The sequence below is a fragment of the Epinephelus fuscoguttatus genome, linkage group LG15 (assembly GCF_011397635.1).
Source record: "Epinephelus fuscoguttatus linkage group LG15, E.fuscoguttatus.final_Chr_v1".
Taxonomy (NCBI): domain Eukaryota; kingdom Metazoa; phylum Chordata; class Actinopteri; order Perciformes; family Serranidae; genus Epinephelus; species Epinephelus fuscoguttatus.
The window spans coordinates 36,347,188-36,628,393 of record NC_064766.1 but is presented as its reverse complement, the minus strand read 5'-3'; the positions used below and the strand labels follow the sequence as shown (position 1 = coordinate 36,628,393).

General features: G+C 40.9%; 9 protein-coding genes across 17 annotated transcripts; 6 read left to right on the top strand and 3 right to left on the bottom strand.

Annotated features, from left to right (window-relative positions):
* Nucleotides 1-55,866: 55,866 nt before the first annotated feature.
* LOC125901867 (adhesion G protein-coupled receptor L2-like) lies at nt 55,867-171,228 on the top strand. 7 transcript variants are annotated; one of them, XM_049597843.1, is made up of 23 exons: nt 55,867-56,473; nt 84,533-84,746; nt 102,230-102,443; nt 110,553-110,662; nt 116,895-117,695; nt 129,563-129,862; nt 132,485-132,585; nt 135,839-136,024; nt 139,447-139,485; nt 143,539-143,722; nt 145,278-145,400; nt 146,878-147,083; nt 147,567-147,740; nt 150,386-150,595; nt 152,439-152,659; nt 153,402-153,468; nt 157,138-157,229; nt 158,577-158,745; nt 161,031-161,159; nt 162,422-162,518; nt 163,572-163,697; nt 168,529-168,567; nt 169,188-169,263. In XM_049597843.1, exons 2-22 carry the CDS (start codon nt 84,671-84,673, stop codon nt 168,564-168,566), a joined length of 3,663 nt encoding a protein of 1,220 aa, XP_049453800.1. In that variant the 5' UTR covers nt 55,867-56,473; nt 84,533-84,670; the 3' UTR covers nt 168,567; nt 169,188-169,263. The 7 variants fall into 7 exon arrangements, with proteins under 7 accessions (XP_049453800.1, XP_049453795.1, XP_049453799.1 ...); XM_049597838.1 differs by lacking the exon at nt 168,529-168,567 and having other exon boundaries at nt 169,188-171,228; XM_049597842.1 differs by lacking the exon at nt 168,529-168,567 and having other exon boundaries at nt 169,193-169,427.
* A 39,098-nt stretch (nt 171,229-210,326) lies between these two features.
* prkacbb (protein kinase, cAMP-dependent, catalytic, beta b) lies at nt 210,327-223,522 on the top strand. Its single transcript, XM_049598375.1, has 10 exons — nt 210,327-210,785; nt 215,199-215,260; nt 215,335-215,463; nt 215,681-215,779; nt 215,890-215,972; nt 216,438-216,564; nt 216,651-216,746; nt 217,757-217,879; nt 218,911-219,075; nt 221,951-223,522. The coding sequence occupies exons 1-10, from the start codon at nt 210,740-210,742 to the stop codon at nt 222,074-222,076; spliced, it is 1,056 nt and encodes a 351-aa protein (XP_049454332.1). The 5' UTR covers nt 210,327-210,739; the 3' UTR covers nt 222,077-223,522.
* Nucleotides 223,523-224,721: 1,199 nt separating this feature from the next.
* exosc4 (exosome component 4) lies at nt 224,722-227,040 on the top strand. The gene is made up of 3 exons (XM_049597512.1): nt 224,722-224,950; nt 226,228-226,434; nt 226,529-227,040. The coding sequence occupies exons 1-3, from the start codon at nt 224,780-224,782 to the stop codon at nt 226,886-226,888; spliced, it is 738 nt and encodes a 245-aa protein (XP_049453469.1). The 5' UTR covers nt 224,722-224,779; the 3' UTR covers nt 226,889-227,040.
* Nucleotides 227,041-227,695: 655 nt separating this feature from the next.
* gpaa1 (glycosylphosphatidylinositol anchor attachment 1) lies at nt 227,696-233,778 on the top strand. Its single transcript, XM_049597506.1, has 13 exons — nt 227,696-227,935; nt 228,277-228,383; nt 228,533-228,712; nt 229,020-229,131; nt 229,530-229,677; nt 229,761-229,862; nt 229,983-230,179; nt 230,276-230,472; nt 230,582-230,735; nt 230,919-230,990; nt 231,084-231,280; nt 232,621-232,791; nt 232,893-233,778. The coding sequence occupies exons 2-13, from the start codon at nt 228,310-228,312 to the stop codon at nt 233,134-233,136; spliced, it is 1,848 nt and encodes a 615-aa protein (XP_049453463.1). The 5' UTR covers nt 227,696-227,935; nt 228,277-228,309; the 3' UTR covers nt 233,137-233,778.
* Nucleotides 228,975-246,181, bottom strand: LOC125901685 (ranBP-type and C3HC4-type zinc finger-containing protein 1-like). Of its 3 annotated transcripts, XM_049597510.1 has the most exons (10): nt 245,702-246,173; nt 240,978-241,152; nt 239,594-239,686; nt 239,350-239,491; nt 239,164-239,254; nt 238,802-239,087; nt 236,891-236,985; nt 236,681-236,782; nt 236,510-236,580; nt 228,975-229,108 (listed from the first exon to the last, which is right to left on the bottom strand). In XM_049597510.1, the coding sequence occupies exons 1-9, from the start codon at nt 245,963-245,965 to the stop codon at nt 236,530-236,532; spliced, it is 1,299 nt and encodes a 432-aa protein (XP_049453467.1). In that variant the 5' UTR covers nt 245,966-246,173; the 3' UTR covers nt 228,975-229,108; nt 236,510-236,529. The 3 variants fall into 3 exon arrangements, with proteins under 3 accessions (XP_049453467.1, XP_049453465.1, XP_049453468.1); XM_049597508.1 differs by lacking the exon at nt 228,975-229,108 and having other exon boundaries at nt 235,637-236,580; nt 245,702-246,181; XM_049597511.1 differs by lacking the exon at nt 228,975-229,108 and having other exon boundaries at nt 235,637-236,580; nt 236,681-236,779; nt 245,702-246,181.
* Nucleotides 246,182-248,405: 2,224 nt separating this feature from the next.
* On the top strand, nt 248,406-256,655 carry LOC125901684 (alanine aminotransferase 2-like). Its single transcript, XM_049597507.1, has 11 exons — nt 248,406-248,709; nt 248,799-248,888; nt 248,999-249,107; nt 251,514-251,647; nt 251,755-251,998; nt 252,078-252,157; nt 252,243-252,379; nt 253,110-253,284; nt 255,586-255,741; nt 255,839-255,951; nt 256,099-256,655. The coding sequence occupies exons 1-11, from the start codon at nt 248,602-248,604 to the stop codon at nt 256,187-256,189; spliced, it is 1,437 nt and encodes a 478-aa protein (XP_049453464.1). The 5' UTR covers nt 248,406-248,601; the 3' UTR covers nt 256,190-256,655.
* dhx30 (DEAH (Asp-Glu-Ala-His) box helicase 30) lies at nt 256,595-265,816 on the bottom strand. Its single transcript, XM_049597505.1, has 19 exons — nt 265,622-265,816; nt 265,278-265,414; nt 265,057-265,167; nt 264,679-264,948; nt 264,440-264,589; nt 264,188-264,340; nt 262,291-262,761; nt 261,722-262,105; nt 261,556-261,634; nt 261,349-261,453; nt 261,088-261,263; nt 260,791-260,997; nt 260,527-260,608; nt 260,221-260,414; nt 259,965-260,124; nt 259,386-259,543; nt 258,966-259,069; nt 258,744-258,880; nt 256,595-256,933 (listed from the first exon to the last, which is right to left on the bottom strand). Exons 1-19 carry the CDS (start codon nt 265,791-265,793, stop codon nt 256,674-256,676), a joined length of 3,510 nt encoding a protein of 1,169 aa, XP_049453462.1. The 5' UTR covers nt 265,794-265,816; the 3' UTR covers nt 256,595-256,673.
* A 2,286-nt stretch (nt 265,817-268,102) lies between these two features.
* On the top strand, nt 268,103-269,696 carry LOC125902496 (chymotrypsin-like elastase family member 3B). The gene is made up of 7 exons (XM_049598879.1): nt 268,103-268,264; nt 268,369-268,540; nt 268,621-268,746; nt 268,914-269,050; nt 269,154-269,296; nt 269,382-269,534; nt 269,629-269,696. Exons 1-7 carry the CDS (start codon nt 268,225-268,227, stop codon nt 269,644-269,646), a joined length of 789 nt encoding a protein of 262 aa, XP_049454836.1. The 5' UTR covers nt 268,103-268,224; the 3' UTR covers nt 269,647-269,696.
* Nucleotides 269,697-270,081: 385 nt separating this feature from the next.
* On the bottom strand, nt 270,082-280,938 carry wrnip1 (WRN helicase interacting protein 1). The gene is made up of 7 exons (XM_049598877.1): nt 280,301-280,938; nt 277,616-277,810; nt 276,336-276,574; nt 274,091-274,305; nt 272,583-272,738; nt 270,466-270,545; nt 270,082-270,374 (listed from the first exon to the last, which is right to left on the bottom strand). Exons 1-7 carry the CDS (start codon nt 280,928-280,930, stop codon nt 270,093-270,095), a joined length of 1,797 nt encoding a protein of 598 aa, XP_049454834.1. The 5' UTR covers nt 280,931-280,938; the 3' UTR covers nt 270,082-270,092.
* Between the last annotated feature and the right edge of the window lie 268 nt (nt 280,939-281,206).

The window sequence follows — 281,206 nt, the reverse complement described above, 5'->3', positions numbered from 1 at the left end:
TGTTAAAGATGTAAGTATATTATCAAAGTAATGTAACTTCGACTTTTTGATTACTTTTCTAATGATTGTTTAAAACTGGTTAGTAAAGCTGAAAATGGCTGGAAAACGGCTATGTCAAAAGAAGGTATTCCTTCATGGCAGAAAGATGCAAAGCATCAGAAAGAATGTTAAACTCTACATGGGGGGGGAGGTCGGTGGCTTGGTGGGTGGAGCGGGCGCCCCATGTGCAAGGCTGTTGCTGCAGCGACCCAGGTTCGACTCCAGCCCGTGGCCCTTTGCTGCATGTCATCCCCCCTCTTTGTCTCCCCCTTTCAAACTTACCTGTCCTGTCCATTAAAGGCAAAATGCCCTAAAAAATATCTTAAAAAAAAAAAAAAATTACCAAAAGAGTATAGCCAAAAGTAATCCCTTTGTAATCACAAATATTTTGATGAGTAACTGAAATTTAATTACATATTTTTTCGCAGTAACCATAATAAATTATTACAGTTACATTTATTTTGTAGTTTAATTACTGTAACTAGTTGCTCCCCGACACTGTTTTGAAGGTTCTCCAGTACTTATCAAATTCAAGTTACTTCTAGCACCTCAAGCACCTTGTATGAACCCTGATAAAAATAAAAAAATATTCATTTATTTTTGTAGCCCAATTTTGTTTGTCATTTTATTCGTTAACTACACAAAAATTGCAAAAAAAAAAAAAAAAGACTATTTGAATCGCTATGCAGATATGAATGTAGGTGAACTAAAAGCAAGCTACTGCAAAATAGCATAATAGCATAGTTAGAGTACTGCTGTAATCACATGTAGTTTACTCCTCCCCATCGTTGACTAGAGCAGCGCAGTGCAGATAAGTGTTGCTGTACAGGTCTGAAGTACATGGTCATGGATGAATTAATAAAACAAAGAAAGCTGCATTTATTGTGCAATATAACATTGAACTGTGTTCACCCCAATCTCAAATGTGTACGCCAAAGGATGCTCAATATCTCCTATTATTTAGCAGATATTCTATAAAAATATATATTTATTATTTATGACATGGAGATATGAATGGAGTTAGTAAAATGTTTACAAGACTCAGCCTTCTATAATACTGGGATAATGAGATCTTTATGATGTCTCTGCAGGAGCAGGAGCAGTGTGTGTTTCTATAATAAGGCCGTATGTGTGAAAACACCTCCACTCTTTTGTTGCATGAACTGAAGGCTCTGACATGTATGTATGCATTTCCTACATTTTTCCCCTCCTCCTGTACCTCTGCTGTTGGCACAATGCCCGAGAATCAAATACAAGAAACCTTGGACTCCATGGAAAGTCCATTCATTGGCAACAATACAGAGAAACACAGTATAAAGAGAAAGTGCTTTTTCTTCTCAGGAGGGGGAAATTACCCAAAAAAAAAAGAAAAGAAAATGATTCATTCCTCAGCATGGTCAGAAATGTACAGTCATGCTGATTCAATTTAACACTGCTACAGGAGTGTAAAAAACATTACTCAGTAAGTAGCGGGTGCAGTGTTATTTAATTTGTGTTTAAATAATCACTGCTGCTGCTGATGCTGTCACAGTTTCTGTCACACCGCTGCAAAGTGACAAAAAAGTTGGCAAAGAAAGTGAAATATTTCTCTTAAATTGCAGTCGAGGCAAAACGCGCAAAGAAGTGTCGTTCATCGTTCAGGTGTTGGTCAGAGGGTCGACTATTTCAAATTGATTACAGGGTGACCGCTACACCTAAATTTAGGGAAGCTTTCACAAGTGAGATCTGAGATTTGATACTTTTTTTTTTTCTCATATAGGCTACAGTCAGACTGCTCCCTGTCGCTCAGGGTTACACGCTGCTTCTATACTTGTGTTCAAAGTTAGGCACAGAGCACAGATCACACCTAACGCAAACTGACAGGGAAGCCAAATTCATGTCAGACTTTTTTTTTCTCCTCTCAATGTCATTTTTTTTTTAAAGTTTAGTAATTCTCTGGCGATGTTATAAATCTAATTGTCTCTTCTTTAATAATGAGTGATGGTGCATATTTCTGTTGTAACCTCCTTTTAGCCACACATGAAGGTTAACCTCTGCTTGATGAGACAGGAAAATTAGAAGGCGGTTAATTTTTTTTTTTTTTTGTCTTCTACTGTGCCTGCTTCTTTCGTGTCCTAGTTAAGGTTTATATTATAAATAAAACCTTCCAAAAATAGACAAAAATAACCTTTTGTTCTCTCACAGGTAAAACAGTTGAAGCCCTTATGACAGCGTGGAGTTCGACATCTACTGTAGCTGCGTTACACAGTCCATGAAAATATAGTCGAGGTATTATATTAATAGCAGTTGTGCTTAAATTTGATTGAAAAAAAAATGAAGATGGCCATCTGCTGATCTGTTAATTAGAGGGGTGACATATTTTAGATTTGCGCTCAAAGAAATAAATAAAAAGACAACATTATGGCACATAAGAATAATGCTTTTTAATATTAAAAAGTCTAATACAACAGCCCTTTAATTAATTCTATCATCGTGAAGATTACTACGTAGAGAGATTTAACTTAAGTTTATTTTATTATTTATTTATTACTTATTTATAGAAGCTGTAGTTTGTGAGGCTGTTGAATTTTGTTGCAATAATATTATTAATATTGTGACATGAGATTTTAGATGCAGCTGTCATGTAAAGGCTGTATTGTACATTTTCTAAAATTATTTATTTTTCTGTAATTGGGTAAAATCAATTAGCGGGCCTCATCAACCACATCTGAACATCTACCTTAAAATTAAATATTATATTTATTACAAAATATGTCATATTATTGATGTCACACAATAGCAAAAATCCTTAAAAATATTAATTTGTCCACAAAAGTGAAGAATTATGCCAATCATTTTGTTTCATGATCGACAAAAACACAATAATTGTGACTGAAATATCTTCTGACACGCATGTTTCCTGAGCGCTATCATCCCTGCCCTGCTTACGTTCCTAAACGTCTCGCTGCTGTATAATTCACACTGTGCAGTGCCACTGCTGTGTTACATGTCATGTTGATAATGACACTGCGCATTTGTCAGTTCACACCCTCTAGTTTGTCTGTCCCATCACACTGTGTTTGGATAAACACTTGCGCCGTTTAGAAATACGACTGTCAGCGCTGTAAACTGTGCTGGGATGCTCAGCAGCAATATGCACGCCGCCACTTAGCATCATTTAGCGGGACAAGGAGTGTACGTCAGCCACCAGGAGCTGAAACATGATCACTATAGCACAACAACGTCGTCCAATTGACTTATATTAGTGTCAGGTCTCCTGTTAACATAACGGTGGTGGTCTGTTTAGCTGCTGTGGGTGTAGAACCTATGTAAAAATCCATATCGCTGCATGTTGTCACCACATGTCTTTGTCCCAGTAACATAATTCCTGTAATAGGTGTCTGGTAACTCTGGGTGTCGACTGTATAATCAGTGCAGAAACAGCCCTAGGTGCTCAGTTTATTGTATACAATGAAATCCATCTTGATAGGTCAATCTGAAAACACAAAAGTGGGTAGTGCTGTTGTAAAGCTGTGAGGCCGTGTGGCTGCTGCTGCTGCTGTTCTTACTTTCTGCAGATCACTTACTGTGGATTTTCAGAGCTGGAGAGTGAATTTTGTCACACTCTATGGTGCTTAAAAAACAGGAGGTTAGGAAAACATAACCTGCCTGTCTGGAGCAATATGGTGTGGAAGGACCTGCCGCTTCTGTTAATTCCCACTGCAAGAAAATCCAAACAAGTCAAAAATATCAGCAGAGAATCTGTGCCAGCGAGGGAAAATAGCACATTCTATAGAGTCAGACAAGAAAACATAATGCCTAATCAGATAATTGGGTCCAGAAGCTGACAAAATGAATTACCCGACTGTTTGTGTCACAGCCGGTGATAACCGTGCAATTTTGATTTTAAAAACATTAATATTTTGATGAGGGTCTGTGAGGTTGTAACAGATGGGGGCAAGCTAGCCCTCTTAACATAATAATAGTTACTTAACATAATAGATAACCCAGGGAGAAGTCATTGTGTGCAAGTGGCCACTCTGTGCTGCCATTATGTAATATGTTTTTATGGATTTAATGTGACAAAATTCAAGAGTTTGCAGTGGAACCCTGAAAGCTGACAAAATATATTAAAATGTTTTCAGGCAAGTCAAAAATATAGCTGACTACAGCAATAATGTTGTTAGTTAAATGATTAAATGAGTGAAAAGAAATCAAAAGTTCCTTCAACCCATACATGCAGTCGGTAAAAAAAAAACCAAAAAAAAAAAACCAGCTTCTTTATTTAATTTTACCACCAAGGCAAATTAGAACTTTCCTTTTCATCTATTATTTATCTTTCACCAGCTTATTTGACCTTTGAACTCCTTTTTTTTTCCTTTCAATTTTTTGGTATTGGCACATATTTAATCATTTATCTGTTCCTTATTTTGCCTGTGCAAAATTCTCCATTTTCCTCACCACATTCTCAATTTTTCTAAAATATGTTAATGAGACAGGCATATCCAAAGCAGTGATTGGTCCAAGGTTGTGTGTGTGTGTGTGTGTGTGTGTGTGTGTGTGTGTGTGCGTGTGTGCGTGTGTGTGTGTTTACTTACCAAAAAATGTATTTTAGCAACAGCGTGAGGACATTTTGACCGGTCCTCACTTTTTGAAAGGCCTGTTTGAGGGTTAAGACTTGGTTTAAGGGTTCAGGTTAGAATCAGGTTCAGGTTAGAATCAGGTTCAGGTTAGGGGACTAAAAAGTCGGGCTGCAACGATTAGTCGACTAATCGATGACTAATCGACTATTAAAATAATCGGTGACTATTTTAGTAGGTGACTAATCGGTTTGGGTAATTTTTCATAGAAAAGTACTATAAAACCAGAGGGTCGCCTGTTCGAGTCCCCGTCTGGACCAAATAAGGAGCGTGGACTGGTGGCTGGAGAGGTGCCAGTTCACCTCCTGGGCACTGCTGAGGTGCCCCTGAGCAAGGCACCGAACCCCCCAACCGTTTGGGGCGCCAGACCAAGGGCAGCCCCCTCACTCTGACATCTCTCCACTTTGTGTATGTATAGGTCCTGTTTGTGCATGTGTGTGTCTTTTGGACCTGTGTGTAATTGACAAGCAAGAGTGAAAACATTGAATTTCCCCTCAGGGGGATTAATAAAGTATATAAAATTAAAATTAAACTTAAACTTAAAAGTACCCCAAAATACTCTTATTAGTGCAGCTTTACGCACTCTCCTATGATGGTGAACTAAAACCCTTTGGCGTGAGTACGAATCAAGACATTAAATGACATAATTTTGGGGTTTGGGAGAGACAGACCGACATTTTTCAACATTTTAACACATTTTTCGATAAAATAATTAGTCGACTAATTGAAGAAATAATCGACAGATAAGTCGACAATTAAAATAATTGTTAGTTGCAGCCCTACTAAAAAGTAATACACCAAAAGATGATTATACTGATGAACTCACATGGGGCCATTTTTGAATAGTCTAAAGTGTATGGCACAGGTGGATTTAGGGCGTGTCCAACCAGTTGTGCTGATTAAACTGTACATAATATGGCTGCACAGTAAAGTGTAAGGGGCAAAGGGGTTGTATTTAGTCACTTAATTACTCATAGGCGTCTTTTTTCTTTAAAAGCAGGCGTAGAGAGTAATGCTACTGTAATGTTACTGCAGCAAATTTTGTGGCACGTTTAAGTAGCGAGAGCAGAAACTGTAGATACAAAGTTGACAGAAGAAACCGAACTGAACTTTTAGCTTCAGAAATAATCAGTGAAGTTACCCTGCTCCTCGTGCGTAAAAGTGCACAGCGTCTCTTTTAATGGGGAGTCTGCTGTGAAGCAGCAGCAGACAGCAGCTCTGTTCAGCTCTCCTATCTTCACATTTCAGACACTGTAATTAATATTTTCCACATTAATGATCTATTAATTCACCCACCTGCAACCCCCTGTACTCCCCTGTGTGTGTGTAACAAGCAGCGTACGTGAGTTGTGAACCTGGCTATGTAGGTGCATCTTACTATCTGAATAATGCACTATTCACATAGCAGGAAAATACTGTGCTGTTCTGACTGTAGACCAGGTTTATGCTACTTACACAACATGGGAGAAGGTGTGAAAACGACATTTGTGTCTGTCTGGAACTAGCAATGATAGCTGCACGGTGCTTTGCGCTGGGTGACAGTTAGGACCCCTGAGCAACCATCCTTCAGCTATCCAGCTAGCTGAAGCTAACTTGCCTGTAGTGTTAATTCTGTACTACATACTGCTGTGGCATCACTGCGATGTGGCTGAATTGTTTAAGGCCACAAGCAACAACGTGAGCTAGTTTGTGCTAATTGGAAACCTTTGCTTTTATCAACATCATGACAAAAGGGATATTAAATCACAGATCTCTACAAAATGTCAAGGACACATCTCTATACGCTTGAAGATGAGGATAGAAGCATGGTGTCGGTGAACTTATGTAATGTTCTTCTGTGCATTATTGATGTGTCTGATGAGCTTTTACTGCGTCTTATTGTCGGTGCTCCATAGCTTCCAGGACTGAAAAGCTGTGTATAAAATTATATTTAACACAACATACTCTTTCATTAAGCTTTCACTCGTCCTCTTTCTCACTTGTTTTGCACACACATATATGCTTTTATCTTAATGTGAAATTACATTTTGCTTAAATTCGGGAAAAAAAACGCACTCATAATTTCAGAGTTGTTTACTTCGACTTCAAAGCTCCATTGAAAATAAAACAAAAGGTTGCTTTCTCTTGCTGTTTTGTTACCGCTAGTGATGTTTTATGCTCTTTGGATATCTAATTTTGGAACGAAACTCTTCACTTGATACAGATTTCATCCAATTATCTTTTGCTGTATTAAAATGAATCAAGCTCTGTTCAATATTGAGCAGCGAGGTTGTGAAAGAGGGCTTCATCTGCTCGTGTCATTAGATCTGGCAGCGGGGATTGCTCGCAGACTGAAAAGTTGCATCTCTGTAGAAACCTCTGGGCATTACTATGGGGAAAGATTAACCCTGTCCTCTGTTGTTTGATGTGGTTGGCTGATGTGAAGCGTCACAGTCAACTGTGCAAAGATACACGAGCGGGTCTCCATGCTAATGCTTGCGAGTTGTGTGTGAGGCATGCGAAGATGGTATATGAAGCATGCTCTCTGCTAGCCCTCTTTCTAACAGCTTCCAGCCAAGGATGATGTCACTTCTTGCCCTGCAGAGGAGTAATCAGTCTCCTGCATGCCTGAAGCGCCCCTTAGGAGTTATCAGTCTTTGATAGTTGTCTCTATTGCAGCTGATTCAATCCGTAACACTTCAGGCCCTGTGTGAGCACATAACAAACATACTTAATCATTTCTGTCGTTAGAAGTGGTGAAAGTCGTCCGCGAGCCTTCCTGGTTATGTTCTAGTTGCGGAGTATTAATATCAGAGCAGACAAAGTGCTACGCCTTGCAAGAGGTATGATTACATACACACACATGACAGAGGGAGACGGAGAGCGACAGATTCACACGCACACACCCGCAGGCTGATACAAGCACACAGAGGCACACACGCACAGCTCAGTGTGCCACTTCCTCATCTCCTGCTGCTCTGTCCTTAAACCTCTTCACCCTCCATGCAGGGAGTAGACACTGTGCTCTTTTCTCTTTGTCATGGTAATAACACTAAGCCTAACTGTCCCCCATTTTGCCTGTCAACTTGCATTTATTTTGTTTTCCTTTTTTCTTTTCTTTCTCCGGCATGTACTGTCAGGTTTCTTGGGGTACGTTTAAGTCCCTCCCTGCATCATTCACCGCTCCTGGAACCAATTATATTATCCGGCCAGCCCTTTCAGTTCCTACAGAGGAGAGGACAGAAAGAAATCTAGATCTATTCTCCGTGCCGGCAGCATCACACCTTTACTAACCTATTCTTAAGATCCCACTCAAGAGATTTTCATTCCTCGCTCTGCTTTCTCAGTCCCTCTGACACTCTTCCCTCCGTATTTTCTCATTCTTCCATGAAGCTTCCCCTGACAGTGTGAATAAGGTTCTTGTTGTTTGCGACACCAACATACTGCTGTGTGACACATTATCTGGTATAGTCTGCCATTGCAGCAGGATGCTTGCCTCAGAGCCTAACCGTATTGTCTGAGCTTTCACCTCACCCCTGGCTATCTGCTGTGCTCTGGCTTAAGGCTTATCCTCAGGCCTCTGCAGAGCTGCCGGGCCAATGAACACTAACAACTTTCCCTTTGTATGCTGTGAGAACCTCTCTACACCAGCACTGCCACATTTACTACTACTATGTACTACTGATATTATTCTGTCTGTCTATTAGCGACACAACAATAAGTTGTATTATGTTGGATTGTTCAGCACAAGCTTCTCTGTTCAATACATGTGGTGTTCTGAACAATACAGAGCGAGTTGTTTAGATGAGATCACATCTCGTTTCTGACACCACATCTGGTGTTTTTGTTACACTGTGAAGCACTGCTTTGTCTTTTGTTACATGTGATGCTGAGAAACCAGTCGTAGTGGGTCAAAAATGATGTGTTGGTTTTTTTTCTATCAATTTGAATGTTATCTTTCCATCTATCTATCCACCAACCGTGGGCATTGATCTGCTGCCATATCAGCCTCCGCTCTTTCTGGGAAGGCTTTCCACAAGATTTTTGGATGTGCTGCAGAGATTTGCTTTCATTCAGACACAAGAGCATTAGTGAGGTCGGAGCACTGATGTTGGACAATAAGGCCTGGCTTGCTGTCTGTGTTTCAGTTCATCCCAAAAGGTGTTTAATGGGGTTGAGGTCAGGGCTCTGTGCAAGCCGAGTCAAATTCTTCCACACAAAACTTAGAAAGTCGTTTTTTATGGACCTGGCCTTGTGCACAGAGGAACTGGCATGTTGAAGCAGTAACAAAATCACACTAATGCCCAAACCATGAAAAACAGCCTCAGACCCAAAGTATGTCCTGATTATCTCCCAATATGTTTTGCTTTCTCTCGTGAAAAAATTTACATTACCTTGCAATACTTTTGCATTCTTTTCCCCTCCACAAATGCTTGTAACTGTGCTTCACTATGTGCACCTGAGTGAGTCATTGATTTATTACTGTTTTGTATCCTACAGTTACCCACGAGCACGCAGTGCCAATGAATGAGCTTTGGTATTAGCCACTGTGATCCAAGAATTCGTCTAAGTTTACTTTCACTAATTAGATAACCGTGCCTATTGAGCAGTAGTACTATATCAGCATACTTAATGCCCAGTTCAAAGATAAATTCAATGAGCTGATCCACACTGGGGTGTTGTGCTGGCAGCAGCTAAGATGAAAAAGACATATGGCTCAGAAGGAATGGAAGAAGAGAAGTATTGTGAGAGAATGCAAAATTTATTGTGAAGCAAAACATATTGCTAGGGAGCACAAAAACAACAAAACCTCAGCATGACCCTTGGGGCACTCCGTGCAGGGTTGTATTAGCAAGCTAATGTTGGTTTTAGCTCACACTAGGGGTGTAACTGTCACTACTCGCAGTTCAACCCGATCGCCAGAATAAATGTTGGCACTGGACGTTTCTTCAAACCTTAGGCAAAAAAACCCACTTACGGTTATGGTTTGGAAAAGATCATATTATGGCTTAGAATTCCCAGTTTGGAGGGCACAATCCCCACTGGAAAAGCAGCCGTGTCTAGTTAAAAAACAACTGCTTTTCATGACACTATCCCCACTATCAACTGTCCCCACTGGTCGCTACAAAACACCCATGTTTGGAGCCTAAAAAGCCAAAGGAAACACTGCAATGGGTCACTACGGAACACCTATGTTTGGTGCAAAAAAAAAGCCAATGGAAAAGCAGCGAGTAACACCCACATTTGGAGCCTAAAAAGCAGATGAAAGCACAGCTTTAACTTGCTAAAACACAACTGTTTTTGTGGTTCATTCTTCTCAAACAGAGGTCTGCAGCTTAGGAGCCATCTCACCAACATAACCCCCCCTCAGCTCATAACATCACTTTAGAAATGTTGACATATGTTTGAAACATGCCATAGTAATATATTCGTAGTTTGCAGAAATGTATAATGCCAACATTTTCTTATGGTAAATGGGGTGCAATAACAACAGTCAGACATATAACGCAATACAGTTCAGACACAATTTACACCACGCCTTCCACTGAAAGTAAAAATAAAAAAGATAAAAGAAAAATCCCAGCTCCTATACCATCTAAAGCCTGAGTAAAGTCAACAGACCCCAGGTGTGTGGTTAAGGAAAAATACGACAGGAGCTTAACAGGCCTAAGGCAACAGAAACAAAAGGATGATTAAGTCCTTTTAGTCCGTCCAGCTATCTATCTACGTACCGACCTCACTCTCTCCCAGTAAAAATGGCAGTCATGTTTCTGCAGCCCAGTGGGAGTTAATGCAAGATGTGTTGCTACCTGAAAGATGCCACAATGTCCATTTGACTCCTGGATACCTCTCACATTTTTTGACACCACTTAAAGGTTAAAGCAGTGCACCCCACATGTGGTGCTGTTTCAAAGGCCCTGAGGTAGACATCACATGGTAAACTATTCTTTCATCTTCTCACTAGCTGTTATTGCAATCAGACAAGGCCTGGCCCGTATAATCATTGGCTTTGATATGGATGCAGTTCCATTGAGATTTGTGTATCATCAATTCTTTTTATGTTGCATTTCTCAGCTGTTTGACATTGGTTTACACTGACTGCAAAGTGACGTGTAACTTCAGATAAATTTCATATGAAAGTGAATTTTCCATCCCCAAAGTTTCTGGCTCTCCTATACAGCGAGGTAAGATCCTGTATATGAGCCTGATTGAAATTCCAGTGCTACAGTCAAAGTTGTCCTCAGTTTCAGCTGAAAAGCGGCCCTATGTAATTATCCTAATCACAGTTTTAAAAGCGGTGGAGCTGTCAAGTACTCCTATGCAGGACAATACACATATTGGCTAAAAATGAGCCGGTCGGACAGCACAATAATGTGTCAGAAATGTCACTCGCTGAAGAAAATGCCCTCCATTGTTGTTCTGTGACACCTGTGGCTACCTTTTTACAGACAAGCTATAATTAAGTGCTCAAGGAAAGATGTAGATGGGGAATATTAATGTAAATTTATCTACTTTAGTATTTTTAATTTATTTATTGGGGCTTATTATCTATTATTATTGTTGTTGTTGAATTGGTGTTCGTCTGCATTGTATGCTCGTTACCCCAAAGTGGCTTATTGTCATTGTTAGACACCTTTAAATAAATACAACTGCAAAAATTAATACATAAATACATGTTGTGGAGAAAATCAACCAGCTAAAATGTGGAATAAAACCAGTCTAACATTCATTTCTCTTACCTGTAGTGCTATTATCAGTCTAGTTTTTGTGTGAGTTGCTGAGTGTTGGCGATATCGGCCATAGAGATGTCTTTTCTCAAATATAATGAAACTAGGTGGCACTTGGCTTGTGGTGCTCGAAACAGCCCAACAGCAATGTCTTTGTTCAGACATCATGGCCTGGTTATTCAAGATAATACACAGACCTTGGAAGCAGTTTCATGTAGGAACTATTATCTTTCTACTGAGCTACACCTGCTAACCGTATCACTGCACAGAAGGAAGTGTGCAATAGTTCGGTACTGCTGGCATCACGGAGCTAGCTAACGTTACAGCTCAGCTGAGGAGGACACCATTAATGTTAACGTATCTCTGGTATCGCAATATCTTATCTTACTATATAATGACGAAAACTCTGTCTGTGGGTGTGTCTGTGTGTCTGTTCCACGTTTTTCTCCTCACTGACTTGGTCAATCCATATGAAATGTGGCACAGTGGTAGAGGGTCATGGGAGGATGCGAATGAAGCAATATTACATCAGTTGGCCAAAGGGGGGCGCTATAGCAACTGATTGAAATTCTGCCTCTCCTCATGAGGAACACATTTGCCTCAAGAACCCATAACTTCCGCCTATATAGATTTTCCGCCATTTTGAATTTTTTGAAAAACACTTCAAATGGATCTCTTCCTAGGAAGTTTGAGCGATCTGCATGAAACTGGGTGAACATAATCTAGGGACCAATATCTAAAGTTCCCTCTTGGCAAAAGTTGGAAAACTTACTAAAACTGAGCTTCTATAAGGCAATGAATATTGCAGAGGGCGTGGCTCATCACATAAAGGTGTATAACATCTCAAGGGTTTCACCCATCACCACGCAACTTTGTAGGCATACGACCACACATAATGTGAGGGGACCCCTCCATTATTGACCCCATCAAACAAAATGGGGGCGCTAGAGAGCTCATTTCTTATCTAGGCCTAACCGCCATATGGATTTTTACTAAACTTGGTAGATATGTAGAACAGGACGCCTCAAGGTGACTGGAGAAATTTAACTCTCTCTTTAACTCTTTTGGGGTTTTTTTTCTTCTAATTTTTGGTATGGTATACTGTACATAATCACGGAAACTGTCAGTGTGTCATTCTGTCAGTCAGTCATTCTGTCTGTCCCACGTTTTTCTACTCACTGACGTAGTCAATCTATGTGAAACTGCACACAGGCATTGAGGATTGGCATAGATATGGACTAGTTTCTCTTTAAGAGAGATACAGATTCTGATGCCTGAAGTTGCATGCCTACCGATCCGAACTGTTGTTCACTGCTAACCCATAACCACGTCCAGAAGCCAAACATAATGTTATGAAATGGAACAAGTATTGTATATTATAGATATCATGTATGTCTCCCTGGATTTCTGAGTATGTCATCGGCCCGCACAAAATATAATCTACACATTGATACACTCACGATATTCTACTTACTATTTCGGTTGCTGCCCGAACAGCACAGATCTACTGAAACAAGGATGGGGCGAATGTCATGTCATTCCATTGCACATAGCCTATGGGATCAGAGCTTTTACGCTCACAGCTCTGATTTATTGACAGACTCAACCCAGTGCATCATGGGATATATCCTGCACTCACTAGGCTCAGCTAATGGCTAATGGCAGTAACAGCACGGATAAATGGATAAATAATAAATCACTTTTGTTTGATGCTGGATTACAAAGCTATTGAAAGGGGTACAGTTGCCCCGAAGCACTTGTTGGAAAGCTACAACAGTGACGAAGCAGAGGCCGTTTAAAGTAAGTTTAGAGATTCTAGAGATATTCTAAAAATAGTAAATAGAGTACCTTGATGTTTTATACAACATCAAACACCACAGGGGGTTAAAGTTTATCAGAACAGTTTATCAGAAGTATTGGAACAACTCTACTCTCGTCTCAGCAGGTGTAGAAAGAAAGTAGCTCCTATATGAATCTGCTCACAACAAGGTCTGTGGATTATCATGAGTATCCAGGTCACGCTTTCTGGAAAGATACATTGCTGTTGATTTTTAAATGTATTTTTTAGTGCTTTGAGCACCGCAAGCTGAGTGTCATCTAGTTCCAGGAGGCAGACATCTCTATGGCTGATATCTCCAATACTCTGCACCTCACACCAAAATAATCCAGACTGATAAATAGCACCACAGGTCAGAGGAAAAATATGTAATTTGGATTCTTAGGTGAACTGTCCCTTTAAAGAAACATTAAGATATATCTCTGAATTCCAGAAGCAGACTTCTAAACATGCAGCAACTGTGTTAGAGGTTCTGTGGCGACCTGGAGGTCAACAAATCTCTACAGCGGTTACATCAATCTGGCTCCTTTTTGGGACAATGTAAATGTAAAAGACATGATGAGATATGCCGCTTCAAAGAACTTTGCTGTGATGTATAAGAAACACTGAAGAGGCAATAGAAAGGAGGGATGGATACCTGGCATCAAATTGTGCTTGTAATCAACAAAATAGCTTCAAAGCTGGAATCAAAGTTCTCTCGGCTGCACGCACACTGCTCGGATACGCTCTTGTATGGAAGTGTGTTTACGTCCTGTTTCGATCCCGCCTACCGACAGCAGTTGAATTAATAAATCAGCTTACTTGACACGCAGGTCCGCACAAGGCTTAGTTTAAGAATGTGAGCCTCTTGGACCTACAGCTGGTCGTAACGCCCTTCCCCTGTATATGTTTACGTGTATCTTTGAAGGAGCATAATTCCATCTTAACAGGAAGATCGTGTAAAGCTGATCTTCCAGGAGAAGAGCAATTATTTTAGATTGTCTGGGAAATTTATACAATGGAAAATTTGACCTGCCTTCGGAGTTGAAGGAAGTATTTTTGGCAGGAATTGGAAAAAGTGGATAATTTACACGGATGGTGCTGAGCAAGTAACTTAAGTGTTTAAACATGGAGTGACTGGAAAAGAGAATATGCATACATCTCTGAGTAGCCCTCGACAATTATTTGCTCAACGTTATATCGCATGTGTGTTTATATTGCACGTATTTATGAAATATACATATTTCTGAATCTCTTGCATCGATGATTGAGATGTTTTATTTGGGATTACAACAAGTGCTGAGACGGTTGAGGGTGGTGTAGCAGGTATTGACTGGACCTGGGCTGCTCAGTCATGCAGGGTAGTGCTCATATCTGCACAGCATCCAATAGTGTACCGATCAGAAGGTGAAAAGCTTGTGACGGTAGGTGTTCTCATGACAAGTTCAGAGCCAACTGTCCTGACAGCATGGGGCAAAACAGGCTCCTGGTGAGGTTTACAAGCCCCCTGTACACACTCTCACACTCCGAGCAGATTCGGCAGGAGCTGCTCGCTGCTCAGGTCACTGACAGTTCACTCTCCCAGATTTCTGGTCCTGCAGTGTGGAGCTGCTGCTGAGGGAGGAGGTGCAGATAGAGACTACAGAGCTCTGCAGGCACAATCTTATTTATATTCAGCGTATAGATTTACCCTGACTCATCATGGTGCAGGAAGAAGTATTAAGAGTGCTGCTGCATATCACTGAAAGAAAAGAAATCTTCTTATACCTTTTGTCGGTGACATCAAACAAAAAGCAAATCAATCATTTACATATGACGGTTGGTTGTGAAAGAGGAACCCCTGTATTTGCATACTGACTTCACACATTACTTAAATTTTTATCAATCCCATTGTTTTCAGAAGCGCAATATGCCAATCAGATGTCACCATGGCCTCAGATTATACGATATACTTCTTTAGTAACTGTACAAAACAAATGCGAGATCACCAGCTCTCATCAAAGCCACCTCACAACAATGTGATTGTTCCATTGAGTTTGCATATCATGCTGTCTGTCCGCCGCCTTGTTCTCAAGTGAGATGAAATCATACTGTAGAGGGATGTTTCATCATATCAGAATAACAACTGTTATTCCTGATGCCACAAGCCACAGTATAGAAAATTCACAGCTGCCTGTGTTTAAGGGTCTATTAATTCCAGCCATGACTGCTGAAAGATGAAACAGCTGGCTATAAACTATCCTGACAAACTTGTGCGTTCTGTGGAGAGAAAAAAAAGGACAGCCATACTTAGACAGTCTCTGTGTCAGTGATTTTTTATTTCCTCTATCATCGCTTGTGCTACATTTCCCCCAACTCTGCCAGAACCATCACTTCTTAAGAGGAAGGACAGAGAGCATATTTAATTTCCCAACAGTTCACTTAGGACTGTTTCTTAGGATTCCTCAAGGACTTTACAGGTAGGCTTTTTTTCAGTGGTTTAGTGCTTGCTCTGTACTTCCACTGACATGAAAAATTAAATGGATCTTGCATGAAACAGTTGGGACTTACAGTACCTTGAACCTCTTGTCGAAATCCCTTGTTTCTCCAAGAGCAGTAAATCATGATGTTGAACTGTTAAAGTCTGGGTTAAATGACTCAGAATCAAAACTCATCAGCCAAAGTGCAGTTTATGTAACACATAAGCTATTAGTGGTGTATTTGAAGATTAGCCTTGAAGATGATTCCCTTTCCTGCCTGTGAAGCCAGCACCTCTGGGGGGCAGTAGAGGCATCAACACCTCCTTTCATCTCTTCCTGGCTGCAGGAAAAGGGGCAAGGTCAGAGGGGATTTGAGCTTGGCTCACCACCACATGTTTCTTTGCTTGCCCAGTCTTGCTTCAGGCACAGATTATCACCATACACTGGCTACTGTTACAGGCTACCTTTGTGGCTTGTGCGCCACGCCAGATCCTGATTGCCGTATCAGGAGACTCTTCCTACCATTCCTTCCATATTTATGCAGCCAAAGCCCTTTCTTCACTTCACTGGTAAAAATATACACAAACATCAAAAAAATCTAAAGAGCCTCTTAAAGGATTTCCTACCAAAATATACATCAACAAAGGAGAGCTAGAAGCCATTTAGAGAGCTTTAGCTGGGAATGCTTCACCTTTGTTTACTGAAGGTTTAGCCCTATCTTTACTTCTTATATGTGTGCTACTTCAGCATTTGAAAAAATAACACTGTACTTTTCTTTCTTGATTTCATATACCAAAGGTGCATCTCCACTAAGCTTGGGCGTTATCAACTAGTCTACTTAAACAATTCTTGCTGGGTTTTAATACTTATGGCCCATAAAATAATGAATTGATGTGACGCTCATTGCCGCAGCATATACCAACACATCACTGGGCTGAATTGAGATGATGTGTTGAAAGAAAAATTATGTGACTCATAAACTGCTTTTACAATTGTGACAGAAGTCATCTCTAGGTACAGTTGTATGTTGCAAACAGGGGCCGAGGCATTTTCCTTTTTACTAGTCCTGTAACAGTATCCCCACCACTCGCAGTCGCCATCTTTCTCAGCTCAGCTTCCTATTCTACCAGTAGAGACTGACCTCTCTCTCTGCACTACTATACATCACCTCAACACAGCATTACCATATCAGTTTAATATAAAGAGGAGCATCTGTATTTTTGACTGTATTGAAAGTCATACCAGGGTGCCCAGTAGCTTACCTGGTAGAGCAGGTGCCCCATGTACAAAGGCTTCGTCCTTGCCGCAGCGGCCACCAATTAGATTCCGACCATGGCCCTTTGCTGCATGTCATTCCCTCTGTCTCTGTCTGCCTTTCATGTTAATACTGTCCTAGCAATTAAAGGCAAAAAGCCCTGAAAAATATCTTTAGAAAAAAAAGAAAATCCTACTTCTGGGATTTTTAATACAGCAATACCTTGATACCACCAAGGCTCTTCTCTGTCCACCTCTGCATTTTTGATTTGTCCATTTAAGAAAAACGGAGTGGAAATGCCAATAATTTAAAAACATTCCAATGTAATGCAGAAAAGTTCTTAAGCTTGGGGGAAGTGGAAAAGTTGGTGTATCGACCAAAGGTATTTACAACCAAGCACAATGGAAACAGTGAATAAAAAGTGGGGTATCGTTACTCAATACCTTTAGGGTATCAAGCAGAATTACCCAGTGCCAAGTCGTACCAAAACTTCTCCAGTCAGACGGTACCTGCATTCGATCCTTTTTGTATCCAGATCTAGGAAAAAAAAGATTATTGTATGATTTTGCTCAAAGCCGATCACCGCAAGCGTTCTTCTTCTTCATGAGACTTGTGATTGGCCTGCTGCTGCAGCAGCAACAACCCATACAGTCTGTGGTGTGGTGAAGTCAAGCACAGTGTATTTGACAGAGTTGGCACTTCAGTGTGCCAGTATGCCACCAAAACGTTTGAAAGCCTGTGGCGTCTGGTGGCATTTTACACAACTGAAGCCTTCGGTTGACATGGAGGGTATCAAATGAAGTAGAGGAAAAGGTAACTCTATTGATATCGGTATCACTTTAAGGGTACTGCTATCTCAATTTTTTGAGTACTTAACCTTAGTCATGACGTACCATCATTGCATGGGCCACTTTAAGCTCCCTTTGTCATCTCCGGATGACATTTAACACACACACAAGACTGCTACCAGAACTCTTCCAAGAGCACAACGCCTTAAAATTAGTTGTTGGAACTCCCTATCTCCATTGTCAAGTGTGGTCTCCGTTAATATAATCCATAGCTTTCCTTTGTGTAAGGTTAGACTGGCACTATTTTGATAACACCGTCTGATTGTGCCCTCTTCTGGAGTGGCACCTGACTGGAAAATTAGCGCCACCCACGGCTTGTCTTGATGAACCAACTCCGTATTTTCAGGTAATTGTAGTGGATGGGAAAGTTTTCCTTTTGCAGACTTTCTGAAAATCAGGTTAAGATTATCACAACATTCTGGTGGAAGCCAAACTAATGACACCACTTTCTCGTCATTTATTATTATAATTTTCAACAAGGTATTCAACCGTACACTTTAAGGGCACTGCCTGTGTTAAAAGTTTAATAAAGCTTTGGGTATGCTTGCAGTCCTCCTTTGACGACACATCTTCTACATGGCCTACATTTGTTTCAGTTAAATAGTTGTATCATAGAAACAATGAGGGCTCTCTGGGTTTGCAGTGCTCTGTAAACTGGTAGCGTGTGGCTTGATTGTGCTGATGATTTGGCAGAGAAAAGGAGTGTCAGGCAGAGCGTGACTGAAAGAGAAATCTTCCAATGAGTGAAAGGAATTAGAAATTCATTATGTTTCTAGGGAGTGAGGACTGTGAATAGAAGATATGTGGGATGGAAATTAATAACTGTAGGACTCTCGCTACTTAAAATGTCACCAATCCTGCCATTTGAGAAATGGGAAAACTAACAAATATAAAGGTCTTTGAATAAAAAGAAAGTTAAGAGAACTCAAGTTGTCAAAGAGCTAAAAAAATAGTTTTTCACAGCTGTATTTGTTGCTTTTAAAACCATCTGAACTTGACTGGTACACAGATACACAAATATTCCTCACACTTTTCTCCCATAATAGACACAAAACAAAAATGCATGACACTGTTGTTGTTTTACGTACTTCTCTAAGTCTCTAGAGGCCTGAGGAGGACTTTGCTCAGAGTCCCAGTATGGTGAGGTCGAAGTCATCCAGCAGTGGCCTCCGTCTGGCATTTTACCCAGAGCACATCCTGTGGGAGCGGGAGCTTTGGAGCCGGCTGCGCGACCACATCAAACAATGGCTTTTTGTTGTAAACAAAGCCAGGGCAGCTTGCCGGGGGCCCTCTCTCTCTCTCTTTCTCTCTTTCTCTCTCCTCCCGCTCACGGCCGGATCCAGTCTGCCTACCATAATTCTGGACTGTCAGACAAATGTGCGTCAATGCACCACAAGTCTCTCTATTCTATTTGCATTTGTACACAAAGACCATGAACCTGGCAGCACAACAGACAAATTCAAATTTGTTAGAAAATAGTAAAGCAAGATGAAAAGCAAAACTAAAAGGTTTGCCTCAAGAGGATAGTAAAAACACAATCACCTGAACAGTTGTTTGAGTGCACGGCATCAAATGTAATGTCCTTATGTTTGTTTATTGTTGAGTGTAACCGCTGCTGCAGCTGCCTTGTCCAGAGGATAGAGTAAAACTTGTGCATAAAACATTTTATCTGTGTTTGTTTTACTTTCACATATGCTTATTTGCAACTTGCATCTCAGTGATTGAAAATTAAAAATCCATGCGTTTATATATATTCTTAAAAGCACCTTATTTCTTACAGATGACATGCCAAGCACTTTGGCAGACACTTTAAAGGCTAAATTAAACAGCAGTCATGAGGCGTTTTCAGGCCAAACAGTCCAGGGGACCCCCTGAGGGGAACTGCCTACTGGGGAGCTCCCCCAAGGACTACACCCCTTCAAGGGCCTTTTTTTCTGTTTGCATTCGCACCTCTTATAGGAACACCGAAGTGAAGTAAGTAGCCTTTGAGCATTTTGCTTTGATGAGTCAAAATTGTGTTTATTTCCCTCTGTCGGTCCATTTGTCTATGTTTTCTTCCAAATTGTTTGTTACGAGCTGTTACATGCAGCGTCGACTTGTGTTTGACCAATCACAGTGCGCTTATGTCGCTCAAGGTATCTCTTTTGCCAGGAGAGTACCCACCCTCAAATAGGTGCTTCCAAGAACTGCAGTCATTCCTAGTTCTTGTGGTGCAGACACAACAAAAAGAGGATTTCGTCGAGCCATGTTCGTAGCAGAGAAAAGTACCTACAGAATTAGCGGGAAGAAAAAAGGGCTTTACGTTTCAGACTGGCTGCCAAACTGTGTGACAATAGAAAGACTGTAATGCCTCTCATTATTTTAATCATTTAAATTATTGCCATAAACCATATAAACCCTACATAATACCTGAAAATTGTGGACACTGCTTTCTGCCTTGGTATAATTATCACGGAGTGCAGGAGAAAAAGGCAGTATCTACAGACAAAATGTGTTTTTGGAAAAGAAACATTATTTTGATCAGGTACAGTTCCGTGTTCTTGTTACAGTGATCTTGTGAATCAGTGTGTGTCCCAGCCATTTTTTTCCTCAGCAGTAATGTGTGGAATTTTGAGTCGCGTGGGGATAATTGATCAGTCGAACTAATCAGAGCTACAGTGAAAGCAAATTTTAAGACCCAGTGAGATGATGGTTAACTTTTACTGCGCCTGGTGTTTTGTGCCGTCTGTGCCCAGACTACGCTCTGCGTTGCGATAAACGATCAATATATATATTCCAACAGTGCAACTAATGAACGGTCCAGCCCCCAAAATCGAAACTCAAAACGTGGCAGCAGATGTTTTAATCGTGGTGGGCCTTCACAAATAAATTCATGTGTGGGAAACCCTGCCATCTACCCTGACTTCATGACAAAGTACACATAATGTGTTCTCATCCTAAGTGATCGAATACCAACATTCCCAGGTCGTTAAATATTGATGCACCCTTTGGCGTCTCTGTGAGGTCCTGGGTAAAACTCGTAACACATGGTTAAATGGATGTGGTCAGATTTGGGAAACAAAACCCCTTGGTTAGGTTTAGCAACACAGCCATAAAATAAGTATATAACGTGATGTAAAAATGGACAGACAGGAGTTACGTAACCAACATTTTGTTTTACACAGAACAGGAACAGCAGGGGGTGAAAGTCTGTGTTTGTTTTTTCTCTGTAATATCTGGATTTAGTTACTGTCTCATTTGAATATGTGGAATCACCAAGATGTCAGTTCATTAGAGTTTATTTTTTAATGACAGATAATACCCAAGGAAAATAAAAGAATAAATGAAGCTTTAGTTTAAGCTAAGGCTAGCTGTGTGTAAGGCTAGCTTTAGCTTGACATAGCACTCTTGCTTTTGGTAGTAACTGCAAATATAAACAGCTGTTTTCAGAGATGACACATATCTGAGGTATAATGTGTTTTTTATGTTGTGAAACAGATGTTAAAATGTCACATTCAGGTCTGAAGTCAATTTGACCAGATATGTTGAGACTGTGTTTTGCCTTTGTAGGGCAGAATAGATTTCCAGGCCTGCAGCTCAGCTGGCACACTGACCAGTATAACTAACAAGCCGCACTCACCATGAAATTACACTTAATAGGTACCCAAAGGTGCTGCACCACAATGTCACATTATATCGAAAAAACCCATTTCAAGATCAGGGCTGATTCAAAACACTAGCAAATGCTGCAACGTGCTGCAATCCCTGCTGTTTCATGTTAGTGCCATTACCTCTCATGCATCTGGCATGCACTTGATCAAAGGTGACAATGCAGAATGTTTTCACAGTCGGGCTCGTGCTGATCCCGGTGACTAGCACCATGTTATTGTCAAGACTGTTGACTGCACTTGGTCGGTTTAGACCAGTGATCTCACTTAAGCTATGATAATGAAAGATTCTAAACACCCTGCTAATTGAAATGCTGGTGCAAGGCAGCAGCTGGGATGCGTGCTTAGCTATTATCACTACTAATAGTTTTGATCAGAAAGGGAAACAGGAAGGGGAAAGGGGAGGCCCATCTCTGTGTCCCAGGAGCCCTGGAGACCCTCCAAGGCTGTTTGAGTTTATGTTTTCTTATTATAGCACCTGTATTTTATCCAAACTGATATTCCGTCAGCAACTCATGCAGAGTAGAATTTGGAGAGCTGGTTAATTGCAAGGTTTGCCGATAATTGTTTCATTAATTCTAGCTGGCTCCCATTGTTTCTGGCTGGGCACATGGGTCCAAGTCTACTCAGAGCTTGGCAGTAGTTTTTAAACGAAGGGGAAATGGAACAACCTGCTTCACTGCCCCCGCTGATCCCTCGGGTTTCAGCTAGTTTTTCTTTTTTCCTCTCATACCTAGTGTGTCAAGGGCATTCCCTGTTTCCAGGCTTCTGGAAACCTGCAGAGGACAATCATTGTAAAAGCTGGTGGAGGCGCGCGGCAGGGGACCAGATTTACGTACTCTCCCCATATTCCCCTCGACAGTATGCTTGTTCTTAATAAATACCGCTGCTTTTACAATGCTGCAAAATATTCTCCTCAAAGAAAATGTACATTGTGAGGTTCAGACATCATTTGTTTTGTTTTTTGACAAAGGGAGGATTAGCATGCCGTTAACATTTATGTTCTGATTCTGCTTCATATGAAGTGGGAATTATAATGGATTGAATTCTAACCAAGTATGTGCATGCTAATCACACTGCTTTGCTATTTGAGATCCACATGCTGACTGCTGAAGGGGAAAGAGGCGCCTATTGACTCTATTTGAATCCATTGGTGAGCACATGTTCCAATCTCAACACTGAGAGCTGGGGTTATAAAGTGTGGCGATGAGAAGTACACCAGAGGGCAGAGGCCAGTGGCTTTATTGCTATTTGGAGCACTGCTGTGTGTCTTTGAGGTTTGAAAAGTTTGAATTAGATTTGCTTCAGCACATCACCAGCTGGGAACTATGTAAATCGACAGTAAGGAACCTTATCTGTGCAAAGAAAGTTAAAGCATCAGCTCTACAGCCACAGGCACTAGCATTTTATATCCTCCACACTGAGTGAGTAGTCTATAAATTGTCATGTACCAATGATTGAATAGAGCTCCTCTTGTTATCTGGTGGGACATCAACAGCGAGAATGTAACCATATGAGCGTATCCTGCTGATAAAATCTATTTCTGGTTTGTTCTTTGGGACTGCACGTTTTCATTTGAGGGAATTAACCCGGTATGGAAATATTTTTCAGTATCTTTTTGTTCTTAAAGAAAAACAGGATGCCTGGGCTTTTCAATTCATGCGCAGCTACTCAAAATAAAGGAAGAATCCAATCCCTTCAGTGTGAGGCTTAAAAGAATACATTTCAGCTTTGATTCACAGTAAATTCTGAGTGCTGCAGGCTGGTGTGGCCTGTAGACCCAGGGCAGGGCTCTACAGTGAGAGACAACAATCCGCCGTCATGGCTGGTGGCCGTTTTTTTTGTTGTTTTTTTCTCCCTTGAACTGCAAAAACATATGAGGAGCCGAAGTGCCTCTGTGTAGCAGAGAAAAAAAAAGGCTATCATTTATTATTCAAATGAAATGAGGTCCGGCAGATGGTGGAAGAGGGGCCGTGGGCATGCGGCAGAAAACCTCCTGCTCTCTACCTCTGTGATTTCAGTCAGCCCGTGACGAAATAAAAAGTTCAAAGGGAATCAGCGATCGTGACGGATCTCATTAGCATATTTCCAATGAGCAACATTAGAAGCAGAGATGAGGGTGTTGGGGGTGTATCCCATGCAGGAACTAATCAGTGTATGCTGTGTATATACGATAATGCAAGCTTTACTTATATGTACTTCATTTAGTATTTACAGAGTACACTCAGGGGTCTGGCATTAAATCCCTTAATGTGAAAATAAGGCCTTGTTTGGCATTAAAATGTCTTAAATCAAACATTCAAAAGTCTCAAAAGTAAAACTCAAAATAATTGGTAACATCAATTAAAAAAAAATGCACTAAATGCCTGTTGTACTAATGTGACACAGATCAGGATAGTGGAACCAACAACACTCATCTTGTGCTCCCAGTTGGGATGCTCAGAGCAAAGGATAGTAAGCAGTCACTGTAGGAAGTGCACATTCAAAGAAACGTGACTATTTTCTGCAGCTAAACTCAGACAAGGCAGAAGTGATTATTTTTGGCCCTGAACACTTATCAAAGAAATTACAACCCTTGATTGGTCCCCTTGGATCTTATTCTAATATCTACAGCGAGAAATTTAGGCATCACTTTTCATTCTAAATTGAACTTTGAACCACATGTCAACAATTAAATCCCGCTCCTTCCACCTAAGAAGTATTATCAAAATCACATCAGTTTTGTCTTTTCCTGACCTAGAACAGCTTATTCATGCTTTTGTATTCTTGTACCTCAACTACTGTTACACTGTTTACATGCCTCAGTAAATCTTCAGTAGCTGGGCTTTAACCGAGACAAATCGTAGGTCACATATCACCCCAATTCTCATCTCCGTCCGCTGGTTGCCTTTTAACTTAACTTTGATAACTTTTAAAGCTCAACACGATTTAGCGCCAAGTTATATAGCTGAGCTTCTGACAAGCGAAATCTCTAAGTCGTGATCCTAGATCTTCAAGCCTACCCTCACTAGTCGTCCCTAGATCAAGGCTGGTAATAAGAGGGGAACGGGCTTTTGCCATCAAGGCCCCGAGGCTCTGGAAATCTCTGCCTGAGGAGATTAGGCTGGCTAGCACATAACCTGTTTTAAAATCATAGCTTAAAACATATGTTTATGGGAAATCTTTCCATTTTAATGTCTGATTTGTACTTCTGTGATTTGTAACTTTTGTGTTTTATTTGCTTTGTATTGTTTTGTTGTCTTATTTCTACACACTTTGTGAAGCACTTTGTAGTCTTGTTTAGATAAGTGCTATACATATTAGTATTATTATTTAACCAAGATTTTGCAGCGTGGCTGTAACCGCTACAAGGCAATGCATCCGAGGCTCTTTGTCTTTTAAGCAAAACGTTTTCAAACTCTGCTGGGATGGGAATCGAATCTTACATGCAGAGTAAGAAACACAAAATTTGCAAGATAACTAAAAAACGCCAGCCATTTCCCAGCTCTGTTCCACCCTCATCTCCACCACGTGGGCAAGAGGTCATGTTTTATGTTACAATAAACATTTGGGCAATGTCGTCCCTAACCCTAAGTAATTGATGTCGGTTTATGTTTATGTTTATTTCCTTTCCCATTTAGCTATTGGGAAATTGGCCTTAAATTTCATTCTGAATGGCATTAAAAAAGTCTTTAAAAGTCTTAAATCTAATTTGCCTCGAGCTGTGGGAACCCTGACACTCAGGGATAATAACTTCATCCTGTGTCAGCTTGGTTTCAAACAAGTAAAAGCAGTGTTGCATGAATGTTAATGTTCTGACCGACAGTTCAGACTCTTAAAGTCAGCAAAATATTTTCATTTTTTGTTTAATCTAGCAGGGGAATTCAAAAGGAATGGATTGCAGTTGCTGATAGTACCATGAATTGTGCATCACTTGCAACCACTGTCTGCCTGTCCCAAAGTCCATTTTACAAAAGATATGGCACTATTGATATTACAGCGCAACCACGCCCTTAATGTTTTGCAGCTGAGTGCAATTTGCCCCCTTTTTTGCCTGATTGCAATTATGCATGTCACAAAGTGTAAATGTTGCCTTCGCACCAAGAACACAATAGATGGAACAACAGCAGAGAGGAAAAGAAAACTGAAATTTGTATTCTGCGAGGCACAGGTCCTGAGAAACCGTTTTTGGGATATCTGTTGGTGCACACCTTCAGACTGTATAAGAAGATGACATGATTTGAAGCGTGACACCCCCTATAAATGTGCTTCACTTACCACTATCTGAAGACGCTAATAATTTTACTGTAACTGCGTGCAGCTATTAGCACTGATCTTTGTGAATTGGACTGTTTTTGCAATGAGTCTCATTTGCATTGACAGGGGCCAATTTTGCGCCAAATGTATGCATAGCACTTAATTTGAATATGTTCAAATTGCTCAGGAGCACCGAGACGCCATTTGCTTGGCAGCACTGTTAGGGGAGCATTTCACCCTTTGTAGGTAGTTTGAGAATTGCAATTATCTATTTCTTATTCGTGCAGGTTTAGTGGCTGCAACAGCTGCACAATCCTGCTGATGCTCTGTTTTTTAGTAGTTTGGGAGTGAATAAAGGAGCCTATCCCAGCTGACATTTGGCGAGAGGTAGGGTACACCCTGGACCTTTAGAAGTGCTGGTAGGTGTATTTTATACCTTTAGACAGAGGCTGGCTCCCTGCTTCTCCCTGCTTCCAGTCTTTATGCTAAGCTATGCTAACCTGCTGCAGGCTCCAGCTACATATTTATGTTAAAGACATGAGAGTGGGATTGATCTTCTCATCTAACTCTTGGCAAGAATAAGATTATTTCCCAAAATGTTGAACTATTCCTTCAACAAGACATTTTTTGTGCATCAAAACTGAGCTCTGTTTACAGTCTCCTTCAGGCTCTTTTCAGTTTTTCCAGTTTTTTCACAACATACACAGACCCTGGCATAACATAAAACTTCCAAGTAGTACTCCACAATGTAGTATACTGTATGATAGATACTGTAAATAGTTTTGTATTACCGGAAATCCACAATGGTTCTATTCACTGTGTGGACACTGTAGCATTATGGAGTGCAGTCGCGTCATGCCATTTGCCTGAGCACTGTAAAACACCGCCATGTGTGGGGTGAACAAACCAAGGCTGGGCTTGTAAAAAAGCAAAAAACTCTTAAGCTGCCCTTCAGACACATAAGACTTCAGCACCTGTCAAGGGGTTACTTAAGTGTCAGCCTCTAACCACGTGCACCCAGAAACATGCAGCCAGCCTATCATACATGCAGCTTCATGTTATTTAGTACTTGATTCTGTGGGAGGCCATTCACCCTTCTTTACAGAACAGAGTACCACTCCATCTCTGATTTGAAATATTGGGCCTGGGAGATGCTCTGTCTCGCCCCTTAGGCATGACTGTATTTCAAAAACTGAAATTTGAGTGAGTTTTTCTGAAGTTCCCTGTGGTGCTGTTCTTTTGGACCACAACAGGCCACAAATCTGGCAGCAGCAGCTTTTTCTCAGTGAAAATACAGAGGAACATCTACCCATTAAAGCACAAGAGGAATTTGGTTAGAGAAGGAATGCAATAAAGTGTATAAAAAAAGCCAAATTTGACTTTACACAAAGGATCTAAGAATGTCGCAGCACCGAACGAGGGTTATAAAGGAACAAATAGATCACAATCTTTTTATTTATGGGGTATAAAGAACGGGGCGGTCACATCCTGCAATAGGGTTTTGGTTATCACATAACATAGGAATGCGCTGTCTGCAGAGAAGAAAGAAATCTGCTGCACATAAAATCATTCAATTTGTTAATCCTAATTTGGAACTGATCATGGAAGCAGTAATGTGTTGGCAGTTTACTACTTGTTATTTGCATATTAATTAAAAGGGTATAATTCTAACACAATGCCCTCCCTTTTGAAAATGTGTTACATTACAAACTGAGAGAATCGTAATGGAAGTCTTTAAACGGAAACATTTGGACATTTGGTTTGGCATCACTTCGCTCCTTTGTTCAGCACAGATGAAAAAATGTCTGAAATACATTGCAGATTAATAACATAAATCCCATTGCTGGGAAAAAACCCAAATCTTGCTTTATTGGCAATAATTATGGTTGTGGATGTCTGCGTTGAAGATTAATGACTCAGGCGTTTTAAAACAGAGACAAAGACGGAACAATTGTGCTGTAAATTGTGAGTCTTGATTTAGGAGGGAGATCAGTGTTCAGAGCTTTGACTTTCTTGTATCCACTTCCTGCTGCCAGATAAACAGAGTGCTCACAGAGGCTTTTTGCAGCTCGCACATGACATTCTTGCAATATCAGTTTGAGAATCTCACTCCTCTTTGCAGTGTCACCTTGTAAATTCCTCCCCCCTGCTTTAAATGCATTTTAGTGCTTTGAAAATGAAGAGACCACCATGTGCTTGGAACATACCTTTGCTCGCAACAGGTTCTTCTTTTTTTTCTGACTCCCACTCAAACACTCACACACTTGCTCCTCTCCACTTTGTGACCAGAATAGAAGCAGCAGAGCGACATTGACGAGCCCACTGGGTCTGCAGGCTGACGTTAGCCCACCCTGGGATAAGGCTGGTGGAGGACCACCCCAGCAAGCTGCTAAGCCCAGGGTGCCTGGGCCAATTTATGACACCTACAAGTGGAGATTGCTCTGTAGACACTTTAGAAAGCAAGTGGCTGAGTCATAGACCTGCTCCTGTGCTTACTGCTTCCATTCCAAAGGTTTACTTTGGATTAATGTGCCAACAGAATTCTGTTACCATAATTAGCATGATTACTATCCTGCAACAACCACACTCATATCATCCTGCATGCTTATAAAACTGTTTCTACTACAAATACCATTCATATATCTATATATATGAATGTGCAGTTATGAATGTGTTTTCTGCAGTACCATAAAATGCGCATTAAAAAGCCCACCTTGAATTATATTCTTAAGCTCCTAAGATAATTTTCTTATTGATAACTGTGACATTTTTTGAAGTAGTCATATTTAAAAACAAATCCTTTATACATACATTGTATTTATGTCTTAACCACTTTATAAAGTAGATGACGTTAATATTTCAGAATGCCCAATATTGCACACAGAATAAGTGTTTATAAGATCAGTATGGCAATATGTGCACTCCATGAGTTATGATGAGTTATAAATTGCATTTAAGTCTCTAGAGAACCATTTACTCCCATTGAATTTATAACCTTAAAACTTGTATACCTTACAATCTCAATTAAAATCTTAAAATGCTCAGTATTCCACACTTAATAGAAGTAAATAAGCTCACTATGGTGACACGTACGCTTTACAAGTTAGCATAAGTTACATATTGCATTAAAATCTATAGAGGTCCATTTACTTCCATTGACTTTGTAACTCAAAACTTGTATACCTTACAACTTCCATTAGAATCTTGAAATACTCAGTATTGCACACCTAATAGCTGTATATAAGTTCAACATGATGGGATGTACACTTTACAAGTTATCATGAGTTATACTGTATATTGTATTAAAGTCTATAGAGTACTATTTACTTCCATTGAATACATAACACAGCACTTGTATACCTTACAACCTTGATTAAAATCTTAAAATACCCAGTACTGCACACTTAATAGCTGTAAATAAGCTCACTATAATGGCATGTACAGTTTATGAATTATCAAGAGTTACATATTGCATCAAAGTCTATAGAGGACCATTTACTCCCATTGAATTTATAACTCAAAACCTGTATACAATACAACCGCCACTAAAATCTTAAAATACCCAGTGTTGAACACTTAATAGCCATAAATAAGTTCACCATGATGACATGTACACTTTACAAGTTATCATGAGTTACATATTGCATTAAAGTCTATAGAGTACCATTTGCTTCCATTGAATTCATAACTCAGCACTTGTATAGAGTACAACCTCTACTGAAATCTTGATATGTTTAGTATTGCACACTTAATAGCTGTAAATAAGCTCACTGTGATGACATGTACATTTTATGAGTTATCGTGAGTTTCATATTGCATTAAAGTCTATAGAGTACCATTCACTCCCATTGAATTTAAAATTCAGCACTTGCATACAGCACAACCTTCACTGAAATCTTAAAATGCTATGTGCTGCACACTTAATAGCTGTAAATAGGCTCACCATGATGACATGTACATTTTATGAGTTATCTTAAATTGCATATTGCATTCAAATCTATAGAGGACCATTTACTTCCATTGACTTTGTAACTCAGAACTTGTATACCTTACAACTTCCATTAAAATCTAAAAATACCCAGTATTGCACACTAAATATCTGTAAATAAGCTCACTGTGATGACATGTACAGTTTTTGAGTTATCTTAAATTGCATATTGCATTAAAATCTATAGAGGACCATTTACTTCCACTGACTTTGTAACTCAAAACTTGTATACCTTACAGCTTCCATTAAAATCTAAAAATACCCAGTACTGCACACTTAATAGCTGTAAATAAGCTCATTATGATGACATGTACAGTTTATGAGTTATCAAGATATTGCATTAAAATCTATAGAGGACCATTTACTTCCACTGACTTTGTAACTCAAAACTTGTATACCTTACAGCTTCCATTAAAATCTAAAAATACCCAGTACTGCACACTAAATAGCTGTAGATAAGCTTATTGTGATGACATGTACAGTTTTTGTGTTACTTAAGACATTACTCTCAATTGTGCCAATTTGAAATAAATAAATAAATAAATAAATAAATAAACAATAATAGTAATAATAGTTTATTTATTTACCCGGGACAGTGCACGTTAATCAGCATTCCAGTTTCCACCTTAATGTTCCTTCTGTAATCCCTGGGCAGGTTAGTACAAATTAGTGCCCTTGTATTATCAATACAAAGCTTCAACAAGCACTACAGTGCAACACAACATAATACAATACATAAATACATTACAAGAGTAGCAGATATACCTGAAAACAATGACAGCATGTAAAGGAGGTGCCAGAGATTAGGTAGTAAGATTACTCATGATTGCAAGTTTGGTTTGCTCTAGGCGATCTCTTAAGTTTATGTTTAAAGGTTATGTAATTAGTGCTCTTGCTTAATTCAGTGGGAAGATTATTCCAGTAGTGGGTGGCTCTGACTGAGAAGATTGTTTGCCCAAACTTGCTACTGTAAGTCTGTATTGTATAACACAGTCCCCTCTGGTAGTTGCTCTTGTTGCCCTGCTGCTATTCTCCCTCTGACTCAGCGTGGGAGGTGGAAGCCCATGTAAGACCTTAAAGATGAAGAAAGCATCTGCAAAATGTTTAAAAACTATCAAAATAAGATAAATTGTACTTGGTAATGGTGGTAGGTGGTAGCCTTTACTTCCAGTCAAGTGTTTTTACTATCTTGTTGCAAAGGGAAGGTTTCATGTTGTTGTGCTTGTTTGTGACCAGCTTGTAAAACAGTATGTTATGTGGGAGACGATGGTAGCATGCATAAAGAGGTTGGCTGCCTCTGTTGTTAGGTATGCTCTTACATGTCTAAAGTTAGCCAGGTTTTAAAATGCTGGCCACCTGTGTGATTTACATTTGGTTTTAAAAGAACTTAATGAGTCATTAAGGAGTATTCTTTGGTGTGTGAAGGACATAGGGTTTCTATGCAGTTTGGAAGAGCATGGAAAAAAGAAAAGGGAAGATGGAAAAATATTTGTGTTCTGTTCTCTAAAATATAAAATTCAGAATTTCTATAAATAAGTTATAAATAAATAACTAAATAGTTTTTCATGGTGTTTGGAGCAGGCAGCCAACGCAAGCCAAAATGTTGAAGAGTTTGGGCCAGTGCGAGTTTAGTGCCGTCGAAACCAAGGCAAGAAGCATAGCGTGTGACTGAACTCAAACTTCTGTGCGGTACACAGCCTGCAGAATAGCTCTGCCTAAAGTGCCGTGTAACTGTAACAAATCTGGACATCCATGACCAAATTAGTTTGAAAGAAAATGCAGCAGTATCTTTAAATTACATATATTCAATACATAGCATCAGAAAAAATATCAAGCTGTACTGGACATTTCATACAGTATGCAGTGATGTAGTTATCAGAAAAATGTTGTTTCCATTAGGGGTATGTGGGGGGGAGTCGATACAGTATAGTGTCGTGATGTTTTTGTGTGTCAGTACCAGGGCCCGACCGATTTAATGGGCCGATTATAGCCATTAAAGAGAGCCAAAAGTTGGCCGATTGACGCTGATGTTAACGCTTATATTTTCATCACCAATAAAATGCAGGGAATATGGTGTTTTACTCAGAAATGATGTCCTTGTGTTAGTTTTTGCACTATAACCTACCTCTGTTAAATTGGCAATAATAAGAAGAACTCTGGTACTGTGAACATACATGTCAGTGTCTTAATTCATATAGACTTTGCATGATTATTTTATTTCCCAGAGGTTTACTGCCTTTTTGCACATCATATTTTTGATTTATTTTGTGTTCAAATTGTTCATATGCTGCTTGTTCCACACAATTTCTGATAATAAAAGTATTTGAAAATAGTAAAATGTTCTTCCTTCAATTTATATCTTTGTAACGAGCGTTTGAACTATATTTAAGCCATCAAAAGCAGGTATTTCGGGGTTTTATAAATTGAAAAATGTAAAAATTTAATCGTCCGATATATCGGTTATCGGATTTTTATATTCCATAATATCGGAATCGGCATCGGCCCCAAAAAATCCATATCGGTCGGGCCCTAGTCAGTATCGTATCCTCACACAGCACCAAGAATCTATTTTTTTTTTAGAATAAATAAATTATTAATATTATAAATAGAAATGTAACTTTAAGTAGCCTACTAGAATAATATAATCAATTGCTTTTTCAGTTCACTAGATACATTTTGCTGCTGCTAAAAAATAGCTGAGGTCAGATGAACAGACTGAAAACTTTATATTATTAGATAAAACCGATGTTGACAAAGTTTTCCTTTGGGCACGTAATTTACAGTTTAAAAAAGGTAGCAATATATCGCAATAGATTTTTTTCGCGAAATTCAGCATATCACAACATATTCAAATCGCAATAATATCATATCGTGATAATATCGTATCGTGGATCTTCTTGTGATTCCCACCCCTAGTTTCCATGCATATAGTGGATAAACAACGCTGCACAGACACTGTGAAAATTAAAATGTGTAGGAACTCTGTTTTATGATAAATCTCTACCCTTTGTGTTTTTGTTATGTATAGTGTGTCAGCAGCTATTGTTGTATTTATAGTTGGCCTTCATTACGATATTTTATGTTAGCATATTGTGATGAGTAGTGTGTATTTCTGTATTGTCGCCATGTCAACTATTTGAAACCCCAGGAGGAATAGCTGCTGCGATGCAAAAGCTAATGGGGAGCTTAAACAAACAAAACCTTTGTAAACTGACCTCTGTTGTATAAATATCTCTGTCGGCAATTAGCACAATCTCTGTTCAAATAGAAAATGCTCAGTTTTCCATGATAATCAAGTGATAATAGGCTCATTATAATGACATTTACAGCTAATGAGTAATTATGAGTCCCACTGTAACATATACAGTTTTGCTCAGTTTTCCCATCATCATTAAGTCCTCCAAAAATCATGCCAGTCACCGTCAATGCACTCAACGATCAAATGCATTTTGTTATTATGCTTATTATATATTTGTAAATTATTTTTATTATTGACCCCTGAAATTGATCAAATTGCAGTGAGCCTTCAAAGGTATAGAGAGTAATCAGAAGCACTCCTTCAGTCTGACTGCACAAAAGGGGTGAAATTAAGACCAGACTGTGGACGAGGCGTAATCCACAGCAGATTCTCCCCTCAGCTTGAATAAAGCTTTGCAGCGTGGCTCTCCACTGAGTCTGCTTGCTCTGGTAACAAGCCTCTTCTGTGAGTGGGGGAGAAAAAAAAATTCATAAGCAAGGCAAAGGTAGGGATAACCTCCCTCCCTTCCTCTTCAAATAGAGGCATGCTGAGCTTCACTGGAGAGGGTGGCGGTAGGGGGGCACAGGGGGGCATTCAAGCCCCTCTCCCCCTCACTGCTCAGTTTTTAACCAGCCTTTTCCACGACCCAGTGTGCACGCAAGGCAAGCCAAAATAGATAATGAGGAATGTCAGCCCAGAAACAGAAAATCACCTCTACCAAGACCAAGCTGTTCCAGAGGACTGGATTGCATTCCACAGCAACTCTGAGTGATTTATTACTACCAAAAAAAAAAAAAAAACCAAGTCCCCCAAAAAGACATCTAGCAACACAGCTGGTTAATGCCAACTGGTTGTGACTTGTGATGAGTAATGACATCCCTTTGAGTCCGTCGCTTTGTTCTGCTGTGTCTGGATGATGGATCATTCTTTTAAATCCGTTTTCAAGATGTGCAGATTATCCGTTTCATAATTATTATTGTTTGAACACGGAGCAGAGAACTCCAAGAAGTCATTTTCCCCTTCGCCGGGTCAGCTGTGTTATCACGTTTCTGCGGAGAGTTGAAGCCGTAGATGTCCACTTTTCACTGGGCTCATCAACAGTAGATCCAGGGTCCATACAAACCCAATTAAGAATCAATTTGAGCCAGTGTCAGACAGTCTGGCGCCTGGAGAGGGGTAAATGCTTTTAATATGAACATTTTATCGTTGTCTCACAGCCTTCCATCGTCTAACAGTCTGGCATGTGTAAAGTATCTGTCATGAAGCCTTATGCCGGAATACTACCACAGTAGTAAGTCCACGGACCTCCACACATGGTGTGCATATGAAAGGAAAGGTAGAAAAACTGATAAGTGAAACAATCCCACTTGAAAGGCATAAATCATAAAATACTCCAGAACAATGAGATTTTGACAGTAGCTGTGATTGGCATATTTATTTTCTCTGCTGTTCAGATTCAATTTAGTCCCAAGACAAATGTCATGGCATGAAATGCGCTCTTGAATCATGTCAAACTTACTTGACATGGACCCAGATTGATGTGGTTGCCACGAACGCTTTGAAAAACTGACACCTTTGCGACTCTAATCGTGCAAATAGCCTAAGTAACTCCCTCCCATGCTTCCTCCCACTTCACATCTATCACAGTACGACTAATGGAGTTGAGTATGTATATATCTGCATATCCTAGCATTTGTTTATTGTTGTCATAGCTCCATGGAGGATGTTTATTGCAAGTGTAAAGTCACCGCAGCACGTTTTACACCAGAAAAATGCTTAAATACACTATAGGCCAAATAACCGCGCTCACTTCTCAGAGTGTTTTTACACCACACATGTCATTTATAATATCATACTATACTTCTGCCTCTGCTTCCACCAGGTAGCACACTGTACCTGTATTTTCCATCAATTTGTAGCATTTCAGATAACAACAGTCTGCACTTAGAGCACATGCTGCCAGAAGCCTGTGCTACAACAGCCTCTTCCTGGCAGCTCTCTCCATGCTGACATACCTGTGGCTGTGAAATGGCGTGATTATCATTTGATGCAGAAAGGAGCTGTGCAGAGATGTTGGCTGAGTGGCAGTCAACAAATGAGTCATGTTTTCTGAACATACTCACCTGAGCATGAAGGTAATTTTCAAGTCATAGATGGCTGTGATGTTTTTTAGTGCTGTTATTGATTTAACAATTAGGTTAATTTTTTTTGTCCCATTGTTGTTGTGTCTGCTGTAGTGTTTATTGACGCTTTGGATCAAAATGTTGGTCGTGTGTAAGGGCCTTGATGACCTACTGACAACCCACTGGAGAACCAACTTTTAGGCTATCTCATGTTCTCATAGCATTTTGTCAATAGAGCTTATTTCATTGTTCTTTGTGGAAAGATAAAACACAATACTAAGGGTGTTTTCACACCTGCCCTGTTTGGTTCGGTTAAATAGAACTTGTTTGCCCCCTAAGTGCGGTTCGTTTGGGCAGGTTTGAACACAGTAATCGCACTCGGATGTGCACCAAAACAACTGAGAACTTCTTGATAAAACTCTGGTGTGGTTCATTTGTGGTGAGAAGGTGTTCCGACCTGGATCTGAAGCAACTGCAGTCACATGACACATTGTTTGGGTTAAACATGAGCATGTTACAGTCCTGGAGGATTATTAATGTGCACCTCCTCCTGTACTGCCTTAATATGCACATTCAGCACATCCAATGCATCAAAACATTGTTTTCTAGTTGGAGCCGCGCCTCGTTTTCAAACTGTATGGTTTGACTAAAATGAACAATGACAGCAATATAGTCCACGATGAGCAGCGCTAAAATCAACCTGCGTAGTTGTCCCTCCATTGTGACATTAGAAAGTGTCACATTTATCTTGCAAGTGTACTCTTCTTCAACGTTTGCTTTACTTCCTGGATCTTTCCCGCATGGAAATTCTGACCAATCAAGAGCAGCTTTCTCGCGCAAGGCATTTGATCTGGTCCGCTTGTAAATGCTGCCGTGAGAACATGAACCAACAGAATTAGTCCTTGATTCGGACCAAAGTAAGACAACTCTAGGTCTGAATGCACCCTAAGGTTCTCTCAAGCAGCAACTGAATGCTGTGCAAGTACCAAAAACTACTGCTCCTCAAATGGCCACTTGAAGCTGGCTCCAAGAGTGAGTCAGTCTACATAGACATCATTGTTAAAATGGTCAGCTTTCCGCCAGAAATAAACGTTTTCAGCTCGGTACAAAAAACGGTTTTGGTCTCTGTAGCTAATTGTACCATTCATGACAACTGTATGGGGTTGAATTTTCATATAACTCACCTGTTCAAATGTTATGAAGGCTTAAGTGTATGCAAAATAAAGGACTTGGCCACTCTAAGTAAAAGGTGGGTGCCATCCATTGATAAGCTGCTACCACAGTCACTTTTGACTCCAAAAATCAAAGATGGCGACAGCCAAAATGCCAACTCGAGGCTTTAGAACAGGATTGTACAAACAAACAGGTGACGGCACAGTGGATACTTCCATTATTTTATATATTATTTATGTACATTATTTCAAAGCACACCTGTATTTCCATCTCTGCACAATAGCTTCTATAATTATAGAAGTGCTATGACTCTTATCACGACATAAGACAATAAAAATAAGGCAAGTGGCTTTCGTGACACTGTCTACTGACAGTGTTTTTTCTCTTTTCTTCTGGTGATAGGTCGTCTTCGCTGGTGCTTTGTTATCATTTCCTTTGTAGAATAAAGTGATTCATTGTCCCACTCGCGCCTTTCTCCTTTCAAATGTTATCATCCCTCACACTGGCTGCCAATCAGGGCTTTTGATGTGTCACACACTTAAAATTCCCACGCACGAATGGCAACAAATAGGTTCCCCATGAAGGTTTTTTAAATTAACTTTTTTTAGCCACAGTTTGCCTCTTCATTAGGAAATGAGTGGTAAAGTCGATTAAAAATTCATTCTTAACTTTTTGTACAGGCCCAGTTGAATATTGCAGTAATAAAGTGTGGTTATCACAAAATCCCACGGCACACCTGGATTGGCTTCACGGCACACCATTTGAGAACCACTGGTCTATGGGTTTTCTGTCCATAATCACACATACACACATATAAACACCTTTATAACAAAGATAAAAGACAGTATGTCATGTTAGCATTCAACAACTACAGCTCCCATGAGGGTTTGAGGTTGGAAGAAAAGGAAAACCTCCTGTTACTCTGACTGCGTACAGGCGTTAATCCAAAATGGTGACAGCCCCGCCCCTACTTGGCTACTTTATCATTTTTACACACAAGTAGTGGTTTGTTGTCGAGTGAAATCAGATACAAACAGTGTAAAGCTTTATTAGCTACACAGACTGAATTACACTTGAAGGCATACTATAGGAAGATTTCTCCTAAAAACATGTATAGGCTCAAATAAAAGTAATCCCTCTCAATCATCACTTACGACCCACTCTCTGTGTGTGGTGGTGTTTTTTTTCTGCAGAGACGTATTTTCTTCTTATTTTCTTCGCTCGGGTTGTTTATGGGCATGTACCCCCAGTGAGGTTTGGGCTTTATAAAAAGGCAGCGGCCAGGTGCCAGACCATAGAAAGCCTAGTTTTATAGCCTGGTGATATACTCCTATAAAGGTCCTGCCAAACACGACCACGCCCATATAGATGTGGGTGTGGGTGTGGAACAATGCTGGTAATTACCTGAGTTTACATAACTGCCAAATAAAGATGGTAAAGATTTTACCCGCCCCAGCAGGTGCAAGACAACTAACAAGAAGATTGAGGGGGTTGTCAATCAAACACTGTCTGCACACACTAACAAAGCTTTGAGAATATGTCGTAACAGGCGTAAGTCAAAATACAAAATGTGATTATCCAGTACAGTAGCAGATACCAATTTACAAGGTATGTTAGAGAATTGACAGCAACCCCCCAGTGCTTCATGCTTCAGCTTTTCAGAAAGACCAATTAAAGACACCCTTTATGAGCAATATATTAGGTAAGTGGAGCAGACGCTAGCTGGAAAAGGGGTAAGGACTACATTCGAAGTCCCAAACCACCATAACGAACGCTTGCGTTCCACTAGCATCCATTCCTCCATGTGTTTTTGCATAAAGGATTTATTTCACCCCATTTTCCCCGTGAGCTGCTTTGCAAATTAATGACTTCCAACCAACTCTTGAGAGGATAATATCTTCCTGTTTGGTGGATTTATTATTTATTGCGTCTGTGTTTGTGTCAGGGTTAAACTGTATGGTATGCGTCAGAGCTCCAGGTACTATAAATAGAGGCAGTCCCAGAACTCCTACTTGAGTGACAGGATTCCTTTCACTGGCACGCAAAGATGACCCATTTCCTTTTTTCCTAAAAAGTTAACCACCACCTACTGCAAGATGTTATTTTATGTTATAAATATACTTTATTTAGCTGGTGTTTCCTGCCAGTCCAGTTGTTCTTAGTGTTGTGTAGTTTATTCTCCTGTCTGTGTTTCTTTGAGAAAGATCGGACTTGACAAGTGAACAGTAACAGTGTGAAGGAAACTTAACTATCAGCTACCGTTGAATGGAATTATTAGATGCTGTAAATCTCTTTTTTTTCTTCCTGTCGTTTTTTCTCTGCCTCTTTCACGCTGGAACAATGAGCATCTGTTTCCAATGTTTCAGTGTTTCTGCCTCATATGTTGGAAGAGGGTAGACTCGCTGCACAACAACAGAGCAGCAACACTTATAACTACACTCTAAGATAAACATTCACCATTGGAAAGTAAATTAAAACAAATGTTCCCAAGTGCTTTACCAAGTGCTTTAAAATGCTCAAGTATAGATTGAGATGCTTTCTTCAGATAAGATTGTTTTTGGGCTGAGGCATGCTGATATTTTTGGAGCAAATCACACAGCTGGAAAGCAGTCACTCTGGTACATTACTTTTATTTGTTCGGTGCTTTTCCCCCCATATAAGAGCATTTTTACAGACGTCCCAAGGACAGAGGAAAGGCAAAGTTCTGTGAGCCAAAAAGATCTAGAGTGGAGACAAGTCTGGATCCATGTTGCTTGTCAGATTTTATCTATTGTAGAGAGCTGAATTCGCTTTCTATGCTTGATCTAACTTCTGTCAGCGGAGTCTGCAGTCGGCACAAGTCTCATGGGGGGGAAAAATGGAGGACTTCATAACTTCTAGAAGAGAGAATATACTGTATGGTTCTGAAATTCAAAGCCATCTCCGAAGCAAATTTAAAGGCCTGGATTAATAATTGAGTATGCTGTCAATACTGTGACTAACACTAGCATCTAAATTAGCTGGCTTTTTAGCTATTTGTATTGTTTGAATACATTTTTGCAAAGAAAGATTTGAGGAAGTCGTATTGCAGTTATTTCTCTGTTGCCCACACGACATGTATTTTAAGAAATAAGACTTTTCTATGTGTGACGTTCAGGTAGTGTTAGAGTCAGTACAAATTTAGCCTCGTTGTCATGTAAGTCTTTGCAAATCACTAAATTAATCTGGTTGCACCACACAACATGTTACACAGAGATTAATTTGTACTGAATATTAATAGAGTGCTGCAGGAATGAGTCCTAAAACCCTCATCTACAAGTCAGTGGGTTTCTTGGATGGATTTTTGGTTCTGATGCCTGAAATAAGGTCTGTGGTTAACACACGCTTAAAGGATAACTTTGGTATTTTTCAACCTGGGCTCTATTTCCCCATGTGTATGTGTGCGTATGATTCATAGGTACAACTCGTTTTAAAATTGGTTCAGCATTGAGGGAGGCGGATGCAGCCGGAAGCTGGGAGATAGATAAGGGGGCAAATGCGTATAAGTTTGCGCATTAAAAGTGCTTTTTTCCGCCACTGACCAGTTCAGATCGCCAGTGCTATCTCTGTAAATAGCATACTAAGCGTTTCCCTGACCCTTCGCCTCCTCCCGGCTGTGTGTGACGTCATCTCGCGAGAGCTTTGCTTGTTGCTGGAAGAAAACAGGGTACGATATATATGAGGGCAAAGTATGCAACAGTAAATGTGCGTCTCGGAGACAATTCTAGGTATCAGTATTGCATGCATAAAGACATATTAGTTATACTTACTTGATGGATAGTTGTCCATTTGGTCCCTGTGGTTTTGGCCGCCTCCTCCAATTTATTTTGGGCACATGAAAAAAGGTATCCAGCACTGCCCTGTTGACCAGAGGGGGAAATCCTCTGACGTAGTTACACAGCGTTTGGTAGTTTCTGTATCATCCCAGGACACATCGAGACCATGAATACTGGGCAAGAGGTCCCACTCGTTGCAACACAGACATTCTTCCTCTGTGGGGATGGAATCACAGCAACCACAGGAGCACCACCAGTCCTCAGAGATTCGCGTTTGTGCAGCTGCTGCTTCACCCTTGTCTGCTCGTTGGCCCTCTCTCTCTATCCTCGTCTGCTCTTCAATTTGTAGGAGCACCTCGTCCGTATACTTGGGCTCAAATAAGTACGAAATCGAAATCGGGTAAATATGCATCCTTTAAGAAGTGTTCTACTACAACATGAAATACATCAGTAAATACCCCACTGGTGAATTTTGGATCTTTTACATGTCTCAAAAAAGGCAGCTGCTAACAAGTGGCTAGATGAGACTACAGAGGTTGTCGGGGACATTAAACGTCATGAAACTGAATACTGCCTTTGCAGCTTTGTTGTGGTGGTGACGCTGAGGTCATGCAACTGTGGTAAAGTTCATTTAGCGTTTTACTTCTTGTGATTTACATTTCAAAAATCACAAAAGTGGTGATTGTTCGTAAAGAATGAGTCGGACAAAGAACTCAAGCAAAGCATAACTCGGTTCAAGAAGCAGTATAAAAAAATTATTTTACAGCGGTATAAGAATGAGGAAAGACTGCGACGACAGTCACGTCTTAATCTACTAACACAGTATGACATTCACGTTGTACATGCAATTTGAATAACTGTTTGTAAATGTAGGTTTGTGTACACAATTGGATTAATATGCATGCATATACATGTGTGCATGTGTGTGTAAATTCACAGGGATGCATATATTTACGTACACGCTTGTATGTGTATATGTATGTTTATATAAATATGTGTGTGTGCTTGTAAGTATGAATGTGTATGTATGTAATTAAATGCATGAGGCGAAGTTCATGAATTAAATGATGAGTGGTGGAGAAGGGTTAGAGAATCATAAGTGTATACTTCCTCTGACTCCTTTTCGAAAATGTAATTTTGTATCATTAATCATTTTTGTATAGATTATCATCCATTTCAATTATTGTTATATATTTTTGTTTTTATCCTTCTTTTCTTTGTTTTACATGTTCAAAATTAATATCAGTCAGTCATTAAATTATCAAGCTGAACAATACGTGCAAGTATGTTGAACTAGTGTTTGCCACAGAGCTTTTTTTCTGTAGTAATTTAAAATCCACTGGAAAAATCACATTGGCTTTTTGTTGAGGGAACCATGGTGACACTAACTTTTGGGTCACACTCTATATCTGGTAACTGTCAGGTGTAATTGTTGTGTAGCTAATGTTAGCTCAAGCCTTCCTTGTTAGTGAGATGTAAAGGAGCAAAATGAATTGAGGTCAACATTTCTGACCTGACACGTTGATTACAAATTTGTTCAGTAACAATGTCAGCTGGGATTATGAAGCTAATAAGCACTGTTAGACACGTTACCATACTTAGATACTTTCCTTTTATTCTATAATGCATGAATACTGTTAACTCAGAAACACATATTTATTCTCTATGGGTGCATTAAACAAAGTAACACATTAACACTTAAAATGAGTCACACCACACAAACCAGTTCCTGCATAGATATTCGTTTTTACAAAGTATCTACACCCAGGAACTGTGTGGCCCATTCACTAGAAGACAATGCTGACATTGTACCTTTAGGCAAACCACAAATACAAAACATTTGAACACTTTATGCAAATCATATCAATGTGTCTGAAGTCAAGAGGTTCACACCACATGGATATGAGCTGGCACTGTCATGAGGAGGTGGAGGGGATGGTGGATGGGAAGATGGCTGCCATGCTGCAGAACACTGTTTGGGACCAAAAATCAACATTACTGGTTGTTTTTTATTGAAATACTGGTGCCAGCAACGATTGTGCCACCAGAAGTGGTTATATTTAGCAAGACATCGGCCCCATTTCCAGCTCAGATTGTGCCACCAAGAACTGGTGATTCATAGTGGCTCAACAACACAATTCCCAGCAGTGATTGCGCCACCAAAAGCAGGGGACTTTTAGTAAGACGTTGGCTCCATTTCCAGCTGAAATTGGGCCACCAAAAAGTGGTGATTCACAGTGAGTCATCGGCACGATTTCCAGCCATGATTGTGGCACCAAAAGCAGGTATTTTTAGCCAAGACACGATCTTTTGTGCCTAAAGTAACCACACGTTAACCACAGCATTGTTACGTCAAGAAACGTAATATACACAATAATGTACAAATGCTAAAACGACCCTCATACAGTGATAAGTAAAAGAAGAGATCAACATACCTGACTTTACATTTCGTTTAAGTTTATTTTAGTAACAAAAGAAACAAGGGAATTTTAAATTACTTCTTGCAAATAGCTCAAATGAAAAAACATTAAGATAAGTTCAAGTTATGTCAGCGTTCTTCTCTGCTCATTCTAAAGTGCATGAGCAATATAACTTTCTGCTGATGCATGTACGAATAGAACAAGAGATTAGCAGTTTAGTTTAATATACTGCTGTTTCCCAAAAACTGATCTTTGGAAGTTTTGTGTGTTGATTGGAAGTTGCTCCAGATGTTTGGTGGGAACTGACTTGCACATTATTCAAGTCACTAACAGCTAACATATGCTTTAATTTTTATTGGTGAAACATGATGCAGTAGGCTAAATAACTTTGAAACTATCTAATAATTCCTAAGACCTTAGGAAAGACGGTACACACTGTCTAAGTAATGGATTTATGAATAGCTGGTGCATTCCAGTCCCGGTCCTAACTGAATTAAGTTATTGTCTTATCGTGAATGTGGTAGAGTTCACTCGCGGTTGAGCCTTATAATCGAGCCTGTTCCATCATGGGAACCGTCATTACAAGACCATCAAGATCATGATAATTCCCACCCTTTTTCAAGCTGCCTTGTGATTACTAAACTATAGAAAGCTACTCCACACAATAAGCTGGGAAGTGAATGCCGCAAAGAATTAGCTTACTCTCAATGCAGAAAGAACAAACACAGTTTCTGTCTGCAGGGAGCAAGAGCATTTATCAAATCCCATAGAAAATCCTCAAAAAACTCACTTTAGATCCTTTGATTTTGATTTTTTCAATACACGTCTTTTCCCTTTAAGCTCTGAGATCGCCTTTGAATTTGCGGCTTTTGATCTTAATGAGTAAAACCACCTAATAATGACTCGAGACATATTTACCGCAGCATTCCCAACTCCCCTCTTATTCACCGCATGGATGTTTGTTGAAACACCCCACATTATTACATGAGGTTTTTGCCCATAATGTGAACTGCACATTGGGGAACACACAACACACGAGAGGACAAAATCAAAAACAACATGCAGAGGTGAAGGGGCTTGAATTCTGACACTGTGTCTCTCTGTGGGGTCTCTGCGGCTGCAAAACACCACAAAAACTCTGCCACCAAAGAAATTTAATTATCACTCCTATAATCCAATGTAACATCTGAAGTTTGGATTCACAAGGAGTGCAGTTGACTTTGTTTTTAGAGGCATGCGGGCTGTTTCTGGAGCTCATTTCACAGAACCAGCAACAGGAGTACAATTTCAAAGCAATGGCTGCAGCGTATTAGAATTAACAACTAAATAACCAAAATACTAATAAAAATATGCATTCACATAACAACACAACATAACCACATTGTAGACGTAGCTCCATTGGTTTGTGGACTCCTGTTTTGAAGCCTCGAATTCAGCATTTCAGTCACCATCTCGGTTTTTTGGAGCCACAAGTGACTGTATTTGGGCGAGAAGCTGGTGCTGTGGAGGAGCAAGGGGTGGATCTGAGTGAGAAGCTGAGTACACAATCTCTAGACGGCCTGTCAATCAAATCCCTTAATTATGTGTAACTTTAAGCCGTAATAAAATATAGACAGGTGAGTTATATAAAAATTTACACCCTGTGCAGTTGTCATGAATGTTGAAATTAGCTATAGAGACCAGAACAGTTTTTTGTACAAGCTGTAAACATGTTTATTTCTGCTGTAAAGTTGGGTTTTTGGCGTGGTTGCTACTTGGTTGGTACTGACATGTTCAGAATTGGGGTCTGAGGTCATAAACAGGGTCATTTTAGGAGTAAGACTTTTAGTGTTTTTATGTCAAAATTCTCTTCCAGGCTTTTGCACAGTGGGTTTATATAGCATAGTTCAGGCCAAAGATTCGCGACAAGATGAAACCGTTTGAGAACGTTGTGAGTAAAAGTTGCAGCGGTATGAACTGGCTGGTCTGAGCTGGCTGCTGATGGTGTCACCTGCAGCTCAGCTGGTCACATTGCTGGCAGCTGTTTCTAGAGTGTAAGGCTGGTCACCTGTTTCTACAGCATGTCGGCTTGTAGTGAAGTCTGCTGGTCAAATCAGAACAACCGCAGACAGCGTGTTCGCTTGCTGCAGCAGGTGCTCTGTCCTCGCCAAGCCCCCGCCATCTTCGCGGTGTGCTGGTGTCAGACTGTGAGTTGCTGCTGCTGCTCCCTGTGTGTGCTTATACTCCACCCCAAACACACACATTCTCACTGACTGATTAATTTTTATATTATTGTGGCAGATGTAGAATGAATACAGTCCATCCGATGCTTATTTTGCATCTTTTTCTCGCCGTTTCATCACTACTACAAATGCAACTGTGGCCAGTATCTCACTATCACTATCTTCATTTATATTTTAACCAGCTACAAATTATATTCAGCCACAAAGTAAGTCTGAAAAGCTGGAAATCAGAATGAGAGTTGTTGCATAGAGATGATACACCATCTCATCTAGTTGCATTGGTGTGAACCGGCAGGTTTTTAGAGCGTTGCAGAATGATGCATTGCAGGTAGCTGCCTGTTCCAGCTTGTCTTGTTGCGAGTCTTTGGTCTGAACTAGGCTTAATAAAACAGTTATTACCATAAGTCATTTTTTTTTAGATTGCTTCCATTTTCATACGTTTTCCCCGTTAAAAAACATAGGGACAACCAACCAGACGATGAGGATGGTTGCCACAAGTGTACAAAACATTTTTGACAGTCCATATCTTTTGAACTGAATAAACTTAAGGATAGTAAGTTCACTTTATGCCCTTTTTTACATAAATATAATAGGCAAAATTCTACAATGTTCACGTGCTTCATTGATGCTTCTAAAGCATTTGATCGTGTAAATCATGAGAAATTATTTTTAAAATTGTCTAGAAGTGGGGTCCCTGGTTTTTTAATTAGAATCTTGGTTTATTGGTACTCGCAACGGACAATGAGAGGGTGATGGGGGAATGTAACATCTGTTCCCTTCCATGTGACCAGTGGTGTTCGCCAGAGCGGAATTTCGTCTCCTTTTCTTTTTAATATGTATATGAATGATTTGTCTTTTATTTTAAATGCATGTGGTACAGGTTGTAGGGTTGGTGACTCACTAATTAATCACCTTATGTACGCAGATGGTGACAACCAACCCTGTTCTCCCCTATTCGTTGCTGACCAAGATGAGCCAGTAGGATGTTTGTTTCTGTCCTACATTCAGCCATACTGCAGAGAAAAGCAGTAGTGATCATGAGCAATCATAGGTTAAATAATGTGCAGGTATGGATGGCATTTATTCTCCCCAGTGTTAATTAACACAAATTGAGTCAGCAAAAGCTATGGTCAAATGTGGCGAAACTGAGGGAAGTATACAGGAGAAAGGGAGCATGTTGTTTGGGTGCTGCTATAATTTCAATGTGGATTAAACTGGAGGCTCATAAAGACCTATAATTTACAGCATGGAGTCTGTTCTTATGATAAAGTGTGATCTTTCTCACAGTGAAATTTATTTACACTCTTTAGATGAGTCAGCAGCAAAACTGAGTCTTGCTTTTTAGTTCCTTTGTGCCATTACTAGGGGTTTTGATTGTGTGCTGAACACAGACAAGAATGACAGGCTGCAGCAAAAAAGCATAGGCAAGCACTTTCTGACAACTTCATCAGTCCTCAGAAAAAAAAAAGAAGAGGAAGAAAAAACAGAGACAAGGGCCGGCTGTGTGTATTTACATATATACTGCATTGACCACAATGAATAAAACACCAGCAAGCCGGGCTCTCCTGGGTCAGTTCAAATGAAATAGAAAGTTTACACTTTCAGTAGTAGGCCATACATAAACATTGTTTCTCTAAATAAGAATATGTGCCAGTGGATCAGCATCATTACATCTGTTTTCTTTTTGCTCTTCCATTCTTTATTATGTAAAACTACGCCTCAGAAAACATGCAAGCTCTGCACTAATCCTCTCACTTTCCACCTGGTGAATTTGACCCAAATTCACATTTCCCCTGTGCGGCCAGGGGACTGTTTTTTATTGAAGCCACGTGTAACGGAGACCACTGACCCGACTATGTACTTTGGCTCATGAGAGGAAGAGAGGAGAAATGATATTTAGGACATTAATAGTTCCAAACTTGGCGATGGAGTGTTTGTTCTTAGACAGACTTTTCCCAGGCAAATATGTCCTCTGTCTGAATTTGCACCACAGAGGTAGCTCTTTTATTACAATGCTGAAAAGTAAGGGTCTAAAAATAGGCGTAGTGTTGGGGAAGAATGAAAGCTCCTACTCGCAGTATAATATCATGTTCAAAAGAAAAGCTGCATGGGGCTGAACTTTAGAAACCTGAGGAAAATGTTACCATAAACCTGCTTCCAGCTGGGCAGATCATTTTCCTTCCAGTACATCGATTGTGGAGAAATGACAACAGAAACTTCACATGATATTTAGAGGTAAAATGACAGAGCTCAGACGGCATATTAAACATTGCATGCCACATAAGCAGAAAGCCGTCTGTGCAAACACCTCTGCTCACAATGAGGACACAGCTGGTAGTAAAGCACAGGTAGACATTACACATTTCATGAACCATTAGTGCGCTGCATTGCCTTGGCTTATCACGGTTGTAATGGTTTCTGATGATAGCCTTAATGTGGCAACTGAATAAATCAGAACATTATGAAATACTTTTATTTCTTCATGGTTTTTTGTTCCCATTTTTGCAAGACAGAAAAATATGTAGCCTGCAGCTGGCATATCCGAAGCAGTCAACAAATCATGACTAAATAATTGGGGATCTGCCGTGCTCAAACATGCTGTTGTCCAGTTTGTCATCGAGATTATATCATATTTGTTTGCAAATGGCAATTTAATGCTAATGTTTTGCAGCTTACAGTAAAACCCTGATGGGTTTTCAGCTTTTGAAGTGTAATTTCATCGACAAAGCCGAATCATTTCCAGTCAACTCAGCTATAGTTTCATGGTTTTTGGGGTGCCAAGTCAGTTACAGTTCTGGTCTCCATTCACGACAGTAATATCAGGATTCAATTTGCCCCTTTTTCATTGTTACCAACAGTGGAGACATGGTGTGCTTTAAATATGAAGGCAGAGTCAATGCAACAAAAGCCCTATTTGCATCATGGGTGATTTCTTCAGTTAAAGACAAGCATCTGTGGAAACTGTGGCAATATACTGCACATAAATATATCCAGAGTGGTAGTCGTACATTCAGTGAGAAACATAATGACCAAAGATATAAAACTGTAGTCTGGAAAATCAATAGTCCCTAAATATTCCTATGAGGACTTGTAATATGCCTGCAGGACAAGATATTGGCCTTTTTGCACTCTGTGGTGTCTTTTTCTCCTGTTACAATAATATCTGTACAGTATTTCATTAGGACATTATGCAGTTTATAGAAATGTTTGTTTTCTGGTCCTCCAAGCCTTTGTTTAAAGAATAAATATCAGCCACTCAACTTCATCCAGCTCGAATTCAATCGATATGGTGCAGGTCGGTTATGTGCATATTTATTATTTTGCATAAAAGCCTTGCATGTGAAAGACAACCTGAATTCAGAGCATATGTGAGAAACACATTTTGATGCTAATATGACGAAATTGCTTTCACCGTGCAGTACGTTGCTTATTTACGTGTAAAATAAAAGGATGATACCATGCTTTTCATGGCTTTTCATGGTTCAGCACATTTACTGGAAATGTACCCTTTACATCAAAGCCAACCAATTGGCAAAATGCTTCACTGTATTTTAGAAATTTGAATGTATTCATTCAGCCACTCCTGGCAGCCACTGGTTTCTATTCATATATATTCACTGAGAATTCTGCTAACAAACCCCTGAAGCTTTTTTGAGTTATGTAACGCATCACAGTCAACACTCAGACAGCACAAACTTTTTTTTAACAAAACAGTTTCTCTATCTGCCCTGCTTCACCTCACAAAAATAACATAACACTGGCAAATATTAATTCAGATCTGTTGTTGACTGTGATGGATTATTGCTTATCAGATTACAGAGAAACATATAGAAATCAATGGCTGCCAAGAACATTAGAAAAAGCAAATGTGTAAGGTACATGATTTGTACTTCATGAAATAAAACTTGCAAAAACACCTGGGTACGATCCTGTACATGTCCAGCCTGGTCTCACCCCCAGGGCATCCAAACTTGGGCCCTAAAGGCTGTCCTTTAGCGTCTGTATTAGACGTACAGAACTTTCCACAAACTCCAGTGTAAACCCATCTTCATCATTATTTGACACTCAGAGCAATGGGCGTAGTTTAACAAGCATGATAGAGGAGGTGTATGGGTCCAAAAAGCATAGGACTTTTACCCAGGGAAACGGTATTTGACACCAGCAAGCAACATTGGTGGGGATGTTTCTGCCACTAAAAAATGAGTGTTCTTTTGCGAAATCTGTTCCTAACTATCAGTATTGGGCAGTGGCATAACAACAAGTAGTGACATTACTTGCTTAACTACATTTCTCAGCAGTGTGGTGTTAACATCACTACTTTCTTGGTCAAATAGCTTTTCAGTGGTGAAGTTAACTAATTGACCGAGTAGCGTGGTAGCATTCACAAATGTTACAAGGTCTTTATCCCTGGAAAAGCTCTGAAGTACAGCAGACTTTTTCTGTGGAGGTCTGGATGATAAAACAGAGGATAAGTAATGTGGCTGACGCCGGTGCCACACCGTGGCATGTAGTCAAGGGAGTCCTAAGAGTTCTTCAGTTCATTCTGCTTGCTGTTTCACTGGTGGCTTTTCTTGGCAAGACGCCGTCTCTGCCTCTGGTTGGTTACACTGGTTACATTGCACTTCTTGACACGTGTCTTGCTCGTAGACTGTATATATTTAGTGGATTTGCAGTGGATACTGGAGAAATATATATGTCAAGGAGAACAGTATTAAGAAGTAAGAGAGGAGAGAGATTGACGAACTGATGTCATATGTTATTTGCAGGACTTGTTCATGTACTTGTGTCCCAAAAGCGCAAAGTTTTAATGTGGGTCTGTTGATTTTATTGTTCATATCACTGACTTTTATTTATTATGGTTTGATTGACTGAAAAATATATTCTGGAATTCTGTTTCTAAATTGACCTTTCGCTAAGCTCCGCCCCTTTGTGATAGTCCGTCAAGCTGTCAGAGTAAGCATGGAGCCCACACTGTAACTAACTGCACTCCCTGAAGAAATATTACGATGTTTTTTGGAAAAATGAAAGAGTGATTCAGACAGAGGGATCTACAGTCTGCGTTTAAAGGATATATCCAGGATGTCAAACTGACTCAGCAGCAACAACAGGTTAAAAAGACAAAGATAGTTAGAAACTAAAGCCGAACTATAGGCTACAGATCACAGTGTAAAAGTGAACCACCACATCACTGCTGGTCGCCACACAAGACAATGAATATAAAGGGAAACTTTGCTGATATTGAACCAGCTGTGTGGCATCACAGTGTGTGCAGATGAACGGTGTTTAGCTGCCGCCAGACAGACAGGAATCTCCATGTGGAAGTCAAACAACATTCATCTTCACACACTGTGATGACACACAACTGGTTGAATATCAGCAAAGTTTCCCTGCTTCCCTTCACTGGTTCCTGTACAGCGGGGTCGGTCTTTGTTTCACTGTTATAATCATTAAAACGCAAAAGCGGCATGTGTATACATTCAGCAGGCTATATCTTCAGTAGCTAGCTAGCTAACCCTACACTTTTCAGGGTTTGATTTTGGTTTTGGTACAGGGAAGAAACGTATATCTTTTTTTTAACGTCTCCAGGTAACAAGTATCATTAATACACGACGTGCCCCAGGCACAACATTTAGCTCCAAAAACCAGCCTGAAAATGAAGGAAATCTGAAATGACTGCATGAGAGTCAATGGAGCACAGCTGTGTTGCTGTCGGACCTACGCTACGTTATGATTGGCCAGTCTGCATCTGAGGTTGGACCTTAGCGAAGGATCAATTACTGACATAGCCAGATAGCCTAAAGAGACCAAGACAGTAGCCCTTTTTAAACAGGAGTTGTGCAAATTTGCAGGAAAGCCCAATCAGTCTTTTTTCAGCATTGGCAGTATAAAAACAAAATCGGGGAGTGCAGCAAAATGCCGCCTGCCTACTTTTGTTTATACAGAATGTGCCTTTTTCGGGGCAATGGGGGGCGTGAGCAAGTAACAAAACCTGTGACGTGGGAGGGAAGCCGCGGCTGGTCAGTCCTTCGGTGATTCTCTCGTAAGTCGGCCTGTCCTTCACCGTCCCCGTCACCTGACAGTTAATGGCCTCTTCGTTTGCGAGGGCAAGGAGGGCGCACAATTCCTTGTCTCCCCAGTTGCTCATCTTTACAGTGTCTGTCAGGTTTGTGTTTCCCTCTTGCTACTAGCTGCTCGCTAATTCCTGCTATCAGCTGTTTCCTGTTTATCCACCACCAGTGGGTCGCACATGTGGCGTCATCAACAGCTCCTCCCATTGTGGACGGCTGCCTCTGTTTTTTTTAACTAATAGGGTTCCGCCAATATGTCTACCCTACGAGGCGGAAAATTGGGCACCTCAGATCAACTCGTCAATCCAGCTCTGCTTGCCGGCTAAACGGCCCAACATTCGCGGAAAATCTGGCAGTGTAAAAGGGGCTAGAGAAATGGATTGTGTATGAAGAGAAGTGAGAAAGAGAGACAGCAATAGGCCTGCAGATGATTTCATGTCATTGGCGGACATGTTTAAATGTCACAAAGTCCTCAAAAAAAAAAGAAAAGTAGAAAGTAGAAAGTCTGTTGTTTTATAGTAAACAATTCAACTCAGCTTTTTTTGCCTGCCTGTTTGTTTGCTGACAGATTTTCTTACCACTGAGAAAACGCTGATTTGACATAAGAAAACAAGACACCAGACTCAAAAAGACGAAGAATTAAATGACTCAAACTCCCATTTTGTTGTGTCCCCACAGTGTTGCATGACAGAGGAGAATACTGTTGTAACCATTTCCCCCCAAAAAGACCTTCAATTGTTCTTGAGAAACACGTAAGTGACCGTCGATCACACAAGAAAGGCAATTGTGCTCTAAATTTTGGAAAGCCATTTTTCCTTCTGCAGACTGCTTAGTGGTTAGATTGAATAGGTTAAAGCTGTGATTTGTCAGTCAATAGTAGGCCTATATTTAGCTGCTCTTGCCTGATGCAATTACAATAGTGCTAACCCTCAACTAACCTTCGATTTCTGTTGTTTCATGTATACTATGCAGGATTGTGGGCTGAGGGGGAGCATGTCTATAAACATCCTGAGCATGGAAAATAATAAGATACAAAGAAAATACAAACAGAGGGCAATGTCTCTGCAGATAAATACACCACCACACACTTCTAAGTGATAACTGAGAGGGAGTACTTCTGTATGAGTCTATACATTTAAAAATTCTGCATAGTTTATCTTTACGTTTGAAGGAAAGCTTTGCTAAATCAACATGTTGCCTCTTAATTCCAGCTTGTTATAGGCTTTATTGTGCACTTGAAACAAACAGGAACCTGTTCCTATTAAAATCTGCCTGCATTTTGATGCTAAGCTTCCAGATTCTTCTACCAATGACTGGTGATTTTTTTTTTCCAGTCTCATTGAACTGTTGCTCAGAGGTATCTTTGTCTTTTTCTGCTCTTTCAATTGTCAATCTGGTTGAACCATTTTACTGCGTTTTGTTCTCCATGTACAAAAAAAATACTGCTTTTACAAACCCTTCATACAGAATAAAATCTATTTCTAAGGAGGATTTTCTAAAGCATAAAAGACTATTCTAAAATATAAAGTCGTCCTCTCAGCCATGTGACAGTTCAGAATCAAGCTTTTGAGCGTCAGTGTACACAGCATAATGGGGGTGTAGTTGTTAGAATTGTATTCATAACTGTCTTTTACCTCTGAAGTTAAAAATGCACTTTGAATTTGATAGACAAATACAAACTGGTGAGATTTTCTTTGTGTACACAAAGCTCTGTGAGTCATATTTTAATTTAGTAGTGTTTTTTTTCTTCTACATGTGACATTTTTGTAAGTTAACTGAAGTGAATTTAAACATATCCATGAGATTCCAGCAGAGCATTGTAACACTGTGTGGTCCAAATCCTGTTTCACATGCATTTCCATGTTGACAAGAATAAAATTTAAAAGCGAGGCGCTGAACATTGAAATTTCTCACCGTGAACATATGGATGGCCACTGAATGTTTGCATACAACGTGCTTAAGCATCTGATCTGAGGAACTGATTGAAAATCTCTGTGTTTGAGGGTGGCTCAGGTGCAAGTTTGTGTAAATATGACGACTGAATTTATTTTGAGCAAGGTCAAGGTTGAGGATTAGGGATTGTGTATTGCCCTTGCCCCCCAGCATGTATTTTAATGTATTTTTATACACTGTGCATCTTGCATATGTGCGTGCTGATGTTGTACATAACATAGCTGGAGTCTTTCTACTCTACACTCGATTTATTGGTTCTTTTCATTCTGTACACATACATTTCACATTTACATTACCTACATACTGCAGCTGCATTAATTTCTGTCGCACACCATGTTGATTATTATTCATATCGTGACTCATACTGTATATAACATTTGTCACATCCCTTGCTACTATCTCTCGTTAGAATGCATTTTACACACTATAGGGCTGCAGTTAACAGGTGTTTTCATTTTTAATTAATCTGCCATTTTTTTGCTGAATCAAGATATCGCTTGATCTGAAAAATATCAGAAAGTAAAGAAAAGCCTTTTCCTAAAGTCCAAAGTGATGCCTTCAAACCCACCGATATTACGTTTATTGTCACATTAAGACAATGAAATCCTCATAAGTGATAAACTGGAGCAACTGTATATTCACTCATCCTATACAGAGGCGTAGATCTTTTTTGGGGGGATGCATATGTCCTGCTTAGTGTTTTGAGCATGCGGGTTTTTCCCCTACAAAAAATACATGAAAGTAGCAGAGGATTTTTATTGAGTTATTTATTTTTTATATATATGTTTATTGCTTTTTTAGAGCATCGAAAAGACATAGGAAGAACAAAGCCAACAGGCACAGCACATCAAATGTAACAGTGGCCACAGTCAAAGTGATTAGTACAGAGTAGTAGCAGTAAAAATTATGCATACAGAAAAAGAAAACTATACACAGCAAGGTGCTTCATCTAAAAAATATTATTACATTAGTTTTTGCTCTGAAAGAATTTCAGTACAGAGTCTGAAATCTTATCAAACACAACACCTGTGTTTGCCATTTTATTTAACCATACATCATATGCAGGAACAGAGTCCATCTTCCACACTTGCAAAATTAACTTCTTTGCAGTCATCATTCCAAATAAAACAAACATTTTTTGGTATTTGCTAGCAGAGGATAAGGAGCCAGCTATGAGGGGATCAGGTGCCCAAGATTTCCCAAAAGCCCCAGAGAAATAGTGGAATTGTTCTTCCAATATTTATACAGTTTACTGCATGGTCAGAAAGCCTGGAGGACTTTGTTTAAATGAGACATTTTCATCTGAAATTGATGCAGGAAAGGTGCAAATTGGTGCTTAAAAATTCATCAGATTGCAGGGAAGTTTTTGCTGCGTTCATGTGCTCCTGCGGTGGTCCCATTTCTTGAATTGGAGAGTCGTTCTTCTTACTTTGGTGTGTTCATGAGCATCAAGTCATAATGTGGAAACAACATGGTCGCTACAAAGAAGATTTTATTGCTCAGAGCATGTAAAGGAAATGACCACTTTAGAATGAAAATACAGACAGTACTTACTCACCCTCATGCCGACAAGAAGTCCAGTGTAGTTTTTTAATCCACAAAACTCGTTCGGGGTATCGGAGGATAACAGCTAGCCAGATTTTTCCATACACTTGAAGTGCATGGAACATAATGCATTTCAAAAAAGTCAGAACGGCTCATCCGTTGTAATCCAAGTGCCCTGAAGCCGTGGCATGCAAAATTGACTTGAAAAGATATCATTTTACTTTTATAGCATAATTTCTCACCGTGGTCAGTTAGCCTGCAAGCGTTCTGTGTTTACGTGGCAACTCACACGAGACCCAAGAACGTTCAGAGACGTTCTTGTTCTCAAGTCTTGCAAGTTGCAGGCTAACTGACCACGGTGAGAAATTATGCTATAAAAGTGGAGTAAATTATGTCTTTTCAAGTCAGTGTTGCATGCCACGGCTTCAGGGCACTTGGATTACGACGGACGAGCTGTTCTGACGTTTTTGAAATGCGGAGGTACATTTTCAAAATGATTTTGGACGTGGGTTCCATGCACTTCAAGTGTTTGGAAAAATCCGGCTAGCTGTTATCCTCCGATACCCCGAACGAGTTTTGTGGATTAAAAAACTACACTGGACTTCTTGTCGGCATGAGGGTCAGTAAGTACTGTCTGTATTTTCATTCTAAAGTGGCCATTTCCTTTAAACACACTGATATCAGTTGAAGCTGTATCTTACAAAGTGATTTAGTCTCGAACTTGTTGCAGCACCAGTACATCCCCTAAATACTAAAAAATAACTCTTCTAACTAATCTCGGTCACTCTACGTGGACAGCAACTAACGGTTACAACCTAATACCATATTGCAAATTACATGTGTGCAAAAAATTGACACACAATATGTGAATTGATTAAAAGTTTTCTTTCGTCCACCACGTTTCTGCAAACATAAAGTCAACTTGGCATCTCTTGCACCAAAGTTTGCACTGATTTTCTGAGTTGCTTCAACTTGAGGGGGAGTTTACTTGAGTTTTCCCAGTCAGGAACTCATTTTTCAGATTATTTTGACACCACTTGAATGCAGGGTAAATGTTTGACAATCAATATTACCTCCCTGTTTCATATGCCTCCCCCAGATGTTTAAATATGATGTACACCCCTGTATGTATATCCTATACCTTGCAGCTGTTTGCATCATCTGATTAGATGCTGAATTCAATACAACAGCCAGCAGAAGAGTTGCAAGAGCAGAAAGGAGGATTAATCTCTCTGGTATCATGACCCTGTTTAATAGAGTACTTCTCCTTAAACAAATGCTCCTGATAAAAAGTGATTTTCTTATCACCTTGATGCATTCTGCTTTATCTTCATGCGCAGACTCGCCCAATTAAAAACAAGTCTTATTTCAGCCTCATTATTTTTTGTTTTTATCCTAAAATACTAATTATCAGTAACGTGTTTTTTTTGGTAATGAATGGCCTTGCACCTTTTCTTGCACTCCTGATTAAACAGTAGGGAATCCTGATTAAAACACGGTGCACCGTGGGTTTGTTTGAGCTCGGAGAGGAAAACGGCACAACGTGTTTGTGCTTGGACGCATGCACGAAATGTGCGCACACATGAGATAAGGGTTTAATATTAGCCTTTATGCGGGCTGTCATAATTAGCATTAGGATCCGCTCCGCGCCTGGCACAAACTCCGCTCCGGGTTTTGCGCGCCGCCCTCCACAGCCAGCTGCTGCAGAGCAGGGGACCGGTGCGCCGTTTCTCCTCGCCTTGTTTGCCTCCAGTCCGGCTGTAGCTCCGACTGTCTGCACGGCGTGTGGATGAGGCGCAGAGGGAACGACCGGGAGCGCACCGAAAGCTAGACTGAAGAAGTCATATTACCCCTCTTCGGGCTGTATCTGTGATCCAGGCCGCTGGAGACCTCCAGACAGACTTGACGTGTTCGGAGTTTCATTTTGTAGCGAGACTGGGGCGCATCTCGTCTCCTTGAAGTGATCCTTTTTTATGCAGTCTATCCGTAGCGCTCCCGTCGGAAGGAGCCTGGGTGCACGCACAAGAGGAAGGAGGGGGGAAGTAACGATCATTACTTTTGAACAGACCCCTCGCCATGGAGCTATCCGTCCGGTCCCGGACGTTTTGGCTTGAAGAGGAGCAGATACCTGCCACAGGAAACCCCGCCGTCTGCCCACTGTGAAGAAAGTGTAGCATGCAGCCGAGCCCCAGCCGTCTTTGTGCGACCCGCTGCTTAGTTTCTGGGGGCCTCTTCTGAAAAAAGGGAGAGGAGGGGTGCTCCTGGTGTTGATCTGAAATTCACACTCCATGCCGGGATCCATATTTTGGCACGGCGTACCACAGTAAGTAGCCTTTAAAAGCGGATGTTTTGAGTCTTTCAGGGGAGATGCTGGGTTATGCCTCTGTTAAATCAATACCATTTATTTACACTCCCAGGATATCAGAAGGCAAATGTCAGAAAACGGGCCCACGGGCTCCTCCAGCATTTCAAAACTGTTGTGATGAGATCAATATATAGCCCATAGTATATGATGTTATTCTGTGGTGTCTGGAGCCTCCAGACTTTTGATTAATGTGAAGTTGCTCGGCTATTAGGGTCATCCCAATGTGGATTTCATGGCATACATCTGTCTATGACTCAAATTAAAAGCTCACCGAAGGATGCATTTGCACCTCATGATACAAAAAAATGTGTGAAAATGCTTTTATTCAAGGTGTGCTCAGATGTTGGCTCTTCTCTTGTGTGTGAGGTGCACAGTGTGACAAAGAAAGTCCAGGATGTGAACCAGAAGCCTGTAAAAAGCCAAATGGGAGTTGATTTATAAGATATTCAGCAGTGATAATCAGCGTGATAACACGGTGGTGAAAAAGAAAAGAGCTCACACAAACATCTCCACCCTGTTCCAGGACACCAGGAGCTAAGTAGTTGGATGTCAGTTACTGTCTCCATTTACTTCTCCATTTTGCGGCTATAAAATAAGATCATTTCACAGAGCATGTATAATTCACAGACCTGAGCCAGCCATGTGTGATGATGGGACACACACACACACACACACACACACACACACACACACACATAGACGGATAGAGTTTTTACAGGCGAAGGGAGCCATATCTCATTCTCACGTGAAGCTTTTAGAGATAGGGCCGCATAGACTTCAGCTCCAAACCCCAGGAGAGCACGACTGTGGCGGACTGAAATATCAAGGTTAAATAACATTTACACATAATCCATACTGTCAGTGCCAAATCAGGATAGTGCTGCAACCTTATATAAGCCATACTGACAAGTTAGGAAACTGAGATCTTCCCCTCTGCATATACTTATATAACAGCTTTCGCACAGGGAAGTATGGATGACGACTCTTTTCAAATCCAGTTGTTTTTTTGACATGAAAGCACTCAGCTGCTCAGTTTTGATCTTAGAGAACTGCGACATTATATAAGACGTATGCACAGTGTGTGTGAAATTGACTCGCCACCAGACAAATCCGGGTATATTTTGACCGTGGCGGAGAAGTTTTTGACATGCCAGCCATTTTGGAGGACTAGATTTTAAAAAAAAGAAAAGAAAAGAAAAGAAAAGAAAAGTCTCCTTGGCTGGGGTGAATGTGGCTGCCTGATGCTGACATACCCATCAGTGATTCCTGAAGAGGTAAAGGTCATTTTATCCCCCTGCCAACGGGCCGTAATGGGATGTTTTACTGCTGAATGTTGATGTTGCACTCTGAAAAATCCTCTGCATTTCAGCTCAGGCTATTTCTTGATTCAAATGCTGGGACAGTGGATTGTAGGAATTCAAAAGAGGAGAGGGTAGACAAATGCTCTCCCTCCTCTTCCTCCTCCTCTCCACCCTCTCTACCTTCACTCCATCTCTCACCCTCCCCAGACGTGCTGGTTTGGTCCATTTGTCTGTGTTGTCTTGGGAGGAAGTGCCATCTCATCTCACATTGCGCAAATGGTTTCAATGCATGCTAGTGTGAATTCTAGCGGCTTTTTGTAACTGCCAATTTCCATATCAAAGTGTCTGCATTTCAATAGGGAGAACTTGAGCTACCAGCCCCCTTTCCTCTAAGCAGTTTTGTTCTGATAGAGTGTTGCTGCTGCTGCTGTTGGTGGTAGTGGTGGTGGTGGAGGCTTCTGACAGGATTGCTGGACACTGCAGTTGGTTGTGTGTGTGTGTGTGAGAAGCAAGTGTTTGTGTTGGAGGCAGATTTCGTGTGGATTGGGAGAATTTGTTGGCCATAATCTAACACCAGAAGCCATGTATTTAGCGGAAATGTTGGACGCCGTTCAGAGACGTGGTTATGTTAAAAAGATTTTTGTCCTGTTAAAAACATTTCCCCTCAGTGTTCCCCAGCAAGATCATAAAACATCAACAAAGAAAGGTCTGTATTTTATTTTCAAGAAGGAGGAGAGCCCACTGCGTCCATGGTGAGGAAAGAAAAAAAAAGGCATTAATGACTTGACGAAAATCTGTTTGCATATTTTGACTGGTATTTTGGCTGCAGCGGTGTACACCGAAAACGCTCCAAAATTAATTTGTTTTCAGGTGCAAAATAAATGACTTAATTCCACATTCAGTGAGTGTGGATGTAAAGACGCAGAGCATTCAAGCTTCGTGAGCCACTCTCAGTACCTAGTGGTGTCTGATTGTTTTTTCTGTCGCAGAGATAATATTTATTTCCCATTCTGTGCAGCTGTTGTTTGTCAGTGAAAGAATGCGGCAAGACACTGTTTATTTTTGAAGGATTTCTTTGTCTTGTGATACACGGCCTAATGTTCTCTGCAATTTAGACAGGTTTAATAGAGGAAAATAAACACTTATTTTTACCAAGCACAAAGAGAAACAATAAAGTGCTTTCTTGCCTTTGTGCATGCACTTACTTTGGGAGCAGGATCAGAACAGGTTATAGTGAAAGAAAGTGCAGCTTGTGTATTACACAGAGACAGGGAATGTAAATGCCATTGGGAGCACAGTAGGGGTCGGTGGCCCCTTCATGGTCATCCCGCTCCTGGGTAATAACATGAGCCAACTGCTCCCCAACCTGCTGTAGAACAGAGCTTGCTCCTTCCTTTGTTCAGACAACATAACATCACGAAACTTAAAAAAAAAAAAGAGGCAAGGGTGGGAGTTTTGAACTCGGACAGCATGAAGGCGGGGAAGAAGGAGAGGACTTCACCTGCCATCTTCACTCACAGCGGGCGGGTTTGACAGCTGTCTTGTTCAGTTCCTCTGACACGCTTGCTGCGAAAAAGTTGGACAAACAAACGGACAGAGAGCGGGTGTGATGAATAATGGTCGACAAGACATTTATGATTGCAGCGGGCTTAGAGGAGAAAGTGCATTTTCTGATGATGGTGTAATTCTTTTATCCTGTTGTTCTGACTTTGCATCAGTCTTCTGCTGCTCTCCTACAGTGACTCCTGACAAAGCCCAGAGAACAGGCCTCTCTGTGAATTGTCGATGTGTAGGAGGATGGAGCAGGAGCCATAGCAAGTGTAGTAAGTTTGTCGAGTGGAGAAAAAGTGAGAGTGGAGAGTGGGAACCATGCTGTGGTGTTCTGGGCCGAGGCTGGTTGTTCAAATTATTAAAAAGCTGCTGAGGAGGAGAGGTACATGCATTCTGCTCCGTCGAGGCTGCTATCGCTAGAGAAATTGGCATCAGTGCTTCTCCTAAGATGGAGTTCTTCCTGGGTGAGTGTTGCTGCAAAATGGTCTGAGAGTCTAGAAAGTAGTGTCGGATTCTGAGGGGCTGACACCAAACCTGACATTTACCGGTGATGTCATGTGAAGAGGCGCACATCCCCCCACCCCCAAAAAAATACATTAGATGGGACATTGAAGCTTTGAGAAGAAAAATACGCAACAGAGGAGAGAAATAAAAAAAAAAAGTAAAGGGCATTTTGTTTATTTAACAAAGTGCTTCGGGGTGAGTTTCTCATTTAACTGCAAAAACCCATCACAGCTATTTTGTGGCTTGCCTCAAAAATAAAGAGACAGATGACTGGAACGAATGATTATGCGTTAGGGTAGTTAACCCGATGGATGGATATATGGTCTCGCTCCTTTTCACCGAGAAAGTACGTCTGAGGGAGAAAAAGATCGCTCCCATACCACCACCTCCTGTGTTTAAAATGACAGTTAACTTTCCCCCACTGGTTTAAAATGGATGTTTAATGATCAACAGAGGCTTGGAGCCGAGGTCTAGCAGTCACGCTGGCTCTCTACGCAGAGCCTCTGCTAAGAAAGCCACCCCCTCTGTGTTGTTAAAGGACGCTCTTGCTCAAAGGAGGCTGATTCTTGAGTGATGGATCATCAGAGGTCTCTTTGGGATGTGTGTTAACCCTTTGGTGCGTGCAGATCTCTCCCGGTTGGGAGCCGTTGGCAGCGTGTGATGGATGTGTCCCGGGTCTTTAGGCTCCATATATCAGAAGATTAGCACTGACCTGCGAGTTGTCTGGGCCGCCCTCGGAGCTTCTTCTCCAACACTGGCTGACATTAGCATATGAGGACACTGCTCTGTCTCAGGGGGATACAAAGATAGTGTGCTTTATTTGGTTCTGTCATAGTATAGGTCACAGGAAGTGTGCAGATTAAAGGCTGAAGGCTTTGTGTTGGTATTAGGTGTATCTGACAGGTCATCCGTCTTCAACTGGGGAAACGCTTCTCTTCTTCTTCAAATTCCTAAATAGTATCATATAATTATCCTAGAAATTGAGGTTCAGGCCATGCTTCACTGCAGAAAAATCTCTCCCTGTCCTCCTTCATGCTATTCATGAATCACATAAAAATGCAAATCACTCCGCTGATGTGGTGTAACATTGTTATTTCTCATTTTGCATTGAAAAGAAAGAAATTGTAACAGGTACACACCCAAACTCATGTTTTATTTTCCAAATGAGTAATCTGCAGGGCCTCAGCACGTGATAGACAGCTTGAATTCTTCTATTAAATGCTTTCACATGAACAGCAGAGGTACATTTGCTTCCTGACGAACCCGTTATTCGGGACATTGAAAGGCTAAATTGAATTTTTGAAATTTTACAGCAGATTTTCTCAAATAATCATAAAACTCTTTCACTTTTATTGCTCTCGTGCAGCGTCTAACATTTATCCAAGTGTGTTGCTGCATTTGTTTTGTCGTGTCTTTAAAGGTCCAGTGTGTAAGATTCAGGGGGATTTGGATTGGATTGGCAGAGACTGATAACAATAATAGCGTAAGTCTTTTCTTCTGTGTATAATCACCTGAAAAGAAGAATCATTGTGTTTTGGTCACTTTAGAATGAGATGATACCTACCTGTGATACGTACATAGGGAGCAGGTCCTCATCCGTGGAGATCGCCATGTTGCACTGCCATGTTTCTACAGTAGCCATGAACAGACAAACCAAACACTGACTCTCTATAGCGCCATGTTTTTGCATTCTTGCCTTGACCAGAATAAAGGTTAGCACACATGAGCAGGTTCTGGGCCAGCGGCCTGTTTCCGACTTGCCAAACGGTGCAGGAGAAACACTGATTTGTAACATGAGACTGTTTTATGCAGTGCTTTTACTGGTTTCAATCACCTGGTCTGTTTGTTTTGGAGAAGAAGAGACCTCTGTGGATGATTCGGCTCCTGGTAAAAACCTCCTGATCAATGAACACTGAAGGAATCATAAGCAGGAGTTCACACTAAGCGCATGAGGAGCTGGTTACAATCTGCTAGATGCCACCAAATCCTATGAGTTCTACACACTGCTCCTTTAAATATATATGCCAAATTTCAGAGAGCTATTTTCACATTGAAAAGGAGGCATGGGATCACCTGAAGTCTGCCGCGTCTAATGGCTATTCGATGCCAACTTGGTGTCACTAGGTGTCTTGTGATGAAGCCAATGTGTTTTCAAGGTGAGGAGATATTGTCAAAGCCTTCGAAGGTTTCCCCGGGCCTTGATTGGCAGGCGTTGTCACAGAAGATGAGAAGCGGTGGGAGTCACACGGCAAAGAGAATCTATTACCTAGGATGGCAAGGCGTGCTTTCACAACGTGTCAGTGCAGTCAGCCATCTTGCTCTCTCTCTGTGTCTGTGGAGTAGTCCCTCCTCGGCGCAACGAGGGAACAGCTTTCAAGTTTAATTTTGGTGGCTGCCACAAGTAATTTTATTGATGTTTTATACTTGGGATTCATACTATGATGAATTATCATGTAAAACCAAAAACATTTAAGCATTCATAAGCAGCGGTGTGTAATCCGTTTATGATTGCTGGCAGCCGACATTAAAAAAAAGCTAAATATTTCAACGTAAATGGCATCCTGGCAAAAACAAAAAAAGTAATATAGAACTCAGAGCTCAGCTGAGCCCTTTCTAGTATAGTTGTGCTGATTTCCTCCATTTCAAAAGCCTCCTTAATACAGAGAGAGACTGCAGGCTCTGTGAGTTTCACTGAGAGAAGGAGGCTTGTTGTTGATCAGCCAAGCAAATCAGATCTTGATATTTGAAGAGTGGAGTTGTGATTGCTAATCACTCCACTGCTGAGTTTTAATTAGGAGACTCATAAGCATTATGTCATTTCTTAGCAGAGCAGAGTCGAGCTTTAGATGTACTTAAGAGAACAAATAATTAGTTTTCTTCCTGGCCAGGGCTACAAAAACAAGCACAGTTTTTTGTGCTATTGATTAATGAGTATTTTATTTATGTACTTATGTAATTGATTAAAAATTTTGCAGCGTAATTGTGTTTCATGTGAGCTTGTGTACTTTGTACATTATCTTAAATCATACATTGATCTTATTAAGGCATAGATGAAAGACTTGTGTGTGGAGCACAGCAGCCATGCTTGGGCGCTTTCTTCATGTCCAAAGAAAGCCAGAGTCTAATCTTAGCCTATTTTCTTTGAGATGGTGCTATAGATTGGACTGAGCTTATTGTCAATGGGTAGGTTTCTGTCCTGTGCTCCTAAGACCTTTGTTAGGACATTTTAATTACAGCAGAGCTGGATGTAATTGATCTAGGCTTAGAGGGATTTCACTGTCAATGAGAATGAGCCTGGGCGTTAATACAGCCGAGCAAAAGCTTCCACCTCTGTGCTGCACTCACACACTCACACACACGGGGCCAGTGGAGGCGAGAGGAGATGTGTCTTCTTGTTGACTTTCCCTTAATTCAGCCAGGCGTCTGTCTTTTATGCGTAATGGTTAAATCAGCCTCACAGGGCCGGCTGACACAACGTCTTCCCCTCACCTCCACTTTAACATATCTGTTGCCGACACTGTCGCCACCTGGAGTGTCCTCTTACGGAGCACTTTCTTCATGGTTCCGTGTTGTCACCCACCATCTTAAAATTTTTATAAGGCTGTTAGATAATGCTTCCCGATGAGGGTGAATTATTGATGGTCTTGTTCGTATGAGTGGGACAGGGCAGGCTTTTAACTCTCTGAGCTGCTGGGTCTCTTATCCGGTAACTAAGGGACACCGCACAAACACCCGAAGGAATGATGTACTGGAGGAGGAAAAAAAAAAAACGGAGGCGGGGGGCTGAAAATAAAATAAAAGAAGCATGCATCCTTTACACTACTGTTGGGCTAAGCCTCACAGCACAAGGGAAACTTGGCAGCAGAGAAAAGCATTGCATCTACAGAAGCATTTTCTCTGTTTTTGAAGCATTGAGTACGGTATGGTGGCTGTGTGTTTGTATGGTGGCTGTGTGTTTGTTGCTTATATTTGCTGGCTTATATGGGAGTACACACACAGCACTCTGGCTGTGCTTTTTTATTTTGTACAGACAAATGTTTCAAATTTGGTGCTTTTGTTAACACAGACAGTAATGGGATGTTTGAGTGGACAATTAAAGTTTTTGAATTCCAGCTGTAATGATTTGTTATTTACACGATTGGTCGATTTTCTGTTTCTTTTTGTTTCGTGTCGCTGCAAACTGTGATATTTCTGAGGTCTGGACTGTTGGTCAGATAAATCAAGCAATTAAAAGATAACACGTCGGGCTCTGGGTACTGATGCTTCTAATGTTTTGTACAGCAAGGGATGAATCATAAAAAATGATCAAATAGGGATGTCAACAGTTAACTGTTAATCAGTTACTTTTGACCGGTTACGCATGTCAGCTCATAGGTTAATTTCGCTGCTCTTCAGTTTACCCCACTGTGCACCAACTGGGTCTAGTGGGAGGTAGCTAGCTCCCACCTCTCATTTGGCAATTACCACTATTAACACCGTCCTGACCCAACAGCTGCTGTGGAAACACTGTCCACCTTCCAGTCTCCCCCGGTCGTCTCGGTGAGTGAGCAGCTCAATTTTGGCCGCAGATCCCCTTTATCACTTTTGGCTCTACAGCACCAGTGCAGTGTCAGCATGGGTAGTGGTGCTAACACTGGTAGCAATGCTAAAGGGGTTTTGCAGCTCAAAATGAAGCCCCTTACTAACCGAAGCTAGAGTGCTGCAGGGATGATGCTTTTTGTAGGCCGACCCAGAAGTTAACTTCACTCTGCAAAAAGCTTATTAGATTTTTATCATACTTACATGTTTTGTTCAGCAAGATACTCTTTGCAAATTAACACCACTTTTATGATTTTTGAATCGTAAATGCAGTCATCAGAAAGCGTCTATGAACGACCAACACCATATTCACATGACTTCAACGTCACCACCACCACAACAAGGCTGTAAAGCCATGTTTGGCATGATGAAGTTCTGTCGTCTCATTTGCCCACTTATTAGCAACCGTCGTTTTTAAGATGCATTAAAGCTTCAAAAATTCACGAATGGGGTATTTACTGATGTATTTTATGTCATAGAACAAAGCGTAAAAGTCTGTTGAATTTGTGTTAGCCACGGACCTCATTTCAGACATCTAAAACACCATTCAAAGGAACCAGGAGTGCAAAAATGCTAGAACTCACTCCTAAACCTGGGTGATGTACAGTTCAGAGCAGCAAAGGCTAACATTAAAAACCGGAGGATGGGCAGTAGGCACCATGTTCACGCATGTTAATGCAGGTAGCTTTTAGGGCTGCAACGATTAGTCGACTAATCGACTATTAAAATAATCGCTGACTATTTTAGTCGTCGACTAATGAGTTTGAGTCATTTTTCATAGAAAAGTACTATAAGTACCCCAAAATACTCTTATTGCAGCTTCTTATGTTCAAATATTTTGGGGTTTGGGAGAGACAGACGGACATTTTTCAACATTTTAACACATTTTTCGATAAAATGATTAGTCGACTAATCGAAGAAATAATTGACAGTTTAGTTGACAATGAAAATAATCGTTAGTTGCAGCCCTAGTAGCTTTATGTCAGCAAAGCCAGCATAAAATAAAATAAAAGGCAAAACAGTTACATCGCAAAACATAAAAACTTCACCGCCTCTAAATGGACAGTGCTTTGAAATGTGGTGCTAAAGCTAATTTAGTCAATGGAGCGCCAGACTCAAAGGAACGACCTCTTGTATTTCGCATCATTTTGCTTTTTTCTTGAAAATTTACCCCGTCATTGTGGTTCAGCCTGTCAAAACAGATTAATCGAAAGTGAAAATAATGGTAAGTGGGAGCTAGGGATGGGACAATGTAAGATTTTAGCGCAAATTGGGACAAGAAACAAGCAACAAGTGAATTGTGTTGAATTTCTGTTATCGGGATAATCGTGAATATGGTGAAAAAGCTGTTTGTCTTGCTGACGTACAGTCCCATATTGATTTCCTGATTTATTTTAAATTGCCACAAGGGAGAGCCCACATCTTTCCAGTCGTTCCAGAATCACAAGCCTGTCACCAGAGCTGACATCTTATAAAAACGGATTGATTTTCACTTTTGTGTGATGCAATAAAAATTCTTTGTTTCTACACAAAAAATAAAGTCGTTGTAGTTTAAAAGTTTTAAGCATATTTTGATGATTATCAGGATAATATTGTGAATCATAATTGTTTTGGTCAGGATAATTGCTAAATGAAATTTCCATATTGTCCCATGCTTAGTCTGAGCCTTAGTAGTGACAGTTAACTGGCCGAGAGCTGCAGAGCATTCACAGTTCAAGTGGTTTTCTTGAACTGTTTAACCAAGAGCAAATTCTTCCGTCATTTCAAAATAGACATTTTTATTTAAAATGGGGTCTTTGTGTTGTTATATCCTTGGTCCGAGGCAGCATAAACAGCATTTATGAGCATTTCTTGGAGCAAGAAACCACACAGCCAAGAGTCTAATCTGTTTTTAAACAGTGAGACAGAGGTTTGCGCTGCTCCTTTGACCCTGAATGACAAACAGTGAAACGTGCTGCACACGCACAGTGACTGCCTCAACATACACACATTTTTAGTAAGAATCTGTCCTTCACCACTAAATGTATGCCCGTACACCCTGACAGCTGTCCTGGTTCTTAAAGCACGCACTTTCATCATTGTTCCAATTCAGTCTGTCTGCACTCGTATGGCCCTCCAGTTTGCATTACAATGGAGCGAGCAGAACAACTTTGTGGAAAATGCTGGTAAAGCGTATAATTTGGCATGCTGAAATTCAGCAGTATTGTCCTTTAAGATACTCTCTAGGCTCCATTTTAACGTTCATTTAGACATGTGAACGTTTTTTCAGCTGAAAATTGCTCCATTTGGCCCTGTAAACAGTCTGTCTTTTGTCAGAATCTCACAGATTTGGTGCATTTAAGACATGAAGTCTGGCCAGCGTCGCATTCCAAGATTGGACCCAAATTTCTGGAAACTTATCTAGTTGTTTAGAGGCTATGTTGTGTAATTATGTTGTATTTTTGTCCATTCTGTCTTGTTAAAGCTCAGGTTGCATCAGTGAGGAGTCCTTAAGAAAGTATGTCTTCAGCTTTTTCTGTAACAGCAGGGATGAGCCTAACTGCTATGAAGGAAGAGACATTTTAAGCCCACCAGTAAACCTGCAGTGGCCCATCTTTCAAAATGAAAATGAAGTGCTTTACAGCTGAATCAGGGATACTAAGTCTTAAATAATAACCCCAAGACTGTCGCGGCAAAGAAAGGCAGAGAACAAGAAAGTGATTATGTACAAAGAAACAAGAAAAACAAGTCCTACCAGTTCTCATTTCCCACTGGAAACGCTGCAGATTGATGCCTGTGTCTTGGTTTCCAAAGGAACAGACAGAGTGGGTGGACAAATTAATAGAAACTAATGCTGAGAAGAACAAATTTAAATTGAATACAAGCACAAAAACCCATCCAGGCCTACAGCGTGCACATGCATATTAAGTCCATGGCTCATTTCCAACTCAATACAGCCAAACTGTAGAGCTGGACAATATGGCTAAAACATATTAGCTTGATATTTTAAACCTCGGTGAAATGAAGGAATGAAGGATTTTTCTAATTAGAGCAGTAATTCAGAATAATCTGCCTCTAAAAATGCTTTGAGATTTGAAAAGGCCAGTACAAGCATGATTTCATTCAAGATTATAAAGCATTTTTAATAATTTTTTTTGACAAACTGAATCAAAATCTGTGTCTCGGCCAGTCCCTCCAGGATCTCTGGGAGATTTTTGCGATGATTACAACCCAAAATACATAAACCATCCATGAACTTAATGTCATTCTGTTGCTTTCTCCCAAACATTCAGAGGAAAGGTTTAATGTTCCACATTTCCCAAATCAGAGGGCACACACTGACATTAGCTGCCACTGCTAACATGTCATTATTTTATCTTTCACTCTTTTCTTTATTGAAATTTAACCAGAGTTCAGTTGCTTCTGTGACTGTTATCAAGCTGAATTATGTGTCTGTTGCAAAAGAGGCTAATCACCACCTTTTTAACTGAAACGATGCAACTACTAGTTCCAAACTCAGATTGCCTGAATTGCAGGTGTATCAGCCACAAAAGCTAAAAATAATTGAAAGTGACTTTGGAAAGGCGATACAGAAATTATGGCAACATAGTGCTGTGTATTTTTTATAATTACTGGAGTTTTGGTAGCAATACTTTTTGATATTTGACATTTTTAGATATTACACATTCGCAAAAATGTCAAACAAATGTTAGATAGTGTCTGAACACAAGCAGCTGGACAAAAACTTAATTTGCAGCTGCACTTGTACATATTTTTTTTTACTCTATATTAAGATCAAATCACTACATGTAATTTAAGAAGGGTCACTTGTGTGAGAACTATCACTGAAATCTGCTGCAAAAACCCAACGAGCACTACCTACCTGACACTAAATGCTTTTCATACAAATATAGCAACTACCTGGTAACCACAACGAGACATTTAGCAGTTTGACAGTCAGATTGTTCCCTCAGGAGTCAGCGGAGACCAGAAACAGACCTGAAAAGGAAATTACAGATTACATACACATTAACACTAACGATACAATCACAAACTTCTAAATCACATAACTAAAGAAAAGTATGAATCTGAGAAAGAATTCAGTGGCGACTTTTAGTTTTTGTCACTTGCTGCTACAGGCTACATGCTACAAAGTTTTGGTTTTAAAATACAGAACTATTGTGTCCAGAGTTTGAAAACCTTGGGATGCATTTTAATTTGGACGGGCTGAAACTGAGACTTTTGGAAATGAGACGTGACGATGTAGACAGCGGCGTTTACTTGTCTATTGAGCATGATCAATCACAATGTGTTAAGCCTAAACATTATTGCTAGGTCTACATTTTTGATTTCCTCCTTCTTGCGTAAGTACTCCGTCACCATCGCCACGGCTGGTTAGAGATGCACCGATCCAGCTTTTTCAGTTTCGATACCGATCCCGATGCTGTGGCTTTGAGTATCAGCCGATAGCCAATACTAAAAAGCTATATACCTCTGCCTGTAGAACAGAAGAGACTAGAGGCATCAGGCATTGATGACGACACAGTTCTTTCCTAAGATAAAATGAAACAAGCAAATGATGAAGCAATTACGAAATGAACAATTGTGTAACAGCAGTTGAAACAGTGTGAAATACCTCCACACAGCAGATTCTCTCCTTCGCTCCATGACGTATGACGTAGCTCGCGTCACAATAGATTTAAAGGGAAAGGATCGCCTCAGGTATAGGTTGCATTTTCCGATACCCGATCCATCTATTTTGATGATATCGGGGCCGATATTCGATCCAGATATCGCATCGGTGCATCCCTACTCCTGGTAAGGCTTTGATATGTCGCAGTATTTGCCTTGCAATGACTCCTACATTCAGTTCACATACAGTTCTACCTTGTTGACAGTCCCATCTCCATCTCCATAGTACTGTAACCAAAGCCCCTTTTCCACTGCACAAAAACCTGCTATTACCCTCTAACATGTGGCTTTTTAATGTGATGAAAGGTTACAGTTGGCTTTCACATGTGGGACAAATGACTCTGCAGTAATCATGGGTATTTATCAGCTCCGATCAGCACTGACGAAAACACTTGGGTGAACCTGCTAATTTCAGCCCCTTAATCTTTAGATGAATTGATGTGCCACCACAAAATACTGTCCATGTCCATCTAAGCAGCGCTCAAACATCATTCTTAGTTAGTTGGCAGAGTTTGAAAGAGAGACTGCATAAGTAAGAAATATATAAAGAAGTAACCACCGTAACATCGCTGACCTCCATGCTACTTTCTACTGTTTACCAAACTGTTTTCTGGCCTTGTCTGTGACGTGGAATGTGACATGCCAAAAATGTTGTTTGCTGTAGAGCCATGTACTAGTGCGGCCAACTTCTAGCGGGTGTTTCTGTGTTTAAAAAACCTGCATACACGTGCTAATTTTGGTGGAAAAAGGGTAAAAGCAAACAACCACAGAGAAGACTATCTGCTTCCTGTTTCCACCCGCATACCCAGTGTACATGAGTGGTTATGTTATATGAGTTTTCAGGTGTTAGTATGGACGGAGATATTCTGCAACACTTGTGTGTAAGGAAAAGTTTTCATTTTAAAATGCCACGTTAAAATAAAAAACATATTAGTGCGGATGTGGCCAAAGATAACCAGTAAACACAATAACACATTCTCAGTCTAAAATCACTGCCTTTACAAAGCAGGCATTGACGACGCCTCGGAGGCTCTTTAGAAAACATTTTGTCCAAGGCCAAGCACAAACATACATTAAGTTATAAGCTAAAGACCAAGGAACGGAAAAAATAAGATGATGTTAAGCGTCTCTTGCAGTTTCCTCCTGCATTCTGATGAGTTTACCTGCAGAAAAAAGAAGTCTGCTGTCGCCCGTTAAACATGGTGGTGGGTCCATAATAGCATTGGCAGCCATCTCATGGGACTCATTAGGACTGACGATTACTCTGCACGGTTGTGTAATGGCCAAGGTATAAGAGACCATTTTACAGGACTACCAGCAGCACTGTGTTTTGCAGTGGTTTCATGAATTAAATCAAATTCCCGGTATGGTTTCCCCCCGTCACCAGATCTAAACAGTATTTAACATCAAGGGAAATCCTGCAGAGCAGAGTGTGGAGTCGATTTCCACCTCCTTCGGCTCTCACTTGAGCAGAGACTTTGCTTCTCCAGGAAAATTACACTCTTCACGACTTGGATTCTGTAGTCACACCTACCTCTTGTTAGGATCATGGTAGGTTCTCACTCACTATAGCTCTGCCACATCAATCTTTAAGGTTCGGTTACTTTTAAAGGCTAGTTAACCCTTTTCATTTGGTTGTCATGTAATAATCATGTTTTACTATCACATGCTGGCTTCAGTGAATTCTGTTGTGGCATGTTGTGCTGTCCAAATTAATGATTCCAGTCAGGTTCTAATTAAAAACAAAATGAGGAGTGGACCAACTGTTGTACACGTGTTCAGAGTTTTGCAGAATTTAATACATAAGATTGTAACACAGTTAATTGACTTCAGCAGGGATTTGCTTATTTTAGGGCTTCAGCGAACAATTATTTTCATTATTAGTGATTTTTTTTTTGGTGATGAAGGAAAGATGCACAATAAAGGCAATATTTTTCCTTTCGTTTTTCCTCTCTACAACCAACATCCCTCCTCACGCTGCTATTTCCTCGGAGGTTTATAAGGTATAAGTTTAGCATGGAATGGCGTGAGAAAAATAAGCGGAGCAGAAGATGGAGAAGGTGTTGTAATTAAATTATCCCGAGTCTCCACCACTTTGTCACCTTTGTTTATCATCGTCAAGGATGAATGCATATATAAACAGAATTAAAAATAGTGTTAATGCTAATAATAGGAAATAATGGCAGAGGAGATTAGGATAGGAACAGAAAATTCAATGAATGGACACCATCATGTGGGATGACAGAAGTGTTGCCAACATGATGTACAATGTGTTTTTAATAAACATACATTTGATTATATAATGAAATCTTGTATGTTATATTTTAAAGAGTATGAGGTGCCGCTCTAAGGACTAGCGTTTGCACGTGTAGCCGTCCGTTGCCATATTATCTCTGTTAGAAAACTGAAGCTGAGTCTCTCCATATGAAGCACGTTATCAGTGAATTTGCAGTTTGTTTGGTCTAAAAAATGTTACAAAATAGTAAAAAATGACCGTCTCAATTACCCAAAATCCAAACAGCTTGTTTTGTCAAACTAAAAATCCAAAAATATTCAGTTTACAATTTGAAACAGAGAAAAAAACATACTTAAAGTGATTAACACTATCAAAAGTGCTGATTAATGCTCTATCAATTGACTAATCAATTCTAATTGATTCAGACTTAATTTCCATGTCATTTAAATTATTTTGCATGCTGTGTATATTCATATATACAGTACACTGAGCTAAACTGAATGTAGTTTAATACAGTTTATCCTACCTTTATGATATTTGATTTGTGAATGTATTTCGACATCAGAAAAAAACCTCTGAGATTTGTGACATTGATTCCAGCCCTTGTTTGAAGTGACTTGTGAGTTAGTGTGTTTTATAACTTCACACAACAAACTCAGGGTTACTTTATTTAACAAATTATCCCTTGATGATTTCATGTACAGGCGTAACACAAGCGCAACAATTCATTATTGTCCTCTGAGTGCACACAGCAGCCCTGAATTAAGGTGAATTAATGCACGTCAGTCACTAAAAGACGCTGAATGAATGGAGACCACACAAACCGTCCACAGTTAGAATGCAGCCCATGTGCTGACCATGCATAGGTAATGCAAAGCAGACTGGATTTTGGACCAAAATGTGCTTTAACTTGGACAAAACTTTAAACTTTACAACAGATCCACTGCTCGGGGTGATGAAACCAGGGGGATGGATGTGTCGATGTACGTGAAGCGAGCCATGAAGTTGTCATCGTGGCAAAACCGTCACTGCATTAAATTGTTTCCAGCTGAAAGAAACCATATAACTTTAAATAGCTCCTAAATCAATACGACGCACTGAGCATGAAGTGTAAATCAGGATGTCGGGAGAAACGTGACAGCCTGTTTGAGTGATGTAAAAAGTCTGATTAACGGTTAATGTTCTTGTGATTAAAAATAAAGTCTCACTCTATAACACAAGAGAGCAGCTGCGTGGCTGAAGGAGGGAGCGGAGATGCTTGTTCTACTGGCAGATCTGAGTTGATCATAGGAGGTGTTACATGGGTTTTATACAAAGATAAGTGTTAAACTTTTCTTCATTGTTGTATTTGTGTTCCTGTAAAACCTCAGAAAAAATAATGAAAAACCACAATCCCCTTGAGCCCAGTGTGACGGCCGCAGTCCAACACAAAGAGATATTTAATTTACTTAAATCTAAGACAATAAAGAACACAGCAAATCCCCAGTTTTTGAGAGTTGGAATCGGCATTTGTTTTTGCATTTCTGTGTGAAACATGACAGATTTATTATTAGAATAAAGGCTGCAACTAACAACTATTATGATAATCAATTAATCTGATGATTATTACTTTGATTAATCAATTAGTAATTGAATAAAAAGAAAACATCTGCATTTTATTACAGTATTTTTACCCTTTTATTCAAAAAAACAAAACATATTCCTCAGGAAGCCGGAGTGCCCAGAGAGAACCCACACTGACACGGGGAGAACATGCAAATTCTGCACAGAAGGGCTCCCACGCCCGGGATCGAACCGGCAACCCTCTTGCTGTGAGGCGAGAGTGCTAACCACCACACCACCGTGCCGCCCCCTCGATTAGTAATTTTAAATTAAAAAAAAAAGTCAAAATTAACTTACTTAATGTGAATATATTTTGCTTTCTTCACTCCTCTGTGACATTAAACTGAATATCTTTGGGTTGTGGACAAAACAAGACGTTTGAGGAATCATTGATTGACATTTCTCACCATTTTCTGACACTTTATAGACCAAATGACCAATCGATTAATTGAGATAATAATCAACATATTCATCAACAATAAAAATGAACAGCAGTTGCAGGCCTAGTTGTGATAGCGCGGGCGGTGCATCATAACACACACCCAGCATATCGAAGATAAAATTCTTTGCCATCTGTTTTTATCATCACTTTAATTGATTAGTTGTTGCTGTCCCAATCAAAAGAGTTGCTGATTAATTTCTGCCAATGGACTTATCGATTAATCAACTCGTCATTCCAGCTGTGTGAATGAGGTCTCTACCAGCAACAGCAAAAACTAGATATGAATTTCAGCTGCGTTAGTGCATTAATAATATGGTTATTCACAGCACTTAATAAAAAAAAAAAAAAGAATACAGATGATTTAGAAGCTCAATTACCAGTTTCATAATAATATGTAATTTGCTGGATTGATATAAATATAGAAATACAGGAAATTGTGACCTCCTGTGCCTCTCACCCACTACTGAAGCCAAATCTCCGCGCTTGCATGCAATTAAAAATTTCTTTTTGGTTACACAACCAACTATTCCCTCCCCTCAAGGACTAATGGTGTTTGCCCAATTTGCATATATTTCTTAAAAAAAAAAAAACCTAAGTGCTTTTCGCTTTTGGCAACAAATGTGTCACTTTGTCATTGTACCACTTTGTTGTAAGCCCCAGTTGGATGGGATTAATTTTACGGGGAGGGAGGAGGGGAAATGTAATCGAAAATGGAAGCATGTCTGTAAATTTGAGTCCCATCTGAATCTTGCCATGTCAGTAACTTGTGCGGATTTTAGCGGCCGGCCAAATCTGGGACCTCCCAAATAACCTCTGATAAAACCTCAGCTAGTCCCATCCGAAATGACAACCCTGAGATAGTTTGCAAATAATGTGTCATTTCCTTTGGGGGCGGACGGGGGAGGGAGAGGGACTCGGCAAGCTCCCCTCTGGCTTTAACCCCCAAACTGACATCACTTTGCTCCAGATGCAACATTTCGGCCCATTTTTCCTGTTTTGTCATCGTTTAAACAAGTTTGCTGTCAGTTGCGGAAATTGCGTTTGATTATTATGATACATTTTCATTGCGATGGCAGGACATGAATGGAGTTCTGCAACACTGGGGACTGATTACGCACGTTTCTCTTCGCCTGCATGTTGTTCATTAACATCACACGTGTTCTGTATTAGCAGTCACTCAATGTACATTTTGCAGAAAACTAATCCAGTTTGAATGGCGCTGCAGTGTGTAAAAATTTTACATGGTGTCGATGCATTTTTTCCCCCAGAAGGTGTGAACATCAACACATCACCTGCTGGAGACGTGTTGAGGAGTGAATGAATCTGTTGTGAGTGTGTTGTGAGTTGAGGTGATGTGGAGGGGGGGGGCGCTGTCAGGCCAATCATGGTGTCTCTGGTAAAAATGTGTTTTTAACATTGCAGAGAGCTGGAGGTGAGCAGTGTGTGTGTGTGGGTGGGTGGGTGTGTTTGTGTGGGGAGTGCTAGAATTATGCGTGGAGGAGGCGAGAAGTGCAGCTGTCAGTGCATCTCTGAAGAGACTGATTGAAATGAAGCAACCTCTCTTTTTGCGTGTCAGTGTGGAGCTGCTCTCTGCTCCTCGCCGGCGACCCCACTGCTTAACCAACTGCTCCGAGGTCAGCCTATTCATTTCAATGCCAAGCAGGATTGGCTACTGAGCTCAGAGTAACCTGTGGCTGATTATCAGAGAATGAAACTGACATTTTAGGTTGTTTTTTTTTTCTCCGCACACATTTTCGAATTTGTAGTTCAGCTTTTGCAGAATGCACAGAATGAGCCCAAGTAACCTTTGTAAAGTGCAGAGCTGGAGAATGTAAAGAGCAGTGAATCACCATGAAACGTTTCCATAGCAAGCAGTTGGTTTAAAGGTATTTTTCATAAACGTGTCTCCTCCTTCTTACACTGCTTGAACATACACTGCAAGGTCCTATTGTAGGAATGTTACATTAGTTGTAATGGAAAGCAGAGATAGGAATTGATTGTCATGCCATTATCGATTCTGCGTGTCGGTGTGGTTCTTTATAATTCCTCATCAATTTTCTGTATGTAAAAAAAAAAAAGTAGGCCTACACCGGTTTTCAGCATCAGTGTAACGTGTGGACGAGGACATGGGCAGATGAGACTGGAAGATATCGTTTTCCAGCATTTATTTTCTCCTGCAAAAGACAGTATGGCACATTAACTGTCTTCTGAACACTTATTTCTGCACCTCTGCTCCTAAAAACATAACATACGTCACGTTACACCAGAAATTGGATATTAAAAACTGCAGCGCTATGTTAATCACATGGCACAAGGCGGCTCGCCCTCGTACAAATGGTGGTAAAAATTCAAGTGAAAAATGTATGCAAACTAACGTGACGCTAAAAACAGTAAACAATATGCCCTAAAGATTACAACAGAAACTGCTTAATTAACAGAGTAACTAATAAAGCAGTGCAGCGGCATTTTTCAATGTGACTTACCCCGAGCAGTGCAAAACGGCACTTTGAGGGGCAGACAGAGGAGCTACGGAAACCCAGGAGGCACAGAAGAGGTGATATGCAGCACGTTAATTTCCACAGGAAACATTAAAAATAACACTAAACAAAAATAACTAATAAATAGAGATACAATTCACAAATACTCAACAGAAATTTTAAATGTTAAATAACATTTACAAATGTAGATATGCAACAAGAATGGAGCAGCGTGAATGTCAGTTGTAAAATGCTATATATTAAATCTAAATTGGGACAGTCAGCTTTTTCCATAAAGGGCTGTCAACTCTGGAATACAACTGAAATCAAACTGATTACAGATTAAAAATCTGTCACAACAAAAGTCAAACGCTGGCTCAAAGCAAACCAGAGCTGTAGCCACTCTTATTAAATGTGCTCAAACTTTAAATGTAAGTGTTTTGGGGTATTGTGGTATGTGTATAGTAGCATGTCCATTGTAGTGTTGTGATGTTTGTATTGTGGCACATGTACTGTGGTAATGTGTGTTGTAGTGTGTGGATTGTGGTTTATATTTTTTATTGTGCTTGTATAATGTTGTGGTTGTATGATGTTTTAAATTGTATATTTTTCTAATAACCATTTAGGTCCACATGTAAAAGCCCAACTAGTGACAAGAGTTGAAAATTAGCAATAGCTATAAACTAAACGAAGTGCACTTTTAACTGTGTTACATCAGCACAACTGTTGTGTCATCTCACAGTCTGAACCTAGTATATAAACAGAGTGGAAAAGAGGCATGGCTGTGACTCAGGTGTGCACAAGCTTCACTGTTTAACCATTTTCTTTGTCAAAGAAAAAACCTGCTAAGCCTGCGCGGCGCTAATGGTATTATAACAGGATATTTACCCTCAGTAACCGACGTGCTGCTCAGCTGGGGAGCAGTGGCACTCGTGCGTAGAGTGTCAAATGCATGACATTCCTGGAGCCCATGTTGGGTACAGAGATGTTTCAACATATTGCTGCAGTGTTTACACCCTTACTTGAAAATATCATTTTAAAGACATTACATGCAGCACTGCTGTTGCCTTTCTTCGTGGAATCAAACCATGTTTAGGATATTTCTTCGTCTCCGCTATGACTTCTTTCAGATTTCAGCAGCTGAGACGCACGAGTTTGATGTCATTGTTTGTTGCGATATACAACTGTCGGGAAAACATTGTCGTTCTGTTCTGTAAGTTTGGGACGCGTATGATTCTGTTGAGTCAAACAATTTGGAACCGGTTCTCGATTCACATTCCTAATACTTTAGCATGCTAACTACCTGTCTAACAGAAAAGAGGCCAGCTTTGCGTCGCTCTTCATCCCCACCTTCTCTTTCAGTGCTCACTGGTGAAAGTGAAAGCCAACTTCAGATTCACTCGCATTTGGGAATGAGCTTTGTCTGCTGTGCATTCTGACTCACTGTATTTGCATTTTTTGGTGCTTTGTTCGTCGTTTTTGATAGCTTAAATGTAAACATCATATAAGTCCCTTAGAAAACTAAGAATAAGATAACAAAATACAGGCAGAGAGCAGACACACACTTCTGGTGTCTGTTTTTAATTGATAATTAAGAGGGATTACTTTTGTGTGAGTCTATACATTGTTTTTTCTGAAAATCCTGTACATCTTTAAATGTGTCAAAATTACAAGTTACAAAGTAATAATTATAGATATGTCAGGCAGTACTGAAACAATTAGTTGGTATTTGAAGGAAAATTAAAGTAATTAATAGAAAAAAATCAATTATTTGATAAAAATGTAAGTTCTTTTTTAATTAAAACAGCATAAAATCGCAGCTTCTCTCCTGTTAATTTCATTTTTTAGTTGTACTAAAAAGAATATTTTGTGCTTTTGGGTCATTTAAAGACATCACGTTGGAATTTTATAGACTAAGAAATTAACTGATTAATTGTACAAATAAATGGCGGATTAATTGACATGAGTACAGGTGCAGCCTGTAGGTCAGGATTGCTGTTGATGGATGAAGCAGGCTGAGATAATAATAGTAGTGAGTTTCATTATTGCGTTGACAGGTGATTTCAACCACAGACCTTGACAGAAACAACCACTTTTACCCTTTTTTCAAGTGCCCGCTCTTCCACACGGCTCCTTTTTGAAGACTACACACCGCCCTCTCCTCACTTTGCTTGACACTAACCTGGTTGTTCAGTCTGGGTCGCCTTTGTTCTCCTCACTTTACTAAGCTTCTTTGCTCACCCCTCTCTGTTTCACTATGTCCATCTGCCCGCTGGCACTCTATCTTATCTACTGCCTCAATCATTTGGCCGAGAGCTGCTGAACACACCAACTGTTGTGCTCTCTCTCAATAAAATAGTGAAGCATTACACCTTTCAGGGGTTTTCTGTTTGGGCTTTTTGAGCCGCACTGAAGAACATTTCAACTTAAAAGCATATTTTCTTTTCAGAGTTCTTCTTAATGCCTCTTTAATGTAGAGCCATTTATCCTGGAAACAAAAGAAGACATAAAAGCTGCATTTTAAGTGCCTTGAATGAGAGTTTTGCATATTTAAGTCTTACAAGAACTCGTTCTGACCCACACCTGAACAGAAGATGTAAGAAGTTCCCTGATCTATTAACTGTCTCATAAACATCTGTTGACACATTAATTATTTATAGGCACTGAAACGAGCTGTAATTATGATGGAATAAGTAGCACACGCTGGTGCATAGAAAGTAACCCAAAGATATATTTTCCTAAAAAATAAATCAAGCAGGACTAGAGCTGGAACCATTAGCCGAAAAAATCAATTAGTCAGTAGATTAATCTGCAAGTATTTCTGATAATCAATTGTTCCTGTCATCAAAACTGCCAACCATTCAGTGGCTGCAGACTTTGCCTTAGTTTCAACTGTGAATACTCTTTTTTTTTTTTTATTCTTTTCTAATAATGCACTGAAAGTTTTTCAGTTTTAGACTGTTGGGTGGGACAAAACAAGATGTTTAAAGATGGCACTTGTGACTCTGGGGAACTTTTATGGACATTTTTTAGTCCAACAATTAATTGAGAAAATAATTTGTACGATAACCAATAAAGAAAATCATTAATTGCAGCCCTAAAGCAAACAGTGCAACAAACTGTACATCAAAATGGAGCAAAACCATATCATTTCTTTTGACTTCTATAAACACATCTGTTTGTGTTGCAATGAAAAAAAAGATGAAACTGCTCTTAAACCTCGTCAAGACTTTTCTTAAATCATTTTATCCGGAAATAGTATAAAATGTCAAAAAGTATGTTCAAATTGCTTGTTTTGTCCAATCAGCGGTTCAGAACTCATTTATACATATCCATTTAACCATGATAGAAGACTTAGAAAAGTGAATTTCTTCTTTAAAGAAAAAGATTTAAAACGATGTATTGATTATCAAAATAGTTATCGATTAATCGACTACTCATCAGCTATCAAAACTCATTGAAAAAGGTTTGTTTAGGATAATTTGTTGCTCCTAAAAGTTTGAATGTGAGTTCCAGCACACACTTATAATACCTCTGCATTGATTTATTTTAAAAAATGTTGTTCTCAGGGCAAATTCGAACATCAGAAAATGACACAGTGCTTAAATACAGCCCATAATTGTATGATTGTCCTCAGCTGTATTGAAGGTGTGTCCATGATCACACAGAAACCACCGCTCAAGGTTCCCTCAACTATTTGAGCGAACAGAATAGGTTGATTAACATTCAAAATCCCAAAAGTTAATGGCAAATTTACACAAGACACAGCCCAAATATTTAGTACACAAAAATGTGTCTCATAACTCTTGATTCATCCATATAAATACACAAAAATAAGCACAGCAAACCTCATTTTACTTATTTATATATATTAATCTGACCATAATAGAAAACTTAGAAAACCAGAAAATATTCTTAAAATGAAAAAAAAAAGACTTAAAATTATAAAAATAGTTAACGATTGATTAACTGACTAATTGCTGCCACTCTACGTTAATCAAAAAAAGCATTAAAAGGTTGATTTAGGATATTTGGTTGCTCTCAAGTTGAAGTTAAAACGGTTTTTAAACTTACTCAAAACTTCTCCCAGTTGGTCCAAAACATAATATAAAATATCTAAATGTCCAGCACAATTTCTTGAATTCCAAATGTTTGGTCAAATTGCTTGTTTTGTCTAATCAACAGCTCAAAACCGATTTGTATCTATTCATTTGACCAGAGTAGCAGACTAAGAAAACCAGAAAATGCACCCAATCTAGAACCAGTGAAATTCTTTTTAAAATGTTATACTATCAAAATACTTGTCAGTCAGTTCATCAATGCATCTCTACTTTTATAAAAAAAAATAAAAGAGGTTTGTTTAGAATATTTTGTTTCTCTAAAGTTAAAGTTAACGCTGCTTTTAAATGTTGTCAAGACTTTTCTCAATGAATCACTTGGTCTGAAAATAGTATAAAATATCCAAATCTGAATTTCCCAAAGGCCAAATGTATGTTCAAATTGCTTGTTTTGTCAAATCAGCAGTTCAAACCCCACTGATATGTATTAATTTAACCACGATAGACAACTTAGAAAGCCAGTGAAAGTTCTCAGTTGAGAACTTTGAAAGAAAACGACTCAAAACGAGAAATGGATCGTCAAAATGGTTGTTGATCAGTTGGTCGACTCATCGCTGCAGCTCTACCTTCAGGATATTTTGTTGCCTGTTAAAGTTTAAACTGCTGTTTCACAAGTCAAGACTTGTCACAAGTTAATTAATTAGCCCATTAAATGTCATGTCTGCTTCACAAAATGACTTAATTTCCCGCCGACCGTAAAATTATTCCTGCTATATTCGAGACATTTGAGAAGTCTTAATTATGTCAGCTGTAAACCACAGTTTACAACCTGTTTATCCTGATGGTTTATCTTATCAGTTCGGTGCTGAGAAAACACACTCTGCAGACTGAGCTTCGTGTCAGCCCATCTCTGTGTCTGGCAGTTGATGGCAAATTCTCTGCATCTCTGGTGGAGCCAAGGAAATGACATCATGTCCCTGTAGGGGTTGAAAGCGCAACCCTGACAGGACTGTCATGACAAAAGAGTTCCTTGGGAACATCAGGGTGCACCGAGGACGGAAAAAAAACTGTCTGGAGGCTGTGTTTTCTTAGTTCCTGTAGTTCCCGTCTCCTACTTCTAGCCCATCAACCATTTTGTGATGTTTGAAATTCCCCTCTCACATGTGTCTTTTTTTTGCCCTGAATGTAGGGCATGGGGGCGGGGCCCAAAGTTCTCCAAATTAGTAGTTATTCAAAGAGTGGAAGACGGATCATTGTGTTGGCAAGATCCAGCTCAACAGAGCCACATCTCTATTTCACTTGTAGGTTTTCAGCTTACACTTGGACTTGCGCATTAGTTTTGTCCCAGTCTTACTTGATATGTATGTATGCGCTCTTTATCTCTCTCTTCTCGGCGTTGACAATTGAAAATAAATTAACATTCCTGGGCTTTATTTTTGTCTTCTCTAAGCCTGTGGAGAAAACTTGGAGGCGAACCCGGGAGGTCAGGCCATACTCACAGGCTGTCAATCCTCCGCGGTGACCCTACCGCCCCTCTCTTTCTCCCCCTTCCATTCTTCTCCTCCTCTGCTCTCCCTCTCCCATCCATTTAGTCCCTCCCGGCTTAGAAACTCCCAAACTCCCCCCTTCTCCCGCTCGCTCTTTCACTGGATGCCTCTCCAGCTTGAGTGAGGCAGACACAAGCTTTGTCAAAAGGAAACTCACATTCATTCAGCCGGCTGTTGCACGCAGCCTTGTATTTCATGTGAAGACATGTGGGCTGTCTCCTTCTATCCATTTATTTTAATTATGTTTTAATTGCTTGCCGTCCTCTTTTTAAATGCTTGCTTATTATTTCTATCAGGCTGATGTGAAAAATTGGCTGTGGACTGTGATTCTCTCCATTATCTTAACTGATGATAGATTTCTCTCCTTGGGTTTCCACTGTGTATGTATGGCAGACAAAGAAAAACAGATGTCGTGAATGTTTGCGTATCATTTTTCATTCCATTGGTGGGTTGTTTTTTTTTTTGGTCTTGTTTCCAGAAAGACATACTGTTAATAGAGAGAGAAATCCTGAGGGGATTTATATACTTGTATTTTTTTAGGACGAGGAGCTGAAGGCACAGATGAAAACTAATAACTTCTCTTTTGTCAGTGGTCTTCTGGTGTAAATTAAGCGTTGAGCTCATTAGATTTAGTGTAGGTGGTGACAGTTAGTCATAACTGTGTACCTAGTTTGTTTTTTGTTTTTTTTTTCCTTAACGTATCTGCCTCAGTGGAACATGATGATCATTATGCTAAAATCGCTGGCCGAGAAACAAGTAACCTCAATTCCCAGGCTTTGGGGAGGGGGGGTTGGTGTAGATAATTCCTCAGCACAATCTCTGAGGGGTTAACGATGCCTCGCTTACCTCTTAAAATCATTTTCTGCTTGAGATCATCCTAGCCCCCCACAACCATCATCCCCCCTGTCCCCTGATGTGAAATTATGATACGTCTGTCAGTGCCTGTGTAGAGCATCTTAATGTTAATCGCCTAATCCTTTTATCTCAAGTCCGGGCCGATTCAGTGCAGAAATCCCACCAAACAAAACAGTGTTTTTAGGAAGATGAGCATGGCTGTGTCCTCCACCAGCTTAAGGGAGAAAGGAGACATGTTACTCAGCGGGGAGACGGCTGATCAGGAGAAAGAACCCCGGGGTGGTGAGGGCAAGTCTGCATCCGCGAGGCCTGGCAGGCTCTCGCCCCCTGGTGTCTGGAGGGGCTGTGTGGCTCAGCAGGCCCAGCAGGCCAGAAGGGCAGGGGGATGTCCCCCCAACAGTTTCCAATCTCCTCCTGTCAACCACCATTATGGTTACCCCATGGCCCCAGGCCTCATATTTGCAGAAGATAAATGGCTGAGGAAGAAGTCACGTGTGTCTCAGGAGATTTGGTGTTGTGCCTCATGCTGAAGTGGTGGCAGTCTTGTTAGAGGAGCGTCAGCAGCCTCAGTGGATGTGGTGCGAGACTTCCCGCTCAGGAGAGCTCGCACCCTCCAGTTTGATCTTATCTGATCTGGTTTGGCGCCACTGGCAGATAAACAACTGGAAGACAATAAAACCACATTTCCTATAAAAACCACCCAAGTTTAACTGATAAATTATAAGTTAGCTGTATGTGCGTTTCCTTGGCACAGACTGTGCTGCACAACTGTTCAGCCAGGGTGACCTCAAATGAAAATAAACACTCTCAGGCTGCTAGGTGCAGATCCAGCCCAGGCCTTTTCATTTTTTTTTGTCTGCTATTATCCTCCGACCAGGCATTGGTCATGTATAGAATGAATCCCATGGTGACTTAAATTATTACTCAGTATGCTAATGTGAAAGCTTCCCATGTTTTGTGGGTTCACATGTTGCCAAAAATATCCAAGCGCATTAGTGAGGCCCGGAGAGCGATCAGAGCTGACTGCTGTGCTGCTCAAATTTAGGTTCATTATAAAATAATCAGGGTAGTTGACGAGTGGCTCTGGAGGAGAGGCATTCAGAGACGGGAAACATTCACTCTCCTTTGCATAGCGACGGCTACCAAGTGACCAATCCTGTTTACAGTGTGGATGTGTGCGTGTGTGTGTGTGTGCGTGTGCAGTGGGGAGATGCTGGATAGTAACCACATGGGAATAAACAAGCTACAATATATTGGTGTGTGTGTGCTCGTGTGGGTGGTGAATGCTGTCTACACATGTGTCTACATCTTCAGAAGTGTGCATGTCATTGGTTATGTGTTTGTGCAGGCATGCATATGTGAGTCTCTGTGTGTGTGAGTGTGTGTGGCATTTCACATATGATACAACACATCCCTCCTCGGTGTTTGACTTTGGTAAGCAGCTTATCTGTCTGGTGTGTTAGTCCGTCTCAGGCTCTAACCTTTTGCTGCGTTTGCAGACAAAGGGCTGTTTTTTGCCACCCCTTGATAAGGAAGGAGACAAAAGTAGCTCTCAAAGCAGCTGTGTCTCTAATGGCGTCCTGTGTGAACGTGTTGCTGGAGCGACACGCTTTCTCCCGCGGGGATCCGGGAGTAAATGGGGAAGGTTGAACGGGGAAGAGTGGGAGAATGAAGCAGTGTAAACATTGTGTTGTAACACGTCGCAGAGTGCTGAATAAGTGCCGGGAACCAGGCACCCTGTCTGCTTTGTTTTCATGTTGGTGCCGTCATAAACATTTTAGGAGGATGTTTTAATAATTGTGCGAAAAATGCTTTTGTCTATTCAAACAGCAGTCAGGGATGTATTTTCAGGGTGTTCAGAATTGTATTTGACTATATTTAATTTATATATTATTTAATGCATGCTTGTAGAATCCAGATATATATATAACGCGAGTTCGGGGGCCCTCCACCAGAAAATTTCCTGCATTTTTGTGAATTTATATTGCACCAATTTATGGTGTAAATGTTTTTAATTTTGTCAAAATAAAGGTGCTCAGCTTTAATGTTTTTATCGATGGGGACAAATGCACATTCTTAGTATTAAGGGGACACGTCCCTTACATCCCCCCAAGCTCTACGCCTGTGTCTGTGATGATACTTATGATAACCGTCCATTTCCTCCATTTTTATGCTCTTTCTTCTCTTTTCCCCAGATGAAAAGATGACTGGTGATACGTCTCCGAGAACTACTGATCGTTGACATCGCTCCAGCTTTCCACTCTTCCACTGCGACTCACCGAACCACTATTATTAGCTAACAGGCTCCCTGGATTGTCTGCATACAGCGCACAATGGCCTCTGCACTGTGGAGGTGTCCGATGTTTCGCTGCCTCTTGCTCCTTCTCTTCTGCTTTCACTGCTCACAAGGTGAGTTACCATGGAGTTGTGTGACAGAAAGTGTTAATGTGATTCTGGTCAACCTTTCAAGAAGCCACTTATTATTCAGCTTACAGTATGAATGTGTGGAATTTATTAGCACACGTTCTTCAGCATGTGATAATAGTTCTTCTTCAATGGTTTTACCCTTGGACTGTGAAAAATGTGTTTCAAACACTTTGCGCTGAACTCATTGAACATTCCTGCCAACCCATGGACACGTTTACTGACACATTTCATTCACTCCCAGAACAACGCTCAAACGGTGTTTCAGAGACCTTCTCTTAAAGGTTCATAACCGTACCTTTTTTTTGCAATGTGAGCTTCATAGCAGATTGTCTGAGTGTACTCTGAGGTACCAGAGCCGCAGAGAGTAGATGCATTTTTATTTTTGCCTAAATCAGATCATTCTTTGCAGCCAGTGCACCTGAAAGCATCAAAAGCAGGGCAATTGATTCAGCGCCAGACTCGGAGACTGGGGAAAGTATGTGTCAGTGTTTTTAATTGTCTGCAATGACATCCCAAGGCTCTTTTTTGCTTCCTTCCCTCACTTTTGATTAGTACATTTGGCTGTAATTACAAGTATTGTCACAAAACACTCCCGTCTGTTACATGCCCATCAAAACCACTGATGCTGGTATGCCTGCTTAATGATGATCATTACATTTTTCCCCCTTTCAGTCCCATTGTACCAGGAAACAAAGTAACCCAAAATCACATGCTTGTGTGCCAAGCATTGATTACAGATACATAGTTGAAGCACATTATTTTGGGGGCTTCCTTTTCAATTTGGATTTTGCCCTTGAACTCCCTCTTGCTGTTTTGTTCTGAGATAGATTTCTCTTCCAGTTTTATTTTAGGTCTGGCTGTAGTATACAATTTGTTAACAAAGACAGATTGCTATGGAGCAGGCTATCCCAGCAGTCTTTTAAAGTGGAGGTGCTTTTTTTTTTTGTAGATTAGCAATTTTAGATAATATGGAAGAGAGGCATTTGAAGAATTACCCTCTGATTTGGCCTGGCTGAGATACTGAGTTGAATAGTTGGATTTCTTAAAGAGGAATATTGCTTTGGTATGCAGAAAGTTCAGGTTTTGGGTTTCAGTTGATGTGAGAGCTCTCAGGCCTAAGAATGCATATTTGCCCATCCATCAATAAAGGAATGCGTGTGAGTGAGCGTGTGTGTGTGTGTGGGTCCCTCTGAAAACAATATCTGATTCTATCCACATGCCACTCACCTTCAGCCTGTCCAGCCCGGAGGGCCGGCATCCCGGCGCGTTATGATCTACACTTCCATCACTGTGTCGGCAACAAAAACTCTACTTGATAATTGCCTCATGTCCCTCACCAGGAGAGAGTTTAATCAGGTTATCGCTTTCACCCAAAACATTCCTCACGCATTGAAATGCTCATTGACACAGCTGAAAAGAAAGTGATTTTTCACTCTGGTGGTATTGACTTCCCCGGCAAATTGGAAGAATGAACACGAGTCAGGCCTTTGGTTTGACAAACTTCATCAATGTGTGAAAAATCAAATGGGATTGTCCACTAGCAGGCGTACCGTTTAAGTTATATCCCTTAAAGCTGCTACAATCAATAATTTTATATTAATAATATACTAAATGACAATGTGAAGGAGTCATAGTGAACCTGCAGATGAACTATCACCTGAATCTGAAGCTCTCTCAGCTTTATACCGAGTTTCAGCTCACTGGTCAGCTGTCCTAACTTTACGGTTTTGGTTCACTCTCAGTTTCCAGCAAAAAAACTCTAAAAACTCACCCCACACTACCCGCTCAGCACCAAAGCACAGACAGACACAGTAAGAGACTATCTGGTGAACATAATGGAGCATTTAGCAGCTGAGGAGACAAATATTTCCCCCGGGAGCTGGTAGAGACCAAAAACGGAGATAAAACAGAGGATAATTGAAACAGCTTAATGTGATCACATCTGGCCGGGTCAAAGCGATCATTATAAGCACATAATTATTATAACTGGTTTCTTTTTCTTTATTTCCCATGCAGATTATCATCTCTATTTAGTTACTGACTGTTTAAAAATACAGTGCAGCTGTTTCAAACACTTCAAATTACCATCAGGTACTCAAAAATAAATTTCCGCTCTCATTGGCATTTCAAATGTTTTCCGCTGTGTATTTTTGTCTCGTCTGTCCCCACTGGTCCTTAAGCCACTGATTGCGTGGAACAGTGTCAGCCTCAGCATCCTCCGCGTGCAGTTTCTTAAATGTTCTCTTTTTTTGGATCGTTCAAACCAGCCTATGGAAACATTTTGATATTGTCCTCTTCCAGGCTAGCTGCCAATTCTTCTGCCTCCAAGGGCCGGCTCAAGGGGGCATTATGTAACAGGGCATTATCAATAGACTTGATGAGGGCGCTTTCAGTCACAGGTTATTTTCCCCTTTGCAAATAAAGTTTAAAAAAAAGAATAACCATAGTTTTAAAGTGTTTTCCATATGTTGTCATGTATGAACAGACCCTAAATGAACACTGTAAGAGGACTGTTTGATCACTATAAGCAAATTATTTAAACAGCATCTGTATACAAATGATTCTGTCCCAATTTTTGGATCCAAATGGATGCTAATGTTGCTCTGTAACTGCTGGATATGACAGAGCAACATTAGGCAACTGCTACCCACAGGTACTGTTTGGAACTGTTTGCTAACAAGTTCACCGTATAAATTTAAAAGGTGATGACACACTGTGAAAGCCGGCCTCGTTTTTGCCAGTCAGATGCTTTAATGTGAATTTTGAGGCAGTAGGATGTAGTAGGAAGGAAGTAGGAAAGGTTTGGTTCGAACTAGCAATTACGTATAGCTTTGATACAGTGAGAACCAATAATTAGCCAAAATTAAGATATAAAGAATAACTATTGCTAAAAGTGACCATAGATACTCTTTAAAATGGGGTTTGATGGCATGAAAATATAAAACTTAAATGTCCATTTTTTTTTGTCTTTTTAAGATTTTTAATTGGGTATAATTGTACAGAGAAAACGTCATTTCCAAATTCCCCATATGTGCTATTTTTTGTTCTCACTATTTGCACTCCTTCACTTCTCCATCCTTGCGCCGTTATATAACAGATCTATAAAATGACGCTCCTGCTGGAGTAAACTAGGTCACGCAGGTATCAGATTTGTTTGAGATGTTTCAGACCGCCCAGTCTGCTCATATGAAAGACGACGACCAGATTCAAAGGGAGCAGCCACAAAGGTGGGGCAAGTGCACAGGCACATACCTGCTGTGACTGAATGAGAGCTGTTATCTGAATCTTTAAAGTAAAGAAAGCCAGATTCAGGGGGGATTATGCTGTAAAGTCTAGTGTCAACGCTTTTAGTTGGCTGTTGTGTTTAAATGCCAGGAGGAGAGAGCAGGCACTCTGGCCTTCATATCTAAATACTGCACAAAAGGGAAATGTAAAAGATTAAGTGGTTTGTGTCGTATCTGCAGAGACGAGGATCAGAGCGAAGAGGCAGTGTTTGTTTAGGTCCTAGCAAGTGTTCCAGCATGGGCAGTGTGAATGCTGGACATTAGTATGCAGGTTTTTTGAATAATCAAGTCAGTAGACACAAGAATCTTGTGTAAGGAAAAAATGCAAAAAGGAGCAATGGATTCCTAAAAAAAGAACTTCTGCTCTGTTTTTTCTGTTAGTTTTGAGCCCCCCGCTGCTTTGGATAACGCGCTGCACATTTCTCGCTCAGGGAGATTGTGAAATATTCCTCGGTTGAACATACCAGCATGCTTGTGTTTCTCCCCAAAAGGTTGTAAAGGTTAACAATACGTCTCAGCACAACATTTGTCTCAAGCAGTGCCATACATTGTGCTGATGGAGGACCCTCCCTCGTGCCACACTGGCATTTCCAGTCCTGGGGTTGACTGAATGGGGGAAGCTATTGTGCTCTAACTCCTCTCTGGCCCCGGGCCATACACATCCAGTCTGTCATCCATTGATATGCTTGGCTTGCCATTTTATAATTCATATTGAATGCTGCGGGTCCATGGCAGGGCGATCATGAATTATCAGCTAAACCATGGGAGATTCACAGATGACTGGTCAATCTGTGTGGTGAGAACAAGCACAGAGGAAGAAAAAAAATCTGATATATCAGTCTTGCATGAAAATTCTGCACAACTGGAAGCATTTCAAGAAGTAAGGCTGGGGTTCATCATCTGGATTGAATAGGCTTTCCTACAGATTGGGAGCCACATGGAGACAGATAAATCATCACGTTTGTTATTTTTGTCTTTATTTCTAATACAGTTTTGTCATCGTTCTGCCACAATCCCCGCAGTATGCAGCTTTGCAGTTTGAGTACAGAGCCCCAGATACATTTCTGTACAGCATTGCACAACAATGTGCTGTTTTAATAATAACTGAGGACCTGGAAAGTTTTGAATCATGCAAGAACATGAAATTGAAATGAGCCAGAGTCACATGAATCTCCAGGATCAGTGTTTCACTCAGAGGAAATGAAATACAATATCACCCTTGATAGGGTCATCCTAGATTTATTGCAACAGCGATTTCCTGAGTGCGTTTTTGTTAAAAGCAAAAGCAGCAAGAAATGTTTCCATCCAATATGCGAATGTGAGAGCAAAGCTCTTTTCCCTTTAGGAGAAAAGCTTTTGCTTTATTGCGTGTTTAGTCGAGATTGTAAAAGTTGTTATATTGCCAGCTGATGAACAAACACTTAATTTAATGGGCTGGGAGCAACAGTTTTCTGACAGTTTGATTTCATTTGTAAAGCATGCCTTAAATCTCTCTCGCTCGCAGCGTCTCAGAGACGTTCAATTCACACCCCTTATGGTAACAGGTTGTATAAACATTAGAGCAGATGCCTACCTCACTCTTTCCTTTCTTAAACGCTGTCCGCACTTGTTTTTTTTTTCCAGGCAGCCTAATTCAAATAATAGATGAGTCCCGCTTACAACCACAAAGTAGTTTGCCTCAGAATCTAAACTTTTGGATTTGCTCGGTGTAAGTCTGCTTCACAGGAGGGTTCAGCTGTCATAACAAAGTAATGCATTTAATCTTGAGTGGAAGCAGAAGGGTTTCAAATAAAATCAAGTCTACACTATAGAAAGCTGTTGAGTTTTTTCCCCTTCTTTGTGTGCGGGGAGGTGTTTGCCAACAATATAAATCAGGTTTGGAACGGAGACAGAAGTATTTACGGAGGCAACAAGAACCTGTCGGATTTCGGCGCGGTTCAACGTTCACCCAATAGTTTTAAATAGCTTGGAGGCATGTCAGAACTAATTTCATTTGAACAAAAAGCACAAGAGCTAAACAAACATGTAAAAACAAAAGGAGGCGTATAACATTTAACACCAAAGGGACATTGTGCTAAGGCAATCAAAGCAGATTGTTGCTCTCACTAAATACCTGCGGCAACGAATTTTCTTTTTTAGCACAGCCACTCCAGCTGTTTTTTTTTTTTTGTTTGTTTGTTTTGTTTTTTCCTCTCTCTAATCGTGACATACATTTTAAGCATTAATTTGTTAAAGAGAGCTTGATTTTGGAGACACATTGTGTGTTTAAAAAAACACGAAGGCCATTTGAACAAAAAGCCCCCTCGCTGTTACAAAAAGAAAAAGAGAGCAAGGCCTCAATTATATTTACTCAGTGTGAAAATCGTTCAAAAATGATGCATTTGTCTCTACCTGTCCTCCTTGCTGTATATCAGAAATGTCATAACAGCTCGGGTCTCACATTCTTGTTTTCGGCTGGTTATGATTTACACAGTAAAGGCTGGTGGTAAAACTAATGTCGACAGTGGAAAGAGGATGGCAATCAATAAAATAAATTATGATGGATTTGGTAAATGTGCTTTTGTGTGCTTTTTTTTTGTTACTCAAGTGTGTGCTGTAGTGTGTGTGTGCAGATTTTACTGATGTGTCTGTTCTTGTAAACAAGTATAAAAAATTGCAGAGAGGGAGTGATGTGAAAATATAAGATGAATCTGGTTCCACTTTGGTTCACCTACCAATGGTTTCTTTTCATTTCTCTCACTTTTGCATGGCTTATGGTCATGTATGATTCAAAGCAGTGTAATAATGTGTGTTGAGTCTTTTTCTCTCTGTCTCTGCCGGCTAGCTCTCACTGCAGGCCATGAATGCAGCTCTGTTGCTTCCACTGTATTAGTAATCTCCTCAGGCTGAGAGGCTGTGCCATAGAGCATGACCACACATTTTTTGTCCAGGAATTAAATGTCACCTAAGGGTGGGTCACCTGCAAACAAAAGGCCACCAGCCGATTTGCAGGTATAAACAGTCAAAGATAAGGAAGCCCTCTCCCGCCGTGCAGGAAATTGAATAAGTACGCAGCAAGAAAAAACTCAGGGAAACAGCGAAGCACAAAGAACGTTTTTGTTTGCCTTGTGCTATCGGTATTGACCCCCTCTTGTAGCGCATATCCCCATTGAGTGCACAAGGCACAATGGCCTCATCAAAGATGAGGGGCAGGAAACTGTCTGTCATCAAGATCTCCCCATCTGTGCATCTCTTATCAGCGCTCCTGTTTTCTGCTCGCATTGACCGGAATGCTGGTGGAAGGGAATGGGGCAAGGTCATCACGCTCAAGCCAATCAAAGTGGTCAGTGTTCCAGAGATAGCAGCAGGTTATAGCCAAGGAATGTGACTGGATGTGTGTTTTTTTTCACTGACTTTCCTGGTAAATCTCCGAGAGACTCTAAACAGAGCTGTATAAAAGCCCACAAAGACTTCCCCTGTTGCCCTGTATGTACATTCACATGTGTAGTATGCATACACAGTGTGCTAGCAAAAAAAAAGTCTTTGTATGCATGGGAGACTCTCGACGGCCCGTTACAACCTGCAAAGCAACGGTCACAACTTCGGTGGAGATAACTATCCATAGACAAATTTTTGGTAGCCTTGCTCGCTAGGCTATGACTGTAGAAGAAGCTAAAAAGCAACAAGGTGCATACCAATTGTGCTTGAAAAAATCTGTGAAGGGGGAAACTCTTGTTCAGCAATATGCTGCATTTTTTTTTTAATTCTTTCACATCCGTTTAGTTTTAGCAAATTGTGACAGGAACACTGCAAAATACAAACGATGATGATTGCAACAGAAACAAACATGAGACTATTTTTAAAAACCATCTCTAAAACCAATTTGATTCATTATCAATATCATACAAACAGAATGTCCACTATTTTATGTCTAAGGTTCTCATTTGATTTTACCCGACTGTCTGTTTTATTTTATCTTTTTTATATATATACATATTTGTAAAAGCACTGTTGGAAGGTAGCCTAAGAACTAAGAATGCCATTGAAGCAGCTGCTTCGCTTCTCACACATACGACAATGAAGAACTTCGACAACTTAGTCTGATTTTCATTTATGGCCTTCCACATGAATGATTTTTCACTTTCAGCATGAGCCTTCTGTTGTCACAGATTTCTCAAATTCTTTAACGTGTGGCTCCGTCCTCCAACAAAAAGATTCCTTTGTTCAGAATGTCTGTCTGGAGAAAAAGCATATAATAAAGAGTTTACAGCTCAGTGCCCTTGAAGTAAATAAAAATGCCATTTTCAATTATTGTCCCAACTACAAAGTGTTTACTTTAGCTAGAGCTGGTCAGTATGGAGTAAATCAAATATTGCAGTATTTTATTTATTTACGAAATACCTCAATATCGATATTGTGACTCTTGGTGCTCAAATATTTACTCAGTGTTATTTTTGATAAGTAATCATCAGTAATGTGGATATTTTGAGTAAGTGGGAAAAGACAGATAAAAGAACAGCCTTGTAAGTTCAGAAAATTACACTTATGATATTATGATATCCAAAATTTAAGACAATATCAAGTCTCATATCATGATATTGATACATTGACCAGCCCTGATTTTAAACTTTCTAAGATAAAAATTTAAAAAACAAAATCATCACACCCACGATGTGGTTTATTTTCTAACATATGAATAGCTTGTATGGGCAGCTGGCAGCTAGCTGTAATGCAAGCTCAGCTACCTTTAACACGTGAGTCCAGCCTTGCAGATTGTAGCTCTCTGATACCAACCTCCTGATACTAAGCTACTTTGTGGGGTACCTCAGGGCTCCATTCTTTGACCTCTTTTGTTCCTAATTTACATAAATGACCTACCTAGGGTTTGCAGACATGTAGTGGCTTTTTTATTTGCTGATGACACATGACTGGCATCTTCACTTGACAATTTTAGCACATTCATCTGAGAAGAGAATGAAGAGCTATCATCTATTCCTAAATGGTTTCAGATGAACAAATACTCTCTCAATATAGAAAAATTGAACTTCATGATATTATGTAATGAAAATAAAAAATATAACAAAGATAAAGCCAAACTTTTCATAGACAACATCAAAATAACTCAGATTCCTCACATTAAATTCATAAGGGTCATGGAAATACCATATTGAACTTCTGTATGAAGACCATGAAGGTATCTTAAGTAGAGTTCATTCACTGGCCGATCATTCCTGTATTCTATTAAAGTGGAGTGCAACTGTAAATTGGTTTGACCATCACATTTTTAAAATGCTGTTGAACAGAAGTCCAGCCCTGGTGCACCGGGTACAGCCTGGAAAAGCGGCTGCAGCAGGATAAATATTGTTAGCAGGAGCCCAGGATGTGTCCTGAAGACATTCCTGATAAGAATCATCCGTTAATCTAAGCCAGCACAGGCTCCATCTTAATTGCATAAAAAGTTGTATTTTAATGTGCAGTGAAATGTGCACTAGATGAAAAACTTATGTCAAAATAAAAGAGGCAAAACAAAACATACATGAAAGGTTTTTTTTCTCTGTGAACCAACTAAAGCCACAAAAAATCTCGTTTTTGGGGATGAAATGCAATTTCATGGCAAAAAGAAGACCAAAATTGCACTGTGCCACTTCATCTGCATAAACAACCCCAGCTACACCACTCCATCCACTTTGGCAAGTGGGTTTATTTGGAGACACGAAAGCACCAAAATGGACTTGCGCCCAGTGAAAGTGATAGCGCCACTGCTTTAAAGGCTAATTCAGGCTCTGCATGGTGATAAAGACAGTGTCTCTTATCAGAATTGTCTGTTCATTATCGTCTCGAGGCCCCGATCTCTGTTCCTAGTCATCCTTGTAGTCTGTGGCTCATTATTCATGTAATCCGTGTTCCAGTTGCAGCTTCTCCTGACACTCTGTCTGCGTGACGTACTGAATAAGCCTCCTGGGCTCGGCTCTGTGCAGGCAGGGCTGGGTGGAGGAGGGTTGATTAGGAGAGGGTGAAATGTGGAGCCTCTGCCCCAGCAAACAAGAACAGAGACACAAGCATGTGATGGAGACAAACCCACATCCCCCCCCCCCTTCATACACACCCTGAGGGAGGCACCTGACTCATTCTGAGACGTTTTCCTGAGCGGAAAATCCAGCTGGGGTTTAAGTGCAGGGGTAAAATTTGGGCTTTAAGGGGAGTTAAGCATCACTCAGGGTAGATCAAACCTGTGAAACTATACCCCTGCCACACTTGGGAGGGTTTCTTTAATTCACCTCTTTCTGCGTGTTTCATCAACTTCCCTGCAAAAAGGGATGCAACAATATGTTAGATATTGAACAAGCAATGAACTAATTCTGTCAAAAATGGATCTCCCCCGGGAGCATATAGGTTTTTCATCTTCCAAGTCGAACATTTTTTATTTTGCTCAAATGTTTAGCCTCTGTGACAGTTATTTGTATCTCTATGAAAGGGTTGTTTTCTCAGCAGACTATACAAGATGTCGTATTATACTGTGCTTTAATTCGAGTGATGTGTCCATGGACCCGAACACAGGAAGACATTACATCTGGTAATGTCTCTGCGACTGAATTATTCTTGTCACTTGTCACAGTGTCTTTTTATTAAGCGCTGACCCTCTGTACATACAGAGGATTATATGTATTAGTGATGTAATGATGCTCCCCTGCTTCCTCACTGGTTGTCTTTGATGTGCACCCACAGGGTCAGGGATCATCCAACCAATCGACAGAGGAGAAAACCTTGATTCTTGAGGCCAAATTAAGACACAGTCATTATAGCTCTCCACTTTCAGGCTTCTTTCCTTCAGTTCTCTCTCCCTTGGGAGAAATTCTTCATCTGCAGTCTTCTCTGCAGCTGAGCCGGCTGTGCTGTTGAACCAAAGTAATCCACCGTGTCGACTGTGCATCAGTTGTGGCAAAACTTAAACATTTTCTGTGAGTTGTGTAATTCCAGACATCAAAACAGAACGGTCTGTGCATTTCAAATATTTTGTGTACATTGTGGGGTTGTCAGACATTTCTTAAAGGGGGTTTGCATGTGAAAAAATCTCTGGTATTTTAAAACATGGGTCTTACACTCGTGATTATGACTATTTTGACTAATGGGTCATGGTAAATTCACACCAGAGATGTTTCTGTACAAGTTTTTTTTTCTTTTTGATCCTAATACTTGAACCTGCGTGTCGGCTTATATGGCGTAGTAATCCAACACCATCATGTAAAATAATAATAATGATAATAATACTTGAACAGCCGTATACTACTAACCCTGTATGTATGTGAAATGATTACGGGTCAAACCCTAAATCAGTTAGACTATCCAATGTAAAATATTGCTGACATTTTGTAACGACTAACATTACGCTATTTATCAGTAATTGCCAGTTGCTGCACAGTGCAACTCTTTCTGTTGGCTGTTGTTTTAAAGTGGCAAAGAAGAATTGACATCCAGGAAAGCTGTCATTTTGTCCGGATATATCAGATACCAGATCGTTGCAACTGCAAAGACTTGCGTACTTGCAGATACCGAGCCAGTATTTTGGGTAGCATCGGAGGCTTTTCCAATATTGGTTTTGCTATTGCAACAACTCTACTCACACTAGCCACCTCTGTTGTAGAGATTCAGGAAATATGTCTCCTGCAAAACAGTACATATACTGGAGACTAGCAGCACACACCTCCTAAAATACATTAATTTAGAAGTAATTTTGAATTTTACATTTAATTTCAAATGCTTTTCTCCAGTCCAGCCACAACACAGACAATAGCTAGCGGAGAACTAAGTAGGCAAGCTCACTATTTGCTTAGCTACCTTACCTTTTCACCTGAAGTTATGACTTATTGTATCATATATATCATGATTCTACTTTAACAGAAGGAAACAGATGCTACACTTTACCGTGAAGGCTTGGGTTGCTTTGTTGGGAAGGTGTAACAATGTGTGTAGATGACTCAAGGCTATGAGTACTTTCACACAGGACGTGAATACGTGGTGAAAAGGTGAAATCATTTGTTTTCAGAACAAGGTAGATTTTTCTGAGCTTTTGCACTGCACATAAAGGCATTAACCAGTAATGTTTTACCTATACTCATGGTAGGTATAAAAAGGACATAGAGGCTCTGTAGTCCAGATTGCAAACTTTATTACTTCTTTCAACCTTGACAAAGGCAGAGCATACCAGATCCACTTATTCAGTTCTTATCTTTCATAATAAAAGCTCTAGATACATACTCCCACTGTAACTGTTCACCAGAGGGAACTCAAATGTCAAGCATTTCAGTGAAAGAAAACTCAGTAAAATTGCTTACAGTCGATTAGGCCATACAACGCTGCTCTGGGTTAATAGTATCCCAATAGTTATCGCAAATTCGCATCAACGTCAGCAAATTCATTCACCTTAAAACCTTTTATTGAGCACCTGTTGCTAATTTGCTTTACTGCCAGTGTGATACGTTTTAATGTGAAATGTCAGTCAGACTCAGAGACGAGCATTTCAAAATAAGAGTCAAACATCTTGGGGAATACTGTTCTTGCTTAGAGTTAGATGTACGATAAACAGGTAGCTGGAGGCAGCACCTTGTTAGCTTAGCTTAGCATTAAGATGCTAAAACATTCATTAAAACCAGATGTTATGGTTTAAATGGGGGGTTGTGTCCTGGACTATTTCTTGCCCAGGTGCAGACATTTTGTGGAGTCTGTGCTGTAGTGGTGACAGCGAGGCTCCAGGAGCATAACCCCCTTGTAAAATCGCAACGTGTTGTTTATCGTATGACAGAACCAACAAACAAGATACACTGTGTAAATTGGTGAACTGTGAAATGGAGGTAGGTAGATTTAATTATCTTTGGCAGAGCTAGGCTCGGTGTTTCTTCTGTTTCTTGTTTGTGCACTAATTAAGCTAATTAGCTGCTGGTGCTAATTAAGCTAACTGGCTGCTAGCCTCATATTTACTATACAAAGATGAGAGATAGCATCTTCTCACCTCACACTCAGCAAGAAAGCAAATAAGCATATTTCCCAAAATGTTGAAAGTATTCATTAATTTATGTAAAATTAATTTTATTTGGAAAGTTTTAAGAGACTTGTGCAGCTACTAAAAAAAAGTTGCCAGAGTTGTGTTTCCTTTATCTTTACAATTAAGGTGGTTTGTGCAACGTTAGCAGGACTCAGTAGCCAAAATGGCCACACTTATGAGTGTAAGACCCAGGTTGAAAAATGCTGGATTTCCCTTTACATTCTTGCTGCTCACCTAAAAGAAAAAAACATTACACACCTGTGTCTGCCGTGAAGGTTCAAGCTTTCTCTAAATCATGCCACCTGAGGAGTTAAGAGGCAGCAGCAGGGTCTGTCACGCTTTGCCTCAGCAATATGACAAATCCTCACCCTTAAACCCCTTCAACGAGACATGCGTCAACATGGAGCATGTGATTCTCTCCTCCCACCTACTGTTTTTTTTTTGTTTGTTTGTTTGTTTGGTAAGTCAAGAAACATTCAGGAGAGGAATTAGACAAAAGGCCATGGCCATGAATACAAATGATGGCTTTGGAATTTGAAGTGGCTACACTGAATTCATGTATCACGAGAAGGAGAAAAGAGATATGACTCAGAGCGCTTCATCTAACCACAAATGGACTCTATCCTATATTGCCAGTTTCTATTTTAGAATACTTATATCGGAATCAAGAGTGTCTGATAGCAGTTGTCTGGGAAAGGCGGGTGTAGCCCCGGGGTTTGTGGTCTTGTCTGACACCGTCTTTGGAAACAATTCCCAGCAAGGTGGACTAGAGCGGGGACTAAAGTGTCATGGGAAATGGGGCCATATGTCCAACTAGATTTTCAGTGTTTCACTGCAATTCGACGGCTGAAATGAAATATGAGCCGTTGTGGCAGAGTGAGGAGTTCTCAGGGTGTTGTCTGTATTTGAAAAGCAGGTGTTGTTTTGCGAATCCCAAATCTCCTTTCTCATCTCCCACCCCGGTCCTGTGTGCCTCTCAGTGCTGATGGGCGGTCATGTCCTGCATTTGTGAATTTTAGGCAGGAACACCGGATGCTTTTCAAATTTAGGGGATGTGGGAATGGAAATTTGAAGTGTTGTCTTTGTACAGTGCAAGCTCAATTAGTAGAGAGGCATGTGCATGGACAGTGAAGTGTACTGTTGTTTTATGTAATACATGAAAGGTTTACCACAGTGGTCTCTTGATTTTTTTTGTTAAGCTAATTTTGTTCCTTGGCTAGAAGTCAAAACTTTCCTCTGAGCAGGTTAGAAATACTGCAATAAAGAACACAGGGGCTGGAAAAAAGAAGCAACATATTGATGATGCTTTGTTCCCGTATATTACAAATTCAAATATGTTTTTCATTTTTTTATCCTACTTTATGAATTCCCATTGAAAATGTCCACTAGAGCAAAACATGCTGTAAGACCTCTCTGTCGCTCCGGATATTGGATTACGGAGGCATCCCCCGCTGTTGGAGGAAAAGCTTGACTCTAAGATCTGCGCTTTCTTCCAAAGATGTTGGCTACCAGTAATATTGGGAATAAAACAACATAAAAAGACAAACAATCTTGAAGTACTCCTGCTGTGACCACGGTGGGGGCACTCTTATTTGACTAAAGGCTACACCCTCCTTTATGCTGGAGAGAAAGCGTCCCTGTCAAACCCAAGCCCAGAACAATGGGGGCCAGCCTTGGGGAAACAAGGCCATTTGCATGCAGCTGTTTGCCGTTTCCAGGACCACAAAGGCCAATCAAAGAAACCTTAATGGAGGATGACAAGCGTCAACCAACGCCTTTGCTCTCTGTCTGTGCCAGCCCTCGCCACTCTGTCTACCCTCCCAAAAAATGGCCCAGTTTTTTTTTTTTTCTTTCTTTAGGACTGATCAAACATTCCTCCAGTTCTTTCTCCCACTGTCTGATGCCCTGACGGAGTGGAGTTTGTTGGGTTAAAGGTCGTTCACGACTGCTAACGCACGCAGCAGCAAAGATGAACCTCAACATGTGTGTTACGGTCTCGCAGTTGCCAAATGGCAATATCTCAACACCAAAACCTCCATTATGTTTTCGTTTCATCTCAGGGGTTTTTAAAAGCCACCCAGTGTAACTCTGTGGATGGTTTTGGGTGCACCCATCTGAGCCACAGTACCACTTCCAATTTCAAGGGTGTTGATAGAAAACAAAATATGTATTATGAGAAAGGGGGGAGTTGTCGCCAGTGAATTATAGGCTTTCAACTGGAGAAGAAGAGAAACTCCCAGAATGCAACATATTGAGAAGCAGTCCTGGGCTCTTGCTTTGCTCTCTTGAGCTCAATAGACGGCTTAGCAGGCAGGTCAGGGGGAGGAATCTGAAAAGCTACTTTCCTCACAGTCACTCACTGACCAGAATGCATGATAAGGCTTCGTGTCAACAAGGCCAGGAATGGGGATCACAGCCAATTATGGCTAAGTCAGAGTGGTTACCATGGCAATTGGACTAAATGGTGATATAAAGCATTATTCAATTCCCTCACTGATTTTTGTGATTTAATGTTAATCTAAGGTACAGACACAGAGAGAGCAGGCCATTCCCTTCCTTCCCTTTTTTTTACACACACGCAGGGATCGTGTTATGGATTTTTTCCTGCAGTTTTCTTGACACCGTTTTCCCTGCAGCTGGTGCCCTTCTGTCGCAGTCTTCAACTGCTGCAAAGTCGAGCAGTCAAACAAAGCACAGAACGCGAGATGAAAAGCTTTTCATACCTCCCTAAGACATTGACATTTGTGCACACAAACAATCCTCCTCTCTTTCCAAAATCTCGCAAAACTTGTTTAAACCGAGAAAATCAACACGGAAGAATACCTACATCCAGAAACCTTTGTTGTCACAAGGTTTTCATTTCTTAGCTGTGCTTAAATCCAAAGATCTTAAGCAACATCCAGTTAAGTCGACCAAAAATACATTCCCTTAAATTCAGCTCTCCTCCTACAGAGCAAAAAAGCTCCTTTATATGTATTTTAACTTTTTAGACAGATTTGTCATTACTTGCCCAATTACAAGTTGACAAGACAGTCATTAATGAGACTGAGACTATCCGCAGTTTGGAGAAGAAGCAATTTGTTCTTTAGGCCGCCAGTACAGTCTAGATACTCCCCCTAATTGATGCAGTGTTAGCCTATGACCAGAGAGATCTATACGGGCAGGGAGGAGGAGGCTGGCGAGGCACAGGCCCAATCAATCGCCAGGCTTGTGTTGACAGCAGCATGCCATCATGCCATAGTGGTCTGATAGATGGTCAGTCGCCGGTGGACAGCCAGTGAAAAGGAGGTTACGAAGGCAGATGGCGTGTGCATGTGTGTGTCCGTGAGGGTGTTTTAGCCGAAAGACGGTCTCTCTGCTCAGAATTTTAAAACCCCATGAAATGCATTCTTTCTGTCTGCTGTCTGTGGCTGCCGTGATAAACCCGTCACTCCTTCCATGAGGAATGGCAGGCGGGACGATCATTAGTCTTCGCAGTAAAGCCGGCGACTTCACTCTGTGTTTTATCATCCGCCATTCTGGACAGGTTTTCTGAAAGGTTTGGGTAATTGTAGTGGTTATTGGAATAGATGGAGTGACCCCACAGCCCTCCACTTATGGTTCGGCTACACTGACGTCTCCTAATGAGGTGATAAACAGTCCAGCTAAGCAGAATCTACTGGCCATTAGACAGATCATGGCACTATAATGAAATGTCTAGTGGCCGAATGCCAGAGAATTTATACCATTAGTTTCATATTTTGTTATACTGCTACCACTACTACTGCGTGCAGAAGTTTCTCCTAATATGGGATGACTTCAACATTATATTCTCAACAATGTTTCACAGATGTCTGTGTTTTCTCCCCATTTTTTCTGTTTGCTAGTGTGACATGTGCAGACTGACATAGAATATCATTATAAGTGAGCCAGGCGCAGCAGGCTGAAATGACTAGCAGACATGTGGGTCGGGGGGTTTCAGGGTAGGAATTTCAAGCCGGAACCACTTCAACTTTGAGCAGTTCAAACAATGCTAATTGCGTCAGGCCCTGACTGTCAGAAGTGTGAGGATAATTAGAGTGAGGGGGCAAAATGAACCCGGGGTGGTAAGTGTTAGTACATGACAATGCTCGGGAGCCAATGGGAGCATGGAGAAGGCAACAGGCTGAAAGGAGGGCTAATTAGGAGAGAGAAGTGCAGAAAATACAAATGGTAGCTGCCCCCTCGGGGACCCACTATTGCTGCAAACAACGCCGATTATTGACAGTTCATGCAGTGCTCTGCTTGCACTTCTTAAATGGAACACATTTGCATGTTCTACTTAGATTTTACCTAATTGTTTTTTCACAATTGCAGACAATTTTTTTTAACTTTGGATCATTTCAGCCCCGGATAATGGATTTCTTTCTTCCCTTTTTTTTTTTATTGCTTCTCTCTCTCCTTGCAGATCTGCATATCTGTTCCACCCTATTTGTGACATGACATTTCATTACTTAGAGAAAGGAAATACAAAGGAATAACCTATTTCATTGTAATTTGCTGAAGGAGTGGGGGACATATTAGAGTGAAATAGTTAATTTTCCCCCAAAGTAGAGCTATTTGGCTGCGCTCCCATCTGCTGTGTTCCATGTATGGATTTTTCCTCCTGTGTGGACTCCAGACTCTTCGATCGCCGACACTGTAAAATGGATTGTATTACACTCCATTCTGCCGGGATTCTGCCTTTTTTCTCTATCTGTCTTGTGAGCAAGTAAAGCAAAAGAAACAAATGAGGGGGCTTGTACGACTGTAAAACAAACTATTCTCGGTCCAGATAGGTTTGGCTCCATGGTGGATGTTCTCTAGGTGGAGGCCTTCCTGATGCTCTGTAGCCTTTGTGTTTGCTCAAGAATTTATGAGGTTACCATTGGTCTCCGATGACTTAGATTTGATGTCTTAGCCAACATCCAAGACCACAGAGAGATGGAGAGATGAATTGTTTCGTCTTTCTCCATTCCTGTATCGCGTGTAATGGCCCGTCTGTTTAAAACTGTGGTAAACATTGGACTGCTGTTGCCTATTTATTTTGTGCCAGTGGATTTTTAACTGCATGATGTGTGGTCTTTATTGTATTGAAGCAGTGATCCTTTTAACTCATTAGTTTTATGATTTGACTAAAGTCCCTGTCTCTGTGTCTCTGTCAGGGTTCAGCCGTGCAGCCTTGCCTTTCGGGCTGGTCAGGAGGGAGCTCTCATGTGAAGGATATGCAATTGATCTCCGCTGCCCGGGGAGTGATGTCATTATGATCGAGACGGCCAACTACGGCCGAACCGACGACAAGATCTGTGACGCTGACCCATTCCAGATGGAGAACGTCAACTGCTACCTCCCCGATGCCTACAAGATTATATCACAAAGGTAAAACGCTGGGGAGAGGAGGGATCTTATTTCACAAACATAACCAGGAGCTGGCAAAGTACGGGCTCTCTCTCTTTTTTTTTTTTCCCTCTTCCTCCCTCTGCGCCTAACATGTCTGCACACAAAGGAAACGTTTAAATTATCACCCTGCTCGTGCAGCCACCTACATACCGGACAATTAATCAACATCTCACACCTTTTAAATTTTTCTTTATTCCCTCATTGACTAGATTATGTAGGTGGCATTTTAACATTCAGAAAACTGGGGCGCAGATTAATTCTTGACAGGCAGAAATTGACATCCATGTGGCGGAGCTCTTCACACCAGCTGCGCGTTGTTGCTGCTGTTTGAGTCATAATCAGTGTAGCTCAGAGAGACTGCGAGTCACATGAACACCCTCTTAATTCCCTATCTGGAACATTGGGCTTGCTTTGTTCAAACACTTGTACTGCATTGAAGTGGCTGTGCCTCAGGTAGCGAGCAGTGCCCATCATCGTGCCTTTTATCCCGTTTACCCTCTCGCAGGATGCTGCTTTGCTGTCAAACGACAGCACAGCAACACTTCAACTCGACTGCTGCCTACCCCTAGAGGTGTGTGTATTTTTAAAGGGCACTGGATGAACTATTCATAAATAGTAACCAGCACAGTTCATCTTCTAATGCGCTGCTCTGTCCTAACCTGGCCCCCCTTAGGCTAGCTTCTGAGCATCATCGCCCACCATCTCGCTCCTCTGGGTCTTTTCCCTCATTCACTTCTGTATTTACTCCCATGAGATGCAGCACAACAGAATAGCTCAGGAATAGAACAAGTGCTACTGTCTTTACTCTGTCTTTCTACATTTGCAGCCAAGTCCCTGTACTCTTATACAGTAAAACATCGCTGACAGTGTCCATGCCCCTTGGTTTGACTGCAACCTGCTACACTGTGCACCACATCTGTTGACAAGTCAGACTCTCCCTTGCTGGAGCTGCACTTCAAACTTATCTCCATGGAAGATTCCCTGGAGGCAGTGTGCGAGCGAAAGCTTTGAGACAACTCCGCACCACAAGCCCTTCACCAGAATTATTCTAATGATTCAGATCAGAGGAAATGGGCTCCTGACCGTAATTAAGGTTGATGCGATAACCAGGGATGTTAAAGCAGTCACAAAGCTTCGGGAGACCCTAATCAGTCCTCCTTCAGTCTGCAATACACTAAAACAAGGAGGATGTTTAAACGGTGCTACATTAAGACACAACTCCCTGCCAGTGTTGGGGAAGATTAACAAAAGGCAATAGCACGGCAGACAGATAAACAAACATATTAAACAAGATTGGGAAGATAGAAACAGTGGGAAGTCTGCCGCACAGAGTGGCAGTTTTGTTGGTTTGGAAATTGCGTCGAAAAGTATTCATCAGCAACCACAACAAAAGCAACTAGACAAGAAGCAAATGGCTTGATTTTCAACGACATCTACATCAAAGTGTTTTGTCAAGTAAAATGTTTGGTTGTTGATGAAAAAAAATAAGTTGTTGGATGAAAAATGTATAAAGAAACTGATGGAAACTCAGGTAACAGGGCCTGTTTAATATTCAGGCGATGGTTCTCTCAGAGCTGTACTGTAAATGGACGATATGTCCGACCTCTCTCTCTAGCAGCTTTGTTTCCTCCATCTCTCTGTTTTCTACCACCATAAGTTCAAAAACTATTTGCACACAAGAAGCTAATTTAAATAAGGCTGTTTTGCTGACTAACATTACCTCATTTCATTGGCCACCCATTCTCTGACCCTGTGAGACTAACACAGTAAATGTTTTCCCTGGTCAGAGGTGCAGCGCTCAGACAGAAAGCAAGCAGGATTCAAACACTTTACTGCCATGAGATTGTGCTCAGTGCAATAGAGATTACATGCAGCTATTTCAGCGGCAGTTTAAAACAGAGGAAGCGTGTCTAAATGCTTAGCAACAAACCCCCACTTTTTTCCAAAGGATCTAAAAATTGCAGTCCAAGAAACGCTAGAGTGAACTCCTACAATGGGAAAGAAATTAGCAGTGGTGGAAGAAGTATTACGATTTTTTACTTAAAGGGACAGTTCACCCCAGAATCACAAATACATATTTTTCTCCTGACCTGTAGTGCTGTTCAGTCTAGATTGTTTTAGTGTGAGTTGTTGGAGATATCGTCAGTAGAGATGTCTCCCTTCTCTCCAATATAATGGAACTAGATAGCGCTTGGCGTGTGGTGCTCAAAGTGCCAGGAAAAAACACTTAAGAATACAATTACAGTGTTTCTTTCAAGAAATCATTGGTTACTGCAAATAATCCCCAGACATTGTTTCAAGCAGTTTTATGTAGGAACTATTGTTTTCACCGAACTACTCCCGCCAGCGGAAAGAAACATGGATTCACTCATGGAAGAGGCTCGTGCTCATGACAGCGTGAGATGTAAATATTAATGGCGTCCTCCCTGACTGAGCTGTAACGTTAGCGAGCTCAGTGGTGCTAGCTGAGTTAGCAATAGAGACACACTTTAGTCTGCACAGTGATACAGTTGGTGGGTGTAGTTCGGGAGAAAGAAAATAGTTCCTACATGAAATTGCTCACAACAAGGTCTGTGGATTATCTTGAGTAGCCGTGTCATGATTTCTTGGAAGAGACATCGATGTTGAGTTTTTCAAATTTTGATTTTTTGGCGCTTTTCTAGTTTCATTATATTCAAGAGTAGTTAGACATCCCTATGAATTATATCTCCAACACTCTGCAAAACAATCCAGATTTATAAAAAGCACCACAGGTAAAAGGACAAAAATGTATTTTTGATTTTGGCATGCACTCTCCCTTTGAATGTGCTTACATTTTTATATTAACAATGGATCAAATAACTTCGTCTAATATGCATGTGCGTCATCTGTAATGACAGACACACAGAGAGTCATTTAGTCACTCTCATCTGCAGTTCCCCTCAGCTTTAACATCCTCCAGCTCATTATTTTGGTTTTCTGTCTTGCAACTTTAATGTTTTGGTTCAGTTTCACAGCTCTCATTAGACTCAGCTAAAGCAGGTGTCTGTTTTAGTGAGAGAGCTCTGATAAACTGACTGTGTGTTACCTGCTCTGCACCAGTCCAGCAACATCAGACAGAGTTTACCAGCTGGTGAACATAGCGGAGCATTTAGCAGCTGAGGAGCCAGATGTTTTTCTTTGTGGTGGAGACCAAAACAGAGCAAAAAGCAATGTGAATATTGGACTTAAATTCATCAGTAAAAACACAACTCAAAATGAATGCTAAGGTTGCTCCATATCTTCTGGCTATGTAAGTAGGTAATTGTTTGCAAATATATTAGCCATATTATCTGAATATGTCAATGTTGTGTTTGTAGTTACAGCAAAATTGTGTGTTTAAGTTAAAACAGCAAGAAAAAAGTACTCCATTACTAGTAAAAACCCTGAATTAAAAGATTGACTTAAGTAAAAAGACTGAAGTATTAACTAGAAAAGCACTCGGAGAGCGCAGATCTCCGCCAAGCAGCTCGGATTTCCCGCCATTTTATTATTTTATCCACTTCGCTTGAACCAATCACCAAATTTTATCAACCTTTCCTGAAAATTTCATCAAAATCTGTTCAGAACTTTTTGCGTTATTTTGCAGACAAACAGACAAATGCCGGCGAAAACATAACCTCCTTGGCGGAGCTAACAGTGTACAGTAGTATCAAAAATTAAAACAACAACCTATCCCCGAAAAAACGGTTTGTAAGCGAATGATGTTACATGCTTAACGCAAAATCACATAGATGAAGTTTAGGAAAGTAAAATGACATAGGTTAAGTTCAGGGGGAAAACAATCATGAGAACGTACATGAAAATAACTCGAAGATAACTTGGTTTCACACTGTCCTGATTCACCATCTGCATCCACATCCACCAACCTAACCTGCTTCCTTTCTTGAACTTTCGCTCTTTATCAGACTTCCTTCTTTATTCCCATCAGCGTACTGGTTATGTGATTGCAGCCTTCCTGATTACGTGGTTTATTGTGGTTGGGTTTATATACAAATTGTGATGCATTGCTTTTTGTACGTACAAGCAGTGCAAGACCTGAAAACCACCGTGATGCTGAATGGCTCCTTCCAAAGTCTATATTATGACATGATTTTGTCATTGGATTATTATCACCGACGTACCGGCATGTAAGTGACATTTCAGTGCTGTAGGCAGTGGAAGTGGAGCAAATATTATTCTATATACATATTTTTTATGATAAAGTATAAAAATATATTATGTTAAATTAGCTCATCATGTGTTTTGTATGTTAAATCGTAACCAGCAGAGTTACAATACCTGGCACTTAAATGCAGTGGGCTAGAGAACATAATTTTCCTCTGAAATGAAATGGAGTAAAAGCAGAAAGAAGCATAAAATGAAATTCACAAGTAAATGACAAATATCTCAAAATGGTACACAAGTTGAGTGCTTGAGTGAAAGTACTGCTATTCAGAGCTGGTGTCAGTCAGACTTATAAACCCCTGAATTAAATCGACTATCTCTGGGTATATTTGGAGTGATTCTATAGCGCTCGTCTGCAGTCAGTCAGCTCACATTTGGATGCAGTGACCCCTGTCCCTCTCGGCAGCTCTCACTGCAGTGGAGCCATAAAAGTGAATCTCTTAAGTGCAGCTGGCACCGTACGGTCAGTGATGTTTGAGCTGATGCTATTTGTTAACTTGATAATGGACTTTGTGCCTTTTTATTCATATGTAATGTTTAATAATCCATTAGTTTCAAGGGGAAGGCTTTTGTTATGAAAATGCATAGCTGGATTTAAAGTGCAGATTGAAAAGCAGAGTCTCTTTCTGGTTAATGTACATACATTTACCTTTTTATTCATGACTTTAACATCCCGCATAGCCGAAAGTGCAGAGTCAAGGCTTTGTGTGGTTGTTGTGCAGCATAGTCCCATTTTGCAGCAACAGAAAGCCTCTTGAATTACTAACGATGCTCTGAAAGTCATGTCCAATGTTGAAATGTATGTCCAACTTGCATGACTGCCACCGACCTTCTGAAATATTTATCTCAGGCTTGCAAATTGTTGAATGTCCTATATTGGTGCCAATTTCTTCTTGTTTGCCTCTGTTACTGCTGACATTATTCTCAATCCCTCGGCCTCAAGAGAACTTGATTGAAGTGGAGCCAATTTCACCCTATACAGTATTTACACAAACTCAGTCATCTGCTGTTCTCTTTTTCCCCCCTCTCCCTCTATACTTGAACTTTTGTAGCACCCAGAAACATCTGCAAACACACACAAACTTTGCAGTTCACACATCAGACTGTTAACCCACTGAGGGACATTATTTCATACTGGAGGTAGGGCTGGGCGATACGGAGCAGTTCAAATATAACAATATTTTTGACCCAGTACCTTGAGATTGTGACAGTATTGTAGAGTTGACCATTAGTGCTTTCACAAAATATTTGCAAGATGAAAATTTTGTTAAATAATCATGATTAAAATGGATATAATGACTAAGTGGTTAAAGACAAATAATAGAACAGCTAGAACAGTCTGCAGGGTTCCCACGAATAGCTACGAAATCAGAAAAAACTCTTTTCCATACGTTCCCTTGTTACTAATTTAAAATCTAGTGCTGCTGTTGAATGTCACTAGTGTTACGTGATGCACAAAGACCAGACCGGCATTGCATCATCGTCAAGGCCGCGTCCCCTTTTGGGGGAAAGAAACTCTCTGTTGCATAAGAGGAGAAACTGGAAGATGTCGAAAAGCTGTTGTGTGGCCAGTTAACCAAGGCTTTCGCACTGAGATGTGAGGCATTTAATACACTGAATATTCACTGTCACGCAAGTAAATCACTAAATGATGCTGGTGACAGTTACCACTGATGGATAGCTAATGATGACTTGAGTGGAAGGCTGCTGGAGTACAGTTATACAGTTCAGCAGCATCACACTGTCTCCAACATCTCAGCCTATAGATTGAATAGTTGGGTATTAACAGGTTTGTTATTTACAGGTGACACTTAGGCCCCGTTTCCACTGTGAAAAGTTGTGGATGGTACCAATGGGACCATTCTGTACCGTCCCCATGTTTGGTCCCCCCTCTGTTGGGGTACCTAGCACACAGATCTGGTACTAAAAGGTGGAGCTGTGAACACTGCAGTCTGATTGGTCAGTAGAGGACGGTCACTCTGCTCAGGGCTGAGTTGTGTCTAGTTCTGAAGCTCATGTAACCACTGTTCATACTGTGGAGAGTTTTATTAGTAGATTGTAACTGTAAAATGAAAGGATGTTTTGCTGCCTCTTGCAGCAGCAAACTAAAAACTAAATTCACTGGGCCGCCTGCCGACAACTTTTAAGGTTGTTACTCTATACATGAGATGACGACGTGAATTCATCAGCGCACCTTAAGTTTCACCGTGACAACTTTGACCAATCACTGTAGTTTTTATATGACGTACACTTTTAGTAAAGAGTGGATCTTCAAGTGTTAATATATATTAATTTCGTCTGGGTTATGTGAGCTGCATATATTCTAATCCTCTCTCGGAGAAAAAAGAAGCGTTGTGGAGCGTCGTTCCTGTGGGCTACAGCAACACTAAACCCCCGAGCTTGTCTTAGAAGGACTAAATGCACAAACCCGCTATTTTTAAATATCCCATGGAGAGAGACTCTCACTGCAGCCTGTTTTATTTTGATCTGGAAATTTCGGCATGCAGCCTCGTTCTGTGGACGATAACTGAAGTGCAGACTTCCCTCTTGTCACTGGTAATGAGGAAATAAAGTGAGTGCTGGACGGAGCAGTGAGTGACAACAACCCCACCCACATTTAAGGGTACTGTTTGTGGTGGAAACGCTAGGGTCTAGGTACCATGTCTGAAGGGTTACTCTTGGCTCCAAAGGTACCATACCGAAAGTGTTGGGTGGAAACGGGGCTTTAGCCTAACAATACCTGGGGATTCAATAAAACATACATGTGGGATTGAATCGCTAGGCATTGTGATCCGGATATCTAGACATTTATAGATGTCCAGATAATAAACTGAAAAGGATATGATGGCGATCAGCCATCACATATTGAGGTATAGCATACGCTCAGGTTGAGGCAAAGTCGCAAAATAAGGATTAGACATGTCAATAAAACAAACAAGAAATAAATTCATACAAACTTGTCAAAATTGTAATCATCAAATTGCATTGACATCTACAGATTCTGTGGTTTTCTATCTCCAGAACAGCAACACTGACATTTTGCAAAGTAACCCTATGTGCCGGTCTGGTCTTTTGGTATATACAGCTAGTTGGTAGCAGGAATGTCTTTTGAGCAAGTAAAGTAAGCAATGCTAGCAGTGATCCACAAATGTCTGGGAGGTGCATATTTAATTATCTATGGCTGTATCGCTGCATAAGGCCCACCCATTTTAAACTGCTTCAATAACGTCAAGGAACGTGCTAAAATAGCATGTAAAATTCACTGTTAAAAATGTTTGGGAACCCTGAGTCTGGTAAGTTCAGAAAATTCCATCACTGTACTGTAATGCAGCCTTTAAAACCAGGAAAAGACAACACTCACAATAGGAAATCCAAAATCTTAGATGCTATCTAGACTCATATAACATTCTAACATTGATATATTGCCCAGCCCTAACTGGAGGGCAAATAACCTCTCATCAAAATGGCATATTCACATCATGTTTGTCGCGTACATGCAGAGGAGTGGCTTCGTTTCACCAGAGCTCGCCATTCCGGTCCACTCGCATGTCACCGCCACCTGTCCCCTGTGTGTGATTTAATGAATGTCTTCCCTTTTTTTTAAAGGAAGTACCATCGCTAATTCCCAACATGCCTTAGCTGCTTTCTTACTCTCTTTTCATTATCACATTCATTCATACAGTCATTTACACTCCCTTAATGCCTTCATTCCTCTCTCTGTTTGCCAAGGTCTATACTTAAAATGCATATGTGACAGTCCTGGCTTGGATTTCATCAATTTCTTTTTAGCCGCGTAACGATGAACTTCCACCCCCCACTTTGTGTTATTAATGTTGTCTTTGCCGAGTACTCTTGCTGTGAGAAGTCATGATGAAATCTCTGGTCAATCTTCTTTTTTTCTAGGTGCAACAACCGTACGCAGTGTGTGGTTGTCACTGGCTCTGATGTCTTTCCTGATCCATGCCCTGGCACCTACAAGTACTTAGAGGTCCAGTATGAGTGTGTTCCCTATAGTAAGTATCGCCATCCAAATCTCATACTGAAGTCTTATTGTGTGTGTGTGTGTGTTTTTTTTTAAGTGTGTGTAGAGTAGACAGTTGTGCTGTAACTGCAGTCTCTCTCTTGAGTTCCAAGTTTGTTTTACAGATGGTACTTCCACTGGAAACTGGAAGGCTAGCTTTGATAAGGATAAGGAAAGTATTGAAGTGTGGCAACAACAAAAAAATCTCAATCATTTTTAGTGGAATCCAGTTGTGCAGATTTTGGTTTAATTTGTGCAGGTTTTTAGACATTTGTCTTCGGGGGTTGGAATTGGATAGTTGCTTCCATTTTTGGATGTGGTTCCTCGTTGGCAAAATACCCGGATTCATTTAAGTGAAAACTAGAGATGTACCGATACCACTTTTTCCTTCCCGATACCGATTCTGATCCCTGAACCTTAGGTATCTGCCGATACCGGGTACTGATCTGATACCAGCACGTTAAAAAAAAAAAAAAAAATGTATGGGACATGAGTTGTTGTATGTCTCAACTCCTAAAACTCTATGTAAAATATTAAGAAATAAATCCATAATAGTAGAATGAATGCCATAAAACTTTTTTTTTTTTGCATAATTATTATTATCCAGTGTTGACACAGATCAAGACACAGGTTAAAGTGCAGCCAAACAATTTGGTAAAAAAGACATTTTAAAGGCTACAGTATGCTTTTTAAACTCTGCTCCATTTCCGTTTCGTTTGTCTGTAGCGTGCGTATGCGTAATGACATGAGGCATTACGTGGTATTGGACTGGTCACAGGCTGTACTCGCCGATAGCCGTTAGCCGATACCCGATACCGCATTTTAGGCAGTATCGGAGGCATTTCCGATACTGGTATTGGTATTGGTACAACTCTAGTGAAAACAGACAACTTCTTCCCCAGTAGCATTTCCAAGTGGTATTGTTGTTGGTGCCACTGTGGCAAAGACAACTGGATTACCTTTCGTTTTCCTCAGAGCCTGACACTACTACAGTTTCCACAATTACTCTGGTTGTTCCATCGTCCGCCATCTCCGCAACTGGAAATAGTAACTGCAACTGAACTTTCATTGATGCTCTCTGGTAACTGGGGATGGATACTGATAGTTAAAGCAACTAAAGCGTTATCCTCTTTATGTTTTGGTTGCACAATGGTTGTTGCACTTCTTTTACGCCATAAATCAAGCCTTATAGGGAACCAATCTAAATGGCGATGGTGTCATTACTCTACAGCAATTAAATTGTGCAGTCATTTACTTTATAAAGATAAGCAAAAGCAAAATATTTGTGTGCTTACACTTTTAAAGACATTGTTGTTATTTGTGTTAATTAATGTTAATTCCTGTAATGTCTTAAATGAAACTGCATAACAACTCCTGGTTGTTGCCTGGTGACTGTGCTTTGTACAAGCCAGTATCTGAACTGATCCAAAGATTGTTAGTGACGGGAAAGAATAACATCATCCTATGACCATGAGTCGACCAGGTTGTCTTTGTAATTCAAGGCAAGGCCAACTTCTATACATATAGTTTAAGCCCACTGACCAAGTAGTTATGTGACAGGATCTCCAGTTTTTACAGCAAGTAGCTCGCGAAAGATAAGATGTAAAATCAAGTAGGATACGCCTGTTAGTGCAATAAAACTGCAGTGTTTTAATGTAAGTGATTAAAAGATATAAATGGAATCTCTGACTCCAAGTTATACATAACAGTAGCTACTTAAAACTGTTGAAAGCCAAACATAGTCAGACGCAAGAAGGGATTAGAAAGAATTTAAATACGATAAGCACATTTAATACTAGATTTGGATGCAATAAAATGTTTTGTGCGAGATGTGAGATTTCTGCTTCCACCCCAGCACAACTGAAGTAACTGGAATGTGTGGTGTGTATTTTGTCATGCTCACAGCATTGAGTAATGACATTTTAAAAAATCTGAACAGCAAAATCTTCCTCACAAAGTGTCACTGTTACTGTGGATAATCCACAGGACTCTCTGTGAAATATTTTGATTGGAGCAACTTTCCACAAAAGAACCAGCTCCTATATAAATGTTTTGTCACTGCTGTGAGCAGCACAAACAAAAATTCTGTTCATCTGTATTGTATTTTAATGGTGGAAGAACTTTCAGAGGCAGACCTGGACGACCACAACCAAAACTATCTGCATGACTAGATACCACTAAGGGTAACTGAGAACAAATGTTTTCTTGTAATTTGGGTGAATTGACCCTTTAAGGCCCAGACACACCAAACTGACATCAAATAACCAGTGGCACAAAAGGCTGACTGTTGTGTCACCTCACATTGCCGGTGTCTAGGCCAACAAAGTAGCATGTGAACACACTGCAAAGACTACAGCCAGCAGCCAGCTAGCATATATGTTCTGCACCGACATGTGAGGTAGTCTGTATCTTACTATATAATGACGACAATGATGATATGATGATGTGTGTGTGTGTGTGTGTTCCACATTTTTCTCCTCACTGACTTGGTCAATCCATGTGAAATTTGGCACAGTGGTAGAGGGTCATGGGAGGATGCCAATGAAGCAATATTACATCAGTTGGCCAAAGGGGGGCGCTATAGCAACCGATTGAAATGTCAAACTTTGAATGGGCATATCTCATGCCCCGTATGTCGTAGAGACATGAAACTTTGCACAGAGATGCCTCTCCTCATGAGGAACACATTTGCCTCAAGAACCCATAACTTCCACTTATATAGATTTTCCACCATTTTGAATTTTTTGAAAAACACTTCAAATGGATCTCTTCCTAGGAAGTTTGAGCGATCTGCATGAAACTGGGTGAACATAATCTAGGGACCAATATCTAAAGTTCCCTCTTGGCAAAAGTTGGAAAACTTCCTAAAACTGAGCTTCTATAAGGCAATGAATATTGCGGAGGGCATGACTCATCACATAAGGTGTATAACATCTCAAGGGTTTCACCCATCACCACGCAACTTTGTAGGCATATGACCACACATAATCTGAGGGGACCCCTCCATTATTGACCCCATCAAACAAAATGGGGGCGCTAGAGAGCTCATTTCCTATCTAGGCCTAACCGCCATATGGATTTTTACTAAACTTGGTAGATATGTAGAACAGGACGCCTCAAGGTGACTGGAGAAATTTAACTCTAATTGGCAACTGGGTGGCGCTATAACAACAGAAAAATGCTTCAAAATGGCTAAAATGTGACCGATCGCTGTGGCTCCCCCTGTGGACCAATGTTTGTTTGGGGTTTTTTTTTCTAATTTTTGGTATGACTAAGTCATGGTATGGTATGCTGTACATAATCATGGAAACTGTCAGTGTGTCATTCTGTCAGTCAGTCATTCTGTCTGTCCCACGTTTTTCTACTCACTGACGTGGTCAATCTATGTGAAACTGCACATAGGCATTTTGGATTGGCATAGGTAGAAGGTGACAAAGCTACCAATGGGTATGGACTAGTTGGTCATTAAAAAGGGAAATGGGAAGAACGACAGAATGGATATTGACCACTCAAACAATAACGAAAAAAAAGTTATCTTACCAAATACAACAAGTTTATTTGGATCTCACACCCTCTTGACTTTAGCGTTTCCTTTCCTCACCTCCGTTTCTCTTTTGATGCGCTGAGCTGAACTGCCAGTCAGAATAACTTCATGTAACGATGGGCTCCGGCAGGTTTGACACCAATTCAACATGCTGAACCTGCTGGAAAAAAAGCTGACAGGGGTCGACAAGTACTAATGGTGCAGGACACACACGCTAGGGCGACAGATGCTCACCAGAAACTGACCGACAGCCAACTGTTGGTTTGGTGTGTCAGGGCCTTTAATAATAACAGAGCCTTAAGATTTCTCTTCTGCTAAGATAATAAAGGAGAGATTACAAAGAACAAGGTACATTTATTTATCTTACATTACTACATTATGTTCATTAGTGCTCTGTGGACACATACTGCAGAGACTTCTGGAGTAAGACCATTAAAGTCCTAAAAGTTTAACCAAATTCCTTTCTTCAGTCATGGATCAGCTTTAGTGTTTCGCTGTGAACATGATTTAATTAAATGTACTGTAGAGATGGTTAAAGTCGCCACTATTTTAAACTGTCTATGGTATCTGATTTGAGTTAATCTACCTTAAAAGGGTGTTTTAGCATAGTTTATAAGAACAGCTTTAGGCTTCATCCCTGCCTGTGAAAAGTACTTAGTATTTAAATTGATGAATTGTAAACATCTTCGGAAATATTCACCTCTTTTTCTCTTCTTTCAAACAGACCTCCCTTTCACCTCCTGTCCCGTTCCCTCCCCGACTAACCTCTTTGCTCTCATTTTTTTTAACTTCTAATCTTTCACATGTTGTCTCCAGCCTCTGCCCCCCCACCACCTCCACCCAGAGTGTATGCAGCCTCAACTAAAGCAGCTCCATATTAGGCCGACTGTTCATCAGTCATCTCATGTGCTGTTGCTCTCTTTGGCTCATATAAGAGTTTGGTCTGTAACATTAGCACCGTGTCATGTTTTACGTGTGTGGGCGAGCGAGTTTGGAATCGAGTTTTGATTTGTGTTTATAAAGTTTGAACAAATTCCACCCTCAGTCAATACATGCCAAAAATAACTGCTGTGATGTTTCTCTAAGAATGTTATCCATCTAAATATGACCAGGAGATTTTTTTTTCTCCTGCCACTTAGGAGAGACATTTTTTAGAGGGATTTATTCTGCTTTTACGTCGGCCAATGCATTATTTTGTTGGCAGTTAAAGACGGTAGGAATGAAAAGTTTAATGCGCTGGAAAGCATGGCACATAGCTTGTCTCCAGCCATAACTTGTCTGTTTTTATATCCTAGGATGAGAGGCCGTTTCACTAACAAACACTTTTTTTTATCCCCCGTAGCTCTTCTTCTTCCCAAAGCAGCCCTGCAGTTCATCTCATGGTCATATCCTCCAGCTAATTCTTCTCTTTGTACCTGGTAGTTGACTCATGATAACCTTTCTCTCCCTTTTGCACTCTTTTTTGCTTTCTTTTCCAATGCCTGAAATAGAAGTGGAGCAAAAAGGTAAATGAGTGGTCTGGTCCTCCCCCCACCCCCCCTCTGGCTCCTTGTTCTGTGGTGTTGAGTACAGCTCCCCTCACGTCTCCTCCCCCTCCTGATTGCCTCTCCTGTCAAATGCTAAACCCATAGGAGGATTGTTTGCACCCATGGAGTCCAAATGAATTTCAAAAACAGAATTTCGAAATGACATCCACGGTCATCGAATGTAGTTTTTTTCTCGCAATGTGAAATAAAAACACCAACTGTTGGGTGTCGATTTGTTCCAGGGACTCTTGCCTAGCACTGTGTTAACCCTTGAAGAATGAGTGTGTATATATTCTTATTTGGCATAGTCTTAGTTTGCTTGGCCCAACTTCTGCTGCACCCATAGCACGTGATGTGAAATAGCAGTGATGGCTGAGTGAGATTGGCACTGACCAAATAAAAAAAAAAAACTTTAAAAGGAGAACAAGAATTCACTTGTGTCCCTTTTATCCAGAACCAATTAATTTAAAACCGTCTAAATGGGAACCTTGCCATGGCCTCCCTCACCCATCAGTGGTTACTCTTGTCTTCTGCCGCAGAAGTAGTGAAAATCCTTTACCACTGTTGTTCGATTTATCCCCCAACCTCCACTTTCATTTTACCTCTGCTTTGCTGCCGCCACCACCATCGACAACCTGTTGTTCACTCTTATCACAAGATGTGAAGTCTGTCCCCTTTTTTCGTTTTGGTTTACGACCTCAGTCATGTCAGTATGCATGTGCAGTGTGTCCATACACCCAGCTGTTCATGTGGCATTTGACGTCAGCGACAGGCTGGTATTTAAAAGAGGAAAGTGTGAACTCTACTTCTCCCATTTTTCATGTCTTTCATTTGCAGGATTTTTACCCTTTTCGTTCACGTTTTGTTTTGTTTTGTCCCTGTTAGGATGTAGCAGCAGACCCTTGAGATGCAAGTTCACGTCACATTTCTCATTCTGAACACTGACACATTCATTTATTTTCTTTTTTTCCCTTTTCATTAGCAATAGTACAAAAGCACTAGCTAAAACATTCCTCCAAATTCACAGTCCCTGATCTTTTTATCCCGCACTTGAGTTGTACAGCAGCAAGAATGATGCCTGTCAGACATGTTATGTATGTTTTCAATATTTTTTGCCTCACCGTATTTTGTTCTACTCTCTTCTCTGTCACTAGTTTTCATTTGTCCCGGGACTCTGAAGGGTGTAGGAGACGCCACCTTCCTGTTTGAGGCAGAGCAGCAAGCCGGGTCGTGGTGCAAAGACCCGCTGCAAGCCGGTGACAAAGTCTTCTTCATGCCCTGGACACCGTACCGCACTGACACGCTCATCGAGTATGCCTCTTTGGAGGACTTCAAAAACGGTCGCCAGACGACCACTTATAAACTGCCGCACCGTGTTGACGGGACAGGCTTCGTGGCCTATGATGGTGCTATCTTCTTTAACAAGGAACGCACTCGTAACATTGTCAAATTTGACCTGCGCACTCGCATCAAAAGTGGCGAGGCCATTGTCAATAATGCCAACTACCACGACACCTCGCCTTACCGCTGGGGTGGCAAGACAGACATTGATCTGGCAGTAGACGAGAGGGGCTTATGGGTCATCTACGCCACAGAGCAGAACAATGGGCGCATTGTGGTGAGCCAGCTCAACCCATACACTCTCCGCTTCGAGGCCACATGGGAGACAGCGTATGACAAGCGCTCTGCCTCTAATGCCTTCATGGTGTGTGGCGTGCTCCACGTGGTGCGCTCGACCTACGAAGAGAACGAGAGCGAGGCCAGCAGGAGCCAAATTGATTACATCTACAATACCAAGCTGAACCAGGGCGAGTACACCGACATCCTCTTCCCCAACCAGTACCAGTACATCACCGCTGTGGATTACAACCCCAGAGACAACCAGCTGTACGTGTGGAATAACTTTTACATCCTGCGCTATGACCTGGACTTCGGGCCACCGGATCCAGCTGAAGGTGAGAGCTGCTCCATTTTTGTGTTTAATTCACTCTCCTTTGTGTGATTGTTCTGCTTTTTGTTTGCAGCGTGGCATGTCACAGATGGCTGCCTTTTAATTTTGGATGCAGTTCAGGTGTGATAAAGAAAAGAGGGTTGTGTTAGTCTTGGGGAAAGGGCTCATTTGCAGACAGAAATTACAGATTCACCTTGGAATGAGAGATAGCTCCCGGTGGGATTGCGCCTCTTCAGACACACGTTTCTTTATTACCATGAGGCGAGCCGAGGCACTCACTCCAGCTGAAGCTTGGACCCTAACAAATTCCTTAATCTCAGGTCTTATCCAAAACCATTATGAATATATATATATAATGCTGGCAATACTTTTGTGCACAGTATGATGGAGGTTATCCTCTTCCCCCTCACCTCGGGATTTCAAGTTGTGTTGCCATGGCTACTTCATCAACCTTTTTTTTTTATTTATTTATTTATTTTTTTGCAATAGATCAGGAGATAATAACCATCCTATTGTGGCATGATATTTTTAAAAGCACCAGGCTGAAGTGTGTGTGAGGTGTGCACCACATGGTGAATCACCGCCGAAGAGTAGCTGGAAAGAGAGAGATCAATTACAGTGAAGAATCTTGTCAGGCGGTTAGGGGGGCTTAAATTAATCTGTGAAGTGAGGAGAGGTGACAAACGTGTCATCAGACAGGGACCTTGCATTAAGATGATAATGGGCTTAATTATCTGACTGCTAGCACCTTATCCCACAGAGCCGGCATAAGTCTCCTGTACCAAGTGGGGAAACAAGTATCTTGACCCGACCTCTGGTTATGTTAGAAGCTCAGGTTGCCCTCGAGCACTGGTCTGGATTAAGTTATGATTTTTGACTTCTGGATATTAGGGAGGGGTTGCCAGGGGGAAATCTGATTCCTGACCTGAGCTGTTGAAGGGGGGTTAGCATTGATGTCTCAGTGGCGGCTGTGTGCTCCTGAACTCTGGCCTCTTGTCAACAAGTCTGTTTGTTTTCCTGCCGATAACTGGAATCTCCCCAGCATGATAACTCGACACCCAAGAGGTCGGGGAGGGGGTGGGGGAACTTCAAGTTTGCGTCTGTTCTGCTGAACAACCAAAGCCTCAATTAAGAGTATGTTAGAGGAGATATGAAAAATACTCAAACTTTAATGAGTTCTCCATGCATGCAAACTGCCTGCTCAACTGTTCACGTCCTGATGTATGTAAATGTAATTAACAACTGAATTATCATAATTACCCTCCTTGTCTCAAAAGAGGCTCAGGGAGAGAAGGAAAGTGGCCATCACAGAGCATTTTCAATGAAGGGTTTAATGTGCTCTCTCAGCTACTGTAATGCCTCGGTAAACATAAATGCCACATAGGCTCAGTGTTGCCACTTGCTTGGAGAACAGTGCGTTTAATCAAGGAACCCAACAGAACATAGTTGTTGAATTCGCTCATTATTCTAAATACCCGTAACCATCCGCTGTCCTGTTATCGAGATCCAATCAGAAATGCGTCCTTGCAGCAGAGCTTGTCACTGTGGATCATTAAGTGTGTTTTATGGGAACGTTTTTGAAATGTTGTGAGCTCAAGAAGGAGAGAGGAGGCATCTCGAGATACCACAGCTAGCAGCGGCAGCAGCAGCAGCGCGCCGGGCTTTGTGAATGGCACTTGAAAATAATTGGTTCTTGTTTATTAGGGTTTTTTTTCCAGATCTACACCTTTAACTTCTTTACTGTGTAGCTATTAGGATTTATTGCAGCCCATGATATGGCGTTGAATTAAACAACCTATTCTGCAGGGTAATCTAATGGTGCTGAAATAATGTCTCTCTCTCCGAAACTGAGGGGCACTTGAGGCGTAAAGGAAATTAATTGTGCCCATTAAGATTCATCGACCACAGAGTGAAGTTACCTCGAACACCAAACCCAGTGTATTTCTCTCCTTTGTAGAACTCGTGTAACACAATGAGCGTCTGTGTCCTTCTCTGTCAGATGCATCAACCTTGGCTGTAATGCTCATCCCGGAGAGGTGCTAAAGTGTCGGCAGGATTGGGGGTTTATATTAAGGCTGTTTTAGCGAAGTGATCAAAGCTGAGAATAATTGACCTCAGCAACTTGTCGGCATTTTCCTTTACCTTGTGTGGAGTGTTTGTAACACTGCAGGTTTCTTAATTTTGGCCCAGGTTGAAGTGATTAGCTGAGATCTTTCCCCATATTGATCGTTCTGCTTATTGTTCCAAACAATTCACACACGTTTAAAGAAAACGTCTGCGCTCTGCTAATGCATTGCGAACACAAAACAGCAATGATCAATACTTAGAGAGTCCACCTCCTCAGAGGTTTCTCTCAAAGAGGTGGATGCCAATAAAAAGCACACCAAAGCACCGGCCGTTACAAAACTTAGAGGGACACTGGTAATGTATTCTCTGTGATGTGCAAAGGCATTAACTGATTTCAGTCCAATGAGTTAAAAAAAAAAAAAAAAAGCAATCAGAGGAGCCGGCAATTGCCGAGAGCGTTTTAAACTAACAAGGAGGGAAAGGAGAAAATTAATTTGTATTTGAGGTAGCATTGATCTGATGCCTTAAAGAAGAAAAGCATAAAATGAATGGCTTTGTCCAAAAGGCTTAGCCACTCGGCGTAATCTGGTAGTGGTGAGCACAAGTGGGCTCTGCGCTGAATTGAAATGTCAAGCAAAACCACTATTTCATATCCTGCATGCCACATGATAGATATCTATCATCAAAGCTGATGTTTTTTTATTTTTTTATTTGCTCAGCCATTTTGTGGCTAAACCCAGCTGTGCACCTCGCTGCACTTTGGTATGCTTTTATATCTCTGAACGACGCCTCCAGGTGAGCCGTCAAGACAGAGGACATTTATAGATGTATCATGCACTAAGCCTGTGTTCCACGCTCTGAAGCATGATGTGACGGCAACAGAAATAGAGGCTGTAGTAAAGGAGTCAGGAGATTTGCAAGAGCTCTAATTGTTCTGCTTCTCGCCATGGATCCACACTGGCAAGATTATGGCAGGAAAGTGTTTTAGTGGACGTTGTAGGCGTAGACGACAGAGGGATTTAGAGTGTTCTTTTGCTCTGAGTGTATTTCTGTTTGCACATATATCTTCCTGCATGCATGTGTCTTTAATGTGAGCAACCTTCCCCTGACTCAGACTGTCTAGTTGTGACAGCGCTGTGTCTGCTGCTCCACAGTACTGAGTTTCAGGCCTCATAAATTACCCCACACAGACACAGGATATGTCCGGCAGAGCTTTTTCTGTCTACTGCTCTTTAAAGAACAAGTGTCAATAAAGCAGTGAGACTCAGCAACAATTTCTCGACTGCTTGAGTTTTTAGCAGAAATACAGACATATTCCAAAGCACCGAATAAGAGAAATGGTCTCGTGGCCCTTTACTTTCCATGCCAAGCTGTGTGCTCACGTCACGTAGGCTCGAATGAAGCAGAACAGCATGAGCGCATATAAACAGCCTAATGTAAAATTCATGTCTTCTGGGACTTGTTTCTCTGTCATTAATTACCAGCACTGGCTCTAGGTAAAGAGGCAAAAAGACCAACTGTAGCTCTCACACAGTTCTTATCCTCTGAGACAGTCTTGTTATTGAGTCAGGCTTAAATGCACAATGAATAAAGATAGAGGGAGATCCACACACACCAAGTCACGCTATGGCTTTCTTATTGTGGTATATTGGGCACTGTTACCATGGCAAGATGCCTGTTTTGTCTGGTTGAAGCAAATGTGCGACATTTTTTGGAAATACATTTATTTGCTCTCTGGGGGAGAGTTAGTTAGGAGGATTGATATCACCCTTGTGTATGTACAGTCAGTACATTGCTAAAGCCATTTAGCTTAGTTTAGCACAAAGACTGGAATCTGGGCGACACAGCTAGCCTGGCGCTGTCTAAAGATAAATCAACATACCAGAACCTAAAGCTCACTAATTAACAGTGTTGGGAAGTAGGCTTGGGTGGTATCTAATTTTTCACACCTTCATACCTTCCTGTGTGGTGCTAACACCTGCCTGAATGGTGATTTTGCTTCTTTCCACAAGCTCTTGTAGCCTTTTCAGACTAATTAACAATAAAAACTCAGAAAATTTTAAGAAAAATAATAGTCTCAAACTTATTAAATAGAGAAATACAATAATACGCCTTTTGAATTCTAATTTCTCTGGGTCACTAAACAGACTGTGTTATTTGCCTCATTAACTCATCGTACAACACACAAAATAAAACTTACCCAAACTGTCTTGGTTAGTCAGTTAGTCCACGGTTCCAACAGTCCCCACCTCTGGTTCGGTCAGAATAAACCCTTTATTCACTGAGATGTAAAAAACTGTTTACAGTCCTGTCACTTATCCCTCCATCACTCAGAGTCGCTGTGTCTGTCAGCTCAGATGCCTGTTCCCAGTGGAGACCGGAGACTGACCTCTGGTGGCACGTGCTGTGCACTACATACAATACGTTTAATAGAAAGAGGACTGCCTGTATTTTGACGATATTGAAAATCATACTATCGGGATCTCTAAAAATCCTGATATAATTTGATACCATGAGGCCACTCAAGCCGTTTGGGCAGTGTTGCATAATTAAGTAATGTGTTACAGTAATGTGATTACTTTTGCCAGTGCACCAGACTGTTGCACTAGCTTCATCTAAGTTAAGGCGTAAAGCCAACACTAAACAAACGTTGAAACTAGTTAGTGTGCATGTAAAGCTGTGCCGATGAAGTTTTCACATCATGTAGCCAATCAGTGAAAAGCACAATTCTGTCTAATGTCTAAAAATAGCTTACGTTAACCACCAAAAACAACAAAAAGGTTTGTATACTAGGACAAAGCATATGGTTAAGTGATAACTATACAACGTTAAGCTACAGCTAAATAACAACAGTGACATTGTGGGGTAATGTAACAGTAGTTATTAGGCAGAGGAAATTGCAACATAACAAACACATAATCATAGCCTACACTGCTGTTGATGATTAGCAAGCTAAATAAGCCTATTTGCCTGCCAATGTGGCACAGAGGATACTCATATATAATTGCCCACGTACTAATATGTAATTTTATATGTATGCACTTTATTTTGCATTTTTATAGACACACTCATTCATTTTCAAGTTTTTCTATTTTGTAAAAAAAAGAACACGTTGCTGACACAAAACAGGAATAACTCATTCAATTGAATTATCACCATGACATCCACTACTTTCCAGATAACTTAACAACTTCAAAGGACGAGGTACAAGATTTAAGTTTTAATTCATGCACGACTCAGTGCAGTCACAGTTGACCAAAACAGGATAACCGCCACTTTAACTTCAGAGTTGTCTAATTTGTACATTGTGTGCTTTAGCTGACATGCTAACATTGACCTCTGCAGAGTGATGCTACAGTCAAGAATCAGATGGTTTTGATCAGACTATGTGCAGACACAGGGGCTAATGCTAAGCTAACTGTTCATGGTCAGTAAATGCCTCCAAACATTAGACTGACTGCTTGTTAAACCACAGTTTTCTGTTTCTACACGTTAAATGCAGAACACAGTAATTGGTACCTAATTACTTTTGCTCTTGAGTTACTAGTATTAATGCATTTTTTGATAGTATGGAATATGGAATGATTAATAGAATACATGTTTTATTAGCTTGCCCAACCTTGTTAATTAAAACATATAACAACTACAACTGGTGCCAGATGTTTTCTTGGCTCTAAGCAGCACCCAACATTCTCTAACATGTTAGTTATTGAGCTTTAGAGGTGCTGATAGTTGGATTTTGTTGCCTTCGGCTGGAGCCAGGCTAGCTATTTCCCCCGTTTCCAGTCTTTTGGCTAAGCCAAGCTAACTAGCTGATGGCTTTAGCCTTATATGTAATGTCCTATATCATCGACAAAGATATAATGCATCTTAACTTCCTCCCACTGAACAAAAATGAAACCAAAATGTCATCTGTCCAACCCAATCGCGAGCACACACACAGCTGTCAATCATGATGTCACACCCCCTTTCTATAGCATCAAATAAGTAAGTAAAACCAAACTTATCAGAAAAATGAACACATGGACAAACATCAGTGTGATAAGAATGACCTAAAATGATAGAAACCATCTTTGGGAAGTTTTAAGTTTGGCCCATGCTCCATCCCGAGAAGGAGCGGGATTTAGGACCTAGACTCTGCAGCCAGCCATCAGGGCGCAATCAAACTATTTTGGCCTCACTTTTCTGGGGACCTGTCATGCCATCCATTGTTACATATAGCCATTGTGCTGTATGTTTGCCAGGCTCTTTTCTTGCTCTTGCATTCGATCACGTTCACAGTATGATGAAAAGAAAAACCAAAACTGCCACAGCTGTAGCAGGGTTTTTTTTTTCTTTTCTTTTTCATTTGGATCGACACAAGGAAGTTGGCTCACCATCTGATTTAGAAAAGTATGGGCTGAATCAGACACTTTTTCAGCTCGAGGACAGCTAACTTCCAAGGGAAGAAAAGGGGACCGTGGCACACACTGATTGATTTTCAGTATTTAATAGTGCAAACAGACTGTGCTAATGTAGAGATGATGCTTAAACTGAACTCTGCCTATTCGATATTTCCTTTCAGCTATACATGTCTGTTTGCCATTGTACTGGGAGGATTAGCCTTGTAAGTGATTCATCTCCCAAAAATTTAAACCAATTAAAAACAGCTTGATTTTGCTGCGAGTCGTCATTGCTCTTCCCTAATAGCCGGTATTAGGCAGCTTATGATCCATTTATCCTGGCGTGTGTATGGACAGGTAGATAATGTTTACTGCTCTTGACTATGTGTGTAATTTGAGATAAAAATCCTCCTTTAATGCAGCGATGCAAGCTGCAAAAGCAAGGACAAACATGATATCTAGACCTCCGATCATCTGATTGTGGTTTAATATTTTTTGTCATCTCCCTCTCGCAGATACATAAATGACTCTGGGGGGCTATAAAGTGATAAAACTAATTCTGCTTCATCTCTGATGTCTTGATTGATGATCTTGCATAATGGTTTTCCTTCCTTTTAGCTCTGCTTTAATTTACACACTCCGTTTTAGACTAGGGTGACAGCCATTTGTCAAGTGTTCAATCTCAAACTCTTCCATTATTTACAAGAGGTATTATTCAGCATATGGCAACAGTATGCCTTTGGTGTCAGATTGCCCATAAAGAGTGACTTCACTGCCTCTTGAGAGAAATGGCAGCTAATTGGAGCAGCCCTCTCTCTGGTTGAGTGCTATCAGAGGACATGAGGCTCTCACTGGAGGGGAATTTGTTCTTCGCAATCAAAAGAAAATTGTAGCGCGCATGGTGCAGAGACATCAAAATAAGTCTGCAAATGCTTCGACATCTGGCAAGCACATAACTTGACTTGGTATTAAATAAATATGTTGTTTGTTTGATGTTCTCCATGTCCTTCACAATCACACTCTGATAACCCAAGACACGCTGACTGTAAATATCTACAAAGATAGCATCTTGTCTTTGATTAAAAAAATCACTCAGTCGACAACTGGGTGCCCCGTCTAATTAATATGATCTCATGACTCTGCCTGAAAGGGTGAACATGAGAGAGACAATGACCAAGTGTCTCCTAGCATGAAATATATTTACTTGGGGAAAAAAATGTAAATGTGGTGCTTTTGTCAGAAACTAGACTGCAGTATGATTATAGAATATATAATGTTCATTAGGTTTTTATCTGTGTTGGATTTTGTGAGTGATTAAAGGGATTAGAGCTGCAACTAAAATGCATTTCATTGTTGGTTAATCTACCAAATATTGTCTCAATCAATAAATCATTTGGTCTCTGAGTTGTCAGACAATTGTGAAAAGTGCCCATCGTAATGTCGCAGAAAAGGCGATGTTTTCAAATTGGTTATTTTGTCACAGTCATCAGATCAACAGTTTGAAATCCCAAGTATTAAATTAAAAATGGTTAAACAGAGAAAGGCAGAAACAGACCTTATTGTTAAAGCTGAAACCAGAGAATATTTGGAACTTCTGCTTGATAAATGACTGTAGAAATAGTTCTAAATTCTCTGACTGACCAACCGATCACTTGACCGCTTGCTCCAGCTCAAACAGGAATGCCAGCCCTTTCTAAATTGTCAACAAATTATGTTTTACGATGGGTAATCATTTGGAAATGCATGTATTTTTGAACAAACAAAAGCATGATGGAAATACCACAAATTACATGCATGTTGCTATTTGGAAAGTTTAAAAACAATGAAAAAAAGAGCCGAGACGATTAGCAGAAAATTATCTGGCACCAATTTAGATAATCGCTTAATCGTTAAAGGCCCTGAAAACATATTTTCTTAATCAGTTTCTTGCTATGATCAATGTGGTTCTTCATAAGCACACTGTTTTCTGCCAAAGTTGCAACAGTTTTAATTATTTCACAGAGGAGATTTGTGTTTCTGTTTTTTTCTCTGCGCCGTCCTGACTGGTTTGAAGTAGGCAGGGCTAATTTAGAGAATGGTGTGGTCCCGTGTTTTCATGCACCAGTAGGGTTTTAGCAGCATTTGAATGGTTGCTATCAATGAAATTGGATTCAACAACCCCCACACAGTCCTGACAAAGCAGATAAGCTTAGTTTGATAGTAGTGTTTGTTAGACTGGAATTGGTATTAAAGTCTCTTTTTAAACCAAAATATTTCACTCAGGTTCAAAATGTGGATACATATTTGCTTCCTTGGCCTTCAGTGATAATAAATGTAATCATTTCAGCAGCTACCAGCAGCTCTACAGCTGGCTCGGATGGTTGGTCCTCAAAAATGTCTCCACTGTTTGGTGGCCACAGTTGGCCTTGGAGGCTGAAATTTGGCATTGAGGTTGTGTGTGTGTTTTTGTGTTCATGCCAGTTGGCTAAAAGGGGCGTGACAATGGGAGTGACAATTGCAAAAAGGTGCATAATGTCCAAATGGATTCACATTTTTGTGGAAAGGCTGGTCATGAGCCAAAGGACAGATGATAAATGGCAAAAAAGGGGCAACACGTGGATGCATGTTCATGGTCGGTGATTTATAATAAATCTGATTTGATTTGATATTCACACCTGTTTATTTATCATATATTTTATTTTACATTTTTTTATTTTTTTTATTGAACAGAACAGTCAATTTGAAGATGTAAACTTGGGAAACTGGTGGACATTTTGCACGATTTTGTGACATGTATAAATGCATGTACTAAATGATTGATCATTAAAATGATCGTCAGATAAGTCGATAATAAAAATAGGACTTTATTGCAAACACAAAATATTTCTTCGTTCTGTATCTTGCACTTAATATTCCCATTTCCTTGCATCATCTCAGAACTGACTGAATCACTAATGATAATATGTGCCATTAAAAATCATTTGCCAAGACGATAAAAAAAACATTAAAACAAAATGCCAAGAGCGAACAAGCTATGGCTGCGAACTGTATGATAATTTATGATGAAGTGTGGGCGGCAGAGGGCTTTGGACTCATGAGTTGGACAATATAAGCATCTCAGGAGCAGGTTAATCAGGTGATGCAAGCAAGCTGTTACAGGCAGATGTATATTAGGGCTCATATCAGCCTGTGGAGAAGCAGACATTTGCTCAGGTATGGAGAGGTTTAATATTCTCAAACCCAATTACACTTGCCCTTGTATTGCATTATATGCGTATATTGAATCAACAGAGTCAGTGTATGAATCATCTCACTTCTCCTGAGTCAATAAAAAATCTTCACTGGCACTATATAATATATTTGAAACACTTTTTTTGCAACTCCCTTTTTTAATGGCGAGCTGTTTGTTCGTTTAGGGAAAAATAAAAGTTTTTTAATCAAAGTGTACTTTATATATCGTCTGAAAAAGTGATCCTGTTTTCCACAAGGAAATATACAACCCTGTCTCCTGGAAACGTTTGTGTGTTGCTAAACTGCGTTTTTAATTAAGATGTGGTGACAGCATGATCGCTGCCTGGATTATGTTCAGAGACAATGTTTCTTTCATGTAAGGAAACAATTCATTGAGGCACTGTGTGGGCTTCGCAAGGAGGTGCTTTGGGAAGATGGTGGGCGTACAAAGTGCAGGACTACGACACCACAACCTCAGGTTCGTGTCCAGACTCCCTACTTGGGTTTAGGCAAAAAAACAAAAAGGCTCTTTGGTTGATTTTAGGGAGAGATTGTGATTTCGTTTAAAAAGTAATAAAATGAGGTAACAAAAGAATAACCTCCCTGTAGCTTGTTATTTAGCAGCATTTCCTCATTATGTTAATAGAAAACGTTCTTCGCTCTGTATTACGTTTCCCTGAAAACGTTTTTCCTGTTTCAAATTAGTTATATATGAATATAATTTCTAAGAGACAGGACTGAAATATAGAAAGAAATTTCTAATCATCTCAGGTCTCTTGTTTCCTTGGTGTTATTCCTAACATCCTCATCACTGTGGGTGCAAACAGAAGACTTCATGATCATCTACTGTTGTTAACCGCGCATGTCAGCTGTTACTTCCTGCACCCTGGCAGGCCTGTGAATGTGTGGGTGACAGACGCACAATGACTGAAAGAGTGTAAGGTAATTAGCCAGTGCTGCTGCCAGGGGAAAAGGTCATTGAGTAAAATGTCACAACTCAGCCAACACTGTAGGGAGGTTCTGGGTTTATTTATTTTTTTATAGTAAGCATCTAAGCAACACTGATCCCTCCCTGCTGTGGCCTCCAGACCAGATGTAGCCAGATATCGGCTTTGTAATAAACTCAGATATTTCACTGGAATGAAAAAGCAAAGATTCCCCTGACTGACTGATTAGTGTGAAACGTGAAATGTGGGCTTTGTCACCGTTCTCTCTCAGGAAATGGAGATATGTGTCTGATGATGGAGTGTCAGATAGCATGATATTGCATTTTCCCAGAAGCACCCAGGGAACGAGAAGACAACACTATAGTGCCTTTCACAACAGCAGACCTCATTGTGAGAGGCTGCTTTTATCTCTAAATACAATCAGGTGGTTGTGGGTAAAAATGTATGATCATTCATACAGCAGAGCAGTATATCTTTGTAGACGCGCACGCACGCACATACACACAAACATTCAGTGTCGTCCTTTTTTATTCATATTGTCTATTCATACTGTATAAAATTTATAGATTTCCTATCCCTGCTCTCATTTCCTAGTTATCTCCCAGCTCTCTGAAGCAGCTATCCATCTGTGCACAGGCAGTGGTTTTAAGCAGGAACACACCTGAGCAATGGAGCAGACACAAGTGCACTTGCACACGTGCGTGTGCACATTCACACATAGATTTGCTTCGCAGGGTAGGCGTGGATTGAATACAGTGGAATCGCATTATTGCTGATGTATGTTTTTCGCTCGGAGCAGTGCAGTTCTCCTTCCGCACACCAGCTTTATCAAAGTGAGAGAGATGAACTAGGCAGAAAAAAAGCAAAATGCAGACAGGCTTTGTCTTCATTGTTGACATTTAATCAGCCCAGGGTACTGACTCTGTTGGGAGGAAATCACTGCGATGTCAAAGGATGCACCACCACCGCTGCTTGTCTTATTTATGGGCTTAAGTAAAATAAAAATAGCAAGAGATAGATGTGTCGTGTTGGCAGCGTTGCCTTGATTTTGTTTAGGGAAGGAGCAGAAAAGAGGTGGAGTTACAAGTGAAAGCAGCACGAAGCTTTTTATTTCCAGGAATTATGGGCAGCAGTAACTCTAGCAATACCAACAAGCCACAGGACTCCAAACAGTTGCAGTTCCCCCACTGCTAGAGACGATGGGAGTTCAAGGCAAGGACATTTATGACTCCAGCTCTAACAGCTTCACTCTTCTCTCACTCTAGTGCCAACCAGCGAAGATTTCTCAGTCTCATCATCCATGCCAAAGACCATAGTCGTCACCACCACCACCGCCGTGTCTACTGTGAAGGGGCAGGGTGACACCACTGTAGCAGGAGCAGATCCAAGAGATGGGAGGGACCCGTTTGAGGACAGCCGTGGCACAGGGACAGCAGAGCCCACCGTTCCTGAGCTGCCACCAACACCCAGGCGCTTCTGTGAGGCGACCAGGAGGAGAGCCATCGACTGGCCCCAGACCCACACTGGAAGCACTGTGGAGAGGCCCTGCCCCAAAGGGACCAGAGGTAGGCCTGCCATCTGTGTGCGAGTGTTTGATTCACAATAATAGCATTTTATAACGTTCTTAAAAATTGTCTTTATATTTTTACTGTATTCTATTAATATTTTTAGATTTTTAGAGTCTTTGTCCATCCACTGTTTTTTCGCCTGCAGGATGCAAGTGTTATATTGAACGTTAATGGATTGCTAGAACCAGAGGTGTGGACTTGAGTCACATGACTTGGACTTGAGTCACAAATTTTATTCCTTTCGACTTGACAAAATCAGAAAGACTTGCAACTCAACTTGGACTTTAGCACCAAAGACTTGTGACTTCACTTGGACTTGAGCCAACACCTGGAAATACGTGACACTTCCCCCAAAGCCCAAAGATTAAAAAGTACATTGTTTAAAACTCAGCGGAGAACTTAAGTTACGTTACCTACTACCTTTAAAAAATCACACCAAAGATAATTTTGTTTGCGTACAAAAACACGATGACGTCGTGGTCAACAAAAAAGCTAATTGCAGTATGCAAAGCATGCGGGCCAAAACCTACAGAGAGATACAGATAAATTAAAGTTTTTTAAAAAGGAATTATTAATCTGTTGTTAAAATGATGTAAAATTTGGAGAAGAGCGCAGGGTTGCGTTTGGCTGCATTCCATCTGTAATACCAAATATGGATTCAAATTCGTCGGTGCCAAATGTAGGTATCTGAAGGTACATCTGGGGGAGAATGCTGCGTTTAGAGAAGAGGCAGAAGTACAGCAAAGCGCCCTGAAGCTGGACACAGAGCTCCGCACAGCTGCCGGGTTCAACTTCAGACAGGAGGCGGAAGCACCCTTAAGCTGGAACGATGGGCTTGAAGCTATTGCAAACGCTCCGTCAGCTTCCCGCTGAGCCAAAACTATTGCTGATATACTGCGACAATTTCTACGTTTGGTCTCTTGTCTGTATTATTTTAGTAATAGGCAAGTATCAACTGCTAGACAAGCTGTCTGAGACAAAAGATAAGCTCTATGTGTGATTGGAAAAAGCAGAGGAGCAGAATTGCTCTTCGTCTCCCTCAGCGCACCTGCAGCTTGTTTTAAAATAACATTTTTGTTATTACAGAGAAAATAAATACCGAAAAAACATACCATTGGGTACTGTTAAAGAATTATAGTTACTGGAACAGGAACCAGCGGTCCAAATGTGAATGATACCCCAACCCTAATTGTGATTTGTTTAGGACTCAAAACTCAACGTAAAGGACTTGGAAGACTTGAGACTTACTCGTTACTTGCAACACAATGACTTAGTCTCACCTCTGGGTAACACTACTATTTCTTTCACTGTGGTCATTTTCAAAAACAGTGCTGTGTCGCAAAAAATAATCCATGTAAAATGCACAGGTGTTTCCAAGGTAACAGAAACCCATAAGGTTAACAGTGTTTGATTGCATTCACACATAGGCCTACATGTGCTTCTATTATTTTTTTTCATCTCGTGTCTAACTATTTTTAATCATCTTGATTATTCGCTGCTACTACAACACCGTAGGGGGTAAACAGGGATTTTTTTTTCTCCATTAACAATCAGACATTTCAAATAGAGTCTCAGAATCACACTTTGAGCATACAAATGAACACGAGCAAAGCCTCAAAGATCCTGACAAAAATCCACGATTAAAAAATGGTCCTGTCACTTTGTTTGTGCTTATTTAGTTAGGTAATGTGCTATTTCTATCTTTGCCTCCATGTACTGAGTCTGTGACATTTCAGCTAGGGGGCATGTCAAATTTAAAACTATAATATAGCGTGATTAGAGGCTGCCACTTCCCTGAAAATTGGTAACATCGCTCCTGTTTGTGTGTTATTTCGAAACCCATTTCTCTTTGCGATGAGAGCACATGGAGAGAGAAAAATGCTGCTGCCATTTTCCCCTTAATAGAGCGCAGAAACCAACGAGGATGATGGGCAACATTTTGGAAGTTAGGAAACAGAAAGCGCTACCGATGTCTGTTTATTGACATAATTACATTCAGACAGTATTTCTCACTTTTAAAAACTTGTCTGTAAGTGTAGGAAGTCAGCAGCGAGGGGGACATTGTGCTGTTATACCAGATCGGTTGACAATGATACTCACACAGGAATCTCTTGCAAGTTACCTTAACACCTCATCACAGAGACTGACAGATCTGTCAAAATACAAAGCAGGGCTATTGGAGGATGAAAGCGAAAAAGAGACAATGTTTTGACTGTGGGGGTGAAAAGGGAACGAGTCTTTGATTACATACAGTGCTGTTGTCAGTGAGGAGGCATTCATTAGGAGTATTTCTATTTGGACATGGATAGCATAAAAAATGTTTACTATTCTGAAATGTTTACAGGCAATAACAAGCCAGAGTCCATTGTGGTTTTTTGTCTGTCAGTTTTGTCCAAGCTATGTAGGAACCTGATAATGTTTTAGTGAGCCTTCTACAGTTTTGTGTAGACTGTAAAACGCTTGCAGCCTTTCAAACTGTTTGGAAATGGTTGTTCCTGTCCAACAGTTAGTTTCCTGCACCAGAGAGTCTGTATGAATGAAGGATCAGCAGGAGAAACTGTATCCGAGCAAGGTTTTTGGCCTCCTTCCAACTGTTGTGTTTATTCTGTGGTCCTGCAGGCATTGCCTCCTTCCTCTGCACTGTGGCAGGGACCTGGTGCTCCAAAGGCCCAGACCTCAGCAACTGCACCTCCCACTGGGTGACTCAAGTGGCACAAAAGGTAAAACAGGGATGTGTCAATTACAAAAATATAGCAGCAAACAAGTTACACACCTCAAATCAAACATCTCGTGGCAGTGTTTTTTTGAACCCTTTTGCTCGCTTGGTTTATTTTTCTCATTCTAGCAAGAGGACTGGTCAAGGGTAAATATCATGAAAATACTTTTTTTTCCCAAGCTAAAATACAGTGTGGTAGCAGAGAGAAATTAGCTAGCAGGAGTAAATGCCAAGCTCTGCAGTCAGTTACTGAGAATCAAAGAGCCAGAGCTTCTTTCTTCACTGACTCCTCTGCTTTGATGTTCAACAGTCATGCAGGTAGAAAATCTAATGGAGACGCTCAGATAACAGTTACCGAACGGACCGTAATGCACAAACACACAACATATCGCATTCAAAGGAAGAGTTTCTCTTGACCTGAAAAATACCTCGCACTTGCAGAAGGTTCAGAGAGGGTTTCTGGGTGCTGTCAGCAGGCATTTTGGGAAATATAGACGTGACTAACTGAAGAACTGTGCCCCAATTTCATACTACACTTATAATGATGTGCAGGTCTTTTGAAAAGTCTGGAAAACTCTAAGTACACTAAAGAGACAGGCAGTAAATCAGCTTGATGTTCGAAGCTGCTCACAGATGCAAAACATTCAAACAAATTACGGATGGGGATGATTCGGCTTGGAAACAAATTTATGCTGCATCCATGTTGGCATAATAGGAAGAATGGGAATACCTCACATTATTCCAATTTAGGAATGCTCAGTTATTATTCCAGGATGGTTACTAGCCTCGTTGTGACTCAAGGGAAATAGGATGCTCAGTCATTACTACATTATGCAAATTAACAAGTGAAACCAAATGCGAAAAATGTATAATTGGCAGAATTGATTGTATTAGTAGTGATGTAGAGTTTTATTTAGATGTTATTGCAAACGATGGGGGTTTGCACAGTAGGCAAAATCACCGTCCATGTGGGTGGTCTTTTTATTCTTTCTCTGTGCAATCCACAAACACGTTAAAACTACATAGCACTGTGTAGAAGTCCACTCTGTTTAGAAATGATTAAAATGAATACCTCTTTGATTGTACCAGAGAGCAACCTTGTGGATTTTTCACATTAAAATAAATCAAATCGGTGTATCCAGTCGTTAAAATGATCCAGTTAATTAATACAGTACCAGTTAATATACCCTATATGCTTCCAAACCCTCGATAACCAGCTACGTTATCACTTAGTGAACGTCATTATGCACACAGTGAAGCTGGCGCAACCACGTGCTACAAAGATGGAGTCTCAGTAAGGGCCGGGCGATACGGACAAAAATTCATATCTCAGTATTTTCAGGCTGACTGGTGATACATGATATATATTTTCTCTGAAATGGACTACATGTTCAGTTGCAAGTCAAAGCCACGTTTGAGATGTCTCAAGCACTTTTATAAAAACAGACTGTGATCAAAATAAAATGCAGTCCAAAAATTTGTTCCTTGTTTGAAAATATACAGCTGCACAACATGTAAATGAAAAAATATATAAAATAAATAGCTGGGCTGTACATTAATGTTTTTGCACATAGCACTGAATCTGTCGCCTGCATCCAGGCGCTGTTTCAATGTTACAAAATAGACTACAACAACTAAGAAGAACAGCGACGCGCTATGATCCACCTCACACACAAACTAGCAGCGCAGTGCTGGATTGCACGTGTGCTGTGGTAATTTCATCTCACAGACTGATTTAGCGTCGCACGTGCAACATGGTGCAATGTGGGGCGGAGCTGTGCTGGGAGCGTAAGAGTGAAGAGATGCACACTGGTACGCGTAATGTAACACAAGTTGACCCTATATCAATATAAACGGTGTTGTTTAAATTTATAACTTGCTTGAAAATGTATTGATATATCGTACATAGTCGATATATCGCCCAGCCTTGGTCTAAGTGCCAGTGGTTCCACTGGTAGAGTGTGCAGCCCTTGTAGGTTGAGTCCTTGGCAGTGGGCTGGGTTTGAGTTCCAGCCTGTGGCCCTTCGCTGTATGATGCCCCCCTTTTCCGTCCCCCATTTCATGTCTATTTGTCCTAGCTAAGAAACGCAAAAAAGCTAAAAAGAATCTTAAGAAATTAATTAATTGTCAGGGTCTAAACATATGATGAGACATACTGGTTTTGAACTGCCAGTGGGAAGAATAAACATGTGTCCATTCTTGATAAAAAGCTGATTTCACAGTCGACGTTTCTCTCCTTAGAACACGGCATAGATTAGGTTGGTTGTGTAGCATCACATGAGATGCGAGATGATTTAACACAATTTGTATGTGAGTTTCCTGAATCAATAATTGTCAATAATTTGTTGGTTATAGGCCTGGACCTTAGGGATGGAGAGGGACGGCAGGTTAACAAGGGGGAAACATTTTGGTCATTTTGCTAACAAGGGGGTTGACATCCCCTCTTGCTCCTCCTCAGATCGCCCACTTGTTGTGCAGCCATTATGCCGCCGTTTTGTTGGCACTTATCTAGTTAATTTCACCAAGTGGGAGATATCACAGCTGTCAGAAAATTCTAGTATATCTGACTCGGAATTACACCTTGAAATCTGAGTGGTATGCAAGTCGAGTGGTATGCAAGTTGTTCCCACTCAGTCACTAGTAATTATGGCCTGTATGATATGACATGAACGCTGCATTAGCTTTCTCTTTGAGAAGTTTAATTGGCAGTGGAATTCAGTCACATTTTGATTGATGTGCGTGCATGTTGTGCTTCATTTCCTCATGGTACGAAATGGAAAAGTAAATTGATTTCTTGTATACCAACTGCAAAAGCATCATACCATGAAGATTCGTGTATAGTATATATTGTATAAAATTAGTATGAAATTGGGTCACAGCTCTGTTAAGGCGGTTTGGAGGAGGGTGGGTGCGCCAAAAAAGTAGAGCACTTTTTTTTTTTTTTTTTTTTTTACAAAACAAGTGCTGCAAAACACTGATCACAGATGAGAACACACACACTGACAGCTCATCATTACTGGTGTTTTTTTCCTTCTCTTCATCTTGTGTGTTACAGTTATGTTGTTTTGTTCCCTGCTAAACATGCAATCCCTGTGTTTACATTCATTATGCACACAATGATGCTTTTCCTTCTGAATAAGCAATGTTGCAATGGATTATGACTCTGAGGTGTATGTGGGAGAAATCATTTCAGCTCGCAAAAACCCATCTCAGGCTTGCTTCCCTGACACCCCCGTTTTCCTCGATGCTGTTTTTAGATCCGAAGTGGCGAAAATGCTGCAAATTTAGCCAACGAGCTGGCACGCCACACACAGGGCCCCGTGTTTGCCGGAGACGTCAGCTCCTCTGTGCGCCTGATGGAGCAGCTCGTGGATATCCTGGATGCTCAGCTGCAGGAGCTCAGACCCAGCGAGAAGGACTCAGCTGGACGCAGCTTCAACAAGGTACTGTGAAATTCCAGTCTAGCCCTAAACTTTGTCCCCCTTTTGCCCCAACTCTGTCAGCATGACTCAGGAAATTCATTAGCGGGACACCTACCAACACACGCAGTCGCAGACTTGCACTCACACACATTTATGGACACACACGTTTCAGGTGAGGGGGCTTGGGAGGCAGGTCAGGCCCTGAGGGGAAGCTCATTCCTCTACAGCTCCCTGGTAATTACCGGCTTTGGAAACACAGGCTCACCTGGCAGTTCTACCTTAAAGGAGCTAATGGCCATGAGCCCCCCACCAACACAAAGAATAACTCTTCAGTGCTGACAAGTGTGGAACTGCTCTCTCCCAGAGCTTGTGCAGGCACTCGTCAAGAAAAGAGTAGGCCCAAGACGTACCTACTTCTCTCAGCTGCAGGCAGTCCCATGGAGAGATGAGTGACAGTTTGAAAAATTACATTGTTATTCAGACTTTCTAGACAGCAGTTGTGCTGTAAACAAGGTTATTTTCACCAAAATGACGCCCGTTGTTTGTGCCTTTATGTTCAAGACAGCTACATTGCTATTACACATTTGAAGATAAGAGCTTACAGGTTTCTCACCGGGTTGTACATTTCAACAACAACAGCATGGGATGACTGATGACAAGCAACAATGACAGAAGTTAAAGGACCGTACTGGTGGTTTTGTATGTTTTATTGTCTTTACTAGAAATCACATACACATGATGGGTATTCAAGGATCTGAAACACTGGTATGGTCCCGTGAAGCCCCTTTCCCACTGGACAAAAAACACACAAACACCTACTAACATCTGGCTTTTGTAGTTAGTGGGAAAGGGTACAAATGCATTCAGGGGACAAATGACTCTGCAGTAGTCACAGGTTTTTATTGGCTCCAGCTCCAATCGGCACTGATGAGCAGTGATGGAAACATGACACCCGGGTGGATGTGCTAATTTTTGCCCCTCTTTCCACACAATGCCATGTCTCAGCCACAAATACCAACTGTCTCTGTCCAAGCAGGGCTCGAACATTGTTCCAAATGTGTCGGTGCCGAGTTGAACTAAATAAGTGACAGATTTTTAAAAAAGTAACCACTGTAACATTTTTCACTGGCTTCGAAGCTGAAACCCAGAAAGAAAAATCAAAAAGGAAAACTCGTCTACTGTCAGTAGGAGTGGAGTCTATCGCCTATTTTTAACTGCTTTTTTTTTTTTTTAAATCTGGATATACGAAGTAATTGCGGTGGGAAAAGGTTATTAGTGTCATGCAGCTCTTTTCCACAGATCAAAAGCTGTTTTTAAACATAGTTTCACAATATTGCAGCAAAGAGGATCTGTCAGTGCTGCAGGAATGAGCTTTGAAACCCAGGATTCAGGTAGCATTTTAGCACTCCCAGGTCCCTCGTCTTGAAGTCAGTGGATTTCTTGAATGGGTTTTGGTGAGATGCCTGAGATAATGTCTGTGATTAACACAAGCTCAAGAGACTTTGACGTTTGGCTTTACCACATAAATTACATCAGTATCCTACTTGTAAATTTTGCTTTTAGATCTCTTAAAAAGGTGGTTGCTAACAAGTGGCTGAATGAGACTACAGAACGTCATCACGCTGAACATGGCTTCACAGCTATGTCGTGGTGGCGACGTTAAGTTATGGGATGGTAGTGTTGTTTGTTGAGTGCTTTTTACTTATGGTGATTGCATTTATGCTTCTAAAACCATAAAAGTGGTCATGTGTTAGTATCACAGAGTTTCCGAAATCCAAAACCCAGTGGAAAAATACCATTGGCTTTTTGTCGAGGGAACCAGTGTGATGCTAGCTTCCGTGTAAAGCCCAGTTCACATTACACAATTTTCACCCTGATTTTGCGTCGCGGAGACTATCATAATCTTTTCAGTGTTCATACCTGGCGATGTGTGTTTCTGTCAGCAGGAGTCTCACCAACTGTGTTACGACCTGTGTGTGCACAACACAAGATTTCTCCGCCGAGCCCTCGCCAACAGAGCCCCAGATAACGCGGTGATGTCACCAAACTACGTTTTTTAAATTGGAGACGACACATCATAAAGGCATGGATATTCTTCCCAGTGTTGAATCAGATCTGCCTCCAGGGCCTGGGTCCAAACACAACACGCTCCCCGTGATCCTGTGGACGCCGCCATTGTTGTTGTTGCTAGCCGGCTTGTCAGTGTTGCCAGATCTTGGGAGAGAAACAAGCAACCAGGGCAATGGAAACAAGCCCAAAAGAAGCGACTATCATGCGTTAAAATAACTTATGAGATGGGTATAGAGAAAGGTGACGTTGAGAGAGCAAGCCCAAATAAGCAACTCCACTTTAGAAACAAGCCAAAGTCGCGGCTAATAAGCGGACCTGGCAACCGGCATTTCTTTCCGTCCTCCTGCGTGCTGATGTGGGACGTATCCCACCTCTCATTGGCTGATGCTCTTTGTCAGTCGTGTCAGACATCTCCAGTTTTCTAGCATGCCAGATATCCAGTCCCAGTCACAGACGAGGGGGTGACTTGCTCGTAGGCTTGTTCACACGTGAGGACTCGTTGTGGCAGACTATCTGCTGACTCACCTCCGACCCAAGGTGGCTCTCAAGATCCTCTGCGACGCCAAAATCATGGTGAAAATTGTGTAATGTGAACTAGGCTTAACACAGACGTCCATTCGGCACCACTTGCCAGCTCACAACAGAACAGCTCCCCATTCTGTGTTCGTGCTTTTTATACAGACTGCCGAGGCGGAATAATGGCGCAACATTCCCGCCTTGCACAGGCTGTGTAAAAGCAGCTAACAAGTGGTAAATCTTGGTGTCCATGCCAGCAATCTTGTCTTAGTTGAAAAAACATTTTCCTGTGTGTGTTTGTAGGAGGTGTTAATGATGTGGAGGTTGTAGTCTGGATACAAAGAACATTTCATCTCTTTGGTTTACAGTTACGTGTGAGAGCTACTGTTTGTGATTTTTTTGTGGTTTGACTCAATTAGCTTGGAGAAGGCGACTTATTTAATGCCAAGATACCAACAAAGGGTATTAAAAAAAGAGCAAGTACTATATTTTTCTCTCCATGCCGTGAAATACAAATGACCTCATCCCACATTATTTATCTTCTCAATGTATTTTAAAGCATCACTAATGGGGAGCTTCAGAATCTGGTCTCAGCATTTTCCCCTCGCCACACTACTGTGCATTTCTCATCTCCTCCCCTCACTATTTTGTGATCCATATTCATATTTAGTATTCCCCTGAAAAGCATTTAGAGCTGTCGGATCATTTCAAGGTTGTAGTTTATGGACCTGTGCCTTTTCCTCTTTTCATTAATACCGTAATTTATGGTAAGTGACATGATTCAATGCTTCCTGTGTTCTTACCGCCTCTTTCTACAATCTGTCTCTTTTGCTTGATCCTCTTGTTGTGTGGAAAAGCTTCAAAAAAGAGAGAAGACATGCAGGGCATACATGAAGGTATAACTACTACTGTAGGCTTTCCATGTTGCTTTTGTACCCCGATCCCTAACGCCTGACCAGCAGCATGCAGCACTGTCATGTCCTTGATTGTCTTGTTACAGTATGTGCCTGGTGAGCTGCTTGTACACGATGTGGCTGCTTCCTCATCTGACTTGGCTGTCTGTTCTCCCGTCATTCTGTCCATCTGAGGATGCCACTGTCAATATCACTCCGTCTTTGTCCTGTTTCCCCTCCTCTGTGTGCTATCACTTGTACATCTTTTCCTTCCTATTTCGCCATCCTCCTTTTCTTCCTCCCCCCTACGCTCTTTTTCTCTCTCCGTCTCTCTTGTTGGCTCTTCATACGTTGTGTGAATAATTGCCTTCCCACGGTCGTAATTGCACCTCCCTGTCAGCCAGAAGTGTGATCAAAGTGGCAGTGTGCTCAATTTTCACTTGCTTACATTGTACAATTTCTATTCTCCCTTGTCCCCTTAGCAAAAAAAAAAACTCTCCTCTCGCGCTGCAGTCGTGTTTTATCTGTGAGATTAATTTCTGAGCCCATTAATATGTTTGTGTTCCATTCTGATTTTTCAGTCTGTCCCCCAGACATTTTACTTCTCCTCTGCCGTGCTGAGTTTATTTCCTCGGGTAGGTTCTGTTCAAAGACAAGGGCATGGTGTAAACACTGGGGAGGAGATGCCTTGCGTGGCATAATACAAATGAACAGATTTTGTATTTTTCCGTGGCTCAGGGGGGGCCTCTCCATAAGTTGAGTTGTTTTCACTTGAGGTCTCATTTTACTGAGAGGAAAGGGCGATTCATTTCCCAAAGCTGATTTAGAAATGTCTCTTTAGCCGTGCGAGCGGCATAACTCTACGGATGGTCATCTCTACCAGGACACCACTTTGGTCCAAACTGGAATGGATTGCTGTGACATTTTGCACAGACATTCATGGTGTCCAGAGGATGTAGTTTAATGACTTTGGTGATCCCCTGACTTTTCCTCTAGCGCCACTATGAGTTTGACATTTGTAGCGTGAAACAAGTGCTCCACTGATTTATCATCACACTCGCACTTGAATATTGTCAGACTGGACAGTTGTAAAAATCATCATCTTTTATTGGTAGATGCTAAAATGTACCCACCAAACGATAGTGTTTCACCAAATCCTGCCCTGCTATGCTGCGATTGGCTCATACTAACCCTAACCACCTTCAACCTTGACACGCCAATCACAGCACGTAGTCACAACACGGTGGGACTAAGCAAAACACTTCATTTCGCTTTGATTTCACTTACGGAGATGTGTGAAATCAGCAAAGTTGTTTATTTTTGTTGTCACTTTCAGCCCTAAATATAACGTTTAAAGATACATGATTAAACACGGCACTGTGTATATAATATGACGTGTAGCTTTGCTAGCATCTTTGATACACCAAAGCTAAGCAATGTAGGCCTACTGCTGTGGACAGGGGCTGCAGCAAAACATGTTAATTGCCTAGAAAAGACCTACATAAAAAGTCTATATCAGTTTGAGTATACACTATATTTGGATTTTTTTCATTGCAAGTAGTAGACCAACAACTCCTGTGTTCTGTGAAGTAAAATTACTGCTTTTGTCAATGGAGTCTGGTGGCTTTTAGATGACTTAATTTCCCTGTTGGAAAGGCTGAGCAGTGAAATTATTCTAAATATAGCATACACTGATTTTTTTAAGGTAGTCCTTTTTTTTGGGTGCCTAAAAATAACTAGTTTAGGCGAATTTGCTTAGCCCCATTAAATTTTTACTTGCGTGACATGAGGGTTTTTTACCAGGAAATTATTGTATCCTTCTTCCTTGTCAAAACCTGGTGCTTACATTGCCCACAATGCAACTCAGCTGCCAACATTTAAGGCGGAGATGTGGGTGTGTTAAGCAAGTAGCAGCTCATGTAGCCTGGGCCTGTTAGCCTAAAGCAGAAATGAAGAGCGGGCAATCTGTTGAGATCACTTCTTTTGTACTAAACACCTGCAGATCTTTACCATTTTCAAACTTGTAGTCCTTATCCCTCACTGACTCTGACTTAAGTGATGTCACTTGAGGTAGTTTATGAACATTTGTCCCACTGTAAGACCTTTAAGACATTCCTTAAGACCTGTAAACAAACTTTGACATGTAAAATAGTTGAAATATCTCAGTAACTGTTGGATGGACTAAATAAAATGTAGTGCAGACATTCACGTCCCCCTCAGGATGAGTCGTAATAACTTTCATGATCCCTTAACTTCTCATCCAGCGCCATCATTAGGTTAACATTTTAATTCGTCCAAACTGCAAATGCCTTCCCATCAGCCTCAGCTGTACCTTCTGTTTGGCGCTAATCAGCCAATGTTAGCATGCTAACACACTACACGGAGATGGTGATTGTAATCGTGATGCTGATGTTAGCATCTCCTCACAGAACTGCCAGCAAGGCTGCTAGCTTTGTGTCACCGTTCACCCCCTGCTGCTGCTCCTGGAATTTTGTTCGCCGGCCCATTCGCCGAGCTCATATCATTGATCCAGCTATAGCAAGCTATGGGGGCACTTCTTGTAACACCCCTGTGATTTGTAAAGTGACCTCCACCCAGGCGAAAATTAAAGAGGATTCAGTCCGAACACGGATTCTTTCTGTGCTACACAAATTAGAGACAGCCGACATTTTATTCCCCTTTTGGATTTCATGGGTCCTTTGAGGCTGGCTCACCGGGGGGGGGGGAGACCATTTAGTGTCTGTCTGGTTGTAATGGCTCCGACCCTGTAATGGCCACTGCTCTCTCTCCTGCACACACACACAGAGACACACTCGCACACACACACACAAGACTTAACTCCCATCATAGTCACAGCTCACAAGCTTCCAGTTGCCTGCAAGGTCAGGGCCACAGAGATTGATTTCTGCGCTCAGGCCGAGATATAAAGACACGCTGAGAGCCCTGTGTCTGGATACAGTCATCATTGCTGTGGTTAATATGAGCTCAGTGGTTAAATGTTGCGGTTAATCATATATTGGTGCAGACTTCGGTTGATCCCCTTTCTTGTTATTCCAGGCAAACGGATAATCCTGTCTGTGGTCAATTAGTGTTTTGGATAATCACAGCTGTGACTAATTGGTACAGTGAGCAAGGGCTTGTTGTGGTTAATTACCGTTATTGTGGCGGGCCTTGCTGTGGTTAATGGCACCTATGGTTAAATTGTCACTCTGATTTATCACACTAAGGGTTGAGCTAGATTCTAAGTCTTGGTACAACTGTCAGTGTTAGGTGGGGTTTTAAAAATGTAGCCACATTGTGATTGGCTGAGTCAGGGAGGAGTCATGAACTCACCCTGCCAGGGTCAAAGGAAACTCTTGTTTTATCAACATATGATACTTGTGTGGGTTTTGTGGAATGTTTTGCTTACTTACTGCTTATCAGAAAGCAGGAAATGAAAGGATTACCATTGAAAACAAGCAGAAATGTTCCCCCGTCTTGACTCGAACTGCCACCCTGGACATGGATTTTATGATAATGCCCACTTTTCCTCCAGCAGAGTTGTGTTCAAGGCCATTATGGGCAGATCCCGTTAGGGAAATAAGACCATTGTTCATGGTGGTAATTGTTCTTTTGGAAAATAACTGCTTAAAACCAGGCAATTGAGAATGCAGCATTGTAGACAGCTTCATCCAGGAAAGGGAGAAAACATTTGGTTTGCATTTCCTCTTCCCCTAAAGCATTTTTACATTATTCAAAAAATGAAACTTATCCAGAGGAGGCTTCCTCAGATAAGGCCTATTTTTCGTAAACAGAATATTAAATAAAACATACTGCATTTTTTATCATCATTATTATTTTAGTTACCCTTGACTTTCTTGAACCCTCATGTCTTCAGTCCGAGTGATCTTGATTTTTCAGTGTCAGTCATTGTTGCTGCTGTCACTGTTGGCCATGCATGCCCTTTTTATCATTTGCTGCCCCCCACCCTCCAACCCCCCCGCTCTTTGTTATTAAACTGAAGTTATGATGGGAGGAAACAGCAAGCTGACATTTCACTTGTCTCCATGGATACAGGCAATTGTGGACACTGTTGACAACCTCCTGAGGCCGGAAGCTCTGAAATCCTGGAAAGACATGAATTCCACGGAACAAACACATGCCGCCACAATGCTACTGGATACCCTGGAGGAAGGGGCGTTTGTCCTTGCGGAAAACCTGATCGAGCCGGCAATCGTAAAAGTGCCCGCAGAGAATATCAGTAAGTCCCTCTCCGATAAGTAAAAAACAGACATGCACACATCTGTCAGTCACAATTTAGTATGCTTTTTTGGCTGTGCAGCACCTTTCAGTAAAAGTATTTCAAACTGAGTGGTAAAATTGTCTCCAGGGTGATTTTTTTTAGCTATTCCCCAAGGAGAATATGATTTTAAAAACGGCCAGATCCTGTTGATGTCACAATAAAAGATTTGTCTAAAAAAAAGAAGAAGCTGTGTCCTCACACGCAGTTTATTAGCAACATGATCTTATTCATTTATGTCAGCTTGGTGCAGTGAACTGTCATATTTCTACTCACAGCTCTTTGTTGCTATGGTTATGGTCTCCCACTCACCCTTTTTGTCTTATACCTCATTGATTTTTAATCTTTTCCTTGCATAGTAAAGTCACCTCATTGAATGTGTGCTGCAAGATGAACTGTCCAGACCTCTGGGGGAAAACAAAGAAACCAATTGAATGGCATTGTTCCATTCACACAGCACTCTATCTGTTCTCTCCGAGCCTTTCCCATTAAGTGGTAGTTAGCTAAGCTGATAAGGACTAGTTGCGCCGTCTCTACCAAAAGCACTGATTAATACATTGTGTAATATGCTGTATATTGGCTACTTAATCACTGCATTCAGGCAGTTTTCATGAGCTTGTCAAGCTTTCGCTTATCTGCGCATTAGAGATAATATTCCAGCTGAGAAACATAAAAACAGCCATATGAAGACAGAGAGACACAACCTCGGAGAACAGCTTACCTGACCTCCCTTGAAGAGTTGGCAAAAATGTGAAAATGATTGTTGCTCCTAATTAGCAGTTTGTGGAAGCCAAAACGGCACCTCCAGGCGAGCAACAAGGGCAAGACGAGGGAAAGGGGAGGGGGAGCAAAGAGAGAGCTAGAAACTAAACAGAGGGGGGAGTGCAACAAGAGAACAATTCCTCATCTCCGTCTGTCAGAAGCCATCTATCTGAGGAAGTGAGGCCGTTTCTGATGGGAGGGAGTGTGCTGATACGTGTGTCCTCCTGACCCTTCAGTAATTTCACACATCAAAGGGAGCACCACCCGGCAGCTGGCATACCGGAGAGAGGGGCTGCTGGAATTTGGAGGATTTTCAGAGATTTGCTCGTCGAGCCCAGAGTTATCTGAACCCACAGGGGAGAGAAAAAGTAAAAGTAAAAGCTCAATGATATTTTTGATCCTATGAATATTTGACATTCATGCTGCAGTAGGCTGCATGCTTGCATTTGCTCATCCTCTATCACCGCCCTTGTTGTTATTTTTTCTTTTGCTCTTGCCTCGGAGGCTTTCACAATGCCAACCCACAGCTTAGTGACATGGTTTTTTAAGTAAATGACACTTTGCGGGGTCTTGCCAATAAGATTAGATTCCTTTACTGGCACAATGAACCTCGAGTCTTTACACATACCCTGCTGGGCCTTAACCATAGAGCTCTATTAGACACCACATACTGCCTCTGAGATGTTGCCAATGAGTAATACATCTTTCTCTTTCTATCTCCCGCTCACTCCTCTCACCTCCTGCTGTCTCTCAGTGTTGGATGTGTACGTGTTAAGCACTGACGGTCAGGTGCAGGACTTCAGGTTTCCTCAGACAAGCAAGGGTGGAGCATCTCTGCAGCTTTCCTCCAACACTGTCAAAGTCAACAGCAAAAATGGTGAGTTAAATACAGTTGCTGCAGAAACATTGCACCATGGTTAAGCAGTTGACTGGTGATATGAAAAATATTAAGTTAGTTGTCTTCAGTGCAATAAGGATGAAGGCAGTTACATCAGATATTTTTAAAGTTTGGGAAATTTGTATTTTTACTGAGAACATTGATACCACTTTCATATCTGTACATTAACGGTAAAACTAAATGCATGAGGTGGTCAGTTAGCCTAGCATAAACTTTGGAAGCAGGGAAACAGCTAGCCTGGCTCTGCCCTGAGTTTAAATATACGCAAATTAACAGAATGTATTTTGTTTTCTGGATCTCTGTGCACAAAAAGTAACTTAAAAATAGCATGATGTGGTTTTAAGGTGTAACTATTTCTTGGTCATTGGTCAAATTGTCAAACTATTCCTTTACTAGCATATGATATCTCAGACAAAAGTTACATGATCCTGGATGTGAGAGACGAAACTGACTACTGCTAGCTGCTAATGTTAGCTTAGCTCTGATGCTAACCCGCAATACAAGTTAGTCCCAGGAGGGAAACGACTCAGCTTTTTCGAAATTTTCATTTAATTTTCGTTTGCTATTTCATCATTAAATTGACATCAGAGATTTTTTAGGCAGGAAATTGACTCCACCATTGAAACACTATTAAAAAAGAGCTGTTTCATATTGTACTTTGCTATTCTTGGTCATTTTTTCATTTTGCGCTACATTTTACAGGTTTCTGTTAATGTTATAATGGACCTTTGTGTTGTGATATTTAAACCAACCATCAGTCAACAGGAAACTAAAAGCCTCTTATCTACAAGACGGGTCTCTTGAGAGCTAACCGTCTTGTTGGCTGGCTAACAACCCCCAAAGGTCCTAGCTTGGTGTCGCACCAGTTTATGGAACCTTTCAACTTTGAAAACATTTATAAAGCTGCCAGTAATGATGAAATAATATACGAAAATTGTAAGAAACTTATTGCTGTTCAGACTGGGTACCCTATCTTCAGACAAGTGCCGGAGCTAAGTTCGTAACACCGGTTAACATCATAGCGAGGCCAAAGTTAGTGTTTCACTAATGCCTGGAAGAGTATAGCAAATCAGAGACGGAGTAGGGGCAGGTCTTCCTGCAAGCATATTGGATAGCTGCGTCCAGTAAGTCAGTTAAGTCTCTCTCAGTCCTCCTGGATTAATTGGGAACAACAGTTTTTGTGGCTTAGAATTAAGATCACAATTTTCACTCAGGATTCTGGCACGTAATGAGACCATTAAAGGAATAGTTTGACATTTTAAGAATCCCCCTCTGCATCTAACTCGAGAAAGTAAATGAGCAATATTCCCAAAATGTAAAACCTTTCTTTTTGGGTTTGTTACTCTCATACAGTATCAGTAAATGAATTCATTTCTTTTCACCGACTGTATCATTTGTAATTGTTTTGTTTATGCTCCCTCGGTATGTCTGATGATGTTATTATTGCCCGTTCCAGGTGTGGCCAAGCTGGTATTTGTGCTTTACAAACACCTGGGTCAGTTCCTCAGCACTGAGAATGCCACACTGAGGGGAATGGGGGACCTGAACAAGCGCAACCTCTCACTCACCGTCAACTCCCACATCCTGTCAGCTTCTATCACCAAGGAGTCCAGCCGTGTGTTCGTCGCCGACCCCGTGATCTTCACACTGGAGCACCTGGATGTAAGCCTCCTCCTGAGACTGACCCGGACCACACTACAGAGCCGGGCTGTTAAAATACTGAACCAGCTGCACAGGCTTTTGTAGTGAAGGGCAAATGCAGCACTTTGATGGATCATTGTTGTAGAAAAACTGTTGGAGTAAAGAGAAGGCATCTATATTATTCCAGTGTGTGATGGGCGGTGAGGCTAGGAGAGTTAGAGAAGCAAGTGGAGCTTTTTCTGTGCTTGGGAATTTCTTTATTTGGATTTCCCTTCACCCCTTTTCTTGCAACAATTGATTGCATTTGAAAGACTTTAATTGCACAGGTACTAATTGGTAAAGCATACACAGGCACAGTCTGCACATCAGGTGCATCGACATCCTGTTTCTTACAACTAGAGATATGAAATATACAAGTTGTGTTTGTGTACAATCATGCATATTGCACAACATGTTCATATATGATTAATCATCTTTCTGTGTGTGTGTGTTTGTGTTTTGTAGAAGGAGCACTACTACAATCCCAACTGTTCCTTCTGGAATTACTCTGAGCGGAGCATGATGGGATACTGGTCCACTCAGGGCTGTAAACTGCTGGAAACCAACAAGAGCCACACCACTTGCTCCTGCAGTCACTTGACCAACTTCGCCATCCTCATGGCTCATCGGGGGAATGTGGTAAGTGGCCCTCTCCTTTGCGGTCTGCACGAGCCATTTTTCTGTCTCAGTTAGTTGTTCTTCCGTCTCGCTGACAGATTTGTGCACACACGGCAAGAACAAGAATGGCATTTCAGTGGAGATAATTAGATTATTGCTGGAGGAGAAGGTAAGGGCGGGGGAGGAGGGGAGGAGGGGAGGAGGTGGAGAAAAGGAAGCGGGCTGTCACTTTAAAAGAGCGAGATTGTGGATCAGGATAGGAAGTGCCGTACCATTATCAGAGGTAATTATATTTTACCTATGGTCCGTGTCTAATATTCCTCCATGTCCCTGGGAATCATGGGAAACAGTATAACCTCAGCTTTAACTTATGTTTCCACCCCTCTTGAAGTGGTGTAGGATCCATTTGGTCGCGAAATGCAATTACAATCCAATTACATGATAAATAGCATGTGTAGCAAGGACCTAGCCAGTTATAAATGTGGAGGATAAGTTTGTGGTTGCTTTAATAATACGTCCCATTTCATGAACTCTGTCCCTGTCATCTGTCTTAACCTCAACCTTAACCACAGCTTGAAACCAGAGCCCCGAGGCTAGGCTTAGCCTCACACCAATTCCCTGCACATCACCTCAAATGCAACTCCTGCCCTCAATAAAATTACAAATATCACAGGAGGAATTGCTTCACATTCGGGCCACCATGTCCTTGAGTGATATTTTGTATCGTCAAGTCTGCTATTTTCACATTTGCCTGGTGCCCATCTTGAAACGCACTCAGTTTTAGATGTTTCTGAAACACAGCGCAAGTTGACCTCAAAAAGGAGAACCCACATGTGGATGTCACATCACGCAGCTGTGGTTCTTTGTGGCAGATTTTGAAATCGATGTCGCTTGCTGCAGTAGCATGGGCCCCATAATGTGATCTAGGCCTGTTCTGTTTGAGCGCCAAATGTCATCAGGTACAACCAGGTTAAAGGATAGGTTCTCTGAAGCTAATATGAGGCGTCAACAGTCTGAGTTTGTCAAGTCAAGTGGATATCTTCCAGAGTTATTGTGTTTTTATTACTGTCCTTTCACTGCAGCTCAACTGGGACACACTGTGGAAACACAAAGAGGGATTTTGTGCTAAAAAGACCATAACTTTGGCATTGGGGCGCAATTTTGATTTCAGCCGTGGGTGGGGCACAGCACAGGCACAAATCCACTAAAGGGCTTTAGTTTTCCAGATACCCCTACCAGAAATGGAACAAAACAGGACCATGTTTCCTTCACAATTTTGATATTTTCCCTTCATTGTAACAAAAATATTTTATACAGCATTATACAGCAAAAGTAATGAAATTGATCAATATATAGAATCAACCCATAGGTGGAAAAAGTGCAGAATAAAACCACCCTGGAGATGGTGGTGGTGCTTGGGTTACTATAAAACTAGAACCTCAGTTGGTATAGGCAGAAATTCAATATTGACACCTCTTTTAAAATAAAAGTTACACACCAAGATGGCCATTGGTGAGCATTTGTCGCAGTGTGTCCCGCACCGTTGGTACTAGTCGGCCCTTGTTGGGGTTTTTTTTCCGGCCAATTCAGCATGTTGACATCACTCTAACTGGCAGTTCAGCTCACAAGAGGAGAAACAGAAGTGAGGAAAGTAAACAAATTGCTAATATCAAGAGGGCATGAGATCAAAACACATTTGTCATATTAGGTAAGATTATTTTTTTTTAGCAATTGAGCTCGTTAGCAAAAACATTTCATGATGGCTAATGTTTCTGTCTGCTAGCGCACAGTCAATGTTCTTTGTTCCTTCAACATCAGGTTGTGTTGGTAATGTGCTAACAGGCTAACTAGCATCTTGAATCCGTTCTGTTGGTCTTACATCTCCCTTTTTCAGTTATGAATACAGACTATTGCTACCTGCTGCTATGGGGTTATTTCCTCTCAGACAGGTGCAGAACATGCTAGTTAACTTGGGTGTAGTTTTAGCGGTATGTTCAAGTGCAACTTTTTGGTCGTGGTACAGGCAACATGAGACAACGCAACAGTCAGCCTTTGTTCCGGATAGTTCTTTGAAGTGTGTCAGCAGGGTGGTGCAAAAAAGTTCTGTGTAAAATACATTTTTTTCATGTTAAAATGTAACAAATTTTGCAAAAGAAACTGTTTTTTTTAATATAACTTTTGGACATATATTAAAATTTTAATTCCACACTGCAAACTTCACTATAACAGATACTGTTACTGCTTTTAAAGAATTTAAAGAGTTATTCTCATTTCCATACTCTCCATTCATTCTCTATGTAATTTCTACAACTTACTAGATACAAAAACCCATTCCAGCTTCCATACTTTAAGAATTACAAACACACTAGTGCGTGCAGTTTCTCTTTCTGTCTCTCTTTTTTAATATAACATCAGATTTTGGACTGTAAAAAGTACAGGCGTTCAGTGCTGCCTTCTGATGAAGTGCATGTCCCCTGTGTCTCTCTTGTGAATTACACCCCTGCTTTGGAAGATATCTGTTTGATTTGTGCAACTTAGGTAACCAAATTTTGTTCCCTATCTCTGGAAAGAGCATTAGGAGCAGATGTTTTAATAGCCAGAATGAAACCTGTTTCAGTGTCCATATAGGCACTATTTTTGAAGGCAGTGTGTCTCTTTCTCTGCAGGGGGACGGGAGTGTCCACGAGCTTCTTCTCACCGTTATCACACGAATGGGTATCGCTGTGTCTCTCGTCTGCCTCGCCATCAGTCTCTTCACCTTCTGCTTCTTCCGAGGACTTCAAAGCGACCGCAATACCATCCACAAAAACCTCTGTCTCAACCTCTTCATCGGCGAGCTCGTCTACCTCGTGGGCATCAACATGACAGAACCAAAGGTACCGTGGAAATGATACTGCAGAGGGTTTTAACGTTCATACTGCTGATGAATGGGCTCATCTGCCGTGAAACGGCAACCTTTAAACACTTGAATTTCTCCTTCACTTCTCCTGTAAGTGGCTGTAAAGTTAGCAAAGAATCCACATTAGATTAAAATGCCACATTTATATTCTATATCTGCTCATTCCAACACTTGAAGATCTATGATGCTGACCGTGATACTTCATTTTCACCAACTCAAGCCTAGTTCTGGTCTCTGGGCTGGTGCTAGTGCAGGTTCATAGCTGGTTAAACTTCCAAACCTTTAAGAACCAGCTTGCTTTTTCACAGGATAGAGAGCTGAGTCATTATGTTACTGCAGAGCCCTGTGGTCTCCTAGCAATGCTAACACCATCTTCAAGCAACAGAAATAGTGGACCACATGGTAACTTTTCAAGTGTTGCTCCTGGCTTTGGAAGCATGCAAGCACAACTTGTCCAACAAATTTTGGCTACTGATCATGATTGTTATGAACGGGCGATATCCAAGAGGAAAGTTAACTTAAAAATGTTGTCTCTTCCCGGATGACTGGTTTAATGTTATATCCATAATGAAGCTCAGGGTTTTAAAAATGGTTAGTTGTTGGTGCTGCTACAGTATCAGGTTTCTTAGTCGCGAGCCGTTTCTTTTGCTGTCAAAATGCACAGAACTTGTTAGATTCCCCACCTGGTCTGAACAAGCACAAGAACTGCCCTGGTGGAAAAAGTACAAGTGAAACATTCAAACAGGATAATCTTTTTTGGCTGTGTTTTTTCTGTGGCCACACCATTTTATCAAACAGAAATATTCAACACATGATTGTATTCACAGTTCCTACATCATTCATAGCTTTGGAAACTTTGGGATCTTCAGTGAAACTGAAAATAAAACTCTGTGGTTTTTAACAAAGCTTGGTTGAACCCACCAGTGGATTATTGGGAAATTGTACATTTTGTACTCCTCCTCTACTCAGCCTGATCATGAAAAACTCATGGATGTCTGTGCATGAATAATATTGTATGCTGTTAGTTAGTTTGTGATGTTAGCTTAGCCTAGCTTAGCTTATTCACTGAATAGTTATGATTCAGTGCCATTTAGAATTGGGAGATACACACTCAATGTCAATGTCAGTGTCAATGTCAAGTTTATTTGTATAGCACATTTAAAAGCCTAAGGCCACTCAAATTCTCAAATGAGTATTTGTACTCTTATTACCACTTTTTAGCATGTGCATTGTCACAGATACTGAAATATCATTCTTACGTTGTTGATGTAATAAATATGTGAAAAAACGATATTTTATCGCCTTATAAAGGTGTTACAGCCCTTTCACACATCCAGGAGACACAGAGCAACATTAGCATTCATTCAGAGCAGTGTTCCTGTCCATCTGATGAATGTAAGGCCAATATTCAATCTCCTTTACCTCTGATTTTGTCTTTAAGCACTCCTGAGGGCAAGATTTGGCTCTTTAGCAGCTAAATGCTCCGCTATGTTCACCGACTGGTTACTAAGTTTGTCTGCGTTCTGAGCAGGTAGTAGGTTTATCAAAGGGTTTTTAAAAGCTGTCTGCTGCTGCAGCAAAATGTTAAGCTGGAAAATGCTAAAAATAGCTTGAACAGTCTTTTACATTACATTACATACAGTCATTTGATCCAATTAAAAAAATTGATTGGAGCAACATTAAGCAGAGCCACCACTTGTAGTTTTACTGAACTGGGCTAAAGTTACTAGTCAATGAAATTTTAAACCCTGAAGAAAAGAAAATCCCTCTGAACCACCCCTTAACTTTGTGTGTACTGTCTTTGTGTGTCTTCCTGTCAGCTGGTGTGCTCTATCATCGCTGGGGTTCTCCATTTCTGCTTCCTGGCTGCGTTCGCCTGGATGTGTCTGGAGGGCGTGCAGCTGTACCTCATGCTGGTCGAGGTGTTTGAGAGCGAGTTCTCGCGCAGGAAGTACTACTACGTCTCTGGGTACCTCATCCCGGCTGTGGTGGTGGGCATCTCAGCTGCCATCGACTACAGAAGCTACGGCACACAGCGGGCGTAAGTGTGACATCTCTGTAGAGATTCGTCTTTTGTGGGATAAAAATGAGGCGCATTAGTCATCCCTTCTCCCCCATCAGCGTGCATGTATGTGGTAATGATAGTAATATCACAAAGAGTAGTCCATCTCTGCCCCCTGCTAAATTTCAAGAGGCTGTGAGCAAAGCTGCAACATTAATGAATACGCTGGCTAGCTGCTCTGGCCTGCTGGGTTTTTATTCTTCACATGTGGATAATTGCTGTCCTTGTCAGTTAAAAGTTTATGCACTTCTCCGCTGGTCTTCATCCAAGCAGCAAGCTGTATGATTTGTAAGACTGCAGTCCTCTAATTTATGGAATCTAAGTTAATGCTTTTTTTCAGACTCAATTTTATTGCCGTAGTCTTCACTTCATTTCTGTTCCCTGGTGATATACACAGAGCGAGGTGCAATTCATTCTTGAAACTGTCTACAATACATTGTTTACTGTTCAGAGTCTTAGGTATACATCCCACATTTGTAGACATTTGCAGACCGTGAAGTCATGAGTCCAATAACCGCTGCCTTTTAGACTGCAGCTTCTCATGGAACGAGGCCAATGCTGCCTCAAGGTCGGGTTTTCTTCTCTGTGGTCAGAGGAGTCTCTATTCTGTTGCTGTGGCGTATCATCAGCCAACTCTGCTGGGGCCTGATCGATGAGACACAACTATGTTTTGGCAATGAGATGATTTAATGAACTGAATATCACCTTTTGCAACCTGCAGATGCTGGCTGAGGGTTGATAACCATTTCATCTGGAGCTTCATTGGACCTGTGACCTTCATAATTGTGGTAAGTTGTAATGTTGTGCACGCGTGTGATAACTTTTTTTTTTTTTGCTCAAAGAAAATCTTTGAAAACAGTTTATAGATTTTCTGTCTCTCTGTACTGGCAGCCTCTCAGTGCTGCTTTCTCAGATCAATTTGCATGAAAGGAAAGTGGTCCCATTATAGCTGACACGAGGACATCAGTGTCCACTCAGCTGTGAAATCCTCTGAAATCAGAATTGGTGCGCAGCAACAACTTAAAGCTGTTTGGTCCTTGCTGTACATCTAGAGAATACTCCCCTCCCGCAATCAGGAGGAGAAATCGTCTCAGGCATGAAGGTCATTTGCTCAGTGGGAAAACAAGGGTGATGGTGGTGGTGGAGGGGGGGGTGAACATGGAAGTAATGAGTGGGTGGGCCAGACAACCATTACCACAGCTCATAGCCCTGCTGAGGATCATGACACGTCCCCAGCCAATCCCAGCACACGGACATCTCCATCTTCACCTTTTAATATTTTATGTGGTGCACTGGGTGTTCTCAGTGCACGCGCACACACACGCACATGCATGCATGCAGGAATGCATGCACACAGCCTTGAACAAACACTCACTGTGTATCCATAGAGGCATGTACGGTAACACACATGTAAATCTGTCCATAAGCTGTAAATACATGCAAAAACTGGGAGAAGTGCTTCGTCAGCGGCGCTGTTTTTCTTGCGTTGTATTTGGCAGGGAAGTGAGAGACCTGAATATTGTAGAGGACGGCCCCCTGGAGATGGGGCACGAAGGGGGGCGAGTCCATATGTAGTTTGCCTCAGCTTTCTGCAGAGTGCCTCCCTGCCTGCCTGTCCGTCCGTCTGTCTGTCTCATCGGATCTGTGTCATCACTTGCGTCTGTGTTAAATGCATCTCCAGCCACTCGACTCATGCGGACGTAAATCGGCCCCAGTGGCTGCGAGACAAAACTCGGCATTACTCTAAGCTGTGATCTAAAAGCCTCTTTCTGTCTTCTTAGCCACTCCTTTTCCTTCCATCTTTTCCCCTGCTGTTGTTGGTTTCCATCTGCTTTCCGCTCTCCCTCTCTTTGTCTCCATTGAAAGACCCTTTCTCTGTTGCCTCGTAGTGTTTCTGTACGCGATAATAATGAGGATCTTTTTGCTCATTTGTGAGAGAAGAATTGAAAATGAAGTTTTTGATAAACTACATGGAGATCATTACGCTTTGTGCTCTCGCCAGCTCGTACTTTTTTGTCATTTATTTTTCCTTCATGTACAGTTGATTGGTCACGCTTTCAAAATGCACGCCCAGAGCAGATTGGTATAGAAGTTTTTAATAACACAAAAATGTGAACATATACTTGTTTTTCATTGAAGTGCACAGAAGTGCATTTCAAAGGTTTAATATGAGATCGGGCCAAATTGAAGCACATCTCCTCCCTTTCCCTCGGTGACGACGGGCCCTCGAGTGCTTAGAGAGTCATCCTGAAAGTATGGAAACCTCACTGGATGTATGGCTTGAATCACTTAAATGTTTTTCCTGGCTTCAATAAAAATTGTTTCTAAAATATGGCACTGAGCTCCGTACTTTCCTTTTTGTGTTTTTCTGGAGCTTTTGTCCGTGGTACATCAAGTCGGTTTGGACTCCATCAGATATACATTCTTGTATTCGGTGAGGATTTGCACTTTGGGATTGACTATAATGTCAAACAAGACAAGAAATTTTCAGCGCAGCTTATGTTGAAGGCCAGAGCTGTGTGAAGTAGAGCAAAGCGTTAACCTCTCACTGTTGTTTTTCTCTTTGGAAGTCGGTGTACTTTATGATCTGCACTGAGGCATTAAATTTTTATATTCCTCCCAGTAAAGGTATGCTGGTGCTGACGCTCACTATAAGAGCCAAAACCACTAAAGATTATTAATACTTTAAGTCAGTGTGAAACACAACTATGGGTGGTAGCAACCAGTGGTGGAACCTAACTAAGTACAGTTACTCTGTGCGCTGTACCTCGCTACAAATTTGAGGTATTTTCTTTTTGATTTTACTTGACTACATTTCAGAGGGAAATACTGTACTTTTTCCTCTACTGTGATTATCCAGTTATTGATTGAACCACCCAACATGATGTACAAGTGGAGCCGCAATGATTACCTGATAAATCAATTAGTTAATTGACATAAAATCAATTGACAATTATTCTGATAATTTAGCTCATTTTTCTGTGAAGAAGTGAGTCCAGATGTTTCGTGGCTCCAGATTCTGAACTGTGAATATTTACTGCTTTTTGCTATTAATTATTTTATTTTATTTTATTTTATTCATTTTATTTTTTTTATTTATTTAGGAATTTTGATTCTCACTATTTGTGGAATTTTTACAAACCAAACAGTCAATCAGTAATTTGAGAAAATAATCCATGATAAAAGTAATGCAGTGGCAGCCTTAAATAAAATGATTAAAATTAGGCTCCACCTCAACCGGCTGTAAACAGTAAAATGTTGCTCACTCATTAATGAATGAGGGATAATTATCCAATGATATTATATGTTATAATATGACAGTGGCACATTGAGTATTTCTACTTTATTTCTTTTAATACTATAAGCAGAGTGTGACCTACAGGAGAGCCAAAAGGAGCTTGACTCCTCATAATGAGACATGAGCTCCCCTGGAAACGTCATTTGTGACATTTCGGAGTGGTCTCTAAAATAGTGAAAATATGCTATTTTTGCCATGCATATCTATTTTTTTTGTATCTTCATCGTCATGGATCATGCGTATAATTAGCCTATTATCACACATGAGGGTGATTCATCATTGATTCATTTTGATAAAGACACCGGCATTCATGCTAGTCTTGCCATCACCATCGGAGCATTCAATTCAATTCAATTCAATTCAATACAAAGAACTTTATTTATTCTAAAGAAAATTCGGTAACACTTTACTTGAAGGTATCTACGTAAGGGTGACATGACACTGTCATAACTATGACATGACACTGTCATGAGCTTGTCATACACATTATGTACATGTCATAAACGTCTATGACTGCTGTCATTAAATGTCATTCGGTTTTTGTAATGACAAGTTGACATTGTTTGGGTTGTCTTGATTATGACAACTTGACATTAATCAAAGTGACATTACCAGCAAATGTTTTTGTCATGACAAGCTGACATCGAATTTGTTTGTGATGTCCTTATAATGACAACTTGACATTAACATAAAGACATCTTCTGGTAATGTCATCCTGGTTAATGTCAAGTTGTCATTACAAGAACATCCCGAGTAGAGTATTAAATATCCGGCAAAATATACAAGATAATGTGGCGGTGCAATATCATAAACTTCACTCACTTTGAATCAAAGCTCAAAAAAGAACAAACTCAGTCTGCACACCGAATCGCCTTCATGCATTTCTCTGTATTGTAGACAGCATACAAAATATGTAATAAAGAGCACCCCTTCCCCACCATCACCACCACCTCGTAAAATAGGTGAGCTCATTGATTATGAGTACATTTTCCTGGTCATACTTTTACCACCAAAGGACTTGGAGTATTTATTCATCTTGATATTAGTACTTCTACTTAAGTAAAGGATCTGCGTACTTTCTCGTCTCGCTGTCAGCAACAGGAATTGGATGCCTTTCTAAGTGCAGTCTGTTAACCCTGATACGCGTCTGTTTTGACAGGTCAATGTCATCTTCCTGGTGGTGACAATGTTCAAGATGGTGAAGCACTCCACCTCCATGAAACCCGACTCGTCCAGGCTGGGAGGTATCAGGTGAGGGGTGTCACTCTGGCAGATTAGGCGGCTGCTCACTCTGAGATGGTGTTATGTGTGTGTCGAGTGGGGGTGGTGGTAATATGCACCATTACTTCTTTTGCCTCCCTCCTGAAATTTCAAAAGCTGCTTTTGACCAACAGGTTTATTTGATTTCCTCTTCTCTTAAACCCGACCATGCCAATATTTCTCCCTTTCAGATTTTATTTCGGTCCGTACAGAGGGTGGCTTTTTGGTTCAGTTTATGATTTCACTATTTGCACTACGCAGGGTTATATTGCCTTTTTTTATTTCTTCATAACTGCATTTCTGACCTTTTGGTATCTTTTTGCTCTTTTGCTGGCATAGTTTACAGGCTCCCTTGGAAGACGGATTCAACCGCATGACTTATAGATTTAAAGATGGTGGAAACGGGGAAAAAAGACCCCTCCCCCTTCTCTCTGCTCCAAGTGGGCTGCATTTGCTCGATAAAAAGACAAGTCCCTGTCCGTTTCTGTGCCTGGATTCTTGTTCAACAGTGTGTTTTGAGGGCAGGCCAACATATGTTATGTGGGCGCTTGATTTTTAGGCAGCCACTCTGATTTTAGTCCAAAACAAACAAGAAAACAACAAAGAAAAAGGCATAGAATTGGCATGCATTTTTGTTTTTAGCGCTCAGAATGCCCACATTGTGGATGCTGGATTTCACACATTATCTTGAGAAGTCAAAACTCATTAACTGTCATTAATTAGGGTCTACCTCAACTCTGCTGTTTTTTACTGTCTGTGTCAAAAAGTGAAATAATTGGTTGCACTTTGTGTGATTATCCAGACAAAAATGTTTTTTACTCTTGTTTAAAAAGCACCAAAAAACTTGGACAGAAAGTCTTATCGGCCATCACTCATTTTTCTGTGGGTCCTCTTTCAGTGACATGTTGTTGTCCCATTTCTTCCCTCCTCGCCGTATCTCTCTCAGCGTGACTCACTGCTCTCTTGTGTATCAATAACAAATAGCCATCGTCATTGAAACTGACTGTGAAGTTATCTTATTTCCTCTAAGCTTTCCTGGAAGCCGCCAAGGAAAAACATGCTGTGTTTGCAGTTTCTGTAGCCAACAACTCCAAGGAAGACCAAGGAAATATTTTTTGACTCAGTGTCAAATACCGAATGCACATTCATTCCAAAACTTTGTATCAGCATTTATACACCATGCCGCCGCTAGTGCAACATGTCCAAAAGCAAAATAGCTTCTTTTTTTTTCTTAACAAGCTGCTGTCCAGGTACAGAGAAACATCAAACCAAGCAGAGATGAAATCCACTGCAGCGTTGCGGTCTCTCATTAATATCACTCTTCTTTCTGTTTCGCAGGTCGTGGGTGCTGGGAGCGTTTGCCCTACTTTGTTTATTGGGGCTCACATGGTCCTTTGGGTTGTTGTTCCTTAATGAATCATCCATTGTGATGGCTTACCTCTTCACCATCTTCAACACTCTGCAAGGGATGTTCATCTTCATCTTCCACTGCCTCCTCCAGAAAAAGGTCAGATTTCATCCTCTGTTGCTCTGTTTTGTATATCTTTAAATTAAATAACAATAATAATAGTAAGGGCAGTGTAAGCATGAAAACAGACAGAATGAACATAAAACAGAACGTTTCAGACCTGTATCAGGAAGTCAGAGCTAGTAAAAGACTAACGTGAGCAGATTCGTTTAGCTTTCTTTTAAAAATATTTAGCCAGCTTCCCTGATATCTGTAGGTAGTGTGTCCCATAGCTTTGGGGCGTCACTGACAAAGCCTGCATCCCCCAATCTGGGAACCTCCGATAAACCAGCAGCAGATGATCACAATGTTCTTGAAGGCTAATTGTTAACAAGGGAGTTAGCAATGTAGCTCGGTCCCAGACCATGTAGGGCATGTATACAAGGAGGATGAGCTTAAAATCGATTCTAAATGTAACATACGTATATTATCTTAAATGTATAATATAATATATTTGGACCAAAAAATGCATTTGAGGACATCACCTTAGAAATTGTGCCATTTTTTACTATTTTCGCTGATTTTATTGACTAAACAAAAAAGGGAACTAGTCCCCCAAAATTCGATAAATATACAGTATCCCATTATCGGGGCCGATATTATGAATATTTAGGGTTATCGGTATCTGTGATTTTTTTCCACGGATATGCCGATATACAGTTTCGTTTTCCTTAGCTGTGTTGTTTGCCCCTGGAGTACTTCTCACTGCTTCTCATTATTATCATTATTATTATTATTATTATTATTATTATTATTATTATTATTATTATTTATTGTTTTTCATTTTGTTTTTTAAATTGTGAATTTATGATTATTGTGTATTTATTTATTTATTTATTTTATTAATCTTTTTTTAATCTTTTTTTTTATTTAACCGACATATTCTTCAACTTCGTTACTTATTGATTCATTTTTAATTTATTTATTTTCCTATTTATTGAAAGATCTAAAATTTCATTCTTTATTCTGAGTTTTTGTCCTGCCTCTGGTGTTTCTTTGTCAGTGTTTATTTTTTTAATTCTGTGTCAACTATGATTTTTACAGCAGACATATATCAGTTGTAAATATCGGCTATCGGTATCTCCGTTTCATAATAATCGGTATCGGCTCTGAAAAAACATATCGGTCGATCCCTACAACAGACATGTATTTAACTACTATTTTCGTAGTGAATTAATTATCAGAGACACTTCTCTCACGTTAGAGGATTTTTTGCTTTTCTTTTACTTAGTGTAAATTGAGACTTTTTGGTCTGACAAGACATTTGAAGACGTCACATAATCTTTGACTCAGGAAACTTTTCTGATATTTTATAGACAAAACAACAAATTGATTAATTGAAAAAAAAAATCTGTAGATTACAATAATGAAAATGATCATTAGTTGAAGCCAAAGTATGTTTGCTGCAGCATACATGCAGCAGAGCGCGTCCATTTTAATCAGCTGAAGCTGCTACACTGACCACAGAAGCTGTGCGCACCTGAGCAGGCATCGCACTGCTCATCTCTATTTTTATGCAGCTGATCTTTTTTCCCCTACCTGCCCCTAACTACATAGACTTGTGGATAAAACAAGAACAGTCGATTCAAATATGATTAAAATACAAACCTCGTTGTACAAGAGGCAACGCGACACAGCAGAGAAACCTTGTGGGTGTTTTTACATTTCACATTAAAATAAATCAATTAAATCAATGCATCCTGTAGTTAAGACGATCCAGCTTAATTCAGTATGAGTTATTATAGCCTACACGTCCAAACCCTGTACAAGTGACTGCACTATTACTTGGCAAAACTCAGTATGTACACAGTGAAGTTGGCAGCAACCACACGCTAGAAAGACAGAGTCTGTGTAGCAGTAAAAAAATCCGCCCCGTCAAGGTGATCCATCACGTTGTGCTCCATGTATTTCGATTGTTGCTGTCATAAAATTCAAACAGGGCACTGCCAAGAATTGTCCATTTCCTTCTAAATCTATCAAATCCTTGGACTGCAGGTGGGGTCTGTAAATATTTATATTACAACATTTTGACATTTTACATGAGGCATTTCATGATACTTTATACATTCTTACTCAGCAACACTTACATCACAGTGCTTCCTCTCTGCAGCGTTTCAACATGTTATCACAGTGTTTGTTATCGCCATCCTTACAGATATGGCATTTAAACCGCTGTCAGCTGGATGGCATTTGATAAAGATTTGGGATTTGCATCTCTCGTGGGGAAGGGGGTTATGTCGCTGTCTGTGTGCTCAGTCAGTCCTGATCTTTTGTTCCTTCCGCAGGTCCGCAAAGAATACAGCAAATGTTTCCGTCAGTCCCAGTGCTGCGGCGCGCTGCCATCTGAGGGTCCCCACAGCGCAGCCAAGACAGCCACGTCTCGGTCCACGGCCCGCTACTCATCTGCAACACAGGTACGTAGGTATGCACCACCGGGAGATGGTTATTTTGGGGTTTCGGAGAATGTGTGAGAAGGTTTGTGTGTGAATTAATTCCTGTTAATTATATATTTGTGGAATCAGGTTTTTTTTTTTTTTTTTTTGCTTCACTTTTTTCCTTTAAATAATAACTCTGGTGATATTGTTTAGTTTTTAATTGTCAACACATCACATGAAAAGAGGGATCCCTCCTCAGTTGCTCTTCCTGAGGTTTCTACCGTTTTTTTTTCCCCGTTAAAGGGGTTTTTTTGGGGAGTTTTTCCTTATCCGCTGTGAGGGTCTTAAGGACAGAGGGATGTCGTATGCTGTAAAGCCCTGTGAGGCAAATTGTGATTTGTGATATTGGGCTGTATAAATAAAATTGATTGATTGATTGATTGAAAAGACTAAAACTAACAGTGAACTGATCCTAATAACAAATATGTGGTTATGTAGCTAAAACCTGATATATAGTAGCTTCTCCCTCCGTGTCATAGACCTCCATCATTGTGCAAAAACATTGTGCAGAATTGTTGGTGTAAATACTCAAAAGTGCACCAAATGTGTATTAATTTACAGCTGAAAAACTGCTGAAAAACAGTTGACAGTATTGAGAAATGGACTCTCCCATTGTCGGTTTTGGTCTTTGCACAAGATTTGTTGACAGTACTATTATTATATCAGCCTTCACCTTTAGTAAAGACTCAGAATTGTATAGCAGAGCGTCTCAAGAAAGAAATACAGTTTAAACTTCTCAGGAAAAACTTAATAACACTTTGTCACATTTCAGTCCTCACTTTCTAATGTTGGGCTTTGTTATCAAACTGTCACGCTGCCAAGGTCAGGGGGTTATGACTCATTTTGAATTTAAAAGTACAGCGTAGCTAGCAGACATACAGCATTCATATATTTAAGCTTTTCTTTTTAAATAATCTTTTATACCTGTTACCATGAACTACCATGAAGGAGCACAACCCAAAGAATTTTGTAAAAGAAGAAAGAAAGTATATAAATAAAGTTTTTAATCTCTCTTTAAAATTATAAGATTCTTGAAGTATCCATTTTGGTTTGGGTTGGATCAATAACAGGTGCAGGGCTTTGTTTCACCACTACATGACCATGTCATCAAGCAGGGGGTTAGTTGAATCTTGTATACAAGTGTAGGGTCACAAAACCCCCGCAGCTCCTCAATCCTCAGCCTTGAATAACAGCGGCACCATGTCGAGTCCTGATCAATGGCTGCTTTTCCCTCCACCCAGAGCCGCATCAGGCGGATGTGGAACGACACTGTGAGGAAGCAGTCGGAGTCCTCCTTCATCTCGGGAGACATAAACAGCACCTCCACACTCAACCAGGGTAAGCAACCCTTTCTTCCACCGCCACCAGAAGAGACACATACACCATTCTCTTTGTGATGAAGCTCTGAATTCACAGTAAACACTTCAATGGATGCGGCTTACATGGCTCTGTGGCAGCTGGGAAAAGAGGAAGATAAGGCATGATTTAATGTTGCGTTTCTTTTAGTGGTAAGCAATACAAAAAAAGCATTAAATGCCGCCTGTGTACCAAAGTTCACAGCATTTTTCCCTCCTCTTTCCCGCTCGGTGGGATCACGTAGAAGGCGAGGAACAGACACAGGAGATATTTAGTGTGGCACAGAATGTTTCTGATGAGGACTCGAGTTCAAATGCCAGCGACTCTGACTGTGCAGCAGCCTCTCTAACTCATCTTCACCCCGGAGTGATTGTCAGGATGAAGGTAGAGGTGGAGGAGATGAGCAAAGTCAGGCTGAGGTCAGAGCAGGTTTTGGGAGTGATCCCGGCATCTCAGGCTGCAGACTGTGCCAGTGCAGATTTGGCTGTAGTTATGAATTAGCCTCAATTTTTTTGGAACACACATGCCAACGCAAAGTTTCTCAGCGATCCTTCCAAACGACTGAGGATAGTTATTACATTCTTGGGGATTTACACAAGCATGCTCAGGATGATAGGGATACTGTATTATTCATGGCAGGCCATTTAGACATGTTTTGTCTAGTGTCTCGACTGGATGAGTTTGTTTAGACGAATATGTTTCACATAAACATTGGAGTTGATTGTGTTGCTATGCTTTGGTCAACACTCGTCGTGATAATATTGTTTGTCAGTTACATCAGCTGACTGTTTGGATAATGTCTTGCTCTGACCAACGTTTCTATGGCTGCTTTGTGTCCGTATAAAGGCAGACGGGTCATAAATCTTTTGCGGTGTCAGATTTTGGACAACGAATGTCAGTGTTTGTTTATGTCGACGGCTACCCAGCGCACCACCACAGACCATGAAGTACAGTACCTCCAGCTCTTTTTCCTCTACTGTTATTTTCCCTCCTGATTTTTTCTCCCCCTCTCTCTCTCTCTTCCTGTTATTTCAGGGATGACTGGCAACTACCTCCTAACTAACCCTCTCCTCCGAACCCACGACACTAACCCTTATAACAACCTGTTGGCAGAAACGGTGGTGTGCAACACCCCCTCACCGCCGGCCTTTCACTCCCCAGGTGCACATCCACCCTCCACTTTTATTCTTACATCGATTTGTGTGTGTGTGTGTGTGTGTGTGTGTGTGTGTGTGTGTGTGTGTGTGTGTTTCAAAGCAAAAGTTCAGCAGTTTGGAAAATACACTCATTGGCTTTCTGGGGTAGGGTAAGATGAGACGATCGATGCGACTCTCATGTCTGTCTCTCTCTCTTGTTAAATATAAACTCAGCTTGGATTAGTTTAGCTTAGCATAAAGACTGGAAACAGGTGGAAACAGCTAGCCTGCCTCTGTACAAAGGTGACAAAATCCACCTACCAGCACGTCTAACAATAAATAATTACATGTTATATCCTCTTTGTTCAGTGCATACAAAAACAAGAACTTGCCAGCTTTCTAAGAGGGGTTGTGTCTGGACTGTGTCTCGGCTTTGATCAGTTGCTAGGCAACCAACGGAGACTGAAAGACACTAATGGTCACAGCCAGTGTTTAGATAGTTTCTCAACAAAGTAATGTCTTACACATTATATGTTGCTTTTTTTTTAAAAGTACTAGTGTTACTTTACTTAATTACTCCCTGTAGAAAGTACTTTGTTACACTACTCATCACCTAGGATACATGTCCAAGTAGCTAATTGAAAGTTATTAATATAACGTTAAACTTTACGCTCTCATATCAGCACAGGCTCAATTGGAGTATCAAGATGCACTGGCAGAGGGCCATAACCGCCTCAAAATCAAACTTTTAACTATTTATCGTTTCTAATCATTTTTAATTTTTTTTTTTTTAAATTGTATTAATTCTAACTGTTTCAATTGTTTTTTTGTTTTTTTTTTATCTGCTCTGTAGCACTTTGAGATTCCTAAAATGTAAAGTGCAATACAAATAAAATTTATTATTATTAAATTTATTATTAAACTATATCAATAAATAAAACAATATATAAGAGTTTGGCCTTCATTACACCACCTTGTTCAAATATGAAAAATAATGTATCAGTAGGCCTAAATAAAATATAAGAGACCAGCCTTCCTAACACTATTAGATTATTACAGATTTAAAAGGGGAAAACTTTTTAAATGGTACAAGAGATGCATTTAACGTGCCAAACACACCCACTTGAATCACTCACTCATTAAACCATGGCTTACTCCAGGGTTGTCAAACGTACAGCCCACCAAAGGGTCCACTCTGGCCCACTAGATGACTGTGCACACCTAATATTTATAATCCTGCTTCTTTAATAGCTTTGTGCATATGTAGCAAGTAAACACGAAATATTCTAGCATTCAGACTAACGCAGTGGGCTGTATGTGGCCCCTGAACTAAACTGAGTTTGGCACCCTTTGCTTAATCACAGAGTTGCCCAGCGGATTTGACTCGCTTGTCATTAAAACAGCGGTCATCCTTCATGAGGAGGAGTCTCTCAAATCATTTGTCAGACAACCTGTCACTGTTGTCGGCGCATTTAATCTTTTATTTAATATCGGCTCGTTATGCAGATAGCTGAATAACTTACGTAACACAAGTAACAACATAATTGTAATGTGATTATTGAATTTAGGACAGTAATGCATTGTATTACTGTGTTACAAGTAAATGTAATTTGATTACAAGTTACTCCCAACACTTGTCATGGGCAAGAAATAGTCTAGCACAACATCTTCCTGTAGGGGCGTCAGTGGCTGCAGTGGCCACGGCTTTGCTTTGCTGCGTGTCATTCCCTATCCTATCTCGCGATCACAATGATTAGCGCAAATTAAACGAAAGTCCACAATATTTGTGGGGGCTTGCAACGTTTCAAAAGTCCCGCGATTTTTCCATGTTTTTCCACATTTTTCCAGCTGACCGGAAGTCGTCGCGCATGCAACATCATTTGAAACGTCATCAAATCGTTCCAATGGCATTGCAGTATGGAGAAACGCTCTGTATTGACATAAGAATTTGCACTGTTTAAATACATCCAATATGTGTTGAATTTATTAAAATGTTATGTTTCCAGAAGATGTAGCTTACATGTTGTTTTTTGGCAACATTATTATTAGAGTCCATGTTTTGAAACTAGAGACTATAGAGAACTATATAAAACACATTTGCAGCTATTTTTGTAATATTCAGTATGATTATTATAGCAAGTGAATACATGACTTATTTTTTTTTGGAGGTAGTAGTTTTAAAAAAAAAAATCACTTTTTTTCTCCTTTTGTCATTTGCCGCAATTTCCCGCAAAAAATCATATAAAAATGCTGCAATTTTATCGCAATTTTTGACAAAATTGGCCGCAAATTCAAGGGTTTTATTTGCCGCAAGATCCTGGAGGGACTGCCTATCTCTCTCCCCCCTTTTCATGCATCACTAAAGGCACAAAATGCCCAAAAAATAATCTTTAAAAAAAAAAAAAATCTTCCTCTTGTAAGATAGCAAATAACAGTATAGTTTTCACACTTTACATGGAGTCAACAAAATATATTTAACATGTTTCCTAGTGGCCAGGCTAGTTTTTTCCTTGTTTCCAGTCTTTGTGCTAAGCTAAGCAGCATCTGGCTGCTACTTCATAATAAACAAACAGTCATGAGAATGGTACTTATCTTTTCATTCAGCTCTCTCCTTTAAGTGTGTTAGATTTATATAAAAAAAAAAAACATGAAAAATCTCGAGGTTGTGGCTCCGACACATAATGCATTATGATGAGAATAATTACTCTAGATTTACCGTTTGTTCTTCCTCATTCACACCCTCTCTGTATTTCCAGTAGTTCTTATCGAAGCGACGTTCTCCTTTGTAAACACAGAAGGCGATAAACCCAGACGTCAGTGCCATCTTATCTCCTCCGCTGAGCAGTCATATGGGAATTCCTATCTGTTGAATATGAGCCTCACACACTGGTCTGGATCATTTATGCTGTTTCCCTTTATTGCTGGACGATATCATGTTTAGATTGTCTCTAGTTTACTTCCAATTAGATCAATTTAAATCATGTCAGTGTTTATGGTGACCTAGTTCCTCACTGGCAGAGCGAAAGAACCCCAATCAAAGAAAAAAAAACAGAAGCTCATGACGCAATGCGGGCAGAGTCATAGCCCTCAGATATTCCCAGGCATTTGATGATAAAAGAGAATATACAAAAACGGCAGTATGGCGAAAGTGTGTAAGGATACGCAGTAATGTATAGCTTTAACCTACTGCAGTCATCACGGCCTTGTGTTGTGCTGCGAGCTCGCTTACAGCACAAAGAGAGCACTTCACACTCAGAGATAATGAAGCAGGGTTGGGACCAAACAATGACTGCAAAGAAAATCAAAGACTTTCCCTTTTTTTTCTGCCTTTTTTTTTTGTCGTTCTGTGAGCTCAGCAGCAGCTCAGACGTAGAAGTCAGTGTGTGTTCAGACAGCTCGTGCTTTATTGCCCTAACATGTTTACCTGTTTAATCACTGTTGTAATCACATGTTAACACTGAAGCACCAGAGACAGATTAAAAGTGGTGATATTTAATTAGCACTTCATTTTGCATGTCAGCATAAACACCTCCTTTATACCTTTAGAAACACGTCTTGTCCCCTGCTACTCTTCGATGTGTTCGCACAACAGAAAGCAGTGACAAACAGAAAAGAAAAAAAAAATAACATATGGAAACTAGTTTGAGGATAGCAGGCAAACGGCATGACACACAAATGTCAAAACCTGGTGTGAAGATCACCAACCAAGTATGAAATACGTGCCGAGAGACTGTCAAGTCTAACATAAGCTTTCTCGAAATTTCGCCTGCTATAGTCATTACATTTAGCTCCTGGAAAAGGATGAGCGTGTCCTCTATTATAAGTGTATTAATACTAAGTAATGCTCTGCAGATGTTCATCCGATGCAGTAAAATCGGTAAGGAGAACATCTTGGATGAATCTCTGCTGGAACGGTTCCCAGAGTGCAGCTGTCGCCGTGTCCAGTTGAATTCTGTTCACATCATTTCCCCCCCTCTCCCGGTAGACAATACCTGTCTGCAATAAAATCACTGCCTGTGCATAAACAAATGCAAATTTGGAAGTTAGGTCTATTCAGAGAGGTGTCTAATAATCTTCCACCCCCCTCTTTTTGCCCTTTTGCTCTCTGTGCTCTCATTTCATTCTTTTTAGAAATGTCTTTGATGTTGTTTTTAGAGCTTTTTTTTTTCAGTTGCTATCATCCTTCTTCTGACACGTTCATTTGAAACCCACGACTGCAGTTTACCCGTGTTTTGTTTTTTTTTTCCCTGCCTGTGATGACATCCCCCTCACCCTGCAAAATATCAGCCTTACAGGCTCACGGTGCACCCAGTGAATAAAATCCTCATATCAAATCTAACTAGCTCTCTTCACGTCATCCTGCTACTTGAGCTTAGTCACCGGGCTGTGCAAAATTAGAGTACTCTGCTGTGTGTGTGTGTGTGTGTGTGTGTGTGTGTGTGTGTGTGTGTGTGTGTGTGTGTGTGTGTGTTAGTACATAAAATTGATGTGCACTTCAAAAAAACAAAGTGTCATTCAGAAAATATTTTCAACAGAAATGTTCCTCTTTTTACTGTAGGTTGAAAAAAAAAGACTGTGCTTGCTGCTGAACCCTTTCACCTGCTGAGTCCAGGATTCAGTTGTCCTTGATTTGTCCTTTAGCTCTCTCAAACCGTTAAACACATAATTTCGCCGTCATTCTCCAAAGCATCACGGGGGCTAAAAGAAATTACAGTTAATTGCAAGGACACAAAGAGTTGGACCGACTGAATCCAGGCTGGATGTTACAAGCTTTCCACTTTGGTCTTATTTCAGTGATTTTGTTGTTTCTGCTGCAATTGAAAAAAAGCATCTGTTTTACTTTTTTTGCACATCAGCTGTTCTTAGGCCACATAGCCTGAGCAGACACACTTGATGTGAGTGTTAGCAAAGTGAGTCATTGCACCGTGCCTGTCTGTCGTGGTGTGTGGGGGTTCTTGCCGTGCTTGTGGGGCCCCAGTGCAGAGAGGTGGCTGGCCATCTGTGTTCGACATTACTCTTTTGTCTTGCCTTCTTTTTAAAACAGGTGGAATGTTTTATTCATTGTTAATGTCACAACACTTCCTCATCAGCTTGTATTAATTTATTTCTTTTACTCCCATCCTCTGCTGTTGCTTTATGTATGCAGCTGTGTTGTTACCTGGTCATCAGCTACTTCTGTAGCGTGTTGCTGTACTCTGTTCTTTATGTTTTAAGTCATCTTTTGTTCTCATCTCTTCAATATTGTTCAGGATAATCTCTTAGATTGGCTATAATGATATTCAGCCATAATGAGGATGGATATGGTGGGGAGCTTATTGGGTTCTCCTTTGATTTTTAAAACTTTTTTGTATTTGCATAAAATTAAAATTAACCTAGAGATCAAAGAGCACAAGAGTGAAGTGTCCTGAGCAGTATCAAGTTGTATGTGGATGGTGTAGTGGACACTGTTTTGTTCTACCAAGAGGCAAAAAAAAAAAAATCATGTCTCACGCACTCGTTTTGCCTTTTGTTGCAGGACAGCACTCTCTGAGCAACAGCAGGGACATCAGTGCCATGGACACCCTCCCCCTCAATGGCAATTTCAACAACAGCTACTCCCTGCGAGACGACGACTATGAGACCGTGGGTGTCAGAGCCCCGGGTGACCTGGGGGGCCTCAACCTGGATGATGCTGCCTTTGAGAAGATGATCATCTCTGAGATTGTCCACAACAACCTAAGGCCCCGCGGGGCCCCGAAAGGTCGCGATGCCCCGAGGGAGCAGGACAGAGCCTTGCCTCCGCAGACCAGAGTGACAGTGGACCGAGGTGGGGGCGGGAGCGGCAGCGAGGATGACGCCATCGTGGCGGATCACGCCGAGGCCTCATCCCCCCAGAGAGGAAGTGGAAGAGGAGGCCACGCCACCCTGGAGCTGCTCCTGCATCCCCACCACAAGGAGGCGCTGGAGGCCCCCCTCCTGCCCCAGAGGACTCACTCCCTGCTCTACAGCGCCCAGAAGGCCCCCAAGCGCATGGAGGGGCAGGGCGGCCATGGCTCTGAGACTGTTACTGCAGTGGAGGACGCGGGCTCCAATTCACCCAACAATAACAGAGACTCCCTTTACACCAGCATGCCAAACTTGAGAGACTCACCCTCGCCCTCGGCTTCGCCGTACCCCCCAGAGGAGGAGGAGGAGCTCTCCCCCTCACCTCGAAGCGAGAGCGAGGACGCGTATCATAAAAGCATGCCTGAGCTCGGCGATGCGCCGCAGCCCCTGTCCTACTACCACATAAACCGAGGCACCAGCGACGGGTGCATCATCCCGCCAAACAATGAAGACTGCGCACAGGAAGGAGAGGCGCCCAGCGACGGACAAATGCAGCTCATTACCAGCCTCTGAGCCGGCCCTCTTTGTTTGCACAGGTTTTAACAGATGGGTGCTTTCGGTTGATGTCAAGAGAGCCGGCAAGTCTGGCTCCGCACTCCACATGCCCTTCCTGTTAGGACAGGAAGTGAAATGCTGTTGGGTGGGAAAAGGAATGAAGAAATGACTTTTGCACACAGATCCCATTAACACACAAAACACGTCCATCCGAGGCCAGACAAATGTGGACTGTGAAAGCTCTGCTGTTGGACTAAAGAGGTGCAGAGAATAACACACAGGCCGCCGTGTCAGAGTTAAGTCTGGCATTTCTGTTGTACTGTACTGTCGAAGAATAAGGGATGAAAAAATACTCCAAGGAAAGAACTATGAAACTCCTAAAATATTCTTGGGGGACTTGCAGAACCAGGGTCTTTTTAGTCATGAAGTACAGAACTAGAACTAGTGTGGCTCCACTACACAGTCAGGACTGTAAAGTTAAGAAACCACTAATTCAGACTCAGGCCTTATATTTTCTCTATTGCACATTTAACTGTTGTCAAAGTAACAGCTAAAGAAAATATATTTTGCTGTACCACTAGTGTAAAAAGTAAAAAAAATGAAAGAAAGAACAAAAAAAAAAAAAGGAAACGGCAACCATTCAGTAGTTATGCCCTTTCAATGTTAATAAGATTCTTCGAGGTTAAGGTTAGGGACAAGGTTAATCAAATGGTGGAAATGTGCTTTTTCCTCTCACACTTGACTCGTTGTAGTATGTATTGAATATTAAAAAAAGTTTCGGAGCTATCAGTCCATATGAAATCATGCTCACATCTCTGCTTGTGAAGTGCTTTTGCTTTCATGAATGATGAGTTTTTGCCAGTAGTATATTTGTTAACACCGGGCCATGCACAGATTTGGAATGAATTGGAAACTTGTGTAATTTATTTTACTTGAAAGAAATTTGTCAGGTTTAAAGACTTATGTTCGCGTCAAGGCGATACTGCAGTTTTGGCGGACATATTTCATCCTTTGACACTAATTAATTTATTAACTAAAAAAAAGGAGAGAAAAAAAGAACATGGTTGGAACGTGTGAAAAGTTGTTGCAGCACTGATTAGGTTCATTTTATTTCTTTTGTAAGAGCCCATCATCAGCTGATATTTAATTCAACTCCTGTTTGATATCAAATAAATGTGAATTTTTTCTTGTTCGCAGATGTCTGGCTACTAATTCATGTTGTGTAGGAAATGAAAAATGGCAAGACTGGGGATATTTTATAGCTTTTGTTATCATCAACAAATCCCATGAAACACAAAAATCACTACGAAATTCAAAAAATTCAAATGCCTTTATTGTCATTACGTGGTCATTCATTTATTCATTTATTTTCCATAACCACTTGTCCTGTTGGGGGTAGCCGGGGGTCTGGAGGCTACCCCAGCTGACAGGGCTATCGCAGGGCTAACACATAAGCCCTTTTTAGACAGGAATTGTGCAAATTTGCAGGAAAGCCCAATCAGTCTTTTTTCAGCATTGGCAGTATAAAAACAAACTCGGGGAGTGCAGCAAAATGCTGCCTACCTACTTTTGTTTATACAGAATGCACCTTTTTTGGGGCAATGAGGGGCGTGAGCAAGTAACAAAACCTGTAGCTCAGCGTGTGACGTAAACAGTGACGTGGGAGGGAAGCCGCGGCTGGTCAGTCCTTCGGCGATTCTCTTATAAGTCGGTCCGTCCTTCACCGTCCCCGTCATCTGACGGTTAATGGCCTCTTCGTTTGCGAGGACAAGGAGGGCGCGCAATTCCTTGTCTCCCCAGTTGCTCATCTTTACAGTGTCTGTCAGGTTTGTGTTTCCCTCTTGCTACTAGCTGCTCGCTAATTCCTGCTATCAGCTGTTTCCTGTTTATCCACCGCCAGTGGGTCATACATGTGGCGTCATCAACAGCTCCTCCCACAAGTCATCAACAGCCCCTCCCGTAGCAGCAGGGAGCCTCGATCTTCTTAAACCAAAAAGGTTCCACCAATATGTCTACCCTACGAGGCGGAAAATTGGGCACCTTGGATCAACTCGCCAATCCGGCTCTGTGTGTCTAAACGCTCGCAGCTTACCTGCAAAACGGCCCAACATTCGCCGAAAATCTGGCAGTGTAAAAGGGGCTATAGACAGACAACCATTAATGCTCACATTCACACCTGCAGGTAATGTAGAGTCACCAAGTAACCTAAAAAAAAAAAAAAAAAAGCAAAACTAACACTAGCAAAACTAGCCTGTCCAAACTTTCCTTAGCATCTGCAAACTCATGTTTTATTCACTCTGGAAGATGCGCTCCCCTCTTGTTAAGACAGATTTCCAGTCTCCCTCAGGTTGACCGGACCAATCACGGCTGCTTCTCTAATGTAGGGTTGTTTTAGACAATGACTGACAACTCGTGGAGCCTTTGTGCTCAACGCAAAATATGTAATGACGTCATTTTTTGGCTTGCGCACCCTTGCACCGAGGACACTACAGCTAGCAAGCCTTACAAAAGCGGCAACACTTGCTCCCAGACATATTGATGCTGCCCATCTCTGCACGCTGTAGTCTGTTAAGATTTGTCTGTCGCTTTGCAATACGTCACACGATTGGTTGTATGTCTACCCAGTTGTGTTCAGAGGCTGATAACACCCCTTGGAAATCATTTAGCCACCAAACTCCTCCATTCCCTAACAAAGAAATTCATCTTTAAGAACTTGGCACCAATATATACTTTCTCAATAATTTCCTTAGGAATCAGGGCACTGTAGTTTTCCTCACAAAGTTTCATTTACAGGAATAAATAGAGGTTTTATTGGGGACTTCTTTCAGCTGCAGATTAATACACATTTGGCGCGTAAGCGAGGATTTACTGCAGCAGCAAATAAACTACAGTGCCCACATTCATTGTAATAAAGGAACATTTTATATTCGAGCAGCACAAGACTTCATTTCTCCTGTAAAAGGAGAAATTTCATCACTGCAGCCAAAATCAAATCTCCCTTTATCATTGCTGCTTAAGCCAAGTCAGATGACTTCTATCTTGTTTCAGTTCTCTTTGAGATTTTAACAGAACAATGAAGTCACTGTACACCTCTGTCACTGTACACCTTTCTATGGATTATATTTAACAGTAATGGAGAACAGAAAAATAAAAGAGCTGAAAAAACCCCAAATATCTCAGTAAAAAAACAAAATTGTGGTGCATGTTTTGAGAAATGATAGCTGTGAAGCACCTGCAATCTGAAAGAAATGACAGCTTGTGATACATCTCACAAAACAGTGTAGGATGAACATGTCACTAATTTAATTTTAACATTAATCTGTTCTCTGTTATCTTAATGACAAATTGATTAAACCACTGTTTTGCATGTGAGGATGTCAGCATGACTAAAATGTAAAATATTGGCCGCCTCATCCTTTAACTGCCACTGTAAGAATACACAGTGACAGTAATTATGCAAGTTTAACAAGATGTGCCGTAATCATTTTTGATCGCTGTCTAAGTCGTTCCATGTGCTGAACTGTAAGCACATCATCCGAAAAGGAGACAGAGTGCATGAGACTCACATCATAGATTTAGCAGATTTAGCGCTCGATATGTCTTTCATCCGTGGCTTTCCAGGAGTGTCCTGCTCCAGCTGACCACACACACACTCAGCAGACGTGCAGTACATGCAGCCGCTGGAGGATCTGGGTGGTGCACTTTATTAGTTGGAGCTGGGTGCCAGTTTGCTGTCAAGAGACTTGACGCAGAGGCCAAGGCAAAGCTCTGAGTCCACTGTGGCTCTCTGCCTTGTTGTTTGAACATCAGCCTCTCAGTTTACACACAGCCATCCAAAAAGCCCGGAGAGACACTGAACCGGTCTGTAAATTATACGGAAACTTGGCTTCTGTTCAGATATAAATCAAATATAATGCAAAGTCGATGACCTGCTCACGCTTCATCGGGAACGGGCCAGGCATTGTCTGCGAAAGCTTCTTTATTATAAACACAGGAGAATCGACATGGCGGCTCACAACTGGCTTCACATGAGACTAACCCTTCGGGGGGGGGGTGTGATGTCACAACGAGGAGGGGAAGTTTCCCCGTCTGCGTTTTCATAACAGACAAAATCATGATGAATGAATGTGCTGAGCTCCCTTTGTCAAGCATAAGGATCGGTTTTGCATGATGCATATATATTGGTTCATTATCACTAAGTCACCTGTGCTCTGTATTAGCTCGCTCACCCTATTATCTTAAAGAACATTGGATTCTGAAATTGAACAATATATAGACGATCTCGTCTTTTCCCTCAATAAGGCTGGAGGGCTCCTTGATACGAAGATCAGCGCATCCTGGGCTCTCCTTATCCCGCCATGATGATTTCCGACCATTCATCCTCTTCAAAAGCTACTCCCTCCACCTTTGAGTCCTCACTGAGTCGCTGACATCACCATCTGTGATTATCTGATTACATTATGATGCAGCATATTAGCCATGCAGTGTTTGCGCTGCAAATGAAAAAAGTTGTCAAAGTTTGTTGGAGATGAAAGTGTCTCATTTATCGACTCATCTTTTATCCGTGCGCAGTCAAAGCCCGGCTTGCATGGGGCAGTGGCAAATGAAGGCGCAATAAGGCTCAGTCCGAGGAGGCATTACCGTGTTTTCATTTGAATCTGTTTGATGTTCCAGCCTCTGGTGATTTGGACATTATTTCATGTCCATCATCAAAAAGACATCAAACAAGATGCTGCATTCAAAATCAGATCACAGAGCCTGGGCCAAAATGTAGTGTGTGTGCAGACTGCTTGTAGCCTATATATACTTGTACGTGTACTTGAGGTATACATATTTTATTTCCCCGTGAATTCTCTTAAACTTTGCTCAAAGCTGGAATGAATATCTTGTTGACAGAATCAGCCTCTTGACCTGCTCCGCCTAGGTCTCGCTTTAAAAAAAAAAAAAGACATAATAATCACAATATTATTATTAAAATAAAATTGTCTTGCAGACAATGTTTATATTCGTGCATTGCAATCTTTTCTTTAGCTAGTGCAGGAACTATGCATAATTACATTAGCACAGCCACAATGCAGAAGGAGTATTATATTTCCTCAGGGCCTCTGTAAATGTACAGCTTACATTCCTCTACATTTCACTCTGCAGCAGGAAGATAAAGAACATCTGAATCGCTCCTGCTCTGCTGCCACCGTCCCACCGAACAACACTGCGCCGCCTTGGCTGACTCGGCTTCTCTGTGTGCATTTAAAGCTCCAGCAAAGACAGAGAATTCCTGCCTGCAGAAAAACAGCAAAACAAGGCGAACTCAGGGCTCCCTCACACTTTTACAGCTGTGGCGCATAATAATGGATATAACACTTATAGACTGTGTTACAGGCTGAATGTAATGTGTGAGCACTACGTGTTGCAGGAAAAGCTCCACATACCAATGTAGCAGCCACATAATGTTGCCCCTGAAAATCCTTGTGCTGTTCGAAATAGCTTTTGTGTTATGTTGCGTAATCTCCTGGTGCGATTACTGCAATTTAACTGTGCTGCATTTTTTTTTTTTTAAATTTAGCCTTATGGCATTTGTAGTTTGTTGTTCTAATGCTTGTTAGGGTATCACCACAACTAACCCCTCTCCAACACCAACAGAGGGCTGTTTAAGAGGAAATATATGGGCTTCCTCCTCCACTTCCACAAAGAAGCCTATTATGAGAGATTAAGACTTTAGGCTTAAAATATGCTCAAGAGTCCTCTTTGAGTCCGGCTGAGAAAGGCTTGATATAATTTCTTGCCTGCGTGCGTGCGTGTGTGTGTGTGTGTGTGTGTGTGTGTGTGTGAGAGAGAGAGAGAGAGAGAAAATGAAAGAAAGAAAAAGCGAGTGTTTCAGATAGAGAGTCGGAGAGGCCGAAGAGGAGAAAGTGAGCGAAAGAAAAAGGGGAGAGATTGTGAGAGAGACGGAGAGCAGCAGCAGTCTAAGATGTCAGAAACGATCCGAGTCTGAGCCCCTGCCGTTGTAAAACTGTCATACCTCGTAGGAAACACCAGCAGTGACCTCCGAATTGGGCTAAGGTAGCCTGTCACACCCATTATACAGTAAACACTCAACAGAGGCCCGTGTTTTTGTTGGGTTGTCTCTGTTAAAATAATAGCAATGCATTCCCCCGGGCCGCAAACATAACATACGACTGCCATTAGTCAAAAGCTCAAGAGAGGAATTTTCCCTTATTTAAGCAATTGGTCCCACAGTTTTTGGCCATTTGAGACTAAATGTAATGATTGTAATTTTAAAGGGGGAAAAAAATGTGAATGTGAGAATAAATTCCAGTCAAGCTTATCCAACGTGACTTCAAAAAACACATTTTAACATAAAATATGGCCGTTTCTTTTTACTGTATGTCCCACTTCAAAGCGCCTTTTGATATGCCAATTCAGAGAGATGGCATTGTCAAAAACAGCTCGGACAGGGAAAATCTTTGATAAATAAGAAAGACATTTATTTTCCTGGCTAAATCTTGTGTAGTGTAAATGTTTTATTCAGTGGTGTTTCAGAGTGATAATTACAGCAGATGTTTTTCATATATCTCTGAAACTGTATAGCTGTTATTTACACGAACAAGCCCGCCATCGTACAAACACATCTGTACCTATTTTGCATTTCCAATTTATCACAAAAAAAGGACGGAAAAGAGACAAAAACATTGAAATTGGGCAATGACTGCTGATTTGATTCTTCTTGTAAAATACTGCTTCAAATTAAGAATGAAAAATAGTTTTGTTGCACTAAGTAGTAAAGAAGTCATTTGTGGCTGAACTTTTCTTGGTTGCCACCGACTTCACTGTTGGATCACTGAGAAAATTTACAGCATTAAACTGCAGGGCGTCTTTGACTAAAAGGCTTTTATTCACAGCTAATTTACTTACAGTTATTCTAATCACTCACCCAGGATGCATGGAGCCACGTCTGAATGTGAAATACAGTGATACAGTAGCATGTGGAGATAATTATGAAGCTATGATAATCGATGTCATGCTTGAAGTTGCATTCAAAAGATGCCCAGAGCAATGTTTTCTTGGGCCATTGGTTAGAAAATCAAAGTGACGGGTTCATAAAAAAAGAAAGAAAGAAAGTTGAATAAAGGTTTAGCTTCAGCTTTGAAAGTATGATGAGCTGAGCTACTACACATGGTGACCTGTTCTTTTATTGCTTTGTTGTAGTCGCTGAATGACCTTCACTGCGGACTGCATCAACAGAGTTTCATATTTCATCAAAATATTTGGTTTAGGAGTTAGGACGGGCACACACATGCTCCAAACCATGCACCCACAAATATACAAAAACTGGAGAAAAACTAGAACAAAATAACTAAAATGTTTCATTGTGACATTTGTTTTGGGAAGGTTTTGTCCTATCTAAACAGTGTTTTATAAAAAGAAAAAAAAAATCATAAACGGTCTTCATTGCTACACTGAATATGCTTCACTTTTGTGCTCTGGAAAAAATCCCTGACACTTTTACAATGAGGTGGAGATCAAATTCCAGAAAGAAGCTTCTCAGCTGTTTCAGCCTCCGACTATCAGCGAGCCCTGAAGGCATCTTTTCAAGAAGGGTCCAACATGAAGACTGAACCCCACGTCTGTGGACTGCAGGTCTTTCTCCAGAGGTGAAATGTATGACTTCCTTTTTGGCACAAAAGTATAAAGGCAAATAGGCCACTACTGCTACGGTTAAATCCTTTGTGTTCAGAAGAAGACAACATCTTTTGTGTTGAAAATCTGCTGTCAGTGAAATAAAACTTATCTGCAGACTAATGTTAGCATTTTAATATTAGCAAGGTGAGAAAAATTAAACATAAGGATGATATTACATTCTCCTAGCCAGCGAATATGTTGCAAAGATAGGCTTGTTGTTTAAGATGATTTTGTTAATGAAGTAACTGTACTGTGCAGACAGCATGAGTCTAGGCACAAATAATTTTATAAAATCACTGTCACTAACAAGTAGGGTTGGGTATCGTTTGGGTTTCTTCCGATACCAGTGCTGAACCGATACTTTTAAAATAGTACCAGTGCTTAAACGGGGCCTGAACCGATACCTCAAAATATGAGTTTTTTATGGAGGTTGAAAAGTGGCACAGTGTTTTTATTTGTTTATTGCCGAGGAACATTAGAAATACCTATAAATAAATAGGTATATGAACTCTATTAACAGTTTTAAAATATAATAAAAAACACTTAACAAATTAACATTACAATAATATTAACTCTATTAAAGTCCGGTCTCTGTCGGCAGCCCAGGCTCCAACAAAAATATTTGGGTCCAGGCTCCACCAACCAGCCAGCGCGAGACAGGCGAAAGCAAGCACACACATGAACGCTGTGCCCAGAGAGGCAGTTAGAGCTACAGGCTACAATGAGGCTAAAAACAGAATTCAAATGACGTTTTTCAACAACAACTTTTTATGTAGGGGCTTCAGGCTAGCTCTGTTGTGTTTGATAACATTGTTGAACATAAACAGAAGTGACGCCCAACGGTGCTTAGCGTGCCTTTAAATAATAATATACACTCAACAAATGAACGAATGAATGATTCTGTTACGTGTAACGTCCAATAGAGGGAGACATAGTATTAAAAAAAAAAGCACCGAAAGGAGGCACCGTAATGTGCGTTTTGTTTCGACCCAGTAGGTATCGGTTGTATAGGTACCAGTTCCATATAAGCACCGACTTTCGGTACCCAACCCTACTAACAAGACAAGAAAATTTTCTGTTTTGTTCCAGAAGTTATATTATCTGTTTCATATAGTAACATAAGTGTTAGCCTCTCCAACAGGCAAATATCAGCTACATGTTACGTGGCACCAGGTCATATTTTTTGGGTCATTTACAAGCAGGGCTGAAAAATGAAGTCAATGGGGAAGTGCCAAAAACTGCAGTTCCTTGAGTGGCCACTTTCTGAAGAGCAAATGCAAATGGACTACAAGTTGCATGACTTCAACGTCGCCACAACAACGAGGCTGTAAAGTTGTGTTCGGCGTGACACACTTTCACATGTTGGGTATTTACTGACATATTTGATGCCATAGAACAAACTGTGAGTCTCTTCAGCTTGTGTTCATCATAGACCTAATGTCAGGCATCTGACCAAAAATCCATTGACTTCAAGATGCTGCAATCGTAAGTGCAGAAATGCTAACTCGCGTCTGTGTTTCAGGACTCACTCCTGCAGCACTCCGTGTGGTCTCTTGACTTCTCTGACACAGTAAAGCAAAACAATATGTTGTGTAAATTGAGCAACAGAGACAGAGAATTTCTATTCAATGACCCATGTCTGTCTATTTTCAAAAACTGTCAAGGCCTTGATTTTTCTCCTAAAATTCACAAACATTTAAGGATAGCAAAACCCAATTGGAACCCTGAAAAAAAAATGCAAGAAGTGCACCTCACTTTGTGGGGACCCTATTCTCCTCTCATTGGCTCACAGACTGGGGTCCACAGAAATGAAGTTCACAGTTGGACCCTCTTGATCTTTCCTCCAACTGTTCCATAGTTTTTCCTGGTTGTGAATGACTGCATGAATATGAATCAGAGTGCTGATAAAAACACAGCATGCTCCCACAGACTTGCTAGATTCCTGGATAGAACAGAAATGTAAGAAATGTAATGATGCGAAATAAATAATAAATACAAGTGCAAATATCTGCTTCTGTGTTGTTCTCTGTCTGGGTTCCTCTTTTTTTCATTTGCGCAGTGTAAGAGAGAGAAAACATTAAGAAGTCTTACAGCAGAAAAACCATGAGATTTTGTGGAAAGTCACTCTGAGCTGCAGCTCTGTGTTCTCTCTTCTGTGAGAGATCAGACCAAAAAGGCTCTAGGCGGCACGAAAAAATCTCCAAGACTTCACCCCACACATCTTTCATATTTCAGTTTATGGCGAGCACAGTGCAACATTTGTTACTGCTTTGGTCACATCCAAGGCCAAAACCCTCGGTCAGACATCGGAGGGGAGGACCAACCGGTGTATTGCCTAATCAGCGACAGACCCAGTTTTAAGAAAACAAGTGACTGAGAGAAACTGAGATCATCCTGCAGCCTGTTACACTGACAAACACCCGACCAGATGTGTTTTACAAGTAACACATTGGTTTATATTCAACATGTGCATTCGTGAGGCTGTGATTTAAACAAACTGTACAGCAGACCTGTGAGTGATCAACTGTGCGTGGCTGTTGTGTTCGCTGTTGTTGGTTGACAGGAAGCATGAAGCAGGAGGTGTTCAGTGACCATCCAGTGTTGGGAGTTGATTTAACACTAAATATTTAGAGGGGAAAAGTAGCTTTGGAGGTATTTGCATCATTACAAATATTGAGGGAGACAAGTTATTTCATATATGGGGACATGACACTTCATCCCCCGCAACAATTTCGCCCGCTTCACACTTTTTTTTCAGCCATAAACAAACTTCCAAGGGAAGTGTATTTTAGGAACTCACATCTTCAGCAAAGAGGGCAAGCAAGGTAGTTTCAACAAATGCATAACGTAAAATCCTCCCACTGCAGTCAGGCCCTTTGTTTTGCGCCCACTGTTCCTTTCTCTATCATTTTACTTTATCTACATCAAGAAAGGTCTTGACTCCAGACTGCTTTAAGAGGGCTGAGAATGTGAATCCTCTGTGTTGTGACGTTAACGGAATGAAACGTTGTGGAAGAAATAGGAGAAGTAGGCTTCGCAGCAACGGCAATAGGTATTTCTCTTTGGGTTTGTACCCATAAAAATTAAGATAAATATACAGTATGTGGCCTTGAGTGTGAGCTGTTTTCTCTGAGGTGTAAGGAGAAATGAACCTCTTCTAACTAATCCAAACCAAAACATGGCTTTCTGCCTAACACAGCACAATATGGGAAATATTATATAATGTACAGCATTGAGCAACAGTCGAGTCTTTGCCGCTAGCAAGGCTCTGTAGGAATGGAAATGTTGGTTGGTACACCACGGTGGTTCTGACTGAGAAATTGTTGCAACATTATACTTACTTTTGCGACACCCTGAATTTTCCTGTAGCGCCACCATGAAGCCAAAGTTAGCTGTACGCTAATTTGTGTGCCTAGTGCATATACGCTAGTAAATGTTAACATGCAAACACTCTAAGCTGTACTTTGTGTACAATAATATTAAGAATAGGTCTAATAATAATAATAACTTCATTTATATAGCTTCAAAAACAAGTTGCAAGATGTAAGAACAAGAGAAATCGCAAGATAAATAGGCCATTAAATGAAACAGAAATAGCCTAAGGACAGGCCAGGTAAATGACTACAACAGGACAATTGTAACATGGAGCAGTTTTGTACCAATCATACCATGCACCAGTCAGAAATGAGACAGAACCATGAAACTCACTATCCACATGGTCTGTCATGATCCCATCATGATCCCTCTCTGCCTGCCTCAGGACAGACTGATGTCTCATCACAGTTCTTCTGCCAAGACTCATTTTTGAGTATATAAGTATTTTTTTCATCCACAGTATTTCCCCCTCACTGTCTTAACACTTTATGTCTATGAATTTAAATCTTTAAGTCTCGTTCTGATGACCATTCTGTCGTCTAATGCTATGTATATTTGTCAAATATTATCTTTGCTGATGCCAGCAGGGAAGCTGGTGTCAAAGGTATGATCAGGGTCAGTTGTAACACTGTATTACATTTGCCCCTGACATCTTCGAAATGGGATCTGGCTTAACAACGACACTACAATATTATTTTCTTCTAATAATTTAGTGTTTTGTGTACAGTTTAAATGTCCATGTAAAATTTGTTATTTAGTTTTGTTATTAGTTATACTTTGTGGCATAGTAATGGGTAAATCTTTTACCTCTCAATGTCATGCTTTCAGAATCTCCCATGTCTGTTAAACAGAAGTTGTTTTAATTCACTGTCTTTAAATTGCCATATTGTCTGAGAGGCAATGTATAATCTATTATTTTTGGTTTGTGATAGTAGCCTTGTATTGAAACTGAGCCGTTTAATTTTTACACATTTTATAAAATTGGCATTTGTAACATCTCAAATTGCACCAATCAGAAATGAGACAGAGCCATGAAATGCTGCACATGCTCTGCTGTAAAGTAAGGTAAGGTTACTTGATCCCTCTCATCCTGTCAATGGACAAACTAATGTCTCATACTTGATACACATGATTAATTATACTGTTTCAATTTAAGTGAAATTTATTGTCAGTAGATATGAAATTGTTTCAACTGTATTCTCAGAAGATTTTTTTTCTTGATATTTATATGAAAGTATTTCATGAGATGTTACACTGCCCCCTACATGCTGGCACAATTGCCTCTGCATGTTGAGGTCAAGCGTCCAGGAATAGCGCCAAACTTTGAAGCCAATTTTACATAGTGGCCAAAAGTGGAATTACGCTGTCCAGGTTTAGCATGTGGTGCCATGGGGCTCAAAAATGCTTTTTCCCATAGACTTACATTGTGAAACAGACATCTGACATACATTTTTTGGGCATCACAACCCCTACAAAATGACTTGTTTTACAATCGGGATTTGATCCATTTGGTCCGATAATATTTCAAAAGTCTGGAAGAGCTGCATGATTACATCATTGTATCCCAATTAAAGTTAACAGAGCACTAAACTGGGAGTTAGCCGCTCAGCTGCACCTGGCTGCCGTAACTTTCTATTGCGCCTGCTCTGTGGGCCCAATGATACGGAAGATCTGGGTAATTTCAGACAACGGAAATGGAGCTTTTTTGGCTTTATGTGCCACTGAGCAACTTTCATAGGAAAAATACTGTATCCAAATCTCTTAATACATCCATGGTGGGAATATATGTAACAGTTGACCTCAAGTGTTTCAATCAATATTGTGACTCTAACATTGCTTGTAAAAGCAATTGATGTCGCTTAATTTTATCCAAATAGCTCACAAGGTTTTTGAATTATGACATCAAACCACCAAAAAATGTTACAATTACCCCCAGTCTCCCCTACTTATTGGTAAATGTTAGCGGGGCAACACACCGACATTGTGTTTAGTGTTAACGAGCTAATGTTAGCATGTTAACTCAAGTAATATTATGAACATGATAAACATTATATCTGCTGCTGCTAACGTCACCATGTGAGCATTGTCACTGTGCAAATTTTAGCATGCTAGCATTAGCATTTAGCTCAAAGCACATACTACTTCACAGAGTGGCTAGCATGACTGTAGCCTGTTTATCTTTTTAATCCATTACAATTTTACAAACATGTCTGCTTACGGGGGCGGCACGGTGGTGTGGTGGTTAGCACTCTCGCCTCACAGCAAGAGGGTTGCCGGTTCGATCCCGGGCGTGGGAGCCCTTCTGTGCGGAGTTTGCATGTTCTCCCCGTGTCAGCGTGGGTTCTCTCCGGGCACTCCGGCTTCCTCCCACAGTCCAAAGACATGCAGATTGGGGACTAGGTTAATTGATAACTCTAAATTGTCCGTAGGTGTGAATGTGAGCGTGAATGGTTGTCTGTCTGCCTGCGATAGTCTGGCGACCTGTCCAGGGTGTACCCTGCCTCTCGCCCGATGTCAGCTGGGATAGGCTCCAGCCCCCCCGCGACCCTCAAGAGGATGAAGCGGTTAGAGGATGAATGAATGAATGAATGTCTGCTTACGCTAGTTTGAAGGGTGTTAGACTGTAAATGTTCAACTTTTTTTCTTTTAAATATATAATGCCAGTTTTGTAAAGATGAAATAAAAAAGACAGACAAAGACTTGTTGGCTTATCTATCTATCTTATCTTATCTATATCTAGATAACAACAAGTCTTTGTCTGTCTTTTATAAATACATGAACATTTAATCGATGGTTTATAACACACTAAAATCTAGCTGTAAGCAGATACATGTTTATTATGTATATCATATATAGCAGACTAATATGCAGTTGTCATAATATAAAATATGTCTGCGTAGGAGATATTGTAAATGCTAATAAATAATGTATCTACATTAGGGTGGCCTACTGTCTTGATGACTTGGAGGGTTGAAATAATTTTTCCTATCTGAGATGGTCTTAACAACTGTTTTTTCTCTTTGCACATCCAAACACCCCCCCCCCCCAAAAAAAAAAGATTGAGTAGTCCAAAAGGATTGTTCTTGACCCTCCCTTGATTTTCAAACGCCATTTCTTGTTTTCCCTGGTGACTTTTCCGGGGGTAACTGTCGTTTAATGCACCGTTAAAAGGCTACAGCTGGAAAAGTGAACAGGAACATTTTAACAACCTCACAAAGCCCCTAAAGCCTAAACCCAGAGCTGTCTGTGACCACCTCACGCAAAAGAGGAAGCGGTACCTCAAACCGCAGACTCCAAATGCTGCATGTCAATCTTCCACATCGCACAGATGCAATGGCCATTTCACTTTCATTTCTCTGACCGACCCTATCAACTATTGATTTTGAAAGCATCTCCTGACCACGGTTGAATTGTAATAAACATAATTCAAATTTGGACTGGGGAGTGTGAGATATAGTCGAGACCTTGAAGGCATCCAAGAGAAATGGGGAGGACAGGACTTGTGAGGGGGGGAAAGAGGGATCTGTCCTGGATGTACTGGACGTATTTTTCCTGGAGGAGCAGCAAATCTTGAAGGAGAAGTCACAGTCAAAAAAGATTCATTCCATCATAAAGAGGATATACAGCCAGGCTGCGTCCTGGAGTTGTATTCGATAATGTATGTGTCTGAAAAAATGAGTTCTATTACTTGTCCTTGGGTATGAGACCACATAATATCTGTCTCTAAGACATTGGCCAGTAGAATTAAGAACTGAGCTGGTGAATGAAACATGCACACACATGCACACAACTTAATAAGAAAATCTGTTGACGTATGTGAGTCATCAAAGGAGAAAACGGGGTAAACTGCACAACAAGGGGTGCCAATGTTCATATTAGATCCAGGGCCTTGGGCATCATTGTGTGTTATGAGTTCAGCATTAATTGCTGCCTTTGGGAACGTTTGTTCTTGACGTAATTACTTGTCACAGGGAGCCCTGACTCTCGATGAAGCATGAGCTGCGGAGGAGCACGTTTTTGTGACAAATAATTCAGGTTTTTAACAAGACGAAGCCGATTCCCAGCACTATAAAGAGCAAATATGTCCCTTTGTTACTGGTGCTTATGCAGTAATTGCAGCTGCAGCATAGGCTGCGCAGAAAAAATCATATTTAATATGAATGTTGCTTCGTAAATCTCTGTATTTTAGAGCTGAAACAATTAGTGGTTTCATTGATTAACATAGTAAAAAAATAGGCAATAACTTTGATTAATTGTTTCAATCACTGTTTGCACAAAAATGTCAAAAATTCTCAAGTTGCTGCTTCTCATTTCAACAATTGTCTGTCTTCCTGTGATGATAAATTGAACATCTTTCAGTTTTAGACTGCTGGTTGGACAAAACAAGACTTCTTAAGATGTCATTTTTGGATTCTAGTAATTAGTGATGTGCATTTTTCACTCTTTTCTGATTTTTTTTATAGGCCAAAATCATTAATTTAATTATTAAAAAATATATATCAGTGGTTAGATAATGAAAATATGTTGCAGCCCTACTGTATTTTTACATTGCATGTGTATTCAATACATCAGTCTGTCCAAAGCTGACCTAAAATTGAACATAAACAAGTTTTTGATCTCAGATTTCAGTGTCACTTTTCAAATTTATTGCTCTGCTTGACCGTTTGACACACACCAACACTCTGGAACAGGCACTCATACATGCACCCAAAACACACACACACACACACACTCAGGCACACACTCAGGCACACATGCCCTGTTGGACTTCGAAGCCTTGCGACCGTCATGTCCATCTTTTCAAACACTGTCCAGACAGGAGAAAAACCTTGGCCATCAGCTCTCCTCTCTGAACCTGTCCATCACTGTCACTCTGGATCAGTGGTGCAGAACTCATCCTTCCTCTCCCGCTGGTCCCCGCTGGACTGGACTTGCTCAGTCTAGCCCCTCATATCGCTGTCAGGAGTCCCAACTGACAGCCTGCTGCTGCAGCTGATTCCAGTTTGTTGGCCCTGCTACGGGCCGATGCCAGCAATCTGTGCTTTGGCAGTGGGTGGCCGTCTGGTAAAGGAAAAGCTTTGATAGGTACAGTGATGGAGTTATTCATATGGGCATCTTAACACCCCAAAAGCACTATCATATGCATGAAACAGCAGCGTGTTGGAATGGCTGTCCCTGACTTTGACGTGAGAATGCTTGAATCCTGCAGTTCACAGGGAGAGACGGCGATGTGGGTAAAACACGCACACATGTCTCAACTGCTCGAGCAGACCGGATGTCACACCAGTCCTGCGTCTATGCATGAGCTCAGGCCTTTTCTTTCTCTCTCTGCACCACATGTGTGAATTCTATCGTAATGGCTGGGGTTTCCAGAGAAGTCTGGATCTTTCAAACAAACCACAACAGGCGGTAAACCCAGCTTCTCAACCTCCCACAGAGACAGGGACAGTCAGCGGAGAAGTGAGAGTGGGGATTGGAATTTAATTACAGCCTTAAAGCCCTCAGAGTCCAATATGAGAGAGAGGGATGAGACATAAATCTACAGGGTGCCTTTGTTTGTACGGTGGCTACAACAAGAAAATCATTCAAAACCCACTGCGGAGACACGAATGTCTGTAGAACGGCAGTTCAAAGTTTGACGGATGAACAACTGGGCTTTCAAAGACTGACATAGTCACTCACTTATTCATCCCAGCTTTCTTTAATTAAAGTGTCCATTCTTGTTCTATTATGGAAAACTGTGCTTGAATAACAGACTGGGAGTAACAAAGACAAATATAGATTTGATTACACGCCCTGGTCCGTATGCCAATCTGTATATTTGACTGTATATTGAAATTATGGTCAAATTTCAACAACTGACAAAAAGAATGGGATTTTAACTGTTTTCAAGCCAAATGACGTCAGGGGGGGAACACTGATTAACTATAGGGAAAGTTTACTAAACTATCTGTGCCTTGCAATACATCACTTAGGGAGCTGAGATTCATGGCTAAAATCAATCTGTCTTTTTCCACATTGCTGACCATAAACGCAATTCCCCTGTGTCTAAGTGAAAGAACATGGATGAACTATTACAAGGGAACCTATGGCCTTATGATTGGATTCAAAGCTGCTTTGGCCGACACATCAAGGGAATTTTCTGGGCTGCAGATTGGCCAGACTGGCGGCAGAGCGTAGAATCTGCAGAGTGAGTTAAAAGTCACAGGCCTGCTCCCAATCCATTGTATTTCAGCCAGGGTGGGGCACTGAGGATGAAAACCAGATTGGGTGCTCCACATACTGTTCCACATTCAGCACGGAGAAAAAGGCCCGAGTGTCGCTTTCTGTCTCTTTTTCACTTCACATTTGTAACACAGATCCAGTGAGGAGGTGTTGTTTTAGGACTCAGCTGGACTGTGCTCTGATAGGTGTGACAGGGAACACTGAAGGGTTACATTCACACAGCCGCGGCTTGCACTGCAACTCGGAGAAAGGGAGAGAAATCAGGCTTGAGGCTCTGTGAGAGGCTGACAGGGGGTGGGGCACCCTCTAGTGCAGAAATCCAGATGTAGGTCACTGCCGAAAAATTCCAAAATCCTGATGTTCTGGCCAACTGGGAGGCTGCAAAACCTTCTCCATGTAAATAACGTCAGCAAATCACCCCCTACAATCCCTTCCATAAAGAATCTGGAGACATTTAAGCTGAGACAGCCATGAGAATACAAACCGCATGTCTTCTTCTGTTAGGGTTTCTTAAATCACCTCAGCTCTGCTTAAACAAAATATCAGGGTGCAATTTGACAGGGACACGTCAGAAAATGGACGTGGGGGTATGACGTTCATAGAGCTTACATTGGAAAGAATTTGGGATATCCAGCATGTCAGCAATGATTGTTTTTTGGCATCAATATCATGCTAATATACCTTTTCAAACTGACTAGGTTTGCTCAGCAAATTGCTGCAAAATATTGCTGTCATTTTGTTTGTGTGGACAGAAGTCTTTAGGCATCTATTTGGGGGATTGAATAGAGTCATGCACTAAACTTTCCACTGATATGACTGGCCTTGTTCCAGGTCTAGGTCTCAATCCTCAGTGTTTGAGCTAAGAGGATGAGCCTGGTATGAGAAACTGCCATGCATACAGTGGGAACAGCTACACGGAGGCTCTGTGGCTAAGAAAGCATGTGTGAATTCTTTGTGCACAACCAAAAAAAAAGAGGGAGTCTTTTTACAAAAACTTGGTTGAGAAACAGCCTGCAAAAAATTAACACTAACAAAATTGAGTGTCTCTAGTGGCTGCATGCCGATTCCACCTGTTTTCTATTCATTTGTGCAATCGCAGCCATGCAAGTGTCATCATTCCCTCATTTCAGTTTGAGGTTTATTCCACCAACTTTATATCCATTTCTCTGACACATGCAATCTCTTTCAACAAATGTGATGACTTTTTTTCTTTCCCCAGGAGCTGTGAGGTGTTACTCACCAGATGTTTCATACTCAGTCCACTCATGGAGACGTTTAGGTTTGGAGACTGAGCTTTTATCTTGCTGAAATGTAGCTATGTGTGTGATGGCTGTGAGAAACATGGAAATGTTCCAAACCGGAGAGTGATCCACATAAATGTCTGTGTCGCACTGTGGACTTAATAGTTACTTTGGGCTGCCACCTCCTAGCTTGACATTTTCTCCCCATAAAATCACAGCAGAGTGACATCTGGACTTCATGCAGCAAACCACTGTAATACTTCAAACGTCAGGGTGGTTTCCACTACCTATCTGCACTAAAACTGCTCTCCAACGGAGTAAAGCAATGATGTATTCACTCACTCGCCATCCCAGAAATGAAGTATCTCAATTAAGACTGAAATTGACAATTAGCAACTAATTCTTTCCTCAGTTAATTAAGTAGTCATTAATAATAAAAATTGTCCATTACAATTTCCCAGAACACATGTCGACACATTTAAATTTCATGCTTTGTTCAAAAAAAATATTCAGTTTACTGTCATAAAAGACTTAGAAAACAAATAAATATTCACAATAAAGGAGTTGTTGCAGATTAATTTGCTAATCAAATAAGCATCTTACTGATTCAGCTCTAATTTCCAGATTAAAATGAGATACTCTTTAAAGGGATGTGATGTAATTTGTGTTGTTAAGTATTTAGTTCACCCAAATAAAAAGCCATTTTTTCTTACCTTTAGTTGTATCCAGGCATGCAGATATTTTTTGGTAGTTAACTATGAAAGTTTTTCGCAGTGAGGTCTATGGACTGCCAAGAGAATTGAAAAGTTTCTTGAAAGTGAAGTTGTTTTTCGATATTTTATCATTATTTTTTATGCCGTTAGTACCAAAAACAAATTTACTCCACCTCCACTACACTGATGTGGAGGCTGAAATCCCCAACTAATTTCACAGTTAGATGCTGTACTGCTACAGGGAGGTGAAAAAATATTGTTTTTTGTCATTTGGGTGAACTTATCCTTTAAGTATAAGAGATATATATCTGTTGTGATTCTCAAAAATGAATAAAAACATAGGCTGTATCACCAGTCTACATAAATACCCCTTTACAAACTACTACTCTTGAGTTAATTATGGGCAGTGAGACTTCTGGTATGTTTGCATAACATTACGGCTATGCACCGTTTTCCCCCTACTTGATGAAAATACCCTATGAACTCAGCTCTAAACAAAGTGTTAAGGCTGGCAGTACACACATGACATGTATGTGCTGTGACATGTCAACATGACTGGTTGTATTTATCCCTGCACAGGTTGTGACTGACCAGCCACTCACAACTACGGTACCAGTCACTAAGGTTAATTAACTATCTGGAAACTATTTCGGCCCTGCCAAGTTTGTGTCACTTCAGGTATGTCTCCATTTAATGTCTTCCGCTCTAAGTATAGGTGGCTGGCACGGGCTCAGAGTGCTTTTCCGTTGTGTGGAATTATAATGACAGGCAGGGAATGAAATAATATGGGCACAGGCAGGCTCAAAAAGGTTTTGCTCACAGGTTCCCCAAAGACTTGCGTGTTTTGCCAAAAAATGTTCGGACAAATATTAAATTAATGACCCTTATTTCTTTTGCTTTTAATCCAACATGCTGATACATCAACTGCCCACTTCCCTTCAAAGGCAAACTACAGTATACACATATTTGGCCAAAATTAATTTAAGACCTGAATCTGGCTTTTTGACATCTGTTAATACAGAGCCCCCAAAAGTCCCATAAGGGGATTTTTTTTTAATCTTGTGTGCACAAGTTATTACCTTGTGCAAATAATAACCTGTGCACACATGATAAAAAAATATCACCTTACGGGACTTTAGGGGCTCTGTGGAAAATAAAAGTTGATTAGCTGAGTTCTCTCCATTACAGGCCAAGGTGGCTGTGTGCATCTAAAGTCATTAATTAGAGACACATATGAATTTATGCAAATTATCTTGTGTGCACAACAAACATAACTTGTTCCCCAAAAATTATGTTGTCCGCACAAGATAACTAACACAGGATAAGATTTACTATATTTAAAAAAGAACATAATGTACAGCAATGTGTAGCCTAATTTCTGTGAAAAGTAAGAACAGCTAAAGCAAGAGTGAAAGTATATTTGAAAGCTAGCCAGTGAAATAGCCACAGCTAGCTTAAGCTAAATTTACCCACTGATTTTGGCTCAGTCTATTTGTACTTGGGAAATTGCCATTTTGATGAACTCGGTTATTAGTTACTCCACATAACTAAATAAGAAAAATAAAATGACTAAAACAATCATTACAAAAGGTCCCTACACTAGTCCCTCAGTAAGAACAGAAGCAGAGTTAAAGTATAACTAAAAGCCAGCTAGTGAAATAGCAACAGCTAGCTTAAGCTAAATTTACCCATTGATTTTCCCTAGCTCTATCTGTACTTAGGAAATAGTTATTTTAATGAACTTAGTTACTCCACATAACTAAGTAAGTAAAATAAAATTACTAAACCAATCATAAAAATAAAGTGGTCCCCACACTAGTCTCTCAGAAAGAACAACTAAAGCAAGAGTTAACTGAAAGCTAGCTTGTGAAACAGCCACAGCTAGCTTAAGCTAAATATACTCATTGATCTTCCTTAGTTCTATCTGTACTTGGGAAATAGTCATTTTTATAAACTTGGTTATTCTTACTCCACATTACTGAATAAGTAGAATAAAATGACTAAACCAGTCATTATGGTGAAAAATAATCCAGCTAAACTCTTGCTAAAGCTAACATAAGTAGCTTAGCAGACCTCGGTGACTCGCAGTGACTGCTGAATTCATTTGGTTTGGTTACACTATCATCAGGTCTTAATTATGTATTAAATTGTGTATTAATTCAATCATTGTAAATATTTATGGCTTGACAAAAAACAGTGATAACTTTAATTCAGATAAGCTATGAACAGTAAATTTACATGAAAATAAAGTGTATTTCCTTGAAAAAGCTATATTGAGAAGAAAGCTAACGAAACATTTTGTTTCTATCCACTTAATTAACGCATTATGTTGGTTATAGGCCATTTTTAAGTAAAGCTTAAGAAGACATAAAATAAAGCCTCTGTTACCAGTTTGTTAGGAAGCCTTGAAACAAAAAATACATTTTATTTTCTCAACTTCCCTGCTTATGCAGGGCAGAATAGTTCATACTACACTTGTACTATCCCATCAGGGGCTGGGGTATTATGAGGTAAAAAATCAGGATATTTGTTCTCTTTTGTAAGGAAGAATCACAAGAATAATTATTGTGGCTTCTATGGTCTCAAAGCAAAAGAACAGACTTATTAAACTGCTCTTTGGTGTCTATATTCATACCTTGGCCTTATTTGTTTGATGCATTAGCATAATCAAATATCGCATGAAACACAGTTGTCATATTGTTACATTGCTTGTACCTGTGATGTGTTGATGTTATCTCTTCTGTTGAGACACAGTTATTGCAGCGCAATTCATCGGGGGACATCAAAGCCTCTGTTCTGTATGCAAAAGGCTCTCAGCAGCTTCGTATCTGTAGCTCAGTCAATTGCCACTTCAGGATGGATCTGGGATTTCTGCCACACAACAAAATGTATGAACGTGTCATATTGTCAAATTTATCTGCAGATACGGCGATGACATGAATTTATCATAACTACATTAAATGAAGAGAAATGCATTAAAAATGTCTTTGTGAGAAAAGATGGTGATGTGTGACTTGTCATCCTGTGTGTGTGTGTGTGTGTGTGTGTGTGTTTCTGTGTTGTGAAAAGGCAATTTGATATTTCTTATATGATATGAATGCGCAATGTTCATATTTTACCTTAGTATGAAAATATTAATTAACTGGATTTACCCCTTAGACCTTTCAGGTCTAACACTACAAGAAATATTTAAATGCAATAGGTAGTGTGTGTGTGTGTGTGTGTGTGTGTGTGTGTGTGTGTGTGTGTGCATTTAACATTCAGAGTAATATGTTCTTAAAGTCCAGGGGTTATTCAGCCTATTGTATGCAGTCTGCAGCTAAAGTCCTTTTACTCAGTGACATTCACACTATCATTAGAAACAGCAGAGGCCACGGTGAGATTAAAATCAAGGAAACAGCACATCTTTTTGCTTTCTGTGAAATAATTTCAGTTGTGTGTGTGTGTTTGTCTATATGTGTGTGAGTGTGTGAGCAGAGCTCGAGGGGGACAGATAAATTCTGGTACATGGATCGAAATGGATCATTGACAACAAGTTCAAATTGAAGACTATTTTTTCTTTGTTCACAGTGAGTGATTCCTGAGTGTGAGGCATTAGTTATGCTGACTGCAGGGCCATAAATAATATTTTACTGTGGCGAGGATGTGTGTCTGTTAGCATGACATCTGGGGTTTTAATTCTGGGAGAAAAATCCCGTATCTGCATGATCATACTGACGCAAGCCATCTGAAGAGAATACAGATGAGAGATGGTCCCTCTATTCTCCCACAGTCTCCTCAACAACAGTGCATGGCAACATACAGTGAGTGACCTTGGCTGATTAAACATTCATCTCTGGTATGTATTCTGAAACCCAGCCTTCAGCATGTGTAGATGTAGTGAGCACCTACAAAGGTGCTGGGCTGTGAAAAGGGATTTGAAATGAAATTTTAGAGTAATAGTTGAGTGGTTCATACTGCGTCTGCAGGGGCTTTTTGTGTGTGTGTGGATTGATATGTGTGCATATGATGGTGGGGATATGCATATGTGTTTGTAGATCAATATGATTTCATTGCACGTGGCCTGTGGGATTTATTATCATCACTCATTTTAATGATGTAGCAAGTTGATAGGACAACAAGATCACTAAGAGTAATGTTCACCCGGGAGAGTGCAAAGACCGCCACCAGATGGTTCGGCTGGGAATGACTGGAATACCAAACAGGCTTTACAAACAGAATCATTTCACTTGCAAGGTTAGGTTGCATAATTTCTGCCATGTTTACAGAAATAGACTTGAAACAGCCTATTAGAGGGTTTGAGCCACAAAAAAATGAAAAGCAAAACGGATGATGTAGCATGCTCTGGTCCACGCCACAGGGTCAGGAAAACACATCTTGATTCATATACAGTACGAATGAACATAACTCTTTCACATGATTGCCGCAGTGGAGTCATATCTTCAAGAATATAATGCTGTTTAGGGGTCTCTGTTGTGGGCATTTTAAATGTCTGCATCATAACATTTCACATTGCAGTGCTGAAGATATATTTTTATCATGTGGGCCTGACTGATCCCTGGTTTAATTTCATAGCAAATCGTTGGCTCTTTGAAGCCTTCAGTTACCACATGGTGACACTGGAAATGGTCTATTTAATACCTGTTATATTGTCACTAGTCCTTCAGCTGCCTCCAGCCCTCTGTGAGATTGGAAAGGAACAAAGGGAATATGAATTAAGTCTGTAACTGAGCTGGCCCCTGGCATACCAAATACTGAATTCAGTGGTGCTTTATGAGCCTTTCATCTGATTCTGGTCTGCTAATTCTTGGTCTTAATTACGATGGTAGCAGACAGACCTGGGCAACAAAAAGATGTTGAACACAGGAAGCAGAGCTATCTATCAGGAGAGTTCAAAAACGGAGATGAGAAGAGAATACCACTCCCACATCCTCGATGTATAAAGGGAAAGTTGGAGTCAAACTGAATACTGAAAGATCAGAAAGTAGTCCTTGAATCGGCAATGTCTTGAGCAGTATGTGTGAGAAGCCTGTGCAGACTCCTCAGCTCTGATTTTAAGCTATTTAACAACCTCATTCCCTGCTGAACACTGGTACCTAGGGCCAAAACTGTCTCTCATGTCCAAGGCAAAAATTTAGTTATTTGAAAACTGTAATAATGTGAATGAAGTTTAAATCCAGACACTGTCACATCTTATTAAAGTAGACACAGTGCATGAACTGTAGGTCTGCAATGGCTAAATATTTAGAGCAGAGGCAGCAGTCGTTTTATTTGCTTGAGACACACAACCGCAGTGTGCTGTGCTGATGCCAGAAAGTCTCAGGAAACTGAGGAGTGGGAGAGTAGAACAATACAAAAGTTATAAACTGAACTGTCAAGAAAGTATAAATGCTATCGATAAGAATAATAGTCAAAATAATACAAGGTCATGCTGAAGATTAAAAAATCAGCAGCTGGCACTACTGAGAATAAATACAGAGTTGAGGTCAAGTAAAAAAGCTAAGATTAACCAGATATGATTTCTATCATCTACAATGATCGTTTTCAATTTGACCTATCTCTGGAGACTCCTACACAAACCAACCAACAAACCACTTAAAGGAGCAGTGTGTCGGATTTAGTGGCATCTAGTGGTGAGAACTGCAAATTACAACCAGCTGCAACGTAAAGATCCAGATCTTCAGGAGGTTTTTGGCAGGAGCCGAATTATTCACATAGGTCTCCTCCTCTCCAAAACAAACGGACCAGGTGACCCACACTTGTAAAAACACTAAATGACGCAGTCGCACATATCAAAAATTTGTTGTTTTTTTTCTGACGCTGCTCGTCAGGAGGGGCTGCTAGCTATGGTGGACGACGCACAAATGGTCCTTTCTAAAGCCAGTGTTTGGTTTGTCCATTCTGGGCTGCTGTTAAAACATGGCGGTGCAACATGGCAGACTCCATGGATGAGGACCCGCTCCCTATGTAGTTATAAACGGCTCATTCTAAGGTAACGAAAACATGACGATTATTATTTTCAAGTGATTATGCACTTAACAAAACAGACTTATTATATTAGATTCAATTCTCACAATTTATCCCCCTAAATCCTTCACACTGGACACTTCACCTGTGGCTTGGTTTGATTTAATATAATTTCTGGTAACACCACAAAAAGCTGTCTGCTAGCTTTAATCCAAGTTGGTAAAGGATATTCAAGGACACTTAGGACAGCAGAACATTGCTATGAGTCACCAAGACTCCAAGCTTTTTGCAAACCAAGCAATAGTGCAGCCAAAAAAAAGGATCAAAACCCTCAGACTGATGAAACATTATCAAAATGAGAGTCCTTCTTCAGTGTGCTCATCCCTGCTCTCACAGACATTATATGCACTCCAAAAGCAGCTGTCTGTAGAATTGACAAGCAGTGCCAGGGTGGGTGTTTGATCTCATTCGTAATCATTACGATGCTTTTAATTGACACAGGTTTGTCCCGTAACGCTGAAGGTCCAGGTGAAACATTTGATCCATGCTCCTGGAGGTAAACCTGTCCCTGGGAGCTGCTTCTGTCTTCCTGTCACCGCTGTCCCCGAGGCGAAATCAAACATCTACGATAGTAGAGTCAGGAGCAGAGTCAATAGATATTTCTACGGGAGCATACCAGTGTTTTTCCACATTTGCCCATTTAGTATAAATTGTTTATACTGCCAAACATTCCTCCAAGCACATCACAGCTTTTTAGTTTAATCAATGTGTTGTTCATGCTTTCCAGGGAGCCACTGTTTACAGTTTAATGCCAGTTTGATTTGAGATTCATTTGCAGGGATTTAAAACTTGCCTCAGATAGTTCATCTATTACTGCACATATTTTTAGACATTATTTATGAATTATTGTGCTAATAGTAACATGTTGTGGTGATACAGCTGAAATGATGGATTGCTTTGAAGCACACTCCAGGTGGTGCATTCAAGTGCTGGGGGGAATTTCTCTTTCAAACCTGGGAAGACAAACATTTTGCAAACATAAACACGATCCTGTCATACATGCCCTCAGTAACTGAGGTGGTTCGTGGGTGCTGTGGCTACCCGCCGCTAATAAATAGTTGAAAAAAACCTCAAACACAGAAGACAAATTGCCCAAAGGATTGATAAAGTTCAACTTATTATTATCTTTTTTTTTTTTACACTATCAGATTTTTGATCTCAGCTCAGCATTTTTGTAGCTTTTTACTGGACCTCTGTGGTTTGGAGTTTAATTTCCCTCCTAGGTCCTGTTGTTCTTACTTTAGATATCTGCTTTATTTTACTGACATACCCAACATTTCCTTATTTTGCAGCTTCAAAATAAAAGCTTTTACATAACAAAATAGGGGACTTTTATTGTGAAGAATCTATAGGACATGAAATGTATTTATCACCAAATCAACGGAATTTTGTTAGCAGCTTTTCTTCAATAAAAACAAGTCTACTAATAGTGCAGGGAGGAAGAGTAAAATCGGAGTCAGCCACAGTGAGATGCTGATGAAGAGCTGCAGACAACAGGCCCTTACTGCACCTCTGCAAACAGCTCACCTCCAGCAGGTAAACTTTTCTCTGCTGTAAAATGTCATCAGTCATGACAAGCTGTCATCAGTTAAAGACACACCTTCAACAGGTATCCCTGCAGTAACTGAGATGTAATTCACTGCTGTGCTGGCCTGACTTGCCGAGTCAAACCAAACCAAGCCAAGCCAGCATGAGTTAGGAAAAGGAGTGTCAGTCCAAGTCGAGCTGTAAGTCTTATTTGATTTTATTTTTGTCTAAAGTCATCGAATTTGTGAGTCAAGTCCACACCTCTGGCTAAAAGTAATGGTTACATAGCTAAACATCCAGCATTTGACCAAACTAACCCAAATATTGACAGTTGAAAAAATACTGTATCAATAATGTAAAGAAACTGTATGAAAAAATATTGTGAATTGAGTTTAATAACATCCAGTTACTGAACACATTTGGGACCTGACGAGTGTTGATGAAGGGGTGGGGGGTGGGGGGGTTAAAGAAAAGGTTGGGAACCACTGGTCTAGTATATACATGCACCTTCCTCACGCTCCATAAGAAAATACTAATGAGACGATGCTAAAACGTGTGGATGTAACGTTGGAATTAATGAAGAAACATTGCTTTGTGCCTCCACAGGCAGTAAGGCATCAATGCATGCCTGAGGAGTCTGACTTGCTGTGAGAGTAACACTATGGCACACCTAGCTAAAATATAGTGACTCTGTTAAAGGGCTGTTAATTAAGGAGTGAAAACTGCACAAACAAAAACCTGCATCACCTTAAAAGTGTTAAAGCTGTATGAAGTGATATGAGACCACTTCATACAGCTTTAACACTTTTAAAGTGATGCAGGTCTTTCAGAGAGATTCACAGTACAGCAGCACAGAGATTTTAACTACTTATCATGATGTTAGGCTAACATCTTAGCAAACTAATGTCTACTTTACGATAAAGTAGACACAGAGCAACAGTGGCATTCAAGTGGAGTTTCTAGAGACCTGACGAACAACAGTTCAGTAGTCAGTTGCCTTTTAGATCTGCTTTTGTCCACAGAAAAAGAGCTGACTATATCTTCTCAAGTACTTTGTTGCAACAGATCTCTGCCATTTAATTCTGACTGTACAGTCTTTTTTTACCAGACGTTTTTGCTCTAAACAGCTGTAGGGTTGATGAGAGCAGTGAGTACGATACTATTGGAGTGAAAAGCCAAAACAGTGAATAACAAATGGTTACAAGCTACCAGTTGCAGAGTTGGATACTATTCAATTGTAGGTTTAAAGACCCCCATCCAGTGAAAATCAAGTTAATAACTTTAACATGTCCATGCTGTGTTTTTATATATGCTACAAGATGTATCATGAGCGAAATAAGCAGTCAAGGGTGAGCATTTTCGCCTTTGAACTGCAGTGGAATGGCAGTCTCAAAAACCTGGATTCTGACTTCTAGGGTTTGTTATGTCACAAACCCTAGGAACCAATCCCATGATGCCATGGCAAAAGGAGGGGTATCAGGGATAAGCCGTTCTTTGCAACCTAAGATTTACTTTCACTTCTACTTGTCAGGGACTTGGGTGTGAAAAAGGTTTATCTAACATTAGCAAGACATTATTAGCTGTTTACATTGGGTGCGGTTACATGATGTCTTCTCATTCAGAATGAAATAATTCTGAATGAAATCATTCAGAATTAAAGTTTTTCCAGGTAGTTTACATGGGAAATATTCACTCTGAATGAGGGTTTACACGGGAGATCAGTTTAATCACCTTTATTCGGGTCTGCGCAAGGTTTGGGGCAGGGAAGGTTTCTGATTGGATAGGGGGCGGGGCGGATGTTATGTGTTTACGTTTACCGGAAGAAAACACTGTAGTCCTCGCCGGATAACAAGATGCTTGACGTCACTGTTCTTAGTGCCTTTCTCGGGCTTGTTTTGCTTATATTCTTGAAGCAGCAGTACGACAACAACCTTGTTCTGCTAATGCTTCGTCTGTTGAGGAGGAGAAGGGAGGAGGAAGGTCGAAGAAGGTAGATAGAAGACCGTGCTTTGGCAAATGGAAACCGGTTAGTGCAATCTCTTGTTTTTAGAAGCTGCCATCTTGTCGCGAGCGCGCTATATACGTCATCATGCCAGAGGGGCAAGAAAACGAGCATGTGCAGAAAGACTGGAATGAACTTAAAGTACAAGAAATTCTTTCATTCGGAATTAGAAACGGAATATTCCAGCCCCTTGCATCGGAATGAATTTTCAATCGTATTGGCCATTTTCATTCAGAATTAGGTGTTTACAAGATCACTTTAAATAGGAATGAACTTTCATTCCGAATGAAAAGGGAATTAAACTGTCCATGTAAACGCACTCATTGTAGTCAAGCCAGAGGCTCATATTATCAATTCCTTTTACAAGCAGAGGTTAGCATGTTTGATGAGCCAAGTGTCAGGTGAGCAGGTATACTTGCGCTGCAGACAAGCAGCTGAGGGGTTGGGTTAATTTGCATAACCATAGATCCACAAAAGAGTTACATCTAAGCCATTTTAAGGCATGCAGAGATTTTTTCAAGGTAAAATCCTCTTAATGTGTAGTTTTAATGAATAGAAGTGATTTTTCAAGAGTTTCATCAATGTTTTTATTAAAAGAAATGTAATCAAAAAGGAACTTTTAGGTAAATTTAATTTACTTCACTACATGAAAATGTGAATTTGTTACTTCGTGCATTAAAACTGTTGCTATTAAGCAGCTGACATCCAAGAAAGTCTTGGCTTCCTGTCAGCCCTTGAAAACATTTTCAAAATAATCCGAGCCTTTCAAGTGCATTACCACGCAACCATTAACATGACCTTGACTAAGTATAAAGATGACTGAACGTCCATTATGATGGATTACCTTTTTCAAGCAAGTCTCTGATGTTGATTTTCATACCATACTGAAATGAACTGAAACCAGTAGCTGTCTGGGAGGTAGACAAAATGCATTCATCAATCTAAAAACATGTGGGCACATGTCAAGGGGGTCAGAGGTCAGAGGCTGAAAAGTCAAGGAGGCTTGACTTCTGAGATGTATGGGGAGGTGATTTCTGCAGCCCGCATTATAAGCTATGTGAGAAAGTGGGTCAAAACTTTGACTCTCCTTTGACCGTGCAGCGCGGGAGCCTTGTGGTTACACCCTTTCATGTAAAACCATACATGAATCATGACAAGTCGTTTGTCATGATGATCTTATATAGCCTAAACCCAGCGCCATAAATGATTACGACCAGTGTCATGTCTTATCAGCGCTGGCATTATGCAGGCTTTACAGCACGACAGCTCAGGTTTAATATTATCATAGGTCATTTACTGTGCTGTTTACATTGCTTTGAAGGATTTATGTCCGGCCTACTCTCTGTCCAGTATTCATGCAAAAGGGGCTTATGTCGATCCCAGAAGTGGAAAGATTGGGGATGGAAACAGTTGAGTTGAGGGTAACACTCTTGCTCAGTTGGGGCGGGGGAGGCAGACATTTAAAAGAGCTTACTGCTGTAGCTTTCACTCTGGCTTTGATTGTCTTTGCTTTGATCTGGTTTGGGGCGGCCATGTTGTGCAGTGTTATCCTCCTATAATCTCTGCCATCTCTGAAACGCTGCAGTGGAAAAGACACTGACAGGGTTTCTCTGTCTCTGCACTGCCTTGGCCAATATTTCCACCCCTCACAGAAAACATGAATCACCTTATCTATGTATGAAAACTGGAGAAAAATCATCTGAGGGAACTCCGGATACATCCAAAAAAACACACGACTCAGTCTGTCGAGGAAGAAAATAACACAGTATCTTTGAAATGGAATATACAAGAATGACTCAGGCAAGGTGACCTGGGCAGCTTTCTTGCCACACTTTGCACTTAAGACTCCTCATGCATGCCCTGTTTTGTTAATGAATCAGCCTTCCACTTAATCAAATGCAACATTACCTTCCCCTCAGCAACTAAAACAGTGTACTACAGAGAAGCTGCTATGTGCTGTTTTCTAAGGGGGTGAATTTTTGAGCACTAGCACTAAAGCACAACTTCAAAGGGATATTGTGCATCTATCCAAAATTAGCTGCCTGTGCAACTGTCTGAGCACTTTGAGACCATCCTCTGTTGGTAAGAATACATTATCTTGTGGTTGTGAAATTACAGGCATTTATGTTGTAGTGCACGACTCAGCCTGCCAAAGGACAAAATACTTGGATATTCCCCGCATGAAGCCACAAAGGGGACCTGGTACAGTGAATAGAGAAAAGCCCTCATGGTTTTCAGATCAACATTCCCAGACAGACTTACTGTATATATATGATACCCCTAGATGCCCAGAGCTCACCCTGCTTGGAGCTGCCACAGGAAGGGGGCACCGAGCTGCAAATACAAGCATCAACACTCGATGGCTACAAAAGTCAAAATAGGAAGTGAGGATAAGGCGTGTTCTGCATACTTTACAGCTCATGTTCCCTCCATTTTTTTTCCTTTTCGGTCGTCAGTTTTGAACGTCTTATTAAAGGCGATAAAAAATTCACTACATGTTAGTTACAAAGTCAGACTTAAGACCTTTGCAACAGGTCATTTGAGCCTCTTGTCTGGGATCCAATGTACATATTCAACAGAAATATATCCACCGCGAGAGCCGTCATGCGTGTTGACACACACTTGGAAGACCTTCTGCAGTTTGCACATGATTTGTATCACCTGCATGTCATTAAACCATGAGCATTTGCAAGCGGTATGAGCTACAACAAAGACAGGACCTACATCACACTGAAATATCTGATCGGTCTGCAGCTGAGGACAATACGACACAGTCCTTGGTGCTTAATTACATAAACAAATGCATGATTAAAAGTTGTTCTGCAGCTCCACGCCAGCTGTTTGAGGCAGGCTGACACAGCTGTATACATGTGTCTTTGCACACTAAATCAAATGTCCCATTGTGCTCATCTGGAGTGAATTAGGCGGGGGGAGGGAGGGGAACCTTGAGGCTTTGATATACAGAGGAGGAAATGGGTAATGTCCTGGAACCACATGCAACATCCTAATAGGAGCTGATGACTGATAAGAAGGAGATAACCAGCTCATCTTTGCCTGTCTGCAACCTGTAACCTTTCCTTTTTTAGCTTACAAACTAGATCTGATTCTAACACATTAACACACAGTTTGCTCCCTTTTGTTAATCGCCAGAGCTTTGATAAATCATATTTTGCAGAAAAGTCCTTATACAGACAGTGCCAGCACAGCCATGCATGCCAGACACCCCACACAAAAACGGAAAATTACATATTTTTAAGCAGAATAATTGTACTCTCTAGGTCACAGTAATCTTAAAATGATAGAAGTAAGCTTGCCATTGCAATGTTGTTGGTTTGAATCCCAGCAAGAGGAAGGAAATTTAGGGATCCAGTGACAACCAGAAGCTGGAGAGCTGCAAATATCACACACCCCGCTCCCTATAAATTCAGTTGATGTGCTGTGGAGGAAGGCACTCAAGCCCCAACCACTGGAGTGGAGTTGGTCTGTAGCCAACAGAGGAAATCTGTGGTTGTACTAGGCTGCTCCTGTGTGAATGTGTAGCAGGGTGTGTCTGAAATACAGCCACTCTATACAATATTTCAATTGCCCGGACAAATAAAGGCTTAAAATAGCGTTAAAGTTATAATATGTTTTGGATTACCCATCTTTGTGAACAAGTGGACCAAATCATAATAATTATTATTGTTTGTGTTGTTGTAACTAGATGAACATGTCATGTTGAACTAATGCAGCACAGGCTTTAGTTGCAGCTCTAAGCAGACCAAATATGAGAACAGGAAAGATATGGCTTTTCATTCATTCATTTAAGGGCATAAATCATTCCCTTTGAAGCGCAGCCGAGCCTGTTTGCAAGGAACATAAGAAAGCCAATATGGAGAGCAGCTGGTCAGTTGGGATGAACATGACATGCTGTTTGTTTGGGAAGAAAATAGAAAGAAAGGAGAAATGGGGAGATAAAAGAGTGAAAACAGATGAGCGTCACATTCAATAACCAAAATATCTCCTCACAGACGAGCATGCATTTTTCTGTGAGAAACAACATGAAGCCCCCTGCTTTATTTGAGGAGTGAAAAAACTCTGAGAGACAATGGACGCACAAAATACTTTACTTTCTTAACCATCAGACATACCGCAGCTCTAACAGGACACACTGTGCTGTCACATGTTTGTCACAAAAAGTGCAACTCGCTTACAAAAGAGAGCCCTGTTTGTAAATCTTAAAAATCCACACAGAAGATGACCAGCAGACTTGGATCAGCCAAATGTAACGTAATTAGGGACACTAAACACAGAACGAAACACTGACCACAATTAACTTAAATCAAGAAATTAAATCAAGTCCCTGTGACTGCGGTCAAAGCAAAAACATCTCTGCACACTGAGCTGGCTCAGATCATGTAACAGAGATCTGCTGCCCTCTTGTGTACTAAAGTATAATTTCAACACAACTTGGAGACGGCACACAGTTACATTAGACAGCAATGTTGTGGTAAAGGTAAGGAGGTAAGTGAAAATACCACACTGTGTTTCAAGTATCCCATTACATGTCACTTACGTAAAAGCATGAAAGTATCATCAGCAAAATGTACTAAAAATATATCAAAGTCCCCTTCTGTATTAGATACCATATAACTGGATGATTATGATGTTACTGAACAGGCTCTTCTTTAACTTGTTGTCCTTATTGATTTCCCAGTGGTGATGCTTTTTATGGTGTTTTATGATTTTTTTTATGATGCTTTTTTAATGTTATGTGTTGTTGTTGATGTTGTTTGTGATACTCTTTTATACTATGCAAAGCAAATTCCCCTTGGGACAATAAAAGGTTTCATTCACTGATGCATTAATGTGTAAATATCATATTACTATTGCAGCTGGTTAAATTGAATTTAACCAACAAAAAAGTTTATCTTGGGTGCGTCAGTTCAGTGGACAACCAAGGAAGAAGGGTGCTCAAAGTGCCCAGAGTGCAAAGAAAAATAAAATAAAATCACTTTTTAAAATTATTTTTGCACTTTGAGCACCCTTCTTTTTGTGCACGGACGTTCTAAATAAATTGTCAATTTTTTTGCATTGATCTCAGCCTGTGAACCTTTGTTGTGGCTGTCCAGCCCAGTTGCATTGATGTGCGCATATCTCCTCTGTCGTCCTGTGTTCTGTGCATAAAATCTAAATCTGAATGTAGCCTATTGTACTTTCCCCCCACCCCTCAGTAGTGAACGTTTGGTGAATATAAAGACATTTCCAACATGCACTAGTGCAGAAAAGGCACAATTTGGTGCATGAAAATTCACCGTGTGTGTGTGCCCATGTTCAAACAAAACCTATGCCCTTGTAGAGAATGTTTGGTTAAAGATAAGATATCGCAGTCGATTTGTTTAGTTGGGGTACCATTTACAAAGATCAAACATAGCAGAAACTTTATATAATTTGATTGATCGACAGAAAATGAATCTGCAACTACTGTGATAATCAATTAATCAATTACTTCAAGACATTCTTAAAAGTTCTCTGGTTTTAGTTTCTCAGATATGAGGAATTTTCTGCAGTTTCATATGATTGTAACTTAAATATCTTCAGGTTTTTGCTTGTTAGTTGGACAAAACAAGACATCTTGATGATGCCACTGTGGCCTCTGAGGACTTGTGATGGGCGTTGTTCACTACTATCTAACATTTTAGAGCCCTGGAAAATAATAAAGTGTAATTTTTTTTACACTTTTTATGGCTCCTAGTAATGTTTTATGAGGAGAAACCATAAATAAGTCTGTCTGAGGAACAGTGTAATTACTAACCCACAGAGGAGATCAGGCTATAGGGTGAGCCTGCAATCAGGAAGCACCAATCATTAGACGCCTTATCAAATTTTGACAGCTGGCTGAGTGTTACAGTGAAGGAGGGAACCTCCCACCCCACATGCTGATGATAATTAGACACGATATGTGCATCCAGCTGAGCACTGACTTCTGCCATCCCAACCCCAGCTATAGTAACCTATACTGACACTTATACTAATTAATCCCATTCCCACTTTTCAAACTATTCCTGCTGCTTCACCCTCTTATAAATTTAAGCCAGCCATGCAGTGTAGTGCCGGCTTTTCAACATCCAACATTCACAATGCGTTTTTCACAAATTGCCTTCTCCAGTTTAACTCATAGATATTCAAGTACAAGCTCTGCAAAATTGCACCTTATTACTCAGGTAAATTGATGCAGTTACTCTCCACCACTTCAAAAGTGGCGAACCAAATTATACCAAAAAAGTTGTACAGTGGTACCTGTAGTGCTCATTGTGGTTACTACAGTGATTTAATGCTGCAATTTAGACTGCTGCAGAGCCAAATTATTACATCATGTTGCAAACATATGCAATTATGTAATTTTGACGGCATGCAGTTAAATGAGGTCCGTTTTTGAGAAAGTAAGTGGTAGCTGCAGGAGGAGACTGACACTGTGCTGATAAATGGAGTCCACGAAATGTTGAGATACAATTCATAATTCTTGAAACTGGATAAATTTTGGTCATATGCTCTAAGATTCTTGCATTTTACCTTGAAAATGAAAATGAAATACAATGCATTTGGGTCATTCACATATTCTATTTTGGTATTTCACATACAACAGCTCTAATGTAAGTATTTTTATTTAAATAATGTGAAGATGTGTCTTAAATATGAAGAATTCTAATTTTTTTAAACAACCACGATATTAAAATGCCATTAATTTGTAATAGAGTGTTTTTACATTATGGCATTACTTGTATTACTTTTACTGAAGTAAAGGATATGACTGCTTCTTTTTTGTCTTGAAGCAAATTTATAATTTGTAATTTTGGGCTGTAATAAAAGTCACTGAATACATTCTCTTGTAATTCTGGCTAAATCCTTGTCCTTGGGCTGTTTTAAATGTATTCTCTAAATATCTGTTTCTCTGTCATGTTCTTTATTCTCATCATACATAATTACACAAACTTGAAATGCAGTGATGCACACTGAGTGAAAGTAATCATGTATGCTGCTAAAAAAGAGTCACTCCAATATTCAAAGATTGAAAAATATTTGGGAAAGCTTCAAACTAAATCCTTCTCAAAAATCCCATTAACAGCTGGAGGAACAGTGGAGGAAATTAATGTTTATTCAAGTCCTGTATTTAAGTGCAATTTTGGGGTATTTCTACTTTGAGTATTTAATTATTAATTTTACCCAACTACTTTTAAGGGGAAGTGACTTGTTTTTTTGGGCTGTTTAAATAAAATAGATTTGACTTTTTTCATCACTGTCTCTGGCCGAAAGTTTGTCTTAGGGATTCTTATTGATTTACTTATAAGAAACATTGTCTGTTTCTCTACAAAGTTGTGCTTGTCAGATGTTGAAGTATAAACTTGCAACTCCGTTATGCACAGAATCAAAGCACATGTGCAGCTTATAAAAACGTGTAGTCATGAAATAAAAGTTTAAAGGACTACTTGTGAACTACATGCCTGCTAAATACTAAAATGTTAAATCATAATGGCAGTGCTGGAATGTAACTAAGTACAGTTACTCCAGTACTGTACTCATGTACTGTGAGGCAAATTGTGATTTGTGATATTGGGCTTCATAAATAAAATTAATTGAATTGATTGATTGATGTACAGTTTTGAGATACTTGTAATTTACTTGAGTATTTCCATATTCTTGCTACTTTATACTTCTACTCTATTACATTATAGTGGAACAATTATAGTACTTTTTGCTCCACAACATTTATTTGATAGTTAAAGTTCCTAGTGGCTTTGCAGATTTAGAATATTAATACAGATCAAATCAACTATGACATAATAATGTATTACTTTAGGTTAAGGTACCTGCCCAGTCGTATATAAAACAGGAATACTGTACTTGGCTTTGAATAGGGGACACGCTTGCAAAATTACAGGAGGTCAGAGGCCAGTTAATAAACAAAGATTAATAATATTTATTAGATAAAATGAATAAACAAGATAAATCCAGTCAGGAGTGTCGTAATTGGGGAAAAAGTGGAGCTGATTACCCAGGGCCGCAATGGTAAAGGAGGCTTGAAAAGCCTGGTATGAAAAGTTTTGTTTTGTTTTATAGTTTTCATTTCCATGCATTAAATGCCATAACTAAATTAAAATTGACTGAACTTTGTATTAAAAAAAGCAGTGGAAGCTCTCTAAGTCCCCTCTCACCCCTTACAGATGCAAAATGGTTTAGTCCACCCCTGCACAAGGATTCATCTCTAAATGCAGCTAAACCAAGTGAGCTACTGCTTATACTGCTGAGGCAGCAATGTGCACTGTCATGTCTGTCCCCAGGAGAGTGAATTTGGGGTTCCAAAAAAGAAAAGAGAGAAGAAACGCAAAAGGAAAGAATGCAAATTAAGAAAGGGCAGGGGGCCCAAAAAGGCTGCTTATGCATAGTGCCCAGAATTTGGTGCTACGCCCCTGAATCCAGTTGCAGCAGCCTGCACAGGTGAGGTGTATGCCGGTGTGTTTTGCTCTCCTTTATTCTATTTCTACTTTTTTATGCACTCTGACACCTTTTTTTACATTCAAAGTACAAAAAAAATGCCAGTGTGAATCATTTTTTTTCCCACTGTGAATTAAAAAGATGTCAGCAGGCCACCCGGCACCCTATGGGCCAGATTTGGCTGTAACGTCAGTAAAACTGATATAAAGTAATTAAGATCAAGATCAAGATAAACTTTATTGTCCCACAGTGGAGGAAATTTGCCTTGGGCCCTACACCCATAGTGCAGCCACAGAAATACAACATACAACATAGTACACAAATATAATAAACTGATGATTAGATCGTTAAAATTACCCCCACCTTTGACAGCTGCAGCATTAAAGTGGTGTAAACATGAATGCACGATTTATTATAATGTAGAGTCTTAAATGTGCCACTCTGCATGACTTTACTTTTGGTACTTTATATTCTGATGCTAAAACATTTGCACTGTACAAACACTGCTGAGGATGCAGTTGTCGCCCTGAACAGCTGGAGTAGTAACAAAGTACAGGGGGCTCACACACACTGCTTATGCAGAGGGCCCAGAATTTGGTGCTACGCTCCTGAATCAGTTGCAGCAGCCTGCACAGGTGAGGTTTATGCAGGTGCGTTTGTAGTCGGACCTCTTTTGGGGGGTCTGGGCGGTCCTCCCTTGGCATTTGTTTGTATGTAAACAAGCTACTTTTTCATGCACTCGGGCACCTTTTTTTAAGAATATATTTTAAGTACAAAAAGATGGTCAGTGTGAATTAATTTATTTCAACTGTGAATTAGAAAATCGTCAAAGGGCCACCTGGCACCCTGTGGGCCAGATTTGGTTAACTAAAACTGATGTACAGTAATTACAATTAGCCCCACCTTTAGCAGCTGCAGCATTAAAGTGATTTGAAATGTGCCACTGTGCATGACTTTACTTTTGGTACTTTATCCTTTAATGCTAAAACCCTTGTACTTTTATTTGAATGAGATTTTGAATGCACTTGAAGGACTTTTAATGGCAACAGTTTTTGTGCCATACACACTGCTAAAGATGTTCAGTTGTCGCCCTGAACAGCTGGAGTAGTAACAAAGTACAGGGGACCACAGAGACTGCTTATGCATAGGGGTCCAGAATTTGGTGCTGCGCCCCTGAATCTATGTCTCACTGACAGATCTATGTCTCACTGACAGCAGGTGAATATGAACCAGTGGATTCACTCTGTCACTGCATCCAACAGGTCAGTGTGTGGATGCAAAACAACTTTCTCCAGCTAAATTCAGATAAGACTGAAGTCATCGTATTTGGTCCACAGAAACAAAGAGAAAGTGTCAGCAGTCACCTCCAGTCTCTCTCTCTAAAACCTACAAATCAGGCTAGAAATCTCGGGGTAATAATGGACTCAGACTTGAACTTTAACAGCCACATCAAATCAATAACATCAGCAGCTTTTTACCATCTAAAAAACATTGCCAAAATCAAAGGTATAGTGTCTAAACCTGACTTGGAGAGACTTATTCATGCATTTGTCTCTAGCAGGTTAGACTACTGTAACGGCCTGCTCACTGGCCTCTCCAAACGGGCTGTAAGACAGCTGCAGTACATCCAGAATGCTGCTACTCGTGTCCTGACCAGAACCAGGAAGTACGAGCACATTAGTCCTGTGCTCAGGTCTCTACACTGGCTTCCTGTGGCTCAGAGAATAGACTTTAAAGCAGCTCTGCTTGTGTACAAGTCTCTCCACGGCCTAGCACCAAAGTACATCTCTGACATGTTAGTGCCATATGAACCATCTCAGACTCTGAGGACCTCAGGGACTGGCCTCCTGCTGGTGCCCAGAGTCAGGACTAAACATGGGGAATCAGGATTCCAGTTTTATGCAGCTAAAATCTGGAACAGTCTTTCTGAAGATGTGAGACAGGCCTCTACTCTGACAATGTTCAAATCTAGGCTCAAAACAGCTCTATTTCACTGTGCATATGACTGAAAGGATCTTATCTGCACTCTTCTCTTTTAAAGTTCATTTTATTATGATTATTTATGTTTTCATTTTGTATTGTGATTTTAATGCATTTTCTTGTTCTGTAAAGCACTTTGAATTACTTTGTGTACGAATTGTGCTCTACAAATAAACTTGCCTTGCCTTGCCTTGAATCAGTTGCAGCAGCCTGCACAGGTGAGGTGTATGCAGGCGTGTTTGTAGTCGGACCTCTTTTGGGGGTCATTTTTTTGTATGTAAGCAAGCTACTTTTTCATGCACTCTGGCACCTTTTTTATATATTTTAAGTACAAAAAGATGGCCAGTGTGAATTAATTTATTTCAACTGTGAATTAGAATATCGTCAAAGGGCCACCTGGCACCCTGTGGGCCAGATTTGGCCTGCAGGCTGTAAGTTAACTAAAACTGATGTACAGTAATTACAATTAGCCCCACCTTTAGCAGCTGCAGCATTAAAGTGATGTAGACATGAATGCATGATTTATTAATCCAGCAATATGATCTGAAATGAGCCATTCTGCACGCTGAGTACTTTTACTTTTGGTACTTTATACTTTGATGCTAAAACTCCTGTACTTTGATTTGAATAAGATTTTGAATGCACTTGACGGACTTTTAATGGCAACAGTTTTTTGCTGCTGAAGATGCAGTTGTCGCCCTGAACAGCTGGATTAGTAACAAAGTACAGGGGGCCACAGAGACTGCTTATGCAGAATTTGGTGCTGCGCCCTTGAATCCAGTTGCAGCAGCCTGCACAGGTGAGGTGTATGCAGGTGCATTTGATAAAATGAAATTAATATTTTGATGCTATGATGCATATTTTTTTTTACATGTAATAACAACAGTCTTTGCACACTGCTGGAGATGCTGTTGTGGCCCTGAACAGCTGGATTAGTCACAAAGTACAGATGAACCAAAGCAGACGCATTCAGCCCGCCAAAGCTATATTTAGCCTCTAGTAAAGTCACGCAGTGCTCAAATGTCATCCCTATCTGTGAATGCAGTCGTGATGCTTCAAAACCGCGGAAGCGAGTCAAGTTTGGTGTCTTGACACAGACATCTGTGTCCAGCCCGACTCCTCTGAGCACACCGTGAATGCAGCTGAGTGCTGAGGGCTGGGGGGGAGCAGCTGAGTCCGACACACAAGTGACCGCTAGCTACATGTCAACCATACAGACGGCGGTGAACTAGCAAGAGCGGAAATCTCTCACGGGGAAGAAGGAGAGGGAGAGACAGAGGGAGAGTGAGGGGGGTCGCCTGAAGGGATACTGGACTGTATTTCCCTCCGTTTGAACCGACTGAACACTTCCATTAGTTTGGGTTTTACCTATTTTTTGAAGGAGCTCGGGAGTATCAGCTGTAGGAAGGTTAGCTAGCCACCGCCATCTCCTCTCAGTCGGAGCGACCGCCGTGTCTTCCACACCATGGGGAACGCTGCCACCGCCAAGAAGGGCAACGAGCTAGAGAGCGGTAAGTCCGAGCTGGTGTTTGGCCTCTTTTATGGTGCATTTAGGCACATTTGACACACAGAAACCTCCTCAAAGTGGATAGCTAGCCTGTTATAACACTTAGTCCTACTATTAAAGCAGGGGAGGGCCGTCCGTCATCCCCCGCACTGTTATCCCACCAGCGCTGCAAACACTCGCCTTTTACTTCACCATTAAATGCCATGCAGGAAATTGTGTGTGTGATTTTGCACGTATAATCCATTTTAAAAAAGGCCTAGCTGAGTTAGCTAGCAGCAAGAAGACCCCGTTGATGTTGTGGTTTTTAGCAGCAAGGGGGTGGGGAAGGGGGGGCAGTGTTAACAGCCTATTAAAGCCTGATACAGAGCCGTGGAAGCACTGCTTATCGATAAATTCCCCTTATTGATGATTTCACGCGTTAAAAGGCTGTTTGCATGCCAACTGGAGCACAAGAGGGATCAAGCTTGATGACCAGCTAGCCTGCTAACTTTAGCTATGAGGGGGGGATTAGCCCTCAGAAGGCCCCTGTCATTTCATTGCCTCTTGATGGTGGTAGCTGCTCGGGCCTGTGCGCACACACACACACACACACACACACACACACACACACACACACACACACACACACACACACAGTTAGCCTCGGGATTGTGGTCGCCTCCTTTCTAAAAAGATAATGGCTAAATCTCCAGGTTAGCATCACCTCATCATCTTCCCCGTGGTGTCATCCTTGACTTATGTGAATAACAATCAGGATGTGGGTCTCACTGTGTGTTTATCTGCAGCACGGCTAGCTGTGTCACACAGAAACTTTGCACTGATGATGTTAAATCTGCAGCAATAAACCACAAACCCATGAGTAATTGTTATAAATAGCCAATAAATTTTACTTGAAGGCAGTGTGGGACTGTTTCTGCCTCAGGCTTCTCTGCCACATTTTATTCTCGGCTACATAAACAAAGCTTTCCCTCTGTGCAGCACCCTGACCAAATATGGTGAAGAAATGACAAATGCCCTCTTTCCATTCATAAAACTGGGACCTACTACTGTCTTCCCGGCATATGCACACACACTCAAATTCACTTGAAGTGTGGCACTTGTGTTGTATATGGAGCCCCTTCTCTAATCTTGCTGTGGTAGAGGTCCATCAGGGCTCATTTCTCACATTCAGCTCGTCATTGACTGGAGCAGCTTGTCATCAGACCTTCGTCAGAGGATAAGGGGTATTACAAGCTTTGAAAGGTTTGACGTAACTAGGCCTCGGCCAGTGTTACTTTGCGCTCATATACTTTGATGTGTGCAGCTGGTCAGCATCTTGTGTGTGATAAATCACAAATGTTTCCCTATACCTGGCTGTAAACATAAAAACTATAGGTGTTTGGCTTTGTTTGCAGAGTGAATTGCAGTCAGTGGCCTGAGATCAGTTAGTTGTGCAGTGAAATTGTCTGCTGCTTTCATGCATTTTAATAACGTCAAGAACATGCAGGGAACTGTCTGTGTTCAGTTATGCACTGAGTTTGTTTAAAGTAGTGTCACTTTATGATGCAGTGAATACTTCCCCTGAGATTTATTGACCTGTTGAGAGAGACCAGGCAGGCAGGCACAGTGCACAGTGCCAACCAGAGTCAGACAGAGATGATCAGATCAGCAATAGTTCCCATACTGCCAAGCATTTCTTTTGAGTGTAACTATGATCCTTAGATCCTGTGCTCGGGCTAACTGTTAAACCCGTTTAAGCTGACACTCTGCCCTGAGCTGCAGATTTGTCTGGAGTGTAGCCGCTCTGACAAGACGACCTGGTTACCTACAGAGCTGTATATACCCTAAAGTACCTGTGTTTACTGTATATAGCTGCCATTAGCTGGAACAGTTGGAGCAGCACCAAAGCAGTCACGCTTGCACAGGGAGATTAAACAGCTGCCATCATAACACCTATTTTGTTTCACTGTGCCCATGTATTGTGTTTCATTCTGGAGTGTAACAGAACAGGCCGACATAACTGAACCATGTTGTCTTGATTTTGGCATCGCTGTCAGGAAGGGTTGGCCAGCTGTGCAGGCTTTGGACTGTTTGGTTTGTCCCTCCAGGCCCAAAATGTTGGAGAGATGTTTCTGCATACAAAAAGACCTCAGTTTTAATAATTGTTTCGAATGTCTGTGATTGGATGGGGAATATTAAAGGGACAGTTCACCACAAAATCAAAAACACATATGTTTTCCTCTTACCTGTAGTGTTCTTTATCAGTCAAGATTGTTTTGATTTGAGTTTGTTGGAGATATCGGCTGTAGAGATGTCTGCCCTACCTCGAATATAATGGAACTAGATGGCACTCAACAGCAGTGTCTCTTGACCTCTTGAAAACATGACCTAGTTACTCAAGATAATCCACAGACTTTTCATTCAGGAACTATTTACTTTCAACCGAACTACACCCATCATCTGTATCATTGCACAGAAGGAAGTGTATATCTACTCATGGACGAGAGGCTCATGCTTGTGACAGTGCAAGATGTAAACATTAATGGTGTCCTCCGTGGCTGAACTGTAACATTAGCTGGCTCAGTGGTGCTAGGTGAACAAGCAGTAGATGCGTCATCAACAGTTTGGCATTTTTGCTTGAATCCACAGACTTTGTTGTGAGCAGTTTCATGTCAGAACTATTTTCTCTCTATAGAGCAACACCTGCCAATCGTATCATTGCGCAGAAGGAGGCGTGCATCTACTGATAGCTCACTTAGCACCACTGAGCTAGCTGACATCACAGCGCAGCAGAGGAGGACTTTAAAGTTTACGTCTTGCACTGTCATGAGCACGAGTGTCTCGTTTATGAGTAGATGCACACTTCTTTCTTTGTAGTGATTCGAATGATGGATGTAGTTCGGTAAAGAGAAAATAGTTCCTACACAAAGTTGCGCACAAGGTCAGCGGATCTTTGATGAATTAAGTCTTTTTTAAACAAATATTCCAAACAATTCAAAAGTAAATTTTAATGCTTCTCTTCTATTTACATAATTCTTATATGATATCTTTGGGTTTGAGGACAATTTGTCGGACATTGTCATCTTAGGCTCTGGAAAATTGTGACGACATTGTGATGTTTCATAGAGGAAATAAAAGTAAAAGTCAGGTTAATCAATAGTGAACATAATTGTTAGCTGCAGTCCTACATGAGACGAAGAAAAGTAGCATTTACTCAATATTGAGAAGCTGAAACTAGGAAATGTTTCGAATTCATGCTTGAAAATGACAATAAATCAATCATTAAAATAGTTGCTGTTTCTTTGTCTAGTTACTCATTGTTTCAGCTCCATTCTTCTTAAAGCAGACATCACAATTTCAAAGCTATACAGGGAAGAAGTTGTCAGATTAAGGTGCATGAATAAAACCCCTCATTTTAAAATTCTGAAAAGTGTAAAGCTTTGTCGTATAAAGTAGGTTTTGAATGTTCTGCTCTCTGCTATGCAGTCAGTGTTATCTTGTCAATCTGACCTAATATGCACGACTGAATTTCTGCCACATGGTATTTTGGTACACCTGTTCTACAAATACTGCACTAGACAGTCAGTCTGCGTTTAAATTCCTCAGGTGAATGCCAACTCTGTTTTCATTCCTGTCGCTTTTATTCACTACATATGCTTCATGTTTGTTGATTGTGTTTTATACTTGTTGTTATGTACATGAACTCTATATTTCTCTCTGTCTTCTCTTCTGTATCATCCCATCCATGTGGGTGATTGTTCCTGCAAAACCTTGGTGATCAATAGAGACTTTTGGTATGCTCATTCCTCCAAAAGATGACCAGAATGGCAGAACGGCATTGGTCTCATTGTGACTACTTGCTAGACATGCTTGCTTTTCTATTGTGTGCTTTGATAATGAGTCCGTGTTTTTGTTATCCACATTCTCTCAATCTGGATTTCCCATACATTGGTTTGTCTTTGCTTTCCATTTTTTTATGCTGTGTTTAATAGCATTTTCCCCAACTGTATTGAGTGATGCACAAGATGCTCAGATTAACTTTCCCTGTAAATCTAAGTGTTGTGTTCCCCCTCCCTGTTTGAATAAGGCTACTAAATAACAGAAATAAAAGTACTGAGTGTCTTTGCATCACTAGTCTGCCTGTCTTGGATGTCGTTGTCTTGTGTTTTGGTTTTGTCTTAACCTCTAGAACAAAGTATGCGATTTTTAAGTATCCCCTTTATATGCATATCCAGATGAGAGTTGACTTTTCCCATGTTCTTCTCCATTGTTTTACGATTTAATTCCCATTCCGTACATTTTTTCCTTTCCCCTTTTAGTATGATAGCATTTGGTCTTTCTGACTAAAATCTAAAACCCCAAATGTGTTTGCCAATAATCCAGTTTATTTCACCAGACGAGAGCTATATGCTAACTGTATTTGTGCTTTTCTTTCTAGTGAAAGAGTTTCTAGCCAAAGCCAAAGAAGATTTCTTACGGAAATGGGAATGCCCACCACAGGTAGGAATGATGAAAACCCAATATTTTTGGAAGCTGCATCCCCAGAACAGGCTAACCTGTTGTTATCTCCACAGAGCACAACGTGCCTAGATGACTTCGACAGATTAAAGACCCTGGGCACCGGCTCATTTGGGAGAGTCATGCTGGTGAAACACAAAGGAACAGAGCAATACTTTGCCATGAAAATACTGGACAAGCAGAAGGTCAGTGGAAGCATGTGTCAAGCCTCATGGAACGTTCTCACATAAATAACTGAGTTGACATGTGCGGCAATACAAATACCTTTTTATCTCCCGGACAAAAACTAGGGAGTGAAATAAAGAACTAAAAGCTGCCTGTGCTTGCAATGCCTGCTATCTCTGTTGCTAGTGTAAGTGAGATTTGCCCGACAAGGTCATCTTATCTCCTTTTATCTGTCAGGTGGTGAAACTCAAGCAAATAGAACACACACTAAACGAGAAGAGGATATTACAGGCTGTGAGCTTCCCCTTTCTTGTCAAACTTGAGTATGCGTTTAAGGTACAGTATGCTTTTTTTTTGTTGTTGTAGTAACTGAAATTCCTTTATTCAGTTTTAAGCATTGTATTAAATGTTTTTTTTTTTTGTTTTTTTTTTTTAACTTTTATTAGGACAACTCCAATTTGTACATGGTGATGGAGTATGTTCCAGGAGGAGAGATGTTCTCACACCTAAGACGAATCGGAAGGTTCAGGTGAGTTTTATACTGTACTAGTGTTGTCAGAAATATTGATCTATCGATACATTTAATCAATTAGTAATGGTTTCAATATTAATTTACTGCAGTATCGATACACTGGTACCAGCTGCACTTTCTCTATCTCTGTTATAGTTCATGTTTAAAACAGTCATTCTGCTGTGCTCTGATACTAACCAAGAAAAACAATAGTTGTCGTCATGGTATAGCCTTGTTGTATCTATCTTACTCATAAATTATAAATGTTCTGCCCTCTATGTCTTGTATAGAAGTAGCTTTGTGGTAACACTGTACTGCACCTGTCATCCACTCATTACATCTGTATACACAGTGCCTCAGTCCAGAATTCACCCTCGATTTAATCTGTTATTTTCTGCGGTGTGTCATAACATGCATTGATCTGTTCTTGAGATTGCTACCAAGAAGTGACCACATTCCTCTCCTCCTCCTCTTCCTCCACAGTGAACCACACGCACGGTTTTATGCCGCCCAGATAGTGCTGACATTTGAGTACCTCCATTCACTAGATCTCATATACAGAGATCTGAAACCCGAGAACCTTCTCATCGACCACCACGGCTACATTCAGGTGAGCCAGAGCAACAGTGAATGAATATGTTACGCTGCTCTGTTGTACACATTCACATGTTGCTTATGTATTTGTGCTCCTTAAAGGTGACAGACTTTGGATTTGCCAAGAGGGTAAAAGGCAGAACCTGGACGTTGTGTGGGACACCGGAGTACCTGGCCCCAGAAATCATTCTCAGCAAAGTATGGAGGGGTTTTTTTTATGTCTGAACAGATGGATTGACAGATAATGTGTTTTCAATGCTTTCATGGTGGTCTCTTTCCCTTTTCTGTTCTCAAACAAACAACATTTTTGGGAGCAGATTGTTGTTTGGTTGTGTAATGTTGTTTCTCTAGAGAATGGCTGGTACAGCGAGGAACATGTTTAGCAATGTTGAGGTTTTCCAGCATTTTTGAAACAGATGTTACACCAAATCAAGTGTCCTTATTTAGTCTGAATTTTTCCTAGATTGCTTCTATGCCTGTTGAGCAAAGCAAGTGAGCAGAACGGAGTGTCAGTGGAAGAATTTTTGAAGGAACGTAGATCTGATTTTTTTATCTCCCACTACAATTTTGCTACAATACCGCTCGCACTATAAGTTTGAAGCATGCTCAACCCAGACTTTATGCACGTATTGCGCACACACACTATTTTCTGTCAAAAATCGACTTCTGTCTTCTAGTTGTTGAATGCAGATCTGAGTTGAGCGCAAAGCGATACTAAGCAGAGCGGTTTTTAGCGGTGGGGCAGAGAGAACAAACAGCCCCTTCAGTGTTGAGCGGAACGCCAGTTGTTTTTTTGTTTTGTTTTTTTTTGCACTGTTGCCTCGGTAGACCATCATTGTTTCGCAGCAAAAAGACATGTTAGAAAATATTGAAATCAATATCCAAAGTAGATGAGTCAGGTTGAGAAAGGTGTATTACATGAAGTAAATCAGAACAGACCAATGCACCATGAATGTATTATATGCAGACTATGGAAGGGTGGATTTTTCATTTCAGTAGCTGGTTTATATGAAAACATTGAGGTGGAAATGTCACGTGCAAGCTTGTGGTTTTCTATACTGTACATCCTAGTAAAATCGCTCCCTTGCTCAATGTTAGTGAGTTGGGAGTTTTGAAGGCATTTGGAAGTTTACTTCTCAAATTTAAAAGATGTTTTAATAAGGACGTTTTACATCATTTAAAGCGGTTTTTGTCTCCAATCTTTTTAGGGCTATAACAAAGCTGTGGACTGGTGGGCACTCGGAGTCCTCATCTATGAAATGGCAGCTGGCTACCCTCCATTCTTTGCAGATCAACCCATTCAGATCTATGAGAAGATCGTGTCTGGGAAGGTAAGCAGTTGATTTTGGATGTTTTTCCAAAAGTCCTTAAAGGGGGCCTATTCTGCTCATTTTCAGGTTCATGCTTGTACTTTGGGTTTTTATCAGAACAGCTGTACATGCTTTAATGCTAAAAAACTCACTTTATTTTCCGCATACTGTCTGTGCTAGAACACCTGTATTCACCCTCTGTCTGAGGCGCTCCATTTTAGCATCTTTCTCTTTAAGCCTCCCTCCTAAAAAAGCCCAGTCTGCTCCAATTGGTCAGCGATTGTAGGTCTTCCATATCTCAGCCTCTCTGCATCATCATTGCAGCTGAGAGAATGACTTACATCACTTTTTGTTACACCAAGAAAAGCTTCAAACACAACTGGACATATTCAAGCAAGAATATGATCTGAAATCAGGGAGAAGTTAACAATATCAGCGACCACGATTGTACATTTTCCTGATGTTAGCATGTAGCTACATGTAGCAGAGTACATGCAGCTGGGGAATGACTGTGTAAGCGGCAATTTCTCCTGTTAAAAATGACCAGTAAAAGGTGTTTGACATGTTTCAGTGGGATATGATTTGAAATCAGGGAGAAATTAACAGCAACGACAACTGAGGTTACGTGTTTTCCTGACGTGAGCATGTAGCCACATGTAGCCATGTAGGCTACAGAATATAACACCTGAAGTATCGTGCCTAGAACAGATGATAATATGAAGAAATCTATTACAAGATGACGTCAGATTGTCTTGGAAATAGAAAAAATGTTAGAGACAGAGTATTCAGAATGGTCTGAAGCATCAGGTTATTGCTGAGGGATTACTTTCACATACATTAACTGCATTATTTGAACTGTGGCCACGTTTAATGTAAACCTCTGTTATTATAGATATGACTGAACATGAGGAAAAGCACAATAAGGCCACTTTAATTTGGTCTGTGCATTCTACCTGTGGTTTAAGAATAAGATGGCTGTAGGTGTGCATGTACAAAGCTCATATTTCAACCAGTAGAAAGAAATTCTAAAAAGACTTTCTTCTGCTTTCTAGGTACGATTCCCGTCCCACTTCAGCTCCGACTTAAAGGACCTGTTGAGAAACCTGCTGCAGGTGGATCTGACCAAACGCTACGGCAACCTGAAGAACGGAGTCAACGACATCAAGGGCCACAAATGGTTTGCCACAACAGACTGGATCGCGATCTACGAAAGAAAGGCAAGACGCCATACACATTTTGTAGTGATGCCAAACACTGTTGCCCTTAAAAAAACAAGTTAATTAGATATTGATTTGTTGATGTTGATTTTTTTTTTTGTCCTCCATGCCAGCTATGATGCTCCAGCAGCATTATTTTATACTGTTTTGTTTTTGGAAAGATATCTAAGGACTGTTCAGCAGCTCTGTGTTATGGTCATTACTCGCAGCTGTATGGAGGATTTTTTTGGTGATTTCACAACTGGCCAGTCAGATTGCTTTCCACTGCTGACTGCGAGTTGTCAGTGCCACGTGCCATTTTGCAGGATGACAATGATAATGGAGCTCTTCGATTAATCAAAGTAGTTATTTAGCCCGGGATTGAAGCTCAGTGATCTGTTGGTTCTCTTTAACCTTTTCATTGTGCAATCATAACATGGTCCTATAAACTTTAGACTCTCTAGGCTAAACTCTTTCTTGTCAAACGCATCTGTAAATTTGACCCTTTTTATTTCAGCACCTTTTTCATTTACTTTTTATGTTCCTCCCCTATTGAGTGTCGCCTCCATGCGTTACAACAGTTACTGGTTGCAAAATAACTGCCAACACAAGACGAAATGTAGTGGGATATTGTGATGTAGAAAGAGCAGCTAGATTTAACACAGATATCAGGAAGCCTGTCGTGTTTTTCCTGAGTTTGCTCCTTGAACAGCTGTATGACTGGCTGTATTTTGCAATAGGCCATTTTCTCTCTCATGTTCTTGTCTTTACATTTTCTTTTTTGTCTGTACAACACTTTGACGTCCTGTCTTGTTAAATTGATTGTAATTCCAATTGTATAAGACTTTAATGAAAGAAAGATACAAGAGATAAAACTTTCACATCTGTACTGATTAAGTGATCAGAGTAGTCTTATTGCATTAAGTTCAGCAGTGGTGATGGCACATTTTCAGTTGGCTTTAAGAACATTTCATGGTCCTGAGCTTTGCAAGGACTTCAGGCCTGCACGTAAACACATCCACGTACCGCATGTTTCTAAATCCCAGCTAAAGCCATATCTCTCTGTATCTTTCCACCTTCATTGCCTTTTCTCTGACCGCAAAACACACTACGTGTTTAGTAAATACAGAGTTGAGGGAGGTGGTTTGGCAACTTTGCAGAAACAGTACACTGAAAACTTAAGTTTGTGTCATGTCAAGCTGTACTGGGTGCCTCCCTGAAAACATGCAGACTGTATTGTTGTCTAGGTTGTGGGGCTCATACATGCTGTACAGTGCCAGAAACAGGCTGTTATAACAAAAGGAAAACGGGTGTAAAATGAGGTTGAAAAGTGGGAGAGGGCAGTGAAAAATAGGACTATGGATTTTGCACACAAAAAAATGAAAGAACTGGTTGTGTGTATGAAAAGAAAGCTTAAAAGAGAAGTTTAAATCCTGCATATTGTATCACCTGGCAAATTGCTGCATGAAGTGGGCTTAACTGTCGGTTTTGAGAAGTTACAAAAATGGTTGGGCCCGCCCCCCCAATCCTGGTGTTGAAAAGGTGTGAAGGTAGGTAGGTTTTTACATACCAGCCCTTTTTAGACAGGAATTGTGCAAATTTGCAGGAAAGCCCAATCAGTCTTTTTTCAGCATTGGCAGTATAAAAACAAAATCGGGGAGTGCAGCAAAATGCCGCCTGCCTACTTTTGTTTATACAGAATGGGCCTTTTTCGGGGCAATGGGGGGCGTGAGCAAGTAACAAAACGTGTAGCTCAGCATGTGACGTAAGCAGTGACGTGCTCCGAGGGAAGCTGCGGCTGGTCAGTCCTTCTGTGATTCTCTCGTAAGATGGCCTGTTTTTCACCGTCCCCGTCATCTGAAGGTTAATGGCCTCTTCGTTTGCGAGGACAAGAAGGGCGCGCAATTCTTTGTCCCCCAGTTGCTCATCGTTACATTGTCTATCAGGTTTGTGTTTCCCTCTTGCTACTAGCTGCTCATTCCTGCTATCAGCTGTTTCCTGTTTATCCACCGCCAGTGGGTCGCACGCAGCGTCATCAACAGCCCCTCCCGTGGCAGAAGGCCACCTCGTTCTTGTTAAACTAAAAAGGTTCCGCCAATATGTCTACCCTACGAGGCAGAAAATTGGTCAACTTGGATCAACTCGCCTATCCGGCTCTGTGTGTCTAAACGCTCGCAGCTTGCCGGCAAAACGGCCCAACATTCGCAGAAAATCTGGCAGTGTAAAAGGGGCTACTGACCACCTCTCAAAAGCTTTGTTGAAAGCATACTGACCCCCTTAAGCTGTCTGAATTCAGTTTATTTAAGCAACATTTGTTGTTAATACAACATTTGTCCTTAGGGTAACGTTAACTACACAATACATAAACAAGTCTGACCCCAAATCGATGCTAATGCTAGCTGTTGTGGCCAGCCCCTTTCCGTGATCAGCATATAACATTAGCAAGTACATAGCTGCATGGCGATATCAAGCCATTTATTTTACGTTTTTTAGTTGTTGAGGTCATCACGGTGTTTGTCGTGCAATATTGGGTTTTGAGAAACAAAGTTGGTCACATTACCCCATTTTGTAACCAAGCTAGCTGTGGACTGGACATATGACATCAGTTGGAACAGAGGATTTCAGCTCTCAAACATATTTACGCAGGTGTAAATTTGCAAAAGTTGAGGTCCATCTGTTCTGCAGGGGTGTACAAGCATTCACAAGAGTCCTTTAATAAATTTCCATGTGAATTCTTCCAATGAAAATTTGTGCTTGGTGTGAAACGGCCTTAAGACAGTCTGTCCTTCCTCAGAAAAATTGTTTCTTTTGCTGCCACTGGTGTTGTTGTGATCGGCAGTGGAGACACAAATATAATACCTGCCCGTTAAAATGTGTTGTGCTCTTGTTCTTGCAGGTGGAAGCCCCGTTCATACCAAAGTGCAGAGGCCCAGGGGACACCAGCAACTTCGACGACTACGAGGAGGAGGAAATCCGCGTTTCAGTAACGGAAAAATGCGGAAAGGAGTTTGCAGAGTTTTAGGATGCGAGAACATGGATATATCAGGGAAATAAGGGGATCTTTGCACTCTTCTAAAGACTTGGGATGGAGCAGAGACCATCGTTTTTCAGATCTACTACATAGTCCCTTCATTCCATAAGGCTGAATGAGGTCGCCATGATCCTTGGGTGCCGATAACCTCTCACTGTCACGTACACCTGCGTATTAAAGCAGACACACCACTTTTTCTTTGTTTCTTTTTTTTGTACCTACCCACCATTTTTTTTTTACTTTGAAGCAGTTAGTCTTGGATGTTGTTATATCCCCTTTTAAAATGTGACATTTTTCAATTTATGAGGAAAAACTGAGACAACGGCCACTAATAGTCCACACATTGTAACTGACTCGTCTACGGCAGTTTGACACACAGATGTGTGGGTTGTAGGCTGTTCCCTCTAGTCATCAGCGTTGTATATTAAACGGTCTGTTACAAGTCCACATCACATTGGCTATTGTAAAATTCTGGCCAGGTTCCAGAGGTAGCATTCGTCCTATGTGCATATCTGTCAGTTTTGTAAGACATTTGAACACGTCGAGTGTTGAAAGCATGACCAAATAGAAAACATTGGGTGACACGAGAAGAGAGGTCCTTTTCCTTTCTTTGCTTTTTGACTAGAGAGCCAAGTCCTCAGACCCCCCCCCCCCCAACACACACACACACACACACACACACACACACACACACAAGCATCCATTCACTATCTTTTTGGTATTCTGATCCAGGCACAGCAAGCCATCGCAGAAAAATGACAAACCTTGTTACATTAGTAAAATGCAAATTGAGTTGTTTGTTTGATCCTTTTTGGATCTGTTAGTTACATGTGAAATTTGTCATTTGGTATCTAACTATTCTTTTGTCGCTGTGTCTAACATTATAGTCATATTGTCCCTAGATTTCAGGTCTGCTTATAAAGACCCTTCGTTATGAGTCTGTGGAACAATGTGACTTCAGTAAATGGAAATGAGTGAAGTGAAATCCTTTTAAGGGTTTTTATTGAGTGTAATGTTAAGTTGAGAAGGTCAGTGTGAATAGTGTTGCGGCTCCGTGCCTCGACATTGTCGGTGAAACCTTTAAAAAAAGTACAGAATTTGTAATGTATTAAATCAAAGCTGTTTTAAAATCTTAAGAGACAGGAACGCAAAACTGCATATTCACCATATTCTCCCTGTTACCAGCCCCGGACAGATTTCTTTGTTTCATTCTTATCAAAGAATGTAGATTTGCAACTTATAGGTATGCATATTTGAAGGCTTGATTTCAAGGTACAGTTTTCCTCACAATACACTGGCTAAAATAAAGACTGCTCCTTTGTATCACATGTAACCCTGTTATTGTTAAACTCATTACATCATACGTATATACATTGTTTCATATATGTTTTTATTTATACACATTAGAGATGCTAATAAATTTTATTTTTAAAAGTGTTGAAGTTGTGTAACCCTCCATGCATCGCGAGACTGATTACACTCTGTTAAATGGGTCTGAATTTAAACACAGAGTAGTTGATAAATACAATGAAGACACAGGTTTTGATTTGTTTGTTGCAGTTTAGAGGATGCGAACGTGTGGTTCAGGGATCCTGAGGGGTCCCTAGATGAACAAGCATGTACTTAGAGTCAAGAGAATTTGAGGCATTACAGACTTTTCACTTTGGTGATTGCAAGTAATGTCACATCACAGTGCACAGTAATTTGGTACCAACACATGAGTAGAAATAATCCTGAATAGAAAAAGTTATAGTTATTACATGGGCAATTTGTCCCATTTGGATATATCCAGTGGTCCTTCAGTGGATACTTAGTAAATTAACTTTTTAAATCATATTTTTTTTGAATGATTTACCAACAAATTCAAATTATAGCTAGTATGAAAAAGTAGGTTAATACAGTATTAAAAAAAATAAAAGTTGCCAGTTTTATGAGGAGCACACACACAAACACACACACTTTATGCAGTTATGTTTAGGCAATTAAAAAAATGAGGTGATTGTAGAGACACAAGTTATGACCTTTACATATATTTAATATACTAAACGATAGCTTAATGGCTATACTTAGCAAAACATTTATTTTCTATAACCAGTGTTGGAAAGGTTTGTTTGAAATGTAAAAGGTTATAGATAAGTAGTTACTTGGTCAAAAATATAAGAAGTAATGTAGCTTTTAATTACTTTAATGTAAATTATTACATTTGATTACCTTTTTATTACGCTACTAATGTTTTAAATGCCGGAAATAGTTTATCCAAAAAAAAAAAAAAAAGGCATTCCTGCATGGTGAAAAGATGCAAAGCAATTTTTTTTTTTATTTTACATATAAACTATTTACCAATATGAATATATTCTGGTGTAACCCCTTTGTAATCGCCAGCATTTTGACTGGTAACTGCACTTTAATTACATTATTATATAATATTATATTAATTATTATGTAATATATTAATTATATTGTTTTTTGTAACGGTAATTGATTATAACTACATTTATTTTGTAACTGAATTACATGTAACAACATACTTCCTATAGTCGCTCCCTAAAACTGTTTATAACTAATAATCCAAACTTGGTATTTTGGCCTTTCGCTTTGCCGTAGTTCTTCCTCTGAGTTGGGTACATGGGTAATGTAGGATAGCGTCAGGCACGTGGGACGTTCCGTTGCCGTTCATTTGAAGTTTGCGGAAACATGGCGGGCCTGGAGCTGCTGTCTGACCAGGGTTACCGCTTAGATGGAAGAAAAGCCACCGAGCTTCGGAAGGTTCAGGCCCGCATGGGAGTGTTCGCTCAGGCGGACGGCTCCGCGTACTTAGAGCAGGGAAACACCAAAGCTCTGGCGGTGGTGTACGGGCCTCACGAGGTAAGTAGCAGTGGATGGAGGGATGAGGGTTTGCTAACAGTAACAGCAAGTATTTATAATGGCGGTAAAGTCATTCATTCATTTGCTGTAAGTGGGTTAATAGACTATAAATGTGTTAATGGGGGGCTTGTTATCAGTGTGTGTTCATTCAGAACAATGCAGGCTGTTGTTGTTGTTGTTGTTGTCTTAGTAAGTCCGCTATGTTTTGAACATGAACAACATTTCCCACAATGCCCAGTGTGCATTTCCAATTAATATTATATTAATTGGTATTAATTAATATATATTAATTAATACCAAGATTAGATTATTTCTCTAACCAACAGTCAAAACATAGTAATATAATGTAATTATATGATAGAGTGATGATTAATATCATATTTTAATAACAATATTAACTCTGTGGCCACTTTATTAGGTACACCTGTAGAGTCTAGTGTCCCCAAATGCAACAGCTCTGCCATTTATTCAACCTTTATGAACTTTGTAATGGCTAGTTTTTTTTGGGATGCAGTGGTCAGGTCCCCCCTTAATATGTCATGTTTAAAAGCATGAAAGTTGCAGAGGCAAGTATTAATAGATGCAGAAAAGGCACATCTTGGTGCATAAAAATTCACCAGATTGCAGGAAATTCTGAGTTTGACACTGGTAGAGGATCCACTAACCCCTCATTTCATGTGTGTGTGGTGCTATTGCAGTGGACTGTATTGTATTGAAATGTGTTGCTAATATTCTTCCCCCCTCATGTCTGCAAATGGGGTGGACAAAACATTAGAAACACATGTCAGTATAAAATAGTCCTGGTCAATACTACTGCAAACTACAACCTCAATGATAAACACATTTAAACACATAGTTAACTCAATACCTCTTTGACAGTGTCAATCAAACCTGAATATTATTGTCTTTTGTAAAAGTAGAATTTAGGACTGAGCTGCTGTTTTGGATTGCCTTACATTTGACGAGTGTACCTAATAAAGTGGCCACTAAATGAATATCAATAACATGGCAAGTGTAGACAAAATCACATTTAAAATTCTCAAATTGCTATTCAATGAAATGAACTGTTTTTTAGTTTGTTATTGTAATTAGCTTTAAATTATTAGCTTAGGCAACAGAATTTTGGTAAAGTCTCACGTGTTATAATACGATTCACATAAAGATAAATTGAGATTTTAAATTAACACCCAGTCCTACTTTAGGAGCAGCACATGAAGTCTCAATTGGTATGTTAAATGAGGAAGGTCAGATGAAGATGACGTGTTTGTCACCCCTAGGTCCGAGGTTCGCGCAGCCGGATTCGCCATGATCGAGCTGTTATCAACTGTCAGTACAGCATGGCTACCTTCAGCACAGCGGACAGAAAGAGGAGACCACACGGGGACCGCAAGTCGACTGAGATGAGCCTTCACCTCAAGCAGACGTTTGAAGCTGCTGTGATGACCCAGCTCTACCCGCGCTCTCAAATAGACATCTATGTCAAGGTTAGTTGAACAGTAAGAGGTGGATTTGATGTGTTAGGGTTTATGGTGTTATTTTTTGTACTAAACCTAAAAACTTTTCTTTCTGTCCAAACAGATTCTGCAGTCAGACGGAGGGAACTACAGCGTGTGTGTGAACGCTGCCACTCTGGCGGTGATTGACGCCGGCATCCCCATGAGGGACTATGTGTGTGCCTGCACGGTCGGGTTTGTGGATGAGACGCCTCTCGCTGACCTTAACTACGCAGAGGAGAGCGGAGGAGTGAGCTCCCTGGCCTTAGCGCTGCTGCCCCGGGGCGGACAGATCGCTCTGCTGCAGATGGACGCCAGATTACACCAGGATCACTTAGAGTCTCTTATCGAAGCTGCCATGACGGCTTGTAAAGGTGTGAGCAAGGTGCTGGATCAGGTGGTGCGGCAACATCTCCAAGAAGTTTCTGTGCTCTCCAGAGAATGATGGAGGGAGGAGGAGTGAATGAAATGTTATTGGACTTAATGGAGAGGAATGATGGAATAATCTTGGAGTGAATGTTTTTTTATGTGTTCATGACAATTATACTTTTGTACAGTATATGTGTGGTGAAGCTAACAATAAATATGTCAACCCTGCTTCATTGTGTGTTGCTTATCCATTTTCAAGTGGCTGTACTTAAGAATTACAGGTACAATCCTCAAACTTAATGCAAACATCATGTTAGCGCCATGAAAAAAACCTACAAAACAGAAAACTACGGGAAAATAGAATAGAATAGAATCTATCTTTGTTGTCCACCAGGGTTGGAAATTTGTCTTCGGCTCACCAGACACTAAAGACAGAAGAACCATCAGCATCCTTAACTCAACAAAAATGATGAGCTTTAAACCACAAACATACAATGAGCTGATAAAATGTGTTAAGTATTTTGTAATGACTTTGTATGTGTGTTTTACTATTCGTCTGCTTTTTACAAATACAAAGATATGGTATAATTAATATTTTAGAAGCAAGTTTTTGTGCATCAACATTGTTTGTCAGCAGCCAGATACATACATAACCTTAAAAATTATTTTTTCCCCTGAGTTGATATCTGTAACTGAATATCTGAAATAAAGCATATAAAATAGAGCTTTTAAAATCTTATTTTAAAAACCACGAATTTGGCCTTCAAGATACAGAAATAAAATGGTTAGGGCAATTTTTCATCAAAGACAGGGCAATATAATAAATTAATAATAATAAAGAAATTAGTTAATATATTTGAGACAATTTAATTTAGAAATGTGGGGAGGAATTTTCAAAAAAAATTGTGCGAAAATATTTTTTTAATTCTGCCACTAAATATTTACTAATTTTATTTTTTAATGTATTTTATGCATCCATGTTTATTTTATTTCTTGGCCGGAAGTCGGTCCGCCGCATTAACGTTCCCGCAGGAACAAGGAAATTGAAACGGTTAGCAGCGGTTGCTGTTGAACAAGCTCCACCTCTGCAGGTGGATGTGACCGGTTTTACATTGGGAAAGAGGTATGTCTTCATACATACTATGTGTATAATGTAAAATATAACTATATAACTGTTGAAAATTAACACTTTCATGGACGTTTATAGCATTTTATCATCTCGACAAGACAACTGTCTTTAGCTAGCAGCAAGCTAACCGCAGCTGTCAATAGATGCTATGACAATGGGTGGCAGAAAAACGATTTCCTAGCTAGAGCTGTAAGGAAACACATACAGTGAATAATTAATATTTGACTGTCAGATGGATAAAATTCATATATCCAGTTTTGCGGGTTTCATAACTGATCTATCATCACGTATTTCAAGTGTGTAGTTGATAGGAAGTGTGCGTGTGTTGCCTTCAGGGTCCAGTCTGTCCAGATTTTGTTCCAGAAAACATGGGGCTACTGTCTGACCCAAACAGAAGACGGGCTCTGATCAGCCTGCTAACCCGCCTCAATGCCCCAATCTGGTGAGTTCAGTCAGTCACTGTAAGATTAATGTGCCTAAATGAAATCTCAAATACAAAAGCAACAAACTGCACTTTATTAAATATCCAATGTGTGCATGTGCTCATAACTTGTATGATTTTTGTCTTTTAATTCAATCTCTACATGTTAGTGTGGTCTGCTACATGGCGGGTGTAGCCTGGTTTATGGGGCTGGCATTTGAGCCGTTCACTCTGCGGACATACATGTCAGAAAATGCCATGGGGTCCACCATGGTGGAGGAGCGCTTCCCAGCGGGGGAGAGGGCGCTGGCCACGGGCAGAGAGTTTGCAGCTCATAAGAAGAAAGCAGGGTAAGAAATGCAAAGAAAGAAGACGCAACATAAGTGGAAAAAGTCACTTTAAAACACATTTGAAGAGCATGGAGGATCTTCACTGATCTGTGCCAAATAGGGCGGGGCATTATGAGCAGCTCCAGACAAGCTGTCAGAATTTTACACACTATCTTAACTAATCTTAACATGCTTGAGTCTTTTCACAGTTTGATAGGATTTCAGAAGTTTCCTAGTGTGTTTTTTTTTTTTGCTCAACCTCCTATATAAGTCCAGAAATATTTCCCCATGTTCCCCTAGTCTGATGTGCCCTGTTGTTTCTCTGCAGTGGGATGCCAGTGGACTGGCTGGTGAAGACCATGCAGGCTCGAGGGCTGGAGGTGTTTACCCAGAGGTTCTCTCGAACGCTGCCCTTCCCTGATGAAAACAAAGAGAGATATGTAAGTTTGTGATCGAATCGTCACATCTCTTCCTAACTTGACGCAATGTGAACGAACAAACATCAGATTGTGTCAGTGTTTCCTAATGAAGATGTCCTAACCTGCTCAGTGTGTCAGCGAACAGGCTAAGCAATGTGTCGCTTGTATGAAAAACTGCCCACCCTGGCTATATTTTAGTGAAGCTTCACACACCTCCAACCTATTGCTCGCTCAGGGCTCGATCAGCTCCCTGAGTGTTGTTTTCCCGTGTAGTATATCTGGACACTTTTTTGCATTTCATCTGCCAGAGCTCGCTTGAGACGTGTTAAGGACACTTTTTTGCTTGCTTAACAAGAAACTGACTGGTTTTCATATTATTTATTTGCACACTCCACTGCTTCTCTTTATGTCACGCTCAGATGGTAGTAGGCACAAATGTATATGGGATCCTTCGGGCCCCAAGAGCTCCGCGCACTGAAGCCCTGGTGCTGAGTGCCCCGTGCTCCCCAGGCGATAACAACAACCAGGCAGTGGGGCTGCTACTCGGCTTGGCACAGTACTTCAGGAGTGAGTACAGAACCAGCACGTCCCTCTCCACCATTTGAATGCCATTCAGTTCTTGTTTTAATGACTGCTGCATTCCTCAATAGGTCAGGTTTACTGGGCCAAGGACATCATCTTCCTCGTGAATGAGCATGATCTGATTGGTATGCAGGCTTGGCTGGAGGGCTACCACCACACCAACACTACAGGTAATCACCAGCATTTACTCACTTATAAAACACACCAACAAATAGTTTTGAAAGCGTTGAATCATCCTCATACAAGATTGCCTTCCTTAGTAGACTTTTCTTATGTGATCGTGCATCCAGGTATGGACTGGTCGCCACTTCAAGGCCGCGGTGGTTCAATCCAGGCAGCTCTGTCCCTGGAGCTCAGCAGTGATGTCATCACAAGTTTGGATTTAGTACTGGAAGGCCTCAATGGCCAACTCCCCAACCTTGATTTAGCCAACCTCTTCTATGCCTTCTGTCAGAAGATTGGAGTCCTTTGCACCACCCAGGGCAAGGTAAAGGCGTGTGATGCAGCAGAGACCGGATACATTTTGTCTCCACATACGTTGAGGTTGGTTTGGTTTTCATTTTCTCTGTGGGTTTTTCTACAGCTGCAGAGGAACGACTGGGACAGTGTGTCCGGTTATAGCCATGCAGTCCAGACCATGATGCTGATGGTGCTGAAGCAGGCCAGTGGGCGACCCTGGGGGGATCATGGCCTTTTCCTGCGATACCACATTGAGGCTGCCACCATCAAGGGCATCAACAGTTTCCGTCAGTACAAGACTGACGCCACCACCATTGGCAGGTCAGAGCAAGTTTTCCTTTAAGCTTCTTCTTTAGTAGATCTCACCTTCATAAACTGACAACTACTGGTTCTGTTTTTTTTTGTTGTTGTCTCACTGAATACCATCTAGACTCCTGGAGGGAATGTACCGTAAGCTGAATAACCTCTTAGAGCGCCTACACCAGTCCTACTTCTTCTACCTTATGCCGTCTCTCTCGCACTTTGTCTCCATTGGTTACTACATGCCAGCCTTCGGCCTCCTCGCCGTCATCCTGCTGCTTCGTGTATCCTTTAACAATTATTTTACTGTCAGCTTGATTTTATCTAAAAAAATCCACCTGAGAAGAGCAAGTGAATCACACACAGCATGAATGTAGACCTACCCTGATTGCAGCACAGCTTGACTGATGACCTGCTGTTACTGATAATGTGCATGATTGTCAGATTTGCCCTTAACTATGACACAGGCCTTAGACCTGTGGGTTCAACTTGCGACGCCGCCACCAAGAACGGAAGATGGAATTGTTGACCTTGAGCAGGTAACACACTCCTAATGACAAACAGATCATAAATCAGACTACTTAACTTGAGTTTATTAATGTTTCGCATGAATCATATCTGCTTCCTCTCAGATGTCCAGTCCAGGGGTGCTGTCGGTGTTGACTCCTCTGGTGATCAGCCATCTGACTGGAGTAGCTCTGTACAGCCTGCCCATTCGCTTTCAGGAGATGGCTGTGGAACACTTCCCGGTGTCTGAGACCGAGGCCGTGGTCCTGACAGCTATTGCTGTTTACACAGCAGGCCTGGCTCTGCCTCACAATACACACAGGTAGCTACTTACACCTGACACACTCTGATTCAGAATTTTGACACAGATTTCTTCTTCTTAATCTGCCTCTAATGTTGCATTTTATCGGTGTTAAAGACAGCATAACATGTTAAGTTATCCAGGAGCACAGTGTAATGTATAAAATGTATGCTTATGGCTTTTCTTAAAAGATTATACCATCAAAACTTCCAACAGTTAATACTAATGCACAGTTATATTAACACTGAGGTTATGCACATTGATAAATCTGATACAATAAATGCTTCTGTGAGCATGTGAGAACAGATTAAAAGGAGACAACTGTCCCACACTGTGGGAGACAGTGAAGTACTCATGCACTCACTGGCATTTAAGTACAAATTTTGGCCCTGAGACTGTTGATATACACCTATCAGCCAAAACAATAAAACCACTTACAGGTAGAGTGAATAACGTTGATCACCTCTTTACAATACAATGCTCTGCTGGAAACCTTTGGTCCTGGCATTCAAGTGGATGTCACAGGACACGCACCATCCAATGTGGCATGGCAACAGCACTCCTTGAAGACACTGGGCTCTCCAGCTGGACAATTCACCATGCCACGCTGCAAAGACGGTTCAGGACAGGTCTGAGGAACGTGACAAAGAGCTTAAGGCGTCAACCTGGCCTCCAAACGCCCCAGTTCCCAATCTGATCGAGCATCTGTGGGACATACCCCACCTTACAATCCACAGGACTCAAAGGATCCACCCCCAACACCCTGGTCTTAGACGCCACAGGGCATCCTAAGAGTATGTATGAGTCCTGTGGATTGCAAGGTGGGGTACCGGCACATCCCACAGATGCTCAATTGGATTGGGATCAGGGACACGTGGAAGCCAGATCGACACCTTGAGCTCTTTGTGAGGTTCCTTGGGCCATTCCTGATGGCAGTGGCACATGCTGTAAGGGTCACTGCCATCAGGGAGTGCCATTGCCTTAAGTGATGTACTTGGCCTGTAACAGTCCGTGGGTGGAGCATGTCACGTTGCAGCCACATGAATGCCAGGACCAAAGGTTTCCCTGCAGAACACTGCATTGTAATGAGATTCATTTCACCTGTCTGCGGCTTTGATGTTGTGACTGATCAGTGTAATTTTGTTTTCATGTTTGATCAAGACTTTTTTACTTCAACTAAAAATCTTATTACACATTTAACAACATTTTTTTCTTATAGAGTGATATTTTTAAAGGTTTATAAAAGGTGCTGAATAACCACAGGCTCTAAGTTTATTCCTGAAATAATAATATGGTTGAGACAATGAGAAACTTGTACAACTGTAAGAGACCTGTGATGCAGAGAATGTTTGTCCCTGAAGGTTCCTGTCAGGTGAGGGGACGGAGCAGGGCTGGAAAGTGCTGAAGCTGGTTGCTGTGCTGTACCTGGCTGTGTTGCTGGGTTGCACCGCCCTCATCAACTTCTCCCTGGGCTTCATCCTGGCTCTCACTCTGGTGCCTGTGGCTGCCTTCGTCACACCCCACGTACCAAAGTAATACACCTGCACAGACTCTTTGGTCATTGTGGCTCTGTACTACCATGTGTCAGTCAAATAGAAGTGAAACCTTACTCTCCTTCCTCTTCTTCCCTTAGGATCTTATCAGCCTTCGTCATGGTCGTCCTCAGCCCAGCCTGCACGCTCCTCTTTTCTGTCTTTTTCTTCGAAGAGCTGCAGGAAATGCCCATCAGCTTCATGGAGGGTTGGTTGCTCTACCTGTCAGTCATCTCGCAAGGCATCCTGGACCACTTCCTGTACGGCTCTCTGGTTTACCCACTCATAGCTTTGCTGGTCTATCCTTGCTGGCTGCTTTTCTGGAACATCCTATTCTGGAAGTAAATGTCAAGTCATGCAGGACTAATGAAGGCCGCAATGGGGAGAAAAAAAACCGCTGAGGTGTTCTCAGGTTTGTGGGAAATGTGAATGATGGTTAAATCCACTGGAGAGATTGGAAAAAGAGATAAGTATCTATGGTTGACTTGGAAAGAATGCAGTAACTCCCTTTCTGGACATTTTGTTGGTACTTCACTTTTAAAACAGTGGAGAAAAATCAAGCCTCCTTGATACACTAAGCAGAATGGACTGTTTTGTACTGAACATCTCACCTACAAATGAAGTGGAAGAAGGGACGACCTTTTCACAAGTAGCCATAAATGTCATGATTCGGTTGCTTTTGGTAAATATTTTGTTTCAAAGATTTCTTTGTGAATTTCTGTTTGCGGTACATAAAGAAAATGACTGCACTGTTTTTAGCTCTTTGTGTTGTCAGCCTGGATGGTAACAGATGAAGAGACGGCCGTACCAACATGGTTCGAACTAACAGAAAGGAAGACACTACCTGGTTGGTCGGTCGTCTGCCTCATCTGCATCTGTTGAGCAAGCTGTTATTGCATCTAATATTTTTATACTTGTTTGACAACTTTCTTTTTAAACATGTTTATTTCATATTTATAAATGCCAAATTAAAAGATTGAAAAAGTTCCCCATGTTTTGAGCACAATGCTGTTCTTAATCTGACAATAAGAATTTAGAAAACTTGAGTGTTCAATGTTTGAGATCATTCAAATGACTAAGACAGTTGCGTGACTACATTTGGTCTAGAAGGATTAAAATAATGACAATAAAACACCATTAAATTTGGTTGTTGTAACTACACTCAAGAGACTATGAAAAGTCTGTTTCATACTTGAAATTATAACCTTATAACCTACGATCATGAATGCTATTTACACATCAGAAACTTGCAATTGCTGTGACTGATATGACCTGAATGCGCCCATAATGGCCACTTCTGTCAGACTCCACCTCCCAAGTTTGAAATGCAGAAATAACACTAAAATTTTGAAATCTCAAAAATGACCCCAGTGACACCATTACAGTTATTTCTGCAGACTTAAGCTTTGTTTATACTTGTGCAAGACACAATGGCCTCTGTAGTTGGCTCCTGAGATACGATCATGCACAGAGACATTGAAGCTCAACACATTGTTCATTGCAATATGCTTGACAATGCCAGGGCGTGTAGACAAAATATTCTGTGGAGGAGTAAGAAGTCAACGAGTGTTAATGGAAGAATGTTACTGGCTAAATAGGCTGCACGGTAACGGCAGTAAACACCACTGTATCGCCAAACTTTGCATTGTTGTGAAATATTATTATTGTTTCTTACCTCCAAGTTAAAATTATTTTATGCTGCTTTGTTTCCCCCAAGTTGCAACTCTTTCCATAAGAACATTTTTTTCTTATTATTATTTTAGCTTTTACAGCATCTCTCAAAAAGCCTCTTCTTCCCCCAGTGTTGCGGTTTATTTCTTTCCAAGAGTTTAAAGAAATGCCTTACCCTAAAATGACCATTTTTACTACTGTGTACGCTGGATTCGTTGAGAAAACTCAGTCTTTCTCGCATGCCTTCACAATGAACAGAGAATCCAAAAAGGCGATGATGAATTTGAGTAAAATGGGACCAAGTTCAACAAGAGCATATCGAATCATCCATTTACAAACCCACACAACTCGTGCAGTATAATCCAAATCTCATTTACCCAGTTGTATGTTCGGTACATCCCAAACACATGCATTTTTATTAAAACATTAGGATTTTAAAACATGTCACTACAAACAGTCTCACACAGGGACAAGTAGTGCGCTCTAGGTATGCATATGCTCATACGCAGGTGCATGCCCAGGGCGCTACTTGTAGGTGGAAATGTTTTTAATTGTAATGTTTTAGTGACGATGCATGTGTTTGGGAAGTACTGAGCATACGACTGGATAAATGAGACTTTGATTATACTACAGGAGTTGTGGGAGAGTTTAACAGATGCTAAATGTGTTCCTGAAATGACTTCAGTTCATTAGGAATTTTCGCCTTTTTTTTTGATTCTCCGTTCACCGTGGAGACATGCAGTGAAAACAAGTTTTTCTTTATGAGTTCAACTTAACACGTGGCAAATAACTGATAAACAAAGTAGTCACTTTGCAGTTGAAGTATTCTTTAAAGGCCTTTTGATTGTCCCTGCAGTCTCTCTATAAAAGTCATAGAAATGTCTGAACAGGCAAATCTGCTCGGCCAGTCTTCCCTTGAAGGTGTCCAAAATGAACTCAGAAAGTACAGCACGCACAGTGGGCACCTAGTTACAAAACACTCGTTCGTTCCCCGACCATCACACGTGGTACAGTTGTCTTTGCCTGTAGCATTGCAGCAAGAGCAGCTCTCATTATCCCTGGTGCAGAAGACGTGATTACATTTTTTTTTTTTAAGTGTGAAAACCTAGCACCAGGGACACAACGGTGAGCAAAAACCTGGCTTTAGTAAGTTCCCTCCAGAGCCACAGACAGGACTGTACAGGTGTATCCCAAACTGAGCAGTACTCTCTCTGACAATCGGTGTAGTGCTCCTTTAAAGTGTTCATGAAACACAATTCGTCCCTCAGACAACCGGGATTTGTTTAATTTTCATTAAGTTTATTCAGCTAATGCAAATTTTTACAGTATTATGTACTGAAAACAGATCATTCCATTGCTGTCACAACTCAGAGGGAATTGAGTAAAATTAGATCAACTGCTAAAATGTACATCAATTACTCAATGCATCTGGTTAAAAATAATACACTTAATACAATGTTATAAAAAAATAAAAGCACTTGACAACCCTGTAAACGCAACACACCTTCTCTTTTCAGCCATGGCTTTTTTTCTCTTCTCTTTTAAAACAGCCAAGATTATTTTCGCAGATGACACTCGAACAAACCGAACAGGGTTTCACCTCTCCTCTCACTTCACAGTTGGCAGAAACTGAAAGTATGACATTCCCTCGATGTGAGCTGCGATCAAATGCAAAGAATCACGTCTCACCTAAAATAAATATTAGGCTGTCTGTGTTGATTGCATCACACACACACACACGTACACCCTGTAAAATAAATAAAGAGGTCTTGCCAAATTCTGATGTATGTCATGGTTATGTCAATATAACCGCTCCAAGCTGGCGCGCTCTGTCTGCAGTTCATTGTCTGAGCCTCGACCAGTGCAGCTCTGTGTCATGCTACAGTGCTTCAATCGCTCCAGCTGTCAGAGGACTCTCAGTGCATTTGACAGTCTTCATGTGAGTATTTTGTTGTTTGGCATCCTCACTCTGTGTGTGTGTGTGTGTGTGTGTGTGTGTGTGTGTGTGTTTGTGTTTGTGTGTGTGAGTTGAGTGAGACATGGCGACCTGACAGCGATGATGGGCAGTCAGCTGCTGCTTAAACCGGACTCTCCTCGATCCTCTCTCCTTCCTTTCTCCTTGTTTGAGAGAATAAAAAGAGGCGAGACTGTCACCGAGGGGAAATGTCACAAAGAGTAGTCCAAAAAAGGGTATTGATCGCTAGATACGATGCAATACCTGCTGGATGTGTGCGTCGGGTCGGGCTGTAGCACAGATTTCACAGCCTGGACGGGACGGCTTGTTGATGAAAGTGCACGAGGGACAAGCCCACTCTGTCTGCTGAGAGGAGGTGAGTTGAAACAGATTTAAGGAGGGAATAATTTGGCTAATCATGCTATTTGAAACACTTACAAAAAGTCAGACTTTGGGTAAACATGGGTAACATACCTGTGTTTTACTGGCTTTGTTGGGATGATCATTCAGCTGCAGGTTCTCAATGTCGAGAACATCTTTGATATCGCCCGGTCTGTCTGCTCCTCCGCCTGTGCTCCCCGAGGATGACAATACACAATAAGAAAAACAAGTTTATGGAGCTGCACTTTCTCTTGTTTGAATGTAGTATTAACGTGAGTCAGAAAAGTGACATTTTTCTGGTGTTTCTGCTGCTCTCCTGCACATCAAACAATGACTACAATGTTGAAGTGTTTATATGAACATCCGATGAACAATGTAGGAAGGAAGGACTGAGGCAAATTAAGGTTTATAGAGTTTCAAACCTTTGTGATAACAAAAAAAAAAATCATTAATCACTGGGAAAATGGTTAGTGCAGTTAATAACTGACTGAAGTCTCTGGCCCACTGACACCCAGAGACACTTATTACCTACTCTGCTGATGCTCATCAGCATCTCAGTGTGTGGCTATGGCTGTATGTTCATGTTTGGGGTCACTGCCCTACTGCACTGTTTGGGGGACTATGAGTCCTATACTCCAACGTGGATGTGCAGTTCACCCCCAAATCAAAAACACACATTTTTCCTCTTACCTGTAGTGCTATTTATCAATCTAGATAGTTTTGGTGTGAGTTGCTGAGTGTTGGAGATATCAGCTGTAGAGGTGTCTGCCTTCTCTCAGTAACAGTTGAACAAGATGGCACTCAGCGTGTGGTGCTCAAAGAGACAGAAAATACATTTGAAATACTCAACAGCAATGTCTCCAATGACCCAGTTACTCAAGACAATCCACAGACCTTGTAAGCATACAGGAAGAACTGCTCCACTGATGGTGCAATCTCACTCACCTGGAGACCAGGGATTCCTACACCAGACTGCTTTTCTTAGACTTCAGTTTTGCTTTCTATACCATCATCAAAAGGGCACAGACTGAAAATCCTCACTATTTCCTCCCCTGCAACCATCCTCAACAGACTCAGCATCTTATTACTGCTGTCCCTCGGAAATCAATTAAGTATTTGTGATTCTCATTCTGAGCACGGGCTTCCCCCAATATGCATCCTGAGTCCCCTGCTGTACACTGTGCTCACTTATGACTGCATAGCCATGTTTCCAAATAGTCACACTGTAAAGTTTGCAGATGACACAGCAGTGGTGGGACTAACCTCCCACAAAGATACGTCCGAGTACAGGCAGGAGGCAGAACATCTGGAGGCTTTATGCAGGGCGAATAACCTCTGCATTAATGTAAAGAAAACAAAGGAGATGATGGTGGATTTCAGGAAGGGCGACTACTCCCTCCCTCCCCTCTACATCGGAGGAGCCGCGATTGAGGTGGTCTCGAGCCCTCAACACCTGAGGGTGCACATCGCTGACGACCTCATCTAGAGAAACAACTCAGCCACCATAATAAAGAAGGCTCATCAGCACCTCTACTTCTTGAGGAGAGTGAAGCTCACAGGCCTGGGCACCTGAGTGCTCACATCCTTTTACAGATGTGCAGTGGAGAGCATCCTTACTTCCTGGATCACAGTGTGGAATGGTAACTGCTCTGCTGGAGCGTCATGGCCAGAACGACTCGATTAAAAAAAACAGCTTCACACAGCAGAAATGAGCACCACAAGACAAGTGGTTCGATTATATTTGAGAGAAGGCAGACATCTCTACTGTCGATATCTCCAATACTTGGCAACTCACACCAAAACAATCTGCAGGTAGGAGGAAAAGGTTGTATTTCTGATTCTGCTGTGAACAACTGTCGCTTTAAAGCTGAAAGGCAGCACTTAAGCCTCATATTTATAGCTTTAGTTTTAAATCCAAAGTGGAGTTAAATGAATGAAAACCATTCCACTGCTGGAACACTTTCAGCCTAAACTGTGACAGGAGGTTTCGTTTGTCGAACTCACCCTGGTTGTTGTGGGGTAGCCTCGAGGGCAGGGTGCTGTAACCCCTCCAGTCTTGGGAGGTGGGGCCGTTGCCAGGTGGGAGAGGTGGGGCGAGGAGAGCGCTCTCCAGGTCCTGCTGGAACAGCTGGCGGGTGATGCGAGCTTGTCGGGCGGAGATCAAGTAGAGGTATGCGGTATCCCCGTCCTTCTGCACCCCGTAGGAGGCCAGCGACCTCGGCTCGGTGCACAAGCACTGACCAATCACCCAGCGCTGCACGCGAGGATGGAAACCGTACTCGAGAAACACCTGAAGAGCAGCAGAAGTTAGTAAATAAAAAAGTGCTACGCCTATTACATTATAAGTCAACTGACAGTTTTCTAACCTGTTGCTTGAGTGCAGCCACGGTCATGTATGGAAAGACTTTGACTGTGACACAACAGGATGACGAAACATCCTCCACTACCACAGATAAACTGCAACACAGATATACGGCAACATAAGTCACAAAAACACATAACCTGGAAGCAAACGAAAAAAGAACTTAAGCCTGGCAGTTTTCATTTCTCACCTGATCTCTCCCTCTGCGTAGTTCTTTTCAGACAGCTGAATCGTCAGCACTGCTTTCTGCCGAGCCAGAGCGGACGCGTGCTGTGAAGCGGCTTGAGTGTCGCCTGCTTCAATCGCCCTGGCGAGCTCCAAACACAGCTCCTCTATAAAAGAAAAAACAAACAAAAGATGCAGCGATCAAAAGTGACATTTTTAGAGCATGTTCTGAACAAAGGAAAGAAAAAACGGTAAACAGAGATACCCACCAGTGAGCGGCAGCGAGGCTGAGCTCCACTGCTCCATGGCTGCTGCTGTGTCGTTGTGTCTGCCGTCTGATTCACATATGTTAATGTTTGCAACTGTCAGAGGAGAAACAAGAAACTGTGTTACAGAAGTGCTTCAAACGTTCGTAGTCAACACGCACCAACACCAACTGATATCAGTGTTTATCTTAACTGCACTTGGCTGATAGAGGCCCAACGTATGCTTTAGCAAAACCCTTTAATAACAGGTCACAGACACACTCCAGCATTTCCTCATATGTATTCTATTTACACACATGACACCTTATCAAATAATCCCTAATATATAATGTTTATATTTACTGTTGCAACAACAATCTACCTTGAAAGATTCTTGTCGTGATTGAGCCTGGTCCAGTGAGACGTTACCTCCTGCTAGCAGCACACTTAATGCTGCTCTGTTTTTCTCTCAGCTCTTGGTTTTCCCTTCATAGTTTACGCCTGTAAATCAACCCTGGAGCACCCACAGTGCGTGTCATTTTACTTTGAAACAGAGTCTAATCTGTGCATTTCTAAAGAGCTTTTGATGCAGTGCATCTGCTATTTTTATTTTAAGTCTGAGGACGCCAAACTGTCAAGTCTTTTTAAACGTCTCACAAATTTCTAGCAGCCCTGAGACTTTGTAGTATTTCTTTATATGGACATTCGTCCCAGGCATGCAACAAGTGTTTACATTAACTACACTGCTACATGTAGCTACATGCTAGCGTCAGGTATGTCTGTATTCTTGGTTGCAGATGTTGTTAATTTCACCCCGATTTCGGACCTGATTCCTGCTGGATCATGTCCTGATGTGAAGACCTTTCTTTAGAAGCTTTTACTGGTGATTTTTGACAATAGAAAGTGCCGCTATACTCTGTTACAGTCATTCCCACGGCACCAGTGATGGTGCAGAAACACCCGTGCAGATGCGGAAGACCCAGAAACGCTGACCAATAAGAGAGGACTTGGCTTGTTTTGGAGGAGGGACTTAAAGAGACAGGCGCTGAGATGGAGCGTCTCAGACAGCGGGTGAATACAGGTGTTCCAGCACAGACAGTAGAGGACAACATTAAAGAACATTCTAGTAGAAACCCAAAATACAAGGATGAACCTGAAAATGAGCACAATAGGTCACCTTTAAGTGCAGATTTTTCTCTAAAATGCTGTTTATTATTAATACAGCTAATCTATAAACAGATCTTTTCTCTGTTTTTTGAACAATTCTATATTTGTGTTTGACAGTGACAGAAACTATTTATTTTAATAATGTTTAAACATCAATACTGTCCCATCCTTTTGAATAGAAAACACAGTTGGTTGCAGACACAGCAGGTTGAGGACTAAACAAAATAGCTGTTAAACTGACCTCTATGTGCCTCTCTTAGCGATGACATCACCACCGTGGCCCACTCCTCGGCTTCGCGGTCGCAGCGGAAGTTGAAGCGGATGCAGTCGTGGGGCGGAGCGGCGAGACGCATCTCGTGGCAGCGGGGAGATTTGACCTCGTACTGCACCAAGCGCAGGTCAAACTCTGCAATGAACTGTGGGTGAAAAACAAAAATGAGTAAATCTCAAATGGCAGTTTATAGCTAAAGAACTTAAATAATGTTTACAAAATGAGAAAGAACATGTTGTATCAATTAATCAAAGCTTCATTGTTTGACTTCTAGTCCTGTGTACATCGTAGAAAGACTGAGTGACAGCTATTTTCAAAACTGATTAGTTAACCAATTATTGTACTGGATTAAATATCATTTAGTCTATGACAAATGTCTCAGAGCCCAAGGTGACGTTTTCAAATTTATTGTTGATTATCAAAATCCAAAATATATTCAATGTACTAGCAAGTCTTTACATTTTGAAAACTGGAACAAGCGAATATTTGGTGTGTTTTTTTTTTACTTTGGCTTAAACTATTCATCAACAATCAAAATAGTTGCAGATTAACTTTCCTGTTCATGGACTAATCCATTAATCGGCTCGTTCGTTTTAGCTCTACAGCATTAAAGCAGCCTCAGGCATTTGCAAGTAAACACTGCTGACGACCTGACGGCCTGTCTTCAATTATCCACCATTAAATTTGTCCTGAACGTGGGAAAAAATAAAGTATAAAATGTGGGCTAAAACTGCAGTAAACATCGCATGAGTATTAGCACAAGAGAAAGGAAATAATCCCCTGAAATATGGCAGAAAGCGAATGAGATTACACATAATCTGCCCTCTAACATTCACTGCAGCATCATTAGGGCACTGAAGTCTGTTGTGGGCGGACAAAAGCAGCAGAGAGGGATTTTCCACCTGCCAGAGAGTGTATTCATACCGATATGACTGTGTACGAGCAGTCTGCCAGCTCAGACAGACAAACTAAAAGAAGCTGGGATCAAAGGAAAAGTATGCAAATCAAGAGGCAACTCAATTGTCAGGGGGGAAATCTGTCTGACTTGAGATTCCACCGAGATGAAACGCCGAAACCGAGCCTGTCAGATTTTTAGGATAACAGCGCACAGTGAACTCGGCCAAACAAAAGGCAGATTCAAGAGTAAAGTTTGGATGAGTGGGGAGACAAGCAGAGTTCAAAGTGAGGTCAGCTCCACTCATGATCAAGCGTGTGTGTGTCTACAATTGCGACTGATGCATCCACTGACAGTAACCACCTCTAATCATGAAAGAGAAGAAGAACTTGTCCTTGTACTGACACGTGTCTCAGCAGTGCAGCACTGTAGTTTGTTACCTTAATATACATAACCTGCAGAATCAAATTCGCAAAAGAAAACTAGAGTTGACATTAAAGTTATTGTTTGTACTTCAATGAAAATAAAAACCAATCGTGCCCCTCCTCCTCTTCCTACTGTCTCTCATGGCATTTGCTAAAATCCACCCCGGCGCACTGACAACAACCAATCAGAGCTGAGGAGTCTCCAACGCAGCTGTCAATCATGTCAAGATGAGCGGTGGTCAAACTGTCAAACTAGGTGCTGATCAAATATGAATCAAGATTCTGTTACTGCATTGTATATTTCTCACCTCAGATGTTTTCAGAAGCATATTTTAGTGTACCGTTTGGCTGTAAAATGGCAAAGGCCCAGCCGCCATGTTGGATACAGTCGACTGAAGTACCAGCTTTCTCATTTTATAGCTAAACTTCTGCTGATCTGATTGGTTGTTTTCCTTCACATGCAGTAAGGCTATTAAACATGCAACAAGGAGTAAAGCAGGCAGAGTGATATGATTTTTCTCACAGATTATCTGTCTCATTTGGTGCTGTGTAATTACAGTGACAGTTTCAGCTACAGCTTTAACAACGTAAAGACCGAATAAACTGCCCGCTGTACTTCCCCAAAGCCCAGGATGATGTATTAAAATGACTTGTTTTATTCGACCAACAGCCCAAAACCCCAAAATATAATGTTAACAATCAGGTATGACGAGGAATAACAGTGAATCTGCATATGTGAGAAGCTTTTATCAGCTAATGTTTGAACGGTTTGAAGCTTCATTCATAACACTGACAATCAAATTCGTATTCAATTTGTTTGTAATCAGTTTGTTTTTGCATAGCTCTTAATTCTGTTAAATACCAGCATTTCTGCACAGCTGCAGATTAAGATGAGGCTACACTCATATTATTAGTAATATTATACTATCTATTATACTATCTATAGAATTAGATTCCAGTGTGGCTGCACGTGTTTCTGACTTGCATGATGCAAACATTTCCAGTAACTCCAGAGCAATGTAAAGTCCAAAAGTCAAAACTTATTGACAGAAGATAGATATAGAGATATAATCATTTCCAAAATTCACAACATACTTTTATCTTTTGACATGTTCTGCTTCAGTTCATCTGTTGGTGTTTAGCCCTTCACAAACAACATTTTCTCTGCAGTCACAAAACTGTTTGCTCTCCACTTTGTTGCACACAAAGGGAGAAATGCAGCTAACAGTACAGTTTAGCAGCAATCTAACAGCTCCAAGTTACATTTATTCATTAAAGAAATTTGATTTAATAATTATAATAATAATAATAATAATAATAAACCAGACTAACTCATTTAATCAGATGAATCGCTTTCTTTAAATTTGTTCAAGCATTTTTTGATTTTTTTTTCCCGGGATGACGATGTCGACAGATGTTTGAAGCTTTGTTCAAAAACCTCAGTAACAGCTCTGATAGTAAAAAAATGTCGGCCGGAACAGCTCTTGAAATGTCTGCTTAAAAAAATAACTAAAGCCGAATGTCAAAATAGTTGCTGATTAATTTTTTGCCAGTTGACTAATACACTAAACATTTCAGCTGAACAAATTTGCCTCATAAAGATGTTGTTCAACAAGCACAGCATGTGCTCACAAATAATTTATTGTAAGAAACTGCAGTATGGTTGTAAAAGCTAAAAATCAGACAATAAAATCTGCGTGCACACTATGATGTCATATCCAGGAGAACATCTTAACTTTTTGAAAACCACTGAAAATATGACAATTTTAATAATCAACTGATCTTTAGGTTATTCAAAGGAGCACTCTGTCAGTTTTACAGATGAGGATTAGTTTATTGGTCAAGGCTACGACACAACCTGTGACAACAGTTGTATAATCTCTTCTCTCTTTGGAGAAGATTTGTAAAGTCTCAGAAAATGACCCTGATGATGTCTTAGACTAAGTTTGAGGCTTGAACATTTCAAAAGGATGTCTGCTAATAAACTTAGAGTGTAGAGTTTGAAAGATGTGGGCAGAGAGGGTCATTATGGGTACTATAGGACCTAGCCTAGTGCTTACTACGACTAAATGTTAGGATTACTTTGGCCTCTGCTGCCCTAACTGTGAATTTCTTTTTAAAAATCTGCCTTTTGTTTTGTCATCAGATTGTCCCTTTAACAAGTAAGTCACAGGTGGCTCTCCAAGGCTGAAGTGTTCATTACATACCACACAACAAAGCTGTTGGACGCCTAAAAAAATGGGGAGAAACACTGCTATTGTCAGATCTTTACCACTCACTTAAAATGTAAAGTTGGGCCAAAGGGGGCTACAGAGGAATAATGCAGTTTGCTACATCAAGAGATTTTATCCTCATATTAGGACATGTCAAACTGAGCTTGTCAGGCTCAGCTCGATGCTGACAGACTTTTCGGCCTTAGGTTAAGCTTAAGTTCTAACATCAGTATTGCTTATCAAGCTTGGCGTCAACTGATACAAAATGAGACGGCTATTTCAGACCACAGTAAAGAAGTTTATCCCGCCGAGACTGAAAAATGAATGCGTTTAATACAAACTCTTTACTGTTGTTGCTTCAAACAAACGTAAAATAGCCCAGTGTGACCTTAATGTAAGATGAGGTGGCGACAAACATTCTCCAAATCTCATAGACACTCTCTCTTCACCACTGCAAATGTGATTATCAGGATCTGTCATTAGTTTCTCAGCTTTCACAGCCTCATTATGATCAGGTAAAGAGAATATGACGACAGTTTCTGGCACCAAAATATCCCTCTTCTTAACACTTGACCTGAATGCTTTAATTATCAGGTGAATAATTTGAAGGGATGAATACAGACTTTACGAGACACAGAGAGTCAAGTGTCATGGTTCATGTGTTATAAGCGTGTCATGCAACTTCTGACAAATACAAGGCTGAAACCTGGCAGAAAATTCCCACCTGTCTTCAATAAGACCACGAGAGTCTGTTCACACACTGTGTTGGCTGAAGGATTTCCCCTGGTGATGTTATTATTCTACTCAAACTGAGTGTGTAGTGGTTAAGGGAAGACCTAAAATGAAAGTGAAACTAGAAATCCCTCTCAACTACAGAGTTGGTGATTAAAACAGCTTCTGTATTAAAGAGCAGATTATTATAACACTTAGAGTGAAGTCTTGGAGTGTATGTTTTGTATGCGTGTGCAATCGATGGAACCTGGTGTGATTTTATCCCTAAATGTGAATCTGTGGGGCTGCATTGTAGTGCTCCATAAAATGGCGAGTAAAGGCCTGTGCTGGTATAAAATATAAATGTGATTCAGTAAGGTGGTTCATCACAAGCATATCTAAGCAGGTAACACACCCTCCAAACACTCAGGTGTATGCGTGAAATCTCACCACACTGCGGTTTCCGCTCGTATCTCGCAGCGCCAGTCGGAACTCTCCGGCCCGGCTCGGGTCCATGCTGAGCTGCAGCCGCAGAGCCTCGCTGCCTGCTCCGGGGAGGCACAGGGGCCGGATCCCGGAATGGCACACCGAAACCCGGACTGACATTAAAACAGTACTGCAGCAAGGCGTCAGCGCAGGCCCGCCGCATGCCGCCTGTTGGGACGAGGCAGGGACCGGGGCTGGAGGAGCCCAGCCGCCCGAGCTGAGTGCCATGTCGCGGACACCAGAGGCGGAGTGAGGGTGTGTGAAGCCCCGCGGCAGGTGTCGGTGCTGCCCGCTGCTTCTGTCGGGTTTATAAGGTCCACCGGTGTCTGAAGAGAGCGAGTGTCTTCACGGGCAGGCTGTGGTTGTCTCCTCGACCCGCAAATTCTTCCATTATCTACCCGACCCGAGCAGACACGGAGCGAAAGAAAAACAAAACAGGAAGTGGAGCGGTACGTCTTTTATTTATGTCCGTAGAGAAACTTGGCCGTGAAACATCCGGCCGAAATATAGCAATTCACAAAAGGACTTAAACGTCAGAAAATAATAATAACAAAAATAATAATAATAAAAAATAATAATAGTAATAATTTTCTCTTTTTTATAGATAAATGGCCAAAATTACATAATTTAAGAAGCGATATTACATAGAAATAAAGGACATTTGACAGAAAACAGTAAAATGATGAGACAGGTGAGATATTAATTGGCAATCCCCTCTCAAAAACATTTTTCTCTTAAAAAAGGTCTTCTTTGGATCCTCTCCTTGCCTTAAATATTTCTATTTTATTTATTTATTTAACAGTAAAGGGAACAGAAAGAATGGCTGAATTGTTTGCTGCTGCCCCTTACAGTGAGCAAACAGCAATATAAAACACAAATTAAATATAACCTTCTCCTTCTTTTATTTCCTATGAATCGCCTGGCGTTTTTTTTTTTAAAGCAAATTAGTTATTTCATTTACCTTACTACTTTATTATCTATCATAGTAATCCTATGTATGTATGTAAGAATGTATGTATGAATTATTTTTTTTATTACTGTCATATCTATCTTATTGTTATTTTGTTTGTTCTTTTTGCATGTTTTTGTTATTTGAGATGCTGGGATCGTGGTGTGGGATGGGAGGGACGTACAGCAGTAGTTATTGTAAAGATTGACAATTTCTATGAGAATTTGTCCAGCTACAATGAGAGGCTATAATTTTGATATAAAATTATAAAATTTAATATATATATATATTAGCCCACCACCACCCTAAAACAGATTTGTTGCTTTTACAATGACTTCACAAACAGAATGTCTCCTTACTAGAAAGTATCAATCAATCAATCAATCAATCAATCAATCAATCAATCAATCAACCAATCAAAAAAAACAAACAAAAACAAAACAAAAAAAAGTTTAAAATGTATCCCCTCCCAAACTTATGTTTCTCTTAAAAAAGAAACCCTTCTCTGGATCCTCCATATGACCTAGAAATTAATATTGTTAAGGTTGAAAATAAAATCCTGATACAGAGATAGGCCTGTTTTCTTGGCACACACAAAAGCAACTTTTCACATATAAGATTTTTTTTTGTGTACTTAAGTCCTCAGTATGCAAGATATATCTTTTGGATGCACTTGGATGCATCGTCAGTGATGTGCCCTGGGGTCAACAGGCGTCTCAGGTCATCAGACACCCTCACCTATGCAACCCAGCCAGGGTTGATCAGTCCCTGACTCGCATTTCAGCAGCAACTTCCCACAGTTCAGACTTCTTAATCCGAAGCCACCTGGTGTCTTTCTCTACGGCTTCACTCGTGGATTGGATGTCCTTCTTCTTTGCTTCACCTGTGATGCCCAATCTATTGAAGACTGTGCACAATGAGCGTCCTGCAAGGTCACTACTGCTCACCTCAGTGGGTTCATAGTGCGTCTTCCAGGCTCTGTCCTGACACACCTCCTAGTCCTTGGTAATTTGTGTGTTTCCGCTCATTGGTTTCCTCAGTGCACTCTTCCCAGGGCAGTGTAAGCTCCAGCATCATTAGTTGTTTTGTCACCTCAGGTAATCATCATGTCTGGCCGGAGTGATGTTGCTGTGATGTGTTTAGGAATTTTCAGCTGAGATGGTGCAGCCTGTTATTATTCCTTTGCCAAACTGATGCCAGTCTGTTCCTGACCCAGACGTGACCCTCAGCCTTAAATTGTTGTAATATTGGTCCTTGATCTTGCTTGGAACATGGTGGCAGTGTAGGTGTTGGCCAGGTCCAACCACTATGTTGAAATATAAATCTGGGTAAGCGAAATAAAAGGCCCCTCCCTGCAGATCACTCTGAAAAACTTTAATTGCTAATATACCACAGTGTATTACTGCTGTGTAGTTCTCTGTCTTATGGTACAGTAACATAAGTAGGCTACTAAAGATATTTAGGCAGACTATCAACTAAAGGATCCTTAAATGAACCTTATACAAACAGTGTAGGGATTTTAAACGAGGCAGTGATGTAAGCTTTTTGCCTAGTGCCAGTTATGTATGACCTGTAATTTATTTCCAGACTTTTTGTGAACACCTGAAAGCTGTGTGTTGCAACAGCTGAGCCCGATGTCACAAAGGCACAGCGGGTACTTCTAGTTTCACGCAGTCAGGACTGAAAGTTAATATATAGCACAGAGGAAAATGATTTCTCACTTGGTGTTTTAGGGCCCGCTGATATTGCAGGGTTAGACCTGTCTGTTAATAGGGCACTACTTGCCACATATTTTTCCAAATTTACCTTTAACTAGAAAAAATATCTGCATGCACTAACTTAACTTGCAGCAAAAGACACAGTTCAGTCCAACACAGCCGCTGCTTTGATACAGAAGTGACGGGGAATTACAGAAATGTCTTCTGTCCTGCAGGAAATCTGTTCAAGTGTGAAGAACATAAAGCAGCTGGAGTATGGAGCTCTGGTCAGACGAGCAAGCCAGCTCAGGGAAGAGCTCAGGCAGGTAAAGGAAAAGAATTTATTGACATATTTGCAGTATGGATTCTGGACTCTGTTGCCAAACTGTGTCACTTTGAATTAATCTGTCCACAGAAAGTGAGAAAGCCATACAAAGAACTGATAGATGTCTCATCGGGCGACCCACACAGGGCAGGTGTGAAGCCTCTGTCATTTGTCAGACAGGTAATCAAATCTTGAGACGACTCATCTGTAAGCAGTATTAAAAGCAAATGTGCAAGTTGTCTTGTTGACGCTTAAAATCTTTCTCTCATGTGTGTCTTCATATTTTACAGGTTCTTGCAGCTTGTCTTTACCCTCAGCTTATAAACAGCAACAAACTGCCAGTGGACGTCAGACAGAGAGCTCAGTGGCTGCTTAAGGGATGTGATGGAGGGAGTGTAGGTAAGGACTGTGGTCAGGAGTCCGCTCACTCAAAATACAAAATATTTTTTACTTTTCCACTCACTTCTACCTGTGTCTTGCCAAGCAGATGGTTTTAATTTTATTTGCCCAGGTTTTGAGATATTTGTCTCCAAGATTTCTGTAACTAGTCCAACAGAATACTGATGAATTGAATTTTTGTCTGTTACGCTAACAGCAAAAACAAGACTCAGAGTCTTCAGCCAAGTTTAGTGAGATATTTCAATTTATTGAGCACCACAAATAAATCTTAAAAACAACAAATCTTAAAAGCAAATTAAAGGCACAGTTGGTCATTTTTACTTTGTGTCATATTTGCTGAAACGGTCACTATATTCTGACAGAAGTACACGAGAAAGATCATCTGTGAAAAACAGGGCACAAACAAAAGTTAAGACGGTGAAAGTCCGAGGTGGACGGGCGGGAGGGGTGGAGCAAACGCTGACTTTCCATGCAGAGTGGTGTTTGTGTCCCATAAGATTCTAAAGCCAAATCCTGTTGTTTTCTTCCTAAACCTAATCACGTGTTTTTGTTGCCTAAACCTAACCACATGCATTAGTTGTGATTGGAGGAAAAAAACACATCAATTTGCAGTGCTGTACTGACATAGTGCTTTTATTTTGAAAGCAACTGTATGTAAACCGTAAAATTCCCATGAAAATGGAGGTGTACTTTGAAAGAAAGAAAGAAGTTTGTTATGTGTATTGTAAATCGATGAGCATTTTTAAAATGTACTTCTTTAAATTAAACAAAAGGGGACAATTCAGAGGTGTTTGTCATTTATAGGATATTATGCAGCCGTTTTACTGGTCTGGCTCACCTGTGATCAAAATGGACTGTATGTGGCCCACGAGCTAAAATGAGTGTGACACCTCAGCTCTAATGCATCTGTCAGTAGTGCTGCAGGGATGAAATTTTTTTTGCCCTGGTTCTCTCAACAAAAAGCCACTGGGAAATTTGCCCAACCCAAACAAACCAAGGAGGGAGGATTATGCTGGAATCACACAGCTTTTAAAAAGCCCCAAGCAGGTGAAGCCAATCCCAAAACGAGGTGGGAGGTGCAGGTAATCAAGGAGGCTCTGGAACAGGAAAGCAGAAGCAGGTATTCAGGAAAACACACAGAGCCCAAGGCCTGTGGCCGTCACAGTGGCAAACAAAAGTTTATGATACTTACACATTGTGGTCAGCAAGACAATCATCATACATTTTAAAGGGATAGTGCACCCAAAAATGAAAATTCAGCCATTATCTACTCACCCATATGCCGAGGGAGGCTCAGGTGAAGTTTTAGAGTCCTCACAACACTTCTGGAGATCCCAGGGCAGAGGGGGTAGCAACACAACTCCACCTAATAGAGGCTTACGGCGCCCCAGATTCAAACGTCCAAAAACACATAATTGAAACCTCAAAATATCTCCATACTGCTCGTCTGTAGTGATCCAAGTGTCATTTGAACTCTGTTTTTAGCCTCATTGTAGCCTGTAGCTCTAACTGCCTCTCTGTGCACCACACTCACGTGTGCGAAATGACGTTTTTCCAAACAGCTTTTTATGTCGGGGCTTCAGGACATTTAGCAGTATGGAAATATTTTGTTGTTTCAATTATGTGTTTTTGGGCATTTGAATCTGGGGCTTCGTCAGCCTCCATTAGGTGGAGTTGTGTTGCTACCTCCTCTGCCCTGGGATCTCCAGAAGTGCTGTGAGGACTCTAAAACTTCACCTGAGCCTCCCTCGGCATATGGGTGAGTAGATAATGGCTGAATTTACATTTTTGGGTGCACTATCCCTTTAAGACAAGGAAACCGGTAGTGCAAAAATACTAACTAATTTCCACATTGAACGACTCGTTCTGGCAGCACTGTATCATGTCTGTGAGAAAAGTTTATGACCTGTGTTGGAAATAGTCAAATGATGCACCTGGAGCAAACTTTCTCATTTTACAGCTAAACAGTACACTAAATTGTGTTTCTGAAAACATTTGAGGCAAGAAATAGGCAATGCAGTGACAGAATCTTGATTCATGTTTGATTGCAAGTTTGACCATAGCTCACAAGCTGTGATTGACTGGTGCATTAGAGCCTCCTCTGATCTACTTGGTTGTTTTCCATTGTGTGTGGTAATGCCATTAGACGAGGTACAATGCAGTCGAGTAGGCAGAAGAACATAATTTTTCATAGATTTACTATCTTATTATGGCTTTGTGGAAAAAGTGATCAACTACAGCTTTAAGGCAAAATTACCTGCATAGTTAGACACCACTAAAGGTACATAAGTAGGATTTCTATTTACGATTCTTTTACACAATATGAAAAAAATCAAAATACAATGATAACAATATTTACATGCTGCTCTACAGTCTCATCTCAGCTCTCTTGTGTTATTCCTTCAGGTGCTTATAGTTCTGCAGCGGGCATACCAGACATAGTCTGCAGAGTCTCTGAATTCATAGCAAGACGAGATGGTGGGGTCCCATCTCACCCTGAAAACATATACATCAGCGCCGGCTCACAGTGGGCACTCATGGTAATAATCACTATAACTAACATACTGTTATATTATATACCGTGTCTCTTCCTTCTTTAGATCATCATCATCTTCCAGTTAACACAATCTGTTCCTTTGCTTATTAGAACATCCTCAATGTCTTGGTAAACCGTGAGGCGTCACCCAAAACAGGTGTGCTGATCCCAGCGCCATGCTACTCAGTTACTTCTGAGTCCATAATGGAGTGGGGAGGAGTCACTGTCCCCTACTACCTCAGTGAGGAGCAGGGCTGGGAGCTGCAGGTGGAGGAGCTGCATCGAGTGCTGGAATCTGCAAAGGGGGTCTGCAACCCTGTAGCTCTGTATGTTGCCAACCCTGGGAATCCAACAGGTAGGAAAGCCTCCCTGAGTATATTTTTGTGTCACAGAATATGTATGACATGGTTGTTTTCATGCCACGTTGCCTGCAGGTCTGGTTCAAAGCAAGGAGTTGATGCAAGGGGTGATCCGATTTGCTTCAGAGAAGAGGCTCTTCCTTCTGGCTGATGAGGTCTGTGTCTTAAGTCACCTGTCCACGAAAACTCATGAACATGTGTAAATGAACGCTTGGATTTTCTGTGTGTTCTCCTCCACAGGTCTATCAGGACTTTGTTTATGGGGAGAAAAGCAAGTTTTTCTCCTACAAGAGGGTTCTGGCTGAGATGGGTCCTCCTCTGTCAGACACAGTGGAGCTCGCATCCTTCGCCTCAGTATCCAAAAGCTTGAGTGGAGAGTGAGTTTTCAGTCATGTGTGTTTGAAGTTGTGCAAGGAAGTCCTCACAAAAGTCACAGAAATACAACTTAAAGGGAGAGCTCATCCCAAAATCAAAAACACATTTTTTCCTCTTACCTGTTGTGCTAGTTATCAATCTAGATTGTTTGTGTGTGAGCTGCTGAGTATTGGAGATATCAGTAGTAGGGATGTCTGCCTTCTCTGGATTATAATGGAACCAGATGACACTTGGCTTGTGCTCAAAGTCCCCCCAAAAATACATTTGAAAAACTCAACAGCAGTGTCTCTTTCTAGAGATCATGACCTGGTTACTCAAGATAATCCACAGACCTTGTGAGCAGTTTCATGTAGGAACTATTTTCTCTCTGCTGAACTACACCCACCAGCTGTATCACTGCGCACCAAAACAATTTAGACTGATAAATAGCACTACAGATAAGAGGAAAAATATGTACTTTTCATTTTGTGATGAACTATCCCTTTAAAATGAGGGCTAAGTTTTAATTTTAAATTTAAAAGACTCTCTTTTCTTAATTTTTGACCTTGAAAACAGTAGCTGGAAAAACGATCTCAACACAAGACTGATGAGACATGAAGTCCTCAAAAGGGCTACGAAAAATTTAAACGTGAATATCTAGAAGATGGACAAACTCTGTGCTACAGAAGATTGTGTGATTTGACCAAAGAGCTTTCGAACAGCTACTAACTAGACTCTTGTTTCTCCTAACAGGTGTGGTCTGCGTGGTGGATACGTGGAGCTGGTAAATCTGGACCCCGCCGTTCTGAAATGCATCAACAACCTGTTCTCGATAGACAGCTGTGCACCCATGTTGGGTCAGTTTGCCCTGGATCTGATGACGAACCCTCCACAACCAGGAGATCCCTCATACCCACTTTATTGTGTGGTGAGACCAGAAATGTTTAGTTCAGATCACCTTGCAGGATGTCTAATAGCTTGCTCTGCACTGAGATTCTAGACTCCACTGCGCCCCTGACTCTAAAGCGCATAAAGCCACAGTCTGAGCCTTGGCTGAATGAGTCCACTTGCACGCTCAGATGTAGGCTGGCGGGGAGAAAGCGGAAAAAGGACAAACTCCAGATTTCTTGGGATCTCCTACGTGATTCTCTTCTGACATATCAGCAGGCTGTTAAAGCTGCTAAAACGGAATACTTTTCCTCACTTGTTTCCACAAATGCTCACAAGCCTCAGGTTCTTTTCAATGTACTTGACTCACTGGTGAATCCTTGTGATGCTGTCTGTATTAAGCCGTCTTCTTCTCTGTGCGAGCATTTTTTGCAGTTTTTTATTAATAAGATTTCTGCTCTTAGATCCCCGCTCCTTCAGTCTGCTCGGGACCCCTCAGTTCCCACAGCAAGCTCAGCTGTTTTTCACCAGTTTGAGCCTGTTTCACTCTCTCAACTCACTGAAATAGTTGAACACTTACGCCCTGCTAACTGCCCAACTGACAGCATTCCATCCCGTTTGTTTAAGGAGGTTTTCAGTTCAGTTGAGTCTTTTATTTTAAAACTTGTAAATATGTGTCTCAGCTCTGGATGTGTTCCATCCTCCTTTAAACATGCCACGGTGCAGCCTCTTTTGATAAAGAAAAATTTAGATCCCTCGGTATTGGCTAATTTCAGGCCAATTTCCAAACTTCCTTTTATTTCCAAGGTTTTAGAGAAAGTCGTTTTTAACCAACTCCAAGACTTTTTAAAAGGGGCCAACGTTTGTGAACGGTTTCAGTCTGGTTTTAAGCCTCTTCACAGCACTGAAACTGCTCTTTTAAAAGTTTTTAATGATCTCTTGTTAAACCTTGATTCTGGTAACCGTGCCATTTTAATTCTTCTTGACCTAACAGTGGCGTTTGACACAGTGGATCACACAATTCTCCTGTCACGCCTAGAGCACTATGTAGGTATAAAAGGCACTGTTTTAAGTTGGTTTAAATCGTACCTCTCGGACAGATCCTTTTCTGTTCATATGGGGCAGTTTTCCTCCTCATTGGCCCCTCTGACCTGCGGGGTCCCCCAGGGGTCAGTTCTGGGCCCCCTATTGTTCTCCCTTTATATGCTACCCCTGGGGTCGATATTTAGGAAGCATGGTATTTCCTTTCACTGCTTTGCTGATGATGTGCAGGTGTTTTTGCCATTAAAAATTCCCTCCGAAGATTCCCTTCAGGCCGTGCTAAACTGCATAAGTGACATTAAAACATGGATGGACTTAAGCTTCTTAAAATTAAATGAAAACAAAACAGAAGTTGTCCTGTTCGGTCAACCTGATTTGGTTCAGGTCCTTGCCACCTCCCTGGGCCCACTAGCACCTTACATGAGATCCCATGCTAGGAATCTTGGTGTGATTATTGACGGTGTTTTTAAGCTAGACAAACAGGTCAGCTCAGTGGTCAAGTCTAGCTTTTTTCAGCTGAGGCTTTTAGCCAAAGTTAAACCCTATCTAAGCCAGAAAGACCTCGAAAAAGTTAGCCATGCTTTTATTACCTCTCGTTTAGATTACTGCAACTCCCTGTACGTCGGCATTGAGCAATCAGAGCTTAACTACCTGCAGCTTGTTCAGAATGCAGCAGCCCGTCTCTTAACTGGGACAAAGAAACGCGAGCACATAACTCTGGTGCTCTCTTCACTTCACTGGCTTCCGGTTAGGTACAGGATTGATTTTAAGATTCTTTTATTTGTTTTTAAGTCTCTGAATGGGCTGGCTCTGGAATACCTTTCTGACCTTGTTGTGTTGCATCGGCACTCCAGAGCCCTCAGGTCAGCGAATCAGATGGTCTTGGATGTTCCTCGATCACTATCAAAAACTAGAGGAGATCGATCCTTTGCAGTCGTGGCTCCCACTTTGTGGAACGCATTACCGTTGACTGTGCGGACTGCGAATAGCCTCTCCACTTTTAAATCACTGCTCAAGACTCACTTGTTCACCTTGGCCTTTGGTTGAGTACAGTCACCTCTATTTGGTCTTTTACCTTTGTTATATTTCACTGTATAAATGTTTTCTGTGTGGTGTTGTTGTTTTTGCTTATTTAACTGTAAAGCACTTTGGTTGGCCTTTGGCTGTTTTAAAGGTGCTATATAAATAAAGCTGACACTGACAAAGCTGACATTGCTTTGCTTAAGCTAGTTAAAAAGTGGCATTACTCTAGCCTCCAGTTTGATATACATGCTTTTAATCTTGCCTTTAACTTCTACAGGAGACTCAGAACATCAGGAGGATGATAGCTCATAATGTGAAGAGAGTCTTTGAGGTGCTGAACAGTCTGCCGGGTTTCTGCTGCCAGCCCGTGGAAGGAGGAGCATTTGCGTTTCCCAGAGTGCATCTTCCACCTAAAGCCATTCAGAAAGCCAAGGTTACCACTGTGCAATATTGTTGTTTTAAATTGTCACATAGCTGATGTATCCGTCAGAAAATAATTTGAACCTGATTATGTTTTTGGTCTTTTTCAGGAAATGGGAATGCCACCTGATCTGTTCTACAGTTTCAGACTACTGGAGGAGGCTGGGGTGTTTGTCAGACCTGGTTGTGCGTACTCACAAAAGGAGGGCACCCATCACATCAGGTATGATACGTCTTATAAACCAGAGGTCATTACTCTGACTACAGCCTTTACTACACAAAAAGCAGGCTCTATTGTTAAAATAAGCGCAGTTTAGTTTAATAAGGATAAGTTGAAAGTTTTACCTTTAACTCTAATTTCTTTTTGCAGTATTTGCATTTTGGCTGCTGAGGACACCATGGAAGAATTATTAAGACGCCTGACCAGCTTTCACCCACAATTTATGAAGGATTTCTCTTAAACAGAAGGCAATCACTTTCATCCATCTGCACATCAATAATTCATTCAAACAAAAAAAGGATCAATCATTTCCTCGTGAATATTTATTGCAATAAGAGTGACATTTACTGCGTGCAGTCTGTTTTAATGACAACTGGCAAATGATTCTCTTCTGGATAAAATTCAACTTCTGCTTTTGAGAAAGCAAGTAACCATAAATAATAAGCCACAGTCCAAAATCCAAACCAATGGATTTCCTTGAGCCACATGGCAGTCCATCATTCACCACAACAATAACAATGGCGGATCAGTCCACTGTGGATTTCTGCTCTTTGAGAACCCTGATTAGTTCAGCACATTAAGTACTAAAAGATACACAAATGAGATACCATCATCTTCTTCGGTTCCTCTGTACCAGCCAGCAGATCCAACACACACACACACACACACACACACACACACACACACACACACACACACACACACGCTGAGAGTGTTCTGTGTCTTTAATCCACCTCGCTGTCACTGTTGTTGCTCTGAACAAAAGGGTTTGAGTTTGTATTGTTGAGCAGCTCTACGAGTAAAGAGATGAGCTCTCCGTCTTGAGCGGAGTTGGCCGCTGCGTTGCTGGGATTGCTGAGGTTGCGGTACAGCATGGTCTGAATGGAAGTGCGTAGCTCCCACAGCAGCTCCCAGGTCTCAAGTGGCAACTCACAGCGTACCAGAGAGCGTCCAGGAAATGATACTTCCACTCTGTCGCCGTTCACTGGGACATGGGAGAAAGGACAGAGCGTTATTTATGAAGAGAAGAGAGTTCACTGCAAGAATCTAAGAGGGAGGTAATATTTAAGTGCTTCTGAGGATTGTAGTTACTGTTTGAGCAAAAATGTTTTAATGCACAGTTCTGAAATAAATTAAAGTGCTAACAGAAACTTTTCACCTCCCCCTCCCTGTAGTGCTTCCATGTAATATTATTGTTGGCACAGCTGTCACACAGACAACTAGATTGTTTTCCTTGGAGCCTAGCAACAGGGCTCTTTTTTCTTTTACCAGGTAGAGTTTCAAAGGTTATCAAGTTGTGTCACCACCTGTAATTTCTGCTACTAGGGATAGTAACAGTAAAAAACTTAATCTGATATTCTATGGTAACTGGAGACAGCTAACAGCGAAAAACAAGGCACTGTCCTCTTCCTGGTTTGGTTGCACCCAGTAGCAGACAGAATTGCATAGTAACAAGCAGGGCTTACAGGGAACCAATCTTAACACTGATAATATCATCATTTGACAGCAATTACATTGTGCAATAAACATTTTCTTCATAATGATGAACTTGCCTATTTCCACTTTACATTATGTGCTATTAAAAAGGTTGGAGATATGTTTACAAGCACCCCATAAAGGAACTACAAGAGCATTAGCTGGCATTTACACTAACGCAGAACTGCATCAAACAAGTTTTAATATCAGCATAGAGAGCTGAGTAGCCTAAAATCATTTCCCACATCTTTAATACAGGAGTAAAAATGGAGATGTCATCTTCATGTGAGCCACAAAAATGTGAAAGATAAAGAAGGGGAAAAGGTGTTGATGACTGATGCAGCTTTACTGTACAACTCTTAATATTTCTTTAGTGGATATAAAAACATTGAAATAAAAAATGGATTTTCCCAGTTTCTTTTCACTTTTTAAACCGGGTAAAATGGTTTTAAATGATTGATATCACTCATTCTGAAAAAAGTTCTGAAAAAGTGCAAAAGTTTATCCAATCAAATGAGACTTTGGGCAACCAGCTATCCACACTGGCCATACAAGTGCACTTCACCATGTTGGGGTTGTAGTAGCTTACAGAGAAATATGGAGAAAGATAGGAAGAGATGACTGGACATCAGAGGGTAAAACCTTTTTTCATTTCCAAAACAATGTGACTGTTGTCTCATCCATTCATGTCTACCTCCTCCTGATCAAGATAACTGTCCACAGCTCATATATTTTGTTTCACTGGGAAATATGTCTAAGTACAGAAGCTAAAGACGCTCGTACTTCCATTTCACAGGGACACTGAGGGCTCATAAAACCACATCTTTTTGTCGGCTGAAAATGATCCTCACAGGATGGATACGTCAGTAACAGCTTTTTACCCCACGTCTTGGAGGCATCGGAAACACTGACATATCATCGCCTTTAAAAGCCGATTTGGCAAACAGTTGTTTATTTCTACAGTGCAATGTTAGCATTCAGTTGGATTGTTGTTCTGGCAAACTGAGAAATATTTACTCCCTTAAACTGTTTTTAGCCTCAACTGATGTCTAAGAGAAATATCTGGCTCTTTGGCTGCTAAATGCTCCACTATGCTCACCAGCTAGTGGCTAACTGCAGATTTGGGTGTAGCTTCATCACTAAGTGCAACACCTTTCATACTGTCACATGGTCATTTGATATTTTGTTAGATACATTTTGATTGTAGAACAATGCTTACCAAACAGCAAACAGCTAACATGATGAGGGTTCCCAGCACATTCAGTCACCAGTGCCTTTGTCAATGAACTACTTTTAATGGAGAGCAGTACATGTCCTACCTGTCTCTGTGATGTCACAGTCTGTCAGCAGCAGCAGGGCGAGAGGATGGACTGTAGAAGAGTCTCTGACGAAAACGTTCCCGTTGGACTGCACAGCGCTGAAGAAGGTCAACCAGCGACTCGGGAGTTCTTTTCCTCTACAACACAAAGGAAGACAATAAGTTTACATACGCACCATGACAATAAAAACATGCTCTAGTTGATTTTAAAACGTGTTCACACCTGTTCACTGACGACCGGTGAAGCAGTACTGGCCCACTGACTGTGCGGAAAACCATATCGTTGGGGCGAAAGCGCCCTCCTTTGGTCACAACACCTTTCTTTGCCTAAGAAAAAAAAGTAATTGTTTTTATCAACGTGACGCTGGAACGATTAATGTTGGCTTTGACCCAGGGAGGTGCGAGTCAGTTTAAGCAGGACAACCCTAACAAAAAGTAGATTTGACTTTATTAAATTAAAAATATGTTTGTCTATTTTTATGGTGATGTTGTTTCTAAGTGTCAATCAACAACATACCTCCAATATTATTGTAAGAACTCATATATACATCTCACAGTTCTGGCTTTAACCTTTGATAGACAACAGTGGAAAATAGACTTTATTAAGTAGACTCAAAGAGTAGACTTCTTTGCTGCCATGTACCTGAATGAGGTTGGGATAGAGTCCAGCCAGCAGTACAGCTTTAAGCAGCTCGTCCTGGTTGCTGTGCTTGTTGTAGAGAGAAGTCTGACGCTGGCATTCATTTGCAAGAGGCACCAGCTCGGCGTCATACAGGTTCTCGCTGAACTGAGAGATGAGACCTGCAGCGAGACGGCACAAGGACACAAATTGTTTTGTGAAAAGTACAAAAGTAATCCCTCTAAATCATCACTTATGACCCACTAGCAGTGTGTGGCACTGTTCTTTTCTGCCAAGACTCTGCCCTCTGCCTGTATGTTCTTATTTTGCTGTTGGGACTTTCCTGAGTACAGTGTGAAGGTGAGGTCGGGACTTTATAATAAGGTAGTGACCAGGTGCCGGACTGTTTGCAGCACGCATCTAAGAAGTAGCTGCTAAAATTGTGGACAAGGCGTAGAAAAAAAAGCAGACATAGTGAGACAAAATGTCAAACTGAGTATGTCTGGGGTTGGTGTTCACTTTCATGTTTGCTGGCGCTACTCTTTAAAACCCCGACAATCCACTGAGACAGTGTCTAGATGAGTGTGTGCACTTCAAACTAACCGTTGATAAATCGAAGGCTGAACTTGGACAGCATGTATTTGCTCAGATAATCGACCTTGTCCTCTCTGTCCCCCTCAAACTGAGCTTTCCTCCAGCCCAGCACAGCTCTTATGAACACCAAATAGTCGCTGTAGCTGGAGTCGCTCAGAGCCTCTTTTGCCTGCACAAACAGGACACAGATAATCGAATGGTTAATAATTACTAAATGATGTACACTTAACACATGAATCAGCAGGAGTGTGTTAAAACATCTCACCTTGACAACAGCTGCTCTGTTCTGCAGGCTGTTGTGAAAAGGGTCTCTGGTCAGACAGGCAGCTACAGACAGCATGGGCAGAACACATCTGAACATGGCGCTCAGGACCAGCACTTTGCCCAGACGAGGGTCACATGACATGCAGGCGACACGCTCTCCTAAAGGCGTCAGGGCTTCGGTCTTGTCCAGGACTCCTACAAAAGGCAGTTGACAGTTCAGACTTTCATTTAATCGCACATTTGAACATGTTAAGTTAGACAAACAAGATGGCAAAAATCTCACCATAAAATCCAAAACATCACTCACCAATGTCTTGAAGATTTTGAACAGCATCTCTCACAGCTGCTTGCTCTGGACTGTCCAACACTAGGGACAAGAAATCTACAGCCTCCACATACACAAAAATGATGTCATTCAATAAGTCAAAAACACACACACACAAAAAAAAAAATCAGGTAAAAAAAATGAATACACCAAAGACAGAAAGTTTCTAATTAAAACGATTTCACAGATCTTTGTTTTCTCATCACACTTGTGGAAATGGGTTTCCATGCTATGCTCTTTCAATACCTTGCTGTCAGGGCTGTGGATTTTGGCCTGCATGACTAAACTCTGCAGTGGTGTGCGCAGGATCTCAGGGATCGGGAAGGGAGTCATGGATTCCAGCTGCTTTCGTGGGAACAGGTGGTAGGACTGTCCCGGCTGACATCGCCCTGCTCTCCCTTTTCTTTGAGTGACATTAGAACGAGATATCCAAACTGTGTCCAGACAGGAGACCTGAAAAAAATAAAATCAAACTGATTATTCTTAGAGAATACAACAGGCTTATTTTTTGGTTTATAATGAAACAGATACTTTGATACTGACCTTAGTGCGTGGGTCATAATTCTGTTCTTTGTGAGTTCCCGTATCCACAACATGGACGATGTCGTCTATGGTGATTGAGGTCTCAGCGATGTTAGTGGCGAGGACAATCTTCCTCTGGCCCACTGGGGGGCGCTGGAACACTGCCTGCTGGTCTGCTACTGATAAACTAGAATGCACTATAAGAAAAAGGGCACAAAATAATTAATCTCTAAATTCAGAGGACAAAAAACCGTCTTTGCTAGTCAGTCTGTGCGCACTTACGGGGCAAGATCATCTGTGAGCCAGAGGAAAAGTGGGGCCTCCCCTCCAGTATCTCTTGGACAGCCTTGATGTCCTGCCATCCAGGGAGGAAACACAACACTGCACCTGAAGCATGACAGGAAATATTTTGATTCAGAGCCATCATCAAACACTGCTACAAAAGCATAATTTAGAGCAGCAAATGGTGAGAGTTTGTCCGTTAGTTACCTGGCTCTCCATGTTTGTCAATGTGTTCGATTACATCAGCTACTAAATCTACATCTGGAGCAACATCATCTCTTTCCCCCTTAAACAAGAGCAAACAAATGCATGAGACAGGACAAAAGAAAAGGAACATACTAAAGTGGAAACACATAACAGACTCAATTCTCACCTGCTTGTCTGTCTCCACTCCATTCCCGACTGGCAGTGTGCGTCCCATCTCTCTCAGCACGTCGTCCAGGTATCTGTCCTTCACCGGGTGCATGAATCCAGGCACCTTAACAATCGGGCAGCCCCCAAAGTAGTCAGACAGCCTCTCCTTGTCCCCAGTGGCACTCATAAGCACCACTCGTAGATCAGGGTTCTCCTTTAAGCTGGTGCGCAGCAGAGCCAGCAGCAGGTCTGTGTTAATGTCCCTCTCGTGGACCTCATCCACCACCACGTGGCTGATTCCCTTCAGGGACGGGTTCGACTGCAGCTTCCTCAGCAGGACGCCCACTGTGAGGAAGAGCAAGGCTCCTCCGCTCTGCTCTGGTGGTCGGCTCTCAAGTCTCACCTACGCACAGGAAACAATAACTTATATACAATCTGTCTTATAAATTCTCTCTCTCTTTTTGTAATCAATTAATTGGATTTAAGAAAAAGAAAAATATCAAAGAAAATCTGTGAGTGCTTGCCTCATCATCATAACGCAGACACAACTGAAAAAACTCTGCACATGTAGATTTAAAACATGTCTACCTGATATCCCACAGATTTTCTCAGAACTGGACCCATCTCATGAGCAACGCGATGTGCCACAGACACGGCGCTGATCCGGCGAGGCTGGGTCACCAGGATGTTGCACTCGGCCCCCTTGCCATCTGCCACAACCTCCTCCAGCAGGAAGCGGGGGATCCGTGTTGTTTTCCCACAGCCCGTTTCGCCATCGATCACAACCACCCTGGACGACTGCACTGCCGAGATCACGCGCTGACGGTGGGCATCGACCGGGAGCTCCACGCTCAGCCCAGGGTTGGCGCTCTCCCAATGCTCCTGCAGACGGGCGCTGAGCTGCCGCGCCTCGTGTTTAGACAGAGGTTTGAATGGCCTGCCTGTGATGGCGTCTGTCAACTCCTCCTCTTTGTCCTCCTCATTCTCCTCGTTTACTGTCTGCTGTCCTCTCGCCTCTTCCTCTTCCCAAACCTTCTGTACTTCTGTTGCAACTGGGTACTGTTAAAAAGATGAGGCATTAGACTAACATCATACAAGACTACATGGCTAAAAGTATGTGGACCCTCAAATATTACAACCATACATGCATACTCAACATTTCAGGACAAAATCATTGGGATTCATATGCTGCTAAAACAGCCTCCACACTTCTGGAAAAGGCTTGCTTAAAGATTTTGGAAACTGGCTGCAGGGATTTGCCCCCATTCAGCCCAAAACAAAAAAAAAACACAAAACAAAACAAAACATTTGATTGATGTTAGGGATGCTCTTAATGACTAATTTACCTGACAATTAAAAGGAAATTTAAACTTGAGTTACTTATTAAAAGCAATATTCTTTAGGAAACATGCCTGATTATTATAACAGCATTGCCATTGCATGAACGCTACGGCATAAGTAATAATATTTTAATACCAAGTTCAACTGACTAGTATTTTTGGTGCTGACTGGTGGGGGTCAACTTATCGCACATATCCCTAGTTAAAGTACAGATGCTGGATGATATTATTTCTGCAATAAAGCTTATTAAAAGACTGGAATCTACAGAAACAATCACAATCTGTTCTATCTGTTGTAAATAATGGGCTGCTGAGCGATCAACCTTAGGTACAGTGCTTGTATAGGTTAGTTTCGTACGACATCTATTGCACGTCTGTCCGTCCTGGAAGAGGAATCCCTCCTCAGTTGCTCTTCCTGAGGTTTCTACCATTTTTTTCCCCGCCAAAGGGTTTACTGGGGGAGTTTCTCTTTATCTGCTGTGAGGGTCCTAAGGACAGAGGGATGTCGTATGCTGTAAAGCACTCTGAGGCAAATTGTGATTTGTGATACTGGGCTTTATAAATAAAATTGAATGATTGATTTTGTAATGAATTAAATGTGACAGCTTGGATTGGCATCAGACTGAACGTACAACTAAAAAACAGTATGAATCAGCGCTGGACATCTTCAAATAACTGCTGCTGAATTAAATTTCCATAGATATGGATGGATAGATGGATCTGTTACTCAAACTGGACTTCCTGGATTGTATTTCATGCCTCATCTGACACCTAAATCAACACACCCCCACTAGAGGGTTCCTGGCACTGGTTGAACCCAGGGTGTGGAGTTTGCATATTCTCCCCATGGCTCCCTGGTTTTCTCCAGGTGCTCCAGCTTCCTCCCACAGTCCAAAGACATGCAGTTAACTGGTGACTCTTAATTGTCATAGGTGTGAATGTGAGTGTGAATGGTTGTCTGTCTCTATGTGTCAGCCCTGTGATAGTCTCGAAACCTGTCCAGGGTGTACCCTGCCTCTTATCCTAAGCGGTTACAGAAAATGAATGAATGTTTCAGTCAAGACCAACAGTTATGTTTATGTTGTGCACATAACCACAGAATAGGAAAACCTCTTCCATTTTTCTCACATGAGGTGAAGACTGACCTGTGCGAGGTAGTCTCTCATGTGTTCCTCCAGGTACTCTGGGACTTCCAGGGGGAGGGGGCGTCTCTCTCGCTGTCCTGCCTCCTTCACCTTCTCTCGATGGTAACTGGCGTGAGTCAGTGGGTTGTTGTTCTTATCCAGCAGCTCCAGCTCCTGGACCAGGTGATAAAACACATGTTCTAAAACCTATCTCTAAATTATATGTAAAAGGTTTACTAGTTGTTGTTTTTTTAATATACAATGTTATCTCACCTTCAGTTTCATGCAGGCGAGAGCTAAAGCTCTCTTCTCTGCTGTCACTCGGTTCCCCGCTGTGGCGTAGAACGTCATCTTCTCTGGCCAGTGCAGTGTTACAAAACACTTCTTCAGCTTCCCTCCTGTTATTTTGACTTGTATTTGCTCCTGTAAAGATAGGGAATGACAGACAGTTTAGAATACAGGATGAGTAAGGAGCTTAGCTTTCATTGTGCAAAGGATGATGAGCTACCAACCCTGATTCTGTTGGATGACGTGGCCACCTGAAGGACCCTGGTGAGGAGAGATTTAGGTTGTGGAAACAGGGAACAAGCTTCAGAGATAGTGGAGAAGTCTTCATCGGGAGGCAGCCATTGTTTCTGTTCATCTGCCTTGATTGTAGACATGGGTGCATTTACTGTCTGCGAGTCCTCCAAGTTATCATAAAGTAGTGACTGTAGCCTGCTGCTTTGCCTGCCAGCTCCCTTCCTGGGTAGCTGATTATCTGGACCAATGAAACCCATTTCCTGTACGGAAAGCCAGAGAGAAAGGGAAGAGATTAGGAACAAGTACAGATCCAACAGAAAATGAGTGTGTGTGTCTACTCTCAAAAGTCTGAGGTCACTGCAGCTTACTCTGAGCTTGAAACAAGCAGCAGCTGCAGCAAATCGTTCTGCATCCACCCTCTTGGAGGCAAAACCCTCTTCTTCAATCTTGCAGGGCCACTGTAGTGTGACAGTGGCTTTCTACAGACACAAAGATACAACACAAAACTCAGTTATGTCTTTAAACTTTAGCTGTCAATGGGAATGTCAATGTCCAGAAACCTTCATCTCATTGTGACTTTAGCTCGGACCTTGACGCCCTCATTTTCCGTGCAGCTGTACTGGATGAACTGGGACAGGTCGCTGACTCCCAGTGAACGGGAAATGGTGTTATTCAAGAGCATTTTAGGTTCTGGAAACTCCTTCAAGAGGTTTTGGCTCACGTTACCTAAACAGTAAAATCAGACGTTACACACACATAACAAGAGCATCGACCTTTAGTTTCCACTTTAAACTCAAGTAAACTGGGAGGGAAAGACCCCGAAATACAAGCATGAATGTTGTGTTTAAAACACGATGAATGTCCTTGAAGCTCAGCCGTGATGTAAGCTGTCACCGGTTAGCCAATGTGGCTAACGGCTAACTCGTCACTCACCTCCTTTGGTCTGTAAATGTGATGTCCCGTCTTCGTCAAAGCTCCGAGGGTTTGTTCTGTACCACCGCATGCCTCTACCCCAGTTCGACGCTGTTTTGCCTCCTGTATGAACACATTTGGAAACATTACACAGCGCTCTGAGCCGCACGAGTAGACCGCCGGGCAGCGCCATCTTTAAAACTACAAATTCTTCTTCTGCGGCAGCGCGATGACGTATGCACCAGTGCTCACAGTGACACCCTTTGGCGAGGAGTGTAAATTACTTTTATTCATAAACCTATCTTAAGCACTAATGAAACTAATCTCTTAAAATAATATTCAAAATATGTCCAACCATTGAAAAATAAATATATAAATATTACAAATAAAATAAAATAAAATTTAAAATAAATAAGGATTTCGAAATGCCAAGTATTTTTCGAGGGGTACATAACTTTCCCCTTAATTTACAATCATATGGAATATTTATCCGGTTCCTTAATCATCAATTAATGCTTTTTAAAAGCTGCTATATATTCATTTAGTTCTTAAACGGCCTTAAAACGGAAGTCCTTAATTTAAGTTTAATAGATTTAAAGTGTTGCGTGACTTTCCTTTAATTAGGGTCCAGGACACTATTGTAATCCTAGGTATTCTTCTCTCTTCTTTCTTCCGAGGAAATCATACTTCCCATGGGTGAAAACTCACCAAACTTTGCACAAAGGTCCAGTCTCATGCCAGATATCCTCAGCTGTAAACTCAAGCCAATAGTCCTGATGGTGGCGCTACAGCAAGCGTCTAAAGTTCAAAACTTTGAAAATTCATAACAAATCAACCATACGTGCTACAACTTCACAACTTTCATCAAACTGTAGCCCCAATACTGAAGAAACTTTTGTACATTTAAACCTATTAAAAATTATGAAGTTCATCACTCTGTTTTTTTTTTCAAAAACTGTAAAACTTCTTAAACTTATCTCCTCCCACAATTTTTGCTCAATTAAACTATGTTTCTCAGATTTTTGATTTATCAAAAATTGAACCTACAGTGCATCAAAATGTTTGACTGTAAACGGTACTGTAAACATACACATGCAAATTCTTGCTAAATGAATCTTCAATGTTCATGAAAAAAATGACAAAATTCTAGAGTCATGGTAGATGATGTGTGGCAAATTTCAGAATTTTATCTCAAAAACTGAGTTTTTGACAGCATTTTAAATTTTGCTCTAATGTGAACAATTGGAGTCAACGTAAAAATGGCAATTTTAAACATCAGTTTTTCACATATGGAGCAAATCAATCATTGTTACAAACAAATTACCAACATCTCCATGCTGTCGAGATGCAATATGTGTATTTTCAGATTTCTGTCTTAATAACTGATTTTTTTTATAGTGGTTTCAAATCTGCCTTTCCATGCACGGATGGCTGTTTTCCTACACAACAGTGAATGGCTTATTCAGCTTGTGAAGCCACTGTTGAGTTGCTACTTGCCAATTAGCTCAGAGCGGTAGATGACCGTCTTAGGTTCCAGAGGTTGCTCAGAATTGCCTAAAAATGCCCGGACCCGACCCATCCAAGAGTACTCTCGACCCATCGCTGCGCAGCAGCTATAATTGAATTAATTTTTTAAAATTTAATTTTATATACTTTATTAATCCCTCTGAGGGGAAATTCAATTTTCACATTAATTTTAAATATCTGACAAATCCCTTAATGAGCAGTTCACAGTTTTATTAATAATTAAAGAGGCTCAAAAATGTCAAAATCAAACCCCCTTAAAAACAGCTTCACTTCAAAAGCTGTTACTGAGCAAGTTAAGTAGTGGGTTTAAGGGGTATGATACTTCCCTTAATTTACATGTGCATTTTGGATATTTATATAATTCCTAAATTATCAATTTATGGTTTTATTGAATCTTTATTAATACATTTATCAACTATTCAAGAGCAAAACTCAAACCCCTTAAAAACATGTATTTCAAAAGCCTTTAACTTAAAAGTTAAGTGGGTTTCAGAGGGTATAGAACATTTCCTTTTATTTACATGGTCATTTGGAATATTTGTCAGTCTTTGAGTTATTATTATTATTATTATTTTGTTTTACACTGCATACATACATTTATTAAGGTCTTAAATTTTACCCCTGAGATCCAGAGATCCTGTGAATGGTCCATCAGTGAAACCAAATTGCCTAAGCCATCATTTACTAAGCCCCTTAAATTGCTCATTTATTTGACATATTCTCTCTTAACAGATTATGTAGTCCCTCCATCCTAAAAATCTGGTAAAATGTAGAAGTAGAAGCATATAGTTATACTTTCTGGGCTCTGTGTAAGAATTAAACACTAACTCTTGTTGCGTAAAATAATCTTACATTTTGATGAGGCCTCAACAACTGTGGGACCCTAGGATTGTTGCCAGCTTTCAGTGTGTGCGTTATTTGGATGTCTCAGTTGTGTACATACTGTATACAGTCTGATTTTCAGCAGTTATCTGACTTATATGTTGGCTCACACCTGGAAAACATGAGAAAAACTCCCAGGCTGCGTCTGGTGTCGTCTGGACTGCTGCCCATAAATACCTCTGCATGATAAACCAGTTCTTTTGGACAAATAAGAGATGGAACTGGTACTTGTGCTCCTCCTGCTTGTTACAACGGGTGAGTTAATAAAACGTATCCATTTACTGTTAGAGTTGGAGATAAAGTTAATACATGAGGTGAGTAAAGCAATCTCACTGTTTCTGTCTCTCCCTGTGTTTAAGTGTCTGGGTGTGGTGTACCCAGCTACAAGCCCAACACCGGCCGCGTGGTGAATGGGGAAGAAGCCCGTCCATACAGCTGGCCATGGCAGGTTTCTCTGGAGTCATTCTTCCCCACTTGTGGTGGAACTCTTATTGCTCCTGACTGGGTCTTGACTGCTGCACACTGCATCACGTGAGGAGAAATTTATTTGTGGCATTTATATCAGATTAACAATTGTTTTCAGATATTTACTTTAAAAACTTCCTATCCAGATTCCACACATACAGGGTGGTTCTTGCTGAGCATGACATGAACAAGGAGGAGGGACCTGAACAGTCCATTATGGTGGCGAAAATGTTCATCCATCCCAAATGGAATGACAACTGTGTGTCTTGTGGGTACGTTATCATTTACATCAGTAAATATGTCCTTGGAAAAAGCCCTGAGAGTTCTAAATGATTACTGTTGAAAAAACAGGCACTCAACATCATTAAACAGACTCTGGGCAATTTAAAAATATAGCTATTGATATGTTCAATGCTTTGTGTTTCCTCCTGTTATGTAGGAATGACATTGCCCTGCTGAAGCTGGAGAAGAGTGCTGTTATCAATGACAAGGTCCAGCCGGCTTGCCTGCCACAGCATGGTGCCACTCTCGCCCACAACCAGCCCTGCTATGTCACAGGCTGGGGTCGTCTCTCCTGTAAGGCCTGCTGCCAAATCTGTTAACACCCAGCTCAATATTTAAAAATCAAATATATTTCAGATATTATTAAAATGCCCATGTGCTATAATTTTCTCTGTAGCCGGTGGTCCTCGGGCGACTACACTCCAGCAGGCCCTACTCCCTGTGGTGGATCACACTGTCTGCAGTCAAAGTGACTGGTGGGGCAGCTCAGCAAAGACAACTATGGTCTGTGCAGGAGGAGAAAGCAAGTCAGCCTGCCACGTGAGAAACAAGCACACAACTCCATGCTTTGTGTTAAACAACACCACCATTGTCTGTTGCTCTAATATCTGTCATTACCTTCCAGGGTGACTCTGGAGGCCCTCTCAACTGTGAGGGAAGAGATGGTAAGTGGTATGTGCAAGGAGTGACCAGTTTTGTGCACGGAAAGGGCTGCAATACTCCAAAGAAACCCACTATGTTCACCCGTGTGGCCACTTTCATACCCTGGATCAGTGAGGTGAGGGAAGACACAAATGGCATTAAGCAACCATATAACATATACAGGCTATTCATGAAATATACAACCTTAATTTTGTGTTATTTCCTTTCAGACAATGGCCAAAAACTGAAGAAGTCCCCACGACCAAAGAAGTGACTGGACAATAAACTGTATAATGACATTATATTTGTCTTGTATTTTATCAAAATATATACAGATTATAAAAAAAATACATAGCATTCATGACATAAAGAAACAAACATTTTAATCAGTTTAAACACACCAACATATACGTATTTAATGTACTGAACATCTGATTAAGGTTGTGTATATTTACTGTATGTAACTGTTATTTATTTGAACAGATTAAGGGCTTAATTCTTCTTTGACCATTACCAATCATTAGTTAATGAAAAGACATGTAAACGTACTAGCTGTCACTTTGAGTTAACATCAGCAGCCGTGTAAAAGTTAGATTATATCCCACCAGCTGATCATTTGATAAGATTGTTTCCATTCAGCAGCTTTGGCTTTTAACCTGTTACCGCAGGCTGTGTCAGTCATTGCATCAGATCCTCACGGGTCAGAGGGCATCCAGGTGAAGAAGTTGATCCCCTGCAGCTCGTCAGGTAAGTACTCCTGCTCTACAGTGCCACTGAAAGCTGGGTTGTATTTGTAGCCCTTAGCGTAGCCTAGTTGTTTCATCAGCCTGGTGGGGGCGTTGCGGAGGTGCAGGGGGACGGGAGGCAGAGGGCCTTTGTGGCTCCTCAAACAGACTTTGACATTAGCATAGGCTTTGTAGACATCCACAGATTTGGGTGCTCGTGCCAGATAGATTGCACACTGAGCCAAGATCACCTGTTGACACCGGGATATGACTATTATAAGACTGACTGAAAATCAAGTTGACATGACTCAAAACTATCACTGATTGGTCAGACGAGCCTACCTCACATTCAGGCATCCCGATGAAGTGACAGGCTTGGAAGGCTGACACAGCCTGAGGAAGAGCGGACGGGTCTGCCATTCCTGAGAGACATGGGACAAGAGACGGAGGCTGTCCAGTCAGACTGCATTAAAAGACACATTTTCCTTCTCAATACTTCTCTGTAAACATTTCAGCTGAGTCCAAATTTTCTTTCCTGTAATAAAATAGTACAACCTATTTCCATGCGGTGTTTCACACATTTCAATAAGCAATTGGCCAGTCAGAAAATATTTAAAGTGTACAGGTTCACCAAGCTATGTAAAGAAAGTGAAACAGTACGGTTCAGTTGTGCAATCAAAAAAAAAAAAGATTTGAGAGCAAAAGTATCAATATTGCAAGTAAAAAATGATTGATTAAAAAAAATGCAAATCCAAAAGATTTCTTTGTGAGTCATTTTTTTCATTTGCAAGTAAAAAGTTGAACCTGGTGGGCGGGGCCTAAACTGAAAGCTGTGAGACACATCTCTATTGGCCAGTCTCGATCAGAATGACAGCTTGCAAAGCAACATGGGAGTTCTGTAGCTCACGGGGAATTCAGTGCAGGAGCTGTGGCAAAAATCAATGAGCAGGTACGTTTAAACATAACTAATAATAGCAAGAATGTTTTATTTGAACTGCTGCGTGTAGATTGCTTTTGTTTAGCCAGGGCAGAACTATTCGACGGCATAACGGTCAGTACCGTCGATGCCCTGGGGTGTAGCAGTAATGCTGACTGTCGAGTGTTTCCAGTGGGAAAGAGGGAATCGTGGGTGTAGCCCGCTCTGGAGCCACGTCAAACCCACCAATAGAAACTCTTCTCTTATCCATCAGTGTAGGCCCCACCCATTAAGTGCAGTTGCACTTGCAAGCAAAACTTTAACTCACAAGCAAAGAGGACTGATCTGCAAGCAACAGTTTTTAACTTGCAAGCAAAGAGGACTGATTTATAAGCAAAATGATAACATGTTTTTATTGATTGCAGTTCAAGAAATATGCTCTCAAAACAGTTTTATATGATTGCAACAAAAAGACACAAAAATACCCCCATACTAGCTACTTTATTTTTACTTTTCAAAACAATGTTAAATGGGACCTATTATGCTTTTCTGAACTTTGTGTCTTATATGTTGGATGCTCAAATTAAATGTGGCCAAAGTTTCAAATAATGAGGTAAAAGCAGTTTAGAAGTAATCTCTGTGAGCAAAAACCTATACTGTGTTTCCAACTGTTTCCTTGGCTACAGTATGATGTCACTGGGTGATGGATTTCTTTACACGGTCAATTGCTCCAGACACACCACTACAAGTATTAACATTACATAGCCTGCACTGCTACATGAAGTTATATGCTGATGTCAGGGATGCCAATGTTGTTATTTTTGCCCCCATTTCAGATCATATTCCTCCTGGAACATTTCACGTTGTGTTTCAAAGCTTTTATTGTTGATTTTTGTGCCACTATTCTCCGTCACGGTCATTCCCCTGGCTACAAAGACAGAGATGCTGAGATACAAAAGACCTGGAAATGCTGACCAATTAGAGCACTTTTTTGAGAGACAGGTGCTAAAATGTAATGTGTCAGACAAAGGGTGAATCAGGTGTTCCAGCACAGACAGTGTGAGAAAAATAAAAAGTGTTTTTGAACATTAAAGCATGTAAACATGTTCTAGTAGAAGCCCAAAATACAAGTATGAACGTGAAAATGAGCATAATAGGTCCCCTTTAAAAACTGTTGCAATAAGTTGTACTGAGTACAATAAAAGCTTAATAAGAATGATAAACAACTAATAAAAGTAATAGAAGATTAACTTTGGAACAGTGAATTTACTAAACTGAATTTAAGAGAGTTAAGAAATCAGTCACAAAAGACTTTGACTTAAAAATAAGTTATGCAACCTTTAGTTATGAGCTGGGGTTTAGGAACAGTTATGAGGCCCCTGTTTGAAGAAGACAGTCTTCATTCTGGCTTAAGTGAAGCTACCATCTGAATAATGTTAGCAAGGGCACAACTGTGCAGAGCTACACACACAATCAGTACAACATCATCTAAAGCTTGTAGCTAAATATAAGTCGAGATGATATAATGGATCATTTCACTCACCAACATCCTCGCTGGCAAAGCGAACCATTCTGCGAGCCACATAGAGAGGATCCTCACCGCCCTCCAGCATGCGGCCCAGCCAGTAGAGAGACGCATTCTCATCGGAGCCTCTCATAGACTTATGGAGCGCTGAGATACAGTTGAAATGCTCTTCACCTTTTAGTGACACACACACAAACACATTTAAACATGTGGCAAGAAAAAAAGAAGCATCTTTCTGTAGCTTTCATGAAGGTCGGAAGAAACAAACACAAAGGAACAGAAAAATGAAGACTGATCAGACTGTATAAAGCCATAACCAAGGGCACTGAAGGGTAATTAAGATGATTAGTCAAGCTGAGACACAGTTTCATCACCCTGTGAAGAAGAGGAACAGTAAATCTCAATCTTCTGGGACAGCTGATGTGTTATGTAACAGGACACCGTGGATGGGCCGAGGATGAAAGAGTGAGTGGGAGAGGGGCAGGGTGGGTGAATGTTTGGAGTGACTGAGACTACAGTATGTAGATATTGTAACTAGGAGAAACAATAAATAAACATTGATTTAATACATTACGTAGCTAATACAATTACCTTTTAGTTTTATGGATTTACAGCATACCAGTTCAAGCAGAGTCATAATTTTATATACAACTTTGTAAGCACACTGGGGCTCTGCTTAAATGTGTGTACTGTGTAACACGTGGAACTCCTAAGCAACCGTGAGCATGGCTATAAACACCCCCAGGTTACACGCATGGTTGAGGTTTCTCTTTTATCTCTTATTATTCAGTGCATTTCATGTGGAAGCCCCATGACAGGACAGTGATCACAGCTTCTGGAAAGTAATATAACGGGACTATTAAGCCTAAAACCTCGAGCTACTAAGATGTTATTTAAAGTAAAGATACTGGCGGCAGGTGTTTTACTGAAAATGTTGAGAGGATTCAAAGATGTTGCACTATGTTAATGTGCAGAAATACCTTTGTGAACTGCGTGACACACCCCCTTTAATAATCCTAAAACACTTTTCTTGATTCTGTTGAAACCATTTTTGTCCAGGGCCTGCTGTACTGTTGCATAACTCTTTTGTCAGTGTCTCAAAATTAGACATACAGTATGTCCTTTAATCTGGAACACATCTTCCAACTTACAGTTTCACAGTTTCACAACAAGCCTATGCTCCAGTCGGCCATAAAATTTGCACATTTTAAAATAAAAACCTTGTGAAAGTCATAGTAAAATGGAGATGAACATTAATTACCCAAATTAACAAAACAACAACAACAAAAAAACAAACAAACAAAAAACTGTTTTTAAACTACTGCCGTAGCCAAAATTTCACCATCAAGTTGGAACAAAATGAATATTTATAACTTGTGTATTACAGAATAAGCTGGTAATCAGGAACCAACAACTCTAAGTTACTTTGGTAAATCTAAAGTGCACTGAATTTGCCCACCGCAGCTCTCAGATCATAGTGGTTCACACAGGCAACCTTCGGTTACTAAAAAACTATCTGGGCTTACCGGCTTTATCATAGAGAATATGGGACCTCTGAAGACCTTCCTTGATATGCTCCTCCTTCACCAGTATTTCCTGAGAACCATCTTGTCCTGATGGCTGCGCCAAACTCAGCTGGGCCTGAACAGCCAGCTGTAGACTGTTGAGTCCCACTCTCGCGTCACCATCACAAAGGTAGGCGATGGTGTCCAGAGCTTTTTGTTCAATGAAAATCTTTGGCCTGAGAAAACAACAGATATACGGTATCAGTGACATTACTTTAAAACTCGTCCTTTTTTGTAAGGAAGTAAGACATAAATATATTCCATATCAGATAATTACATCAGATGTCCTTGCCCAAGACCTCTTGTCACCGTCATCTCAAACTGTCCTTGTCGACAAGCTCTCGAGGGCGCCACTGTTTTTACCTCCTTAGAACCCCGAGCGCCTCAAATGGCGACAACATTTGAGCCATAGGCAGCTCTCCTCAAGTATTCACAGGAAGCAAAGCATCATTAATAACTCCGGTGTCTTCCTTAATGCTAGCACTTCAACAACCTTCAGACTGCTATGATAACTGCCCAGCGATAACCTTTTTTCCACGTACAGCAAAAACTGAAGGAGAAACAATAACAAAACACACACAAAAAACAACAAACTAGAATTACCGGCTTGTGTTTGCATGCTTTTGATGAAGCTGAGGCATAAAAAAACACTATTAGTATTTAGGCAAAAGGTGGAGCTGCAACAATTAATCAATTAGCTGTCAATTATTTTTCTTATTTAATAATCACCAACCAACTTAATAATGAATTAATTGCGTTGAGTCATTTTTTAGGAAAAAAGAAAAAGGGAAAATTCTCTGATTACAGCTTCCTGAATCTGAATATTTTCTGGTTTCTTTGCTCCTCTATGACAGTAAACTGAATATTCTTGGGTTGTGAACAAAAAAAGACATTTGAAGTCGTCATCTTGGGCTTTAGGAAACAATGATTGACATTTTTTTTTAAACACCATTTTCTGACATTTTATAGACCAAACACTTGCGTAATCAACTGAGAAAAATAATCAACATACCCAGAAAGGTGACCAGAAATCCTGAGTACAACAGAGCTATCAAATCTAAAAATATGTTGGAATAATATACATTCAGTTGCCAGTATTTCTGTTGGGTTATACAGAGGTCTTTGTGTTATCTGCTCTCACTAATAATAGGGGTTGAATCCCACGTTTCGGCTTGATGCGATATTCCTATATTGATTTTTGAACAATATGATATTTGCTGATATCACAAAGTCTGCCCCAATATGTTTTATATTTGATTAAATTCAATTCAGGGGCATGAAACTGATATGAAATGGTATCAGGTGATATTCTTGTTGTCATTTTCTTGACTGCTTGCCGCTGTCTATCTGGTACAAGGCCATTAGCACTCTTTAAATGTTAAGAAAGAAGTGTGCTAATGGTGACACAGATGGGCCATGGGCATTTCAAAATAAAGGCATATCTTAAAGATTACAAATTGTGTTGATGTTGCTTTGAATAAGTGATAACTGAATCAATATATCAATTGAGATCAATGTATTGTTACACTCCTAACTGATAAATCATGTGGACAACAGCCGCTAGTGTACAGTAATACACTTCAGCACCAACACAAACTACAGCCTTCATAATGATGAGATGAGTTTAGTAGCCACCTCTTGATAACAGCTTCAACAGAAACATTATAACCTTCATGAAGGTAGGATTTATTGCAGGACTCTTGCATTAGCATTAGTTCAAGCTAGCTGTACCTAATAAACTGGTAACTGAGTGTAATTGTATTCTGAGCTGTGTAACATAGGTTACCATGGAGATTTATCCCGGATATTCTGGTTTAAAGCCCAAGTTAGCTGGCTAACTCTTTAATCTCGCAGCATCTTACAGGCCCACGTTTCAGTGCATCCAAAACAAACAAAACTCTGACCAGTCTGGAGTCCATCATCATCACATACCGTCCGCAGCCAGCAGTTAACAGCTGTCTTATTGTCTACAACTCATATGCAGATTCTTTTCTGTCAACATATCAGACAAGATCAGAGCTGAGTGGATTGCTGTGGCTCCAGCAGCTACTTGTACACCCCTCCCATTTATTATCTAACTGGACCCACTAAGCCAAAACAGAAGAAGACAACAGGCATCCCACTCAACCAAAGGATTTTGAGTGGTCTGGTGATACTTGGCGATGTTGTGTGACACTGAGAGATCAGTCAGCAGAGGCACACTTACTCATATCCATCTGACTGGTTTCCATCTTTAGAATTTGCCAGATCTTGTCCCAGGACTCTGATCTGAAGTGTGGCCAAGGCCCTGTCCAGGATCGAGCCCATCGCCTCCACAGAGAGCTTCTCCAGAACCAGCACCCTGCATCTGCTCAGCAGGGCAGAATTCACCTGGAAGGACGGATTCTCTGTGGTCGCCCCGATCAGAGTCACCGTCCCGCACTCCACGTGAGGAAGGAATGTGTCCTGCAGATGCGCCCATGTATTGAGAGAGGGCAAAGGAGAGGAAACATGGGAGGAAAAAAGTGACTGTCTGAAATGACGAGACATTAAGAGTAAGTATTTATTTGACTACTAATGACTGAGCTGGGTAACACAGGGATTACTGTCATGTAGCAGAAGACTACACAAAGTCTAAAGATTGTTTTCTACACTCAGCAGTTTCCAAGGTTAAAGAAAAAGAAGCAAGCAGAGCCCTGAACGAGCTACTGTATGTTGCCAAATTAAGTGAACAAAGGGGCTCAACATCAAACCTAGCCTATTTAAATTCTGCAAATAAGTTACAATGATACAACTTAAAAACAACTGCTACCTGTGCTACTTATCCATCTTCTTAGAAACTCTTAATCAAGCAAGATAGATTCTATTTCTTCTTCTACTGACTCACTAACAGTAACACGTGTTTTCTAAGAATCAAACAAAGGATTTGATGGGTATTGTTTCAGAGAGGATGACCGAGTGTTTATTTCGAGTGAGCACATTCTCATAATGGAACAGTTAAGACAGGTTGTAAACAGTATTTATATACCTGGACAAAACCAGGCTAGCAGTTTCCCTTTGCTTTCCGTCTATATGCTAAGATAAGGTGACCGTCTCTTGGTTGTAGCTTCATAGGTGACTGACAGATAGGAGAGTGGTATCAATTTATTATCTGGTGCTGAGCAGGAAAGCAAATAGGCTTATTTCCCAAAATGCCATACTATTCCTTGGACCTTGTGTTGTCAGAAATATCAGTTTATCTATACATATTGATTCTGAATATACCCATTTTTCTTAGTATCAATACACCAGTACCAGCTGAGCTTTCTTTCTTTCTCTCTTATTGTTAATATTTACGAGTCATTCTGCTGTTCTCTGCTATAAACCAAGAAAAGCTAAGTTGATAACTCTACTTTGACCTATTTGACACAGGCATTAGTGAAAAATAAAAATACTGGCTGGATTTAAGAGCAGCAGCTTTTGATATAAACACAGATCAGAGGACATGTTTCTGGCTCAATACTCCACCTGCTGGGATTTGTTGAAGCGGTGAATTTCATCGATGAACAAGATGGTCTTCCTCTTGCACAGTCGCAGCTCATTCTGTGCCTGCTTGATGACCTCTCGGACGTCAGCGATTTGTGCGCTGGTGGCAGAAAGTGTCACAAAGCGAGCCGTTCCCTTCTTTTTACAGGCGCTGGCAATAATGTGAGCCAGAGTGGTCTGAAAGACAAAAAGACACGTATAAATTAAACGGATCAAAACAAATGCAATGCCTTTTGGAATCTAAATGGGAGAAATCATTAGCACCCATTTAGTATCTTTAATCTCCAGTTTTTGAGTCACTCGTTTAGTTTATCAAGTCTTATAATACACCTGTCTTCCTGTCCTCACTGTAAATTTTTATAACAAGCTCCAAAAATAACCTTTCAATTGTGACACCTGACAGTGGGAGTTAAAGTGTTATTAAAGCATGTTGACGAAGTATGGTGAGCTGCTGTACGACAATCCACCCCGGTAGCTTGGCATACCTAAGAAGTCATTAACATGCTGTATTTAGATCTGACAAAGAACAGTTGCAAGTACCACCCTGGTAGACGGAGGATAACTTACTCTTTCAACATGCTGTAAAAGTTTCAACTCTCTTTATCAAGTGCAAAAGAGGGAAGAGCAACACAAATGTACACGACCTCTACTAGCACAAACTGTAGTGTGGGTACTACTGCATATAGGAACTGCTTATTGTTGCTACATTTATAAAAAAAAAATGCCAATAACTCATTGGTTCCTGCCTCCTTTTTCTCAGTTTAAATAAAAATATCTTTTGCTTTTGGCCTGTTAGATGGAGCATCATCTTTTATGATGTCAACATGTGCTATGGGAAATTATGATGAATATCTACTTTCTTACATGTAATAGATTATACAATGAATCTATTAATGCAGAATAGCTACCGCTCAACCCGGCTCAGTCTTGGCAAGGAGCTGAAAAACATCAATGAGTCCAAAAACGTGAAAAAAGATTTCCGCACACTTGCATCTATGCAGTGTCTCACTTTTTGGTATGCTCTGATGAAGGTCAAGTAGGCCAAAAGCTTGACAAATAAAGTGAGACACTGCATAGATGCAAGTGTGCGGAAATCTTTTTTCACCAATGAATCTATTAATAAAAAAAAACTGAAAACAATCTATGTTGCAACTGATTGACATTTTCACCTAGTGATTAACTGATAAAATAATCAGCCTATTAGCCAGTGATAAAAATAATCTGTAGTTACAGGCCAAGTAATCAGTTTATAATTCAGATTAATTGATTGTAAAAATAATCTTTGTTGCTGCCCTGTTGGCAGTGGTGTTGAATGTCTTAATGGAATACATCACCAACAAAATGACCATTTGTATATCAGTTAGTCACGCCTTATTTTACCTTAAATTCGTGAGGATTTTGTTTTCTTGCATGCGTCCAAGGAAAACAACAAACATATTAATTATTTGATTGATTGTAAAAAACATTTCGCAGCAAAACCATATCAAAACATTAGTTTATAAACCGTCACACAACGCGTGCCGTGCAGCATAATCAAACTGTGTGCTCCAATATCCATACTACCATACCATGTATGTACCATGTTCCAATACATAGTATGTCAAATGCAGTATGCCAAAAATACCAGGATGTTCTTCTACATCTTGTCTGATTTTGCAGTACACAAGCCAGCATGCTTCTCTGGCTCTTCTGACCCACAATCCTCTGCACAGTGGACGATATGTCACACTGACGGATGACAGTGCATTCAGGTGACTGATGACCAATCGATTAGTAATAATAGGAATATTCAATTGTTTAATTTAATAAAATAATCATAAATATAACCAACAACAAAAGGGCATAAGTATTAAATAACAATGACAGAGAAATGTAAAGTTTATGTAATTTTACTATTGTGAATATAATACATTAGAATCTGCAATGTATGCAGTTATACCAATTACAAAATAACATCAGAGCTGTGAAAGGCATTTTGTTTCATCTCCATGGTAACAGATATACAAGTAAGAGGGTCGAAGTTCAGGGCATAACCATATGATGAAGTTGTGTGTGCCGATTGTGTGCATACTGCATGCAACAGTACGTACTTTATAAGATCAGCTGCAGTGCATACTAAAAGTAAAAAAAGTATGCAATTTGGAACGCACCCCAAGTATCCAGTTGTTTGCCAAGTAATTTTTTTTTTAGCAAATATGCATGTGTTTGGGAAGCATTTGGCTGGATGAATGACAGTTGAATAATACTGCACGGCTTATTGTTACTCTAACTGGATGTTTGAACTTCACTTTGCAGAATGATGCATTTGCGATATTTTTCTGTGCCCAAGACCTGTACAGATAAGCATGATTTGTGAAATCAAATTTTGGAGATCAGTCGTTGTCTAGCATACAGCTGAGCTTACACAAGTGTGACATTGGACAATTCAAGCATACAGTGCACTGAAAATTTACTTTCTAGTGGTGTCATGTGGTTTGCATTCACATTTTTGTTTTTCTTTTTTAATATAGAGAATGAGTAGATGTAATTTTGACAAGGAAACTTTTTCAAAGCTTGAGAGAGAGCTAAAATGATGCAGTGCGTGTAAATCAGACTGTAAAGGAATTAAGGGAAGTGATTGAGGGTTAGGTGATGATGGATCATGGCTGCTTGACGTCACCGCCCCACCTTTCCGCATCCCGGCGGTCCCCACAGGATCAGAGATGGTACTTCCTGGGAGTCCAGAAGAGACCGGAGGAGTGTTTGCTGGCCCACAACTTTATTCTGACCAAAGTATTCCTCCAGTGTGTTTGGTCTCAGTGCCTCCGCCAGAGGCTTGTTAGTCGTTAGCAATGTACGTGGTGATGAATCATTTGTTGACTTCAAATCCTGACCTTTGAACTCAGAGGGTTGGCTCTTCAGATGCTCTGCACCAGCTGGTCCTGGTTCTGCCTCGCGCAGCAAATTACGTTTAACTCCCTTGTTGACAGCAGAGCTTTTACTAAATAATGACCCATTCCGCTCAGTTTGAACTGGAGCCTTACTCTTGTTGGTCTGAAACAGAGAAAACATCGAGGATGACGGTGAAGCAGCCACAGAGGAGGAGCTGACACCGGGGCTCGGTGGTTCAGCCTCCGCACTAATGCGAGACTTCTTCGGAGGAGGTTCGCTCTCGTGTGTCGTCGACGGGCTGCTGTCGGTGACGCTTTTCAGCAGACACACGTCGAGGTGTCCGTTAATCGTGGCAGGCTTGAAGTCTTTAAAACAAACGGGACATTGTACCGCCTCCGGTGCTGTAGCTGTCATGTCGGTCGCCATGTTGATTCCCGCTAAACTTTTGACCCTTAATCACGTGACCAAACACTGTTTTTATTTTAACCGTTAATTTTATTTTATTTTATTTTGTTTTATTTTTGCGTAATTATGATTCCCAGATGTGACTTAATACTTTTAATAGCTGAATATGACGTTTATTCAGATATTTATTTATTTAATTAAACTTTTTAGTCGACTTCCTGTCAGTTCTGCCTGTGTGCGTTCAAGTGCGCATGGGACAGTCCGACATCTGGATATTTCCTCTCTAACTGATGTTTT

What these genes read in the sequence shown, in the direction of transcription:
- LOC125901867 (XM_049597838.1), top strand. Translation starts at nt 84,671, where the DNA reads ATGGCCTCTGCACTGTGGAGGTGTCCGATGTTTCGCTGCCTCTTGCTC. An exon ending in GTATGAGTGTGTTCCCTATA is followed by an intron (nt 110,663 to 116,894) that starts GTAAGTATCGCC and finishes CTCTGTCACTAG; the next exon opens with TTTTCATTTGTCCCGGGACT. An exon ending in CAAAGTCAACAGCAAAAATG is followed by an intron (nt 145,401 to 146,877) that starts GTGAGTTAAATA and finishes TGCCCGTTCCAG; the next exon opens with GTGTGGCCAAGCTGGTATTT.
- prkacbb (XM_049598375.1), top strand. Translation starts at nt 210,740, where the DNA reads ATGGGGAACGCTGCCACCGCCAAGAAGGGCAACGAGCTAGAGAGCG. An exon ending in AAATACTGGACAAGCAGAAG is followed by an intron (nt 215,464 to 215,680) that starts GTCAGTGGAAGC and finishes TTTATCTGTCAG; the next exon opens with GTGGTGAAACTCAAGCAAAT. An exon ending in AACTTGAGTATGCGTTTAAG is followed by an intron (nt 215,780 to 215,889) that starts GTACAGTATGCT and finishes AACTTTTATTAG; the next exon opens with GACAACTCCAATTTGTACAT.
- exosc4 (XM_049597512.1), top strand. Translation starts at nt 224,780, where the DNA reads ATGGCGGGCCTGGAGCTGCTGTCTGACCAGGGTTACCGCTTAGATGGA. An exon ending in TGGTGTACGGGCCTCACGAG is followed by an intron (nt 224,951 to 226,227) that starts GTAAGTAGCAGT and finishes TGTCACCCCTAG; the next exon opens with GTCCGAGGTTCGCGCAGCCG. An exon ending in AAATAGACATCTATGTCAAG is followed by an intron (nt 226,435 to 226,528) that starts GTTAGTTGAACA and finishes CTGTCCAAACAG; the next exon opens with ATTCTGCAGTCAGACGGAGG.
- gpaa1 (XM_049597506.1), top strand. Translation starts at nt 228,310, where the DNA reads ATGGGGCTACTGTCTGACCCAAACAGAAGACGGGCTCTGATCAGCCTG. An exon ending in CGCCTCAATGCCCCAATCTG is followed by an intron (nt 228,384 to 228,532) that starts GTGAGTTCAGTC and finishes TCTACATGTTAG; the next exon opens with TGTGGTCTGCTACATGGCGG. An exon ending in GTCACACCCCACGTACCAAA is followed by an intron (nt 232,792 to 232,892) that starts GTAATACACCTG and finishes TTCTTCCCTTAG; the next exon opens with GATCTTATCAGCCTTCGTCA.
- LOC125901685 (XM_049597508.1), bottom strand. Translation starts at nt 245,965, where the DNA reads ATGGCACTCAGCTCGGGCGGCTGGGCTCCTCCAGCCCCGGTCCCTGCC. An exon ending in CGAGCGGAAACCGCAGTGTG is followed by an intron (nt 241,153 to 245,701) that starts GTGAGATTTCAC and finishes TTTCACCCACAG; the next exon opens with TTCATTGCAGAGTTTGACCT. An exon ending in TACGCAGAGGGAGAGATCAG is followed by an intron (nt 239,255 to 239,349) that starts GTGAGAAATGAA and finishes TCTGTGTTGCAG; the next exon opens with TTTATCTGTGGTAGTGGAGG.
- LOC125901684 (XM_049597507.1), top strand. Translation starts at nt 248,602, where the DNA reads ATGTCTTCTGTCCTGCAGGAAATCTGTTCAAGTGTGAAGAACATAAAG. An exon ending in GCTCACAGTGGGCACTCATG is followed by an intron (nt 251,648 to 251,754) that starts GTAATAATCACT and finishes TTTGCTTATTAG; the next exon opens with AACATCCTCAATGTCTTGGT. An exon ending in GAGGGCACCCATCACATCAG is followed by an intron (nt 255,952 to 256,098) that starts GTATGATACGTC and finishes TTCTTTTTGCAG; the next exon opens with TATTTGCATTTTGGCTGCTG.
- dhx30 (XM_049597505.1), bottom strand. Translation starts at nt 265,793, where the DNA reads ATGGCGCTGCCCGGCGGTCTACTCGTGCGGCTCAGAGCGCTGTGTAAT. An exon ending in TCGCCTGCATGAAACTGAAG is followed by an intron (nt 264,341 to 264,439) that starts GTGAGATAACAT and finishes CACCTGGTCCAG; the next exon opens with GAGCTGGAGCTGCTGGATAA. An exon ending in TGACAAACATGGAGAGCCAG is followed by an intron (nt 261,454 to 261,555) that starts GTAACTAACGGA and finishes GTCATGCTTCAG; the next exon opens with GTGCAGTGTTGTGTTTCCTC.
- LOC125902496 (XM_049598879.1), top strand. Translation starts at nt 268,225, where the DNA reads ATGGAACTGGTACTTGTGCTCCTCCTGCTTGTTACAACGG. An exon ending in CCTCCTGCTTGTTACAACGG is followed by an intron (nt 268,265 to 268,368) that starts GTGAGTTAATAA and finishes CCTGTGTTTAAG; the next exon opens with TGTCTGGGTGTGGTGTACCC. An exon ending in AGGCTGGGGTCGTCTCTCCT is followed by an intron (nt 269,051 to 269,153) that starts GTAAGGCCTGCT and finishes TTTTCTCTGTAG; the next exon opens with CCGGTGGTCCTCGGGCGACT.
- wrnip1 (XM_049598877.1), bottom strand. Translation starts at nt 280,930, where the DNA reads ATGGCGACCGACATGACAGCTACAGCACCGGAGGCGGTACAATGTCCC. An exon ending in GACCGCCGGGATGCGGAAAG is followed by an intron (nt 277,811 to 280,300) that starts GTGGGGCGGTGA and finishes TTTGTCTTTCAG; the next exon opens with ACCACTCTGGCTCACATTAT. An exon ending in AACCAGTCAGATGGATATGA is followed by an intron (nt 274,306 to 276,335) that starts GTAAGTGTGCCT and finishes TTGTTTTCTCAG; the next exon opens with GCCAAAGATTTTCATTGAAC.